The sequence below is a fragment of the Heptranchias perlo genome, chromosome 44 (assembly GCF_035084215.1).
Source record: "Heptranchias perlo isolate sHepPer1 chromosome 44, sHepPer1.hap1, whole genome shotgun sequence".
Classification (NCBI taxonomy): domain Eukaryota; kingdom Metazoa; phylum Chordata; class Chondrichthyes; order Hexanchiformes; family Hexanchidae; genus Heptranchias; species Heptranchias perlo.
In genome coordinates this window covers 1476387-1716917 of record NC_090368.1, presented here as the reverse complement: position 1 = coordinate 1716917, position 240531 = coordinate 1476387, and the positions used below count along the sequence as shown (strand labels likewise).

The window sequence follows — 240531 nt, the reverse complement described above, 5'->3', positions numbered from 1 at the left end:
CACCAGGCATTGTTCTGTGATTTTCAAATGCGAAGGATTCGAAAATTTCATTTCCACACCGTTCACCTGACGAAGGAGGAAGCCTCCGAAAGCTTGTGGAATTTAAAATAAATTTGTTGGACTATAACTTGGTGTTGTAAAATTGTTTACAATTGAAAGTTATTATTGAATCTGCTTCCACCGGCCTTTCAGGCAGTGAATTCCAGATAGCTTGCTGCATAAAAATAAATTCTCCTCTCACTTCTGATTCTTTTGCTAATCATATTAAATTCTGATTAAATGTTAATTCTGTTTCTTTCTCCACAGATGCTGCCTGACTAGCATTTTCTGTTTTTATTTCAGATTTCCAGCATCAGCAGTATTTTGCTTTTTTTAAATCTTAAAGCTGTGGCCTCTGTAATGTAACATGTAATGTTTTCCGTGGCTAACCTGTCTGAACACCAACGACACCTTTGATTGCCGAGATGTGATAGGGGGCAGTTGGAAAGATTATCTGTAATCACCAGGCATTGTTCTCTGACTATATATGCTATGCGTTTTTAGAACCCTTCACTCACCTGACGAAGGAGGTAAGCTCCGAAAGCTTGTGATTTAAAATAAAATTGTTGGACTAAAACCTGGTGTTGTGCAAGTCCTTACATTTGTCCACCCCAGTCCATCACCGGCATCTCCACATCTGTTTTAACGTTCACATTAAAAATTAGCTATAAAGTGGAGGCTTCCGCTGTCCAAGTTTTCTGGGGCATCATTTTCTGGGCAATACCTACTCAGAAACCTCACCCAGCTGGAACGGCCATTGTCAAGTGTGGTAAACTGTACAACTGGGTGCCAGCCTTGGCACTCTTGTCTCTGAATCAGAAGGTCGTGAGGTCAACTCCCACTCCAGTGTCAGCCCAGTTTTTGTGCTGAAGTCTCTGGTTGGGACTTGAGCAATATCACGCTTGTCATCTTTATTTGCTCCCAAACCGCTTCTCTCATGAAGGCGCTGACTTTTCCTAGGGCCTGGTTCCAGGAGCATTAGTTGCCCTCCAGTAACTTGCCCAAATGGCAGTGCTTCACCTGTGAACAGAGATAGCCGAGATATTTGACTGGTGGGGTGGGAAAAAGAAAATCACAGCTGAGCCCAATCTTTTCCTCACTCAACTTCCCAGCGCACGTCTTTGGATAGCAGGAGCAGGAACCCTGGCTTATTTTGTGCCCTCTATTCCTCGCCCAAGGGATGCTGAGGCCAAATACAATACACCTACTGCGTAGAACGGTGATCAAAACTAGAACCTTACTGGGCTGCATATCGGCTGATGCATTTATCCTCTGGATGCTTTGGACTTCCTAACTTAGTCTTAAACTCTGACAGCCTTTTACTAACGCACAGAGAAAAAAGGCAATTAAATACATTAAGCATTGCTTTTATTGTTGTTTGATATTCATTAAAATGTCTGCAAATAGAGATTTCAATGTGAACAGAGCATGAAGCAATATTCTATTCAATAAATCTTTAAACTATTACCCAAACTGCTTGAATAAGCTGCTCCTTTTGTGTTTCTGGTTGAATTTTCATGCTACTGGTCTTCTGGTTTGGAACGACGTGTTCCCAATGCTGTTCCCGCAACAGTAGATTCACAATTTCTCTGACCAACCCAATGGGAATAAAAATACAACGAGAAATAGAAACTGAGCAGAACGTGTCGCTTTAGGAAGGAAAAAGTGGGGGTTTCATGGGCCAGGAAGGCAGGGCCAGCAGCCCCATAGTTTGGATATCTCTGTTTCAATATCCTTACAGATTTGTATGTATTTTGAGGGGTAGGGAACATGAGTAGGCCATTCAGCCCCTCGAGCCTGTTCCACCAGGGCTGTCGGTCTGAGTGAGTTGTGTAGAGGAACTAACTCAGATGGTAATTGCCAACTGATGCGTGAAAATGCAGTGATTTGACACATCGTTTAAAGCATAGAGGCCCGGCTGTACGTCAGTGGGATTGTCACAGACATTTTCTGGGACGCTTGGACAAGAGGGAGGGGTGAGAGAATGGCACCATGGACCTCCTGGGTCCATGGCGCTGCAGGCCCAGGTCCTGGGTGTTGATTCAACGTCTCTTCCTTGTTGGGGGTGATTGTGGCGGGAGGCACCAATTCTCAGAGGGAGCTGCAGATTCTGTCCAACGTTCCTGGGTTGTAGTTGCAGAGGAAGATTATCTCCTGCTTCCCCTCTTCTGTACAAGCTGCGTGGAAAGAAAGCGGCGAAAGAAAGTGATTAGTGAACCAGCAACTCCCGCAGCATCGTTACGAGCTGAACACCCGACTCCAGCTGGCAGACGGACACGTGAGTTAGCAACACTTCGGGCTCCTGTGTGTCCACTTGAAAACAGACCACAGTTAGAGATGTGAATGTGGCCCCTCGGAGTCAGGCGCCAGTCAAGGAGGCCACAAGGTATCTTCGGAACAGTGTTATTTTTTAGGGTTTCTCCCTATTTCCCCACAGTAAGAGGAACGAAAACCTGTAAGAGTAGTCTCATTAAACCCCAGATCCTACATGTTAAACTGGACCCCATTCACTTGCTCAGGGGCTGCCAGCAAAGCCCAGGTTAACAGCAGCAAGCTTCAGGGAACAAACAGCACCAAACGCCCAGGTTTGGGACAGTCGGGCAAGATGCGAATGGAGTTCGAGAGACAGGAAGCAGTGGGGCTGCCAGGGACAGAGGAGGGGCGACAGATGCTCCATTCCCCCTGGGCGAGTAGCACTGGTATAAACCCAGCAGCAGATGGGCAGCCAGAAGATCATCGCGCATCGCCCGCCTCCCCTTATCACCCCGCGCCCACCGCCGCCATTTATTACCCTTCTCGTGCTGAATCCACTTGCGGTCGATGTAATATTGATAGCAGCTCTCAAACTCCTTCTGACTGTAATTCATCACTTGAATTGGAACAAAGGGGTCCATGGCATCAAAGCCTTCCTGTGGGAGGGGTGCGGGGACAGAGAAGACAGACGTCTAGAGATAAATATAAGATACTGCATGTTGCATATCAGTGAAACGAGAGTGAATGGGCTCAGTGTATTACTACAAATGCCGCTATAAAATAACTCACTTAACTCATTACACTGTAACTTTGTGTGCTAACCCTCTTAATCCAAACTCTCCCACACCAGTGACAGACCTGTACCCACCAGTACTGTACCCCAGTGTTAAAAACGTGACAGACCTGTACCCACCAGTACTGTACCCCAGTGTTAAAAACGTGACAGACCTGTACCCACCAGTACTGTACCCCAGTGTTATACAGGGACAGACCTGTACCCACCAGTACTGTACCCCAGTGTTAAAAACGTGACAGACCTGTACCCACCAGTACTGTACCCCAGTGTTAAAAACGTGACAGACCTGTACCCACCAGTACTGTACCCCAGTGTTATACAGGGACAGACCTGTACCCAACAGTACTGGACCCCAGTGTTATACAGGGACAGACCTGTACCCACCAGTACTGGACCCCAGTGTTATACAGGGACAGACCTGTACCCACCAGGACTGTACCCGTGTTATACAGTGACAGACCTGTACCCACCAGTACTGTACCCGTGTTATACAGTGACAGACCTGTACCCACCAGTACTGGACCCCAGTGTTAAAAAAGTGACAGACCTGTACCCACCAGGACTGTACCCCAGTGTTATACAGGGACAGACCTGTACCCACCAGTACTGTACCCCAGTGTTATACAGGGACAGACCTGTACCCAACAGTACTGTACCTCAGTGTTATACAGTGACAGACCTGTACCCACCAGTACTGTACCCCAGTGTTATACAGGGACAGACCTGTACCCAACAGTACTGTACCTCAGTGTTATACAGTGACAGACCTGTACCCACCAGTACTGTACCCCAGTGTTATACAGGGACAGACCTGTACCCACCAGTACTGGACCCCAGTGTTATACAGGGACAGACCTGTACCCACCAGGACTGTACCCGTGTTATACAGTGACAGACCTGTACCCACCAGTACTGTACCCGTGTTATACAGTGACAGACCTGTACCCACCAGTACTGGACCCCAGTGTTAAAAAAGTGACAGACCTGTACCCACCAGGACTGTACCCCAGTGTTATACAGGGACAGACCTGTACCCACCAGTACTGTACCCCAGTGTTATACAGGGACAGACCTGTACCCAACAGTACTGTACCTCAGTGTTATACAGTGACAGACCTGTACCCACCAGTACTGTACCCCAGTGTTATACAGGGACAGACCTGTACCCAACAGTACTGGACCCCAGTGTTATACAGTGACAGACCTGTACCCACCAGGACTGTACCCGTGTTATACAGTGACAGACCTGTACCCACCAGTACTGTACCCGTGTTATACAGTGACAGACCTGTACCCACCAGTACTGGACCCCAGTGTTAAAAAAGTGACAGACCTGTACCCACCAGGACTGTACCCGTGTTATACAGGGACAGACCTGTACCCACCAGTACTGTACCCCAGTGTTATACAGGGACAGACCTGTACCCACCAGTACTGTACCCGTGTTAAACCGTGACAGACCTGTACCCACCAGTACTGTACCCCAGTGTTAGTGACAGACTTGTACCCACCAGTACTGTACCCGTGTTATACAGTGACAGACCTGTACCCACCAGTACTGTACCCGTGTTATACAGTGACAGACCTGCACCCACCAGTACTGGACCCCAGTGTTATATAGTGACAGACCTGTACCCACCAGTACTGTACCCCAGTGTTATACAGGGACAGACCTGTACCCACCAATACTGCACCCGTATTATACAGTGACAGGCCTATACCCACCAGTACTGTACCATTAGAGTGACAGACCTGTACCCACTAGCAGTGTACCCCAGTGTTATGCAGCTCAAAAAACTTCCTCCAGATCCAGTCCAAGTTTGGAAAGACAGAATGTATAATTGCACTGCTGGGTGTTTGTCACAGTTGAGTATGATCATGTGGTTAACAAGGGCCAATTAGGTGACAGAACCAGTTTTCCCGCTCAGCTCTCTGCCCGTTTTGGTTTGTGCAGCAGGACCTACAGTTGTTGGGGCCGGGTGCTCAGCCCAGAGTCACAGGTGGGTATTTGGACTGACAGAGCTGGAAACAGGGGAACACCTATGCAAGAACGACCAACGGCCGGTACGGAGCACTTAGTCAGGGCATGAGTACGCTTCAAGGTGTCTGTGGGAGAGTGAAGGCAGGGGGCAGCAAAGTGAGAGCTACAGTGAGGAGGCAGAGAGATGCAGGGCTGCGTAGCCTCACATTCCATGAAAGAAAAGAAAGTCTTGCATTTCTATCGCACCTTTCACCACCTCAGGACGTCCCAAAGCGCTTTACAGCCAATGAAGTACCTTTGAAGTGTAGTCACTGTTGTAATGTAGGAAATGTGACAGCCAATTAGTATTGGCTGTGGGCAATACAGCGGGAGATATATCAAAATTTGACAAGTGCAGTGTTTGCAAGTTTGTGGAATCCTAGTAGCATTAACAGGCCAGTTAGTAACAACAGGGAGGCTCCAGGCAGGGCCTGTGGCATTTCCCCTCAGGAGAGAAAACTGAACACTACTTGGGTTTCTGTTGTGAGTCTCCTATCCGACCAGGTCCTCGATAGGTGGGGGGGGGGGGGGGGGTCTGTAAGTGGAATCGCCGTTCCCACAGCGTCAGTGACCAGGACTCAGGACAAGCCCAGTAACACTGCCCTTCACTGGACATAAGAACATAAGAAATAGGAGCAGGAGTAGGCCAATCGGCCCCTCGAGCCTGCTCCGCCATTCAATAAGATCATGGCTGATCTGATCCTAACCTCAAATCTAAATTCATGTCCAATTTCCTGCCTGCTCCCCGTAACCCCTAATTCCCTTTACTTCTAGAAAACTGTCTATTTCTGTTTTAAATTTATTTAATGATGTAGCTTCCACAGCTTCCTGGGGCAGCAAATTCCACAGACCTACTACCCTCTGAGTGAAGAAGTTTCTCCTCATCTCAGTTTTGAAGGAGCAGCCCCTTATTCTAAGATTATGCCCCCTAGTTCTAGTTTCACCCATCCTTGGGAACATCCTCACCGCATCCACCCGATCAAGCCCCTTCACAATCTTATATGTTTCAATAAGATCGCCTCTCATTCTTCTGAACTCCAATGAGTAGAGTCCCAATCTACTCAACCTCTCCTCATATGTCCGCCCCCTCATCCCCGGGATTAACCGAGTGAACCTTCTTTGTACTGCCTCGAGAGCAAGTATGTCTTTTCGACCTCAGGGGAAAAAAAAGAACAAAACCCCCACTGAGATATGTGCTCCTTACTGTTCCAAGAGCAGCTCGCCACCCAACAGCTGTCCCCACATGTTCAAAGTTTCATGGCTAATTGCTCACCTTCCTCAGCAGCTCGTGAGGCAGGTAGGACAAGTGTGCGGTATTCAGCGCTCCAGTCTGTGTCAGCGTTGTGACCACCGCTCCGCCAGACTGCAACAGAAGGAGAGAGATTGTTATTGCACAGGGATACTGGGGGCTGCGAGGCCTGTGGTACACGAAAGAATGACTTGCATTTATAAAGCGCCTTTCACGACCTCAGGACGTCCCAAAGCGCTTTACAGCCAATAGTACTCGAAGTGTAATCATTGTCGTAATGTTGGAAACGCGGCAGCCAATTTACACACAGCAAGATCCCACAAACAGCAATGTGATAATGACCAGATAATCTGTTTCTTGAGTGATGTTGAGGGATAAATATTGGCCAGGACACCGGGGAGAACTCCCCTGCTTTTCTTCCAATAGTGGCCGTGGGATCTTTTACGTCCACCCGAGAGGGGCAGACGGGGCCTCGGTTTAATGTCTCATCGGAAAGTCGGCACCTCAGACAGTGTAGCACTCCCTCAGTACTGCACTGGGAGTTCAGCCTAAATTTTGTGCACAGCGAGTGGTTAGGATCTGGAACGCACTGCCCGAGGGGGTGGTGGAGGCAGATTCAATCATGGCCTTCAAAAGGGAACTGGATAAGTACTTGAAAGGAAAAAAATTTCAGGGCTACGGGGATAGAGCGGGGGAGTGGGACTAGCTGGATTGCTCTTGCAGAGAGCCGGCACGGACTCGATGGGCCGAATGGCCTCCCTCCGTGCTGTAACCTTTCTGTGATTCTGTAAATCTCTGAAGTGGGACTTGAGCCCACGACCTTCTGACTCAGAAGCGAGAGAGTGCTACCCACTGAGCAACAGGGGACGGAGCACAATGGGGGAGGGCAGGCAGAGTAGATTCTGTTCAGAAGAGTCATTTGTGGGGAAAACAGGGAGCGTCAGTCCCACCCCCAGCGGCGGTATGGTTAGTACGCTGTACAACAGTTAACTTCTTCTTTAAGAGGGAATGGAAAGTAATTTCTATCCCCTCCCCCCCCTCACCGATGGCTACTTGAGGGGAGAAAAAAACCCCACAATATAAAAATGTTACCCATTAAAAGACAACACCAAAACAGAGGGTAGATTGGGAGTCCAGCTGGAATACTGAAGCTTGGAGGTGACAAAGGCACGGAGAAGGGTTTCAGCAGCAGAGGGGCTGATTCATAGCCAGGTCCCCGAGATGAAAGGGCCAGTGCTGAACACACTGAGCCCATGTTTTACCATCCAATCCATCAGTTACTGAACGTTTCTTACCCAGTCATTATTCACCAGTTTCTTCAAATTGTGGATCAGAGTGAGCTCGTCTGCAAGCACCTACAAAACAGGCAGACGTGTTAGCAAGCAGTTCGACTGAACGAGGACAAATCCTTTGTTTTGTGTAATGTGCAGCATCGTCGGCAGCACAGAAAGTGGTCACCTGGTCATTCCTGACATGGATAGGTCAGTCGGGGGCAGGGGTGGCCAGTGTCACACGGGCTGGCTGGTCTAGAGAGCTGTGGGAATTGTCGTGTCCCAAACTGCTGCCCCGGCTGAGAACCATCCTGGCCTCCTGGTTTAGAACCATCCTGGAGGGTGGATTTACTCAGTCACTGGGGAGCTTCATCTGTCATCTCTGATCCTCTATTACCTGTATCACCCCATTCCAGTCCCTCTGCTCAGCTGTGGCTGTAGGTCGCAGATCTCCGATCTCCAAGGGAATCAAAAGGCGGATTTGTTCCTTTTCCTGATTAGATTGACTGTGGATGTCTTTCACAATTAAAATCGGGCAAAAAACACAAGTCCCTTCAGTACGATGGGTATTTAACAAAACTTCTAAAACACACTCCTATCTTTCCCAGTGAGACTGACTGTATTTAACATGTGGAGCACTGGACACCAAATAATGAGAAGGCTGGGAACATAGTGGGAGTGAATGAATAAAGGTTTGGATCATTGGGATTCTGTACAGTGGGAGTTAATGGGAAGGGGTTTGGTCCATTGGGATCCTGTACAGTGGGAGTGAATGGGAAGGGGTTTGGTCCATTGGGATCCTGTACAGTGGGAGTGAATGGGAAGGGGTTTGGTCCATTGGGATTCTGTACAGTGGAAGTGAATGGGAAGGGGTTTGGTCCATTGGGATTCTGTACAGTGGAAGTGAATGGGAAGGGGTTTGGTCCATTGGGATTGTGTACAATGGGAGTGAATGGGAAGGGGTTTGGTCCATTGGGATTGTGTACAATGGGAGTGAATGGGAAGGGGTTTAGTTCATTGGGATCCTGTACAGTGGGAAGGGGTTTGGTTAATTAGAATTCTGTACTTTGACCTAGGCTGGCCTCAGTTTGGGGAACATCGTAATCATGGCTAAGAACAGGATGAAGTTTGAGGCAGAACTCCATACACATAATACATACCCTGAGTAACACATGTGGAAATAGCCCACGCTGGGTGACGGATGGGTAAAGTAGTTTGCAAGAAACGGCTGTAATACCTGACTCCTGTCCTCCTTCTTCATGGTGGTCGGTCCCCAGAGTGCGTTGACCCCATCGACCGCCACCAGCATCCGATACGAGTCGGGTAAACACTGCGCCTTCAGCTCTTTGAACAGGACGCCCACTGCATCACTGGCGTTCTTCACTCTCGTTAGACCCTGGGAGGGAGGGAGGGAGGGACAAAGACCACATTCAGCACCATCATTTCCTGCACCACCTTTCCCCCTGTCCTTTCCAGAAGACACTGACTCCCTCACCGGGGTACAACTGACTAGGCGATGGGCGCCCTCCAGTACCTTGACCATTATTCACCAGTTAGTGTTGGTAAGTGTCCTCCAGAGGTAGATATCTCAGCTGAGCCCAATCCTCTCCTCACCCAACACACACTTCCAATAGGAGATGCTGCATATAAATATTACCTCCTGGGACTTTGCGCACCCATATACTGGTGGCACTGAGCTGCAGAGACCAGGAGGTACTAGTTGGCTCTGTACTGAGTCAACTGATCGCAGCCAGGGTAACACTTGGGGTGTTACAATTGACCTCTGATTTTCTTTTCTTTTCCTCCTCTCCGGGAAAAAGAAAATCAGCTCCCGCCCCTAATCACTATCCGGGTCAGCGGATGACCTCCACCCTGTCCAGGCTCACACATGAATAATAACAAGGTACCGGAGGGTAGTTAGCAGCGGAACGGTACTCCAGCTGAAGCCAACGCTTTCAGGGACAGAAAGAAGAACTGGTTTAGGAAAGTGGCACTGGCTGAGTTCCCAGCTCACACTCGGTTATTCAGAGATCAGTTCACACTGGATACGAAGTGGACCAGACCCGACAGTCTCAGGTGGCACAGGGCAAGGAGCCCTGGAATGGAAGGGAAAAGAACTCCCATCTTCCCCTGAAGACACCGACTCTTCCTGGGTTATTGGTTATCCTGAGGTACCGAGCTCAAGTGGGCATCCATTATCCATCAGACAATGCCCGTAGGCTATTCTACCATGTGAGCCCGATCTGGTACCCACCTAATGTCCAGCAGGGTCATCAAATCGTGATCAGGAGCAGAAACCATGGCTGTTTTCTCTTCCGAATCTAACACTGAAGAGTTGTAGCACCCCAACAGCTGCAGTCAACTATCTCAGCAGGTTGGGAATTGAAACTGAGAGCGTTCAGGCAGCGCGTTCACCAGCTCAGTCACTGGGGGGGGAAGCTACCAGGAAGCAGGATTAATTGGTGAACCATTAGGGTCGTTTTGGGGACTAGCAATGGACGAGGTGGCCTGATGTGGGGGGACAGAGCAGATGTTGAGGGCAGAGCAGGTGTTAGGGGTTGGGGGAGGGGGAAAGCCAGAGCAGGTGAATGCCTAATCTGTCCCCATTGCCCTCCGCCGAGTCCGAGCTCTGGTGTGCAGCGTCTCACCTGGTCCACCACTTCACCCAAAGGTCTTCCCTCCTCGGTCGCCTCCCGCTTGCTCCACACATATTTCTGTTGGGTTTTTAGCTGTTTCCACAAAAACAAATTCCTGTTAGTGCGGTTACACTACGCATTTACAGCAGCAAAAGCAATCCCCATCCCTGCACATAGATCAGCACAGCGCTTTTTATAGAGGTATTTTGGCATATTTTTGGCTCAACGTTTCAGAATTTCCCATTTCAGGCACCCGGTATGAACATCAAACACTCCCAGGGCAGGTACAGCACGGGTTAGATACAGAGTAAAGCTCCCTCTACACTGTCCCATCAAACACTCCCAGGGCAGGTACAGCACAGGTTAGATACAGAGTAAAGCTCCCTCTACAGTGTCCCATCAAACACTCCCAGGGCAGGTACAGGGTTAGATACAGAGTAAAGCTCCCTCTACACTGTCCCATCAAACACTCCCAGGGCAGGTACAGCACAGGTTAGATACAGAGTAAAGCTCCCTCTACACTGTCCCATCAAACACTCCCAGGGCAGGTACAGCACGGATTAGATACAGAGTAAAGCTCCCTCTACACTGTCCCATCAAACACTCCCAGGGCAGGTACAGCACGGGTTAGATACAGAGTAAAGCTCCCTCTACACTGTCCCATCAAACACTCCCAGGGCAGGTACAGCACAGGTTAGATACAGAGTAAAGCTCCCTCTACACTGTCCCATCAAACACTCCCAGGGCAGGTACAGCACGGGTTAGATACAGAGTAAAGCTCCCTCTACACTGTCCCATCAAACACTCCCAGGGCAGGAACACTGAGGGCAGCTGTACTGCCCCAACTGTTACCCTGGCTGCAATCAGTTAATTGCTGGCCTGTGTGGCTTGTCTCACTGAATCACTCTGGTCAGGCTCCATTGCTTTATTACCTGCTTTAAGAATCGCTCATTGGTAATCTTGAAGTTCTTCAGCCACGTTGAGGCCTCCAAGGGCTGGTCAAAGCGAGCCTGGTTATGGGACGACTGCATCAGTTCCTTACAGTTTTTAACCCACAAATAGGCTGCAATTGAAATATTAAAAAAAACTTGCATTTATTTGGCGCCTGTCACTGCCTCAGGACGTCCCAAAGCGCTTTACAGCCAATGAAGTACTTTTGAAGTGTAGTCACTGTCATAATGTAGGAAACATGGCAGCCAATTTGCGCACAGCAAGATCCCACAAACAGCAATGAGATAATGATCAGAAAATCTGTTTTAGTGAGGGATAATTAATGGCCAGGACACCAGGGAGAACCCCCCTGTTCTTGTTCGAAATAGTGGCCATGGGATCTTTTACGTCCAACTGAGGGGCAGACGGGGCCTCGGTTTAACGTCTCACAAGAATGCGGCATCTCCGACAGTGCATTGCTCCCTCAGTACTGCGTGGGAGTGTCGGCCTGGATTATTTGCTCGAGTCTCTGGAGTGGGACTTGAGCCCACAACCTTCTGACTCAGAGGCGAGAGAGCTCCCCACTGAGCCACGGTTGACATGGTTATAAATGAAAGGAGAACTCCAGAAAAACATGATTCACAGACATCAAATTCCCAGTGTCATTTCCAATGTGTCGCATCACTATTACACAACTTCACCATTACTGGCCTCGCACAACTAATTACACCTGGTGCCTGTTAGCCTGGAGGTGGATAGGACCTGCTCTTATCATATCACATCCCCTTCTCACCGTGTCCCTCAATCCAACCAATCCCCTTCTCACCGTGAGCGTAAACCAACCAATCCCCTTCTCACCGAGTCCCACAAACCAACCAATCCCCTCGCACCGTGTCCCGTAAACCAACCAATCCCCTCGCACCGTGTCCCGTAAACCAACCAATCCCCTTCCCACCGTGTCCCTCAATCCAACCAATCCCCTTCTCACCGAGTCCCACAAACCAACCAATCCCCTCGCACCGTGTCCCGTAAACCAACCAATCCCCTTCTCACCGAGTCCCACAAACCAACCAATCCCCTTCTCACCGTGTCCCGTAAACCAACCAATCCCCTTCTCACCGTGTCCCGTAAACCAACCAATCCCCTTCTCACCGTGTCCTGTAAACCAACCAATCCCCTTATCACCGAGTCCCATAAACCAACCAATCCCCTTCTCACCGTGTCCCGTAAACCAACCAATCCCCTTCTCACCATGTCCTGTGAACCAACCAATCCCCTTCTCACCGTGTCCTGTGAACCAACCAATCCCCTTCTCACCGTGTCCTGTGAACCAACCAATCCCCTTCTCACCGAGTCCTGTAAACCAACCAATCCCCTTCCCACCGTGTCCCTCAATCCAACCAATCCCCTTCTCACCGTGAGCGTAAACCAACCAATCCCCTTCTCACCGAGTCCCACAAACCAACCAATCCCCTCGCACCGTGTCCCGTAAACCAACCAATCCCCTTCTCACCGTGTCCCGTAAACCAACCAATCCCCTCTCACCGTGTCCTGTAAACCAACCAATCCCCTTCTCACCGTGTCCCGTAAACCAACCAATCCCCTTCTCACCGAGTCCCACAATCCAACCAATCCCCTCGCACCGTGTCCCGTAAACCAACCAATCCCCTTCTCACCGAGTCCCACAAACCAACCAATCCCCTCTCACCGAGTCCCACAAACCAACCAATCCCCTCTCACCGTGTCCCGTAAACCAACCAATCCCCTTCTCACCGTGTCCCATAAACCAACCAATCCCCTCTCACCGTGTCCCGTAAACCAACCAATCCCCTCTCACCGTGTCCTGTAAACCAACCAATCCCCTCTCACCGTGTCCCGTAAACCAACCAATCCCCTCTCACCGTGTCCTGTAAACCAACCAATCCCCTCTCACCTTGTCCCGTAAACCAACCAATCCCCTTCTCACCGAGTCCCATAAACCAACCAATCCCCTTCTCACCGAGTCCCGTAAACCAACCAATCCCCTCTCACCGTGTCCCGTAAACCAACCAATCCCCTCTCACCGTGTCCCGTAAACCAACCAATCCCCTCTCACCGTGTCCCGTAACCAACCAATCCCCTCTCACCGTGTCCTGTAAACCAACCAATCCCCTTCTCACCGTGTCCCGTAAACCAACCAATCCCCTTCTCACCGTGTCCCGTAAACCAACCAATCCCCTTCTCACCGTGTCCTGTAAACCAACCAATCCCCTTCTCACCGTGTCCCGTAAACCAACCAATCCCCTTCTCACCGTGTCCTGTAAACCAACCAATCCCCTCTCACCGTGTCCTGTGAACCAACCAATCCCCTTCTCACCGAGTCCTGTAAACCAACCAATCCCCTTCTCACCGTGTCCTGTAAACCAACCAATCCCCTTCTCACCGTGTCCTGTAAACCAACCAATCCCCTCTCACCGTGTCCCGTAAACCAACCAATCCCCTCTCACCGTGTCCCGTAAACCAACCAATCCCCTTCTCACCGTGTCCTGTGAACCAACCAATCCCCTTCTCACCGTGTCCAGTAAACCAACCAATCCCCTTCTCACCGTGTCCAGTAAACCAACCAATCCCCTCTCACCGTGTCCTGTGAACCAACCAATCCCCTTCTCACCGTGTCCTGTAAACCAACCAATCCCCTTCTCACCGTGTCCAGTAAACCAACCAATCCCCTTCTCACCGTGTCCAGTAAACCAACCAATCCCCTCTCACCGTGTCCTGTGAACCAACCAATCCCCTTCTCACCGTGTCCTGTAAACCAACCAATCCCCTCTCACCGTGTCCTGTGAACCAACCAATCCCCTTCTCACCGTGTCCTGTAAACCAACCAATCCCCTCTCACCGTGTCCCGTAAACCAACCAATCCCCTTCTCACCGAGTCCCACAAACCAACCAATCCCCTTCTCACCGTGTCCCGTAAACCAACCAATCCCCTTCTCACCGTGTCCCGTAAACCAACCAATCCCCTTCTCACCGTGTCCCGTAAACCAACCAATCCCCTTCTCACCGTGTCCCGTAAACCAACCAATCCCCTTCTCACCGTGTCCCGTAACCAACCAATCCCCTTCTCACCGTGTCCCGTAACCAACCAATCCCCTTCTCACCGTGTCCTGCAACCCAGCTTTTCACTAAATCCCAAATTCTCTTCCCTTTCCAGGAACCCAACTAATTGTCTCTTGAACCCAAAAAGGTTAAGACAAAGCCAGAACCATTTGTGCCTTACCGTCTGGGACGTGCAGTATTAACCAGTCCTGCTTGGCACAGTGATGGACTGCGTTACACAAGGTGAGTGTTTTCCCGCATCCTCTCTGACCATCTAGAACAGCGACACGTCAAAGAAAGAACTGGACCAAACGTTTCACAGTATGGGACTGGTCACTGTGAGCTGAGGCTCTTGACCCAGACAGACTCTTGTTTGAGACTTATATCAAGTTGGCCTGTGCCTGTACCTCTGATCACACACTCCAGGGCCGGGCTGCCTGTGTGGAGCAGGCGTGACTAGTTGGTCACACAGAGGTAGGACTGGATGAGTAACGGTCAGCTGTGTGATCGATTGAGGTGCCAAGTGACTCCCCACAGGGAGTGAAGGAGGGGGAAAACAGGGAGTTTGAAGATGAGTCTCCCACCTTCCACCCAGCACTGCAGGTGGCCCGAGAACAGATCCCCAGACAGCCCTGGTAACTGGAGACTTCAGGTTTACAGCTCGTTAGCGGAGAGCACGGCAACACTTGGTAAGAATGGGTTACACAGACTACACCATGCTCACTGGCAGCTAACGGGAACAAGGATCCAGGGACAAAGCTTGAGCCTCAGTGAAACTTTACAGCGTGCTGGAAATTAACTGACACAAAGCACAGTCCATTCTCATCCAATGGGGCTCAAGACACTGACCCTTGCTGGGCTACAGTACGCTGCCAGACAACCTCTGACACCCCCACGCAAGTGGCCGTTCCTCGTCTGGGAATTAGGCAGCAAGTGTCGGCATAATATTCGATCATGGGAGTCTGTTCTGTCCTTTCCTGCACACTCTCTGTAGCAGACGTCAGTGGACAGAACCCCGGCCAACTATCCCTCTCCCTAGTCCAGCTGTAGAGGACACTGCAGCACTCTGCTGCCCAGACAGAGATCAGCAAACTCAGAACGGACCAGGGATGAACGCAGGGACCTTCCGAGTCTGTGGGGTTCAATATTACACTAGTGCAGCTTTATACTTAGCCACGAGGAGCACTGTCTGTGATATTACACCAGTGCAGGATCCCACTGATCCACGAGGAGCACTGTCTGTGATATTACACCAGTGCAGGATCCCACTGATCCACGAGGAGCACTGTCTGTGATATTACACCAGTGCAGGATCCCACTGATCCACGAGGAGCACTGTCTGTGATATTACACCAGTGCAGCATTCCACTGATCCACGAGGAGCACTGTGTGATATTACACTATCGCAGCATTCCACTGATCCACGAGGAGCACTGTGTGATATTACACTATCGCAGCATCCCACTGATCCACTGTCTGTGATATTACACCAGTGCAGCATCCCACTGATCCACTGTCTGTGATATTACACCAGTGCAGAATCCCACTGATCCACTGTCTGTGATATTACACTATTGCAGCATCCCACTGATCCACTGTCTGTGATATTACACTATTGCAGCATCCCACTGATCCACTGTCTGTGATATTACACTATTGCAGCATCCCACTGATCCACTGTCTGTGATATTACACCAGTGCAGCATCCCACTGATCCACTGTCTGTGATATTACACCAGTGCAGCATCCCACTGATCCACTGTCTGTGATATTACACCAGTGCAGAATCCCACTGATCCACTGTCTGTGATATTACACCAGTGCAGCATCCCACTGATCCACTGTCTGTGATATTACACCAGTGCAGCATCCCACTGATCCACTGTCTGTGATATTACACTATTGCAGCATCCCACTGATCCACTGTCTGTGATATTACACCAGTGCAGCATCCCACTGATCCACTGTCTGTGATATTACACCAGTGCAGAATCCCACTGATCCACTGTCTGTGATATTACACCAGTGCAGAATCCCACTGATCCACTGTCTGTGATATTACACCAGTGCAGGATCCCACTGATCCACTGTCTGTGATATTACACTATTGCAGCATCCCACTGATCCACTGTCTGTGATATTACACCAGTGCAGGATCCCACTGATCCACTGTCTGTGATATTACACCAGTGCAGCATCCCACTGATCCACTGTCTGTGATATTACACTATTGCAGCATCCCACTGATCCACTGTCTGTGATATTACACTATTGCAGCATGACGAGTCAAGGTTTTGAAGAGAATGTGCCTCCCGACCCAAATCCCCACCTGCACATTCTCGGAGCCTTGTTTTTAAAATCTTTGTTGGAATATTTCCAGGGGTTCTTTTGTAATGAAAAGGATACAGATAACATAACGAATGGCTGGGTATGAATAATTAGTGGCTTTTAAATAACCGACCAGCTCCAGTGCTGGCCGTCGAACCATGACACACGCCTCATTGAAAGTCTTAATCTGAAACACAGAGACAGAACACTGGATATCAGGCACCATCGGCAGCCCCACATAAAGGTCAAAGGGCCAAAGCACCCGAGGGAACCACTGGTGACACCGAGCTGTGCAACTCCTCACCTCCCTCCTATAACCCAGGCCTGTATACGGGTCTTGATTTCAACACAGTGAGGATACAGGGAAGAGGAAGAGTGTTAGGGATAGGGTACTGGGAGAAACAAGGAAGGAATTTGACCATGGTGACACAGATATATGTATCTATCTATATATCATATATAAAAAATATAAATATATGTTAATTGTATCTATGTGATTTACATCAATTAGTGTTAATTGTATTCAGGTGGTGGGTATCAATTGGGGACTCTCGTATCCATTTACAAGAGAGCTGATCGAGGGTGTGGTGCAGGTGTAATGTTGATCTCTGTGAATAAAGGTTTGGAAGCAACTGAAGACCAGGCTCCAGTATTCCATCCTTCACCTCCTGGCTATCCAATTTATTACATGAGTGCGAGTGAGCGCAAAAATAGTAAGAGAAAGAAATAGAGAAGCACGAAAATAGTGAGCTCGAGAAAGAAGGAAACAGAGGTAGTTTGGGAGCTGGCGAGAGCAGAATTATGCAGTGAACACCACACTTTTTCCTGTATCCCATCAGGAGTGTGAGAGGCATCTCAAGAGCCCCCATCCACCCAGAGCAGTAACCCAGCACGGCTGTAATGTGGGACAGGGATGTCCCTCCTGAAAGACGTTGAATAAGTAAACACCCACCGAGGTAGAAGAGCCACCTACCTGCTGCTGGAAGCGTCGAGTCAGGCCGTGAGGGAAGATGGTTTTCAGATCACTGGGAGAGATGGTGTAGTGCAGCCCCTCGTGCTGCTCACTGTGTAGTCCCTGTACAAAAACACACCAAACCCCATTCATTTACAATAACAATCACCTGCATTTACACAGTGCCCCCAGATAAAGCACATCTGAGAGCTTGACAACAGGCGGGGACGGGAAAGGTTAAGGAAGGGGCAAATGCACAGGAGAGGTGGTTTTGAAGGAGGAGTTCCACAGAATAGGGGCAGAGTGAGTCTAGACAGTGACCGTCAGCCACGGAGGCATCACGGCCGACCAGGACCCTTTCCTCCGCTAACACCCCACACATTCAGTTCCCAACTCGTTCCCCCCCACACACGGGGATCAGGAGAGGGAGCCCTGGCTCATTCCCCCACACACAGGGATCAGGAGAGGGAGCCCCGGCTCGTTCCCCCACACACACGGGGATCAGGAGAGGGAGCCCCGGCTCGTTCCCCCACACACACGGGGATCAGGAGAGGGAGCCCCGGCTCGTTCCCCCACACACACGGGGATCAGGAGAGGGAGCCCTGGCTCATTCCCCCACACACGGGGATCAGGAGAGGGAGCCCCGGCTCATTCCCCCACACACGGGGATCAGGAGAGGGAGCCCCGGCTCGTTTCCCCACACACGGGGATCAGGAGAGGGAGCCCCGGCTCGTTCCCCTACACACACGGGGATCAGGAGAGGGAGCCCCGGCTCGTTCCCCCACACACACGGGGATCAGGAGAGGGAGCCCCGGCTCGTTCCCCCACACACACGGGGATCAGGAGAGGGAGCCCCGGCTCGTTCCCCTACACACACGGGGATCAGGAGAGGGAGCCCCGGCTCGTTCCTACACACACGGGGATCAGGAGAGGGAGCCCCGGCTCGTTCCCCCACACACACGGGGATCAGGAGAGGGAGCCCCGGCTCGTTCCCCCACACACGGGGATCAGGAGAGGGAGCCCCGGCTCATTCCCCCCCACACACGGGGATCAGGAGAGGGAGCCCCGGCTCATTCCCCCACACACACGGGGATCAGGAGAGGGAGCCCCGGCTCGTTCCCCCACACACGGGGATCAGGAGAGGGAGCCCCGGCTCGTTCCCCCACACACGGGGATCAGGAGAGGGAGCCCCGGCTCATTCCCCCACACACGGGGATCAGGAGAGGGAGCCCCGGCTCGTTCCCCCACACACGGGGATCAGGAGAGGGAGCCCTGGCTCATTCCCCCACACACGGGGATCAGGAGAGGGAGCCCCGGCTCATTCCCCCACACACACGGGGATCAGGAGAGGGAGCCCCGGCTCATTCCCCCACACACAGGGATCAGGAGAGGGAGCCCCGGCTCATTCCCCCACACACGGGGATCAGGAGAGGGAGCCCCGGCTCGTTCCCCCACACACGGGGATCAGGAGAGGGAGCCCCGGCTCATTCCCCCACACACAGGCACACACACAGGGATCAGGAGAGGGAGCCCCGGCTCATTCCCCCACACACACAGGGATCAGGAGAGGGAGCCCCGGCTCGTTTCCCCACACACAGGGATCAGGAGAGGGAGCCCCGGCTCATTCCCCCACACACACAGGGATCAGGAGAGGGAGCCCCGGCTCGTTTCCCCACACACGGGGATCAGGAGAGGGAGCCCCGGCTCGTTCCCCCACACACACGGGGATCAGGAGAGGGAGCCCCGGCTCGTTCCCCCACACACGGGGATCAGGAGAGGGAGCCCCGGCTCGTTCCCCTACACACACGGGGATCAGGAGAGGGAGCCCCGGCTCGTTCCCCTACACACACGGGGATCAGGAGAGGGAGCCCCGGCTCGTTCCCCTACACACACGGGGATCAGGAGAGGGAGCCCCGGCTCGTTCCCCCACACACACGGGGATCAGGAGAGGGAGCCCCGGCTCATTCCCCCACACACACGGGGATCAGGAGAGGGAGCCCTGGCTCATTCCCCCACACACGGGGATCAGGAGAGGGAGCCCCGGCTCGTTCCCCCACACACACGGGGATCAGGAGAGGGAGCCCCGGCTCATTCCCCCACACACGGGGATCAGGAGAGGGAGCCCCGGCTCGTTCCCCTACACACACGGGGATCAGGAGAGGGAGCCCTGGCTCGTTCCCCCACACACACGGGGATCAGGAGAGGGAGCCCCGGCTCGTTCCCCTACACACACGGGGATCAGGAGAGGGAGCCCCGGCTCGTTCCTACACACACGGGGATCAGGAGAGGGAGCCCCGGCTCATTCCCCGCACACACAGGGATCAGGAGAGGGAGCCCCGGCTCGTTTCCCCACATGGGGATCAGGAGAGGACACTGGGGAGGCTCAGTAAATGTACTGATAGAACAACAGTGTTCAGCCCAAATATAGGGCATAATGTGCAGGGAACTCAGCGAGGAACTGAAGGAATTTTATAAAATGTTGTCTGTTTAAACAATCCCACGTGAGCAGTGCTAATTTAACAGGAAGACTGAACGCGTGAAAAATTGTAAATTTACTTCCGTGTTCTTGAAAAGCGAATGAGGTGCAACACACAGCACTTACAGGATCTGTCTCACTCGTCCTGAAAACAGACACGGGTCTCCCGGCTGCTGTGACCATCTGTGCTGCAGTGCCGGACTCCGACACACCAGAGCTGTGATGAAACGGACAGCCGTGGTTAGCCTAGAAGATAATGTCAAAAACAAACAAGAGCGTTAAAAACTCTGACAGAAAAGAAACCGGGCAGCAAGAAACACAGATTCATAGCCCGCCAACCCTGATGCCACGTCTGGCCCTCAGCGGGAAAGGCACACTCTCGGACATGGCCAGTATCACAGGAGGGCTCATTGGACAGGTTGAGGATTGTGAGGGAGGGAGTAATCCAGGGACTGTATCCTAATTCAGGGCTTCGGACAACGTCCAAGAGAAAGAAGGACAGAAGAAACACTAGAATTTATACCACAACCTCAGGGCATCCCAAAGCGCTTTACAGCCAATGAAGTACTTTTTTTGAAGTGTCGTCACTGTTGTAATGTAGGAAACGCGGCAACAGATTTGTGCACAGCGAGATCCCACACACAGCAATGAAATACACGACTAGATAACCTGGCCTCGTCTGTTTCATTGCCTTGCAGTTTTTTGTAAAAGGCGGAGGTTAAACAATTATTCAGAATGTTTAACAAAATTTAGCAACAAGAACAAAGACTCAGCTTTCTCTGATAAAGGGGGATGATGTCACTTTGACACTGATCGACCTCGCCCTACAAGTGAATAGGCTGGATTTTTTAAAATTATAAATAGGTGTGTAACTTTACCACTCCACAGATAATTTCAAAATTACAAGGCAAGTAATTATAGTGCAGTGTTTTTGAATTTCACCCTTTGTAATTCATCTTTAGTACACACCAGGGGGCGCCGTCTCAGTATTGAACCATGGGCAGCCCTTGGCTGTTCCACCTACAGCACAAATTCAAGCCTTCCTCCTTCGAAGTTTTAACCTGCCGCACAAAAAGATCCGGCGACAAGAAAGTCAGAAACCCACAACGGTTGTGTAAAGAATGAGAAGAGGCTGATCTCAGCCAGGGTGCCTACAGTCATACAATTGGCCTCTGCTCCCCTGGGTTTGGTGGGAGAAAGAGAGGGAAAGGGGAGGAACAAAAGAGGGTTCCTGCTCCTTAATACTATTCAGTGACACCAGCTGAGAAGTGCACATGTGGACGCCGGGCTTGGCAATGACGCCTCAAACTCGCTCTCACATAAACAAAGCGCCCCCAGCACTTTACAAGCACCGAACGGGAAGCAGGAGGGAAGTCGGGAGATTTGACCCAAAGCACCTCAGGGGAGGCCGATTATGAAGTAGCTTCTGAAGGGCGAGATGTTAGCAGAGTGGAGGGGGTTAGGGAAGAGCATCCTAGAGCACAGGGACATTTTGTTTTAGCGATGTTGGTTGAGGGATAAACATCGGCTGGGGAGAACTCCCCTGCTATTCGTGGGATCTTTCACGTCCACCTGAGGGGGGCAGACGGGGCCTTGGTTTAACATCTCACCCGAAGGACAGCATCTCCGACAGTGCAGCACTCCCTCAGTGCCGGCACTGGGAGTGTCGGCCTGGATTATGTTCTAAAGTCTCTAGAGTGGGACTTGAACCGATGATCTTGACTCTTGAGACGAGAGAGCTACCCACTGAGCCACCGCTGACACAACTATAACACGGGCTCCCTGGGCTCTCTCTCTCTGATAAAGAGGAAGGGAAGGGAGCTCGTAAAATGTAAGTGAGGGGCAAAGGGATCGAACGTTCCTTCCCGGACTTCGCCTCTTGTTAAATGCCTCAATCCCCCTTCACAACAGATTATCAATCCAGCTCCTTTCAAAGGTGCCAACTGATCCCCAATCAATGCCCATTTCTGGGAGTCTGTTCCACATTCACTATCCTGTGGGACAAAGTGTCTCTGTAATCTCTAACCTTACTCGGACTTAGTGATCCTCTTCAATGTAAAAATGTGTTTGAAATGCCCACAAGCGCAGCAGAGCCCCTGGGCAAAACCCACTCTTGTTGAACTCCTAAAACCAGCTTTAAAAAAAAATCAACTGGGCTTCAGACCAGTGTCTGCTGGGTCGGGTAACTATAGGTGCTCATAGCTCTAGAGGAGCAGCTTTAGACAGTATTACAATGTCACCTCTCCCCCTCCAAACAATGACATTAAATGTCTGAGAATACAGCCGGGCACCGAAGGCCTTCTCCTTTAATTTACTGTCCTTCAGCCGGCCATCTTACTGCTGGGCATCCTGCTGATTATCTGTCTTGCCTTCGGGGGCCTGTTAGCAGCGCAGTATCGGTTCGAGGCCGGAAACAGCAAACTCCCCACAGGACTCACCAGTCGGCCAAGTTTGGCGATCTCCCGCAGACTCTTCACCACCATTCCTGTGGTGAAAAAGGAGGGAATTTTATTAGATTCTGCCCTTGTGGCTCATGCAGAGAACTAGTTAATACATCTGAGGCCGGCAAGGCCACTTATGTGCATCCCCTGCAGCTTTGTTTAAAGTTTAAATCCCTGTTCCCATAGATCTAAAGCTGCAGGTACCAGCGAATCTTGGTCTCTGATTTAGGATTTATCCACTAATGAGGCAACAGTGCCAAGAACAGCCCGCTCCAACCCTCCTGGTCCACAACATGCAAACAGGACAAACCAGCAGATAGGACGGAGTTTCCTGGACTTCGGGTGCTGAATGGCCCAGGAACAGAGGGATACGTGTGACCTAGGAGCCACAGTTTGTGGACAGTCCTGTACAACACCAGCAAAGGCAAGCCAGGGTTACAAAGTGCTGCAATATGGGGAGGCCTCTGGAGCAACGAAATGTACTCAGTAATGGTGAAGCAGCATGTCCAGAGGAGGAATGTTATGGTTGAGTGAACCCGAGCTTCTAAAGCTGCACTGGCAGAAGCCTGGGAACTAACTTATCATACACCCTCTCACTCAGCACGTGAGGGGAACAAACGATCTTGGCTGGGCTAGCAGTGGAGAAGCTACAAATGGGCTCAGGGTCCTTGGGCTGGGGGAGGATCAGCCTTTGCTCTCGTTCGGCTGGCTGTCCAGTGAACACGTGCGCACATGTCAGAGGAGAACGGGATCTGGCTCAGCTGTAATGCCCCTCTATGGGTGAATATAAGGGCAAGGCAGTGTATTAGATATGGTGCTAGACTGGCAACCCAGACAGCATAACTTCAAATCCCACCATAACAAGCTGTGAGACCAAGTTCAATACATTTGGTAACTTATAGAATTGTTACAGCATGGAAGGCGGCCATTCGGCCCATGCCAGCTCTTTGTAAGAGCAATCCAGTTAGTCCCATTCCCCCGCAAATTTTTTCCCTTCAAGTATTTATTCAATTCCTTTTTGAAAGCCATGATTGAAACTGCTTCCACCGCCCTTTCAGGCAGCACATTCCAGATCATAATTACTCGCAGAGTAAAATGTTTTTCCTCATGTCGCCTTTAGTTCTTTTGCCAATCACCTTAAATCCGTGTCCTCTGATTCTCAACCCGTCCGCCAATGGGAATGGTTTCTCTTTATTTATTTTATCTAAACCCTTCATGGTTTTGAACACTTCTATCAAATCTCCTCTTAAAACCACAATTACCCATAATGGTATTGGGTACAATAACATGGCAGCACCCTTGAGGCAAATCTTCAACCTCATCAATTGGGTTAAATTCACTACTCTCGTCATTTTTAAAAGAGACTATATTCAAATAAATATTAAAATGGGAATACGGTCAAAAACCACTTGGCTTTAATAATGCTAGCTGCTTCTGTGACCTTTGACCTTACCGGTAGCACTTTGGGGTGGCCAAGATGGTGGTGGGCGTGTGAGATTCGGAGACACCCCGTGCCTGGGGCTGAGAACAACACGAGCTTCTCCAGTCTATCCATATAACTAAAGTCCCTCATCCCTAAAGTGCGGTGCCCAGAACTGGACACAATACTCCAGCTGTGGCCCAGCCAGTGTTCAAAGACTTGCTTAGGCTTCTTACCAGTGCAGTTTTATAACCTCGGGTTCACTCAACCATATCTTACAGGCTAGTGACATAAAATAGGGACCACCAAAGCCGCCGGGTTGTCGTAAAAACATAAGTGGCTCCCCAACGTCCTCCAGGGAGGGGAAAATGGCAAACAAGGCCATTGATTTGCGGATTTCGTGAAAAAAAAAAGGTGTGGAGAATACGATGGTCAGAGAGTACTGGGGAAAATCCCATTAAACAGAAAGGCAACTGGACAGTCACGGTAAAACAACAGTCACTGTGGCACTGCCTGAATGCAGAAGGACTGATGGGTCAGAGAAGCCTGTCCCCGCTCCTGATCCCGGAGCTCGTTCATTTGTGCGTTTATTGACAGACGTTTCCCTCTCCCTGACTGTCAGCCGCTCACCTCTTTCCGCAGTCTGAATTCCTCGCAGGACCGAACGGGCGGCTCGGTGCTCGGAGCCTCTCACTCTGATCTCACACGCCCGCCACCGTGGGCGCCGCCATCTTGTCCACCCCAAAAATACTACCGGTAAAGTCAAAGGTCACAAGAAGCAGCTCGCACCATTAAAGCCGGACGATTTTTTTTAAAAACAACAATTCCCGTCTTAATAATTATTTGAATATGTCGTTGTGATTTTTTTTATAAAAAAGGACGCTGAGAGTTGTGAATTCAACCCAATTGATGAGGTCGAAGATTCTCCTCAAAGTTTGCAAGGGCGCCGCCATGTTATCTTACCCATTGTGGGCAATGGTGGTTTTAAACAACAACAAAAAAAGAAACATGTAAAGAAATGTTATCTTCATTAAAAGGTGGATCGACCGGTCAATTTTCTATTCGGGTTAATGTCGATAGAAAGCGAGTTCCGACTGTCGTTTGAAAGCGTTTTTTTTTTCCTGGTTGCTATGGCCGGGGTTCGGCGGTTGCCAAGCGCGCCGTCATCGAGCTGCCTCACAACAACTTAGGAGGAGGGTCGGAACACCGCGGTTAATCGAATTTGTTTTCTCCTCATATTGAAGATAACGGAATAACTATTCGTCTAATCCGCCCCTTTTTATATGTTGGATTTTTTTTTTAATTCTTTAATTCCCGTCAAATAAATGTGTCACGCTCCCTTGCCTTGGCCGAAAGGCACTATGGGAAAAAAAACAAAAGCAAATCACGATAAACACAATTGGCAGATATGCAACGCTTAAAGTTTTTTTTTTGCCCTCACCATGATAAAAAATTATAAGGCCAGACTGCAAATTCACTCGTGCACGGTTATTCAAAACATCAAAATAAAAAGATTTTGCAATACTTTTGTGTGTGTGTGTGTGAGGAGGAGGAGGAGGGGGGGCTTAGATTTTTCGTCTCCAGCTGCTGCCGTCCGCGCAAAGCATTGTGGGTAAATCAATCACGACCTTGCGCATTACATATATTATTTTTCATTTAAAAAAAAATAAAACACGTCCTTTCTTCAACCTTTTTTATATCCGCCAATAAAGACGCTGAAATAAATAAACCCTGTCATTTTTCCCCGGTTTTTTTTGAGGAGAGGAGAGGGGGGGGGGTTTAAAAATTTTTTTTTGCTCGCGAGCCAAACGGTTGAGTCTCTCCGGCGCGAGGAGTTGTGGGTAAGACATATTTTTCTTTTTAAAAAAAACAATTTATTCTTCTTTTCCAGAAAACGTGATGTTTTCCTCAGATTTTACTCGGCGGCTTATGCTAATAATGGATAAAAATAACCGATTTACTTTTGGGTGATGATTTTTTTTTCGCTCTTCTCTCTCGCAGCTGCAGCGCCCCCCGTTCGGACAGAGCTTCGTCGGAGCCGCCATTTTGTGTTTATTTCTCCATGGCGCACTTTCGGTGTTAGTGTTGGTGTCATTTAAAAAAAATAACAATTTAAAAAAAAAACCTTCGTCGGCAGGCGGCGTGAAAAAAAGGGGGAAGGTGGAGAGGGCCAAAAAAAAAGGGAAAGTGCCGAGGATGCGTTCTAAGGAGGCAGCGAAGAGCTGTTAAAAAAAAAACGCGTTCGCTTCATGTGCCATGGCGGACGGGGAACTGTGGAATGAATAATGTGAGAGAAAATATATTTTTTTTCCCGAGCCGGTAAGAGAGAGAGAGGGGGGGGGGGGGAATGGAGCCCGTGTCTGTCGCTGTGGGTCTTGCCAGCACTACGGTAGAGTGAGAGGTGGGAAAGGAATGTGTTTTTAGCACGGTGGCAAAGCCAGAGTTAGGCGGTTTAAGGGTGTCAGTGCTGCTTGGGGGTTTGCTGGGGTTTGCCGATGCACATGTTAAAAGCGTGATATTGGTTTTAAATGTTCTGCGTTTTAACTGTATTCCCTGACAGTGTCTGGTCGTGGGAGGAGGGGGGTGAAAATCAGGCAGAGATTTCTGCACAGGCCTCATTCACCTTTTTGTGCTTTACCTTTTCATTCTTATTCATTTATGTCTTGGTTTCGATGCATTAAAACTCCTATCCCCACACAGTTTTGTGTTGCTCCGTGTCGTTTGCATGCATCTTGTTGCATTTCCCCCCCCTTTTGTACAGATTCGTTTTCTCCATACTTGAAAATCTTTCCCTTCTCGGTCAGCAGTCAGGTTTCCATCCCGTCCCTCATCAATCTGACCTTGTTAAACCAATTTAGCACAACTTTTGTTTTTTGCCAGCCTTGTTGTCTTTCTCGTACCTTTTCTTTTGATAGGATGATCTGACATATTGTAGTACAAATCAGTGTAGATGACTGTCACTCTTTTTTTTAACCTTTATCCAAAAACTTGTGTGTATTGATTTTTCTTCCATGAGTTGACAGACCTTGTCAGTCATTTTTTCTCTCAGTATGTTAATCTGAGTTTATAATTGAAAAGCCCTTTTATAATATGCTAACACTGCTGGTGATCTTTTTAAGGATCATAAAAAGAACCTTGATATTTCTTTTAGTGTATATGCGTGGTGTTAAATATGTGGACAGATTGTTTCAGAGTAATTTAAGTTAGAGCTGTTGTACATTGCTGTCGAAGAAAGGATTGACTGCTTTCTGGAAGTTGTTATCTGACTTAAAGGGAAGTTCAGTTGGTTGTTTTAAGAAAGAGAAGTAGGCATAGATTTTTCCAAAGGCCTGGTTTCATTCTGTCTTTCGTTGAAGGCTGTTTAAGTGACTATGATTTGAAGCCTAAAATGATTTGATGCATTAAATTTAGCTAAAGTGAGGCATCACTGTGCACATGCAGCATTACTTTTAAATTGCATGATTTAAAATTGTGTTGCCAGCTGTTGACTGAAGCATTTTCATTCTGGATGGATACGGTTTTAAAATTCCCAGCCTTAATGCGATGTTAGAACTTCATTTAAACTCAAGTGGTGCTTTTCAAGCCTTAATTTTCAGGTGCATTTCCAGGAAAAGCAAAAAGAATCCAGTTTTCTAAAAGTGAAAGGACATGAGAGGTCTTTGTAAAACCTGCCTTTTTCCGAGGCTTCTGGCAGCCCAAAATGCGCAACAGTGTGAAACTCGACCCAAATACTCCTGAGCCCCTTCAAAAATGGTCAGGAGTCATCTGAAATCTTTCACGAGTTTACACTTCAGACTCTTATGAAGTGGATCTATGTAGATCGTGCATCAAAGTACTTGTAGGATGTCTGGTACAGCCTCGCTGAAGTAACAAGAGTCTGGATTTAAAATTGAGTTCGGACCCTGAGTCCCAGTTCAGCAGAAGCAATGTTTGAACTATAATGACATGCCCAATTTAACATCTGGTAAACTCTGACTGTGTGTGATATGCATGTACATGGGTATTTGTGACTGTCAATGTTAGAAAAACCATAATTAATATTCAGGCAGTTAACAACAGTATTCATGTTCCTGTGTATATATGTGCTAACTCCATAATAGGCATATCTACTTTGCTGTCAAAACTGTTAACTGTTGGCCTACTTAGATTTGCAGTAAGCCAACTGGTGAACTGGGTTTCCAAACCAGTAAACATCTACCTGTATATGTTGCATCCATATTCCACAAACCTGGTGGTAAATGTTTACTTGAATTCATGTTTTGCCTAGAAAAGTTGATTTGAACTATTCATATTTTAAGCCTTGGCATAGAAGCATATTAGGATTGAAAAATAACAGTACCCTCCTGAGATTATAGTATAACTAAATAAAATGATGAAACTGTTCTGATTTTTATTTAGTGTTCATTGAAGTTTCTGCTGAACAGTAGCCTTGCTTGGAAAAAATGTTTTATTGTAACATTCTACTCACCAAAACATGTTTAATCTTACAGATATTAGTGAGAGCTGGGTTAATGTAATACGGTACGGTTAATCTCTTGACTGCTTGTTGCAGTGAAGGCTATTAGTTCAAATTACAAGCATTTACATTCATCAACAATGACATCACCTCAGGCTTCAATGAAAGTGAAATAGTTGACCCTTAATCTTTTTCACTTAAAATAAAATTGTACCACTTGGAGTGAAGGAGAGAAATGGCTGGCTGCATATTATCTGTAAGGAACATATTTTACCCTGATGGGAGAGATTTATTCAAAAGTTTCATTAAGCCTTAAAGAAGGAGCAGGTTTATTTCTGGTTTGCTCCTGTTTTTAAAGTGTATTGAGGATTATTTGTAACGTTTGCCTTTTTGTTAAATTTGGAGCTTAGATTCCATAAAAAATGGCTATTGCGCAACATGGGAACAGGCAGCAAAAATTTCATTGACATTTCTGTTTTGTCTTTTGATCTTCAAAGTGATTATCTGGTAGATAATCTTATTGTCTGGCATGTAGGTCTGTAAGTTTTGAAAGTGTGTGCATTCTACCAAATACTGCTAGGGTGTGTGAAGAGAAAGAAAGAACTTGCATTTATATAGTGCCTTTCAGTACCTCCCAAAGCACTTTACAGCCAGTGAAGTACTTTTGAATTGTAGTCACTGTTGTAATATAGGAAATGGACCTGTGTTTCTTTGTGCTTTTGAGGGCACTCTACAGGACACAAGTGCATGATCTAGACTGGTACATCAATGTAATACGAGGGGAGTGCTGCATTGCTGGAAGAGCCATCTTTCAGATGTGATATTAAACTGAGGTACATTCAGGTGGATATAAAAGATCCTATGCTACTATTCAAAGAAGGGCACAGAGTTATCCTGGTGTCCTGGCCAACATTCCTCCCACAATCAATGCTACCAAAAACACATTAATTGTTCATTCATCTAAATTGCTGTTTGTGGGGCCTTGCTGTGCACAAATTGGCTGCTGTATTTGCCTACATAATAACAGTACTGCACTTCAAAGGTAATTGATTAGTTGTGAAGTGACTTTGGCATTTTCTGGTTTCTTTAATCTCCCCCAATATTAGGCTGAGTAGCAACTGCAGATGGACAGATGGTCTGCCCTGGAACAACTGCTAGGGTAGTGTTACAACTTCTGCAGGGGACCACAATCCCAAGCAGTGTCTTGCTCTAGGGCAGATTATCTGGTCATTATCATACTGCTGTTCGTGGGACCTCGCTGTGTGCAAATTGGCTGCTGTGTTTCCTAAGATACAACCGTGACTATACTTCAAAAGTAATTCATTGGCTGTAAAGTGCTTTGGGGTCGTGATAGGCGCAATATAAATACAAGTCTTTTTTCTTTCTCACAAATGCTGCAAAGCATGCTACACTACTGTGTGATTGATGCATTTCTGTGTCCATAATATTCCATTTGACCAGCACCTGATTTCATTCATGCTGAAGTCCGATGCGGAGTAAAGGTCAGGCATTTCCCTACAGTTAGGGAAGAAATTATGGAACCAATTACTAATTCTTTTAAAACTGTAGGTCCGTGGACTGTGAATATGGTGATAAGCTTGACTTCCAAAAACATTCCTATGCTTTTTTTTGCTGAGAACTGAGAAGGATTGGGAACTGTACTGAACTGAATCCCAGCTCTGTTAATCCTCCACAACCAGGTAGGAAATTAATGGAAGGTCAGAGAAACCTGAAACAGTATTTCTGTCATGGGCCACAGCTGAGGGGGAGATGGGCCAAAAGTGGCCACTATGCTGTAATATGAGTTCACTGTGTTAAAGGAGGTGTGGGACAATCACATTGAAACAGCTTCCCCCCCAGGTTTGAGGGAGTGCCTGAGCTCCACTTGCAGCTTCTATACAGTGACATGACTGAGATTAGGTACTCAGTAGTATTGGGTTTGAATCTGTATTATAAAGTTGCCATGTTTTATAAAGTTGCTCCATTTTACTGCATCCTTTTGATAGTAAGTTCCCCTTCAAGTAGGAATTTGTCTTCTGAACTTTACAAGTGAGTTCCTCTCATCGAATGTGATTCTTCATAAACAGCAGCTGAGGCAGTAGAGCAAATGGTTCCATCCGTATGCTTGTAGGTCTTTGTTCCAGGGCTGCCTGATATTTGAACTTGGTTATCACTACCTGGGAGTAAGTTTAACTAGTTCCTTTCTGGGCCATTGGATGGTATGCCTCTGTGTGGTGGGAGACTGCATCTTGTTATGTGGAATTAGGAAAAAGAAGGAAAGGTAGTAAAATGAGGATTAAATAATGACCTCATTGTAAAGGAGCCTCCAGGTAACAGTGATCACAATTTGATTGAATTTCGCATTCAGTTGAGGGAGAGAAGAGTAGGTCTAAGACGAGTGTTTTAAACTTAAATAATGAGGGCATGAAGACAGAGCTGGCTAAAGCGAACTGGGAAATCAGGTTAAGGGATATGTCAGTAGAGATGCAGTGGCAGACATTTAATGAGATATTTCATAACACTCAGCAAAGGTACATTCCAGTGAGAAAGAAAGACTCTAGGTGAAGGACGTACCATCCGTGGCCAACTAAGGAAGTTAAAGATAGTATGAGATTGAAAGAAAAAGCATACAATTCCGTGAAGATGAGTGGCAGGTCAGAAGATTGGACAGAATATAAAAAACAGCAAAGAATAACTAAAAGAATAATGAGGGTGAAATTAGAGTACGAGAGAAAGCTAGCTAGAAATATAAAAACAGATAGTAAGAGTTTCTACAGGTATTTTAAAAGGAAAAGAGTAAGTAAAGTGAGTGTTGGTCCTCCAGAGAGAGATTCTGGGGAATTAATAATGGAGGACAAGGAAATGGCGGATGAATTGAATAGATATTTTGCGTCCGTCTTCACTGTAGAGGATACAAGTAACATGCCAGAAATAATTGTGAATCAAGAGGTGAAAGGGAGGAACTTAAAACATTTACAATCACCAGGGAAAGGTTTCTGAAAAAATTATTAGAATTAAAAGCTGACAAGTCCCCAGGTCCTGATGGACTTCATCCTAGGGTCTTAAAAGAAGTGGCTGCAGAGATAGTAGATGCATTGGTATTAATTTTCCAAAATTCCCTAGATTCTGGAGGGGTCCCATCAGATTGGAAAATAGCGAATGTAACTCCTCTATTCAGGAGAGGAAGGAGACAGAAAGCAGGAAACTACAGGCCAGTTAGCTTAACATTTGTCATAGGGAAAATGCTAGACTATTATTAATGAGGTTATAGCAGGGCACTTGGAAAATCTCAATGCAATCAGGCAGAGTCAACACGGCTTTGAGAAAGGGAAATCATATTTGACTAATTTATTAGAGTTCTTTGAGGAAGTAACAAGCAATGTGGATAAAGGGGATCCTGTGGATGTGATGTACTTGGATTTCCAGAAGGCATTTGACAAGGTGCCACATCAAAGGCTACTACACAAAATAACATTTCATGGGGTAGGGAGTAACATATTAGCGTGGATAAAGATTTGGTTAGCTAACAGAAAATAGAGAGTAGGCATAAATGTGTCATTTTCAGGTTGGCAAGATGTAACAAGTGGAGTGCCACAGGGATCAGTACTGGGGCCTCAACTATTTACAATCTATATCAATGACTTCGATGAAGGGACCGAATGTATGGTTGCTAAATTTACTGATGACACAAAGGTAGGTAGGAAAGTAAATTGTGAGGAGGACATAAGGAGTCTGCAAAGGGATATAGATAGGTTAAGTGAGTGGGCAAAAATTTGGCAGGTGGAGTATAATGTGGGAAAATGTGAACTTGTCCACTTGGGCAGGAGGAATAGAAAAGCAGTATATTATTTAAATGGAGAGAGATTGCAGAACTCTGAGGTACAGCGGGATCTGGGTGTCCGAGTACATGAATCACAAAAAGTTAGTATGCAAGTACAGCAAAGGCAAATGGAATGTTGTCATTTATTGCAAGGGGAATGGAATATAAAAGTAGAGATGTTTTGCTACAGTTGTACAGGGCATTGGTGAGACCTAGAATACTGTGTGCAGTTTTGGTCTCCTTATTTAAGTGTTGTAAAATTGTTTACAATTGTCAACCCCAGTCCATCACCGGCATCTCCACATCATATTTAAGAAAGGACATAATTGCTTTAGAGGCGGCTCAGAGAAGGTTCACTCGACTGATTCCTGGGATGAAGGGGTTGTCTTATGAGGAAAGGTTGGACAGTGGAGTTTAGAAGAATGAGAGGTGATCTTATTGAAACATATAAGATCCTGAGGGGACTTGAAGGGATAGATGCTGAGTGGATGTTTCCCCTTGTGGGAGAGACTAGAACTAGGGGCCACAGTTTAAAAATAAGGGGTCTCCCATTTAAGATGGAGATGAGGAGAATTTTTTTTCTGAGGGTCGTGAGTCTGTGGAACTCCCTTCCCCAGAGAGCGGTGGAGGCAGGGTCATTGAATATTTTTAAGGCTGAGTTAGATTTTTTTTTTATTCGTACATTGGATGTGGGCGTTGCTGGCAAGGCTGGCATTTGTTGCCCATCCCTTAATTGCCCTTGAGAAGGTGGTGGTGATCTACCTTCTTGACAACTGAGTGGCTTGCTAGGCCATTTTAGAGGGTGATTAAGAATCAACCACATTGCTGTGGGTCTGGAGTCACATATAGGCCGGACCGGATAAGGGCATCTGGTTTCCTTCCCTAAAGGGCATTAGTGAACCAGATGGGTTTTTATGACAATCCGGTAGTTTCATGGCTACTATTATTGATACTGTTTTTTTTTAAATTCCAGATTTTATTTAATTGAATTTAAATTCCCCAGCTGCCATGGTGGGATTTGAACTCATGAGTCCAGATTACTAGTCCAGTAACATAACCACTATGCTACCAGATAGATTCCTGATTAACAAGGGAGTCAAAGGTTATAGTAGGGAAAGTAAGGTTGAGGTCACAATCAGATCAGCCATGATCTTATCAAATGGCAGAGCAGGCTTCAGGGGCTGAATCGCCTACTCCTGCTCTTAATTCATATGCTCATATGTATGTTCGTATGTAAGAGTTATAAGCAACAGCTTGATAAGCTAGGGCCCTTCAGTCTTGGGGGGACCTTGAGATATGTAAGGTACTTAATGGAATAGACAAAGAAAACCTGAAACATTTCTTTCAGCTACGCATGGCAGCAAGACAACAGGACATAGGTTCATCAGAATGTATTTCGTTACAGAGAAAATGATTAAATCTGGATGGAGTTGCCAGGTGATGCCATTTAAAAAAATAACTAGATGCTGCAACTAAGTGGAGGTTGGGTCCTCCCCCATGAATGGAGGAAATTTGACAGAAGAGTCATCCTGCACTGTTTTGTGTGGCATTTAGCAACTGGTAGGCATGTGTGAGGTCATCCACTTTGGACCTAAAAAGGATGGATCAGAGTACTTTCTAATGGTGAAAAGCTCGAAACAGTTGGCGGTCCAGAGACTTGGGGTCCATGTACATAGATCATTAAAATGAAATGGACGGGTACAGGAAATAATCAAAAAGGCTAATGGAATGCTGGCCTTTATATCTAGAGGACTAGAATACAAGGGGGTAGAAGTTATGCTACAGCTATTCAAAGCCCTGGTTAAACCACACCTGGAGTAGTGTTCAGCTCTGGGCACAGCACCTCAGGAAGGACATATTGGCCTTGGAGGGAGTGCAACGTAGATTTACTAGAATGATACCTGGACTCCAAGGGTTAAATTACAGGGAGAGATTAGACAAACTAGGGTTGTATTCCCTGGAATTTAGAAGGGGTGATTTGATCGAAGTTTTCAAGATTTTAAGAGGAACTGATAGGGTAGATGGAGAGACACTATTTCCGCTGGTTGGGTGTCTAGGACTAGGGGACAAAGCCTAAAAATTAGAGCCAGGACTTTCAGGAGTAAAGTTAGGTAACATTTCTACACGCAAAGGGTGGTAGAAGTTTGGAATTCTCTTCAGCAAACGGCAGTTGATGCTAACTCAATTATTAATTTTAAATCTGTGATTGATAGATTTTTGTTAACAAAGGTATTAAGGGATATGGGGCTACGGCGTGTATATGGAGTTAGGTCACAGATCAGCCGTGATCTCGTTGAATGGTGGAACAGGCTTAAGGGGCTAAATGGTCTACTCCTGTTCCTAGGGTTCAGAACAGTGTTGGCAGAGACCTGGTAGGAGCTTGCTGGTCACAAGCTGTCTATGGCTTGGAGAAAGAAGAAACTTCCCATACAAATGGGTATAGTAGGGACTGTACAATACCTCTTAAATGTTGACCAACCTCAGTAAGTAAATGCTATACAAGTTGAATAATGAATGCTTAGGATTATGTGATATGGTTATAAGAGGTTCAAACAACATTGTAACAATGTAAGTGACCACTTGAATATTTTGGAGCTTTACAATACAGTTTAAGTATCTGCTGCAGTATATTTACTTTTTAAAAATACGTTTGTGTATGTGTTTGTGGGGACGTGGCTAAGAAGCTTAGTGGTGAGTGGGTATGACTGGAGGGAGTGAATATGTGTGACATTGGGTAGATAGGCTCTCACTATATTTTAATATCCAAAACTGACAGGTTGTATCACATGTTCTCAGCTATCTGGTATAGTTTCCCTTAAACTGCAGCAGGACCTTCACCAGGCAGTGAATTCCTTCACAGATGGTCATTCTGAAAACCGTATAAGGAGCTGGGAAAAGATTGGTTAGAGACGTTTATCAAGCACTTCGCTTCATCTTACAAAGAGCTGGCACAAGCTTGATGGGTCGAATGGCCTCCTTCTGTGCTGTAACCATTCTATGATTCTATCTGTCTGACTTGGTTGACAGGCCATAAAACTAGTGAAGCATCTACAGCTTTGTCTTGAAGAAATTCTTCTCAAACCCTCTAAATGGCTTAATGTGGTTTGTTAAAGCTTAGACCGTGGATCAGATTAAAGTGGAGGAAATTAGGGAAATGTAGCTCTGTCAACAAAATGCTGGATTTCTATTCAGTGATCCTGGGTACAGTTCCCTAACCTCAGCTGCACTTGGAACAAACCTTGGTATTATTGGTTGTTGGCTCAGCTGATCAAATGTCATAGAGTGGCACGTTGCTCTATTTTGCGTGGAGGGGGGAAGGGAGTTCGTCAGTATTGTGTCTCTGCACATTTTAGTTGTGGAAAAGTCCAGGTGGCAGATCATTCTACCCTCCTGAGCAAAAGAGAGGAATGTGGAGAGCAAAGCAGTGAATGGTAGGTTATTGTACAATAATGTAGAATTTATTAAAAAAAACTTTGCTTCATGTTGAACCTTGGAACTTGTCCATTTATACTGTCAGTGGCTTCTGGGAAGATGCTAGTTCAACCAGTATAGTTTTTTTGAGGATGGAGTAGTGGATCAACTGACTTGAGTCATACCTTTTTTCCACTTGGTTTTTGTCTGAGGACCCAAGACAATTTTTCTATAGAAAAGCTAGGCTTTCAAGAAATTTGTGCATATAGCTTTTCAGTAAACAATAAGTGTGTCTACTTGTTACATTTCTGTGGCTCTTTAACAATTTCTGCAAGGGCCTCTCAGTCAGCACTTGTTTTGTATGGGGATTTTTGTGAGCATTGCTCACTTTTCCTGTTGCTGTGGCAAGAGTGATAGAAAATTATAAAACAGAAGCCACTGACTCGGGTTATCATAACTGGGGTGCTTTTTATGGCTGACAGAGGGATGCTTTATTTTCCCTCGAGTTATGTCTAGTTGGAGGTTTTGATTTTCTTTTTTAAAAGCTGCAACACGTGTTGTCAATTTAATCCATTCACTCAGGTTTCTTGGGAATGCATCAGTTTCGTTCTCGTGCAGTTTTAAATGACTGGGGTGGGGGGGGTCTCTGTTTTAATTAAGAAAACAACAGAAAAGGCATGGGAGAACCTTCACCACACAGACTGCAGCGGTTCAAGAAGGTGGCTCATCACCACCTTCTCGAGGGCAATTAGGGATGGGCAATAAATGCTGGCCTCGCCAGCGATGCTCACATCCCATGAATGAATAAAAAAAAGCTCTGATTTAAAAATATCAGCTTTCTCAACTGGGGTGCTCCCATTCACTTGCAGAACCCGTGCTTCCAAAGGGAATGAAATGTAGAAGCTCTGCAGCTAAAGTAGTGGCCGTTAAGCTATAGCCTCACAATAACTAACATGACCGTAGACAACGGTTCACTGGGCATTTGTAGGTTTTTAGAATTACATCACATGGCCCAAAAATAGGGCTGTCTTACCGGCTGATTAAATGCTGAATTAATTGCAATGGATTCAGCTGTTTTAATAAACTTATTATTTATGCACAATGTTCATACAGTTGTCAGCACTTCCATCGGTTGTAACCAGTAGAGTCCCAATGGCTGCGACTCTCCTGACTTAGCTCAGCAAAGTAGTTTTCATTGCAGTCTTGTGGCCCCCTTTCAAAAGATGATATAAGTAGGATTTAGTTGCAGAAGTTCAAGAAGGCAGCCATGTGCTTTTGCTGTGGAACTGAAAATTGGCAAATAAGAAACCAAAAATGCAGCAAATTTATTTTTTAAGCTTTTCATGGCGATTCTTTTAATGAACAATGTAATATGCTTCCACTTTATCTTTCCATTCCCCATATAAATTGTGGAATAATCCTAATTTCAACAGCTCTTCTGCAGACTCTGGAAGAGGAAGAGTTTTATTGAACTGATGCGGATATGTTCCACTGATGCCGAATGGGGAAGGGAGATCCTTGCTGCTAGCTGGTATTGGTTTCTGCATAGTTGGTCTTTTTTACAGACCAGTTGAGAGCTATCATCTTTTCCCCCAAACACTGTAGCTGTTTTGCTGTGTTCATAGAAAAACTTGTTGAGGAATCCTTTGAGAATAACAACTCCTGGTTGACCTATAAAAAGGCCAAGTGTACAGAAATCCAATAGTAGCTGACGCATTCTGCGAGGATTGCCCCTTCATGTCAGTGGAACGCATCCACTTCATTTCAATTAAATGTTAGTTTCTACGGGTCGCTGGAGATACTGTTCTGTTGAAAGATTCCACAATGGGACACCAAATAAAGTACTTCCCCGTTCATTCTAATTTATCAAAGTTATCTAAATACTGGTGTTTGGTGCTATTACTTGGCTTATTAAGCATACTGGTACTAATCTTTGGGATACTAGTGTATAGGCGCTTAACATATTCTGACATATCTCTCTCTGCTGTTTTAGTGGGTGTTAATATATTTTATCTATAATGAAGGGAGGAATTTCAGACAAATGCTTTTAGCATTTGTACACTATTATCTTGGAGTGTAGTTTCGTGCACTAGCTGTAGACTTGCTGTGTCCATTATTCAGGTGTTTGGCATTGATTTAAAGGAGTCAAAGTGGGGAAAACGTATGGATCTACCTCTTGTTCCTTCCTGAATCCATACAAAGGCTGTTGAAATTACAGTCTCAAGTATTAGCCACACTCTTGTTGACCTTTCTCATTCTGCAACTTGCAGTTAAGTCACTGGGTATGCCACAGCTTCCTGACCAACTTTGAGTGGCCTATGCTGACCACTATGTCTAGTGGTTAAAGAAACTTGATGCGGTCTCCAGGCATCGCAACTTTTTTTTATCATCATCAAATGCTTCACTCGCCCCTCGCCCCGCCCCCCCTTCCCAGTCCAATTTTCTCTACCCTAACCCAGGCATGCTGAGGGTAATTATAATGGTCCCAACACCGCCCCGGCTGAAATCGGCAAACTCAGCACAGATTGGGACATTGATGCTCTATACAGCTCAGCTACTTGCTGCCTTAATCAAATAAGCCATTGTGGGAGTCCCTAGGATATTTTTAACACTAAAATGTCTAAAATTGCGAACACCAGTGCTGAGAGTTCTGAGGTTAAATATCCTTCCTTTGTGCTGATGCCAAACCTTCTGAGCCCACTCCAGCATTGGGTACGTCATTCATCCTTTCTTGTGCTTAACAATTAAGTTGAAAATCAATTAAAAAATCATTGGCATCAACTAATTGTCATTGACCATGCATGATAAAATTGATCTGTTTGTGGTCAGTTGTTCCCACTGATCCTCTTCAATAGTTCATAGTTATCTTTTTTTTTCTAGGATTGTCAAAGCGCATTGAAAATTCATGTATGATTTTGAGATCCTATAGACATGCCACCTTTGCACAAAGTCCTGCAAACTGGCAATCTTCCCGTGATGATCAGATGGTATTATGTGGCCCATTGTTGTATGGGTGCGCACTTAGACTATTCATCTTGACCAATTTCAAACTGAGGTTGGGCTGCCCTTGAAACTGCTGGGGGCCGTCACCACAACATTTAATTGTGCTGACTCTGCTTTCTATAGCTCTTGTTGTCAGCACCATGTCCCAACAGCTTTTCAGGCCATTTTCCCATTGGACTATCCTGATCCTTTAGAATGGAAGCCACTAAAAAAATTCTATCCCTTATCTTTTTGCCAATCCTGCACATTGGACTTGTTCATATTGAATTCTTGTGCTGCTGCTCTGTTTCATTTTCAGCAGCCTCTATCCGCTTTGCCTGAAAGACAGCAGATTAGCCCCTTCTGTGAATTTTAATTCAAATTTGAGGTAAAATACCTCCATTTTGCAATCTTGCACTATGCATGATATTTTAAGGCTTAATGTGCAGTAAAATATCAGAGAGGACCTTCTCTATTTCCTTGATTGGCTGTTCTTAATACCATGGCAGTGTTTGCACCGTGTATGTGTGAAAGTAGCTTCCAAGAATATTTTCTTAATAATCACCATTAGTTTATACTAATTTGTAACAAGGACCTGTGTTTAGGATCAATTTTCCAATATAAAATGGTGTGCATTAAATGAGAAAAATGATTGTATTGTAACAACTGTTGTACCCAACTCATTTTATAGTTGATTGCAATTTTCACCCTATATATGTAACATTGGGGAAATGCCTTGAAGGAGATACTCTCTTAATATTGCATGCCTCAATTTCTTTGACCAAATCAGAACATACCGACCAGCTTTATAGATGTATTTAGTGCATGGACTGAGTATGTTAAGTTTGGATAGTTTAAAGATATGGCTAAGTCTTTTCAGAGATGTAAGGAATCTTGCAACACCAGGTTATAGTCCAACAGTTTTATTTGAAAATCACAAGCTTTCGGAGCTTTCCTCCTTCATCAGGTGTGTGAAGGTTTCTATCAAAGCACCGCATATATAGTCACAGAACAATGCCTGGTGATTACAGATAATCTTTCCAACTGCCTGTTATCGCACCTCTGTATGGATGGTGTTCAGACAGGGGAACATTACACCCAAAAGAGGCACGAGGGAACAGTCATTTAAAGGATTAGGGTATTGTTTGGAGAAATATTTCTCCTTGTATCTTCATATAGTTTGAAATAAAAGCTCCTACCTTTTTCGAAGAAATCCTTAATTTGACTGTTGTCTTTTAATGTTTGTGCCCCACCCCCATCCCTAAGGCATTCTGTTTCAGGTTAGATGGATGCCCCAAGACAGGCTGTCAATTAACATCTGTATTAGAGGAATAAACACCACCATCCTTTTCATTCACAGATTTGTTGTGGAGTTGCCATTCATTCTGTAACCCAGTACCTGGTTGGTACAACTGTATAGGGTTTGTGATTGAAAAGGGTGCAGATCTGTGACGCTTATTGACGGAGCCTATGAGTGAACATGACTTGATGCATTATCAAATGCAAAATGTCTTTTCTCAACAAGCGTGCAAGATCACGCTCTTGGAGTTTCTTCTAACAGACTAAAATCTTGTGCTTTGAATTATATACATGGAAGAAGTAGAAGTAGAAATAGTTTGCATTTTTAATACTCTAAGTTTAGGATCCAGCTAACAGTGAACCCTGCCTATAAAACTACCTTCTGGGCTGCATGAATAGATAAGCTACTAATATATGTCTAACTCTGAATAATTAGTAGATTGGGAGGGTCACAAAATCATACAATATTACAGTGCAAAAATAAGCCATTTAGCCCATTGGATCTATGCTGGAGTTTCTTCCACCTGAGCCACATAATCTAATCTCAGTCTCCTCCTGCTTCCCCAAACCCTCCAATAATTCACCTTTTCAAACAACTATCTAATTCCCTTTTAAAAGAATTTATGGACTCTGCTTTAGCAACAGTGGAAAATTCCATATTCTAACCAAACTCTACAGATTTCTTTTCTAATTTTCCCTTATAATTGTTTGTAATTTATGCCCCCTTGTTACCATCTTGCCTACCAATGAAAACAATCTTATCCCGTTTTTAAAGAAAAATATTCATTATGGGGCTATGGATGTCGCTAGTAAGGTCGGCATTTATTGCCCATCTCTAGTTGCCCTTGAGAAGTGGTGGTGAGCTGCCTTCTTAAACTGCTGCAGACCATGTAGTGAAGGTGCTCCCACAATGCTGTTAGGTAAGGAGTTCCAGGATTTTGACCTTGTGGCGATGATGTCCTGTCATAAACCTGAAGACCTATATTCAGTCACCCCTTAACCTTCTGGGCTCCAGTGATGATAATCCTAAATTCTCAACTATCTCCCACAATTGTGACTCATCATCTCTGATAACATATCCTAGTGAATCTATACTCTGTTTTTCCATTGCTAGTCAAAAAAAGTAAGATTGTAACTCTTGTCAGTTTGGAAACCCAGGAGTCGCCCAGACATGATACGAAAGAGTTCTACAGCACCGTACACATGTCCCAAAGCATCCAACAAATTACAAAATGGTATATTCAGAATGATACCACTAGTCAAAAGGCTTCAGAATAACATGTAAACAACCCCATAAGAGTCCCTAGGTACTTCTGGTGAATTCTGTGTTTTAGTTTTTACATAATATGGAAATTCAAATTGATGGTGAGCTTTTGATTTGAATGTGACCATTGGAGCTGACCACAAAATTGTGATGTATTTGCGAGTTCGAATAGTCAGTATGATTCTGTGCTGGGGTTTTCCAGTCACGGTTTCACCACAAGTCAGCTGAACGGTTGGTAGAATTTGTCTTGCTCTGCTGATGTGGAAGTAGAACAGTGGGACCTCAAGATCAGCATGTTGCTTGGGTCGTTCTGAGGTTTCACAATCATGAGTCCATTTTTTTTCTTTGAAATAAAATTGAAATAGCATTTCAATCAAAACTTAATTCCCCCCCCTCCTTAATTCACTGCACTCACTCACATTCTCCCCCTTTCTCTTTCTCTCTTTGCCTCTCCATCTCGAGCTCTCTATATTTTTCCTCATTCTATTTTACTCTCTATCTGTCTCTATAATCTTGCTCTGCCTTTTGCGCGTCAGTCACCCGAAGACAAAAAAATGTAAACATCTTTCCGCCTTAGAGCAGCTCTTTACGTGTTGATGCTAAGCCATGAAAATTTCTTATGACTGACTTCTTTGTCTACCATGCTGCTGTTCTTGTCTTATGATTCAAAGGCTTGATCCTACCACTTCTCACCATGTGTTTCTTCTTTAGAACTTGCCACCAACAAGTCAACAGATTCTGCATTCAGTTGCAAATTTGTCGGTATGAATGTGTCCGTCAAACTGAGGGACGAGATGATGATGATTGGGGAAACCGTAACATAAAATATCAATGATGTGGAGATGCCGGTGATGGACTGGGGTGGACAAATGTAAGGAGTCGCACAACACCAGGTTATAGTCCAACAGCTTTATTTGAAATCACAAGCTTTCGGAGCTTTGCTCCTTCGTCAGGTGAAGTGAATAGATGCATATAGGCACAGCATATATAGTTAGAGAACAATGCCTGGTGATTACAGATAATCTTTCTAACTGCCCTTTATCTCTCTGCCGAGGTGTGATAAAGGGCAGTTAGAAAGATTATCTGTAATCACCAGGCATTGTTCTCTGACTATATATGCTGTGCCTTTATGCAACTCTTCACTCACCTGACGAAGGAGCAAAGCTCCGAAAGCTTGTGATTTCAAATAAAGCTGTTGGACTATAACCTGGTGTTGTGCGACTCCTTATATAAAATATCAATGTTTTGTTGGTGCTGGTAAAGGATTGGCACTATTGTGTTAGTCAGCTGATGTCAAATTCAAACCATGCATTGAGTATTTTATTTCAATTTTGTCTGCCAAATGAGAATTTGATTGCGACAAATTGCTGACCCCTACTGGGATTTTCCTTAGTGGATGTTGGGCAAGGATAGGATTGGGCTTGCTTATGATCGCCTCCCCCCACCCCCAGAATGTTGAGTAACTGCAACCAAACAAGGCTCACCAATGAATAATGAGCACTTGAATGAGCTACAGGATGGCTAATCGCATCCATGGAACAGTTCTACAGTAGAACCACATTTAGGGATGGAGAGAAGAAGATTGGTGAGAATTAATAATAAACTACAATTGTTTAATCCAGTTTATGTTTGGGGCCCAGGTATTACTATATATTTGCCTACATAGTAGGGTGTCAATTGTACAGCATTACAAATTTTGGTGATGGATGAACCTAGGAATGTAGGTCATTTAGCCTCTCGAGCCTGTTCCACCATTCAATGAGATCGAGGCTGATCCATGACCTAACTCCGTATCTCCGCCGTAGCCCCATATCCCTTAATACCTTTGTTAACAAAAATCTATCAATCTCAGATTTAAAATTAATAATTGAGTTAGCATCAACTGCCGTTTGCGGAAGAGAGTTCCAAACTTCTACCACCCTTTGCGTGTAGAAGTGTTTCCTAACTTCACTCTTGAAAGTCCTGGCACTAATTTTTAGGCTATGTCCCCTAGTCCTAGACTCCCCAACCAGTGGAAATAAGGTAGATGGAGAGAAACTATCCGTTCCCCTTAATATCTTGAAAACTTCGATCAAACAGAGTATTGCCGTATGTTCAGTGGTATGAGGCTTCAGCTGCATTTGGGGAAGGCCTGATGCAGCTTGCCCAACTCTTAATCTTGGCCTTCTAACTAAGTATGTGATCATTACTAAAAGGTAGAACTGTGCTAATTTATCTTGGAGAAAATTAATCAATTTCTTAGAGAAGTAGATTTTCTAGCTCTGGGACCTCACTGCAAAATTAAATTTAGCCAGATTTTTTTGTAACCTCAACGCCCAATTCTGCTGTACTATTATGACCATAAAGGTTTGCCATTCCAATTGTCCTTTCAACCATAAATACCACCTTTTTCTCTCAATAACATAATGACGTTACTAAATTTTAATCAAAGTTCATGTGTTCTCCGTCATTGGTTATAATACTTTTGGAAATGGGTGCATAAGGAACCTATGCAAGAGCAATCCAGCTAGTCCCACTCCCCCACCCTATCCCTGTAGCCCTGCAAATTTTTTCCTTTCAAGTACTTATCCAGTTCCCTTTTGAAGGCCATGATTGAATCTGCCTCCACCACCCTCTTGGGTAGTGCATTCCAGATCCTAATCACTCGCTGTGTAAGAAAGTTTTTCCTCATGTCACCTTCGGTTCTTTTGCCAATCACCTTAAATCTATGTCCTTTGGTTCTTGACCCTTCTGCCAATGGGAACAGTTTTTCTCTCTCTACTCTGTCTAAACCCTTCATAATTTTGAATACCTCTATCAAATCTCCTCTCAGCCATCTCTGTTCCAAGGAGAACAACCCCAGCGTCTCCAGCCTATCCACATAACTAAAGTCCCTCGTCCTTGAATCATTCTAGTAAATCTTTTCTGCACCCTCTCTAAGGCCTTCATATCTTTCCTAAAGTGTGGTGCCCAGAACTGGACACAGTACTCCAGTTGTGGCCGAATCAGTGTTTTATAAAGGTTCATCATGACTTCCATACTTTTGTACTCTATGCCTCTATTCATAAAGCCCAGGATCCTGTATGCTTTTTAACCGCTTTCTCAACCTGCCCTGCCACCTTCAACGAATTGTGCACATATACCCCCAGAACTCTCTGTTCCTGTACTCCTTTTAGAATTATGCCCTCCATTTTATATTGCCTCTCCTCGTTCTTCCTACCGAAATGTATCACTTTGCATTTTTCTGCATTAAATTTCATCTGCCACGTGTCCTCCCATGCCACCAGCCTGTCTATATCCTCTTGAAGTCCATCACTATCCTCCTCATTTTTTACTACCCTTCCAAGTTTTGTGTCATCTGCAAGTTTTGAAATTGTGCTCTGTACACCCAAGTCCAAGTCATTAATATATATCAAGAAAAGCAGTGGTCCCAGCATCGACCCCTGGGGAACACCATTGTACACCTGCCTTCAGTCAGAAAAACAACCTTCCACCACTACTCTGTGTTTCTTGTCTCTTAGCCAATTCTGTATCCATGTTGCTGCTGCCCCCTTCATTCCATGGGCTTCAATCATGACGATAAGCCTACCATGCGGCACTTTATCAAACGCCTTTTGGAAGTCCATACACACCACCACATCAACTCCATTGCCCTCATCTATCCTCTGTTACCTCATCAAAAAATTCTATCTGGTTAGTTAAACACGATTTGCCTTTAACAAATCCGTGCTGGCTTTCCCTAATCAATCCACACTCGTCCAAGTGACTGCTAATTCTGTCTCGGATTATCGTTTCTAAAAGTTTCCCCACCACCGAGGTTAAACTGACAGGCCTATAGTTGCTGGGTTTATCCTTGCACCCTTTTTTGAACAAGTATGTAATATTTGCAACTCTCCAATCCTCTGGCATCACCCCCCACCCCACCCCACTGTATCTACGGATGTTTGGAAGATTTTGGCCAATGCCTCTGCAATTTCCACCCTTACTTCCCTCAGCAACCTAGGATGCATCCCATTCAGACTGGGTGACTTATCTACTTTAAGTACAGCTAGCCTTTCTAGTACCTCGATCAATTTTTAGCCCATCCAGTATCTCAACTATATCTTCCTTTTATGGAGACTCTGGCAGCATCTTCTTCCTTGGTAAAGACAGATGCAAAGTGCTCATTTAGTACCTCGGCCATCCCCTCTGCCTTCATGAGTAGATCTCCTTTATGGTCCCTAATCGGCCCCACCCCTCCTTACTACCCGTTTACTGTTTACATGCCTTTAATGTTGGCTGTCAGTCTATTCTCATACTCTCTTTGCCCCTCTTATTTCCTTTTTCACTTCCCCTCTGAACTTTCTATATTCTGCCTAGTTCTCGCTTGTGTTATCAACCTGACATCAGTCATACGCCTCTTTTTCCCGTTTCGTCATACTCGCTATCTCTTGTGTCATCCAGGGGGCTCTGGCTTTAGTTGCCCTACCTTTCTGCCTCATGGGAATGTGCCTTGACTGTACCCGTACCATCTCTTTAAAGGCCGCCCACTGTTCAATTACAGTTTTGCCTGCCAATCTTTGATTCCAATTTACCCGGGCCAGATCTGTTCTTGGCCCTCTTCCAGTTGAGTATTTTTACTTTAGAGTGGCCCATGTCCTTTTCCGTAGCTATTCTAAACCTTATGATACTATGATCGCTGTTCCCTAAATGCTCCCTCACTGATACTTGCTCCACTTGGCCCACCTTATTCCCTAGAACCAAGTCCAGCAATGCCTCCTTCCTCATTGGGCCGGAAACGTACTGGTTAAGAAAGTTATCCTGAACGCATTTCAAAAATTCCTCCCGCTCTTTGCCTCTTATTATTGTTATCCCAGTCTGTATTAGGATAGTAGTTATCACTACTCTATAGCTTTTGCACCTCTCTGTAATTTCCCTGCAAAATTGCTCCTCTACATCCGTCCCACTAGTTGGTGGCCTATAGAATGCACCCAGTCGTGTAATGGCACCTCTTATTTCTTACTCTTAACCAAATAGATTCTGTCCTTGACGACATCCTTTCTCTCCAGTACTGCAATATTCTCCTTAATCAATACTGCCACTCTTTCTTCCCCCCCCCCCCCCCCTCCTTTCTTTCCTTCGCTATCTTTCCCGAGCACTTTGTATCCAGGAATATTTAGTACCCAATCCTGCCCTTTTTTTGAGCCAGGTCTGTGTTATCGACATTGTATTCCCATGTCTTATGTCTCCATATAGTTTCTTAAGCCAATTTGCTTTTTGAATTATTTCTGTAAACTGTTATGTCAAGTTTGCTTAATTTTTAACTTTTTAATCTTTGTTTTAATTTTTTTAAATTTGAATTTGCAACTCTTGTCAAGTAGTAAATTTGTGGCAGAATGGAAACCAGTGCATTGTGTCACAGAGAGTGTATTAGGAATGTAGATTTGCACCCACAATTATTCTTGGGGCAAATTCCCTCTGTGCCATTGTAGTAATTGCCCGAGCCAAATGCTTCTCACACAGTCTTATGCTGGTACCCGCTTGAGTTGGATTCGGGGAGACTGGCGTTCATGAACCTGCACCCATCTTTTACTGGCTTTATTGTGGTGGCATAATTGCAGGGCTACAATTTTGTCATTGAATTAAAGGAGCTGGATTTAGTAGCTTAAAATCTGTGTGCCAGCTCAAGGACACCATGACTCCCAGAATCTGACCTGAACAAGTATAAAAGCTGCAATTTAGTGCTATTAGCAGTAGCCTGGAAGCAGGTTGACTGGTTGAAGACACAATGTGTAAGGTAAGACTACGGGGAGAAAATAGTCAAATAGCTGTTAATTCAAAAGTGACAATCCATTTCTTGGACTATGGAAGTTTAAAAATTATCAGAGACATCACCAAGAGTAAGGATTACAACACAAATATCTCCAGAAGTAATTCCAGTCTTGTTATTGGATCCATCTAATGTATTTGTACCAAAATGCAATGGGTAAAAATTGCATTTGGGCCAATGTGCTTTAACATTGTGTGATACCCTTCAAGTGTGGTGCTCTTAATTTATTAGCTCAGATTTTTCCCATTTCAGAGTTTCATCCCAATGTGAAATAGCTCATAGTACTGCTGAAATTGTACTGCTGGATATTTTTCATTGTTCAGGTGGATATAGTACGTAAATTTTGTAAGTCAAAATTTAGAGTTAATTTTAAATGCATTTGTTAATTTTAAATCGGGGATTGATAGATTTTTGTTAACCAAAGGTATTAAGCGATATGGGGCTAAGGCGGGTATATGGAGTTAGGCCTCAGATCAGCCATGATCTCGTTGAATGGCGGAACAGACTCAAGGGGCTAAATGGCCTACTCCTGTTCCTATGTTCCTAAGTCACCAGTAAGCTTCAGTGAACTCACTTACTAAAATTTCCCTGCATAAGAGCAGGCATTGCAGCTCAGAAATAGGAACCATCAGGCCTACCTCAGTATCAGCCTTGGCTTCGTTAAAGCTTTTATTTAAAAAAAAAAATCTTTTGACCATCATATCTGTACTTGAAACATCATTGTAAGTTGCACTATTTGCAGTTTCAGAATGTTCTCATTACTATCCATGAAAGAAAAGAAAGAATTTGCATTTATATAGTGCCTTTCATGTCCTCAGGTTGTCCCAAATCGTTTTACAGCCAATTAAGTACTTTTTGCGTGTAGTCACTATTGTAATGTAGGGAAACGTGGCAGCTAATTTGTGCACAGCAAGGTCCCACAAACAGCAATGAAATAATAACTTGATATTCTGTTTTTAGTAATGTTGGTTGAGGGATGAATATTGGGCAGGACACCGGGAGAACTACCTTGCTCTTTGAATAGTGCCAGGGGATCTTTTACATCCACCTGAGAGGGTAGACGGGGTCTCGGTTTAACCATCCGAAAGATGGCACCTCCAGCAGTGCAGCACTCCCTCATTACTGCACTGGGAGTGTCGGTCTAGATTATATACTCAAATCTCTGGAGTGGGGCTTGAACTCATGACCTTCTGACTCAGAGACGAGAGTCCGACCACTGAACCAAGTCTGACACCTAAAATGATGTAGTTGAGATGCTGGTGATTGACCCTGAAGCTTTACAACATTATTGCAATGGGAATATCATAATTATGATGCTGTGTAGTGACATTAAATGTTGAATTAATAAAGATCTGTGAAAAGTTGCAACTTGGTATTTATTGGAAGATAGCAGCTTTAAACAGAAACTCTCTAATTTCCACTGACGTTTCCCTCTCACCTGTCTACAAAGAGCTCTCCCATTGGTGAGCATAGAATGTTAGTAGTCGTTCTCGAGTCAGTGGAATGGATGACTGTCCCTTCTGAGCCAGCGCTCATGATGTGGAAAGGACTTTAAAGTAAAACCCAACTTAAGTTTCTAACTACAAATGTTTAAAATTCTGATAAATAGATTTGAGAAAAGTGTATTGATGGAGGTAAAATTTCATGCACTTGCAGTAGAGGGATTTTTTCACTGGAATTTCAATGAAGAATAATGGTGAGAGAGTGATTTTCCTTTCTGTGCTTTGTTCACTTGAACTGTGAAAACACCCAGCAATCTGGACAGGGCATTTTGAGTTGTAAAACAATAGGGATGAGATACCAGTGGTTATGGCTTTGTCATTGGTAGTGATGGGAACAATTTGAGGTGATGAATTATGAGCAAGAAGCAGATTGATAAGTATTTTTTCTACAATGACAACACTAAAAGTGATTTTGAAAGTCTTCAAAGAATTATTCTGCTATCCTTGCAATGCTCCTCATGTTTCAGTGCATACTGTGATATCATTCGTTAGGGTAATTCAGATAAAACGGATGGAGGAATTTAACCGGCGGCAGAGTCTGAGATGTAGTTTATCACTTGAAAGTTTTTAATGTTGGGTTTTCATAAAGAATTCATCAACTGCCTGAATTAGTGAAGTAAGAAAAAGTATATTGAGTCCTGAAGAACTCTAAGTACTTTTAATGTCTTTCACTCACCTGCTAACGACCTTCTATAACTTTGAAAATTAGGTCCTGTAATACATTATTTGCGGTGATATACCCCCTTTTTCTTTATTCGTTCATGGGATGTGGGCGTCGCCAGCGAGGCCGGCATTTATTACCCATCCCTAATTGCCCTTAAGAAGGTGGTGGTGAGCCACCTTCTTGAACCGAGCAGGATTGTTCAACTGAGTGGCTTGCTAGGCCATTTCAGAGGGCAGTTAAGAATCAGCCATATTGCTGTGGGTCTGGAGTCACACATAGGCCAGACCAGGTAAGGACGGCAGGTTTCCTTCCCTAAAGGACATTAGTGAACCTGGCTCAACAAATGCACAGATTTGACCTATAGATGGTTTTCTGCAGTAGCATGGTTAGTGGGTGATAATATAATATGAAATGGATGGAATATTCAACAGGGTCTGATGCCTGGAGCATCCTTTATTGGGAAGGAGGGCAGGATAGTGCAAAGGTCATGGGTCCTGCGAAGTAAACTGAAATTCTGCAATAGCTGTTTACTGTGATTTAGCGGGGAGATGTCATATGCAGAATGCTGACTGAGAATCTAGCGACAGAAATTTAGCACTGCAGCATTGCAACTATGGTCAGACCTTTTGTGAAATATCCAAAATACAAAATGCTTTGTCACAGACCAATCCTGGACAAGCGGTTCCTCCACAGTTTCACCTCCCTGTCTTTGTCCTGCCCCAACCCGTGCATTGATGACAGCAGTGGAGCAAAATATACTGTTTTGGAAGAGCCTAAGAGTTAAGAACAAATATTCATGTTCCTCCTTTTCTTGCCACATTTATTGTTAGTCAGCTTAAGGTTGGCAGTGTTTTGACAGCCAATTATGTTACCAGAATACAATATATCCATAATTTTATTTATTTATACAAGCATATTGCATCATAACATCGTATAACTCTTCAAATCCTGCCAGCCTGACTTTGCTCATGTGTGAGGTAGATCTGCAGCAGGCCTTGCACTGTATATTATACCAGAATATCATTTACTAAGAGAAGAATTTTAAAGCATTTTCTTCCTTCTAGTTGAGTTCCCATTAAGTCTTGATTGAGCATCATCATTTTTTCAAAATGTGCCTATTAACGCACTTTCAAGCACAGGTAACCCCCATTCCCCAGCCAAGGGTCACTAAAGGCTATTGTAATGTCCCCACTGCTGCCCTGGTTAAGATCAGCTAACTTGTCTGGGTAATTGAACCTGGCACCTTCCTGGTCTGTAAGGCCCAGTACCACACCGGGTGGTAGATTACCCACTGGGAGGTCAGTGGAGTGGAAAACCTTTTTATAATGGCACCAATTAGCTAGAGTAAAAGAATGTAAGGAATCGGATAATCTCCGAAAGCTTGTGATTTTAAAATAAAATTGTTGGACTATAACCTGGTGTTGTAAGATTCCTTACATTTGTCCACCCCAGTCCATCACCGGCATCTCCACATCAGAGTAAAAGAAAACAGCCCTTCGACTAGAAATCTCTGAACGATAACAGACAAAAAAAAATTTTAAAGACAGAAGAACTTTCATTTATATAGTGCCTTATCACATCCTCAGGGTGCCCCAGTGTGTTTAACAATTAATGAAGTACTTTTGAAGTGTAGTCACTGTTGTAATGTAGGGAAATGAGGCAGCTATTGTGAGCACAGCAAGCTCCCACAAACAGCAATGTGATGATGACCAGATCACCTGTTTTAATGGTGTTGGTTGAAGGATAAATATTGACCAGGACACCAGGAGAACTCCCCATCTGTTCTTCGAATAGTACCATGGGATCTTTTACCTCCATCCAAGAGGGCAGGTGGGGATGAATGATCTGATTTAGAATTCATTGAGAGATTTCTATCTAATGTGCTAAAAGATGACCAGAAAAAAGACATTTGATTGGATATTTTTATTTTTTTAAAGAGTAAAGAGATAGGTGGAAGTTAGTGAATTCTTTCCACAGAATGCAAGGAGTATGAATAGTGTGTGGAAAAATTAAATGTAATAGTAGAATGTGTTCTTTGAGTTTGCAAGAAAAAGGAACATGAATATTTAGGGTTTTACTTAGTTTTGTGTATTTGTATACTCTGTACACCCAAAATTGCTTTGAAATAGGTCCCTCTTTATGAACCTATGCACATACTTTTGTTGCTCAACACAACCGACCAAGTTATTTTTTGTTGTCTTCTCCAGATTTTTTTTAATGTTTCTCTCCCTTTCTTCCCACCCCTAAGTTTGACTTAAAATCATCACTACTTAAATTTTTGGATAAACCTATGGCCCCTCCTTGCATGCTATAGAAAGAATTCACTAACCATTTATAAATGCACTATTACCACCAGGATTTTAGTAAAGCACAGTGATGAGCATGTATAATTTTCACACAGCTGCACTGTAGATGGGAGGGTTTCACTAAGATTTAAATAAAATGTAATGAGTATATGATTTTTTTTTTATTACTGGTGGGACTCCTGTGGCATTTCTCACAGGGTAGTGTCTGGACTGGACCATGGTTATATTTATCTGCTAATGTGGCCTGTGTCTTTTAAGGCAATTGCTCTAAATAAGCAAATTCAGGGAATTGTAGCTATTTAGAAACTGCTGAAGTCAATCAGAAGGTACTTGTAAATTTCAGGCTACAGGACAGAGATTGGCCCTTTTATCAAATTGTTTTGAATCTGTAACAATTTTTTATGCCTATAGTCTTGCATCTAACACACGTGTGTGTGCTAGATGCAAGACTATTTACATAAAACAAACACCAATACAATTCTAGGTTTTCTCCTTCCAAATTTGGGTTGTGTTTAGGGAGAGCATTGTGAGCTGTAACTGGTGGTGGTTGCAATTTAATGTGATTCATTAAGAGCACCACGCAAGATGTTTATTGGCATGACGTTAGTGTCTCTGCTTAAGTGCAATTTCCCCCCCCACACTCCCCATTCCCAAGGCCCCATAGAACATTGATACCAATACGTTAAGTAAACCTGGTGACAACATTGCATAAAAATCATCTTACCTTGGCTCATAGTGAGATTAAAAAGTCCCAAGCAAAAGTTTTCACTGGGCGAAGAATGGGAGCTGGGGAAGAAAAAGCCACTGGAGTCTTGTCTGATAACGATAGGGAAAATCCAAGGGTAAGGTGATTCCTGGTTAATGCTGACTTTTTTTCTTTTTTCTTTCACAGTGACAGTGATGCTGCGTTTCAGCTGGGAGCAGTAACCAGGCAGCTTGTGTAGTGTCAGTGTCTGCTACAGAAAGCAGCGATCTGAACACACAGGTGGCTGTTTCTAACAATCCTTACCAATACTGGTAAGGGGGAAAGTTGCATAATGGAACAAAGAAATGCATTGTTAGGATCTTTGAACCAGCCTTTGAGCATTGATGCAGAGGGGAACCCTGGAAAGAATACTCCAACAAATTGCAACAACAAAGTTGTTGGCAGGAGAGAGGGAGAGTTAGATGGGGGTGCCTTGGAGGAAGAAGATGGTACGAACTGGAAGCAGGGGGAGGGCAAAGCGGCTGACTCAGGACAAGAACTTGACCCACCAAACCCAGACCAGCAGCAGTTCTCTGTCAAGGAGACAAATTTTACAGAAGGCAGCCTGAAACTGAAAATTGGGCTGCAGACTAAGAGAACTAAGAAACCCCCCAAAAACCTGGAAAATTATGTTTGTCGGCCAGCCATTAAAACAACCATCAAGCACTCGCGAAATAAAATAGCAAAAAGTGGGAAGACCACCGAGGAGAGAGAGGAAGAAAGTGAGCAAAAACGGGTAAGGTTTGCACTTTGAAGTGTATCACTAGTAATATACAGTAAGGTGTTGTGGGGCTTGACTTTGTAATAAGTTTTTGATTATTTTAGAAATCATTTTTGCCTTCGTGTTTGCTTACCTGCAGATGTCCATTGGTTGACGAGTAGTTCCCTGTTTTTAACTTCTGTTTTAGGGCAATATAGCAAATGTAATATGCTGAACTCCCAACCAGGAACCAATAGCCAAAGTGTTCAAACTTGAGCATCTTTACTCCAGAGTATGTTAAATGCCATCCCACATTCATGCTGGCGTCGTCCAGACTCCTGGTATTCAGGATATGTCAATTCCTGAAGAAAATATAGAATATTTCCATATGGATTTTTCTGTATAACAATTTTGTCATGCTATCCCTATCTATTTTGGTGTTTATCAGTAATATTCCAACATTGCAACTACTGTATAACCAAGCAATCTGGATCTGTTTTATTAACTTTGTAAAATACCTTTATCACTCCACGGTATCATGATGATCTCAGCCATTTCTGTGTGGTATTCCCTCGGATTGGTTGGTAGCGATTTAAACCATGTTTCAGACATTCAGATTTAAGGACATTTTAAACAGGTATAGGTAGTATTCCCTCTACAGCACAATTGATACCTTTTTTTGTTTTTATTTGAAATATGATTTTCTCAGTAATTTGATTTTTATTTAATTTTAGAAGTTATGTTAAAATAAAAACTATTTCTTCCAGTTATTAAAGAAGTAAATACTAGAAATACATAGTAGGCTCATAAGCATCTGAAGGAGAGAATGCGGGTTAATGTTTTGTGTTAAAACCCAAAACATTAACCAATCTTTTCTCCTTCAGACCCTGACAGACCTTCCATGTATTTCCAACATTTTCTTATTTATTTCAGATTTCCAGGATTCACCGTTTTTCTTATCTCCATTCCAGTAATTGGGTAAACTTATTGATACTGATTCACAATCATCAGTGGTTTGTTCAGAATGTGTTTCCGTCTGAAATATATGGAAGGCTTGCTGGATGGAAACAAACATGATTTGGAAAAAAAAAAGCTATTCATTTTTCAAAAATTTATCGAAAAGGCTTGTTGACTTAATCTGAGCTTGGTTTACTGAGGCACTGGGATTCAGAGCTTGGTTCATGAGGCACTGGGATTCAGAGCTTGGTTCCCTGGGATTCAGAGCTTGGTTGACCAGGGCACTGGGATTCAGAGAGGAGTTTGTTGCAATTTGATGGACACTGTACCAGATGAGTAAAAGTGAATTGCCTTGCTCTTGATCAGATTCAATGTCCTTGGGACATAGGACAGTGTCAGGCACAGGTCCAAACTGTGTTTATATTCTTGCTGAGTAATGCATATTCAGCAGTGATGCACAGGCTTTGGACATTTTGAGGAATAAGGGTTTTGGGAGAAAGTCAGTTGTAATTTGCATATGTTAACCATTTAAGGACTGCAGTAGTTTGTGCACCAAAAAAAATGTATCCAAATTACTGTTTTTCTTCAAAACACTTTTCTCAATTCAGAGTTTTAGTTTGTACATCCTTACGGGTGAATGTCACTGCTGGAGATGGTTCCAGTATCAGCATCATGCACTCCAGTGCAGGTATAACACAGCCAGATACAGAGTAAAGCTCCCTTAACCCTGCTTCAGACTCTGCTTAAAAACCCATATGAATTTTTCCATTTCCTTGTGTCCTTTCAGAATTAAATTGCCAATTTTTATTCAGTTATTATGAGTTGTTTTGTATTGTGGACTCATTGAACCAGGAATTGGGTTGCAATAGCCGTAAACTGATTTCATGTAGGGCCGTTAGTCAGCAGAGAAAAAAGGCCAGCATCTCATCTGTCAGGTCCCAGATTTGAAATGGCAGCATTCTAAACAATGACCCCAACCTGTCTGTCTTTTCTTTTGTTTTTCTGATTGAACACTAGTCCATAACTGCCCTTGATACTGCTGAATAGCAGCAAATCTGAAATGCATGTAGATATGAGGAGTTGTATCTAGTGCTGTCCATAACTCCAAAAATTGAAATATGCTGAGGTAGCAAAGGAATGGAGACTTCAAGGTTGATTCAGGCAGGTTGTTCAAAGTGGTGAATTAAAAACCAGGGGGTATAATTTAAAAATGAAGACATTAGTAAATGGGGATTTCAGGCAGAACTTTTTCATACAAAGTGGGATGAAGATTTGGGATACTTTACCAGAGAAGAACATTAAAACCAATAGTTTAAGTGGATTCAGGAGACAGATTGATGTTTTTCTGGAGAAGGAAAGGATAGATAGATATGACAACATGGTAGGGCTTAGCAATAACAAAAGAATTAGTTTATTGGGCTGAAAGGCCTTTTCCTGTTTGATTCCTACATGTGCCTATATAGGTGGAACATGGCAAAAGAACCAGAAGGGTGAGGAGAATTTTTTACACCGTAAGTTGTTATGATCTGGAATGCACTGCCTGAAAGGGCGGTGGAAACAGATTCAATAGTGACTTTCAAAAGTGAATTTGATAACTACTTGAAAAGGAAAAAATTGTAGGGTTATGGGGGGAAAAACCAGGGGAGTGGGACTAATCGGTTGGCTCATTCAAAGAGGTGGCTCAGGCACAATGGGTTGAATGGCCTTCATTGGTATGATTCTGTGTGCTTCTAGCAAGGGGGAGAAAAGTATTCTTTTGCTTCATCTACTTTTAGTAAGAAAGTAAGAATTGCTTGCATTATTTAGTGCTCTAGCACATCATTAAATCAGCTTAAAGTGCTTCACATAATGAATGATATCTAGGCAAATATGGCGGCCATTCTGCACAAGCAATATCTTTCAAACAACAATGGGAGCTCTCGTGAATACATGGCTAGAGCCCATAATGTGGGATAAAATTATTTGGCATTTCGAAAGGCATGGACTAACGAAGGAGATTCAGCATGGATGTATAAATAACTAGTGGCGGTTGATTACATTGAATTTTTGAGAAAATCATCGTGTGTATAGAAAAAGGAAACGTTGTGGTTGTTGCATATGTTGATTTTCAGAAGGCATTTGATACTATGCTACATAAGAGACTTGTTAATCAAAACAAAGGTACATGGTATTGAAAGGGCATGTAGCCGCCTGTGTAGAGAGATGGCTAGAGGGCAGAAAGCAAAAATGTCGTGGGTCGAGATGTGCACCAGGGATCTGTGCTGGGACTTCTTGTTTACAGTGTATATAAGTGATTTGGATATAGGCACGCACAGAATGTTATTGAAGTTTGCTGATGATGCCAAATTAGGGGGCATGGCAAACGAGGAAGAACGTGGGAGATGGTTAGTGCAGAGAAAAGTGAAGTAGTGCATTTTGGGAGGGGGTGATAAGAACAGTGAAAGGAAGGATATTTTAGATGGTAAGATTCTTAAGGGAGCAGAGGATTCAAGAGATCTAAGAGGTGTTGATACATAGTTCTTTAAAGGAGGGAGTGCAGGTAGAAAAGGCCATAAGAAGTCAAATAGTTTTCTAGATGTTATACATGGGGCATTGAGTGTAAAAGCAAGGAAGTGATGTTGAGTTTGTACAATATAGTGGTTCGACTTAAGTTGGATCATTGTGTGCTGTTCTGGACACCCGTTTTGAGAGTAAATAATGAAAGATTGATTTTGTTGATTGGTGAATTGGTAACAAGGGAGAACCCAGATTATCACTAGAAGAACAAATGGTCCAGTTGAAGACATTTCTCCCCACACAAACATGGAATGTTTACCACAAGTACTAATTAAGATGGAGACTGCAACATCATTTAAATGGGAACCAGATAACCATTTTAAAAGGATAGGAACATGGGCTTAAAGTAGATCGCTTCACTTGAACAGGTAGCAACAACACAGGCATGATGGATCAAACGGCCTCCTTGTGTGCTGTAATTTCTATGATTCTATCAGATGGCTGATTAGTTAACTTTTTTGGTGTTGGTTGAGAGAAGAATGTTGTGACTGATAAAAAGTGGCTATGATTCTGGGGAAGTGTATTGGTGTGGCCTTTGGAACTAAACCTGATACAATCGCCGCACTGTGCATTATTTCACAATCATGAAGCTCGATGATAATCCACCATTTTAAGAAGTTATCCACCCTTTACGTTCCACTTGGCACACACCATTCTTTGGTCAAGGAGGATACTTCCAGGCCACTGACAATGTCAGTTTTCAGCTGATTGCTAGAAGCTGTGTCTATTAGAACTGCTAATTCAAAAGGAAAATTGGGTTTTCTTCTGTTTGTGGCCTCCTCTAGATTGTCTGTGCTATCTCCATATATTATGTCTTCAGGAATTTGGAATTCCTGTGTGAAATACCAGGTTTTGGATTTTGGTATTTTACTTGTATACCATAATCACCATGTTCATTATTAGCTGTAAAATATATATATAAAATATCAGGTGATGTGATGGTTCTTGAACAAGCAGCAAAATAAAATCCCTTGCAGCTACATCACCAGAAGCTGTTATTCACTGCAGACGACTCCTGATAATTGTCACTTTTTTGTACTGTACTAAAAAATTGAATTATCCAATGATTTGAATGTAGAAAAAAGTGGGAATTTATTGCTAAAACAATTTGAATTATCTAAGAATAGATATATTGGTGCTTGCAACCACTTGAACCACAAGGCAACTGGGCAAGTACAGTTTTGTCCCTGGGATTTTAGTAAAATGTAATAGTGGGCATGTGAAAGTTTTAAAGCACCCGCACAGTAGGACTTATTTAAAAGTAGGATTTCAATAAAGAATAATTAGGGGTTTGTTGAATTTTTGTACTGTGTCCACTTGAATTCTTAGGAGCAGCCAGCAATACAATTATGGGTTCTGTCATTCCAAACTTGTGTTGTCAGAAGAGCATTTTGAGCACTAGGGTGAAGTACTGATGGTTACAGGTCTGTCACTGGAAATGGTATTGGTATTGCACAACATCATAAAGCTTTTTTTCTCTACAGCATATTGGTGCTCATATGCTAAATAAGGCTGGTGACAACACTGTAACAGGTGACAGTTGGAATTTCACTGTGATTAGCCTATTGCTTAAACGTTCTGATCTCAATCTGGTGAAGTAGTAGTGCTTTCAAACCCAACTGCATATAGTGAATGAAGTGGTTTTCAGTACATCTTTACAAGAAAATAAATTGCTTTTGAAATGCAATAAATGCAAGGGAGTATGAAGGGTCAGCTGTTATCACTTGTCTTTCTTGGACCAGTTTCCTATAGGAATTCCTCCCCTTGTCAGATAGAATCTACTTAATATGGTGTTTAGTGTAGATAGACCGATGACTCATTAGTGGTATTGGTTTGCTGATTCCCTTGATAGTGGTGTGTGCTTAAATGACAGACACTGGAAATGATTGAGTTGCTATATGACTGGCTGTTAGACAGGTAGGCCCAGGAAATTCTTTTATAACTGGAGCAATGTTGGATGATAAGATATAGAAGAAGGTTGACCTGTCTGTTTGCACAAGTAGTAGGCAGAAATGGATTGGAGTGATGCAAGTTTACTTGGGTTCAAACAGGAATACAGATTTGAAGCAACCCAAGTAAACTTGCACCTCTCCAATCCATTTCTGCCTACTACTTGAATGACTTGAATGGCTCGGTGAAGTATATAACAGTTTTAAAAACAGAAAATGCTGGGAGAATGGAATAGAACAGTTTCTATTGATTTTGCTTCTTTCTCGAAGATGCTGGGGTACGGTTCCATGGGCTCTGGAAGTCCTCAATCCAGTGGCTATTCTTTAGCCTCGATGAACAATTTTGATTGTGGAAAGCGTCACAGCCAATCCAGTCTTGTCCTTGCTGCACATCCACTTATCCACACTTTCCATTGTGGGCCCCTGGGAAGCAATCAGGGTTGGGATCCTGAAATTGATAGACAAGCCGACTTACGTAGTTTCCAGGCATTTCCTGATTTTTCTTTGCAAGTCTCGAGACTTTTGTAATGTTGAATCTCAAGTAGCCACTGAGGTGTGGACCGACTGTGTGGCTACTTGAGATTCGACATTACTGCTTTGCTGTATTAACAGGTGGGACTCAGTTCCCAGTTCTGTAGGTATGGCAGTGTTGTATGGATGTCAGTCTGCTTTCATGCAAGAGTATTGAATGTTCCTGAATGTAGGCGGAGGATGTAAGAGTGGGAAAGAATTGCCGGCTACTTTAGGCGGGCGTCTTCCTCATCCTTAGAAAGAAGTTCAATCTTCACACACAAAGTATCCTCCTGGTCAACCCTTCAGTCCTTTCTGACCTGGTATGTCTTGGAGCTGTGTTGTAGTTTTACTGTTTGGCTGTAATAGTTGTAGTTAGCAGTTTGCTTTTAATAATATTTCAATCCCCCTAATGGTTCTTTCATGATGATCTCAGACATGAATTTTCTTAAAGGGATGATGTTTTTTGTTTTCCCCATCAAAAATTGTTTCATAAAACCTTTTCTTTTGTATCTGCAATGCTTCGTTAAGACAACACGGATTTTTTTTTGCAAAAGAAGCATGTGGCGTACATGGAAAGATTCTGTGGCCGTATCCAGGTTTGTTCACCACGCATTGGACCAGACACTGTCGTGCAAGACCAAAAGGTGGTAGTGAGTATGCGAAGAAGAATTTGAAAATCAGTTAGGATTTGAGGTTATTCAACAACATAATGTGTGGGTTTCCTCCCCGCCCCCCACATGTTAAAAACCGGGAAACTTCCTTCTTGATGCAGTGATGTAACTGTTGCGGTCAAATTATGAATGAGACTCGTTTTATTTGAAGCAATGGATTGTAAGACCACAGCAGGAGCTTGCAGGGAATGTTGGGGAGCAAGTCACTGCAATTATCTCTTGAAGGAAACCCTGCCAATTACAAAATGAATGATACCTCTCTTTTAAACAGCCAGAAATAGACCCTATTACCCTATCAGTTGATAGCAGCTGCTATCCTGCACTTGATGTGTACGCAAGCGTCTGTATGGGAGGGAAGCTCTCTGCCACACAATGATTGTGGTTTCCTCCCACAGATAAGTGGTTTCCTTTTTATTGCCGTTTGTCATGGCACTTGGTTTAATGACACTGTTTGAAAGATCAACTGGGAAGGAGGGGAGAGAAAGTAGGCCTGAATTTTTCTAAAATATACCAAAAGCATGAAACAACAATTTACCATGGAGGACCCGCCAGTGAAGATTCTTGCTCTTCACACTGGTGCTGCTGAAACTTGGAAAGCATGTCATTTTTATTAATCTCAAAATGCCTCATGTAGATGCAGTTGGAATTAACAACAATTTCCAAATCTTTTATGTAACATTGAATCCTAAAATCTGAAATTTGGTATTTCTGCTTGCACTAATAGTTAGCTGAGTGAGATATATGTTATATACCTTGGGTTCCTTTTCAGTTCGCCGGTTATCCAACAAGAGCACCTGTTTGGATAATCCATCATTTAGATGGACTGCTCATTCGATTAATACAACAAATGAACATTAATGCTAAAGTAATCAAGGGATATGGGGAAAAAGCGGGAACAGGGTACTGAGTTAGACGATCAGCCATGATCATTTTGAATGGCGGAGCAGGCTTGAAGGGCCGAATGGCCTACTCTTGCTCCTATTTTCTATGTTTCTATGCAACATGATTGCGCAGTGAATTTTTTAGTGTACCGTTGTGTTTATGATCAGTTTTTTAAAAACATTGTCTGTTAATTACAAGTGGTAGCCAGTTCGTTGATGCCCATTCAGCGAGGACTTAAACCCAGGCTTGCCAGTTGTCTGATGACCAACAAGTAACTATTCTCCGGGGCTGTTACAGTTGGGTTGAGGTGGCTACAAGGTGTCACTCATGGAGATAGAGGTTCTGAAGTAAGTCAGCCCTCGACAGATTGATAATCCAATACTTGAACCAACCATCTCCCCAGTATTCCAAGACACTGCTGATTACTGACCAGTCTGGATAATTAATGGAATCTGCTGCTGGGATTCTCCCTATTCTGCTCCCGATAGCCCTGTAAGCCAGTGCTTTGTACTAGTAAGTTGTTTGGATTCAGCTGGTTAAATTCCAGCAGTACCCTTGCACACACCAGGGGAGGAATTCCCAATTTGGCTCGGCCAGCTTTCTAGATTAAAGTAAATGGGATTTGGCCCATGGGGAGAGATTGTGCACTCCGTATTGGGCACACAGAAATTCTATGTATAGATTTCTTAATAGCTTGGTTTGGAGACTGTTAAACATGGTGATGGCTTTTTGTGCATCTCAGTAACCATGTGGACCAAAATTCTTCCATGCTTCAGGGATATGGAAACATTTTGTGACAGAGGGAATATATACACTGGGGGTGGAGCAACCTGGGAGGACTAATCTTGAAGTGTTTAACAGATCAAAACAATCTTGTATTGTTGACCATAAATGAATGAAAGTACTGTAATTAAAATTGTGCAGTGGGTCCTGAGACTCAAACCATGGCACATTTCAGCCCATTGTTAACATACAACATGATTGTGCAATGTGATTGATTTTGGCACAGTCCATAACCTGAAATACTCTTGCATTGAGTCTCGCTCCCCATGCTAGAGGAATAGCGTTTCTGATGTGAAAAACTGTTACTATTTTAAAGGTATAAGCTCAGAGTATTGTACGGTGCTTTAATATTACAGGCATGCAGACCTCCCTCTGTTGGTTCCATTTCCTAGTCTAAATACCCTGATTCTCAGATTGGGAACTTGAAAATATAGGTCCATAAATGTGCTGCTAGGTTTAGGAAGACATAGAAACATAGAAAATAGAAGCAGGAGTAGGCCATTCGGCCCTTCGAGCCTGCTCCGCCATTCAGTATGATCATGGCTGATCCTCTATCTCAATACCATACTCCCGCGCTCTCCCCATACTCCTTGATGCTTTTTGTGTCTAGAAAATCTATCTAGCTCCTATTTAAATATATTCAGTGACTTGGCCTCTACAGCCTTCTGTGGTAGAGAATTCCACAGGTTCACCACCCTCTGAGTGAAGAAATTTCACTGATTTCTCAAGGAATCAGTCCTTGTGTTTACTCTCAATTAATCTGTATTTGGTAGCAGTGAATGCTTGGCATTGCGCTGTGTATTTTCATCCTGATCTAAATCCGACCCTGAGTGGTGTCATTTTGGTTCATTGTACTCTCTTGTATCATATATGTTTTTTATTCCACTTAAACTTCTGCTGTATAATGCACTCTTACATAGATTTGTTATCTTTCCTGCACAAGGATCAAAATAACTATCCTTGGAGCAACAGCATATAAGGGAAAGCAAGCATTGGTTTATTGAGAAGGTTGAATAAACAACTTATTCAACTTAAGATCCCACTATTGTGCAATACTGTAGGGACTTAACGAAGACTGTTATGGATGCTCTAGTGGTTCAGCTGATTAAGGTAGTGAAAAGCTGAGTGAGAGGCGTGCAGGGCTCCAGGTTCACTCACCAATCTGTAGCGAGTTAGCTGATTCAGCTGACCAATAGTAAAGTTGCTGTAATTCATCTCAGTGCACCTTGATTAGGCAGAGGAAAATCAGCTAGAGTTCTTGCTGTTCAACAGTCCTTGCTTGGAGTGTACTTGTAAATGTTCAGTGAGGTCAGGATAGGGTTCAGTTATGGTTTCTTTCGGTGTCTGTTCACCCACTTGCTAAGCAAATACTCTTGCACGTGAAGAATGGCAACTTGGGCAAGGTGCCAGATAGCTGCACCTGTGGAATGGTACCCCAGCAAGAGTTATCACCTTTCAGGAGAGGAGGACAAGGGGAAGATAGAAAACTAGCAGAAAAGGATTGGGAGGGGGACAAAGAGAATAATCGCAAAAATGGTCTCTATTGTGACTTGGTAGACATGAATTTTGAGTGCTGTAAAATTATTCTGTTTTCTTACACAAGGCACGTCAGTCGATTCTGGGCAAATTACACTTTAAATGAAACCCTTAACCTAACAAAATACTCTTAAATTTCTGACCATTATATGGACCCTGACAAAACTTAAAGCCTATGTCTGAAATTTTATTGAAATTATATTGCTTCTGTCTTTTCACATGAACTGTTACTGTTTCTATCACCAGAGGCCCATAGAGAGGTATGGAAATAGTAAGCTTCCATTTAAGGCATTTCGGTTTATTCCACTGGTCCTATAGCCTTTTGATATTTTATACGCTGGACCTTGGCCCTTAGGAATTTTCCACCCTCTGCAATGAAATATTTAGAGGTCTGTAAAGCATGTCTGTAAGGTACCTGAGCCAAATTAATGCGCCCTGGAATCCTCAAGGTATTAAGTGAGGAAACAGGTGAGACTCTGGCTGATTTTTTTTTAGTACACCCTTAAATACATGTGCCAATAATTTCTTCAGGGAGTTCTTCCAATCTCCCATCGTGATTCTTGTCAGAAAATTGGCAGAAACCTGGGGAAACTGTTCCTCCTGTTTTCCTGCAGAAGTTGCGGCAGGAGATTGGGGAGGCCCTGGGGAAATACTACCCCTGGGTCTGTATCTGGAAGCTGGATAAAGTAGTCCTGGTGTCGACAGAAAGAGTAAGGCATGAATGGGGGAGGTTGCAGACCATAAAGGGTTGTTGACATGGTTTTGAAGAATTGAAATGCTTACAGTTATGTAGTATCTTACCTTGCTGACAATATCTCAAGGCACTTTATATAGCACTTTTTTTTTTGAAGTGCAGTGACTGTTACATAGGCAATAGGTCAAGTTTAATAAATGAACTAGAATTCTTTAAAGAGGAAATAGAATCTAGCGGACATAATTTATGATTTTCAGAAGTCATTTGATAAAGTTTTACACCTGAAGACTTTTTAGGAAGATTAACTATGGGGCCTGACAACAGATGTTCTCAACAGCAGCCTTTTCAGGCTTGGATAGATTTTTTTTTTTTTCCCCACATCAAAAGTTGACCTGGATGCTCATAAGTCAGTCTTTGGAGACCAGGTTTTCGATGAGCTGGAAAAGTAGCCCATAAATCCTTTAAGAAAAACATCTCCAAATGGATGGTGAGAATAGGGACACAGAAGAATTAAAGTTGGTGTTTTGAACTTGACAGGAAAGATTTAATGAATCGAATGCAACACTAACAACTTACATTTATATGGTGCCTTTACTATAGCAAGTAATTCCAGGGCACTTCAAGAGAAGGGCAGATTGGACCTCAAGCAGGAGTTCATCGAAGGTTAGGAGAGGTGAGCAGTCAAATAATTTGTTTTTTGAGGAAGTATTTGGAAGTGCAAGGAGATGCAGCAAGGTTGAGGGCTTCAGGAAGAGAACTCGAGTGCACAGCCATGATGCCTGAAGGCTCTGCCACTGGTGGTGGAGCGGGGAGGAGGATAAGTACAGACTTCAAAAGAGTGGAGGATTAGAGCTGGGATGTAGGGCTGGAGGAGATGGTGGAGATAAGGCATGGAGGATGAAGGTTTTGAAATTGACACACTGGAGAAGGGGGAGCCAATTGAGATTCCAAGACAGGATGATACATCAACTTTATATGGGATAGGACCTGAGTGTAACATATTCAATGAGTTAGGAAATATATTTTAAAATGTCCTATTCTGGGCATCGCACTTTAGGAAGGATGTTAAGGCCTTAGAGAGGGTGCAGAAAAGATTTTCTAGAATGGTCCCAGGGATGAGGGACTTCAGTTACATGGATAGACTGGAGAAGCTGGGGTTGTTCTTCTTAGAGCAGAGAAGGTTAAGGGGAGATTTGATAGAAGTGTTCAAAATCATGAAGGGTTTAAATAAAGTAAATAAAGAGAAACTGTTCCCATTGGTGGAAGGGCCAAGAACCAGAGGACACAGATTAAAGGTGATTAGCAAAAGAACCAAAGGCGACATGAGGAAGAACTTTTTCAATCAGCGAGTAGTTATGATCTGGAATGCGCTGCCTGAAAGAGTGGTGGAAGCAGATTCAGTCGTGGCTTTCAAAAAGGAATTGAATAAATACTTGAAGCGAAAACATTTTCAGGGCTTCGGGGGAATGGGACTAACTGGATTGCTCTTCCAAGAGCCGGCATGGGCTGAATGGCCTCCTTCTGTGCTGTAACCATTCTATGATTCTATAAAAAGTTCAAGTTGCAACAAAGATACAGAATAGGAAGATAAAGGAATGACCAGGTGAACACAATGAAGTGTTTTTAAAAAGTATATAAAATTGTATTTTAGATGTTTAGGTTACAGTTAACAACATAACAGTAGGAAAGCTATTCCTGATGTTTGAGTAGCTTTATTACTGTGCTGTTAATCTTTTAACATCCATAAGTGAGCTGAAAATGAATAAGACCAGTCAACTCATAGAAGTGAGCATTTCCCTAAACTGAAGGGGTTACAAACAAACAAAATAGAGTCCCCTAAAACAACCAAATGTGTTCTGTAATTTTTATAATATAACTTTTCCTGGAGGGATTTTTTTTATTTAGCTTTCATTCACTTAGAAAAATGTTGTTACTGTTAGAATTAGTGTGTACCTGTAATTGTGCCTCCATTTCAGGCTGATGCTATTGATTTAAAGCTGGTCCAAGATGTTGCCACCATTTCAGTGCTTTTCTCTCTGTGAGACAAAGCATGGTCTTTAATTAGATGAAGATTGGTTTCTTGGGCACTGTGATGGAGTTTGTAGGCTATCAAATGGCCTTTCTGTACCCTGAGCTCTGTTTAACAGCCGCAAGCAAGAGGACAAATAAGACGTGGCTGCTATAGGACAGATGGTTAGTGCACTCACCAGCAATATTACAGCTATTTTTAGCATCCCTGCTTCCCCATCTGAATCATTATAGATGCTGAAAGACAGTAGTGGCAGTATTCTTCCCTGATGTACAGCACTGGAGAATTTCAAACTGCAGTCTATTATTGCTCCGACCTTTTTAATTACTTTTTTAAAAAAAACTTTTTAAATGTTTTCTGTTGTATGAAATTACAGTACCCAGAACTGACAATCCCACTTCGACAATGTAGTTTTGATTGCAACACAGTGCATAACACTTCTAGTATTGACCATTTAGAATGCCCTTGCTCTAATAAGGCATTATGTTTATATTTTAAAAGGGAAATGATTTTTGGGGGTTGGGGGGAATACATTATGAAATGGGGAGCAGTACTTCCATTATGGTATTCTTCAAATAAACTTTTTTTTTGTAAAAGGTCCACAAATGTTACTCGTGTTCAGAAGCTAAATGTAAACAGCTAAATTATAGAATAATTTTGAAGACTTGCCTCAAACCTGAATGCTGTTAATCCCTCATAGATTAAAATTCCTGCATCTAGAAAGTATTGTAAGCGTCTCGAGGGCTCATCAACTTACAGTTTAAACCCTTGCCCATAGGTATAGTAGTTGAAATTATTGCACCCATGATCCTGCCTGTTCCCTTTTTTTTTCATGCAGATCATGTGATCTGGTTTATACCTGTGGCATTAATCTAGAACCCACCGTGCAACTGAAACAGCTTGAACACTTCATTTGCAATGCCAGCCTGTGAATCTTTCATAGGATGCACATGCACCACGCTCAGTACCCTTTCAGAGAGCAGCGGAGCCATTGCAGTCTCAATCACTCTGTCCACGTGAGCTACCCAATGTAATCCAACTTTCCTGCTTCAATATTCCCCTTTTTGTTTATATGTTAGGTAGCACCTTTTTGTTCGGTGTTTCAGTAGTGATCACTAGTACCTTAGTTTATATGACTCTGCTTCAACAATGGCTTGTGTCATATAATTCCTCTTTATAACCACCATCTGCGTAAAGGAACTTTATCTGACCAGCAGCCCTGGGTTACAGAGGGAAAAATCAGTCAGTCTCACTCTCAGTTGCTGTCCAGAGACTTTGCTGGAAGTACACACGTCATCGTATGAGGACTGGATCAGGCTCAACTGTGGTACCCGTTGCTTTGGAATAGCTTGTTGACACTGCCTGTCAAAGCTCATAATGGCTCCGTTAAGCAAGGTGCTAGAGGGCAGTCAGCACTGTGGAACTCCCCAGTAAGGAGTTAATGTCTTTAGGAGATATGGGGGACAAATTATCAAGAGGTAAACAAAAGCATGCCTACCCACTTGATTCAGAATCTTGTACTGAGACAGAATTATTTCTTTCCTGGCTGTGGGAAGCTTTGGTTGGTTTGGGAAGACCAACTTAAGGTGCTTAGACTTTTGCCTCTTTCTTCCAGGCAAAGCTTAAGAGCTGGAAAAGCTACAACAAATATATGTTACATTCCGACTTGGTTACAAGATCCCACAGTTATCATTATTGTAAACAATTTTACAACACCAAGTTATAGTCCAGCAATTTTATTTTAAATTCACAAGCTTTCGGAGGCTTCCTCCTTCGTCAGGTACTCACCAAGCATTGTTCTGTGAATTATAAATGCGATTTCATTTCGAGGATTTCATTTTCACATCGTTCACCTGACGAAGGAGGAAGCCTCCGAAAGCTTGTTTACAATTGTCAACCCCAGTCCATCACCGGCATCTCCACATCATTATTGTAGTTAGTAATACTCACTAAACTAGAAGCTCCGGCAACATTGTCTAAATTCACTTAGTTTTTGAAATGTTAAAATGAAAAATTTGCTTCTTTGAAATGTTACCCTACTCATGCTGCAGTCTGTCAACATGATGTCATTATGTTTCCCTTTGAGGAAAAGATAATTTGTTTTTAAAATTTTAGTATAGGTCATACATTTTAACATCTCCTCCCTGTGGTCTTGGTGGGTGGGACTAAGCAGCAGTGGGAAGAACCTCAATTCCTGAGAAAGTAAATCAATTGCTACTGCAAGGGATTATGGAGAAAAAGGTTTTCAGCCATCATTCATTTGTGGAATTTCTCTGATTTTGTTCGGTGTTTCAGTAGTGATCACTAGTACCTGTTAATAATCGCAAGGGAATACAGCTTCAATTCCTTTGTTAAATGGAATTTGTGGCCTGATGGATGAAGTGTTTACTGTGGCATGAGAGAGAGAGAGCTCAGTAATTTCAGGAATAGCTGCCATGCTGATGCTATGATTGTGCTAAAACAGAACATTGAGACTCCTTGGCTCCACAACATAGCAATTTACATAAATTATTCATGAACCTAGTCAGTGCAGAACTAACCTATTACACTCAATGCTCCTAACATTGTGAATAGCTTTCTTTTAAACCAGCAGAGTTTGGTTTAAAGCTGTACTGTCTTTGTACTTGAAATTTTCAGCAAATCAGATTTAATTAAAATAATAGATTATGCTTATTAACTAGTGTTCATTATGATTTTTAGTATAATAATGGTACATAGGTGGGGTTATGTTTTTTAATATCTTTTTTTCAAAAAAAAGTTACTGATCTAGAACCTAGGTCACATTCAACACCAATTGAGTATTTCACTCAGTGTTTTTAGTCTTGCTTTGCTTTTGTTTAGACATGATGCTGGTCCTGTAAGTCTTTGTAATAGCAGGGTCAAATTTTGCTTGTTTCCTGTAGCCTTCCTCATTATCATCTGCATTTATTGAGATATTTGCTGTTAATCTGAGGGCAATAAGGGTTCCTTTGGTAAATTGATACGAACTTGTTTGCATTTTGTACTGGTAAAAATTCTAAGTGCAACTTTACATTGTTATTTATAAGATTACTAGAACATTTTCATGCTGTGGCCACAGTATGTGCGATCTATAGGATGCACTGCAGTAACTCACCAAGGTTACTTCAACAGCACTTCCCTCCCCTGCAGTCTTTATCACTGGGAAGGACAAGAGCAGCAGTGTCTTGGGAACATCATCCCTTCCCAAGTTCCCCTCCAAGTTGCACGCTGTCCTGATTTGGACGTTCATCGCTGCTGGGTCAGTATCCTGAAATTCCCTACTTAACGCCATTGTGGGAGTACCATTAACAGAAGGACTGCTGTGGTTCAAGGAAAAGGCCCGCTACCTTCTTGGGGCAACTAGGAATGGGTAGGAATGGGCAGTAATACAGCCTTGCCAGCATCGCCCACTGCCTGAAGAATTTTTTTTAAATTGCTATTTTAATTGCTGCTAGTCACCTTTCTACGCCTCCTTTCTGTAAATGTTTTATAGAGAGAATTTTCTAATTTCTCTATGTTCACTATTTATATACACTTACATTCAGATTATGTGCCAAACTAAGACTTTTTAAATACTTTTTCTTTAGTAATTGTTACTTTCAGTCTTATCCAGTTGGTTTTAATTTTGATGCAGAAACTCGAATACAGAACAGAAAACAATAGAAATGAACGTGCTGTTAGCTGCACAATTTACAACAGACTTCATAGGGATTGTACATTGGAACTCCATTCCAATTTTTGTCCATATGGAAAATTCCCATACCAGAAGTGAGTCAGTGGCACGTATTATAACCATGTTAGAAGACCTACCTCTGAGACTTACAAACGCCTATAACAACGGACTTAATGTTCAGCTATTTTGCACAAATTTCATTTTAACTCCCAAAACTTCAAACTTAATTCTAGGTAAATTCTCAATGTACATGTGTGACTAGTTCTGTGCTGTGGCGGTATGCAGTACTATGGGAAAAGATTAATGAACCTCGGTTTTGCAGTCTAGAAGGAAGGTGGTACAGGGGAACCTCATCAAAGAATATAAAATATTCAACGCTACAGATAAGAAACAGATATCAGGAGGGACTTTCCTCAGAATGACAAACCTGTGATCTGCAATTCTGGTATGAAACGTCAGCTACTATGCAATCTGCCCTGAGGTTGTTGGGACCAATCTCAGCGTCACAGTACAGGGGAAACCATTTCACTGCGTTGCCAAAGCAGGTGTGTAAATGCACCCTAGGTATCCTATCCTAGGTGGGATAGTAGAGACAAAACACTGAATGTTCAAGTGCACTTGGATGCTAAGATTGGATAATAATGGTGCAGAGTTAACGTGTCAACCTTGGCTCTGTGGTAGCATTCTCGCCTGAGTCAGAAGGTTGTTGGTTTGAGTCCCACCCCAGAGACTTGAACTAAGATGATACTTCAACTCCCACTCCATGATGTAGTTTTTTTGGTATGCCATTATGCTATGTTTGCTGTATGTGTGTGTTTTTCTTCTTTCTCATTCACAGTTTTCTTTTACACTTTCTTTTATTGTTGAGGGTGGGGAGACACTGTGAGCCTCACTTCGCTTTTAATTTCCCTCTCAATTAGTGGGGTTACATTTTATTTTGATTAGTACATTTCGAGACTGAGCAGGTCCAGTGGACCAGACTCTGATCACTGTCAGTAAATATCAGGAATGCAAATTATGTGTAGGTAAATTGGTGTAAGATTAAATTACATCAACCTCAAGAGGTGGCTTTCTGCCAGTGTTGATTCACATGCTTGCTGATATAAGCAGTATCTCATCAACCCTCTCATCACCCTGCACTATTCTGACAGTGCATGTTTGCACAGGTACAAAATGATTTGTCTGTGTCTTTTTTTGTTCTTGATTGGGGAGAAAATAATCAAATTTCCTTGTGGTATCCACAGCCAAGAGGTTTGGGACCTGACATTCTATCAATTCTCTGTGAATGCCACTTTCTAGGAAGTATGCAACAATAGCCCGGTAATGTAGGGACGTCCCTAGCCTGTGATTGATGCTGCTTCACAGCGATATGGTTGAGATGAGAAACACTGCACTATGCAGGTCCCACTGTGGCACAGTTGTCTTGAGGATTAAAACACTCCATTCTGTCCTGCCCCATGTAAAAAAAAATTCTCACATGTATACTAAGAGGAACAGTATAAATGGGTGGAATCAACATTGTAGATTTGATGAAGTCCTGCTTCTAAAGTTGAGATTTTCTAAGCTTAAAGTTGCTGTGACAAATTCTGAACGTCTGCCCATTTTTAAACCAAAATCCTTTTTCAAGGGATGACGTTCTAAAACTAGGGCATCCAAGCATTCAGGTAGAGAGTAGAATGAAATTACTCCAGTTAATAATTTTGCTGTAAAAGTTGGCGTGAGTACATAATAACATTCCCCATTTTGTAGTTGTTTTGACTTCCTCCAGTAAAAGTTATTGAGGAGAAATGTTATCTCCTAGGTGTCAGAGCCTCCCCTTGGTTAGGGAGTGGCACATGGCAAGGTTCCCTTTGGGAAGTTCTGGGAGGTTGACATGTGGAAGTATTTTACTGGCCAACTCCCATGACCTTAAAACTAGTCTGTAAGTGCAAGGATGTTCCTGCTGCAAATTAAGCTTATGGAGCAGTCTTGTGTGTCTTCAGTTTGGCAAGTGTACAGTAAGAGTTTTGGACTCTTTTTCCTCCTGCTCTGAACCATAGTGATCTTCTAGTTTGATTGTGATAAACTTTTGCTTTTTTGGGAGTGGAAGGAGGGCGATTGCATGAAATCATGAATTGAGGCTGAAATGCTAAATTTGCTCCTGTGAATTAGAACATTTAAGCGGAACCAAATTTTCGAGGGATGTATGTTGACAGTTTCATGGATTTTAATTTTTGCATCTAGCAATTAGATGTTAAGATAATACCGACAAGAGCTATCATGTAGGCATTAGTTCTGTGATTAAACCCAGACAGATGCTAAACTTCCGAACAGAAAGCCCACACAAAAGAATTTAATACAGCATGTTCACTAGCTTAGATCGTAGTGCTGTTTATAATGTGCTTCATTCAGACTGAAACACTATACTAGCTGCCAGTGCTACTTTTCCATGCTCTAAAATGAATTGTTTGTTTCAGAGGACAGTCATGCTTTAAGGGTTTAATGTGTTTCAGTGGCAAACATGGATCTGGCACCAAGCCCAGCCTCTTCATGGCAGCCGCACCAGTATGCAAATTCTCCTTGAGCTACACATTCCACTGTACTTCCAGCCACTTGTGCGCAGCAAGCAGCTCTGAGTGAGAGCCGTGATCCTCTGCTCAGCGCACCAGAAAAAAAAAAGACATCTCTGTTTTCCTCCATAAATATCTCAACACACATTCGAAACACTGACTCCTGCAAAAGATTATACAATCGTGACCAACAGCAGGAAGCCCAAATCAGGGACAGAGCAGTAAAATATCATAGGCTACAATTTTATTTGAAATAAATAGAAATAATTCTGGATCAAATAAATCATTTCGGTCACTTTTTTTTCTCTTTTTTTTCCCCCCTCCCCCAAAACCAAAAAATAAATCTTATAATAATTGAGAATTTGTAAGTCTGTCAGTAGATTTAAATGTACAGCTGGATCGTAATGTGTGCACATTAACAGAATGTGATAAGATGTGATCATAATTTCTATATCATTGGATGTGAAAGGCTAGTAATTCTAGTTTATTGGAATTTATCCCTGGATCAGACTTGTGCATCGATCAGGTATGCATTCATTTGGATTTGATTGCATACAGTTTGACTTGCTCCAATAGTAAATCAGTCTTGAGCACCTGGAATATTTCTTGGTATACACAGCTGTGTGTGGGAGTCGAATGGTGAGATGCAAAATGCTAAGAAAGGGAAATAATGGAGTTCTGTGACAATCCAATTGTGAGATAGAATTGAATCAAGGTAAATCTAGTGGGACACTATAATATGTGCTTTTTTAAAAAAAAAATCAACTCTTGCAGTACAATAGCTGCAGGCCTTGAATTTTAGAATATTTTGATGGGAGTTAATTTTGTGCCTAGGTCTGTCTGTTGGGGGCAGATGAATTGTAGCCCAAATATTTTCAGGGACTGAATAGTATATTTGTATGCAGTTTGAGCAGAAACTTAATTTAGCTCTCCTAGAGGGGATTATGGGAACCATTGCTTCTAAATTGAGAGCAATTAGATTTGTAGGCATCTCTCAATTTGACTGTTCGGTTTGAGGGTGACACAATATTAATCATCATATCCCCATTACAGATAACCACCCATGTTCAAATAAAAAAAGTGTATCTGTTCTAACACAATTACCATGATTGTGGTTCTATCTAAGTAGCATAGAGTGGAAAATCTGAGGTGATTCACACGGTACTGATCAGGGGCCTAGGTTTTGCATTGTTTACGCTCCTGCAGATATTGAAGTGGGTCATTCGGACATACAATGGACCTCCGTGTGGCACTGTATCCTGTTGCCAGGAGATGGATGACGTGGGTCAGAAGTTGACTTTGTCAAGCTTAGGGAGTGTGTTGCAGCCTCCAGACTGACAGAAATAAATTCTTCACGTTGATTTTCCGCAAAGTTGCCTGGCTACTCATTGTAACATTGCAAAACAGCGAAATGGCATTATGTTAAATTGTATGTCTTAGTTTGCAGTATCTTAAGAAAATGTTTGCGATTATATAGCACCTTATCACATCTCGCAGGACATCTCAAAGCACTTCACATCAAATTAATTGTTTTTTTGAATTGCATTGTTTGGGTAAAATGCAGTAGCTAATTTACACATAGCAAGATCCCACTAACAGCAAATGAGATGAATGACTAGTTAATATGTTTTTGGTGGTGGTAGTTGAGAAAACTGTGTTGGCCAGGACACTAGGAGAACTTCCCTCTTTTCTTTGTCTCCCTGTTCTCGTAGCTCCTATGGACAGTGACCTTGATGTAACGTGCCATGTAGCATTGCTTCATCGCTGCCCTGAAGTGTCAGCCTACATTACATGCTCAAGTCACAGAGTGGGGCTTGAACCCACCCCCTCTGACTCAGAGGCAAGAGTTTACATCGAAACTACAACACAGAAACAGGCCGTTCGGTCCAACTGGTCTATTCCAGCGTTTATGCTTCACACGAGCCTCCGCCCTCCCTACTTCATCCAATCCCATCAGGATATCCTTCTATTCCTTTCTCCCTCATGTGCTTATCCAGCTTCCCCTTAAATGCATCAATGCTATTTGCCTCAACTACTCCTTGTGGTAGCACATTCCACATTCTTACCACTCTTTGGTAAAGAAGTTTCTCCTGAATTCCCTTTTGAATTTATTAGCAGCTATTATATATTTCCAACCTCTAGTTTTGGACTCCCTCACAAGTGGAAACATTTTCTCTGCGTCTACCCTATCATTATCTAGAGAAAAGAGCCACAGTCTGTTCAGTCTTTCCTGATCAGGATATCCTCTCAGCTCTGGTATCATCCTTGTGAATGTTTTTTGCGCCTTCTCCAATGCCTCTACATCCTTTCTATAATATGGAGACCAGACTGAGCACAATATAAGATGCTACCAGCTGAGCCAAGTAACATTGAAGAGTTGACTTACACATGTGCAAATGTTAAGGAAAATGCAGTTTAGCAATAGCATTCATTCTTTTTATCAGATGGGAATTATTTTACTGGGGTTATGTCTGGAACTTGAAGAGGCACCAAATAGTGACAAAAAGAAAAATTTAGAGCAAGGCCTGTCCTATAAGATTATTGAAGAATCTAGAACATTGTGAAGAAAAACTGACTTTGGAAAATCTGACCAGGAAGAACGGATCTGGCACAATCCAGGAAAATAAAGTAGGATAAGACTAATGAAGATTATTATTATATAGCTTAGTTGTGAATAAAAATAACATCTATGCAAATTGATAAGTAGATTTTTCAGAGTGACTACTAAAATTCTAATGCCAGTGGTCGCCATTGAAGAATCTTTGTCACGAGTCATGTCAGTATGAAAGTTATGGCCAGAGGGACGAGTGCTTGAAGCAGTGTCACTGTATTAACAGGGATCTATGCAGTTTTAATTGGAACCTTTACTTTCCCAGGCTAGATAGTGACACCTGCACTGCTACTTGAATGAGATAATTTAGTGGTTCCATGATTGTGGAGGCACACATTTGTGTGGCTTTGTAATATGGTAAATGTTGCAGGTGGAATATGCAAGATTTTTTTCTATTTTGATCAAGTTTATTGATAATGGTGCCAGATAGCAGTGTTTTTCAGGTACCTCTTATCCTGGCCACCAGTGTTATAAATTTGGACCTGGTATTACAATTCTAATGTAATCTGTTAAATGTATTGGCACTGAAATTTTAATAAAATGTAATGCTGAAATTTTGGTACTAAGTAATGATAGGCTTGGATGATTTTCACACTTAAACTGTGAGAAACACCCAGCAGTACAATTAGGACATAGATTTTTACCCTTTGAAACTTGGGTTGTGTTTAGTGACACAGCTGCATAACAACAAAGTGAAGTACTGGTGGTGGTAATGATGGAGGCAGTTTGAAGTGATGAATTAAGATTATCACACAACATTAGGCTGCATTAGCTGAAGTGTGCTGTGCCCCTAGGGAAACTACACTCAGAAGTCCCAAAGTGCTTTACAGCCAATGAAGTGCTTTTGAACTGTAGTCACTGTTGTAATGTAAGAAACGCAGCAGCCAATTTGCGTACAGCAATGTCTCACAAACAGCAATGTGATATAATGACCAGATAATCTGTTTTAGTGATGTTAGTTGAGGGATAAATATTGGCCAAGGACACCAGGAAGGAGTTTGACCAATAGGTTGCAATCTTGAATTTTTCTGACCTCACCTGATCATTTTACTCACTTGTACTCCGTTCACGTTACTGAGTGATTTTGTGTAAAATGAAATATTGAGTGGTGGCCTATGGATACCGAATCAGTGGTACTGTATACAGGGGTTTGACCCCGTGGAGAGAGACTAAAAACTGAGGGAAGAAATAAATAACTAATGAAGGAGTTGATGATTTTTTTTTAAATGCAGTATTCGGTAACTGTTGAATGCTTTCTACAAAATTCCAATGTAATTTATTTGGGGATATACGTGAATTTCCTGCAGATGAATATGGAAAATGTCCTACCATGTAAGGACCTACTGCTCTTGCTAAATGTGCTCAATGAAACATTTTGTGACAAGGAAAATGAGGTTTGTAACAGGTGTTGGAAAAGTAGACTCGCCGTGCAGGTTTCTTTTACCAGATCTAACATCTGGTGCCTTGTATGTGGATTGGAAAACGCATCAGCCGTGTACAGTAATAATTTGTGTTCCTGCCTTGTTATTCCAAGCCTCCAGATATTTGGGGTTAGTCTGCACGTGCATTGTTGAAGGTTTTGTAGTCAGAGTAAATAAAAATATGGAAGAGGATACCTTCCAAATACGCCTTTGGAAATCCGAACCCTATTATCTGCAACCACTGAAGAATTAGAGCTGGAGTTTGAGAGAAATCCAGCTGAGGAAGGGTTCTGAGCACTGCACAGAATGAATTATGTTCAACCTAAAGTTTTAGAATCGCAATTCACTAATGATTCCTGTGTAGGAGACACACAGAGAGGTTTATATCCAAAGCTTGATCAAAGTGGTGTTTTTAAAGAGGGTCTTTATCTGATCAGAGAGTTAAGAGCGTGGCTCAAAGAGTGGTTTCGATTCATGAGGCACTGGCACCAGTACTGGGAAAAGAGGGAGCTGTTCCGTTGGGACGCGCTCCACTTAAACCAAGCTGGGACCAGTGTCCTGGCGAATCGAATAACTAGGGCGATAGATAGGCCTTCAAACTAAAAAGCGGGGAAGTGGGTTCAGGTAAGGGTAAATCTAAAGAGGAAAGTCAAGGCCATAGAACAGTGTAGCAATTTGGGTAAAAATAGCAGAGTGTGCAAGGAAGGGACAGAAAGATTAACGGTAATAGTGCATTAGTGAATAAGGTCAAATCAGGAAAAATAGTAAAAAGTTAAAATTAAAGGCGCTTTATCTCAATGCACGAAACATTTGTAACAAGATGGACGAATTAATGGCACAAATGGAGATAAATGGGTTTGATCTAGTAGCCATTACTGAGATATGGCTGCAAGGTGACCAAGGTTGGGAACTAAAAATTCCAGGGTACTTGACTTTTCGAAAAGACAGACGAAATGGAATTGGGGGTGGGGATAGCCCTGATAATAAAGGATGACATAAAGACAGTAGTGAGAAAGGATATTGGCTCGGAAGATCAGGAAATAGAATCGGTATGGGTGGAGATAAGAAATAACAAGGGGCAGAAAACACTGGTGGGAGTAGTTTATAGGCCTCTTAACAGTAGTTATACTGTTGGACAGAGTATTAATCAAGAAATAAGAGGAGCTTGTAACAAAGGTAATGCAGTAATCATGGGGAACTTCAATCATTATATAGACTGGGCAAATCAAATTGGCAAATGTAGTTTGGAGGACGAGTTCATGGAATGCATTCAAGACACTTTCCTAGAACAGAACATCCTGGAACCAACCAGGGAACAGGCCATTTTAGATCTTGTCTTGTGTAATGAGCCAGGGTTAATTATTAATCTCCTAGTAAGGGGTCCTCTGAGGAAGAGTGATCATAATATGAGAACATTTCATATTGAGTTTGAGAGTGACTTACTCAAGTCCGAAACTAGAGTCTTAAACTTAAACAAAGCCAATTACATAGGTATGAGGGGCGAGTTGGCTACGGTTGATTGGGAAATTAGATTAAATTATATGACGGTAGATAAGCAATGGTGAACATTTAAAGAAATATTTCATAATTCTCGATAAATATACATTCCGTTGAGGAATAAAAGCCACATGGGAAAAGTGATCCATCCGTGGCTAACTAAAGAAGTTAAGGATAGTATTAGATTAAAAGAAGGGGTTTATAATGTTGCCAAGAAGAGTAGTAAGCCTGAGGATTGGGAGAGTTTTAGAAACCAGCAAAAGATGACCAAAAAATTGATAGAGGAAGAAAATAGAATATGAGAGTAAACTAGTAAGAAATAGAAGAACAGATTGTAGGAGATTCTACAAGTATGTAAAAAGGGAGAGTGTAGCAAATGTAAACGAGGGTCCCGAAGAGGCTGAGAAATGAGAAGTTATAATGGAGAATAAGGAAATAGCAGAGACGCAAAACAAATATTTTGTATCGTCTTCACAGTAGAAGACACAAAAAAATAACAAATAGTGGGGCACCAACGGTCTAATGAGAGTGAGGAACTTCAAGTAGTTAATGTTAGTAAAGAAAAAGTACTGGAGAAATTAATGGGACTAAAAGCCAACAAATCCCATGGACCTGATGGCCTACATCCTAGGGTTCTAAAAGAGGTGGCTGCAGAGATAGTGGATGCATTGGTTGTGATCGTCCAAAATTTCCTAGATTCTAGAATGGTCCCGGTTGATTGGAAGGTAGCAAACGTAACACTGCTATTCAAGAAAGGAGGGAGAGAGAAAACAGGGAATACAGGCCAGTTAACCTGACATCAGAAGTCGGGAAAATGCTGGAATATATTATTAAGGACGTGGTAACGAGGCACTTAGGAAATCATAAAATGATTAGGCAGAGTCAACATGGTTTTATGAAAGGGAAATCGTGTTTGTCAAATTTATTAGTTTTTTTAGGATGTAACTAGCAAGGTAAAGGAGAACCAGTGGATGTAGAATATTTGGATTTTCAAAAGGCATTCATTCGATAAGGTGCCACACAAAAGGTGGTTACACAAGATAAGGGCTCATGGGGTTGGGGGTAATATATTAGCATGGATAGAGGATTGGTTAACTGACAGAAAACAGAGAGTAGGGATAAACGGGTCATTCTCAGGTTGGCAGGCTGTAACTAGTGGGGTATTGCAAGAATCATTGCTTGGGCCTCAGCTATTTACAATCTGTATTAATGACTTAGATGAAGGGACTGAGTGTAATGTATCCAAGTTTGCTGATGATACAAAGCGAGGTGGGAAAGTCAGCTGTGAGGAGGACACAGAGTCTGCAAAGGGATACAGACAGGTTAAGTGAGTGGGCAAGAAGGTGGCAGATGGAGTATAATGTGGGGAAATGTGAGGTTATTCACTTTGAAAAACAGAATATTTTTTAAATGGTGAGAAACTATTAAATGTTGGTGTTCAGAGGAATTTGGGTGTCCTCTTACACTAAAGACAGAAAGTTAACATGCAGGTACAGCAAGCAATTAGGAAGGCAAATAGTATGTTGGCCTTTATTGCAAGGGGGTTGGAGTAGAAGAGTAAGGAAGTCTTGCTACAATTGTACAGGATTTTGAGACCACACCTGAAGTACTGTGTACAGTTTTGGTCTCCTTATCTAAGGAAGGATATACTTGCCTTAGAGGTTCACTAGATTGATTCCTGGGATGAGAGAGTTGTCCTATGAGGAGAGGTTGAGTAGAATGGGCCTATATTCTCTGGAGTTTAGAAGAATGAGAGGTGATCTCATTGAAACATGTAAGATTATGAGAGGGCTTGTCAGGGTAGATGCTGAGAGGCTGTTTCCCCTGGCTGGAGAGTCTAGAACTAGGGGGCATAGTCTCAGGATAAGGAGTCAGCCATTTAGGACTGAGATGAGAAATTTCTTCACTCAGAGGGTTGTGCATCTTTGGAATTCTCTACCCCAGAGGGCTGTGAATGTTCAGTGGTTGAGTATATTCAAGAATGAGATCGATAGATTTTTGGAATCAAGGGATATGGGGATCAGGCGGGAAAGTGGAGTTGAGGTCGAAGATCAGCCATGATATTACTGAATGGCAGAGCAGGCTCGAGGGGCCATGTGGCCTACTCCTGCTCCTATTTCTTATGCATTTGTTTGGGTATCAAATGCCAACGGGATTGGGTTCGTTGCAATGGTTGCATGGTTCTCAGCTTATACATGAAGACAGATTCTTAGTTAAAGTATTGGTGGGCAGTGACTGGAGCCTGTGGAACATTAGCATAGCAAGGAGTCATTGAGAGAAACTTGGTGGAAAGAGGAACTAAACGAAAAGGTACTTGTTAAATTAAATCAGGGTTTTTTTTAATGTGAGTCACATGCCCCAGCCAAAAAAAGGACTAGAACTGGCCCAGTGAACACCAGCTGTGTATATATAATGTAGCATAACATTGACTGGAGTATGCATCTACGGCATAATGCATGTTCGGCTTCAGATGTTAAAACCAATCTTGTGGCTTAGTATGTCTCCTCAGTACGGTAGCGTAGTGGTTATGTAACTGGACTAATAATCCAGAAACTGTGAATTCAAATCTCACCATGGCAGTTTGAGAATTTGAACTCCATTTTTAAAAAAAAACCTGGAAATAAAAAGCTGGTATCGTTTCAAGTGACCATGAAGTTAAAAAGCCAACTGGTTCACTAATGTTCTTCAGGGAAGGAAACCTACCGTCCTCACCCGATCTGGCTTGCATGTGACTCTAGCCAAACACTGCCGTCTGAAGTGGCCTAGTAAGCCACTCAGCAGTATCAAACTGCTTCACTAGCATTGTAGGAGCACCTTCACCACACAGACTTCAGCTGTTCAAGGAGAAGGCCCAGCACCACCTTCTCAGGGAATCTAGAGTTAGGCAATAAATGTCGACTTTGCCCACATCCCCTGAGTGAAAACATTTTTAAAAATGAAACCTGGAATGAATTACTATCGCATAACACAGCAATGAATGTTATTGTCTGTCTTCTCACAGCCCCATTCCTTTGGGGAATAAAATTTTTTTGTCCAATTTCTGTTTCTTTCACTGGAGTGAATTACATGTACTGAAGCTGAAAGCAGGTATATCTTTCAGCTACAACAAAAATAAATGTCAAATGTAAGATTAATTAAACTAATTTTTGCCCAAGTACTGGAAAAACATTTGGTCCTGAAATTTAAAAAAAGATTTCTGTTTATCTTTCTGTGCAGTGCTGAGGCAGTAGTACAGTAGAATCTGTTGCGTGCTGTACATCCTTTTACAGTTACTTGTCTTCTGTACTTTGCAGTGTATTTCTTCAGTTCCTTTATTATGAATAGAAAATTACAATCTTTCAAACTGTGTTTGCTCCATCTTTAAAAGAAAGAGAGAATTTACATTCGTACAGCGCCTTTCACGACCTCAGGACATCTGTAAGTGCTTTACAGCGAATGAACTACTTTTGAGCTGTAGTCGCTGTGATAATGTAGAAAACGGGGCTGCCCATATGCAGCAAGGTCCCACAAACAGCATTAACATAATAACCAAATAATCTGTTAGCGATGTTGGTTGAGGGGTAAATATTGGCCAGGTCACCAGGAGAGAACTCCCCACCCCTTCTTCAAAATAATGCCATGGGATCTTTTACGTCCACCTGAGAGGGCAGTTTAGCATCTCATCCAAAAGACGGCACCCCCCGACACCGCAGCATTCCCTCGGTACTGCATTGAAGTGTTTACCCAAATAATGCTTGCTATTTTGACAGTGCAGCTATTTTACATTCTCCTTTTTGCACTTCACAGCCAAGCCTTTTTCCACTGTTCTCTTCATAAAGGTGGGTAAGAGAATACTGATGTTTATGCTATTATTTTTCCTTCATTCTCACTTCAGCCAGGTACATAATGCATTGGGGTTATCCATAACAACTCTGTAGGTGGAACTGATTGGAGTGTTTCTGGAATGTTCAAAAGATGAGGTTATGCCAACCATTAATTTTGCCTTTCCACTGGGCAGTATTTGGTGGTCCTTTAACTTAGAAAGGCAGTGTTTTCAGCTTTGAGGCTTTGTTGCCATGTCCCAGTGAAGCCTTCGAATCTCTGCTTATGACAACTGACAGCGAAAACAAAATCATGTTTAGGGAAGGAGATTTTAAAAGCTGAAATTTTAGCTTTCAAGTCCAGTGGAATGCACAGAACTTTGTCACACCCCTGAAATTATATAGAAAATAATGAATACTTGACAGTGATTACAAGGCATTGATGTAATTTCATAAAGGGATTTGTTTGTGTGGTTTGTAACTGCCACAGAGTAAGGGTTCATATGCAAAGTGACGGGGGCAGGAGTTACATTTATAGGATGTGAAGTGACAGATCAAATCAGCAAAGAGCATATACTGAGTTTTTTAGTTGACTGATTTTACTCATCCTGGCACCATGAACTTGACTTGCTGTGCCTTGTGAAAACTCATATGTATCAAGTTCTCTTTCCCTCTTGCTGTGTCCCATGATTGTTGTTAGCTCTGGGGGCTACGACCAGAAATTCATTGGGGAGGTTCAGCAGCTTTTTAACTAAAATTTGTGTTTAATAGTTCATAGCACAAGGTGTATTTATTTCTCTCCTGAAAGTGCAGATGTTCACCGGAGTATGATTCTATGGGTGCTGGCAGCCTTTCCCAAATGGCTACTCTTCACGTGTGTTCTTAAACAGTGAATGTCTGTAGACTGTTTTATGTTGGAGGGCATCATGAGCCTAATCCTGCCCTACATAAAACTGTCGTTTTTTAAAAAAAAAATATGCTTACAGGACCAGAAAAGACCACTGGGGCCCATCTGGCCGGCCCTAGTGTCTAGGAAATATCATATCCCACAATATCTGTAATACTACTCATCAGTTTTTTTTCAGGTAATTATCCAGCTTTCTGTTTAATTTGTTGATACAATCAGTCCCTGGTGCCTCCATTGGAAGTCCCATTTCATACATTGACCACCCTCTGCATAAGGTAGTTAAGTCTGAACTGCTATATAAATGCATGTTGTTATTTAATTGTTGGATCAAATAAAGGAAGAAAGTAGAGAAAGAAGTTTTGCGGGGTGGCAGTGGAGTGATGTCATTTGCTAGCCACTGAGTTGATGTTTTTGAGCAAAGACTGAAAATCTGACCCCAGTAAGTTGGCAAGTGAACTTTTCCAGCCTGATGCCAAATGTTTATTTCCCACCCACATAACTTTCTAATTAGATCTGTCTACCACCTATATAGAGACAATTGACTCTTGTGTTGATCGGTAACACGTAACAATTAAGGATTCCAATGCTACTCTATGTTGAGATCATTAAACACTATCTGAAGCATGTTTGAACATTATTAGTTCGCAGATTTTCTTTTAATGTATACAGTTGAAAGGGTTAAAGAATCATAGGCTGGCATGTTGGTGCTCCAAGTTATGGTGCTGTAGAGCGGTGGAATGCTGCTTTTATAGTAGCTGTTTTTGAATGAGGTACCAAACTCAAGCCAGGTGCATCCTCCAAGGTAAGGAATGGGGATCTTGGAAACAGTTGGCACATGGCCTGGGAGACAAGGGAATATGAAGAAAAATACAAGCATTTTTACCCTCAAATTTAAAGGAAAGTTAAATGCACTGTAGCCACAAATTGCTGTTTGTGTTTAAGTGGAGTATATTTAAGAATAGGTTAATGGGTAAAGGTATACAGGATCAAGTCTTGATGCTGTGGTTTACTTAATTTCACAGTGAAAGTGTGTGAAGTGCTAGTGGTACTGGACAATGTCCCTTGGTTATATGGTCACACAAGTGGAAACATTGATCACTGGAATGTTTCTACTACAACTGGATGTACAGTACTTACACATTTTAAGTATTTTTCAACTGAGGCAGGTGAAAATGCTGTCATGACTGCTTGCTTTATAAATACCTGAGCAGATTGAGTAAAGCACTGAATATTAGGAATGCAGATCAGAGTTTAAATCCTTAAAGATCATGTACCAGTCGCTGAAAGAATTTTGGTCAACTATCTTATCGGGTCACGAGACCCAGCTAGGTCAACATAAAATTAATGGCAGCTGATAAGCATTGTGAATGTGCATTGCCTCATTAACTATTCCTGTTGGCACAAACCTTGGGGTAGATACAGAGTTTAAAAACTGCTCCTTCTGCTCTACTCCAATAATGTTCCTTAACCTCAGTTTGAGAACAGCACTGCACCGTGTAAATTTCTGTTTCTTACATCAGGGAATCTTGTGGCCTTCCGGAGTAAGATTCCCAGTTGGTGCTAAATTACAGGCACTCTATGTTGTGAATTAACACTTACTAAGAACTGGATTTACATTTCACCAGAACCCCTTTACCCAGAAAAGATAAATTTCTATCCTATCAGTCTGGGCTAGATTTAAATCCAAGTCCCGGAAGTGAAAGGACAGTATCCAACATAAGATTCTATCTGTATGTGTGGTTACTGGTGCTCAACTAATAAAAAAAAATCAATAATTTTGATTTTTTTTTAAAAAAACTTTCTAACAATCCAGTAAACACTACTTATTCTATTTTCCCTGTCCCAATGAATTTTGCTCAGTTCCTCAAAGGTTTTCATGATCAGACAAAGGCAAATACCTCCATAGGCATGTCTTCTTTTTGTCTAAGAATTGAGATATTTTAATGTAAATACTTCAGTGTATGTATGTTGAATGTCCGCTACTAGTCAACGAATGTGAATGCTGTAAAGTTGGTGGCCTCAGCATAGTAAATGTTTGTGCTATGGGTCTTGCCAGATTTCTATAGGGTCCAAGACCCAAGGGCACTCTCTCTTTGTCTCCAGCCCCTCAGTGTATCTAGTTTGTTGTTAGCAGCTTGGCTTGTACATTCACAATTTCTTCAATACAAGTATGGTGTCAATTAACTGCAGGGGTCAGCATGATCGTGGGAACAGCAAAACTGGCTTAATACTGAAGTCTTTTATTGAAGTGTCAGATTTCCCATGTCAGTTGTCTACAATTTATAACTGACCAATTTGAGGACTGTAGTAGTGTTCCTACTACCTTACCCCCCTCCCCAAAGGTTTTCTGCTTTTACCTGATATTCAGCATTTATAGAATTCAGACAGCTTCAGAAATACAGCAAAAACTGGGAGGGAATCCTGAGGTCATCCTTGACTGAACTAAAGATGTCTTTTTTTGGGATGTCGGGTGAGTGTCACTGGAAAATATTTGGAGCATCGTGCTGCAGCAGAATTTGACTTTGTCAATTTTCACTCTTCAGGATGCTAACTCGTGCTGGAGTACAGCTCCACAGAGGGGAGGCCTGTTCTAGGTACCTCACTTGAGTGGCCTTTAACCGTATGATCTGTGTGTGTGTCATCAAGCTATTTGACTGTATGGTATTGCAATTCAGTCCAATTCTTTTTTACCCCCTATCTATACATAATGTCGCAGATTAGCGACACTATGACATTATGGAACTTTTATACTGGTTGAGAGTTCACCCAGCGAAGACCTGGGATCAAGTCTATAGCCTTCCTGGTCTGTATGGGTCAGTTCCATTTGGCGAAGTCAGTGATCAAATGGTCTCGCCCGCCTAGTCAGAAGGAAGCAGTTTGATGACCGGACATGATGCTAAAGCCAAAGGTAGCAGAAGCTTTGGTGACGTTACGTGTTTTTATGACAGCAAATTTTTAAGTTGTTTTCATAGAAGGAAAATCGGTAACTTCCTTTTCCAGCCATTCTCTGCATCAGTTCACAAAATTCCACTTCCTTATTTCTAATAATGACCTATTTATATTACAGCCGATAAGAGTTCGAAGTGGGCTGATCCAAACTAAAGATGATCTCCCAGGATTTATGCTAATGGCTTCCCAGATCCAATTCATGTGCTTGCTAGTATGAAATTGCCTGCACAATCACAAATTGAAGCGAATACAGGTACTAGACCAAGAATTGACCAGTGATGGTGCAATCTGCAGAGTGAAGCAGTTAATGCATTTCCAAGGTCAACTTACATGTACTCCAGTGTGTTGCCACATGTCGGAACAACTTATGGCAGTTTTTTACAAATCATCTGCCTAAGGCACTCGCGTATATTTTTAGTCGGTGGACCTATGGTTTTAATTGTGTCTTGCAAATTTTTTTTTTAACTGCTGATCCTGTGTCCCATGGTTCTGCTAGCTTTAATTTTGAGCTCTGCGTTGTACTTTGTCACAATAGAGAAGCAGAGATTTCAATCAGGCCTTTATACTAGCCCTGATGTGAATCTCTGGTTCTCAGGTCTAACTCAAACTGAAGCGGTTGCTCTGAATGGGATAACTGCTTACTCACCATTCTGCATAGTTGGACAATTTACCACCACTCAGCTACAAATTCACAAAATGGGCATTGTTCAGCTGTAGCACTATGCACCTGTAAAAATGCAAAACAGACTGTGCTGTTGTAACTTAATACACATTGTGGGAGAAAAATCAGTTACTGTACGTTTATGGGAGTTTATTATCGGCATGTGTGACTGACTGGGTCCTCCAACTCAAGCAAGATTGTGCCTCTCATTGCTACTCCAGGATCATCCTGAGGGGGTGCGGGATATGAATCCCACACTCTTCAATGTCCAAGAACCTCCTCCAACCATCCTTGCCTCCTCCTTCCTCACTTCCAGTGCCATGTGAGGAGCTTATGGACTTGTATCAAAAGTGAGCCATCTATGCAGCTGCCTCCACTTCCTCTTCCCTCAACATCCCCAGCCCTGACCCTTTATCACTCTACAACTTCTCCCCCCATCTCCTTCCACATTTCAGGCACCTCCCCAGCTCTGATCCCTTATCACTCTGCACCTCTTCTACTCAATCCCAACCAAGCCCATTTTTGGTATGACCCATTTTGTGCTCCCTTACTAACCAACCCTTATTTCTTGACTATCTTTCCTTGCCCTAGTGTTCACTACCATGGTTAATGGCTCACTTTGCACAGACATCGTTCCCCTTCCTTTCATAATTGCTGTTACCTCCTCAGAAACCCACCCTTTCCAACTATCACTTCCATCTCTATCCTCCCCTTTCCTCTGTAATTACCTTAAATACATTGTGCATTGCTCTGTACTCAACACTCCTATAGTTCCCTGTTTGATTCCTTTCCGTCTGCTTCCCCCTGCCCGCAGCACTCATGCCACCTTGTTCAAAGTCACCAATGTCATCCTTTGTGACTCTGACCATGTCGCTTTATCCCTGGGCTGTTGCACATTTTCCTACACAGTTACCAATCCATCCATCTCCTTTGAACCGGCCCACAAAGCACCTGCCAATCGATAGAGAGAAAAACCAAGAATGGAAGGTTAGGAAGATCGCGAAAGAGCAAGAATGAAAGAACTAGGCTTCAGACAAGGGGAAAGATGGAGGCAATGGGAGGGGGGGAAAATAGGAAGAAAGGAGAGGTCTCACTTTTGTCTATGGGGCTTGCATTATTGCATAATTGTGTGTGGCCCACTCATGGTTTCTGGCATGTGTGTCTGGCCTCCAGCTCAAAAGGTAAGCACACTCCTGCTATGAAGCAAGTTCTAAGGGACCATGATTACATGTTCCCAACCCTCAGAAACATCTCTCGAGAAACCTAAACAACTCTTTGGAAATGCTGGATATACATAGCAAGTCTATCAGCATCTGGGGAAAAAAAAAGACAGGTTAACGTAGCAGGTGGAAACCCTTTGTCAGTTCTGATGGTATCCATCCAAACAATAACTTGCATTTATATAGCATTTTTAATGTAGTAAAATGCCCCAAGGTGCTTCACAGGAGCAAAAATTGACACCGAGCCAAAGAAGGGGATATTAGGACGGGTGACAAAAAGCTTGGTCAAAAAGATAGGTTTTAAGGAAGGTCTTGAAGGAGGAGAGAGAGATGGAGAGGTTTAAGGATGGAATTTCAGAGCTTAGAGCCTAGCCGGCTGAAGGCACAGCCGCCAGTGGTGGGGCGAAGGGATTGGGGGATCTGCAGGAAGCCAGAGTCGGAGGAACACAGAGTTCTTGAGGGTTTTTTAAAATTTGTTTATGGGATGTGGGCGTCGTTGGCAAGGCCAGCATTTATTGCCCATCCATAATTGCCCTTGAGAAGGTGGTGGTGAGCCGCGTTCTTGAACCGCTGCAGTCCGTGTGGTGACGGTTCTCCCACAGTGGTGTTAGGTAGGGAATTCCAGGATTTTGACCCAGCGACGATGAAGGAACGGCGATAAATTTCCAAGTCGGGGTGGTGTGTGATTTGGAGGGGAACGTTCAGTTGATGGTGTTCCCACGTGCCTGCTGCCCTTGTCCTTCTAGGTGGCAGAGGTCGCGGGTTTGGGAGGTGCTGTCGAAGAAGCCTTGGCGAGTTGCTGCAGTGCATCCTGTAGATGGTACACACTGCAGCCACAGTGCGCCGGTGGTGAAGGGAGTGAATGTTTAGGGTGGTGGATGGGGTGCCAGTCAAACTGTCTGCTTTGTCCTGGATGGTGTCGAGCTTCTTGAGTGTTGTTGGAGCTGCACTCATCCGGGCAAGTGGAGAATATTCCATCACGCTCCTGACTTGTGCTTTGTCGATGGTGGAAAGGCTTTGGGGAGTCAGGAGGTGAGTCACTTGCCGTAGAATACCCAGCCTCTGACCGGCTCTTGTAGTCACAGTATTTTTGTGACTGGTCCAGTTAAGTTTCTGGTCAATGGTGACCCCCAGGATGTTGATGGTGGGGGATTCGACGATGGTAATGCCGTTGAATGTCAAGGAGAGGTAGTTAGACTCTCTCTTGTTGGAGATGGTCATTGCCTGGCACTTGTCTGGCGCGAATGTTACTTGCTGCTTATCAGCCCAAGCCTGGATGTTGTCCAGGTCTTGCTGCATGCGGGCTCGGACTGCTTCATTATTTGAGGGGTTGCGAATGGAACTGAACACTGTGCAGTCATCAGTGAACATCCCCATTTCTGACCTTATGATGGAGGGAAGGTCATTGATGAAGCAGCTGAAGATGATTGGGCCTAGGACACTGCCCTGAGGAACTCCTGCAGCAATGCCCTGGGGCTGAGATGATTGGCCTCCATCAACCACTACCATCTTCCTTTGTGCTAGGTATGACTCCAGCCACTGGAGAGTTTTCCCCTAATTCCCATTGACTTCAATTTTACTAGGGCTCTTTGATACCACACTTGGTCAAATGCTGCCTTGATGTCAAAGGCAGTCACTCTCGACTCACCTCTGGAATTCAGCTCTTTTGTCCGTGTTTGGACCAAGGCTGTAATGAGGTCTGGAGCCAAGTGGGCCTGGTGAAACCCAAACTAAGCATCGGTGAGCAGGTTATTTTGTGAGTAAGTGCCGCTTGATAGCACTGTCGACGACACCTTCCATCTTTGCTGATGATTGAGAGTAGACTGATGGGGCGGTAATTGGCCGGATTGAATTTGTCCTGCTTTTTGTGGACAGGACATACCTGGGCAATTAAGGTTGTGGGGCTGGAGGGGTTACAGAGATAGGGAGGGGCAAGGCCATGGGATGATTTGAACACGAGAATATGAAATATTAACCTGTTTTTTTCTTAAGAAGCTGACTGGGCTGTGTATTTCCACCATATTCTATTTTTTTAGACTAGCAGCTGACTTTTCACCAGGTCACTGCTAGTGTTGTTTGGTGATAAGCGCGACTATGTAAGATGTGACCTTTTCTCCCCTATTGCTCCTCTTCCTGGGAAGGCACCTAGCTCAAGGACTATTTTGTATACAACTAAACAAACTAATTTGGAAATGCACAGCAGCTTGTGGGCGAAATTGAAATACTGCATTGCTGATTACTAGACTCATGCTACTGTATACATAGCTAATTAACTGTGTAATACTAAAAGGTTGGGACTGTCAATTTAGAATACTAGACAAACCCTTGAACTGAGCAACACCATTCACCCTTGGGTCCACAAACTTATAATAATTTTTTCAGCTGAATTTGGCAAGATAATGTTAGATTTCATAACCACAGAGTTGAGAAGCGAGCATTTTAGCCAATGTGCTGCCATTCAATTTTTGAAAGAAAGGTATGACGATAAAAAGCGTTAGCGGACATAATCGCACTGAACATATGAAATGCCCCCGGTGCAGAAAGATCATTTCAGTTGTCTAAATTGAAGGTGTACCTGCCACAGACATTTGTCTGGATTTTTATAGGCCTGCTGCCAAATCCATGGTGGGTTTTTAAGCTATTTTTACAATGTGGCTGCTTGTTCAGCAAATGTTTCTCTTTTTTTAGGCTAACTATTTTGGTGCTGTGGAATATGTTGTGGTAGTATCTGCTATGCAACAGAAATATTATTTTGTTACGAAGCTTTGATAAAGCACGTATGGGAATTTGGAACGGTAATTATTCTGTTTGGTAGAAGTTTGTGCGTACTCTTCACCTGATATTACGAATTAGAGAGCACGAGATCGGATTCGGAGGAACACAAAGCTCTGAGCGGGATTGTAGATCTGGAGGAGGTCACAAAGCTGAGGCGAGATGAGGCCATTAAGGCACTTAAAAGCATGAGGATGAAAATTTTAAATTCGTAGCATTGGCGAATGCGGAGCCAATACAGGTCAGAACAGAGATGATGGGTGAGCGGGAGTTAGTGTAGGTTAGGATATGGGCATTACATTTCTGAATGAGCTGAAGTTTACGGAGTTTGAAGAATGGGAAGCCAGTCAGGAGAGCATTGGAATAGTCATGTCTGGAAGCGATACAGAAATGGATGAGAGTTTCAGCAGCAGTTTTGCTGAGGCAGGGGCAGAGACGGCCAATGTTACGGAGATCGAAGTAGGTGGTCTTTGTGATGGAGAGGATGTGAGATCGGAAGCCCAGTTCAGGGTCAAATAGGACTCAGGAGGTTGGGAACTGTCTGGTTCGGCCTGAGAATAGTGGCCGGGGAGGGGGTTGGAGTTAGTGGCAAGGAGGCCAAGGACAGTGGCTTCGATCTTCCTACCTTTAACTTGTTTTATATGTTGCCTTCACTGTTAATTTCCTTTTCCTTTGCATACAAAATTACAGAAATTGTTTTAAAAATAAAATCAAGTCCTAAGTTAGCAGTGGATGGTAGAAATAAATCATATTCTGACTCGAAGTCGAGTAATGAAATTTCAGATTTGTAAGTTACGTTTAAGAGAATCGCTAACCAATATTGTTAGCTGCGATTGTCCTTTATGAAAATTCTAAATTTAAGGCGTTTTATTTATCATTTAGAACTTTAAATATATTGTCCAGTATTGCTTTTGATTCCACCTGAGATCACAGTTTGTGTCTTAGCCATTCCATTCTGTATGTCCAGAATCAGTCCTTTGATGAGGAAAGAATGATCATTTTTTCAGGAAAGTTGATGGTGCAGCCAAGAATTAACGGGATTTTAAAAAGGGATGGCATTAGTTAGCAGAAAATGCCATATTGTTGACATTTCTGAATGTATTTTATAGGTGAACAAGATGGATGTGCTCCTTTTTTTGTTTTTACAATTTTTTACTGGATTAAGAACCTTGTGTGATGTTTTCTTTTCATTTTACAAAAAACACAGGGTTCCCTGAAGTTGCACAAGAAAAGTGAGGAAATGAAGACCATTGATTCTTCTGTGGAGGAAAGTCGATATCTACAGACAGGAGGAGAGACGAAAAACCCCCTTTCTTCAAGTTTGGAACAGTCTGAATGTTGTAAAGCTGCTATGTGTAGCATGGGGAGCACCAGAAATGCTGACGCAAAGGAACAAGGACAAATGAATGGCGAAGCATCTTTGATTGAAAAATCAGCAACGCTAAAAAATACCTGTCCTGTATCAAAATCTTCCAGAACTAAGCTTAGGAAGCAAGGGGTTGGCAATGGAATGGTGACGAACAAAGATTTGGGCCAGCTGAAAGCTAGCCTTGCTGCTGCCAGCTCAGTTAAGGAGCACTTGAGCACTCCAACCTACATAGATTACAAGAATGTGAACTTGACCGAACAGGAGGCTCCGCAATCTACAAAGGACATTGCCAACAGTAAAACTTGTGGCAAGACTGTTTTAACACAAATGAATAAGGACTCTGTTCTAGAAAAAGCATCAGTAAGGCAAGAATCTCCAGGGCATGATGCAGCATTGTGTAGTGAAGGAATCTCACCTCGGCACGACCGGCCTTCTTCTACAGAGAAGGCAGAGCACATGATCCCGAAACTAGATAAGCAACCTACAACAAATTGCACTTCAACAGACCATAGAACTGCAACTAGCACTGACGTCTATGGGAGGAGGTCCACCAGTGGTGCAGGGGTGGAAGGGGCCCTCTCTGCACCTTCACCAGCAGGACCTGCAGCTTCGTTAAACAGGAATACTGCTTTTTCTCCTTCTCAGCCCACTTCCATCCAGATAGAAACTGACCCAGTATTGGTAATTTCAGAGTTGGACAGCAAACCAACAGTTGAAAGTCAACCGGTATCAAGCAGCCCACACCTTCACTTTGGCTTCAAACTCCACACTCACAGTTTCAATGCAGAATCTGTGACAGCTGAACGCACAAATGAAAGCAGTTTGCAGCCACCCCGCTTGGACAGCATGAAGGCTTTCACTCAGCTAACTGGGGGGAATCGTGAGTTGGGATGTTCTCCAGTGCCTAAAACTGACTCTCTGAATTCTGCCAGCAGTGCAGTGGCTAGCTTCAAAAGCCTCCTAAATAACAAATCCTCACTCAAGCCTAGCACACTGAAAGTGGCACATCAACAACTGCAAAGAGCGTACCAGAACTGCCCAGTCCCTAATTCTACTCTCCAACTAAAACCTGTAAACAAAAGGAAAGGGAAGAGACCCAGAATGAAAGTGGTTGCAAGCAGTACTGTTGCTGCTTTTGGTGAGTGTTTGGGTTCACCAATAGTACCATCAGGGCTATTGAAAACTGCCACATATAGAACAGAACAAAAAATTCATACTGACCAGGCTCAAATGATCAGGAACGCAGGATTTTCGCCAGTTTTAACTGAAACTAAAATTGTTAAGCCTCGACTGCCAAAGTTAACTAAGGCTTGCATTTCTCCACCGTTACCCCAGAAAACTGAGGGTGGGAGACATTTTATATCTCTGCAAGCTCACCACGAAGAGAAAGTCTCTAAAAATGCTTCACAAGACTCCCAGTCATTAAGTGGTACTTTAAATATTCATAAATCTAAAAGAGGCAGAGCAAAACCTGACCCTATGCCACAACTTGAAGAGCCTCCACGTAGGACTTTAAAGATTCCTGCTTCCAAAGTACTTCCTGTGATGTCAAAGACTAAAGAATTTATTAGAGAGAAAGAGCCTCCTATACTTCAACCAGAAACTGAAATTGTGCCCAGTAAAACTTTTGTGGCCTCTCTTCCTGGAAAACGGAGGCGGGGCAGACCTAAAAAGCAGTTGATGCCCGCAGCCAAAGCTGTAACACCAACTGCACTGCTTTCCGCACCATTAACTGTCACCGATAGTATGGGGGAGACTGAAGCAGAAGCTGCACAGCACAGGGGTCTTGAAATGAGTGAGGTGAAGATTAAGCCAGTAGAGCCTGCGCAAAAAATGACCCCCGGTGACGACTTTGAATTGGGGAGTGAAACCGATTCAAAATCCACCAAGAAAGGGAAGAGGCAATTGATGAAAACACTTTTAGACAAGAAATTTATCAAAAAGATCAACAAAATGAAAACACTGAAAAGGAAAAAGCTTTTGAACCAGATCCTTTTGAGTGCAAGTGGATCTAGTAATAAAGGGAAAGTGCAATCGAAACTGAGTAGTACTGTCTCAACTCTCTCTGCCACCTTTGGCTCCAAGTTAGGCCAGCAAATTAACGTTAGTAAAAAAGGAACTATTTACATAGGAAAGAAAAGGGGCAGAAAACCCAAAATATCGTTAGATGGTCCGTATATAAGTAGCACACTGTCTATCGATAATAAGCCATCACCGCCAACATCCACCACAACACTAGGGCAAGTGCTGCCAAACTTCACGCAGTCAACAACTGCAAATGTTCCAGATGTCCTGCCTTCGCCAACTTATTCCCAGTCATCAGGAGTGAGTGGAAGTCAGAGTCCTGTCAGCAGTGATGCTGGGTTTATTGAACCTACCCCAGTGCCAAACTTGCACTTGCATGGAAGTAAAGGCAATGTGGTGCAGACGCTCGCAATGCGGAAAGCCTCCAAAGGACGCAGGAAACTTTCGCCTCCAACATTGCTGCCAAACTCCCCGTCTCATTTGTGCGAGTTGACATCACTGAAGGAGGCCACCCCTTCACCTATCAGTGAGTCGCACAGTGAGGAGACCATCCCGAGTGACAGTGGCATCGGAACAGACAATAACAGCACATCAGATAGAGCTGAGAAGTTCTGTGGATCAAGGAAGCGAAGGTACTCCTTTGACCATGTCTCCATTATGCCTCCTGAGAGTGCAGCTGTCCTAACTGGACTGAAAGAGAAACACAAACACAAGTGCAAACGCAGAACACATGATTATCTTAGCTATGACAAGCTTAAGCGGCAGAAAAGGAAACGGAAAAAGAAGTATTTGCAGCTGCGGAGCAAGCAAGACCCCAATTTTCTAGCTGAATTGGAGGAGCTAATAACTAGGTTGAGCGAATTGAGAATAACTCACAGAAGTCATCACTACATCCCAAGAGACATCCTTCCTTCTATCTTTCGAATCAACTTTGGCAGCTTCTACACACATCCACCTTTCCCTTTCGACCCTATGCACTATGTCCGAAAGCCTGAATTGAAGAAGAAGAGGGGAAGGCCTCCGAAAATGCGAGACGCAATGGCTGAAGTCCCTTTTGTCCACAGCCTGGGTTTTCCCCTTGCAAATGGTGGGTTCTTTCCTTCATACAGTATGCCTTACTCTCCAACCCCAGTTTCAGCAGGCCCTCTGGGATTGGGTTATTATGCACGGTATCCTCCAACACTTTACCCACCTCCCCCTCCTCCTCCCCCCTCCTTGAGTAGTACAATGCCACCTCCCTCATACATGCATACTGGTCACCTGCTCCTGAACCCCAACAAGTACCACAAAAAGAAACACAGACTTCTCAGACCAGAGGCCTTCTTAGCTGGCAGTCGGACCTCACTCCTATCCATGGGCACTTATGCCAGCATCCCAGCAGAAATGGCTTATAGTTGGATGCACGAACATAAGCATAAGCATCGACACAAGCACCGGGAGCATCGTTCCTCCGAACAAAATGCACCACCTGTGGACGGCTTAACGGTTAATCCTTCATTGTTACGACGGTATACGTATGGGAAGGAAGCTATGTCAGAAAGGCATAAACACAAAGATAAACACAGATGCCATATGCCATACACCCACTTGACATCATCAAAAGGCTTACTAAGTAGAGGAGATCAATGGGCCCGAAGGGACTCAACAGAGCATGGTTCCATATCTGTAGGATTGCAGACTCCTCTCCAAATAGACTGTACGGATGGCTCAGTGGGATCATGTTCAGGACGATACATGCCCAGTTCAGAGTCGAGCATCAGTGAAGAACATACCAATCTGTTTACAAGTGCAATAGGAAGCTACAAGCCTAGCAAACTCTCTAATGGTATGGGGCGGAAGAAGCAGTCTGACAGTCCTGAACTTCTCGCCACACAGGACAGCATGCCGAGCAGGTTAATAAGGAGGGACAGGCCACCTTCCAGTGAAAGAACTTCCCAGACACCACCAGGTAGGAATATATGGGGAACACGTAAGAGAAAAAAAAAATCCTCTGTTTGAAGATGTTTTGATATTGTGGCATCTATTATTTAAACTTTCTGATTTTAGAGCTGAGCCTGATTTCATGCGGTAATTGCCTCAGAGATGGGTGACTCCCAAAATTAGGGTTAGCCCAGTAAAACCTGGCAGCCGCAATATTGGCAAACTGCGGTTCTGGTGTGATACACAGCCATTTACCTGTTTGGGCAGCATCAATTCAGTTGCATGAGTTACATAGCTGAATGAAGTTTCATGAAGAAGGAGCTGAGAACGCAGTTAATATTGATGCATGCCCATCATACTTTATAAAAACACTTCGAAGTGTTTGTTATTTGCTTAAAAGTATTTTATTTGTAACCTCCAAGGTTGTTTTGTTCAAATCCTATTACACATGAAGTTTTCTAATTGTAAAAAAAAATGCACATTGCTCACAGCTGGCTTCGTGTGATTGTTTTCAACCAGAATTCAGGAGCAATTAAGCCCAGAAGTTAGAAGGACTGCAGATTGATGGAAGGCCATTAGAAGCCTTTGTACTTGAATGAAGGTTGTTTGTTTCACAGATGTGATGAGGTTTATGATTTTGCAGTGTCTTGATTGCTGTTTGTATTGTACAATTACATGATTCAAAAAGGTATATTGTGATACTCCCACCTTGGGTAGTAACCTGGAACAGAGATGTGATATCAATTCACAGGTGAACTCCATCATTTGTTGACTGGAATACAAAGGGGAGGAAGATATGCTTCAGTTGCACAGTGCCTTGGTCAGACCCCATTTGGAGTGCTGCGTTCAGTTCTGTGCACCGCATCTCAGGAAGGATATATTAGCCTTGAAGGGAGTAGTACAGATACTAGGGGATAAAGTGTTAAATTATGAGGACAGGTTACATACACCTGGCTTAGTTTGTATTGCCTTGAGTTTCGATGGTTGAGGGATGATCTGATCGAGGTGTTTAAAATGTTAAAGGGTAGATATGGAGAATCTGTTTCCTCGTGGGGAATCCTGAACAAGAGGGCATAATCTTTGGGACCAGGCCATTCAAGAGTGAAATCAGGAAGCACTTTTTCACACAAAGGGTAGTAGAAACCTGGAACCCTCTTTCTCTTTCTCCCCCCCCCCCCCCCCCCCCTCCCCACAAAAGTCTGTGGATTCTGGGGCAATTGAAGCTTTCAAGACTGAGATCGCTAGATTTTTGTTAGGTAGGGGTATCTATCAAGGGATCTGGGTCAAAGGTGCGTAGAGTTAAGATACAGATCAACCATGATCTAACATTTACCTGAGGAAGGAGGAAGTCTCCGAAAGCTTGTGAATTTAAAATAAAATTGCTGGACTATAACTTGGTGTTGTAAAATTGTTTACAATGATCTAATTGAATGGAGGAACACGCTTAAGGGGCTGAATGGCCTACTCCTGTTTCTGTGTTGTTTTGTCAGTTCAGTACAATTGTGCGATGCCTGTACATTGTACTTTCTTTTCCAAAATTAATTCCCCTGTGAACTGAGTATGCTGATTATTTTCCTTCATTCTTCCCAGTGTTTTGTCCAACAACCAGTGGTGACACCTTATCAGTGTCCTGATCTGTGCTGTCACCTTTTCCTTAACACCACTTTATGCAAAGTAAAGGAGGAGGTGAAATGCAGATGTATGAGAGGTTCTTCGTTGGTTTGGACTTGTAACTTTAGTAATATGGTAATTGAGTATTATGGGATGGATTTTTATTTGTAATCTCCTTTAGATATCCCAGGGTCACTAGAAATTGTTTTACATAATTGCTTTAATTTTATATCAGATGAACAGAAGTTACAGATGCAAAGGGCTTTTACTGTGTTAAAGATGTAACATACATTCTTTTTATTTAATGTATTCCCTATCTTTAACAACAATTGTTATACTATCCTTCTACATGTTAGCTTTTGGAGTAAACTCTTCCCTATAGTCTCAAACTTCATTCAAAACTAAGATCACTCCCAAAAATGTTTCCAAACTATCCTCGCCAGCAACGCCCACATCCCATGAACGAATAAAAAACAATGTGGTAACTGGGAATTGCACAGTATTTGTTCATGCATAGACCCATGTACTGAAGGTGTTTCAAAGCAGAGTAGTATGTTGCTTAGGTGAAATAGAATACTTCTGTGGCATCATGTGTACACTAAGTAGGAATGTTTGGATGTTATGGTTTTACATTTTATGAAATGTGATATTCGTGTTGTGCTATTCCTTAAGAACGTAAGAAATAGGAGCAGGAGTAAGCCATACGGCTCCTCGAGCCTGCTCCACCATTCAATGAGATCGTGGCTGATTTTCAACCTCAACTCCACTTTCCCACCCGATCCCCATATCTCTTGATTCCCCTAGAGTCCAAAAATCTTATCTCTCAGCCTTGAATATACTCAACGAATGAGCATCCACAGCCCTTTGGGGTAGTTTTTCTTTATTCTTGATAATGATTATTAGAGGTGGTGCTCAAAGGTCTTTTTGCACACGGTGTTGACTTGTTTCCCTCTACCATTTGCCTCATGTTAAGGTCTCATTGGAGGAAGGTTGCCTGACACCAAGCAGAGGAAGGCAAGTCAACCCCTGCTGCTGTCCTGTGACTTGTGTAGTACTCTGACTTGTAGTACTTGGTTAGTCGATCACAGGGCCAGTAGCTGATACAAGTCACTTGTCTGTATTGGGAAAGAAAACACGCTGCTTCACCAATATAATGGAAGCACGATTTATCTGCTGTACCATCTGTTTTCTGAAGCAAATCCATGCATAAGAAGCTTCCTGCACTTCAGAACACCGTGCAGGGAGCATGTATTAATTATTCGCTAGGCCAGCTGAATTTTGGGGGTATTACTCCATTGCAAATGTAGTTATCTTGTTTGGCAGATCATTGTTAAATGGGAGTTTTGTATGACAAAGATATATGGTGCTTCTATTGAGTCACTAGTACCTACAGACTTAGGGCTCCAGAATTTCTGCATGCAGCAGTGACTATTGACCATTCATCTCTGGGGTGGGGCCTAAGAGACATTATTATTCACAAATGGATTCCGGAGGTATTTCTGAAGAGGTGAGGGATGTCAGGAGAAGCCAGGTACAGTAGTTTGGGTGAATCCATCAAAAAGGGACAGGCTTGTTCAACTTAATAACCTGTTCCTGTTCTTTAACTTTTTATGTTCTTTGAGATTGATGTGAAACTTTTTAAATCCTGAGTGCAAATATAGCTAAATAACTTGTGTGTTTGTATATATCAAAAATACTTGACAGGTGTGTAGATACTAAAGGTTGTAATCTGATCTTTGATTCACTTGATGAAGTCACTTGAACCTGGAAATTAAATCACAGCCTATTTCTACTCTACCATTTTATGCTTCTGGGACAGTCAAAAGTACCACTGGAATTATGCAGGAGGCTGTTGGAGGTCATCTTGATGTCACAGCAGAATGTGCTGTTGTGTGATTTATAAGGGTCAGCTTCTCCAGTATGAGTTTTAGGAAAATGAGGCAGTGGTTGATATTAAATGTAGCATTTTCCAAAGGGCAAGCTCATCGGGTAATGCAAGAAGAATGGCTCAGATTCAACTTGGACTTGAGTGCAGTATTTCATTTCGACAAATTTTACAGTAAAATTAATTTGTAGTAACTCTTAATTAGTAATTGATTTTACATATTTTTACCCTTGTGGAGAAGGGCGTTTTTGCAACTCTGCTTCCCTGCCGGGACATCACGGGAATCTAGGCTATGGAAGGTTTGATGCATATCCTGGAACATCTCCATTGACTTTAATGGGGATTGGTACCTTGGACTGGCCTGGAAACATATCTGAAGCTGGCCAACCCTGGTGGAGGGGCTATAAAATGCTCCCACTAGCTAATCCTGCATTAGCTGCCAGAGGAATTTTTGGGGTTGGGTGATGTCAACTCCGCCCCCAGCTCCATTTGAAGTGCCCACTCACATTAAAGTTAGTGGAGCTGCTGTGGGCCATGTGTTACCTCCCATAGCCTATGTTGCCAGAGTAACTCAATAAAGAAGCTGAATCATGGAATTTCAGTCTTCCTGGGGTAGATTTTCTACCTGTGGGCTATTAGAGCTTTTAATGGGGGAATTGTATGTACGATTTATGAAAATGGGAACATTGCAGTCTCCTGACAGCCCTGTCAATATCGGCTGTTCATGTAGTTTAGCTAGTCAATTGCTGTGGAGCCAAAATTATCTCATTTAGTGCTTTAACGAGCAGGAAATGAGCCTTTGGCCCCCCCTATATAAAACAAGCTGGTCACTAATCCAATTGGACTGATCAGAAACTTTGGAGCAAAGTCTGTTTCACTTGCACTGAGATGCCACATCATTGTGGATGAGGTACTGATCAAGAGAGCAGCATTATTCGGGTCAGCTCACGTCCTTAACTTCCTCCCCGCCCACAAAATCCATGCACCAGATAGCAGCCCTGTGAGGAGGTCATCAATACTAGCTCGATGTCGGGAAGCATTTTCATGACATGGATATTGTACTGAAGCAGAAACTGGCCTTCCAACTATCAGGCACATAAGGCTGTAGATAAAGACGGCAAAGTATGCTCAATGAGCACACATTCCTCTCGAAATTCTCTTTGTTCCAATGAGATTTATTCAAGGTAAAAGGCAGGAGGTTTAGAGGGGATTTGAGAAAGAACTTTTTCACCCAGAGGGTGGTTGGAGTCTGGAACTCACTGCCTGAAAGGGTTGTGGAGGCAGGAACCCTCACAACATTCAAGAAGCATTTGGATGAGCACTTGAAATGCCATAGCATACAAGGCTACGGACCAAATGCTGGAATATGGGATTAGAGTAGACAGGGCTGATGGCCGGCGCGGACACAATGGGCCGAAGGGCCTCTATCCGTGCTGTATAACTCTATGACTCTATGAGGCCTAGGGCGGTAACAAGTTCGGGTAATGGGAATGGTTGGTGGTGTAACAAAAGGAGAGAGATGAGCTGCATTTTGGCAGATAATTTATTGCATCCAACAGTCATGTGTATAAGTCTGTGAAATTTCCCTATGGGTACATGATTGGTATGATTCATCCATATGCATATTTGGTACTAGGCAGACAAGTGTTACGGTGTTTCTCACCATGGCACCTAAAAGTCCCCAAACTGAAAAGGATAGACATGAAATTGTCCCTAATCTCCTGTGCAATAGCTGCCTCATCTTCTGGTTTAGACCCTTGGAGTTCTTCACAGCTGTGGCATGGTCATGTTGTAGTTCAATTCAGAGTGCGGCAGGTCAGAATCATTCTGCATACTTTGGCCATTATGTTCTGTACCACAGACCATCTGCATGTTGATTGAATGGAAGACTTCAGCTACCATATGTCCATATGGGTGCAGTTGATCACACCCAAAACCTTGGGAAACAGCATCGATGTTGAATTGTTGCTTTGTCTTCAACAGCTGCTCTGAGCCTCTGGAAACAGATGACCCTCCTGGAACTGTATTAATCATGTCTTGAATGCAGGTGAACCTTGTATGCAGGCTAATGCCTGCTAAATCACTGCAAGGCAACTGAAATGATGCAGTAGTGAAAAATATCAGTGCTGCTGTGACCTTCACAGCCACAAGCAGAGTGGTTCTGGTCACAAAGACCCTCAAGTCAACTGCTACTATTTGAAACAGTTCAGTAATTGCCTCCCTAGATGCTGCTGCTCCGATAGTGTCCAGTGTGACATTCTGCCCCTGCAGACCTTTCCCTAAGATGTGGTCTTCTCCAGGGAGTCCTGAACTTGTGTTCTTGAACCTCTCATTTTTCTTGCTCTTCATCTGGTGGCCACTAGAGTCTTTCTGGATCTGACGATGACTATGTCCCATTAGCATTAGTTTTGAGCTGGACTTGTAGGCAACCTGTTTTCAGGCTTCTGAGGCGATAAGAACTGTGATTGTGGCCTATTTTAATTATGTTAATCCCACTTAACACGCACGCATGAGCATTCTTAATAATTAGTGTTTTTAAGTGGGTTTGGAGCTATCTTTCTGACATCACAAACCTTTTATTGAAAAGTAGTAACCTCTGCCCACAAAGGCCTACAGATTTAGTGCCCACAGCACTGCTGTTTCTAAATGGTGTATGGATAAACCGTTGCATGAATATGAGCGGATGAGGCAGTGTAGCTGTTTAATGTACAGATCAAAATGAAGTAGTGTTTTGTAAAAATATGATTATCAAATCATATTTGATAGACACGATCAAAGCAGCAGTATCTAGGGAGGTGATTATTGAACTGTGTCAAATAGCAGCAGATGACTTGAGGGTCTTTGTGACTAGAGCCACTCTGCCTGTGGCTGTGAAGGTACCAGGGATGAGGGACTTCAGTTATGTGCAGAGACTAGACAAGCTGGGATTGTTCTCCTTGGAGCAGAAAAGGTTAAGGGGAAATGAAGGCTTTTTTCTTAAACCTTGTAAGTGAATTTGATTGGATTTACCTACAAGACTCACAGACCCCTGTCACAGAATTGAAAGTTAAACTGTTAAACTCTTTTTCCCTTCCCTCATTTGAAAAATAAAAATATTCTAGTTGAAAGCAACAACTTTGAACCTCTCCCCTATCCTCATAGTTTAAATTCTAATCAAAGTGTAGCCCAGGAATTGATGCATGTGTCATTGTGGATGGTCCCTAACTAGGGCAGAGGCTTGGGTGGGAGCCAAAGGGTGGTGGATCGCTCATGGCATTGGACTTTAAGTCAATAAACAGATGGATCTTAAGTTTTATCAGTGTTTCATCCCTTCACTTTGAACTAACTTCGTAGGTACGGTAGCATAGTGGTTACGTTACTGGACTAGTAATCCGGAGTCATGAGTTCAAATCCCGCCACGGCAGCTGGGGAATTTAAATTCAATTAATTAAATAAAATCCGGAATTAAAAAAAACTAGTATCCGTAATGGAGGCCATGACACTACCGGATTGTCATAAAAACCCGTCTGGTTCACTAATGCCCTTTAGGGAAGGAAACCTGCCGTCCTTACCCGGTCTGGCCTATATGTAACTCCAGACCCACAGCAATGTGGTTGATTCCTAATTGTGCTCTGAAATGGCCTAGCAAGCCACTCAGTTGTAAAATCTCGCTTAAAAAAAGTCATAGTAAGAATAAAGTCGAGGCAGTACAAAGAAGGTTCACTCAGTTAATCCCGGGGATGAGGGGGTGGATGTATGAGGAGAGGTTGAGTAGATTGGGACTCTACTCATTGGAGTTCAGAAGAATGAGAGGCGATCTTATTGAAACATAAGATTGTGAAGGGGCTTGATCGGGTGGATGCGGTAAGGATGTTCCCAAGGATGGGTGAGACTAGAACTAGGGGGCATAATCTTAGAATAAGGGGCGGCTCTTTCAAAACTGAGATGAGGAGAAACTTCTTCACTCAGAGGGTAGTCGGTCTGTGGAATTTGCTGCCCCAGGAAGCTGTGGAAGCTACATCATTAAATAAATTAAAAACAGAAATAGACAGTTTCCTAGAAGTAAAGGGAATTAGGGGTTACAGGGAGCGGGCAGGAAATTGGACATGAATTTAGATTTGAGATTAGGATCAGATCAGCCATGATCTTATTGAATGGCGGAGCAGGCTCGAGGGGCCGATTGGCGCACTCCTGCTCCTATTTCTTATGTTCTTATTAAAACCGGACGGACCACTCGGCATCAGACCACTAGGCACCGGACACGACAAAGGCAAACCAACCCTGCAAAGTCCTTCATCGTCGCTGGGTCAAAATCCTGGAACTCCCTTCCTAACAGCACTGTGGGAGAACCTTCACCACACGGACTGCAGTGGTTCAAGAAGGTGGCTCACCATCACCTTCTCAAGGGCAATTAGGGATGGGCAATAAATGCCGGCCTCGCCAGCGACGCCCACATCCCATTAACGAATTTTTTAAAAACTTCCTCACATCTGTCCTTAATTCAGCACAAATTAGTACTAAATTGACATGGTCATTCAGTCATGTAGTAGTAGGGGGAATTGAAATGTCCCACAGGGTATTCTGGGTCAGGAGAAAGAAAGATTGGGAGAGTTCACTCAGTGCACAATTCCAGCCCCCCCCCCCCACCCCAATACTTTAATCTTCTCGCCTATTGAGATCTAACTTTTCACATCCCAGTTTGTACCTAGTCTGATGCCAGATATGTATGAGTCAATAGAAAGTAAAATCGGGCAGGGTGTTAAACGGGCATCGATCCCATCCCGCCAGTTTCCCACCTGGCGGGTTAGGTTAAAATTCATTTCTCTGAACCAACCTGAAAGTTGATCCAGAAGCACCTAAGCTAGATGAAATCTAGTGTCAGCTGGATGGTACTCAGGACACACATGGGCTGCTCCCCTAACATACACGTTGGAACATCAGAGTATGGACAGAGACTAAGATGAAATGGCAGGTCTCCATGGTAGAGGACCAAATAAATTGAAGACGCCAGTTTTCAGGTAGGAGATATCTTTAAGTATAAACACAGGTGGGTGGTACTGGATTGAAAGTGCTCCTCTGGTCTTCTATTGTTAGAAAATTACTCTATCTAATCTGTGTGATACTCCCCTGAGAGTGCTCAAGTGTTGACACTGGGTGTGAAATGTTCTATTCCTTTGCACTGATATCCCTCACTTTAAAGCTCATAAATATATTCATGAAATAAAAGTTTTTTTTTGGAAGAGTGGGTGGTAATGGCAAAGTTCCACAGTGTGACCACACCAAGCAGAGGTTACAGAGGAAGGAAATATCAGATGGATGGTCACCCCAGCTGCTGCCACACCTTCTCACAGTTGTTTTCAGAGCAGCATCGGTCAATGCCTTGGAGCAGGGCTCTAGCCCATCTCCTTGGGGAAATGTATAAGTGTGAGATGAGATTCTAAGAGAGGGAGAATTAAAAAAAATGAGACAGAGGAAACAATTGTAGCCTTGCTACAGACTACAGAAAACAAGTGAGACTAATTCTTTCCTTGTGTACATTAGCCAAACTTCCAACTGTGCTTGTTGCCCATCCTAATCTTTGAAAGAGTCATGCCTAAAGTATGATTATTCGTTAAATGTTGGCAGTCTGTCCTGGTAATTATTTGCATGCTGGTGCAGCTTGTGGTAATGGTGGGTTCAAATTATCAAAAACCTACAGAACCTCAGCTGAGTCATTGTGATCAACAGAAATAACAAAAGCAGGACTTGTGTCAGTTTGGCAAGACAAACTTGTGTAGTGAGTGGCTAGGAAGAGCAGGGTCTCCTTTCCCTGCACAGAAACTTTAGTTGGGAATGCACCCTGCTAGGGTAGTGTAATTTTTTTTCTACTCGTATCGGTGTCTTTTGTATTTCCTTTTTTTCCCCCTCTCCATAATCCCCATCAAATAGTTTTGTAGTTTGGTTTGTGGGCTCTCCTGATTGAGAAGTCAAAATACATGTCTTTTTTTTATATCCTTAAAGCTTCCTGCTGCTGTAAGCAGTGAAGTTCATTGTGGTTCGTTCAAGAGTGCATTTGTTTGCGAATCACATTTAAGATTTCCTACATATTGGTTAATATTTGTGACTGGACCAATTCTTGTATTTATTGAAAGTTATTCTGTGTATTTTTGAAAAAAATCAATCCGTCATTGTACTTTGTAAGAAATTCCCATTTTTTAAAGTTAGACTTGGATTTACACACACACACACACACACACACACACACACACACACACACACACACACCTGCCCCCCCACCCCACCTTATCTCTACCATGCCATTGTGAGGAGGCTGAGGGCTGTGTGCTGCTGCTCTCCTCCATTCACCCCCCCCCCCCCCCCCCCAAAAAAAAACAAGGAATGAAGAGAAAGAAAAGATCTGAGGGACCCTGGGTTGCTCACACACCTCTAGTAGCTGATTATTAAACAGCTTTATAAAATGATATTCTCCTCTCCAGCACTTGTGTGTTGTACCTTCTCCTTTCCACCCGACGAAGGAGATAATCTCCGAAAGCTTGTGATTTTCAAATAAAATTGTTGGACTATAACCTGGTGTTGTAAGATTCTTTACATTACTCCTTTCCAGAGAAGAGGCTTGTAGCTAATGCAGTCAGAGTGGTTATGTGGTACCTTTGAGATTCGAAATAGCTTGTGTCGTGTTTCACAGTTGGTTTGAATTTCTGGATCGGCAGCATGTTAGAGCACCTGACTGTGCTACCACATCTCGGAAGCTCCTTCATCAAACGCTTGTGCATGCAAGCTCGGTAAAACAACTTTGTTTCCACTATCATTCAACCAGCGTTTTGTTTATTAAATCTGTCGCCCAAAAACTCCTGTTAGCTGTTGTCTGATCTTAATTTTGAGGCCTGGTTCAATGTAATACTTGTAATATAATTTTTACATACAAATTAACCAAATTTAAAAATAATCATCAGATGATCTGCAATTTTGAATCAACAAATGGCTCATTTAGCAAACCCATCATAATGCTTTGCAGTTACGGTGACCACCTCCATATCGTTTTGAATAGGATAGTCCAGTTCTGGGGTTTCTACCAGTAAATTTGAGGAAGGAAAGCAGGACAACAGATGTCTGCTGCATGTTAAAAAGCTGCACTCATGTTCTCACCTTTGGGATTGCATGCATATAGCCTTTTTTAAAAAAAAAATGTGCCCCATCTCAACCAGTTGTGGACTGGGTCAAAGTCGGCAGCCCTGCTCCTTGTATGGTTCCGGTTGAAACACCTTCACTCAGGTCTGTTCTGAAAAATACTGCTGACCTTCACTTGGATTTATATTAAAAAATAAACACTGTAATGGATTTTGGTCCTTGGTTTACTAACTGGGACTGCTAACATGTGCTGCTGGAAAAATGTAATCTGAATGAACTGTGGTTTGTTCAGCCATGGTGTCAATACATAACCGTGCCAAACACTGAATACACATTAACCAGGAAGTTGTATAGTCTTTATGATGGTTTGATCTATCTAAATCATATTAAATGTTCAGTTATTTCAGTAAGCGATAGACTATCAGATTCTGACAATAGTTGGCACAACCTACAGTGTTTTCAGTTGTCAGTTACTGGTGGTTATTGTGAGGTGGCTGCGAGTTTCCTCTATTTTCTGCTCTTGTCCACCCGTTGACGGTAAGCACTTGAAAATCGGAAGTCTGTTTACTCTGGGAACAACTTGTGCTAACGTAGTGCTTCATTTAATAGAACCTCGTTAATAGAAATCTGCTGCCTCGTGATTCCTGAGCTGTCGGTAATATTAAACCAAGTAAATGAATCTGAATTTGCCCTTTCCTAGATTTGCTGCTAACTTTTTTCATTGGATTATAATGGTAGGAGTAGAGCCTTCATGAGCTCAAGGCATGAGGACAGTGAGATGTGATCCGCCCTCCTAAGACAGCTGCTGTTCTTGTTTTCTGTGCGTTTTGGCAGTGTATCTGAGCTGAACTTTAAAGCTGTACAAATTAATGGGATTAAAATATTATTGATGGACTAAAGCATCTGAATGTAATGTTTTCATTGTGGTACAGGAGAGAGCTGATTAAAACACTATTTGGTACCTCTGTCCCATATTTCAGAGGGAAAAGAATCTTATAATGTGCAAAGATTAAGAGGAATATGAGGATTTTAAAATCATTCCTTTAGTATCCCTGCCAAGGCCCAGGAATAGATTAGCACCCATCTGTGCAAACCAGTTCATTAGGACTTGACACAAAGACTTGTACATAATGGGCAGCCACCCTGCTTTTATGTGCAAGAGATAAATGGCCATGACTTTGTACAGTGATTGTGCATGCTGTCACTTTTCTGTATGTGTTGCCAAAATAGTAGATATTCTGAAATTCTTACATTCTTGCAAATGCTAATGGAATGTATTTTTGTCAAATTATTACTTGTTCAGAACCAATCAACATTCATTGTTTGCACTTCACTAAATTTCACCACTGATTCCATCTGTTAGATCCTGGAGACATAGCAACAGATGCTGTGTCAATTCAACAGAAACCTCAGTATAAAATGCAGGCTCCAGATGACCACCCTCATAAATACATAATGCAGACTCCATACAATCATTGTAGATATTTCAACAAAGAAGGGGGCTATTTGGCCCATTGTGTCCCTGCTGGTGCTGGCTCCCCTGTTGCTGCTAGCTCCTCTACTGAAACTATCTACATGAATCCTATTTCCCTGCTCTTTCCCCATACCCTTTAATACTTTCTGCAACATACTATAATTCCATCTGCGAGGGCAAGCAAAGGGAAATGGGATGCGCAGAAGTCTGCAGACTGAAGGATGCAAGAGGGGATGTATGGCTGGAGGAGGTTGTAGGGTCAGGGAGATGCAAAGCAGTGGAGGGATTTAATGATGAGAACAGATTTTAATTTGGATACTTTGGGGGGACAGGGTGCCAGTGTAGGTCACTGGGGTAAGAAGCACTTAGTGCAGGACAAGCTGTGGTCATCAGCTGTGATTAGAGGGTGGACAATGGAAGGTCAACAAAGAGAACCTTGGAGTAATCAAGTCTTGAGGTAACAAAAGTGTGTATAAGGGTTTTAGGGGAATTAAGATAGGAGTGTATGAGGGCAGCATTGCTAGGTGGGAGTAAGAGGTGTTGGTGAAGAGGATGTGTTGAACACAGTACTGAGATTGTGTGCAGTTTTGTTCAGCCTGAGTGAGTGGCCAGGGAGGGGTATGCCATTGATGCCAAGGGAGCAGAATTTATAGAAAATACCACAACAGTGGCTTGGGCCTTTCCGATGTCCAGCTGAAGGAATTTACTACTTATCCAAGGCTTAATATCAGATCACATGTCTGACAAGTATGTTTTCTTTGTAAAAACTCTAGCTTTGTGTTTCTGATTAAATAGTTGAATATTAACTCGCACTAGGGAACAGGTGATATTTTTGGTCAGTGTTGTTCATTAGCAGTTTCGTTCATTAAAAAATATATTGTACCCCCTCCCTTCATAAAGGCTGCAGGCTTGGTTCATGTAGTTTACGCACTGCTGTTTTATGGAACGTTCACTGGAGCATGTACCTCATTTTAAGCTGTAGTACATTTGGTTCAGAATGTTTACAAATATTGCACCCTTATAAGTAAACAAATTTGTAAAATGAAAGGAATGCTGTTTTGAAACAAACTATTAAAATGATCCCAGTATAATTTATTCAGTCTATTTTTAAAAAAACGCTTACTGAGTAGCAAGTTACTGGAAATGTTTGTGGCCACATGCTTATACTGTAGTACTACTTATGGCCATTTTAGTCACACTTCACATTTACCCCCCTCCCCACTTCATATGTGCTAAAATATTTTTGACTGCTTGACTAATGATGAATTAAGTCCACTAGTGAATTTAGGAGAGAGCGGTTTAGCAGGTATTGACCACGCACTTGGTTTACCCTAGGAACTTCCATGGGGTTTTCAGTCGAGTTGAGTAATCTCGGTCAGTTTAATGAGAAACTTGTCTGAAAATTTGAAGCCAAAATTGCTGCTGCAGGGGAGGGGTTCGCAACCCCTCTCGTGTGCTTGATTCATATGAGTCAGATGAAACTTATTCCTTTCAGTCAGCCTGTGTGTGACAATTAAAACCATGTGTGGCTGTGGTTTAACTGACAGAGGAAGCTTACAGTCCAGAAAATAATGCAGCTTAACTTTTGAACCATGGCTGTCATGTTTAGCAGTATGTGTTACGTCTTGTGCCAAATACAAAGAGTGATAAGACCAGTCTTCCTCTCCCCTATTTTTATAGGGGTCTGACAGCTGACTGCCCCATTTTTATCTTTTTAAATTCCTGGTCTCAGCTCTGCTGCTATAGAGAAATGCCAACCAAAGGCTGGATGTCCACCCATGGGGAGTGGAAATTCTGGTGGGTTTGGACCCAACCACTCTCGTTTGCACCTCATTTTGGCAGATCGAAAGCAGCACTGGCTCCATCCAAAGGAGAAATTAACATTACTTATCCTTCCCCCCCCCCCCCCCCACTTCCCCTTCCTTTAAACATGAAATACCAGCTCCACTGATGGCCTAGTGGGTAAAGCCACCACCCAACATACCACTAACCGCACAAACCTAAAGGACCCAGTCTCTATTGAGTTAGCTGAGTTGAGCGGGGCGGATGTAGGCACACTCTAATTAGTCTTAGGGCTCATAAGTTGGGTAGGGGGACATTTAGCAGGTGTTCCCATTCCTGATCACTATGCAGGGACTCCTGCTAAAAAGTGCACAGTGTGGTCATTGTATAGCCTGTCGACACTCACTGTCTAAACTTGCTGATGATGAATGGCCACTTTGGGACAAAAGGGCAGCCAGTGCCCGTGGATGTGGGCCCAATATACATTAGTAGCTTCAGGTGAAGAGGGGAGAAAAAGCTAAAGAAATGTTTTTTTTTGAAACGCTAGAAATTGGATGTGTTATTTTTCAGTTCAATACATAAATCTAGACGAGGCACCATCAATTCCGGTTCTCCTCATTTCCATTCATTTAAAAAGATAAAAGACATGAGTGACTCCTCACTATGTCACCTGCATGAAGTGACACTTCATTTAACTCTGCACCTTTACAATACCTCGAGTAACGTGTAGTTTGTGCTGGTCTGCCATCACTGCCGTCGTTTGTTTCCAGTGTCTGAATTGCATTCCACAGTTGAATCTGCCGAATACAGTGAAACCTTATAACAAGATTTCATTTACAAATGAGGCTCCAGTCAAATTTTATTGACTACAAAAAAAAATCCAGACCTGTGCATGAACTGCACATCAAAGGCGTACTGTTCGGTGTAGACTGAGCAGAATTATCTTTAAACAATTGGTCAAATAAGAAGTAGAATTCAAACGGGACTTCACAGCAACCAGAATTCTAAGCTGTATATAAAGTGCCCCTCCGAACAGGGTACTTTAATGTAGTTGTTCTGTTGATGTACATTGTATATTACAATTTTAAGTAACAGAAATACATGAAGTAAGGCTGTTGTATGGCTCATGGTGCTGTTCATTTTCTGTTTTTTTTTTAAGTTGCAACTTATGAATGTGTTTTCTGCCCACTCTGTTTTTCCATTCAGTGGTATGCATGGGCCATGCCCAGCCACTGGAGAAAATACAGTGCTGACCTGATCAGCCTGCCAGCAATGAGAAAAGAGTGGCCCCTGCCTTTGCCTGTTGCATTGCTGCTGGGGATGATGCTGCCTCCAGATACACCAGCAAACAAATCTTTGGGTGATAGAATTGTAAAATGAACAGGTGTTAAACCTCATTAAACATTGGTTTTATGCCATTACTGCAAGGCCATGGATGAGGGATCTAATGACTTTTACATTTTGTGCCACCATTCTCTTACAGAACCTCAAACAGCATTTGAGAATGTAAATTCGATACTAAAATTCAGTAGTATTTTAAACCCACTTTCTTAAACCTACAGATATAACTCCCATGATGGCCCAGCGGTTAAGGGCGATGTCAAGTGTAGTAACAACTAAGCCATACATATCGTTTGGTGCCAGATTCAATCACGTCTCACTGCTGAGTACAGCAGTATGGATGCCATTCTTGGCCACAGTCCTCCCAGGCAAGGGAGGGGGCAAATTATTCAGTGTTCCCATTCCTGATTGTTGTCCAGTGACACCCATGCCCCTAGAAAGGGGGAGGGGTGTATATCCAGTAAGAATTGGGCAGGATCAAGGTTGGCTGTAATACCTCCCATAGTTGAATCATGTGTCATTGCTCACTGCCTACGGTCACGCTTGAAGAATGGCTACTAGGGTGATGGTGTAAAGGTTTTCCCAGCACAGATGAATCACAGAGGGAAGGAAATTGGAGGGGGAAAGTGTGTTTTTAAAAAAATCTTGTAAGTTATCTAAGCTGCACTGTTTTATGTAATATATTTAGGGTAGTCAGGTGATGCAGACCTGCAGCATAAAAGATCATTGGTGTAGAACAAACAAAAGCAACTGTTTGTAATCTCATGCTATAACAGTGGAGTGTTAGATCATTAATGCACGTCCAGTATGATGCTGTGAATGTGTAAGCACTTCTGTGAGCACTCATGAACAGGCTTGGGAATAAGGGATCTACTGCTTGTGGTGTTTTGTTCTGAAACTCATTGAAAAAAGAAAAAGTACAAAGAACTTGTGATCAATAGGATAATAATAATGAAGATTTGCTTTTATGTAGCTGTTATATCGTACCTCTCTAAAATGTTTCAAAGCGCTTCATGTTCAGTGTTTTGAAGTACAGTGACTTGGTATGTAGGCAAACATAGCAGCCATCAGTATCCCACAAATAGCAATGAATAACCGGTTAATCTGTTTTTGGTGATGCTGGTTCTCTACTCATCTTCGAATAAATGGGATCTTTAATGTCTTCGTGAACCATCAGAACAGGATCAGTCCCCAAGGGACAGCGCCTCCAACAAAGCAGCACCCCCTCCGTATTACACTGGAGTGTCAGCCTAGATTATGCATTTAAGGCCTGGAGTGGGGCATGAACTCACAACCATATAGATGGGAGGTACCACTAAGCCAAGCTGCGCAAATTTATGATTAACTTTGCCACCAATTGTGATATATTTGTTATCCACCTGCCTCTTAGTGGTGTTGGAATATTTGTTCTCTTGTGTTATTTTTAATTGTTCCTGTTTTATACAATCTACAGGTATGCAACCAGCACAAGACAAACAGACGCCACAGAGACATCAGGACAGTGCGAGTTGCAGTCCCACCAGAAGGAGAACTCCATCAGAGAGTGCAATTTCAGCAGGTAAGTCCAAAATTCATCTTTTTCTTCTTTCTTTTTCCTTTCTCACCCCCACAAACCTGTCAAAATTTCCCTCTTGACTAGGAGAATTGGTCTTTGCTCTCTTGTTCTCAACCCAACCAAACTGCCCACCCCGCTGTCCCCACCATTGCTCCTATTCATCCCAGGGTTCAACAAGTCCAGTACTTTAATATAAGTCCTAAACCATTCAGTTGTGAATTTGACCCAGCAGAAGAGGGAAGTTTTGGAGACCAGTTTGGCAAGTACAGGTGTGGGCAGAGGTAGAAGGAGTGATTGATTCAGCAGAGTTTGGAGGCAAGAAGTTGAGTTTTGTGTATCTTGAGCCCGCTTCATGAATCTTCTTGTTGTGAGTGACTGCTTTTTTGGAAAACTGTTGGAAGCATGTTTGGGTTATAGCAAAACAGTGATACAGTATGATTGTATCTTTCATGTCCATATGTAGAACTGTACCAATCAGCTTTTGTTACATCTCTGGCAATTTTACAGAACGCTTCCATGTTCAGGTATGTAACTGTCCAGGTGTCTTAGTTTGCTAGGGTATGATTTCATGATTGCTAGTTGCCCTCTGATACCATGTGCAAGTTACCATTGTTCACGTGTGAGCCTTGACTGGGAGTACTGCCAGGCTATTGGGCCATCGTAGCCGAGCCTGATCCTATCTTCATCTGGCTTCCACACACGGGCAATTGCTACCCTGCTTTCTGTTTTTAAGCCAATTTTCTAGCTAGTGCTATACTTTTCCTCCCAGTCCATAACTCTTTTTACCAAAGCCTTTAATCGGCAGAGTTACTCAAACGCTAATGCTACATTGCCGTGACCTGACCCCACTTAATTTGGATTACACTTAATTGCTTTACAGCCAGTACATTTGTCAACTGACTAGCTAATGAACTAAGTATTAAAGATGATTTCTCACTGATCTATTTTTGTTTATTTCAACATCACCCTTCTTCCCCAGCAAAGAATGTGAATGGTAAAGCCAGTGGGTGTACACTTGTATATTGTGAAGACCTTTTGTTGTGGCGAGCAATGGAAAGGAGAATTGGTCCTGTTTCTATTTACAACCTTTCAAAAGGTTGCCCAGTTTCCATTTCACACATTGATTTGTGTACTGCTCTGTGCTTTTCAGAAGCATGATGGTCTGTCGTGTTTGTTGTACAGTCGAAAATTACCCCTGCAGGAAAATCCTAATCCCATTTCTGATTGCTGGAATCATTGTGCCCATGTAAACCAAATGGAAGAAATTAGATGAAGCAATCACACATTCCCAACTCCTAATTGTTACCCAAGGCTGAAAATCAGATCAGATTAGGTGCACACTACCATTGCCTGTCCTCAGTGTCACATTGGTCAAATGTGTCATCTGAAGTTATATTATCTGGTCTTTGGTGTGTGGAAAACATCCATCTGCTGCATGTCTTTGTGAATTCTGGCAGTAACACAAGTGAGCAGTAACCTAGTTATTGCCAATGATTAGTTACCCCTCACTGTAATAATCCTGCTGTAACCTCTTGATCTAACCCACCTACAGAAACCACATGACACTTGTAATTGTGTACTCTGCACCACAAACCCGAGTAACTAACCTCACGATTTCTGATGTGACCCACTTTGTAGGAGCCTCAGTGACTGACAAACCATGTGATACACCTCTCACTATTATCATCTGCTTATCTCTGATAACGAAAAACATCTCGCTCATGGTACCACAACCTTTGATGTAACCTACTTTGTTTATGGTTCCCTCACTGACACAGTAACCACATAATACACCCATCACAAACTCTGATAATACTTGTTTATGACTCCCTCTCTGAAGTGAAAACCACTTTAAAAAACTATCATATGCCTTTCAGTGTGATCCAACGTGTTCTCTGACATCGTACGTATTCTTTATGACTCCCATCTTAATTAATAATTTGTTCAAACTGTTCTGACACAAACACTTTTCATCTTCTATTGAATCCGAATGACCCAGTTAAAATGGGAGCCCATTGCACTTGTTACTTTGTTGTACTTAACTGGTGTCAGCAGCGGCTCTCTGCATGGTTGCTAAATTTTAACTCTTCTACAAGGAATTAAAGTTGATGAACCATTTTAATCATGGGTGGAAAGGTTTGTTCTTGTCTTGTGGCTATGCAGTTGTATTAGAGCGGGTCCTTCTACTTAAATCAGATGCTCGTCAGACCTGTTGAAAAGAAAGCTGTTCAGGTCTCAGTGATGCAATTTTTTCTTCCAATTTTATTTACAATGACCGCTTATTTTTAGCAGTTAAAATTAAAGTCAAACCTGCCTAAAAGTCCCCTTTGGATGTTTTCATAGAGTGGTTAATCACTATAGGCAGATGACCTTTTATGAATTCGACCTTTAGCCTTCCATTCCTTCAACAAGCCAGAGATGTAGCTGTGAGCTGTGCGGAGCAGAAGGTCAAAGGTTGCCTTCCAGTCGAAGTGAGTTTGCTTATCTCAGCCAAGGCACCAGTGGGAGTACTACACTTTGTCTCCACGTCTGTCCAATGGGAGTGGGGGGTGCAGGGGTGGGGGGGGGAAACAGACTGAGTTCCTGCTCTTCATCACCCAGTGATTTTTGCTGAAAAGCGACCATGAGTAAATGCCGGGTTAGGATGGGGTTGGGCTTGGATGTAATGTCTCTTGTGATAGAATAGCCTGGTGTCACTCATTATCTGGAAACACATGAAGCCAAGGTACCGGATGCTGCCATGCTCACAGAGCCGTACCCAGCGAGAGTTGACACTATCGGGAGAGGAAAGGGGCGGGTGGAAGGGGGAGGAAATGAAGATGATCTTTAGGACCAGGTTCATTGTGAGCCTTGACCTTTTCAGTTGTGGGTTGAAATAAATATTCCATGGCCATTGTTTTTACTGTAAGATCTCCAATTGACATTAACTATTAGCTGCTGTGAGGGTTTTAGTTTTGTTAACTATTTAAATCTAAAAAATAAAATGTTTTTTCTGCTGGAAACTATTTTAAATCTTCAGATATCCAGATGCTTGTGGCTTGGGTCTTCAGACTCCTTTTTCTACTCTTAGGACGCTTTCTCTCAGTTTAAATGGTGTGTTGGGTAGTAAACCACACTACAGCAAGGCACTCCCATCTTTGCGGGAGATGGGGGAGACAGTACGTTGAACTGGGACAGTTGGTTTACCCTCCTGCTATAAGACCATTGTACTAATAATATGGAAATAGGAGGGGGCAGTAATACTGACTTCCCCCTTTAACGATGGGTGTCCACCCGAAACGTTAACATGTCTTCTTTTCAGATGCTGACAGAACTGCTGTTTGTTTACAGCATTCTTTTTTGTTTTTATCTCACATTTCCAGCATTTGCAAATCTTTCTTTTATCTAATTTGTGAGTGAGTATTGGTATTATACATCCACACTCGATTATATTTTGGATTCTCTCCTGGATGGATTTATTAAGTTTATAGAACGTTACTCCTGTTTAAAGTAGTATTTTACCATTAGAATCAATTGCACTTGTTAGGAAAAGTGTTTGTCACCACCCCCCCCCCCCCCCAATCCACCACACCCCCTCCAACAGGCCACGTTTAGCTCTGATTTTATGCTGTAAACTCCAACTCCCATTCAGTAAACTCAAATTTAACCAATAAAATCGGAGTTCTAAAAAGAGCTTTTGTTGCCAGTAAGAACGTCATGAGGTGGTGGGAGTGAGCAGAAAGAAAAAGGGTGCATTTATAAACCCCTTTATTATAGATGTCCCAAAGTGCTTCACAGCCAAAGAATTACTTTTGAAATGCAGTGACTGTTATGTAGGCAAACAGGGCAACCATCTTGCACACAGTAAGATCCCACAAACAACATATGAGATAAATGACCAGTTATCTATTTTGGTAATGTTGGTTGAAGGATCAAAGTTGACCAAGACACCAGGAAAACTCCCTGCTGCTCTTCATATAGTGCCATGAGATCTTAATCATCCGCCGTAGACAGACAGGTGGGGCCTCAGTTTAACACCTCATCCGAAAGATGGCACCTCTGACAATGCAACACTCCCTGTGTACTGCACTGAAGTGTCAGCCTAGATACTGGGCTCAAGTCTTGGAGTGGGGTACAAACCCATGACCTTCTGACTCAAACAAGACTGCTACCTACTGAGCCAAGTTACCACTGAAAGATTATTCGATAAAGTGACACCTATCATTCCCTAAGGTTGACAGTTGGAAGGTAGCGCTACACAACACAAGGTGAGTGTGGCATCACGGGATTCCATGTACCTGCAGCTTTTACATCACTGTTCATCTACATTACAGTGTCTTCACTGTGTTCAGCTGGCCTATCATGTGATAGCAGAAATGAAATCTTAAATGAGTACCACAATATAAACTCTAGGCAACTTAAAGCAAAGACTAACTAATAGCTTGCTGTGAGTCTCGGGCAGTAATTCATTCTCGGAACTCTGCTGTGCAGTTCATGACATCACCCAACTGCCTGCCTGAATTCCAGCCTTGTTACTCATTGAGCTCCTAATGTCCTTGATTTATAACTGATATGATATGTGAAGTAGAGAATTCCATTTCAGGGGGAAAAAAAAGGGGTTCAGTGTTGATCTGCCTCTACCTGTTAAATTGCGTCTGCCACCCAATTGCGTATGTCAGTGGGTTTTTTTCATTGCAGCCCAAACAGTATGTTATCGAAATCACATATTTAGGAGAATTTAAGCAAATCGGCACATATGCTCAACAGCCTGAATGTACCTGGAACGCTGCCTGAAATAAGTCAGTGTAAACCTGTGATTATAGTAATGGCAGGTTCATAAACTGTAATTGGCTAATGATAATGTTTTAACTTCTTCATTACTGAAGTGCCATCTGCGAATTAAACATACTTTGAGCTTGCAAACTATGTGTATCTTTTCACATGGGTCACATCCAAAGGTCATTCTTTAAGACAGTAATTGTCTTTGCTGGCCTCGTTATACGTGGCTCAAGAGATCAAGAACCAGCCTGGATTCTTGTTCCTAATTTCTATTTAGTGACCTCTGCTGGAAAGTTCCTGTGTTTCCCTGTTGGTGCGGACAACATCAGGCCGGCTATGGTGCCTCGGTCATCGAATAGCCTGCTGACGGTCACTTTCTGAGCTCCCATATGAAGCACGGTACCTGGGGGAGGTGCGGAGATGAGCCGGAGCCTGTGGGACCCAGCAAGAGTCAGTGCCTTAAAGAGAGGGGGAAGAACGAAAAAAGCTGAGCCTTTTACATGTGTAAAGTATTGAGTTGATCATAATAATGGAAATGGGAATTTCCGATAAAGGTGAATTCTTTCTCTGAGAGATTGTGCTATAAACCCACCTAGTATGGTACTGCCTTAAATGGCATTTATTTGTCAAAAATGCAATGCAAGGTAACACATGACAGTGAAATCTAAGTAAAACACAATATGTTTGTAAAATTATACCTCTTGCCAGATGATGAGAAGTTTCATGGAAAACCGTGGCTCTGTTAGCAAACTCATACGGAGAAAATTCACCAATGGGGAGATGAGGAAAGGGAAGAGACTGATGCTGGAAGCAGGCTGGGAGCATGATCAAAGAGTGGAAACCAATAGCCTTGCAAACTACACCAGCTTTGTTCTTGCTGTTTATAACCTGGCCTGAGCCACTCTCCGTCGTATTACACTCTATTCCACAAATCCCAAGCTTTCACTCTCAGACATACTTTCTCTCGCCCTCGCTCACTCACTCGCACTGGACTGAGTATACCCATTATCAGGACATTGCAGGGATTGCCCTTGTGGCTATTTGACTGTCCATATTATAAACAGCTGCAGAACTCTACAGAAATGGGGCTTCAGCTGCAAAAAGGTTAACCACTTGTCTCTCTCCACGTGTGGTATAGCTGTTTGGAGTGTAATTGTCAGCCAGAAATAGTGCCTTTTTCTGTTCTAATGATAATCAAGCACTCCTTTTTCATACATTTAGTGGCAGCCGTTTATCCAGATATTACAAATCCAGACCTGTTGCACTTCCCTGCATGCCCGTGTGTCATTGTTCCATGTTGTGTCTCAGTTTCATGATTAATCCATATAGACCGTACAATGTTGGAATTGATGCACTGTCAATTATCTAAAATATTTATTTAGTCAACAGGACAATTTAGATAAATGGTAAATGTCAAAAAATAATGATACCGCCTTAAAAATGCAGCTGTGGTCTGGTGGTGGCAACATTGTCAGTTAACGATACACAACTGGGAAATGAGTCTTTATTCCATCTCTTTTTTCCACCTTTGTGTGTGTGTGTGTGTGTGTGTGTGTGTGTGTGTGTGTGTGTATCTGGCTCTGTTGATCTCTCCCCTCCCCCTCCCTCCCTTTGTGTGTGTGTGTGTGTTTGTGTGTATCTGGCTCTGTTGATCTCTCCCTCCCTCCTGTGTGTGTGTGTGTGTGTGTGTGTGTGTGTCCGGCTCTATTGATCACTCCCCTCCCTCCCTCCTGTGTGTGTGTGTGTCTGGCTCTATTGATCACTCCCCTCCCTCCCTCCCTTTGTGTGTGTGTGTGTGTGTGTCTGGCTCTATTGATCACTCCCCTCCCTCCCTCCCTTTGTTTGTGTGTGTGTGTGTGTATTGATCACTCCCCTCCTCCTGTGTGTGTATCTGGCTGTATTGATCACTCCCCTCCCTCCTCCTGTGTGTGTATCTGGCTGTATTGATCACTCCCCTCCCTCCTGTGTGTGTATCTGGCTGTATTGATCACTCCCCTCCCTCCTCTGTGTGTATCTGGCTGTATTGATCACTCTTCTCCCTCCTCCTGTGTGTGTATCTGGCTGTATTGATCACTCCCCTCCCTCCTCCTGTGTGTGTATCTGGCTGTATTGATCACTCCCCTCCCTCCTGTGTGTGTATCTGGCTGTATTGATCACTCCCCTCCCTCCTCCTGTGTGTGTATCTGGCTGTATTGATCACTCCCCTCCCTCCTCCTGTGTGTGTATCTGGCTGTATTGATCACTCCCCTCCCTCCTGTGTGTGTATCTGGCTGTATTGATCACTCCCCTCCCTCCTCCTGTGTGTGTATCTGGCTGTATTGATCACTCCCCTCCCTCCCTCCTGTGTGTGTATCTGGCTGTATTGATCACTCCCCTCCCTCCCTCCTGTGTGTGTATCTGGCTGTATTGATCACTCCCCTCCCTCCTCCTGTGTGTGTATCTGGCTGTATTGATCACTCCCCTCCCTCCTCCTGTGTGTGTATCTGGCTGTATTGATCACTCCCCGCCCTACCTCCTGTGTGTGTATCTGGCTGTATTGATCACTCCCCGCCCTACCTCCTGTGTGTGTATCTGGCTGTATTGATCACTCCCCGCCCTACCTCCTTTGTGTGTATCTGGCTGTATTGATCACTCCCCTCCCTCCTGTGTGTGTATCTGGCTCTGTTGATCACTCCCCGCCCTACCTCCTTTGTGTGTGTGTGTATCTGGCTGTATTGATCACTCCCCGCCCTACCTCCTTTGTGTGTGTGTATCTGGCTCTGTTGATCACTCCCCTCCCTACCTCCTTTGTGTGTGTGTATCTGGCTGTATTGATCACTCCCCGCCCTACCTCCTTTGTGTGTGTGTATCTGTCTCTGTTGATCACTCCCCGCCCTACCTCCTTTGTGTGTGTGTATCTGGCTCTGTTGATCACTCCCCGCCCTACCTCCTTTGTGTGTGTGTATCTGTCTCTGTTGATCTCTCCCCTCCCTCCCTCCTCCTGTGTGTGTGCATTTGTTAATGTCTCTTTCTGTTGCCCCAACATGATATTAGCTCAATTGCTAAATTTAAATCTGAGATAGATAGCTTTTTGGCAACCAAAGGTATTAAGGGATATGGGCCAAAGGCAGATATATGGAGCTAGATCACAGATCAGCCATGATCTTATCAAATGGTGGAGCAGGCACGAGGGGCTGAATGGCCTACTCCTTGTTCCTATGTTCCTATCAGCACATTTCAGTAAGATGGGTGCAAAAGATGTAGCAGTCTGTCTCACATACCCAGTTACCTAGGATGGTCTAATAGGCCAAGCACTTGAGATCTTATCTCCCGGTCAGCAGGTCACTAAAAGTTCAAGTCCCTGCTTGTTTGGATGAGATTTGTTGAATTTCAGTGAAGTTATTTGATGGAATGGTGAGCAGAAGTAGGGGGCGGACATATGAGGAGAGGTTGAGTAGATTGGGACTCTACTCATTGGAGTTCAGAAGAATGAGAGGCGATCTTATTGAAACATATAAGATTGTGAAGGGTCTTGATCGGGTGGATGCAGTAAGGATGTTCCCAAAGATGGGTGAAACTAGAACTAGGGGGCATAATCTTAGAATAAGGGGCTGCTCTTTCAAAACTGAGATGAGGAGAAACTTCTTCACTCAGAGGGTGGTAGGTCTGTGGAATTTGATGCCCCAGGAAGCTGTGGAAGCTACATCATTAGATAAATTTAAAACAGAAATAGACAGTTTCCTAGAAGTAAAGGGAATTAGGGGTTATGGGGAGCGGGCAGGAAATTGGACATGAAGCTGAGTTCGGATCGGTCAATGCCCTGTGGGTGGCGGAGAGGGCCCAGGGGCTATGTGGCCGGGTCCTGCTCCGACTTCTTGTGTTCTTTAGATTTGTGGTTGGGATCAGATCAGCCATGATCTTATTGAATGGCGGAGCAGGCTCGAGGGGCCGATTGGCCTACTCCTGCTCCAATTTCTTATGTTCTTATGTTCTTATGAAAAATTGCTGTTATTCGGGGAACCCAACTTGAGTTACACCTTCTGCTCAGTGAACACTGCTTGTTGGTTTTGTCAAGTTTGCAGTCTAGACTATCCCACCTCACTATCTTGAGCATTTGTAGTAGCTGGAAAACTAAAGAAAGGGGAGTGATGTAGAGGTCCAGGTGTCTTGCCTCTGTCATCAGGCAGCAGGATTTACCCGCCCTCGTGTTGCTGTAGCCCAGTCCTGCTGTGCACATCATGGTTCCAAGTGTAGAATTCCAATGCACCAAATCATTTCCCTTTCACTCCATTATATAGGGTTTGTGTTACAGCTCCACATGTTCTTCAATTTGTTGTGTTTTTCTTTTTTGAGCAGACTTCATTCTTAGCCCCAAAATGATTATAGCAGCATTGCACAAATTACTTGATTTTTGAACATTTTTCAGCCATAATAAAGCTTTTATTCTCAAACCAGTAATTCACTGGACTGATGTACAAATATTGTATACTTTTTTTTTAAATGCACTGCAGACATTTTGGCCCCAATATAATTCTGATACAAGTAGCAAAATTCTTCATAACTTCTTTGTATTCTTCAGCCATACCCCATGCTGTGCTGCGCCTCTGTGTAGGTGGATCCTGGAAAACCAGTGATCACAGGCCTGAGAGAATGTAATTTGCTAGTTCATACGAGAGTGTGTAGGGAAATTGGAAGCACTCCCCTTCATTAATGGTGTAAACTAGACAAATTCTTACACTGGAACAAAGAAAGGGGCAGAGTTGTTTTATGGCCCTCATTGCAACTGTACACAGCAAGTATTTTTCTGATTAAATTCTCTTTCTTTTAAGGAACAGGATCAGCATCCCGAGGTACAAAGCTAGGAAGTCCAGTGGAGGAAGCTATTGAGAATGTTATACAGCGTATAACGCAAGATGGGTCACAACAAATGGCCATAGAGAAGACAATAGAAGACGTCATAGCCAGTGTAACGGTTACTTGCCCCGACAGCCCCGCAACTCCCACCTCTGGTAAAAGCTACAGTCAGGAAAGGTGCCAGAATAAAAGGGCAGAAACACCTCCCACTCAAACTGTCGCACCAAATGATTTCCCAGAGAATAGCCCGTTATCTACAGACAAACAGACTATAATTGCTGGCCATCGACTGAAGAGGGGCAGAATAGAAGCCATGCAGTGTCAGGCAAGGAGAATGTGCAATTTTGACAAAATCTTAGCCACCAAGAAGAACCTGGATCACGTTAACAAGATTCTGAAAGCAAAAAAACTGCAGAGGCAGTCACGGACAGGTAACAACATTGTGAAACGCAAGCGAGGGAGACCCAGGAAGCGAGATTTGAGCCTCTCTCAGCTCTGCACCTCTGTGCTTCCTACAGAAGACAAAGTGTTGTCCAAGGAGCAGAGTGAGAGTACAGAGAAGAACAGAGATTCGGACACAATCATGGATGTTATTGAATCAGTGCTGCAGAGCGTGAACCAGCAGCAATCTGAGCATAGGAAAGGTGTGAAACGGAAAAGGCACTTTGAAGATGGGTAAGTGTCTCTTTTTTTCTTTGCTTCCCTCCTCTCCTGCTGAAGATATTGACTCCTTGTTGGGAGTATGTTCCATAGGCACCAGAATAAGAAAGAAGATCTGAGCTGGGATTTGAATCATTTTCCACCCCTCTCTTACCGTATGCATTGTTTGAGCACACTTTTTTTAATTCGTTCACGGGATGTGGGCGGCGCTGGCGAAGCCAGCATTTATTGCCCGTACCTAATTGCCCTTGAGTTGTCAAAGCTTCCCTACAGTCCATAGTTGTGCACTGAGAATGCCAGCCATATGACAGTCAAAATTGGGGATAACTTTCTTAATTTATAACCACATTAACAAACCTTTTAATAGTCTTTTTTTTAATACTTTTTTTGTTCTTGCCTCTGTGTTGCCCACTTTCCTGGAGGGTAGGATAGTTTGGGCCCATGGATTTCACCAGTTCTTCTACTGTGGGGGAGAATGGTGAATGGCTTCCCTCTCTTCCAAGATGGGTTGCTCTGTCATTGCGAGGCACTCTTTCTATTGGTCTGATGAAGAGCCAACAAAGCTTGTCTATATAGGGCAACCAAGTTAAAATGTCAAGTCAAGGCTAAGATTTGAAATCAAGTCAAGTTCTCAAAGTGACTGGCCCAACAGACTCCAATTAGAGCTGCAAGTGCAGGCTGGCCCTAGACCAGAAATGCCTGAACTGCAGCCCCTGAGCTCTGGCAATCTGGCCCTTTCAACTTTAGGAAACTCAGTCCCATTCGCGCTTATATTCACTTGTTTGACCTGTTTGAATTTTGAGAAGTCTAGACGTTGGGAGAAAGCTGTTCTTGGCACTGTTGCTTGATTGGTGGATAAATGCTAAATCAAAACACCAAGATCTGTTACTATTTGCAATCTGAGATATCTGAAAATTAATGGGAACGTGGATTTAAACTTTATTGGCGGCCCCTGAGGCTCTGGGACCATGAAGAAAAATGTTCTGAGCCTCCCTGCCCTAGATATTTTGAAACCCAGCAACTTCAGCTCAAAGGCGGAAGGACATTTATTTTGAGGGAATTTGGGGACAGAGAGTAATATTAAACTGCTGCATCTTTGTTCACTGCAACCAGCTCCCCCGAGTTGTCTTCAGAAACAGCTGCCCCATCAGAGACTGCAGGGAAGACAGCATCGACAGAATCAGCAACAGCACATCCGCAACCACCCATCCAGAGGGAAAAGAAGGCCCCTCGCCCTCCAAAGAAAAAATACCAGAAGGCAGGACTGTACTCTGACGTCTACAAGGTTCCTGAGTGAGTATATTCTGAGAAATATTACAATCGCCTTGTGCAGTTTTTTTTTAAAATCGTTTTTCGAGTTACTTTGTCTTTTTGAAAACCATCCTACTTATCAGTTCCTAGTAATAACCTAGATTCTCTGTGATGTGTGTGTGTTTGAATGAGATAATATACAACAGGAGTTATCACTAACTTAAATAAAAACCAAAAATGCTTAATTGGATCGTGGATCATGTTGGGTAGAGATCCTTTGTCGAAACTCAATTCTCATGAACGGTCTCAGTTGATTCACTAACCTGTTTTTTTTCACTCTTCAGACCTGCTGGATATTTTCATGTTTTCACGTTTTATTTCCAACGTCCTGCATTTGCAAGTTTTTCTTAGTATCTCTATCACTGACATGCTAACTCCTGCCCCACTGGCTGCATGTATACATGTTTTGTTGGGAAGGGTGGGGGTTGTCACTGATCTCGCCACCCTCCATTTGCCAACTAGGCTGCCAGCTTGTTCCAAGGCATTTGACAGCTGCACTCTCCAGCCAGGCACTTGGGGGTACATAGAGCAGCTGAATTCTGATTCTGTCCTGCTTGTTTCCTCATCTTTTGAGGAAAGCAACTTGATTTTGCAGCCTGCCGAGGAGCTCCTCATGTGGGGAACTATGAATTGGAACCAGAAACCATTCTGCTCTGGCGTACGAGTGCTGTGCTACTAGGCCACATTAAGATTGTTTGTTTTATATGTTAAACATTATGCTTTCATCTGTTTTCCATCTGCTTTATTCCATGGTTTAAAATAAAATGTAAATGAGAGGTGAAGATTTCCTTCTATTGCTGTCACATTGAAAGGCATTTTAGTGCACACATTCACACATGATGCTGTCCAATTCATTGCTGCTGCTAGCTCCTTCTAAGGACCAGATGCCTGGGGCTTTATTGCAATACTTTACCCTTGTGGTAGAAGCTTTTCAGGGCCAATTATGATGTGTAACTTCTCATTCTGTTTCCATAGCTTCAAGGTTAAAAATGGTTCTTTATCAATTAGGCTGAGCTAGAGTCTACATGAGATGCAGCATAAGTCACCTCCTTTCCCAACTATTAAGGCCCTGCAGGTTCCAATTTAGGAAACTTTGGTGCTTGCCAGGTAATGTGGGGCAGTTTATATGTAGTGGACCCACCAAATCCTTGCTGCTTTAATGCTCCATGTTTACCTTCAGTAAGGAAGATAAAAAGAGGCTGTTTTATCACCGATTGCAGGCTCTAGAGTGTACGTCCTTGGCATTCTCTGGCTGCCTTTTGCCTGGGACCACCCTACGAGAGAGCTGAAGAGCTGGGAAAGAGATGTGTGGCCAGCCAGTTTATCCTTTTTAATTTTGTCTATCTACTGGTGATGTCTACAGCCAGTTTCTTTTTCCATAATGGTTAAAGAGGGATTCTACCTAATTTACATTCCCAGTAAATCTGGCCCTCGGCAGTACTCAGTGCTGTACTGAGGAGGGATTTCACTTTCACCACCAGGGGATGCCGTTGCTTCTTTTAAAGCAATCCATTCTGGGAAGGATGACATCATTGTGGTGGGCTGTGTTGTACACCAGATCTGTAATTCTTAACAGAGAATTTCAAAAAGTGTTTATTAGATACAGTCCTCTAGAAAGTTCTACAGAAGAGCTACTGACCACAGGTTGACCGCAATTATATCACCCTTCCCAGAATGCTTTTTGCGTAGGAGAAGCAGCAACATCCCTGTGTGGCTGAAGGAGGCAGTGTTAAAAGCTTCACTACACAGCAGCACAGGGTTCATAGGACGGGCATTTCGTTCAAGGAGAAAGGCTAACTTGCACTTGTATTGCACCATATCACATCTCTAAGACCCCTCAAAGCTTCACCTACTATCAGTTGCTTGGAAATACAGTCGCAGTTACATAGACAAATGCAGCAGCCATTTTGGATACAGCAAGGTCCCACAAACATCAGAGAGATAAATGACCAGTTACTCTGTGTGTTTTGGCAGTGTTGGTTGAAGTTAGTTAGAACATTGGGAGAACCCCCTCAGTTTAATGTTTCATCTGAAGTACGGCATCTCTGACAACGCAGCACTCCCTCTGTACTGCACTGAAGTGTCAGCCTAGATTATGTGTTCCAAGTTTTGGAGTAGAGTTTGAATCCACAGTGTTCTGACTCACAGGTGAGGGAACTCAACTGAGCCAAGCTGACAATTTTAATAAACTTTTTAGAGTAGGGTTTTCTTCTGGCACTGTCATCACTGTTTGGTATAGGAGTCTTATCCCTGACCTCTGTTTCCAATTTTCAGGAGTAAAACTTGGTACAGTTATGTGGATCTGGTCCTAGATGTCTTTATTACTGTATTTACAAAGCATGCTAATGTATTACTTACTGAATGTGCTCGCAACATCTAGTGACAGATGACTACACCAGCCAGTGTTTTTATTTTTGTGACATGATATTCAGTTTGGATGGAGTAGATCCTTTCTGGTGTTGAATTGCTGTCTGTTGGATCCAACATTGATTCTCATACTGTGCCACTTGGATCCTGATCCTTGTTTTGATTGAGGAAAGAATTGCTCTGGCTACGATGAGTAAATTACTTTGTGAAGGCATTTCTGATGTTACACAAAGTGATCAGCGCAGTCCTCCCTCCAGTGTCGGTAAAACTCTGTCTGTTGCCCCTTTGTGTTCTAGAGAACATCAAATAGTAATACGGATGAGACCTGTGTAACATATTTTGTGATTTATACCTTCAAGCTTCTTTTCTACTAATGAAAACATGACACAGTTGTGCATGGTGCTGTATTTCTCCAACGTACATGTTCATCAACCAAGTATTTCAGATCCAAACGCTCAACTCTGGACATACTTCAATTCATGTTCTTTGCACAGATTGGAAGAATTCTTCTTGCTATGCTGGTGCCAGTGTTAAAATCCTTGGAGCAGTGCCGTGGTGTGCATTTACTCTGCTTCACACACAGCTGGATCACTTGATTCCTCGTACAGTGAGGACATTCCAGATGGTAGTTAGGCTGTCTTGGGGTGGTGACAGTGAACAGATGGCAATTGCTTCTCCAAGACTGAGGGAAAACTTTGGGCATAAGTTCACCTGTCTTAATCAGTCAACTTCTAGTGACCAGACCAAAACCGGCATTGACAAAGGAATGACAACTGGTTTCCCACTTGCCCTTAGCTGGGAAGAGATATTATGACATCAGAAAGAAGATTGAAGGGGTGAGAGTCTGATGCTCACAGAACAGCTCTGTATCTTATTTAGAAATGGTGTGAGATCATGTCTAATACAGCTTTTGATCTAAATTAACAAATTGAAGTTGTGTATTACAAGTACAGGGTAGATGGGTGAATGTTTTTGAATGACCAAACACAGGGAGCAGTAGTCCTTTCCTTCCAGGACTTCGAATTCCCATTGAATAGTTGTTTCTTCATTCATACTCTCACTTGTTTTGTAGATTGAGCACTAGGGCATGTAAGTGGTGACATAAATGACTTGTTCTCTTGATGATTGGCTGATGGGTGTACTGTGATTGTAACTCATGGTTTCAGGTCTACTGCCCTGGAAACCCCCTGTCCCCTTCCTATTTCTCTTCTCCCTCCCACCCACCAACACACACATGTTGGTGTGATCATTTGCTGACTCCTCACTTATAGTCTCATTGTCTGACACTTCAGCAACATTCCAGAAATTAACAAAAGCATCACAGTACGAGTATAAATGTTTTGTCGCTGTTTGTCTGATAAACTGTTTAACTCACTGAATGTAGTTTGTGCATAACTTTTTAAAAATTTTGTGGTTCACTCAAGAAAATCTTTTGTGTTAAGCTTGGATTTTAATCTTCATATGGAAGCTTGTTGTAACCTTTTACCACAAATACAAATGACAGTAATACCTCGTTCCTGATCAAAATTACAACAAATGTTTAAGCCAGCCTCACCGCTCTGTTGGCAACTAACCTCAGAAGCCTTGTTTTCTCTTGGAACCTTTCTGTGCAGCCACTGTGAAATGTGTTAACTTATTGACTACTGAGGTTCGTCTATTCCAGTGCTACTCATAATATAGTCCAATGGCCATTTGCACCCTCTCCTCACCCTGCCACCCTCAGCAGACTTGCCGTTACTTCTATCTCTATCTTTCACCCACTACCTCTCTGGCTATGGTTGAAATTGCAGTGACCCCCATTCTTACCCAGTCTCCAGCTTCCCTGATGACGTATTGGGTAAAGGTACCACCCATTTGGGTACTAAGCCCCACAGACCAGAAGGTCTTGGATTTGATCGCTAGTATGGCGTTTGTAAATAACAATCACATTGAGTGTACTTTCACCTCTGCTGAGTAGTGTATGGCAAGGCATGTCACAATGGCAGATCTTATTACCCAGTTCCTTCAGACTTATTTTTTAATTCTTTCATGGGATGTGGGCGTCACTGGCGAGGCCAGCATTTATTGCCCTTGAGAAGGTGGTGGTGAGCCACCGCCTTGAACCGCTGCAGTCCGTGTGGTGAGGGTTCTCCCACAGTGCTGTTAGGAAGGGAGTTCCAGGATTTTGACCCAGAGATGATGAAGGAATGACGATATATTTCCAAGTCGGGATGGTGTGTGACTTGGAGGGGAACGTGCAGGTGTTGTTCCCATGTGACTGCTGCCCTTCACCTTCTAGGTGATAGAGGTCGCAGGTTTGGGAGGTGCTGTCGAAAAAGCCTTGGAGAGTTGCTGCAGTGCGTTCTGTGGATGGTACACACTGCAGCCACTGTGCGCCGGTGGTGAAGGGAGTGAATGTTTAGGGTGGAGGATGGGGTGCCAATCAAGCGGGCTGTTTTGTCCTGGAAGGTGTCGAGCTGCTTGAGTGTTGTTGAAGCTGCACTCATCCAGGCAAGTGGAGAGTATTCCATCACACTCCTGACTTGTGCTTTGTCGATGGTGGAAAGGCTTTTGGGAGTCAGGAGGTGAGTCACTCGCCGCAGAATACCCAGCCTCTGACCTGCTCTTGTAGCCACACTATTTATGTGGCTGGTCCAGTTAAGTATCTGGTCAATGATGACCCCCAGGATATTGATGGTGGGGGATTCGGTGATGGTAATGCCGTTGAATGTCAAGGGGAGGTGGTTAGACTGTCTCTTGTTGGAGACGGTCATTGTCGATGTTGTCCAGGTCTTGCTGCATGCGGGCACGGACTGCTTCATTATTTGAGGGGTTACGAATGGAACTGAACACTGTGCAATCATCAGCAAACATCCCCACTTCTGACCTTATGATGGAGGGAAGGTCATTGATGAAGCAGCTGAAGATGGTTGGGCCGAGGGCACTGCCCTGAGGAAGTCCTGCAGTAATGTCCTGGGGCTGAGATGGTTGGCCTCCAACAACCACTACTATCTTCCTTTGTGCTAGGTATGACTCCAGCCACTGGAGAGTTTTCCCCCGATTCCAATTGACTTCAATTTTACTAGGGCTCCTTGGTGCCACATTCTGTCAAATGCTGCCTTGATGTCAAGGGCAGTCACTCTCACCTCACCTCTGGAATTCGGCTCTTCTGTCCATGTTTGGACCAAGGCTGTAATGAGGTTTGGAGCCCAGTGGTCCTGGCGGAACCCAAACTGAGCATCGGTGAGCAGGTTATTGGTGAGTAAGTGCCGCTTGATAGCACTGTCGATGACACCTTCCATCACTTTGCTGATGATTGAGAGTAGACTGATGGGGCAGTAATTGTCCGGATTGGATTTGTCCTTTTTGTGGACAGGACATACCTGGGTAATTTTCCACATTGTAGGGTGTGACCATTCTCTCGCCTGTTTAAGCAGTTTCACATTATAGTGTTTGGGAGCCATCCAAAACCCCCAAGGCCACTGAATAAGTGGTTTTATAGCATGGGATCCTAGGATTTTTACAGGATATTTTGGAGTTTAAATCCAGCTGCTTACCCATTTTTCCCTGAAAACTGTAAATCATTGACTTTCATTAAGGAGCACGGGTGAGAAAATCTCCCACTGTACTTCTGAAAAACTGCACTTCAAATAGTGGGACATTGTGGCCCTTCTGCAGCTAGTTGTAATGAGGGTTTCAAGTTGTTCCAGACAGTATGAAGTTGGCTAATTATTGGAATACTTGGCAACCAAACTGAAGTAATTTTCTGCATGGCCAGCATCAGACCTGAGCAAAGAATCCAGGACTTTTTTTAATATAAAGGCACAGTGCTACATTATTGTTGGTGATTCTATCTGTTACTAGCAAATTGCATGGAATTGAAGCCACACTGATATCCGGGATGATCGTGACAGAATTAAAACCAAGCTCCAGGAGTAGAAACACTGGGGGGCGAAATCCATTTCTTTGAGTGAAAATACTCTTGACAAATGAAACAATAGCAAAGCGGAGGGTGGGGTGGTAAGGATTTTCCTTCTCAAAGATTGCTCACCCAAGGATTTGTCCGATCTGCTGTTGCTGCTTTATCCCTTTATAGTTGAGTCGTAGCACCAGCATGACTGACTCGAGCTAAGACTGCAAAAATAAATAAGATGAAGAAGGGGAGGACTGAAGCATGTTACTTAAAGTGACAACATGACCTAGGATCAGAAATTTCTTGCATTGAACTGTTGTCAGCCATGGTCTTGGCATTCCCCCCTCTTACAGTGCCATGCTGGACCTGCCCTGGGAGTGTTTGATGTGACAGTGTAGAGGGAGCTTTACCTTGTATCTAACCCTGTACCTGCCCTGGGAGTGTTTGATGTGACAGTGTAGAGGGAGCTTTACTCTGTATCTAACCCGTGCTGTACCTGCCCTGGGAGTGTTTGATACTGATACTGAGTGCCTGAAAGAGAATGTGTTCTCTCCTCTAGTAATAGCATCCTTCATCTTGAGCACATTTGCTTCCACAATTTTCTTAACCCTTTGGGGCAGGTGTTGTGTAGTCCCTGCATAATACAGAGGAGAAGATGAAAATGAATCACAGATTAGGGCCTGGAACTGCTGCCGTATTGTATCTTATCTTATCGTTGCTGCTTATTTGCTGCAGAAGATTACTAGTAAATTGATTTTTGCGTTTTATAATATAATACACTGGCAATGAAATAGATAAGGAATTGAAGATAGAGCCTATTCCTTGGTACATTGTCAGAAGTTGGCGAAACCATGACAGATGAAAGAGCCACGTAACACGGAGGTGCTAAAGTAGTACCAATACTTGTATAACTTGTGTTACTGGACCATGAGGTAATGCACTATCGTGTGGACATACTCCACAACACTTACTGTTTTAGTGTGTTTAGGAACTTGCACCAAATGCTTCTGTACGAAGAGAACCTGGCCTTCGTGTGGATGAACTTGCAGCTGTTGTGTTTTATTATTGCACTCTGTTGCCTGATTAAATTGAAGAGCTTTTTTTTAATGGTCCCATTGTTAATCGACAGTTCTTTTCTTCTTAGTCCAAAGAGTCGCCTGATTCTGGTGAAGAAGGAGAAGCTGGAGTACATTCCTGGAGAGCATGACTATGGGCTCTTCCCAGCCCCAATCCACGTCGGTGAGTTTTGCTGTGTGTAGTCACGACTGAAATGATTCTGTTTAAGTCTGATGCCTAGGGAAGTGAGCATGTCTGGATGGGGCAGACTGTTTCAATGCTGTAGTTCAGAATGAGCCCAGAGAGATAGGCTGATGGAATCTTCTCTCTGACTGCTCATAATGTTTTGAAAAAGTGTGGTCAGCTTGTCTTATGTATCGGTGCTTGTACATTTAAAAACCACAGACGGTGTTAAATGCTCTGCTCTCTCGCTGTCAGTCGCAATTAGAAATACAAGCTCTCTAAATTACTTTGTTCTGATGACACTGGAGACCAGATTTCTGTGGACTTTGCAAGCAAGAGGCTACATTTATACATCCCTGGGAATTGTCTCCCCACGTCTGGTTTATCTGGAGTCCACTCTTCACAAGGGTCAACAGATGTTGGGAACCTGAGCAGGGAGACAGAGGAGGGGGAAACAAGGATAGAAACAAAAGACAGAAAGGGAAGAAGCAATAGTGGAAGGCAGAGAAAACCAGGGCGAAAAACAAATAGGGCCATAATGCAAAATAAAACTAAGATGAGTAGCAATCTTAAAAAGACAAGCCTAAAGGCATTGTGTCTTAATGCGCGGAGCATTCGCAATAAGGTAGATGAATTAACAGCGCAGATAGATATTAACGGTTATGATATAGTTGCAATTACGGAGACATGGTTGCAGCGAGACCAAGGATGGGAACTGAACATCCAGGGGTATTCAATATTTAGGAAGGACAGGCAAAAAGGGAAAAGAGTTGGGGTAGCGTTGTTAGTAAAGGAGGAAATCAATGCAATAGTGAGGAAGGATATTGACTCAGAAAAATCACGATGTGGAATCTGTATGGGTGGAGCTAAGAAACACCAAGGGGCAGAAAACGGTGGGGGTTGTCTATAGGCCCCCAAACAGTAGTGGAGATGTAGTGGAGGGCATTAAACAGGAAATTAGAGACTCATGCAAGAAGGGTACAACTATAATCATGGGTGACTTTTTAATCTACATATAGATTGGTCAAACCAAATTAGCAATAATACTGTGGGGGAGGAATTCCTGGAGTGTGTACGTGATGGTTTTCTAGACCAATACATTGAGGAACCAACTAGAGAACAGGCGATCCTAGACTGGGTATTGTGCAATGAGAAAGGATTAATTAACAATCTTGTTGTGCGGGGTCCCTCAGGGAAGAGTGACCATAACATGATAGAATTCCTCATTAAGATGGAGAGTGAAGTCGTTGAATCCGAAACTAGGGTCCTGAATCTAAATAGAGGAAATTACGAAAGTATGAGGTGAGAGTTGGCTGTGATAGATTGGGGAACTTTACTAAAAGGGATGACGGTGGATAGGCAATGGCTAATATTTAAAGAACGTGTGCAGGAATTACAACAATTATTCATTCCTGTCTGGCACAAAAATAAAACAGGAGAGGTGGCTCAACCGTGGCTTACAAAAGAAATTAGGGATAGTATTAGATCCAAGGAGGAGACATATAAAATTGCCAGAAAAAGCAGCAAGCCTGAGGATTGGGAGCAGTTCAGAATTCAGCAAAGGAGGACAAAGGGATTGATTAAGAGGGGGGAAAATAGAGTATGAGAGTAAACTAGCCGGGAACATAAAAACTGACTGTAAAAGCTTCTGTAAATATGTCAAGTAAAAAAGATTAGTGAAGACAAATGTAGGTCCCTTACAGTCAGAAATGGGGGAAATTATAATGGGGAACAAAGAAATGGCAGAACAATTAAACACATACTTTGGTTCTGTCTTCACAAGGGAGGACACAAATAACCTGCCAGAAATATTAGGGAACCAAGGGTCTTGTGAGAGGGAGGAACTGAAGGAAACCAGTATTAGTAAAAAAAAAATAGTGCTAGGGAAATTAATGGGGCTAAAGGCTGACAAATCCCCAGGGCCTGATAATCTACATCCCAGAGTACTGAAGGAAGTGGCCCTGGAAATAGTGGATGCATTGGTGATCATCTTCCAAAATCCTATAGACTCTGGAACAGTTCCTACAGATTGGAGGGTGGCAAATGTAACCCCACTTTTTTTTTTGAAAAGTAGGGAGAGAAAAAACAGGAAATTACAGACCAGTTAGCCTAACATCAGTAGTGGGGAAAATGCTAGAGTCTATTATAAAAGGAGTGATAACAGAACACTTCGAGGGCATTAACGGGATTGGACAAAGTCAGCATGCGTTTATGAAAGGGAAATCATGCTTAACAAATCTACTGGAGTTTTTTTACATAGAAACATAGAAAATGGGACCAAGAATAGTCCATTCAACCCTTCGGGCCTGCTCCGCCATTCAAAATTATCATGGCTGATCATCTAACTCAGTACCCTGTTCCCGCTTTTTCCCCATATCCCATGATCCCTTTAGCATTAAGAAATATATAGATCTCCTTCTTGACTACGTCTAATGATTTGGCCTCCACTGCCTTCTGTGGTAAAGAATTCCACAGGTTCACCACCCTCTGAGTGAAGAAATTTCCCCTCATCTCGGTTCTAAATGGCATACCCCGTATCCTGAGACTGTGACCCCTGGTTCTGGACTCCCCAGCCATCAGGAACATCCTCCCTGCATCTAGTCCTGTTAGAATTTCATATATTTTGATGAGATCACCTCTCATGCTTCTAAACTCTAGTGAATATTGGCCTAGTCGACCCAACCTCTCCTCATACGTCAGTCCTGCCATCCCAGGAATCAGGCTGGTAAACTTTCGTTGCACTCCCTCCATGGCAAGGACATCCTTCCTCAGATAAGGAGACCAAAACTGCACACGATACTCCAGATGTGGTCTCACCAAGGCCCTGTATAACTGCAGTAAGACATCCCTGCTCCTGTACTCAAATCCTCTTGCAATGAAGGCCAACATACCATTCGCCTTCCTAACTGCTTGCTGCACCTGAATGCTCGCTTTCAGCGACTGGTGTACAAGGACACCCAGGTCTCGTTGCACCTCCCCTTTTCCCAATCTATCACCATTCAGATAATAATCTGCCTTTCTGTTTTTACAACCAAAGTGGATAACCTCACATTTATCCACTTTATACTGCATCTGCCATGTTCTTGCCCACTCACCCAACTTGTCTATATCACATTGGAGCCTCTTTGCATCCTCCTCACAGCTCACATTCCACCCCAGCTTTGTGTCGTCTGCAAACTTGCAAATGTTACATTCCATTCCCTCATCCAAATCATTGATATATATTGTGAATAGCTGGGGCCCAAGCACTGATCCCTGCGGTACCCCACTAGTCACTGCCTGCCACCCAGAAAAAGACCCATTTATTCTTCTTCTCTGTTTCCTGTCCGTCAACCAATTCTCAATCCATGCCAGTATATTCCCCCCCCCCCCCCCCCCCCCCCCCAAACCCATGTGCTTTAATTTTGCACACTAACCCCTTGTGTGGGACCTTATCAAAAGCCTTCTGCAAATCCAAATACACCACATCCACTGGTTCTCCCCTATCTATTCTACTAGTTACATCCTTAAAAAACTCCAGTAGATTTGTTAAGCATGATTTCCCTTTCATAAACCCGTGCTGACTTTGTCCAATCCCATTAATGCCCTCCAAGTGTTCTGTTATCACTTCTTTTATAATAGACTCCAGCATTTTCCCCACTACTGATGTTGGGCTAACTGGTCTGTAATTCCCTGTTTTTTCCTCTCCCTTTTTTAAATAGTGGGGTTACATTTGCCACCCTCCAATCTGTAGGAACTGTTCCAGAGTCTATAGGATTTTGGAAGATGACCACCAATGCATCCACTATTTCCAGGGCCACTTCCTTCAGTACTCTGGGATGTAGATTATCAGGCCCTGGGGATTTGTCAGCCTTTAGCCCCATTAATTTCCCTAGCACTTTTTTTTTTACTAATACTGGTTTCCTTCAGTTCCTCCCTCTCACTAGACCCATGGTTCCTGAATATTTCTGGCAGGTTATTTGTGTCCTCCTTTGTGAGGACAGAACCAAAGTATGTGTTTAATTGTTCTGCCATTTCTTTGTTCCCCATTATAATTTCCCCCATTTCTGACTGTAAGGGACCTACATTTGTCTTCACTAATCTTTTTCTCTTGACTTATTTACAGAAGCTTTTACAGTCAGTTTTTATGTTCCCTGCTGGTTTACTCTCATACTCTATTTTTCCCCTATTTTGTGAGGATGTAACTAGTAGAATAGATAGGGGAGAACCAGTGGATGTGGTGTGTTTGGATTTTCAGAAGGCTTTTGATAAGGTCCCATACAAGAGGTTATTGTGCAAAATTAAAGCACATGGGATTGGGGGGAATATACTGGCATGGATTAAGAATTGGTTGACAGACAGGAAACAGAGAGTAGGGTCTTTTTCTGGGTGGCAGGCAGTGACTAGTGGGGTATCGCAGGGATCAGTGCTTGGGCCCCAGCTATTCACAATATATATCAATGATTTGGATGAGGGAACTAAATGTAACGTTTGCAGACGACACAAAGCTGGGGTGGAATGTGAGTTTTTTTTATTCGTTCATGGGATGTGGGCGTCGCTGGCGAGGCCAGCATTTATTGCCCATCCCTAATTACCCTCGAGAAGGTGGTGGTGAGCTGCCTTCTTGAACCACTGCAGTCCGTGTGATAAAGGTTCGCCCACAGTGCTGTAAGGTAGGAAGTTCCAGGATTTTGACCCAGCGACGATGAAGGAACGGCGATATATTTCCAAGTCGGGATGGTGTGTGACTTGGAGGGGAACGTGCAGGTGGTGTTGTTCCCATGTGCCTGCTGCCCTTGTCCTTCTAGGTGGTAGAGTTTGTGGGTTTGGGAGGTGCTGTTGAAGAAGCCTTGGCAAGTTGCTGCAGTGCATCCTGTGGATGGTACACACTGCAGCCACTGTGCGCCAGTGGAGGATGCAAAGAGGCTCCAATGTGATATAGACAAGTTGGGTGAGTGGGCAAGAACATGGCAGATGCAGTATAAAGTGGATAAATGTGAGGTTATCCACTTTGGTTGTAAAAACAGAAAGGCAGATTATTATCTGAATGGTGATAGATTGGGAAAAGGGGAGGTGCAACGAGACCTGGGTGTTCTTGTACACCAGTCGCTGAAAGCGAGCATTCAGGTATGTTGGCCTTCATTGCAAGAGGATTTGAGTACAGGAGCAGGGATGTCTTACTGCAGTTATACAGGGCCTTGGTGAGACCACATCTGGAGTATTGTGTGCAGTTTTGGTCTCCTTATCTGAGGAAGGATGTCCTGCCATGGAGGGAGTGCAACGAAAGTTTACCAGCCTGATTCCTGGGATGGCAGGACTGACGTATGAGGAGAGATTGGGTCGACTAGGCCAATATTCACTAGAGTTTAGAAGCATGAGAGGTGATCTCATCAAAATATATGAAATTCTAACAGGACTAGACAGACTGGATGCAGGGAGGATGTTCCCGATGGCTGGGGAATCCAGAACCAGGGGTCACAGTCTCAGGATACGGGGTATGCCATTTAGAACCGAGATGAGGGGAAATTTCTTCACTCAGAGGGTGGTGAACCCATGGAATTCTCTACCACAGAAGGCAGTGGAGGCCAAATCATTAGATGTATTCAAGAAGGAGATCTATATATTTCTTAATGCTAAAGGGATCAAGGGATATGGGGAAAAAGCGGGAACAGGGTACTGAGTTAGATGATCAGCCATGATAATTTTGAATGGCAGAGCAGGGCTGAATGGCCTACTCTTGCTCCTATTTTCAATGTTACTATGATGTCTGCAGAATGCCATCTTTTTGGATTTGATGGTGACAGATGTTTTCATTGCACCAAATGGCACTGCTCCTGGATTCTTGCTGATCTCATGATCTCCCCCTTAATCAGCGGTCTCCTAACTAATCACTTGAGGTTCCAGTATTAATACTAGATTGCACTTGAGACATTTGGCCTTTATTAGGACTGTACATGTAGCACAAAAACAGGCTTGAGCCTCAAACAGCACTGTTAACATTGTTGGACTTTCAAGAACTGGTCGACGGCCAATTGACAGATGACACCACCATCAACAAACACAGAAGAAATCATCCTTTACTAGGATGCACCTAGGTTTCTTGTTATTGGAACCACTGTTGCTGTCGAAGTTGTATATTCCTTTCATATAGTTGATTCTGAAGTAAGACCCTACTGCTTGAGAAGTACAGTAATGACTTGTAAATGTACATCTAACACAAACCTGTGCCTCATTTTAACAAACAATTTTTAGGAATAGGAAAAAACTGTTATACTTTACAAGCCCGACCCTTTTTGACAGACCTATTCATCATCTTACCATATTCCCTCAATCCCTTCTCTCTCCAAGCGTCCAAACAATTGCCCCTTGAACCCATTTATAGCATCCATCTCGAGACCTTCATTAGTAATTTATTCCTTCTCCTAGTACCTTTTATGTGAAAAAGTTCCGCCTGACATCCCTGCCAGCTTCTTAACTGTTAACTTGCCCCTTCGAGCCCTTTGTCAGGATAACCAATTTACCTGCATCGACTTTGGCACTTCCCTTAATGTCGAAACTTCAAGCATTGACGTGTGAAATCTGAATGAGTAACCCCACAGAGAGCCTCAGGAAATACTTCTACATGAAACCGAAGTGCCCATGCATGCACGAAGACACACAGATAGCGTTACTGTGTTGAGGATTGCCAGGATATACAGTACCTATTGGCTAAGCAGAGAACAGTATGGACAGTTCATAGTATCATAGTAGGTACAGCACAGGAGGAGGCCATTTGATCCATCGTGCCTGTGCCATTCTTTGAACGAACTATCCAACTAATCCCATTCCCCTGCTCTTTGTGGGAGAAGTTTATTGTCCTCCAAACTGATGGAGCACAAGAAGATTATAACTCGTTCGGAGCAAAAGACAGCATTTGTTGCAACTCACATTGCTGTCGTTGTGCTGGGCAGGTGCCAGATGATGTAATTGCAGCTGTGCAGGGTAGGTGAAGGCTGTAACAGTTCATCTCTCACTTTCTGTATGGTGTGAGTGAACTGAAAATGTGTAAATGGCTGGTTAACTTGATTCTCAGAGCCTGGCACTAGGGTAACGATCAAATTCTGCTATTAGGCAAGAGGTTTTAAATCACTGTTTGTTTTAAATTTGAGACAACGGCACTTTTACCTCGATTTGGCCTCAGTGTAGGCTGGCCCACAATGAAAGCCCAGCTGGTGCTGTGCAGTGGGTGGGTGAGCCTGCTGGGAAATGCGGGACTGAGCTGGCCCCTGTGTCACAGTACCAGCTCAGCAAGTTCATCGGGGAGCTCCAAACACCAGGAGCTGATCAGGAGACCCATGGGAAAACTGTAACTCCATTGATGTCCGACGCACATAGACCAGTACGTTTACTCGTGATGGTGATGTTGACTGTGAGGCCCAGATCTCTGGAGTCAGCGGAAAGAATGCAGTGCAGTACAGCAAGAAAGAGAGATAGCAATTATATAGTGCCTTTCACGACCTCAGGACGTTCCAAAGCACTTTACAGCCAATTAAATACTTTTGAAAGGTAGTCACTGTTGTAACATTGAACTTGCATTCCTGTGTATTAACTTTTTTTACTGTTAATGATGTTAAACCTGCAAAATTTGAGCAGGCAACCAGCTTCTAGATTTGTGCCAGATTGAATTGGACAGTTGCTACAGGGTGCATGAGGATACCCTGAGTTCATTCACCAATTATTTTTTCTTACCCTTCCCAGTAAAATAGCCCACATGGTCTAGATGTTATCAGGAACTCATAAATTATTGTTATTAAATCAGGAGAATCCTGTTTTCAATCTGTTGAGCTCCTCCCCATTCTCAGGTTGCAATCCAACATTAAGTCATGGCATACCTTCCTTCATCTGAACATACCGTTTTCAACCTATGCCATGAACTCTGCTCCCTTGCTGCTGACTCCATCGTGCTCCCCAGCCATTTACTCAAGCTGAACCAAACCTTGCGAAATCTTGGCATCTTGTTTGAACCAGGCTTTAGCTTCAAACACAATAATCGTTTCCATCGTTAAGACCACTTATGCCCATCCCCTTCCCCCCCCCCCCCCCCCAGAGTTTTTTTTTTATTCGTTCATGGGATGTGGGCGTCGCTGGCGAGGCCGGCATTTATTGCGCATCCCTAATTGCCCTTGAGAAGGTGGTGGTGAGCCGCCTTCTTGAACCGCTGCAGTCCGTGTGGTGAAGGTTCTCCCACAGTGCTGTTAGGAAGGGAGTTCCAGGATTTTGACCCAGCGACGATGAAGGAACGGCGATATATTTCCAAGTCGGAATGGTGTGTGACTTGGAGGGGAACGTGCAGGTGGTGGTGTTCCCATGTGCCTGCTGCTCTTGTCCTTCTAGGTGGTAGAAGTCGCGGGTTTGGGAGGTGCTGTCGAAGAAGCCTTGGCGAGTTGCTGCAGTGCATCCTGTGAATGGTGAATGGTAAACACTGCAGCCACTGTGTGCCGGTGGTGAAGGGAGTGAATGTTTAGGGTGCTGGATGGGGTACCAATCAGGCAGGCTGCTTTGTCCTGGATGGTGTCGAGCTTCTTGAGTGTTGTTGGAGCTGCACTCATCCAGGCAAGTGGAGAGTATTCCATCACACTCCTGACTTGTGCCTTGTAGATGGTGGAAAGGCTTTGGGGAGTCAGGAGGTGAGTCACTCGCCGCAGAATACCCAGCCTCTGACCTGCTCTTGTAGCCACAGTATTTATGTTGCTGGTCCAGTTAAGTTTCTGATCAATGGTGACCCCCAGGATGTTGATGGTGGGGGATTCGGCGATGGTAATGCCAAGGGGAGGTGGTTAGACTCTCTTGTTGGAGATGGACATTGCCTGCATTTGTCTGGCGTGAATGTTTCTTACCACTTATGAGCCCAAGCCTGGATGTTGTCCAGGTCTTGCTGCATGCAGGATCGGACTGCTTCATTATTTGAGGGGTTGCGAATGGAACTGAACACTGCAATCATCAGCGAACATCCCCATTTCTGACCTTATGATAGAGGGAAGGTCATTGATGAAGCAGTTGAAGATGGTTGGACCTAGGACACTGCCCTGAGGAACTCCTGCAGCAATGCCCTGGGGCTGAGATGATTGGCCTCCAACAACCACTACCATCCTCTTTTGTGCTAGGTATGACTCCAGCCACTGGAGAGTTTTCCCCCTGATTCCCATTGACTAGGACTCCTTGGTGCCACACTCGGACAAATGCTGCCTTGATGTCAAGGGCAGTCACTCTCACCTCTGGAATTCGGCTCTTTTGTCCATGTTTGGACCAAGGCTGTAATGAGTTCTGGAGCCGAGTGGTCCTGGTGGAACCCAAACTGAGCATCGGTGAGCAGGTTATTGGTGAGTAAGTGCCGCTTGATAGCACTGTTGACAACACCTTCCATCACTTTGCTGATGATTGAGTAGACTGATGGGGCGGTAATTGTCCGTTTGGATTTGTCCTGCTTTTTGTGTACAGGACATACCTGGGCAATTTTCCACATTGTCGGGTAGATGCCAGTGTTGTAGCTGTACTGGAACAGCTTGGCTAGAGGTGCAGCTAGTTCTGGATCACAAGTCTTCAGCACTACAGCCGGGATGTTGTCGGGGCCCATAGCCTTTGCTGTATCCAGTGCACTCAGCCGTTTCTTAATATCACGTGAAGTGAATCGAATTGGCTGAAGACTGGCTTCTGTGATGGTGGGGATATCGGGAGGAGGCCGAGATGGATCATCCACTCGGCACTTCTGGCTGAAGATGGTTGCAACGCTTCAGCCTTGTCTTTTGCACTTACGTGCTGGACTCCGCCATCGTTGAGGATGGGGATGTTTGCAGTGCCTCCTCCTCCCGTTAGTTGTTTAATTGTCCACCACCATTCACGACTGGATGTGGCAGGACTGCAGAGCTTTGATCTGATCCGTTGGTTGTGGAATCGCTTAGCTCTGTCTATAGCATGTTGTTTCCGCTGTTTAGCATGCATGTCGTCCTGAGTTGTAGCTTCACCAGGTTGGCACCTCATTTTTAGGTACGCCTGGTGCTGCTCCTGGCATGCTCTTCTACACTCTTCATTGAACCAGGATTGATCCCCTGGCTTGTTGGTAATGGTAGAGTGAGGAATATGCCAGACCATGAGGTTACAGATTGTGCTGGAATACAATTCTGCTGCTGCTGATGGCCCACAGCGTCTCATGGATGCCCATTTTTGAGCTGCTAGATCTGTTCTGAATCTATCCCATTTAGCACGGTGTAGTGCCACACAACACGTTGGATGGTATCCTCAGTTTGAAGACGGGACTTCATCTCCACGAGGACTGTGCGGTGGTCACTCCTACCAATACTGTCATGGACAGATGCATTTGCGACAGGTAGATTGGTGAGGACGAGGTCAAGTAAGTTTTTTCCCTCGTGTTGGTTCGCTCACCACCTGCCGCAGGCCCAGTCTGGCAGCTATGTCCTTCAGGACTCGGCCGACTCAGTCAGTAGTGGTGCTACCGAGCCACTCTTGGTGATGGACATTGAAGTCCCCCACCAGAGTACATTCTGTGCCCTTGCTACCCTCAATGCTTCCTCCAAGTGGTGTTCAACATGGAGGAGGACTGAGTCATCAGCTGAGGGAGGGCGGTAGGTGGTAATCAGCAGGAGGTTTCCTTGCCCATGTTTGACCTGAAGCCATGAGATTTCATGGGGTCCAGAGTCAATGTTGAGGACTCCCAGGGCCACTCCCTCCTGACTGAGTACTGCCTATCATAGCTACATCATCAATTAAATACTTAAACTTGCATGTGTTACTTCTTGATGCAATGATTCCATGCTGTTCCATCTACCAGCCTCCACAAACTCCCACTTATCTAGAATTCCACTCGCTCTTTACCCTAGTCCTCGCTGGCCTGTATATTTCCTAAATGTAGTCAATTTAAAATCCTCAACTTTTTCTTCAGATTCCTCCATGGCCTCACCGCACCCTAGTTCTGCAGCCACGTCCAGCCTTGTAGCTGCCCCCATACTCTTTGGTCTTCTGACTGGGCTTATATGCATTCCCTCCCCACCCCCGCCCCTTTCCCTTCTTCCCACCATTGGTAGCAGAACCTTCAGCTGTCTCAGCTCTAATCTCTAACTCCCTCTCTAATACCCCGCCACCTCTCCATTTCTCTCTTCTCTTCAAAAACCGTCTCAAAACCCATCTTTTTTGACTACATTTTTGGTCCCCTCTGTCCTAATCTCTCCCTTCATGACTCGGGGTCCATTACCCATCTCTATTGTGAATTGACTTGGGATTTTTTAAATATATGTTGATGAAGCTATATAAATGCAAGGTGTTGCAGACTAAAGTACGACATATAATGTGGGTCATTCAGAGTTTCCATTTTACATGTTAATTTCCTCCATTAATTCTGAAAATAATTGTGACGTAGTATATTTCAACTGATTGTTCTTCAACAAAACAAACCTGTGAGGGTCCTCATCTTTTTTTTTACCCCTTTCCATTTTTTTGCCTTCCCACACTTTAACGCAAATAGCTGTTCTTCATGTATATGCCTGAGCAGTGAGTGTGAGGCTATTTGACCCATAAGGAGGTCACAGCCGAGCTCGATACTATCATCGCCCGACATCCACAAACACAGGAGTCGCTGGCCAGTGATGGAGAGCAGGAATCCTGACTGATCCCCACCCTCCTTCCCCCTATCCCAAGGACACACTGAAGTCAATCGCAGTGCCCCTATTCCTCCTCACGTGTTTGAAAAAACCTGTGGTTGCGACTCTGGTTTGCTTTATCAAGCTGCCATATACAATGGGGCGTTTGATGCAGTTGCCTCTTGGTAACACTAGCTTGTTAGAATCTTGTATGTTCTACAAACTTGGGAGTAGGAGGCAGGGATTTTACCAGACCTGTCAACATAAGATGCCATCAGCTTTCTTTTGAAGCAGCTGTTACCATTGAGAAAGTCAGACAAAATAAACGGCACATTAAAGATAAAGGTCGTGTTAATTACTTAACATTCCTTTGGGTCAAAATACTCTTAAACCCTGTAACTTTGCTCTCTGTAACTTTGCTCTCTTAAGAGCCCGCTCGGTTTGCCGGCAGCTGCCTGCCGTTAACAGCTTTATACACTTGGCATCCCTCCACAATGCTTGAAACAGACTTTTGTGTTATACGGTGAGGTCAAAAAGAGAACGGGGGAGAGAAGGAAAGAAACAAATCCAAAATATTTTTGATTCCCTCTGGGACCTCTTTAGGGTTGAATGAAGTATATCTAAATAGAAAATGCTCCATAAATGTAAAAACATACATCGTGGAGGTACCTTAAGGAAAAGTTAAATGGGTCAAATGGTTTCCCTAATCTATACTGATCTTTGGGAGGACATTCAGTTTACTGTTACAGAATCATAGAATGATATAGCACAGAAGGAAGCCTTTCAGTCCATCGTGCCTGTGCCGGCTCTTTGAAAGAGATATCCAATTAATCCCACTCCCCTGCCCTTTCCCCATAGCCCTGCAATTTTTCCTTTTCAAGTATTTATCCAATTCCCTTTTGAAAGTTACTATAGAATCTGTTTCCACCGCCCTTTCAGGCAGTGCATTCCAGATCATAACAACTCGCATAAAAAAAAATTCTCCTCATCTCTCCTCTTCCTTTTGCCAATTACCTTAAATCTGTGTCCTCTGGTTACTGACCCTTCTGCCACAGTTTCTCCTATAATTCTCCTCAATGTTTTCAGTAACAGAAAAATATTATGAAACCGAACTGAGGAGGGAAAAAGCCTTACTTTGTATTTTTCTAAGTGACCATTCATTCCCCTTGTCATGGTCAGCGCACTTTAAAGCAATTCATTGATGAGAAGCGCTTTGGGACATTTCTGAAAAAGATGATAAGCAGCTGCATTCATGCTTTTTTTTTCTTCTTTTGTTTGTTCTGTTCAAGTGTGTTCCATTGAAACCATAGGTCTCCACTCCTGCCAGAAAGCCTGCCTGCTCCACCAGTCCACTGGGTTTTTGTACTCCCATTCAGCCGTGGTCAGTCTGGTTCAAACTCGCCCAGTCGAGAGGGTTGGGTAGTCTGGGGTTTGCCAACTAATATACGTAGATATATTTCACCTTGGTGGAAATTCCCTTCTCGGTTAGGGATCTTGTTCCTGGTCCTCATTGCTATCCAGAAAGTGCGTCTGTATGGTTCCTCGAGGAGGACGGGATTGGGCTTGGCTGCAACATCCCTCGTAGGAGAATTTCCTGCCACCGCTCCCTGTGTAGCCTCACACGTTAGAATGGTTGCCCTGGGCAGAACTGCCAGCGCTTGTGGAACAGTTCCCCAGTAAAATATTTAACACCATCAGCAGTGGAGGGGGAAGAACCAACATGTCCTTCCACAGGCTGCTTCTGCAAGTTATTTCTCTGCATCTACTTCTCCCCCACCCCTCTATCCTGCTACCCCAAAAGGAACATTCTACTACATAAACTGCAGGCTGCTTCATCCAACAGTCTCTGGCAGAATGCTGAAGAACCAACCGGTTGTTACTGATGTTAAACTGTGTACTTCTTCCCTCATACAGAGGTGAGACTGGCTGCTGTAGGGCTTCCCACTCCTCGGCGATGCTGAGAATGGGTGGAACTCCTCACAAGGCAGTAGTGAAGATTTTGCCACGGTCTGACTAAAAGCTTGCAGCTTTGGCAATTGACCAGTGTGGAAGCCGTTTATTGCCTCGTACATGCTGGACGAATGGATGTTATTGCTTAAATAGCCTTCTGACCTAATTTCACAGCAGCCAGAACTCGAGCAAGACTTTTAATTCAACCTGAGTACTTAAATTTCCTGGCAAGTAGCGGGATCTGATGCTCGTTCTACGCAGTGCACAGAGGAGCATTTGATGGAATGAAACACTTGACTGTTACAAACTGAGATTAAAGAATGCAAAATGTAAATAGTAAAATATCACTGAGTTAGGGAGTGGGCTTCAGTTTGCAGTAATTCCCTCATGCACTCTTGGTCAATGAAGTACAGAGATATTTTGGCAGCACTGTTTCACCCCCTTCATATGCAGTGTTTAGCAGTTCGTGGTGTTAATTGTCATAATTGCTGAGGCCAGTCCTGTGGTTTTTAGAAATTGAATTTCTTTCCCAATTTTCACCCTTTCTGTCCCAAAGTTTCAGATTCCTGCTAGGGTCCAGCAGCTCACCAAGTGGCCATTCTCACTGTCTGAACCTATACGGTGGTTGTTTGCAGCATGTGGAGGGCATCACAGCCAAGTCCGATCCTGACACAACTAGGCACTCACGTACACGAGCACTTTTCAGCAGGGGTCACTGATCAGAAGCAAGAACATTGCCTGATATTTTTTTCCTCTATTTCTTTAGCCCAGAGATGCTGAGGCCAGTTGTAGAATTCTCCCATTGCGAGAGCTGAGATCAGCTAATTCAGCGTAGACTGTAGATATTAAACCTGAGCTGTATGGCTCAAAGTTACATCAGATGGTGCCTTTACCCACTAAACCATGCAGCAAACCAGAAATGGATACTAGGTGTCAGCCTTGGCTCAGTGGTCGCCCTCTTGCCTCTACGTCAGAAGGTCGTGGATTCAAGCTCAACACTTGAGCACATAATCTAGGTTAATACTTATCCAGTACAGAGGGGGTACTGCACAGCTGGGGGTGCCGTCTTTCTGATGCGACATTAAACCAAGGCCCCATCTGCGCTCTCAGGTGTTTGTAAAAGATTCCTTGGCACTATTTGAAGAGCAGGGGAGTTCTCCCAGTGTTGTGGCCAATATTTAAACACCACTAAAAGCAGATTATCAGATAATTTATCTCATAGCTGTTTGTGGGATCTTGCTGTGTACAAATTGGCTTTGTGTTTCCCTACATTACAACAGTGACTACACTTCAAAAAGTACTTCATTGTATGTGAAGCGCTTTGGGGCGTCCTGAGGAAGTGAAAGTTTCTATATAAATGCAAGTTCGTTCTTTTTATATTTGATGTGAATTGTATTCAAACTGGGATTGCAGAAGTAAATTTGGAGCAGGAATTTAACCATTTTTTAAAAATCATGTACACATGAGATATTGATGCATTAATCAGGGAACAAGAAGTTGGGGGGGGGGGGGAAGAGATAATAAAAAAAAAATACAAATCTTGGAAATTGGAAGAACAACAGAAAATGTTGGCCATAGCCAGGAGGTCTGTCTATATCTGAAACGGTGGAGACCCCTTCATCAGAACAAAAAAGGGATATGCATTTTTGGAAAAAGAATAGATTTCTTAAATCACCAGTCAACTCTAAAAGTTTCCACTAAATCTTCAGGAGATACAGTCACACTGCTGCTAACAAACGATGGAAAATTTCACCAAGAACTTTCCTGTTATTTCCCTTTTTCTTGGTCCAGCTACAACTAGACCATTCTTTCGGTTCCTCCTAGTGGAATCCTAATTGTGCCCTGATATTCTGTACTTGTATATTATTAAACAGATAGGCTGTCAAAACAGCCATCTGCTGTAAACCACCCATCTGTTTTGGTGCAGTAAAGAGTGGTTCGGGATAGTTAATACATTTCCGGCTTCTGGCATTCTTTACAACTGAGCCGTTTCAGCTGATCCATTCCTATTGATGTCCACCAGAATCTCCAATAACCACAGCAAGTGTTCACAAGAGCCAGCATCTAAAACTTCCTTTCTTGTGCCCAGAACAGTGCAGTGTACTTTGCCATATGTTAGACTCAGAGTGGAAAATCCCAGCTGACCAGCTAACCAATCAGAGACTTGGAAAGACAACTGGCCAAGCTATAAATATAGCTGTAATGGAGAAATTAGGAAGAAGCCTATGTGGTCCCCAAAGCTTCTGCAGAATCTGCTGTCTGATACTTGGCTCAACATTGCATTTACCACAACAGAGCCTCTATATTAAAGAGGATTAGGGATGCAGAAGAAAAGCATTTTGTGGGAGATACATGTGTCTGTTATAGGAATCCGTCCTCTTGTCTCTGCCCAGTACCACGGAAATGCTCAGTTGTTGCGCCTCAGTTCCACAGCATCGAAAGGAGCCTCAAGAGGTGCACGTGTGGCTATTTCTCTCCCACTGTCACGCTCTCTCTCTCTCTCTCTCTCTCTCTCTCTCTCTCTCTCTCTCTCTCTCTCTCTCTTCCTCCCCCTCCCTGCCCCCCCACCACTTCCATTCACTCTCTCCCATTAGCTTTGTCAAGCAAGTATGATGAGATGAAATGTTTCAACCATTGAAGTGGTTTCATTAGTAGATTTACCTAGCTTATTAGCTAATGGGCATTAGTGAAAAATATATTTAGAACGTGTACTAGGGAAAACCTTGCTCTGGGATTGAGAAATATTTGACATAATTTACCAGGTGAAATTATAGAAGCAATAACACTGGGGTTAGTTAAAATACAAATAGAGGCCATGATGGGAGAGTTAATTTATGAGAAAGGGGTGGGTGTCAAGGTGAGAGATAGTGTACTTTAGAGATGGGATTTGATGGGAGTTAGGATACCAGAGGGTGGGCTTTGATGGAAGAATTGGTGTATTGGAGAGATGGACTTTAATGGGAGAGTTAGGGTAGAATTGGTCAAGTGGCTTTTTCTTGTATTGTTATGAAATGTATCTAGATTTGGACAGCCCGGTAACGTAGCCCCATTTGCAAAAATATTGGCTAATTCAAGGCAATCAATGGCTGTATTACATTTCTGTAATTTTGTTCCTTGTTGTACATCCCTTGTGATCCACCTTTGACTTCACATAAGCATTGTTCTGCATCCACCTCACCTGACTAATCAATTCACCCCAGTTTACCAGCAGACAATGAAATAGAAATGAAGGGGGTAGAGGGAGAAAGTACTTTTGTACAATACTGTACTAAAAACAGATGTTGAGGAAGAGTTGCAGGAGTCTGCAGATTCTGAGCTTGTATCATGTATATAATTGCCGAAAACCGGCTCCCAACCACCGTATGTGTCTGCAATCCATCTCCAAATATCCATTGTTCTGTCGAGCAGTTCTGTGCAAGCTAGACATTTCTTGGCAAACCAGTTGCTCATTTATCAGGACTGAACCGAGCAAGAATGAGCATTTGTGCTTTTGCTTTGAAAGGAGGAAATAATGAGGTGAGGTGCTTCGGGAAGGGCTGTGCTCAGTGGGTTTGGCGAGAGTTCTGTTGGATCTATTTAAAAGAAATTCATTAACAGCTTTTCACTTGACAAACAAAAGATAAATCAAACCAAAACAGCAATTCAAAAAAAACCTTTCACTCATTCCAGGTTGCATGCTACAGGCAAATCTGTCAAGTATGGGTCCAACAAGTTTAAAAACCAGCAGAATGCCAGATAGTGGCGAAGTAGGAAAAAAGAAAGGACTTGCATTTATACGATGCTTTATCGTGTACCCCGACACCCCAAAGCACTCCACAGCCAATGAATCACTTTTGAAGTGCAGTCACTGTTACGTAGGCAAACGCAGCAGCCAATTTGCGCTCAGAGAGGTCCTAGAAACAGCAAATAAAATGAATGACCAGGTAGGGATGTATGCCAGGGAGCTCGCTGATCATCTTAAAATGGTGCCATGGGATCTTTTACATCCATCTAAACAGGCAGTTTAATGTCTCATCTGGTAGAAGGCACCACCGGCAATGCACCAGTCTCCCAATAATGCACTGGAGTGTCGATCTGGATTAGGCGCTTATGTCCTAGAGCAAGACTAGTGAGGCAGGAATGTGCTGTAGGAGTCCACCCTGATTCAAGCCAACCGTTTAATCTGTGTGCCAATAAATGCCAGGGCTTCAAGTTTAGTATGTGAAGCTGTAGATAGTGGCTACCAGCCTTAAAATATTTGGTCAGTGAGCATCCTATAGCATAATGTGTCAGTGATCAATATGTCGTACCATGGATTGAAAGGAGTTGGATACGTAGCAGTGATTTTGGTGCACGATGAATTCCGAAATAGTGGCACAGTATTTCCATAAGGGAGACTGGGAAATCTTGGAGTGAGTCTCCTGTAAACCTTGAAACTCCTATTGCTTACAGAGCAGGTCATCTGGCAGCTTTCTTGGCTGGGGGAATGCTGTGTGATCTGGGGACCGGGTGGAGGAGTAGAGCTTAATACAATCTTTGTGGTGATTTCCCTCCTTAAGTTGTAACTGATGTGAGCTGTAAAGCTGGTGAAGGACCAAGCCGGGGGAGGGAGCGGTACTTCAATGCCTTGCCCAAATCACGGAGCCAGACCCCATTCTTGGTCACCAGCAGTTTTATTGGAGCGGAGTGCAGCTCCGGCAAAGTTGGCTATGTGTAGATTTGGTCAGGAACTGGAACAAGTGGCCAAAGACATTTTAATATCAACACTCAAAAGTGAATTTTGCTTGGTCGCAGTCACATCCAACAAAAATAAATGTTTTAAGACTGAATGTAATTTCAATTTGCCAACCCAGGTATCAAGTGTTACACACAGATGTGGGCGTAGGGGCCTCTGACAACTGGATGAGCACTCATAACTGACAGCTCGCAAGAAGTAAATGAAGATCCGTTCTCAGGTGCCAGTACCCTATAGAGGGTATCCTAGTGTGTGTGGAGGCAGGTTCAGAAGCAGTGAAATCGACACTGCTACAGTAACTTGTGATTCCCCACAATGTAAAAGATGGTTTTTCATGTAAACATAGGCATCAACAGAGCCTCCAGTGATCAGTCACAGAGCAGTGTCGAAAGATTGCCTGCTCATCCAATTGATGGGTTCATTGGGCATGTTTGCTTGCCCCAGTCCTGTTCAATATATTCTCAGTCTGAATTAATCAAAACAAATGAAGACATAGAAAATGTTGGAGTGGACTTCAGTGGAAGAGTCATCCACAGTTTGAGATTTTCTGCTTATGGAGGATTACCAACTGAAACAGAAGGAAAGCAGTCAGAAATAGTTACTAAATATGAATGGAAAATGATAAAAGTATGGCCCAGAGATCAGTAAGTGAAAATCACAGTCCCTTTTTATTCAGTGAGCAGTGTAGTGTGAAATAGCATCTGGATAATGAGGAACTGACAAAGTCCTGAGGTCTACATGCCCCATGGAATCCTGTATATTGATTGGCAGGAATGAAATAGTAAAAACACAGCTGGACTGAATGGAGATATTGTGAAAGAAAGATTAGCATTTATAGAGCCCTTATCATTGTCTCTCAGAAATGTCTCAAAGCACTTCACATGTAATCAATTATTTTTAAGTGTGGTGACTGTTGCTATGTAGGCAAATGCATCAGCCAGTATGTGCCCAGCGAGATGCAGCAAACAGCAGTGAAATGGATGACCAGTTAACCTATTTTGCATGGTGTAATGGAGCAGTGTTGTCCAGGGCAACTCCAGAACTCCCTGCACTTCTTCAAAAGATCTTAAACAGTCTTCTGATCCACCAGATCAAGCAGATGGAACCTCTGTTTTAACATCTCATCCAAAGGACGGCACTTCTGATAATGTGGCACTCCCTCAGTACTGCACAAAAGTATGACCTCAAACCCCTGGTACAAGACTTGAACCCACAGAGGCTCAAATGCTACCAACTGAGCCAAGCTGCCACAAAGAGGTGGCAAATTTGAGTCTTGAGAGTGCGAGTTCTTGTCTTCCCAAGTTTGCTATTCCAAAAGTTAGTACAGGAGCACATGGCACATCAAGGTGTTGGCAGAATTGAAGCTTACCATGTGGGAGGCGCTGTAGGGGACACAAGGAGGTGTAGATTTATTGGGGGGGTGGGGGTGACATTCTTCTCTCTGAGGAGAAGTTCAAGCGGGCAGGAAAGTGGTGTTGAGGTAGCAGATCAACCATGATCTTATTGAATGGCGGAGCAGGCCCGAGGGGTCATATGGCCTACTCCTGCTCCTATTATGTTCTTATGTTCATATCTGCCCCAACCAATTTTCCTGCATGTCAACTCCTGGCAAGATTCCTGCCATCAAGAGGGTGCCCATCGGTGCAAAGGAGGAGGACCCTGGGCAGTGGGGACATCACTTAAAGGGGTAGAAGCGCTCTGAAGGTTACAGGCGATGTCCAACATAAGCCCTCGAATGAGACTAGGGCCTTCAACAGGCACGTGTCCAGAGCCGACTAGAGGGAGAGGAGACCCTCTACGGGGACACTTCAGCCCTTACTGCCACACTCCAGGGCCTACCACCACCACCCACGTGGCACCTTCGGGAAGTAGTGACAACACAGTGGAAAGAAGGAAAATCCACTGGGAGCTCAACCCCCAACACTATTTGCATGCGGTGGGCAGGGAAGGAACAGGGACTATCGGCTGCCCGAGGGCAATCAAGGGGAACAAAGTCCTGGTGGGGGCAGTGAGACAGCAGTTTCTGCCACGATCCCGCTCAATTTTGGGCATGATTGGTGTTTGTGCCTACGTTATACTGGACACACAAACAAGCTAAGCTAGCTTAGCCATTGTTATATCCCCCCCCACCCTCTGACCATGTGGGAAATTGTGGAATTCTTGTGTGGTTTCAGAAAAATAGAAATAGCTTAATCTATTCTTCTATTCTGGGCTTTTAACACTGGCATATGTCAGTCATTCATAATGTGCAAACATATAATGACTGTGGGTTTATACGTGATACACGACAGCCACGGATAAACATTGTGGCAGCACACTATGTTACGTGGTTTTGATGACTGTTTGTTGCTGTGGCTGGCCTAAATGTTAATGTCTTTGCTTTCTAGGCAAGTATTTGAGGCAGAAGCGAATAGACTTTCAGTTACCGTACGACATCCTGTGGCAGTGGAAACACAATCAGGTACGTAACCTGCAGACATGCAGGGCAGTCAGAGAGTGCGGGTAGATGTGTGATGTTTTCTCTGTTACTTCTCCCACCTCATTACATCGCAGCAGCACACGTCATTACGAGTGGGCAGCCAGACACAAGCTTTGCTGGCCTCTGCTCTTAGCACTGGCTGATGGGAGGTGGTAGCAGTGATGTAAATTGAATAATGCAGGAACAACAACAACTTGCTTTTATACAACCCGTCAACGTAGGAAAACGGCTTCACAGAGCATTATCAAACAAAATTTAACACCGAGGCACATGAGGTATTAGGACAGAGGACCAAAAGCTTGGTCCAACAGATAGGTTTTAAGTTGGGCCTTAAAGGAGGAGAGAGAGGTGGACAGGTTTAGGGAGGGAATTCCAGAGCTTAGGGCCCAGGCAACTGAAGGCACGGCCGCCAATGGTGGAGTGATAGAAATCGGGGATGCGCAAGAGGCCAGAATTGAAGGAGGGCAGAGATCGCAGAGGGCTGTAGGGCTGGAGGAGGGGGCGAGGCCATGGAGGGGGTTTGAGAACTTTAAAATCAAAGGCTGTTTTGCATGTGCAGATGACAGGTCAGTTGCAGTGAATCCCACTTTTATTCGGCTTGTATTCAAGCTCTTCCCATGTCCCAAATCTTTTACAGCCATGTTCTGTCAGCAGTCGGCCCACTTGTATGCAACTTTGGTCCAGTCCAACCGATTGGATATGACCGGGCCCACTGCCTTCAGAAGATGGATCGTTCAATTTAATAGAAATGTAGCCAATGGCTTTTTTTTAGACTCTACAATACCAGGAACAGACCTGTACCCACCAGTACTGTACCCCAGTGTTACACAGTGACAGCTGAAAATGCTCTCTCCAGCCGTAGCCCAAGCTTCAAAGGACAGAATCTACAATTGTACTGGCAGTTTGTTTTTCACCATTTCAGTACATACAGGATGAGAATTTGACTTATCCACCATTACCCTTTACTGAAATGGCAGTGACGATGGTGTAATGGGTGCTGAAGGAGCCATGCTCTACGCTGGTTGTGATCAGAATAAAGACTTGTTTTTTTTTTTGTCCGGCAGCTGCTAAGGTATCAGTGACACTGACACCTCGTGCTGTTTCCTTCAGTGAAGAGAAAGTAATTTATATAATGTTTGGCTTTCTGCTATATCTGATTTCTACGGGAACGACTGGGTCAGTACAAGGTTATTTTCTCCTGAACCGTTCATTCATTTTGAAAGTACTTTTTCTTCTCTGTGACAAATGCTGAACAAAAAAGAAAAAGAATCTGATTGAAGAGACTTGGACCCACAGCTCCATAAAAACCCACTTTGTCCCAGTAGATTGAAAGAGGAGGAGGGAAAGAATCCAATAACAGTATCAGGCAGGAAGGTGGGTGTTTATCCAAATCATAGCCCACCAGAAACTTGGCTCGGCTGCTGATGATCAAAAGTCCACAGAAATTGGCCAAGGATTGCTTTTTCTTAAAAAAAAAAGTTAAAGCAATCCTGAATCAATTTTGTGTTTGGTATCAGAAATTGGTTTAATTTTTTGAAAGTCAGGGCAAAAGTGGTCTAATGCTGAATCTCGAAGAGAAATGTCCAAGATTACAGATTATACAGTCCTTTAAGTAGCAACTCAACAAACTGCCCAGTGGGCTTAACAAGGGCCAGAGGGGTAGTGATGATGTAACATGGACCCCAGGAGCTTGCTTCACTGCCTTACGGAGTTGACAGGAATTTCCCACAGGTTTCTTTCCTCCCCATGATTCATGTTACTGGTGGTTGGGAGGGAGGTGCACAGGTTCGCCAATGGAACAGCTGAAGTAACTGGCCTGATGGTCTCCAGTTGCCCTGGTGTTCGTATTTCTGGTAACAGGTCAATAGGGATCTCTGATCCCCAGGGCACTCCACAAGTAAAACAGGAAGGTGCAGGTGAAAAACGGTGAGTGCTGGTCTGTATGGTTGGAGTTTAGGGAATATAAAATGTACAGCACCTAATCAATTACTCAGGACATCCCAAAACACTTACTTCGACTACATTTTAGTAAAGATAATTAATTTAATGTTGTTATGTGGGCAATCATGACGGTCAATTCTGCACACAGCAAGATCCCATAAGCAGCAAATGATCAAGATGGCCAGTTAATCTGCTATTAGTAATGTTGGTTGAGGGGGAATGTTATCCAGGATACTGGGAGAACTCCCTGTTCTTTGAAAAGTGCCTGTGATATTTTATATCCACCTGAACAGGCAGATGAGATCTCGCTTTAACGTCTCAACCAAAGTGACTCAATAAGACGTCTTCTGTTTTATTACCCGGGATTCTGGGATTTTGACCAATGTTTTGCAGTTTGAGTTCCGCAATTCCACCCATTTTTCTGTGAAAACTGTAAATCAGTGACTTACCCATAATTTAACACAGATGTGGCTGTTTTGTTTTGTTGAAGAACTGTGCTGGGTTTGTTCCAAACTCATTTACTCTTTTCACGCAAGACTCTTTCAGCCAGCTGAGGGAGACTGATTTGATCCCATCAGTCTGCACTGAATTCACAACCTACTTTTTGGATTCAAGAGCAGAACAGAACCTGCTGCGTCACCGTCCCATGTTATGAAGCATTTGTAAATGTCAACACTATTCTTGGGAGGGGTGGGGATACTTTTGTTTAAAAGCATTCCTCCCAGTAAATATTCAGGAGTTCGGGGGTGGTCTTTGAAAACAGCTCCCCCCTGTGAGGAGATACTCAGCCTCATGGACTGACCCCGTCTGTCTCCTCTCTCAGCCAGGAAAGTCCCACTTGATGACTTGCCCGGCAGGCTTGGCTCTGGATAGCTGTTGTTGACACGAGCACGGATCAGCAAGCTTGCCTGCCCCTGGATGCCAAACCTGGCACTGAAACGTAAACACCGAGTCCAGTACTGGCTGGGACTCGGGCTCCTTTCCCCCTGTCAAGAATTCTGTTCCCTTTACAGTTTACTTTTGGAAATGCTGAAGAATTAAAAAGCAAGTAATGGTGCTCCTCTGTTGCCTCCTCTTTCTCCACCCCCCCCCCCCCTCCCAGACTGTGCAGATACTGCTGGAGGGAGTCTTATTAAATAACTTGTGATATTAATGGGGACTGCAAGAGGTTGCAGCTGTGTTGGGCAGTGCCATAACTCCATGCTTCATGTCTTCTGATAAATGCATTGGGCCTGACTGGATAATTCATGCATTGGAGATGTTCACTGCAAACAGTGGAGATGGATCAATAGGTAAATCCCTATCTCTGTAACCTTCTCCAGCCCTACAACCCTCTGAGATCTCTGCACTCCTCCAATTCTGGCCTCTTGCGCATCCCCGATTTTTATCGCTGCACCATTGGCGGCCGTGCCTTCAGCTGCCTAGGCCCTAAGCTCTGGAATTTCCTCCCTAAACCTCTCCGCCTCTCTCTCCTCCTTTAAGACGCTCCTTAAAACCTACCTCTTTGACCAAACTTTTGGTCACCTGCCCTAGTATCTCCATATGTGGCTCGGTGTCAAATTTTGGCTGATAATGCTCCTGTGAAGCGCCTTATGACATCTTGCTACGTTAAAGGCACTGTATAAATGCATGTAAGATTGACCCCTGATCTGCTCTGAGTTCTGTCAGTCTCCACTGAGGTGTAATAGGGACACTGCATTTGTTCTCAATACCCCCAAAGCTAGCTATGGCAAATATCAGCTGCACCTGCTGTTGGTTGCTGTCCAGTTACCCCTGCTGGAAAGTTTGTGTGTGCTGCTGAGTGAGGGCAGACGTGGCCAGCATCAGTTGGTCTGTTGACGCTCCCTGTCCAGGTCCACATTTGAAGACTTGAGGACGGCACTGGAGGGCTTCCAGTCCCCCGGGAACCAGAACCCAGCAAGAGTTAACACCTTCAGGGAGGAAGGGACAAAGTGTAATATTTAAAGGGGAGTGCAGTCATCTGTGTTGCAGTAGATCTGACAAGTGCAAGGTTAAACACACAAGTTTGTTTCATAGTGGTGGATTTATTTTTCCCACTTGCCCTGTTGTTTCACGTTTGAAAAAAGCATGGAGTAAAAATCACCAAACCGTAGCAAAATAATAACTGGAAATGTGGAAAGTATTTTCCAGCACTGGCAGCCCACACAAGCATAAGGAGATTTGGAAACACAATGGGAGAACCTCTCATTTCTTTTTGGCAAAATGTCCTTTCCTCTGCATTCAATTTCTGACAGTTGTCGTTGACTTAATTGGAAAGAAAAGACTCTGAAGTTTAAATGTTTCTCTCATGTCTCCAACTAACCTCAGATGTAAAGCACCCACGCACCAGATGAAATCTGAGACGTTTACAGCAGCTGTGTGTTTTTAGGGCAGCTGCATGTGTAGAATTTTTGTTTTGGTGCAGAATTGCTGCTGCGTTCTTCAAAGGGTTAACTGGACATTGCTTTGTGCAGAAATGGAACCTCCGTGCAATTAAAAAAAATAATAAACGTGCAGCGACAGGAAGGTCAAAGTCCCGTCTCTATTTATTGAAAGGCTTTTGATTTTTGGTTTAAAATGCTTTTAACTCCATTCTGAACAACATAACTGCCCAGTGATCAAGCTTCTTTTCTCCCTCCCCCTTCCCCGCACCTTTTCCTCCTCCTACCTAGAAGGTGACCAGCTGACCTCCAGTACCTCGCCCAAGTGACCTTTCCTCATGTGTCAGCCCGAGCAATGGAGGGTTATTGAACAGTGAAGGCCATTGAAACTGAACCTGATCCGCCAGCTCGGTCACTCCCCGCCCGCTCACTCGCCCACTTTTGCTCTTTAGAATCACTGGATAAAGACAAAAGGCCCGTATCGAACCCACTGCTCCACCCAGTTGTCATCCAGCTCACCCATCAAAAATTGTCTTCTTTTTTAAATCTTGAAGCCAATAAAATTTATGAACAAAAAAACCTTTTAAGCATAGCCACACATGCCTGTTTTCATTGCTGTAGTGACATTTTTTTTCCACTAAATTCATTGTGCCAGTGAAGGGGTTAACAGTCTAATTATAGTTCTGAAATATCCTCACAAAATAAACTTCAGATGCCCATGTAAGGACAGTAATGCCGTTCTTAAATTCAGTGAAAGCTGCATATTGAGTTTTATTTTGGGGCCATGCCTAGTGTTTTTCAGCGAGATCTCTCTCTTTTTGGGCTATCCCTCGGAGATTTAAAATGTACAGCCAACTCGGCTGAGAATTTTTTTCTGTTGTGTTTTTCTTGGCAGGGTCTGTGGAGAGTGGAATGTCTTTTTCACTTGCAAAAAAAAAGTAACTGTTGCTCCAAAGCTTGAACAAAGAAAAAATTGTTCTCATGGGGTGGGGGTGGGAGGGGGGGGGGGAGGGTAGGAGGGGAGAGGAGAGGAGTGGAAATAGTAGTTTAATGGATGTTGTGGTTATATCTGCACACTTGGCAGTCTGGTAGTTGTAATACTGGAGTACTGCGCTCCCAGCGAGCGGAGAGTGTGACTCCCTGTCTGAACTAATAGTTATAATGGTGCCTCCTCGAATTGTGCCCTTGTATTGATCGCGCAGCCACCCTGTATAGAGTCAGTGAGCTCTGCACCTCCGGCAGCACCCAAGTCCCAAGGGCAGCCATCAGGGACAGCAGAAAATCGGAGACCCTCTCTCCGCTCTCCAATAGGGATCTCCAGCGCACTAAAGAGAAAGGTGGAGACTGAGCTCGGGAGTAGCAGGGCTCTCCCAACATCAGTATGAAAGTGCCTACTAATCCTGCAAATGAGGGGAATGCACTCTGTTCAAGCATGCCCTCTCACGTGTCAGTCAAGGGACATTTACCCTGGTCCATGTGCCGGGACACACACCTACACTTCAGCAGCAGAATGCATTGCTTGTTACATGGTATAATGCTCCAATTGTTACCAAAACACCATAACCAGCGACTCACCGTGAATAGCACACGGGCACTCCACCAGTATACGTAAATAGGTTAAAATAAAGTGAATCTAGATGCCCTGCAACTATTTGTATAGGTGTAAAGTGCACAAATTCTTGGACTCTCTTGCTGATCTTCCCAGTGTAGCAGCTGTTTTACTTTGTCTCATGTGATGAAGGTAGAGAAGCTCTCATGGCGAAACACCAAGGGTTCATTTACACCACGGTTAGCGAATTGCCCTCAAGAGTGGCTGGCTTCTCCAGTCCCATTCTCGGATCCTCATCACAAAGCCAATTATCATCCCCAGTTACGTCACGAGGTTCTACGCCATGTCACATGAGAGCTTGGGCCCCAATCTGCTCAAGTCCATGTTTACAGCACAATAAAGGGATCTGCAATTCAGGGTTGAAACTCCCAGCTGCCGAGCTTTGTGTCGAACCCCCAGTGCAGAGGGCGGTCTGACTCCATGTTTATATTCCTACTTTTGCTGTGCCCCTAAAGTTGGTGTGTAACTGCACCCTATGATTATATTGCATTGCAACATAGAAAAAGGCTGCTGGTGTGATGAAAAAGTAGCTACCACTGTGTATTACAGGTGTGTTGGTGTGTACACTACAGTATATTGTAAACTTGTGGCTAACTTGCGTTTTCTCCTCTCTTTTTAAGCTGTATAAAAAGCCTGATGTCCCACTTTATAAGAAGATCCGATCCAGTAAGGCAGTTTCCATTTCTGTACTTCCATCTTCAAAAGTTCTTTTTTAATTATTAATCTTTACTTCAATCTGTGACTTAATCTGTTTTATTTTTAATTAATTTTACTTGTTGCACTTGCTGTTTGGTTACAACATGTTGACGTACATAACATAGCACACAGTGTTACAGGGTACAATGTGCAGGGTGGGCTTGTGTGCCCACAGTTGTGGGCGAACCTGGGGACCGATTCCAGGGAGAGGCAGTGATGCTGCTGTGCTCGTCTTTTTTTATTCATTCATGGGATGTGGGCGTCACTGGCGAGGCCAGCATTTATTGCCCATCCCTAATCGCCCTTGAGAAGGTGGTGGTGAGCTGCCTTGAACCGCTGCAGTCCGTGTGGTGAAGGTTCTCCCACAGTGCTGTTAGGAAGGGAGTTCCAGGATTTTGACCCAGTGACAATGAACGAACGGCGATATATTTCCAAGTCAGGATGGTTGAGAGACCTGGAGGGGAACGTGCAGGTGGTGGTGTTCCCATGCGCCTGCTGCCCTTGTCCTTCTAGGTGGTAGAGGTCGCGGGTTTGGGAGGTGCTGTCAAAGAAGCCTTGGCGAGTTGCTGTAGTGCATCCTGTGGATGGTACACACTGCAGCCACAGTGCGCTGGTGGTGAAGGGAGTGAATGTTTAGGGTGGTGGATGGGGTGCCAATCAAGTGGGCTGCTTTGTCCTGGATGGTGTTGAGCTGCACTCATCTTGAGTTACTGTCTAGTGGGTTTTGGTTGTGACATGACAATGATCCCATTCAGTTGTGCTGCATTAGGGTCCTTGCTATGCAAATCTGTTTCCATCCCAAGTTGTGCCATTTGCTTCAGCTGCCCCCCATGGCTTAATTGGTAACACCAGCGCGAAAGTGGTCCCTACCACCAGAAGGTTCCAGCTTGCCTCCTTGGTTGATACTGTGTTAACTGCCATTGGCCCAAGGAACCAGTTCAGACACTCTGGCCTCACTGCCCCTGGGCTAAGGAGGGGGAAAATCATTGTGGGTTCCTGCTGTTGATCACTGCTGGAAATTCTGCACGTGGGCATTGGGTGAGAACAGAATCCGGCTGGGATGTTCCCCACCCCCAGTCACTGCCACCCAGGTGAGTTAGCAATAGGCTGCCAGCACCTGTGGACCAGTATCCCAGCAGGAGTCGGCGCCTTAGCAAGGGACCAAGACAGGTGGCAGCAAAGATATTAAAGGTCGGCATCAGCCCAGTGTCGGGTTTTCCAGCAAGGAGGCTGCACCTGTTTACATGAAAATGCGTGTAGGCAGCTTTCTTGACGGGAATCTCAGCTGTTGATTTGCTGTCAACGAGGTTTAATGTTTGACTGTTGACGGCTGGGAACTTCTCAACAAACGTGGGCTTGTGTGATACAAGCTGCAGATTGTGCTGACAGAGCTGAATTACAAAATGGACCTGGGAGGGGTGACTTTCAAAGCCTGTGATGAACGCATACCTAGATCAAGGATAACCTATCCATCAGAACGTAGGTCATATGCAACTAGACACCAAGAAAAGTGTTAGAGGAGAGACTATTCAGAGATATCCTGTTTTCATTCTTAAGCCAACTAGTCATCTTGTATAGAGTGAGTCAGAACAGACGATTGCTGAGAACCAGACTTGGCCTTATGCTGGAATCTCTGTACCAGCTGGCAGCATTGTTTCCTGGGACTGGCCAGCTCCAGACCAGTTCTCAAGCTGGTCCTGAGTTTGGGCCTCGTTGCTTTCAGTGGAGCCGCTCCGGGGAAACTCCCCAACAGGGACGAGGGCCGGTGAGATAGCGAGGATATCCATCCTGGCACGGCGCTAGGATTCTTCTTCAATAATACATGGAGGGCAACTCTGAACAAACATACTCCTGTAGAATGTCTTTTCCTTTAAGATTACAAGCTTGTGGACGGGTTGCTTCAGTCTGGATGGTACATGTGTCGATGTCAATGTATTTGGGAATATCTTCACGGTGTTACACACACTTTATGTATTTGGGAGCATTCAGTGTAACCGCAAGGCATGTTATCCTCTTTATAGATGTGTTTGTAGATGTTAAACCTCTTTCCGGGTGTGAGCCCACAACTTGCAACTGTAAGAGGCCAGCAGACCCTCTTGAGAAGAGCTGTATGGAAGACTGTCTGAACAGGTAGGCAAGTATGTGTAAAAGCCTCCAAAAAATGTCTCTGCAGTGCTGCTGTCCTTGAGACATGTTGAGAATACTGTCATTTCATCCACATTTTATAACCCAGCCCAGACAGATTGGGCAAAGATGCTGCCAATCAGTGGCAGCTGTCGAGCGTCCTGCAATAATTTAACCTTGGTAATACAAGGCTGAAAGTCAAGTAAGCTTGATTGAATTGACTAGATTTGCATATCTAGTCATCTTTGGTCAAAATCCAAGTCCAGTTGATGTGCTCAGCACTGGATCCAGGCTCCCTGATTGTTCAGCTGGTTACGGCAACGAGTCACTGAGTCCTAAAGACCAGAAGGACCCAGGGTTCAACTCCCTGCTCAGTTTGCCAATCTCAGCCAGATCCATAAGGGCGCTACAATTGGTCTGTGAGCCCCTGAGCAAGGGAGGGAAAAAAATAAGGCAGGGTTCATTCTCGTGATCAGTATTCTTGGAGAGGAAAAGGCAGCTTGCCACCGGGTCCTAAAGCTTCATATTAGCCATGAATGACCCAGTTTCGATCACTAGCCTGTGCTGCGTTAGCTGATCTCAACCATGGCAGTAATGGGGACTACAGTTGATCTCAACACCACTGGATTATGGAGGAGGACATTTGCCGGGATTCCTGCTCATTGCTATTCAGTGATTCCTGCTAGAAATGCACATGTGGACACCAGGAGCAGGCAGAATTAGGCTCAGCTGTGAAGTCTTCCACAGTCAAATAGCTGGCCAACACACACTGTCCAAGCTCACACATGAAGGGCTTGGGCTACGGAGGGCGTCTAGCATCCGTGGATCTTTATCCCATTAACCTGAGCCCCAAAGCATCGCCGTCGCCTCTGACTAGCTGGACACGAGCTGCAGCTTCCTTATCTGACAGGAGAGGATAGCACGCCCTGGTAACTGGGGCTGTGGCAACTGGCCAAGTTCATTTTGCCACTTGGCTCCATGCTGTGGTGTGTTGATGCGCATTTTAAGCTATTTGATGCAAACTCATTAGTTGCTCTTGGCAGTTTGCCTATAAACTGTGCACTGATGTTTTTTTTATTATTAATTATAATCTGAAGATTTTGAGTTTTAATAAAACAGGAAGCCTGGCGTGCTGCTTGTACTGCGCTCCCAACACCGAAACAGATGCACAGGCATCGTTCCCGTCTCGATTCATCAGAGCTGGCGATAGCTTCCGTGCCTCCCATCGATTGGACTTGTTGAGCAGCTAAGCAATTGCCATGGGTTTTCTGTTATCAATGTTGTGTTCATCAAGGTCAGGGATGTCATTGTTGGGAAACTGAATATTTTTCATTTCAGGCCCCCAGTATTAGCATCAAACACACTAAAGGCAGGTATAACATGGGTTAGATACAGAATAAAGCCCCCTCTACACTGTCCCATCAAACACTCCCAGGGCAGGTACAGCACGGGTTAGATACAGAGTAAAGCTCCCTCTACACTGTCCCATCAAACACTCCCAGAGCAGGTACAGCACGGGTTAGATACAGAGTAAAGCTCCCTCTACACTGTCCCATCAAACACTCCCAGGGCAGGTACAGCACGGGTTAGATACAGAGTAAAGCTCCCTCTACACTGTCCCATCAAACACTCCCAGGGCAGGTACAGCACGGGTTAGATACAGAGTAAAGCTCCCTCTACACTGTCCCATCAAACACTCCCAGGGCAGGTACAGCACGGGTTAGATACAGAGTAAAGCTCCCTCTACACTGTCCCAGCGCCATGCCTCGCCCCAAACTTAAGAGCCCCACACTGCTGCACCAGTGTGACAAATTTCTGTTTCCCACACCAGCCATCCTGTGGCCTCTGAGACTATAACATTAGTGCCAAAATGAAGACATTGCCTGGAATTTCTGCAGGGCTTCTCCACTTAGGGATCAGCGGAACCCCCTCGCCTGCCTGGTGTAAATGACCCTTAACTTTGTTTCTCCAGGGTTTCAGCTAATCTTCCGCCCAAATTAGGGTGGGAGATGAGGAGAATGCATGCTGAAATCTAGAGCCCATGGTGTTACTGCTGTTGCCATGATAAGGTAGTATTCTCGGGAGTAATAAATAGCTTCAGAAACAAAGTAAAAGCCCCACTTTGTGAGTTATTCTGTCCATGGTGAGTGCTTCAGGACAGCAACAAACTATTCTACCAGGACACCAAAACAGCCAAGTGTTACCTCTCGCCACCTGTAGAATGAGGGTTGGATTGGACTGGTGTGCAGAATGTCTCATGCAGTGTGTTATCGAGGCCAACAGGAGCAGATGATGTTTCTGTAAATCTGCTGTCATTTGTTGAGCTTTGGAGGCCTCTTCTACTGCTCCCTCACCCACTCCTCAACCTTCCACTAAAGTTCATCGAGCTCTGATGTTCCTCCCCGCCCTTCTCTTCTGGAGGCACCGACTGTTGCTGGGGAGAGGATCAGTGGCTACTGGCAAACCTCTGGTTTCCACACATTCTTCATGTGTGAGTCTAGGCAGTGAAGGTCACCAGGTCATGATAGCAGAGTCCAATCCTGTCCACACCCAGTGTCCACACACACATGCCCTTTCCAGCAGAAGTCATTGGATTCCTGACAGATTTCCCCACCCCCAGGGTCACTGAAGCCAATTTTAGGCACCCCTATAGCTGCCTTAACTGTCAGCTAATTGAGCACAGACTGTAGCACTGAGCCTTACAGAGCAGAAAGTCCCAGCCTTGAAGCTTTTTATGGAGTCATGAATAACCCTGCAGTATTGCTCAATATTACATGTAGTGTTTGTGCATTATGCCTGGTTATTGTCACAACCTTAGTAAGGAGTAGGTAACCCGCATGAATGAAGCTTACACTTCCTTTACTTTGTCATTGAGAATAAACTTGACAAGAACCAGGTCCCACTAAGATTACAGATAAGTGTAACTGGTCAAAGCTGTTACTTTCTCCCTTTGCGGCAATTCACATGTAGGTAACAAGCGCTGCTCAGGTGACAGGCGTCCATCCCCTCCCAGAGTAAAGTTTAAACTGCAAACTTTTAAAAATGTTATCACTGTGACAAGTTTATGGGAGAGAAAAACTTTCAGACTTTTAATAGGAAAGTTTAATTGAACTTGGCAGCAGTAAAGAAAAACTATTTACTTAGAAGCCTGTGGGTGAAATACTAGACGGGTGCCTGGTGTTTAATATCCAGTGGCCGCATGTTGAAGAGTAACATCAGATATTAGGGGGTAGATTCCCCCTCCCACTGGGGGAGCTCACACACTAGTCACCTGATCGGGAGGCCTGGTAGACTGCAGGCAGAAAACGAGTGCCCCAGGGCAGCCTGCCAGCTCCAGGCCAGAAGAAGGTAGATTGGGGGTTTGGGTGGGCTGGCATTGGGGTATCTTTTCTCGGGATGGGGAGGGACCCGTTGAAGCAGCGACCCAGGTCGTTTTTGTGGCGTTCCGGAGAACCACTCTTGCTCCTCTTGGCCCCACAAAAGTAAATTAAAGCTCACCTGCTGGGCTTCTCTTCGACTGGACCGCCAACGGACACTGGGCGGAGCTGCGCCCAGTACTGCCCTAAAATGGCAATCGGAGTCCTGTGTACATCAGTTTGTATATTAAAGGGGCCTACCGCTCCACCACCCAGGGTGGGGCCTAGGGAAGGTAGGGACGGCCACACTGTGGGTGGGAACAGGCTGTAAGTTATTCCCCATCATTTTCAGGGCGCTATCGCTACGTTTCCCCTAGATGGGAGGCCTCGAAATTACTGCCACAGCCTCAGTTTTGGGAGCGCTAGTTTTAGGACGTCATGTAACATGCAGTCTCTTTCAGTACCAGTTGTGTGTACAACATGCATCACAGTAACCCCACCCATTGCAGTGGGTGAGAATTGATTAGAATTATGGGGACCACCTTGAAGAAAGTAAGACAGAGAAAAACCGGGAATGCTGGAAATGAAGAACAGTTGGAGAGCCATTGTGAGAAGGGTCATGAAACGTCACCCCATCTTTCCTCTGTTCAGACCTGCTGTACATTTCCAGCTTCTCCTGTTAGTTCAAATCGCACCAAACTCAGAGGACTGAATTATTTCTTGAGTTGGTTGTTGCCTGGAAATAAGCATCTGTTAAGTGCAGCTTATCCCCTGTTTGTGCGGCAGGATGATCTTTGCAGAGTGCGCCCCGAGTACGTGCCCCTGCGACGAGCATTGCTGCAACCAGCGGATCCAGAGGCACGAGTGGGTGCAGTGCCTGGAGCGGTTCCGAGCGGAGGGAAAAGGCTGGGGGATCCGCACCAAGGAAACTCTGAAGGCCGGACAGTTCATCATCGAGTATCTGGGGGAGGTCGTCAGCGAGCAAGAATTCAGGTACAAAGATCTTCCACAGCCCATTTGCACAGAGACTGGCTTTGCCCCAAACTGAGTTCAGTTTCCCAACAGAATAAACTTCCTACAATTTATGTTCATTACTTAGCCAGAGTAAGCGCTCAGCGGCAAACATGAAGTGTGATGCAGTGCCAGAACGTGGATTTTGTTTTTGGCAACGATGCTTCTGTACTTATAACAGGGCAGTCTAGGAGTATGTACAGTGCTTACATTGGCTGCAGAGGTGAACAATTACTATTTACAGTGATGGTATGGGGTGCAGATCTGTGCACGCCCCAGACAGTCTCATAAATCATACACTTGGCAAGGGCATGTGAGAAATGCAAATGGAATGTTTGACCCACTAATGACTCCCCTAAATGATTCAGACTCCTGGGTGTCTCCAACCTCAAATCTACACCTACTATCCTACGTTTCTTAAAAGAAAGGACTCCCATTTATACAGGGCCTGTGAAATGCAGCTGTATTTTACCGTGTAGAGATCAAAGTGGGATGTTGTCACTGCGGTGAGCCATGGATCTCTGCAACTTCTCGTTTTACGGAATCCATATCTCTATAGTCACTTGATACTGGCTACCAAATGTGAGTTTTTTTTGGGGGGGAGGAAACATAGAAAATTTAATGTCTCATTTAAAAGATGTCACCTCTGACAATGTCGCACTCCCTCAGCATTGTGCTGGAGTGTCACCCTAGATTATAGGGTCAAGCCCTGAAGCGGGACTTGAACCCACAGCCATATGACTCAGACGAGAGTGCTATCCACAGAGCAAAGCAGGCGCAATGATATTTGCTCTTCTCCCCTCTAGGAACCGAATGATAGAACAGTACCAGAACCACAATGATCATTACTGCCTGAACCTGGACAGTGGGATGGTGATCGACAGTTACCGCATGGGGAACGAAGCTCGCTTCATAAACCACAGCTGCAGTCCTAACTGCGAAATGCAGAAATGGTAAGAGGAAGTTACACGAAAAGCACATGTACCTTGCCCGTGCTGCACGCAGTGTTTACAAGCAGTGTATCTGGTTAAAATCACGTTCTGCAATAGAACCATAGAAAAGATACAACACAGAAGGGGCCCATTGTGTCCACGTCGGCTCGAAGAACAACCAGGTGCCCATTCTAATCCCACCTTCCAGCACCCGGACCATAGTTAACAGCACTTTAGGTGCAGGTCCAGGTACTTTTTAAAAGAGTTGAGGGCCCCTGCCTCTACCACCAATTCGGGCAGCGAATTCCATACACCCACCACCCTCTGGGTAAAAAAGTTTTTCCTCATGTCCCCTCTAATCCTTCCGCCAATCAGCTTAAATCTATGTCCTCTAGTTCTTGAACTCTCCGCTAGGGGAAACAGGTACTTCCTGTCTACTCTATCTAGGCCCCTCATAATTTTGTACACCTCAATCAAGTCACCCCTCAGCCTCCTCTGCTCCAAGGAAAATAACCCCAGCCTATCCAATCTCTCTTCGTAGCTGCAATTTTCAAGCCCTGGCAACATTCTTGTAAATCTTCTCTGCACTCTCTCCAGAGCAATCACGTCCTTCCTGTAATGTGGTGACCAGAACTGCGCACAATACTCCAGCTGTGACCTTACCATCGTTTATACAGTTCCATCGTTACATCCCTGCTTTTGTATTCTATACCTCGGTTAATAATGGAGAGCATTCTGTATGCCTTCTTCACAATCTTATCTACCTGGACTGCCACCTTCAGGGACCTGTGCACATGCACTCCAAGGTCTCTCACTTCCTCTACCCCTCTCAATATATTCCCGTTTACTGCGTATTCCATTTTACAGTTTGCCCTCCCTAAGTGCATTACCTTACACTTCTCCAGGTTGAACTCCATTTGCCACTTTTCTGCCCACTCCACCAACCCATTGATATCTTCTTGGAGTCTACAGTTATCCTCTTCACTATCAACTACACGGCCAGTTATTGTGTCGTCTGCAAATTTGCAATCATGCCCCCTACATTCAAGTTCAAATCATTAATATATACCACAAACAGCAAGGGACACAATACTGAGCCCTGTGGCACACCACTGGAAACGGATTTCCATTTGCAAAGACATCCATCGACTTTTACCCTTTGCTTCCTGTTACTGAGCCAATTTTGGATCCAATTCGCCACATTTCCCTGTATCCCATGGGCTTTTACCCCACTGACCAGTCTGCCATGTGGGACCTTGTCAAATGCCTTACTAAAATCCATGTAGACAACATCCACTGCACTACCCTCATCAATCCTCCTTGTTACTTCCTCAAAGAATTCAATCAGATTTGTAAGGCATGACCTTCCCTGAACAAATCCATGCTGACTATCCCTGATTAAACCATGCCTTTCCAAGTGACAGTTTATCCTATCTCTCAGTATTGATTCTAATAGTTTGCCCATCAACGAGGTAAGACTGACCGGCCTATAATTGTTTGGCCTTTCCCTTGAACCCTTTTTAAACAATGGTACTATGTTTGCAGTCTTCCAGTACCTCCCCTGTATCTAGTGAGGATTGGAAAATGATCCTCAGAGCATCCGCTATTTCCTCCCTGGCTTCCTTCAATAGCCTAGGAAACAATCCATCTGGCCCTGTGACTTATCAACGTTCAAGGATTCCAGTCCCTCTAGTACTTCCTCTCTCGTTATTTTTACCTTATCCAATATTTCACACCTCTCCTCTTTAACTACTACGTCCGGTCAATCCCTTTCCTTTGTGAATACAGAGACAAAATATTCATTTAAAACCCTACCCACATCCTCTGCTTCTACACACAAGTTACCCTTATCATCCCTGATAGGTCCCACCTTTTCCTTAGCTATCCTCTTGTTCTTAATGTACTGATAAAACATCTTTGGGTTTTCTTTAATCTTACTAGCTAATATTTTTTCCTGCCCTCTCTTTGCTTTCCTTATTTCCTTTTTTACGCATCCCTGTACTTTCTAAACTCCTCTAGGCTTTCTGCAGTAGTTAGTTTTCTGTGACAGTCATAAGCTTTCTTTTGCTGCTTTATCTTGCCGCATATACGTCTGGACAACCAGGGGGCTCTAAATTTGGCAGTGCCACCCTTTCTCTTTGAGGGGAAGTGTCTGCATTGTACCTGTAGAATTTCACTTTTTAGTGCCTCCCACTGGCTTGCCACTGATTTCACCTCAAGTAGTTGTGTCCAGTCCACAATATTAGCAACAAGTGTGTTAACTAGTCTGTAGAAAATTCCCGTGCCCGCTATTTTAACAAGGACGTTAACCCAGTCACATGAAGCATCTTACTCTCGACCCCATATTCCTAAAATCCAACAGAGCTCTTTGGTTAAATATGTGTTTGCATTGGTGCGATTTCCTGGGATTACGTAGAATTTACAGCACAGAAACAGGCCATTCGCTAGTGTTTATGCTCCACATGAGCCTCATCTAACCCTATCAGCGTATCCTTCTATTCTTTTCTCCCTCGTACTTATCTAACTTCCCCTTAAATGGATTTCTAAGAAGCTTTCAGTGTTGAAGAAACCAGCAAGGTGATGTAAGAATTAAAGAAAGAAAGAATGAATTTGCATTTATTTAGCACCTTATCAGAAACAACACCACCTGCACGTTCCCCTCCAAGTCCCACACCATCCCGACTTGGAAATATATCGCCGTTCCTTCATCGTTGCTGGGTCAAAATCCTGGAATTCCCTACCTAATAGCACTGTGGGAGAACCTTCACCACACAGACTGCAGCGGTTCAAGAACGCGGCTCACCACCACCTTCTCAATGGCAATTAGGGATGGGCAATAAATGCTGGCCTTGCCAGCGATGCCCACATCCCATGAATGAATAATAATTTTTTTAATGTCTCCAATGCTTCACATACAATGAATTACTTTGAGGGACAGTGACTGTTGTTTCACAGGCAAATGTGACAACTATTTTCATTTTTTTTAACTGGTTTGTTTGAATGAGGAGTATTGGCTGAAACCCCCAGCTCTCTTTCAAATAATACCACGCGATCTTTAAGACCCATCTGAACAAGTAGGCGGGACCTCGGTTTAACCCCTTTACTGAAGGATGGCACCTTTGACAGTGCAGCACTCCCTCAGTCCTGCATTGGACTGTCAGCCAAGATTATGGTCCAGGAATTCCTGGTAGATAAGTGCGGCAGAGTAGAACGCATCCTTGCCCAAATCCCGGGGACCGGGTCATTTGTATAGATGGGTGGTGGCTGCATCAGCCCAGCTTCTAAGACACAGCCAAGTCCTTTCAAGGCCCAAATGAGCCAAAGAGGATTTTTTTTGTTTTAAACACTGGAACTACTCTGACCAGGGAATTTAATCTCTCTGGAATTGATTACATTACTCTAAGGTTTTGGAGCTTCAGAAGGCTTTGAAGGGACTCACACCAGGACTCTGTATCCTGCTATGGCTGTCAAGCTTTGCACACTGGGTCTAGTTATTGTACAGTGGAGCCCAGCCATGCTGCCGAGACCAGCTCTTAAAGGAAAGCGTAAAAGGAACAGCCCTCGTCAAGTGTGAGTTTGGACTGAATGTCAGCAAGCTATTCAATTATGGGAGCATCACAGCCGAGCACGATCCTGCCCTCGCCCAGTATCCGCACAGGGTCACTGGTCAGTTATAAGGAGCAGGAGGCTTTGCTGATTTTTTTTTTTCCCCCCCTTCTATCCTGGTGCACTGAGACCATATTTTGTATCTCTTGGCTCAGACTTGATTGGTGAAGCAGCATGCTGCCATTTTTGCAAAGTATAAAATCATATACTCAGTACAGCTGTTCAGATTCTAATTGTGTAGTGACTCGGGTAAGCTGCATAAACCATTCATGAACAAACTGCACCTTCCATTTTACCCCCCTCCCCGTCTTCTGTAGGTCGGTCAATGGCGTTTACAGGATTGGACTATTTGCGCTGAAAGATGTAATTGCCGGGACTGAACTGACGTATGACTACAACTTCCACGCATTCAATCTGGAGAAGCAGGTAATGTGGAGAACCTGGGCATTCAAAGCCGCACTATCCAAACTGTGTAACACCACGCTTCTCCGTTTATATAAAATCTGCAAAGACTGATTCCCTACAAAGCAACAAAGACCACAGCTGTAAAGAAAAATGTGAATTTGTACAAAATCGGAGGGTGCTTTATTTTATCAGGTACAATACATTGAATTACATAGAATGTACAGCACAGAAACAGGCCATTCAGCCCAACAAGTCCATGCCGGTGTTTATACTCCACACGAGTCTCCTCTCGCCCTTCATCTAACCCCATCAACATATCCTTCTATCCCTTTCTCCCTCATGTGTTTATCTAGATTCCCCTTAAATGCATCTATGCTATTTGCCTCAACCACTCCTTGTGGTAGTGAGTTCCACATTCCAACCACTCTCTGGGTTAAGAAGTTTCTCCTGAATTCCCTATTGGATTTATTAGTGACTCTCTTATATTTATGGCCCCCTAGTTCTGGTCTCCCCCACAAGTGGAAACATCTACTCTACGTCTACCCTATCGAACCCCTTTCATAATTTTAAAGCCCTCTATCAGGTCACCCCTCAGTCTTTTTTCTAGAGAAAAGAGCCCCAGCCTGTTCAACCTTTCCTGATAGATATAACCTCTCAGTTCCAGTATCATCCGAGTAAATCTTTTTGCACCTTCTCCAGTGCCTCTATATCCTTTTTACAATATGGAGACCAGAACTGTTCACAGTACTCCAAAGTATGGTCTAACAAAGGTTCTACACAAGTATAACATAACTTCCCTGCTTTTCAATTCTATCCCTCTAGAAATGAACCCCAGTGCTCTGCGTTTTTTAATGACCTTTATCAACCTGCGTCACTACTTTGTGATTTGTGTATCTGTACCCACAGATCCCTCTGCTCCTCTACCCCATTTAGACACTTATTTTCCATGGAGTATGTGGCCTGCTTATTCTTCCTACCAAAATGTACCACCTCACATTAATCTATATTGAAATTCATTTGCCAATTACACACCCATTCTGCAAGGTTATTAATGTCTCCCTGTATTTTGTCGCAGTCCTCCTCAGTATTAACTATACTTCGCAATTTGGTGTCGTCCGCAAATTTTGAAATTGTACTTCCAATTAAGACCAAATCGTTTATGTAAATGGTGAACAACAGTGGCCCCAGCACCAATCCCTGTGGAACACCACTTCCCACCTTTTGCCAGTCTGTGTAATTACCTTTAACCCCAGCTCTCTGTTTTCTGTTTTGTAGCCAGCTTGCTAATTGGTCTATAGTTCCCTGGACTTGTTCTAGCTCCCTTTTTAAGCATAGGAATTACGTTAGCTGTCTGCCAGTACTCTGGCACTATTCCCTTTTCTAATGAATTTTTATATATATGTAAAATACACTTCTAAAATACACCTAGGTAACTCAGAGTGCCGCATTCGCAGCAAGGATAGGTTGTACCCCGTCTGAGTGGTGTTGGGGGAAATCATAAAGCACATTCCTGATCAAAAACCACATGAACTGACACACCGTGAATATACAGTAAGGTGTTAATGAAAGAGGGACATTATTGGAAGGCAACATTTCTTCCTCCTTTAAACTTGCAGTTTTTGCATCGCACCCAACAGGTGCAAGTTAAGAGGAGCGTATAGTTATTTTTCCTCACTCCCTCTCTTTTAGGGCTCCGTGGAGTGTTCCCTGATCAAAAGGCCTTTGCTAAAAGTGTTGGCCATTTGTCGCCTGGACATGGCGCAGTAAGACTTGAATGGGGAGGGGGCTGTGCTTGGAGCTGAGGACTCAGCAATTTTTTCTTCCCCTTCCATCCTATTAGGGACCTGCTTCACTCTTACATGCCAGCTCCTGTACCTCTCCCAAACAGTCTGGGTGGAGGTGGAATCTTGTTTGGGGAATTGCAGACAAAAGAGCACAGTACTGCCTAAGTGACGCTCCACGATTTGTGGCACAGTGTTATTGGAACTAACTCAAAGAAAGCAGCACAACTGAAAAAAATTGAGAATTGCTGCTGAGGCTGCAGCAGTTAAACCGTTTCCCATATGTTCCTTTTTACTTAATATTTAAACACAAACAATGAATGACAGCTGTAAATATTCTCATTTCACCTCTGGGTCCCAGATGATGTGATGGAAGTCTCCTAGCTTTACGTTTCCTGTGTTAAATGAGTTTGGGGCACTCTCGGCTTTGTTCCCAGTGGGGCATTGGACTGCAACACAGAACTACTCTTAATGTGGAAATAAATTGACAATCTCAATCGAGAGGCCTCAGCATGATTGATGTGGGAAATGGAAAATGTCACATTGTGCAGTAGGGGGCCTCTCCAGTGCTACGAACATCTAGAGGGAGCTTTACCCTGTACCTAACCAGTGCTGTACCTGCCCTGGGACTGTTTGGGACAGTGTAGAGGGAGCTTTACTCTGTATCTAACCTGTGCTGTACCTGCCCTGGGAGTGTTTGATGGTGGCACGGGGTGCTTGAGGTGGGAAAGTGTGCTATTTTTTTAACAATGAAGCTCTTCATCTTGATTGAGCACAAATTCTTTTTACCAAAAAAAAATAGTAGAATGAGAAATAATGTATTTATATCTGAATTGTGTACAAGTGCTTTGTATCAGGAGTTCATTATGAATGAATGGGATATGGTGATACTCCGCTTACAATGGATGTGGTTTGTTGGCAGATTCAAGTAGACCAGAAAAACCACGTCCACCTAAATGAAATGCACTGACAGTATGGCACGTATCACCAGTTTGTCCGGTTAGGGTTATCGGTTTGTTCAGACATACTCTGGACTCAGTCAGAAAGAGCTTTGGAATTCCTGAGTCAGGCAGCGCTAGAGAAGCCTTGAATCAATCCTTCCATGTTCTTTCTACAATAAAATTTCTCAACGGGTCTGATTTGCCTGAATACCACTAACAGCTGATATGCCAGGCAAACTAGGTTTAAAGAGCGAAGTCCTCTGGGGGCAGCTTAACATTGGAAGTTTGCTTCACCTGGGCGTGGGTATACGACTGGTTTGAAAATATCGTGTGGGTGTTTGTGTGTTACAGCAACTTTGTAAATGTGGGGCTGAGAGATGCCGTGGCATCATCGGAGGTCGCAGCCAGAGGATGAATGGATTGCTAAACAAAAATGGTCAGCAGGCAAACGGACAGAAGAAACCAGGCAGGTTGAAGGAGAAGAGGAAATCGAAGCACCGATTAAAGAAGAGGGTGGGTACTGTAATCTAGTGACGGTGTGTTGTGGTTGTGAGAAGGGAAAGTCAACCGGAGATTCATACCCCTGTCTCTAAATACTGAGTGTGTTCGTTAGTGGCTGATGAGGAACGCAGTCACTATGTTTGCAGTCAAATTGGACTGAAGTAGTAAACAGCGGAGTGGGCGAGGGGGTAAACTTAAATGTTATGTTGTCGTCACTTAAAGAACCTGCTTCCTACCCAAACTGCAAAATAACCCACATCGCAGATAAAGATAATCCGAAACCTTCAAAACGTGGCAGTGGGTGAGGAGCCCTCTCTACCCTGCATGGTGGACCGCCCAAGCCCCAGGGTTCTCCAGTGTCTTCATTGTCCGTTGGAAATAAATATATGTTTTTATTTTCTTTCCTCCTATTGAAGGGACTGACTCTTGCTGGAGCACCCCCTCGGGACTCTCCCAAGCAATCGCTCCTCACATTAGGTTCAGCAGCGATGTCAGGGCACATCACAGCCGAGCCTGATCCTGTTCTCATCCACTACCCACACTCGCGCACTTTCCAGCAGCGATGGTGATCAGGAACAGGAACCCTGGCTGATTTCACAGACTGCCAATCACCACTCCCTAACCAAGAGACAGAGGCCAGGCCAGTTGCAGCCCAAGAAATGCTGCCTCACCTGAGATCAGGTAACTGAGCACAGATTGGGGGGGAAACCTGGCACCTTCTTGTCTATATGACATAGTCCTGCCTGGGGCAGCGGCTTTACTCGCTGTGATCCTGGGAGAGCTACGTGATTGTTTTATCTAAAGATGTGCACCTTCTGTGGTTGTAGTGTCCCTATGGTTTAAGCGATGCCACGTCAGTAGCAAATGTGAGCAGCGTGCTACTGAAAATACCTCACCAGTTATGTCATGTTTCCTCACCAGAGAGGGCATGTGTCAGAGGAACCGAGCGAGAGTGTCAACAACCCTGCCAAGCTGAGCCAACCACACCAGATGAAGCCCATGTCCAACAGGGAGAGGTAGGACTTATTGTCCAACACCAGAATCACAGGGCTTAGTGTAAAATTCTATGGTGTAGTCTGGGAACTGACTGACACTGCGTTGTGCTGTGTGGTAGGCATCTTCTCCCACACAGACCTGCTATACGATTCCTTGCATAAGTTTTTTTAAAAAAACCTTCCCCTTTCTGTCCTACAAACAATGCCCCCAGAACCTCGTTTTCAAGGCTTTTAAACCGTGAGAATATAGGCACCGAGTACTGACAAGTTGTTCAGCTAGGGAGGACATTGTGCAGCATTTTCTGATCTAGAGGATCAGCTGGCAATCTCTGGCGTCTGTCCACCAGTTGTTGCACAGAAAACGTTTTGGCAGAGGTGGGGGAAATCATAGAATGATACAGTACAGAAGAAGGCCATTCAGCCCATCATGCCTGTGCCTGCAAATTTTTCCTTTTTAACTATATATCTAACTCCCTTTTGAATCTTTCTGCAATACTTTTCCTCCCTCTCTCTGGGTGAATGCTTGACCTCCCACCCTCCAAAAAAAAAAGCCTTGGGTACTCTCTGGGGAATTGTCACTGTCTAACCCGGCACAGTCCGGGAATGGAAGCTGGGACGTTTCTGGATGATGTGACTCAGTGCTGCGCTGGACGACAGATTTACCCCCTCGGATCACAGGCACAGCTCACACAGAAACTGAGCGACAGCTTTATTCTCTTCCCCCCACCCCCACCGGCTGCATCACTGGCACAGCTTACACAGCAAATTCCTGATCCCACACAACCCATTAGAGAATATCCGGTGCTGAGTGACGATAGGAAACTTTCCACAAGCAATGGGAATTAGGTGATCAAGTTAAACCACACCACCCAGGCACACTGCCAAGTAACTGATCCAAGAGCAGCATTGATGGAGTGGCAGAATGCCCTTTGGTTATTTTACTGTGTCCGGACCATGCTGTTGCAGTCAGGCTTTAGCTGTAGCTTTTGTGTTGTTCACTGGAGTGATGCAGACTGAAGGCCGCTGACATTTTAGCCCCCTCCCCCACCCCGAGGAAGCAGCTGCAGCTGCTGCGTGAAGTGCCAAAACAGCTCACCGTTAAATGATTTCATACTACCATAAAATGGCACTGATTGTTTCGTTCAGGTCCTGTTTAACATGGATCGAGTGGGCTAAGATCTTTAATAAAAGCCGTTGGTGCTGGAAACCCACTACGTGCCCGTCAGCATCTGAGAACACCAAGACAGGCTGAGGTTTCAGATGGAGACCCCTTGTCAGAACAGCCAGTTTCTGTCGGAACCGACTTGGGCCTCCACCTGAAACATTAACCCATCTTTGTCTGTTTCAGGCACTGATGCACCCACTGTGTATTTCCAGCAATTCCTATTACCCAGCATTTGCAGTTTACTCTTGATCTGTGTTTGGAGGAGGACTTCTTTATTTAAAGGAAGTAATAGCATTTCTGAATTTTTTCTTCAGTCAGAGCAGTGACTCTCAATTCCCTGTGTCAGTATATAATGGGGTTTATGGGGCTGGGGGGTGGGTGGGTGGTAACATTGTCTTTTCATTTCCCCTTTCCTCGATTTTCTCACCGATCCTTAAGCTGCTAACTCTTGACAGTGTGCAGTCCTGTGGATACCAGCAGTCCTCCAGTACCTTGCCACATTGCCATTCTGCTGCATGACCCTGGACAGTGTGTGTGTCATCAGGCTATCCCACCACGAAGGAAGCCACAGACAAGCCTGATCCTATCGTCATTCAACATCCACATGCACGTACTGGACCAGTGGATAGTGATCAGGAGCAGGACCAGTTATATCACCCCCAGCCTGACATCAGCTAAATCACCACAGGCCAGGGATTGAGGGCCTGTATGGCTCAGTAGCCAACCTGACGATACATTTCCTGACAGATCCATAGGGAGCACCATCTTTTAAGTTTTAAGCAGCTCCCTTGAATGTCCTCGTTAGAGAGGCGATATTGACCTTTTGGGAAGTTTTGAGGTTGGTCTGGAAGCAGGAATGCCCTGCTCCAAAAGCTGTGCTTAGTGCTGTCTCATCGCTGCCTGGGAATGTTAGCAGGGCAGCAGACGAGGTGGTGTGAGGGGGGGTTTAACAGTAGTGCAGTCAGTGATCTAAATGGTGTTGGGTTGTCAGTTACATCACTAGTGCTGAGTGTACACAGACACAGCTAATCATCTGGCCCTTCACATAATGCGACTTGCTTGTGTCTGAGGGTGCCGTGGTTCTTTTTGTAGTATTCTTTGTAATTTATAAGACACAAATTGATGTCATCTGCAAAACATTTTTCGAGATGAAGTGCGGTCAGACAGTGTTGCATGACGATGGGGAGGAGGAGGTAGAGAATGTTGAGCCTTACTGCTAGTCTAAGTTTGAGGATATCATTTTGAAGCTGCATAGTGCTCTGGTCAGGCCACACCTGAATGCTGGTTTCAGCTCTGGTCACCGAGAGAGAAAGGCCATAAGGCTGATTCCTTGTGTCAGAGGACTGAGTTACAAAGAGCCAGGGCACACTGGCCATATAGCAGATTTCCTGAGCGCCCCATGAATGGTTCTGCAGCACAGTATTATCGGCGCCCCCTCGAGAATGGTTCTGCAGCGCAGTATTATCGGCGCCCCCTCGAGAATGGTTCTGCAGCGCAGTATTATCGGCGCCCCCTCGAGAATCCCTCGCCTTTTCAGAGAGCTAATACACCCCCGATGAGCAGTTACAAACAATAGGACTTTCCAGCCTTGAATGGACCAAGGAGATGGGACTCTATCAAAATATATAACATACTAAGTGAAATGATAACAGGTTAATACTGAGCACTCTCAAATTCAACCATCATCGCTTCTGGAATTGTATCTAATGGCCCCTCTGTATCCGTGGCAAAAACTCTCCATTCATGTTGAACAACATTCCCAAATTGATCATTTGCCTCCCTCGGCCTCCCGATCCTTATTGTTATGGGAATGGAGATCTCAATTTGGCTGGCATGGGAGGCAGCCAGTTACTTATTCACAGGGGGTGAAAACCGTGTAGGTGAGAAACAATGGCAGAGACACTTTGGTGAGTTAACGGCACATGGTTTAGAGAGAGAGAGAGAGAGAGAAAAATAACTAGGAGAAAGAGTGGAAAAAATAAATGTGCAAATTACAGAGTGAGATCTTTTGGGTGTGTGCATGTTTATATAATGCTGCATACTTGTGGTATTATTACAAATTAATCATGTCCTGAGGGGATTTTGTTGAAGCTTAAAATAAGAATGCACACATTTATATAATGTAGAAGTATATATGTACAGTATCCAGTTAGATAGTATCCATTTGCTTTGTTAATTTAGCTTGGCTTGTCTGTTGTTAGAGCTGTTTCAGATTTAGACTAGTTAAAAAGTAGAACTGTGTCTTTCAGTTCACGTTCCAGCTGTTCATTCTGATCAGTCGAGGCTCAATGTAATTAGGATCCTGAATCAATCTTGATATTTGTTGCCTCAGAATATGGGACTCTTCATCAGAGATGCATTGTTTAGCCCTCCTGATGGCTCAGGTTTGATGCCTTGTCACTGCTGCTTTAGCTGATCCCAGCCAGTTTAGGGGAAGGAACACAATACCCTTGGGTTAGGGAGGGGAAGATCAATCAGGGTTCTTGCTGCTGACTACCATCCAGGGACATCTGTCTCAAAACGCTTGAGTTCAGACAGGCACAGAATTAGACTCGACTTCAATGTGCTCGTCCCCTAGTCAAATACCCTGCTGACACTCACTGACCAGGTCTAGGTTCATGAATGAACGGTCACTTCGGAGAGGTACTGGAGGGCAGGCAGCACCTGTGGAACCCGTACCCCAGGAAGATACAGTGCCTTCAGGGGAGGAGAAACTGATCAGAAAGAAGAGGGGGGGGAAAAGTGCACAGTTTGAAACTTGGCCCTGACTGATGTTTGAGCATTGCTGCATCACATCTCTGATGTGACAAGGACAATGCTGTAGTTATGAATTCAGACCAGTGCACAGATCAGTATGAAAGAGTGAAATTGCCAGAGGCAGGCAAAAAAATCGATGGTGGGAGAAACGAGAGGGTTGGGGGAACGATTATTGGAGAGAGTGAAGTATATTCAGAGTTCAGATTTTTGCCAGCGAGCTGCGGAGTGAGGCGGGAACGCGAGAGGTTGGGCTGAAGTATAGTGATTGTTGGTTTTTCCCAGTCCCTTGTCTGCCTCATGACTCCCAATAGGTCAGTCATACCTGTGAAGGTCACTCATGCCTGTGAAGACATTTCTTGGATTAAAGAAAAAAGACTTGTATTTAGTAATCCCTTATCACATCTCAAAGCACTTAACACTTAACAACAGTCGCTGCACTTCAAAGTGATATATTACATAAGCAAACACAGCAGCTTTTTTTTGCACAGCAAGACTCCACAAACAGCAATGAGATGAATGGGCAGTTCATGTCCCACTGCCCTCTCAGTGTAATTACTTGTTTTCACATGTGATGGACATACATTGAGGACCATGCTTGACTGGTTGGGGGGTGGGCTATGTCAGCTTTTGCTAGTTTTCTAGAGTTGGCCTTTCATTTTCTGTCTTGGCTTTCCTTTTCTTGAATAGGAATTTCGTGTTGAAGCATCATGTATTTCTAGTGCGAAACTGGGAGAAGATGCGGCAGAAACAGGAGGAGGCAAAGCAGGAGAATGACAACAGTCAGTCTGCGTCACTGTACAACCGCTGGAACGGCATTTGCCGGGACGATGGCAACATCAAATCTGGTACAGAGAAAGAATGAGTTTTCTTGGTGAGGGGGGCAACGAGAGACCAGAGACTTTCAATGGTTGATAATGGAATCAGTGCATTGTTATAGTTTGTGAAGGCTGCATTTGTGTTCCTGTATTGAACAAGAGGTTGGGTCTGATTAAAGTTTTGGGAGTATTGTGTGTTGCAGTGGGCGGACACTGACCTTTCACCTCTGGGACCTATGATCAAATCCAGCACTTATTAATGGGATGAATGTCTCCTCTAACTGGGGTAATGGTCCTATGGGAAATTTAATTGGGACATTCTGAATCTGGTCCCTAGTGGGTATGGGCCCCACAACTCCTTAATTGGCAACCTCGCTTGGAGAACTCAAAGAATGGCTGGCATAGGAAATGGAGCATGTTAAACTGATGCAGAAGGGCTAAGGAGGGCCACGAAGGCAGACTAGAAGTTGCTTTACCTGTACGGAATGCACTTGATGCTGACACCAGGTGCCTGCAGTACAACATAGTGTTTCCCAGCACTATGTCCCTCAACTTTCAACACAACAAAAAGCAGAAATCCCAAGGTGAGAGTTTAAACATCAAGCACCGCTCAGATTAGGTCAAGCATAAATTTTTATGCAAGATAGAACTCCTTCTACTCTGCTGCTTTACAGCTGGTAAATTTCAGCCTCATTAAACTGGCCTGGGTTTGCCCCTGGGTCGCAGGGGTGAAAGGTCAGTCTTTTAACTGTCACTGCAGAGTATCTCAATCGGAAGCGTGTTTGATTTTTCAGATACAGTGAGTTCAAGTTTCAGTGCTTGTAAACAAGTATTCTCACCAACACAATTTCACTACCAATAATATACAGAGGAAGATTTACCCTCTGCCCTCACTCATGTGTTTGAACTGGGTCTGGAAGAGTTTTTTTTTATTCATTCATGGGATGTGGGCGTCGCTGGCAAGGCCAGCATTTATTGCCCATCCCTAATCGCCCTTGAGAAGGTGGTGGTGAGCCGCCTTCTTGAACCGCTGCAGTCCGTGTGGTGAAGGTTCTCCCACAGTGCTGTTAGGAAGGGAGTTCCAGGATTTTGACCCAGCGACGATGAAGGAACGGCGATATATTTCCAAGTCGGGATGGTGTGTGACTTGGAGGGCAACGTGCAGGTGGTGTTGTTCCCATGTGCCTGCTGCTCTTGTCCTTCTAGGTGGTAGAGGTCGCGGGTTTGGGAGTTGCTGTCGAAGAAGTCTTGGCGACTTGCTGCAGTGCATCCTGTGGATGGTACACACTGGAGCCACGGTGCCCCGGTGGTGAAGGGAGTGAATGTTTAGGGTGGTGGATGGGGTGCCGATGAAGCGGGCTGCTTTGTCCTGGAGTGGCTGTCATTTGTGGGTGATAACACATTGGGATTACTCCACGCACAAATGTGTGATCCTAATCCTTACCCTCTCTGTATGGAGCACAGCGGTAATGCTTTTGTGGTGTATTCCCTTGCAGACTTGATGTAAGTGGTTAGTGAGTATTGATGCTTAATATAAACATGGCTTCAGAATAGGTTATTTTGAGTCAGAATTATTTCTGCCTTTTTAGGAGCTCATTTTGTGAGTAATCATTTTTGAAATAAAAAATTATAGGGCAAGATTGCAATTATAAGAGTTGAGTTGTGGGGTTATCACAAAGCTTTTGCACTGAACTGTTCAGTAACTTAGTGTGTATTGATGCCATCTGGTGGCAGTGTACCTGATACATTTTGTCCATCTTAATAAGATAGTTCCCCCACCTTTGGTGCTGTTCTTACATTACTTATCCTAACGGAAGATATTTCTCCAGGTTTGGTGTTTCTCCTGTGTTAAGAGCATTTATATAGTGCACCATGGGCAAAAGAATGTCTCCAAGGACTTTGCAACCTGGGCACAGTGGTGTAGTTTGTTACTGGACAAGTAATCCAGAGAACTTGAATTCAAATCCCACCTTGGGAGTTTGAGAATTTAAATTCAGTCCAAAAAAGCTGGTATCAGTAAAAGAGACCATGAAGCTGTCAGATTGTTGTAAACCCCAAATGGGTCCTTACCTGGTCTGGCCTATATGTGACTCCAATCCCACAGGGAGACGTAAGGTTATAGAGAGGGAGCAGGTAGTGAGATTAGTTTAGGATTTTTCTAGCAAAGAGCCAGCACAGACATAATGGACCAAATGGCCTCATACTGTGCTATAAACATACCTGGTTCTTATGTGATTATAAGGTATGTATATTTTTACAGGTAAATATAAATTGTCCCCCTTTTTTTCTTGTTCTTGCCAGTCCTCTCTTGGTGAAACACACTGCTTTGTTTGAATGACTGTGTACATTTTAAAGGCAAAAGTGGGTCCAGTTTACAAAAATGTCTGGAGGGGGCCATTTGCCCGATTACACGCGCTCCATCCAAAGTTCATGTGTAATTATTCTGCCCCCAACCACTACCTGTTCATCCCCTATTTAATGAGCACTTGGAGGAGAGAGCGGGGGAGAATTGCACTGATCGCTATGTGATGGAACATCATGAATGCATTCAAAAAGAACACGTTGACGATTTCACTACAGGTAGTGAGCAGAACGATTCTTCCGCCTCCTCTCCGGGTTCATTTTTCTACCAACCTCTGTGCTGTTAATATCTCTTATAGCTCTCAATGCCCCTTCTCGGGATATCGATCCATCTTTTTTAAAGGTGTAATCTCTCCCTGAATCAACTTCCTTCTCTGGGAGCCTGTTCTATATACACTGCTCTGTGGGGGAGGGTTCTAATATCTACTCTTGCTCGAGTCTTGTGAGTTCTGTACTTGTGTCCTCTAATCCTCAAGTTAAATAGCTTGTTTTAGGTTAAGATCACGCTGCGGGTTCTCCCATTTTTAAAAGATCTGAGTATGAATCAAAGCTGCCCACTTGGGACTTCCATCTTCTTCAACAATTCCAAACATTAAAGCCGGAGCCGTAATTCCAAGTTCTGGGTGAATAAGTGGGTGAAATGTGGTTCTGATCTCTGCATACTGTGCAGCAGGGTTTGACACACTATTCGCAGGCTGGCTTCCTCATTAATCAGCAGAATTGTGCAGCTTCACGTGGTGAAGGAGCGCGGTGGCATGTAACACCTTCAGTTATTTTTCCTCCCTTTGTTGCAGATGTTTTCATGACCCAATTTTCAGCGCTCCAAACATCCCGTTCGGTCAGAACCCGGAGGCTCGCCGCAGCGGAGGAGAACATCGAAGTGGCTCGCACCGCACGTCTGGCGCAGATCTTCAAAGACATCTCCGATACAATCATATCCTACAAAGGTGCTGATCTGAACGTGGGGTCCAACAGGACTGAGGGAAATAGAAGCATAGGAACAGGAGGAGGCTATTCAGCCCCTCGAGCCTGTTCCACCATTCCATTGGATCATGGCTGATCTGTAATCTTAACTCCATTTACCCGCCTCGGTTCCATAATCCTTAACACCCTTGCCTAACAAAAATCTATCAATCTCAGTTTTGAAATTTTCAGTTTGACCCCCAGCCTCAACAGCTGTTTGGGGGAAGAGAGTTCCAGATTTCCACTCCCCTTTGTGTGATGCTTCCTGACATCACCCCTGAACGGCCTAGCTCTAATTTTAAGATTATGCCCCCTTTGTTCTGGACTCACCCCACCAGAGGAAATAGTTTCTCTCTCTCTCTCTCTCTCTCTCTCTCTCTCTCTCTCTCTCTCTCCCCCCCCATAAAATCCTTTAATCATCTTAAACACTTATATTAGATCACCCCTTAATCTTCTATACTCAAGGGAATTAAAGCCTAGGCTATGCGACCTATCCTAATAATTTAACCTTTTAGCCCTGGTAAATAGTTATAGTCAATGTGTTCACATTTGCAGGAGGCTATTGTAAGTTTGTAAGTTGATGAAAATTAGATCAGAATGAGTTCATATAATGAAGAAATGTGAAATAAGTGATTCATCCTCCCTTTTAATTTTTTAATAACTTTTTGGTGAACATTTCCCATTAATGTGGACCCCAACAACAACATCTCCTCCCATTTGTACAGCACCTTTAACGTCGTGAAACGCCCCAAGGCGCTTCAGAGGAGCGTAAATCAGACAAAAATTGACACGAGCCCAAAGAGAGATTAGGACAGGTGACCAAACGCTTGGTCAAAGAGAGGTTTTAAGGCCCCAAGTGGAACATGTGGCATAGTCTGAGTGCAACTGAGCCCTTCAGGCCCACAACTTGCATTTATATAGCACCTTTAACGTAGAAAAACGTTCCAGCTTCAATCCCCAGTCTGTGTCGCATTAGCTGATATCGGCCAAGGTGCTGCTGGGCATGGAATGGGTTCCTGTTCCTGCTCGCTGTCCAATCAGCGCTGCTGGAAAATACACGTGTGCAAATGTCGGAAAGACATAGGATCCGGCACAGCTTTGATGCCCCTATAGCCGAATAGCCTGCTGCCATTCACTGCCTAAGCTCACGCATGAAGAATGATCACTTGGGTGAGGCACTGGAGGGCAACTGGCACCTGTGGGACCCGTATCCCAGCATGAGTCAACATCTTCGGAGGGGGAAAGAGACATGAACTAGTTTATATTTCTAATATGTGTTTTTAACAGTTCACATTAATTTTACATACGTCATTTGATATCTGTATGACTTGGTGCAGTCCTGATTCAGTTATCCTGCAGTAAAATAACCATTTGCTACAATTAACGTTTCAGGGTTTTTTATACACTCATTGTTTCAAAATTTCTTTAGATTCATCGGAACAAGCACTGGCTACACCTCTACTGAATCTGCCGTCAAGGAAAAAGTAAGCAGTTAACCATTGCCATTTGTTTAGTACGTAACCCAGGTGCACTTTACCAGGGACGGAGGGGATTAAAGGTAACTAAAGAGGTGCTGCAAGATTGCCTAAATCTCAGCAAACATTAACTGCCTTGAAACTCACTCCAAGTTCCACCACTGGCTCAGTGGGTAAACACACTGTGTGTTGCGGTGCTGAGCCATTCGGATCAGAAGATCTTGCATTCAGTTCCCTGATCTGTGATGAGTTAGCCGATCTCAGTTAGAGCACTGCAAATGGTCCAAGTGCCCCGAAGCTAACTACTGATAGAAAGCATGTGCGTTTTTTCGTTTGTGTGCGTGTGTGTCTGTGTGCATGTGTATATACATGTCAGCTGAGGATATGAACGAGCTCAGCTGTGATTGCCCCTATTTTCTGTCCCCATTCTCCCCTCTTTCCTTACCCCCCACACCCCCCCCCCCTTCCCCTGCTCACTGCCTAGGATCTCACACACAGAATGGCCATGTGGATGAGGTACCCAATGTCAGTCAGTGCCCATCAACACAGACCCCAAGAAGGAGTCAGCATCTTGAGGAAAGGAGGGGAAGAAATTGTAATATAAACAATGTGCAAGAACTTTTCTACATATTTTCCTGGGTTAAAGAGCAACCATGTCAAAACCACTGAATGTCATTTGGGGAACAGAGTAAACATAGAGCCTCTAACCTATGTCCCAGTCCCCAGAGTAAAATAAATTAAAGAAAAACATAAAATCCAGGGCAAGGAAGGGCCATTCAGCCCATCAGTCCCACTCCCTCCAGAGCCCATTTACAACAGGTATCATGGATTCCTGCTTTCCCTGTACATTCCCCTTTTAGTCCCCTACCTCCTAAATTGCCTACATAAAGCTGACTACCCTTCAGAAAGTGATTCACTGGGAATGAATCACTTTGGGAAGTCCTGAGGATGTGACGAGGTGCTGAATAAATCGAGCTTCGATCTTTCTTCCTGACTTACCTCATCTTCCCTCCAGTTTTCACTTTGCTGGTATTCTACACTCTGTGCCTCTATCTTTCACCTGGATTTCTTATAGACTCCTGGGGTTGGGGGGGTGGGGAATTGCCCCACAGCTGTTTGATCCTGTCGTGCAATTGTTGCTTAAGTGCTCACATCTGGGAAGCTTGGCGCTGTGCACTTCCTGCAAGACAGTATTAAACTAATCAGTGATGGATGGTGTGGGACCTGCTAATTGGTTTTCCTATAAGTAGGTGTTTGCTACAGCAGAGTTCAATGAGATGTTGGGACATTCTGTCAAATGTAACTTTTTGAGAAATCGTTTCGCCATCAAACCCAATATCCATGTTGTAAGTAATTTTGATAGGATAATTCCCTTTATTCCAGAATGGAAAATCTTAGCCTTAAAATGGCACTCTGAATATTACTGTAAGAACATTTAACACGTCAAAGCCTCTGTTAAAATAATGACAAATAAGGTTAAGCATTTGTACAGTAATATCACACAGCATAATGTCTAGTCTCCTAGAGCAGGAATGTCAAACCTGCAGCCCCCTGTGCTGCAGCACAAAAAAAGCCCAGACACTCCTGTCCTAGAGCATTAAAACTCCCCTTCTGGCTGTACCCACAGTGCCACGAGAATGTTGAGTGTGTTTGTTTCTCTTGCATATGTAGTGAAAATAATATAAATAACTGATCAAAACAAAGGAGTATTTTACCCTCCTAGATTTGCCTCGTGAGTTCAATCTCACTGATTTAAGTGAGCTGCTGCTAGTGCCGGGATATTTGGATGGGAGGGGTGGGATTTATTCACTCTTGGAATGTGGGCGTCGTTGGCAAGGCCGGCATTTATTGCCCATCGCTAGTTGCCCTGACTGGCTTGCTAGGCCATTTCAGAGGATAGTTAAGAGTCAACCACATTGGATGATTGGAGGCAGACGGGGTAAGGACGGCAGGTTTCCTTTCCTAAAGGACATTAGTGAACCAGTCGGGTTTTTACGACAATCTGACGGCTTCACAGTCACTTTTACTGACACCAGATTTTACTTCCAGATTTAGACTGAATTCAAATTCTCAAATTGCCATGGTAGGATTTGAACTCACGTTCTCTGGATTATTAGGCCAGGCCTCTGGGTTACCAGTCCAGTAACATAACCACTGCATTACCGTACCCAACAAGTGAGGATGGGGAGGGCACATTACAGCGAAGCCTCATTATAAAAATATGTGCACCCCACCCCCGGGTGGTTCAGCTGATTAAGGCAGTGAGTAGTTGAGTAAAACAGGACGGTAGGGTCAAGGTAGCTGATCTCAGCCAAGGCAGCCTTAGGGGCGTTGCAATTGTCAGGGAGGTGAAAGTCACCCGGGGTCCCTGCCTCTGACTGTGATCCAACAGGCCCTGCTGAAAGTGGACATTTGTGGGAATTGAGTGAGGGCAACCCCCACCTTTTGTGGTTGAATAATGTGAAGGCACTCCCTGAATCTGGTCACGTATAAAGAATAACCAGTTGGGTGAGGTACCTCAAACCCATGAAACTGTACCGCAGCAAAAGGGTGCCGTTTTCAGGAGGGAAGGGAGAAAATGGGAATGTAAAAACTTCTTGACTCAACAAAGTTTTCCCTATCGGAAGTCGACCAAGGAGCCGAATCCAGACAAAAGGTGAAGCATCGATTAGAGGAGATGCACTTCGTAAAGTGTGTCCTCTGTTGCCAACTCGGAACCTGGCACCCCTTGACATCGAGCAGTGCTTGTTCTCAATAAGTGTTTAATTGTTAAAATAAATCTTCCCTGCAGATACAGTTTTATTTTGTATCGGATATTTCTTTCTCTTTATGACTTACACTGGACAGGCACCCCCTGCTAAAGCTGCTTTGTAACCCCTCAAAGCAGCTCCAGTTGACGATTAACTATACGTATCACCCCCTGTGACATTGATACATTGATTCATGTTCATCAGCTATAGTTGGCTGGAATCTGTACTTGTATCTTTGCAATATCCTGGAAAGCTCCCGCTCAATGCTAAACTCGCGTGCACCAAATGATGCTGTACCATGTGTCGAAGATAATAAATAAAATGCTTGGTTCCTTAGCTTGTGGCTGTGGTCTAGAGCTGCAGGCCTGTTTTGCACTCCAGGTGAGTGTTGTCCATTCTTAATTTACACAGTGACACAGGAGACGTCTCGATAGCGCCACATACAAGCCCATTGGGTAGAGAATCTTGAGGTAGCTTGTTGCGTTGAGCCCCCCTTCCTGGCAGAATACAGAGCTGCATTGGCTGCATGCCTTTGGTTAGCTCCCTAGTTTATTCAGCGATCTCTCAAAGACGTGTGCACTGACTTTATTTTAAATTTTTACCCAGAAAATCCGATTATTACGAGAAGATCACGGACCCAATCGACCTCATTAGCATCGAGAAGCAGATCCTCACGGGCCAGTATAAGACTGTAGAAGCCTTTGATGCAGACATGCTGAAAGTCTTCAGGAATGCCGAGGTGAGTAAGTAGATTCTGAGTTCTCAATTCTTTTCCTGTGGTTTGGAAGCAAAGACGGCTGATATTGGGAAGTAGTGAGATCCTCACTGCACGATTCCCAAACTGCACAATCCCCGTGAGTCACTTGCTTTCCATCTTTCCAAACCCAGCAAACCAGTAACAAGAGTTAAGAGTATTTTCATGTATCCCACCACCCCCATCTGTGAGCGCATCACATTCTAGCTGCGGTACTGTAATGATAACTTGCTGTTCATGAGCCCTTCTGACGTGAGTTCCCACATCATCAGAATTATGTCCAGGTCACAGAAATATCTCACTGACCATAAGCTATCACTGGAAAATGCAGTTGGAACGTAGTTTAAAAAGCAGTCAGGACCGATGGCACAGTGGGTAAATGCACTGCTGATGTGGTACTGAGCCATACAGTTCAGGACGTCCCAGATTCAATCCCCAGTCTGTGCTGACTTAGTTGATCTTTTCCAGGCTAGCAGTAAGGGTGCCATTATTGATTTCAGTGCCCCTGGGTTAGGGAAAGGAAAAATCAGCCAGAGTTCCTGCTCCTGATCAGTATGCAGTGACTGAGTGTAGGGTAAGACTGTGAAGCTCCCGTCCTCTCCATGAACAAATAGCCTCCTAATACTGTCAAAGCCTTTGGGAGAAAGCATGGAGAACAAGTTACTAGGGAAGGACATTGAAGCAACAGTATAAATGGTGTCAAGAGACGATTGAATGCCTTAGTAGAGAAAGGTTGATAAATGTTGAGAGAAGCTGGGTAGGTGTGGTTGGTATCAAGGGCTGAGTGAGGGGCTTGTGAAGTCGGTTTGAGGGGTATGGAAAGTCTGGTAGGTGGGATTGAGGGGTGTGGGAAGTCGGGCAGGTGGGATTGAGGGGTGTGGGAAGTCGGGTAGGTGGGATTGAGGGGTGTGGGAAGTCGGGCAGGTGGGATTGAGGGGTGTGGGAAGTCGGGTAGGTGGGATTGAGGGGTGTGGGAAGTCGGGCAGGTGGGATTGAGGGAGATCAAAAATGGACGGACTTGTTGGACCTAATAGCCTTTAATGTTTTAAGCATTCTTTTGAGAATGTACTTGCTTGCAGGTTAATTTGCGGTAGCTCATTAACCACAATTGGGAGCAGGTGTGGGCGCAGCACGTGAGGTAATCGACCATACGTTATGGCCTTGGGCTGGGATAATGAGATGCCAGATAAATGCTGTGGATTTTGCAGCCCTGGCACCATGCCAACACTGTCATCCACATGGTCAGTGTAAAGGGGTTGTAGATATTGGTGAACAGGTTGGGGGCTTGTAATTGTTTGGTCTTCCTTTTTATTTAATGAAATGATTGTGGTAATGGAGAGCGATGTCCGTGCTGGGAATGGAACACTTTTTTTGAGGCCCCTTTTTGTCAGTACTCCCAGGTCAGGTACCGTACAGTTGAGACGGAGCGTAAAGTTCCATCTACTCTGCCCCAACAGTGTGCCTTATCCTCCAAATAGGTGCCCCTGCTACTGCGCCAATATGACATGTGTTTCATTTCCCACACTAGCTCTCCTGTGCTGCCTCTGAGTGAGATTGGTAATTTTGTGCCATGTTACGATAGTTTTGTACTCTAGGCCTGTGGCCACTAGAGGCAGGGTTGAGACTGCTCGGTCTCATTTCATGTCGGACTCTTACAGTCAGCAGACAGGTGATTCTTTCATCCCATCACTCTGGGCTGGAGTTAAATGTAGGTCTCAGAGGTGAAAGGGTGGTGTATTAATTCACAACATCTACCAGTGCCCTGCATTTGATCCTAGTTATAAATAAACCCGTTACAGGCTGAGTTTACACAGTCAATTTCATAACCACTGTTGTGACTGAGTGTGACCAGTCATTTCCTTCGGGTTAAGATATCAGATGTCGTGGTACACTAGTCGATGATGTGTATCATTTCTTCTCGCAGCATGTTCATCAATCCCAGGGCTTTTCTCAACTGGAGAATTTTTAAATGGTGTCGATGGGTGCCCAGGGGTTCAAGGGTCCCGGGGGTGCGCGGGGGTTCCAGAGTGTCCGCACAGTGCCATCATGGGAAGGGAAATATTCTTAGGTTCTCGCAAAATGGCACAGACTAAGCTCTCCCTGTCCAACATTGTTCCTCCCCTCCCAGTTTTCTCCCCTCCTGTCCAGAAGACATGAATCATGCTAGAGTGCAGTTCTCAAATGCCCATTCTTCATATGTGACAGTGGGTGTTGACAGACTTTTGGACTGTTGAGGATGTTGCAGCTGAGCCTAATCCTGTTCTCACTCAATGCCCACGCAGGCACTTTCACAGCAGGAAAATGATCAGGAACAAGGACCCTAACTGTTTGTATTCCTCCCCCAGCTAGTAAGCCTAAGGGGTTCTCAGGACGGTGGCCCTACCATTGTCATGGCTGAGATCAGCTAACTGCATGCAGATTGGCAATCAAGCTTCTGGTCTTGTGTCTTAGCACCACACTAGGTAGTGAACCTACCTGCTGAGCCATTGGGAGTTTCCCCAATTTCTTTTGAGTATAAGTGAGAGTGATGGATATTTCCGCATTGTAGTACTTCAGTATTTATTTGAAACTGTGTTCTTCAGAAATATTACGGCCGGAAGTCTTCCGTAGGCAGAGACGTTTGCCGTTTGAGGAAGGTTTACTACAATGCTCGACACGAGGCCTCCGCCCAGATTGATGAGATCATAGGAGAGACGGCCAGCGAGGCGGACAGCAGCGAGACGTCCATTGGGGAGAAGGAGAACGGGAACGAGAAAGACGACGATGTGATTCGCTGCATCTGTGGGCTGTATAAGGACGAGGGGCTGATGATTCAGTGTGAGAAGTGCATGGTGAGTGGCTGCTACAGGGCAGTGCTGCATTTCTTCGACTTGTACCATATACTGAGGGAATTAGATTGCGAAAAATTTAGATTCAGAAAACTCAGACTCCTCGTCTCAAGGGGGCAAATAAAAGAGAATTTTATAGTGGCTTTAAAAAAAGATTCTATTTATTTAATGTCACGCCCTTAGAATGTCCCAAAGCACATCACAGCCAATGAATTACTTTCTCAACGTGCAGCCGACACTGCTATATCAGCAAAAACAGCAGCCAATTTGTGCTCAGTAAGGGCCAGCAGACAGCAAATGAGATAAATAATGTTCTGTTTTGGTGATATTGATTGGGGGATGAACATTGGCCATGGCACAGGGAGAAGCCAGTGCTCTAATGGGTAGTGTATTCCTGGCTAAACCAGAAGCTGATGACTGCTCTATGCTGGGAGGCAGCACGGTTTTAACTGATTATCCTCCAGTGGTGTCCATGTACTGGCTTAGGGGTCCCTAATTCTTTGCTCTGTCAACTTGTGCCTAAACACTCAGTTTGGGTAATTAGGGTGTGACTCTATTGGGAGAGATGGGGATGTTGGAGAGAGTATTGGACAAGAAGAAACTCTGCCTGTATGGAGTTATCATTAACTGGGCTGGAGACTCTTAAATAGTGATGGGTTATTGTATAGGTTAGACACCCAACTGATTGTTTATTGATGCAAGATACGTAGAGACATGTTGTTTTGAATCTATGATTTAAATAGAGTTCGCAACACACGAACTTGCGAATACTTCAGCATTATCTGTTGATAGTTACAGTCAGGTGACTCAGACCCTCATCATCACAATCTGGATGGACCGAGGATAAAGCACATTCGGGGTCATTTAGACTTTTCGGTAACTGGGCCAGTGAGTGGCAGCTGCAGTTTAATGTGCGTAAACATAAAAAAATTGGTATGGAAGCAAGATGATAAAACAAGGAGTGTGCATTAAATGAAATATTGGTGCAGCGTGCTGATCAGCAAAGAAACCGAGGACTTATGGATCCCGATTTTCGCCTTCAGCGTCTGGGCGCAAGTGCTTCATCCACCAGCAACACTAATGGGAAATTTGGGCAGGAGCCGCATGACCAAATTTCCCCCAGGCATTCCCGATGGACAAAGCTCTTGTGCCCGGACATTGAAGACGGAAGACTAGGCCGGAATGGATGAATCTGTGAAGCTGTCGATCCAGTTGCTAAGGTACATGTGGTACTGGGTTACAGGAGCAGAGTGTAAATAAAAAGGGGTTGTATTGTTACTTTATAAGGGTGTGGTCAGCCAGTTCTGGTCACCCAAGCAGAGGAAGGATTTTATTGCCTTCGAGAGGGTACAGCAATGAGCAGCACAGATGATTCTAGCTAACTCATGAGGAAAGTTTAAGGAAGTTGGGCTTTTTTTTTGGGAAGGAGGAGACTTTGAGGCAACCTAATCGATGCTTTCAAATTGACAAAATTGGACCAAGTGAATTGTTCAAATACTGGAGAAGCCGAGATCAAAAATAGAGAAGTTTAGAGTAGGATGGGAAGATGGGTATAACCTTCTCGCACAGAGTTTGCAACAAGGCCATCGATGTGGACAGAAGGAATGAGTGTGTTTCTGGTGACTAGAGATCATAGATAGGTGCCTGATAATTCCTGTGTTTTTAAGTAAACTTAAGTGCCCTTGAATTGAACGAGGAATCTGTCCATTGACCTGGGTAGTCTGTATATTCCAGTGAAATGCTCAGCATTATGTACTCATTTCTTGTAATCCTTTCTCCCTAGGTGTGGCAGCACTGTGATTGCATGCGTGTAACTGCAGATGTTGAACACTACCTGTGTGAGCAGTGTGATCCTCGAGCTGTGGAGAGGGTAAGCTGACCCCTCTGAATATGAGAGGGTGTTGTACGTTCTGCTTAACGTTATAAGCTTGGGATGTAAAAGGCAGTCCTGGTTTTTTCTTTTGTTAAAACTTGTGTGCAGTGCCCCGTGATGAGGTAACATATTTCCCAGCACTGTTCCCTGCTGGTTAAACAGCTGCAGATATTTAACTTAATTGCACGAGTTCCTGTAAATTCTGCTTTTTAAAAAAAAAACTTTTGGGACATGTTAGTGGTGGTATGAAATGTCAGTAATGATATTACAAATGGCTGACTCCTTCACTGGTTGAAAGTGTCGCCTGGGGTCGGACTGAGCAGTGCAGGCCAGGTGATGCTTGGGCCGATGCCCAGTCTGATCTCATTGGGGGGGCTACAGCAGGAGTTCCCAGGCTGGGTAGGAGGGGAAAAAGATCAGCCGGGGTTCCCAGTCCTGATTGCTATCCAGTGACCTCTGCTCAAAAGTGTGTGGGTGGGGAGACGGTGTTAGGGTCTGTCATGATGTCTGTATTGGAATAGCCTACAGACACTTTCCTTCTAATTTTATATATGGACAAGTTATGGGATTGCAGTGCATGTGCCCCCCAACAACAGTCAGCACCTTTCAGGGAGTAGGGGAGGAAACTAGGAACAAAAATCAAATTAAGTGCTTAAATTAAAATATAAAGCGCAGGCAGGATATCCCTATGTCGGCCACCACCGCTCAGTGCAACACTGGACAATAGCACCTGACCTGTAAGCTGGCACTTTCTGCCCTGTGTCATCCTGTCACACACTTTGTTCTTTTATTGCAGGAAGTTCCCATGATCCCACAGCCACATTATGCTCAGCCCGGTTGTGTGTACTATATCTGCCTGCTGCGGGACGATCTGCTGCTCCGACATGGTAGGTGCATTGGGGGCAGGAAGAGGCCAATCGTGCATGGGTTAATGAGGATGACCATGAGAAGGCGCCAGCACTCCCCACTTACACCCAAATGTACCTGAAGCAGGAGTAGAATGCCCAAAGAGACATTAATGTTCATTTATAATTCTATCTAAGCGTTTATATTTTTTAAGGAGCTGTCGTTTTGTGGTGGGAATGGGATGTAGGGTTTCTTTGGGGTCAAGACAACTCCAAGAAGCGCCACATGGACAGTTACCGTTGTGTAAACCCTGCGAAGTAGTCTCAGTAGTGCACTACCTAAGCTGATTCACGGTCCTCCCGGGCATTGCTGCCGATTGACAATCCATCACTGGCAGCTGGGATTCCGGAACACCATGTTAGTCAGTGGCCTAACTAATAGGACAGTCCCAACTGCAGAAGAAATGGGAAGCTTACCAGTACTTTATGCTGGTAAGTTGTGCATTTTTAGTTGGTTAGACTCCAACAGTACCCCAACACTTGGCGGGGACCGGGGTTGGGGGAGAACCCAAGCCATGGCAACTTGGACCTACATTCTCTCTGGACTTCAAAAGGTGAGATGTGTCCCTACAGGAAGAGAGTGTGCATTCCACACTGGGCAAACAGAAGCTCTACCTCCATCGATTCCTTAATAGCTTGGTTTAGAGTCTCATAAACATGGTGCAAGATTCTGTGCATGTCAGAAAAGTAGCTGATCAAAGAAAAGGGGGGCATTGTTGTTCATGGTTAACACTTTAGGTAATTTTACAACACCAAGTTATAGTCCAGCAATTTTATTTTAAATTCACAAGCTTTCGGAGGCTTCCTCCTTCCTCAGGTAAATGTTCAGGAGCTCCTTGAAGCCTACGCATTTATACATATAGAACAATACATGGTGTTTACAGAATGCCCCTGCAACTGCCCGTTGCCAAGGCAATCACCGTGTTCTGTAAACACCATGTATTGTTCTATATGTATAAATGCGTAGGCTTCAAGGAGCTCCTGAACATTTACCTGAGGAAGGAGGAAGCCTCCGAAAGCTTGTGAATTTAAAATAAAATTGCTGGACTATAACTTGGTGTTGTAAAATTGTTTACAATTGTCAACCCCAGTCCATCACCGGCATCTCCACATCAACACTTTAGGTAAAAGTCCTTTGTGTACAATTGTAACACAGTCAGCAACCCGTGTAGATCGCATGAATGTGCTAGCAGAGGAAATTAAACCCCATGATTTAAGCGGCTTTTTTTCTGTCTCCTTTCTCCGATCCTTTGATAAACTCCATGTGACGTCAGTGTGTGTTCTGCCGCAGGTGACTGTGTCTATCTGATGAGAGATAATCGGCGAGGTCCTGAGGGGCAGCCTGTCCGACAGTCCTACAGACTGCTATCACACATCAACCGTGACAAACTTGATATCTTCCGCATCGAAAAGCTCTGGAAAAATGAAAAGTAAGGCGGCGAGTGATGGGACAGACCAACTCAGTAACAATTTTTAAACAGCTTAAGTTATTTCTCAGCTGTACCCACCAGTATTGTACCCCAGTGTTGTACAGAGACCTGTACCCACCAGTACTGTACCCCAGTGTTATACAGGGACAGACCTGTACCCACCAGTACTGTACCCCAGTGTTATACAGGGACAGACCTGTCCCCACCAGTACTGTACCCCAGTGTTATACAGGGACAGACCTGTACCCACCAGTACTGTACCCCAGTGTTGTACAGAGACCTGTACCCACCACTACTGTACCCCAGTGTTGTACAGAGACCTGTACCCACCACTACTGTACCCCAGTGTTGTACAGAGACCTGTACCCACCACTACTGTACCCCAGTGTTGTACAGAGACCTGTACCCACCACTACTGTACCCCAGTGTTGTACAGAGACCTGTACCCACCACTACTGTACCCCAGTGTTGTACAGAGACCTGTACCCACCACTACTGTACCCCAGTGTTGTACAGAGACCTGTACCCACCACTACTGTACCCCAGTGTTGTACAGAGACCTGTACCCACCACTACTGTACCCGTGTTGTACAGTAACAGACCTGTACTCACCAGTATTGCACCCCAGTGTTATACAGGGGCAGACCTGTACTCACCAGTATTGCACCCCAGTGTTATACAGCTTAAAAAACGCTCTCCAGACATAGCCTAAGTTTGTAAGGACAGAATCTAGAATTGTACTGAGTATTTTTCACAGTTGAAGTCTGAAAATTTTATGCATTATGCTTTACTGCAATCCCAGCGATGCACTGGTTGGAGATGTGTGTGTGTGTGTGTGTGTGTGTATGTGTAGTATTTTGAAATTCAGTCTTCATTTCATGCTGAATGACCTAATATATTGTTCTGACAGAGGGGAGCGATTTGCCTTTGGTCACCATTATTTCCGGCCCCACGAGACCCATCACTCCCCATCAAGACGGTTTTACCATAATGAGTTATTCAGGGTGCCACTGTACGAGATTATCCCTTTGGAGGCAGTGGTGGGGACCTGCTGTGTGTTGGACCTCTACACATACTGCAAAGGTGAGTGAGAGATGACTGCAAGTAAGCAGCTGCTAACTGTTCAGCCTTTTTACTCCCATCCTTTACTGCTGTTCCCTGGCTGAGCAGGCAAACGGTCCCAAGCCTCTTTTAATGACACCTCGGAGCTGTCCATTAGACAGACACAGAGCAGCTCGAGATGACATAGATTTCTCTCCCTCCCTGCAGAGCAGCCCCTGGCTTCCACTGAGCACCTACCCTTACTATTGTCCAAGTGTGAGCAAACTTTTCAAACCCAATCCTATCTTCACCCAGACTCCACATGCCTACTTTCCAGCACTACACACTGGGTACTGATTAGGAGCAGGAACCTTGGCTGACTTTTCTATGCACTAGTCTAAGGCCCTGAGGCAGATTTTTTTTTTTTATTCGTTCATGGGATTTGGGCATCACTGGCAAGGCCAGTATTTATTGCCCTTGAGAAGGTGGTGATGAGCCATCGTCTTGAACCGTTGCAGTCCATGTGGTGAAGGTTCTCCCACAATGCTGTTAGGTAGGGAGTTCCAGGATTTTGACCCAGTGACGACGAAGGAACGGCGATATATTTCCAAGTCGGGATGGTGTGTGCGGGTGGTGTTGTTCCCATGTGTCTGCTGCCCTTGTCCTTCTAGGTGGTAGAGGTCGCGGGTTTGGGAGGTGCTGTCGAAGAAGCCTTGGCGAGTTGCTGCAGTGCATCCTGTAGATGGTAAACACTGCAGCCACTGTGCGCCGGTGGTGAAGGGAGTGAATGTTTAGGGTGGTGGATGGGGTGCCAATCAAGCGGGCTGCTTTGTCCTGGATGGTGTCGAGCTTCTTGAGTGTTGTTGGAGCTGTACTCATCCAGGCAAGTGGAGGGTATTCCATCACACTCCTGATTTGTGCCTTGTAGATGGTGGAAAGGCTTGAGGAGTCAGGAGGTGAGTCACTTGACATAGAATACCCAGCCTCTGACCTGCTCTTGTAGCCACATTATTTATGTGGCTGGTCCCGTTAAGTTTCTGGTCAATGGTGACCTCCCAGCATTTCAATGGTGGGGGATTCGGCGATGGTAATGCCGTTGAGTGTCAAGGGGAGGTGGTTAGACTCTCTTGTTGGAGATGGTCATTGCCTGGCACTTGTCTGGCGTGAATGTTACTTGCCACTTATCAGCCCAAGCCTGGATGTTGTCCAAGTCTTGCTGTATGCGGACACAGACTGCTTCATTATCTGTGAGGTTGGGAATGGAACTGAACACTGTGCAGTCATCAGCGAACATCCCCATTTCTGACCTTATGATGGAGGGAAGGTTATTGATGAAGCAGCTGAAGATGGTTGGGCCTAGGACACTGCCCTGAAGAACTCCTGCAGCAATGTGCTGGGGCTGAGATGATTGGCCTCCAACAACCACTACCATCTTCCTTTGTGCTAGGTATAACTCCAGCCACTGGAGAGTTTTCCCCCTGATTCCCATTGACTTCAATTTTACTAGGACTCCTTGGTGCCACACTCTGTCAAATGCTGCCTTGATGTCAAAGGCAGTCACTCGCACCTCACCTCTGGAAATCAGCTCTTTTGTCCATGTTTGGACCAAGGTTGTAATGAGATCTGGAGCAGAGTGATCCTGGCGGAACCCAAACTGAGCATCGGTGAGTAAGTGCCGCTTGTTAGCACTGTTGCCGACACCTTCCATCACTTTGCTGATGATTGAGACTAGACTGATAGGGTGGTAATTTGAGATTAATTAGATTGTAGCACCCCTACCGCAGCTATATCAGCACCTGGGTCTTTACTGGCCTGTCGGACTTGTCTACTCACTGCTTTAAGCAGCCAAACCATCGGAGGACTGTGCACTTTGCATTTTGATTTCAGATTTCCAAATTTCTCCTTTCTCCTTTTTCCCATCACAGACCCAGGAGGATTCAGAATCTGCTGTTTAGGGGTTTATCAGAGCCGAGCCTGTGTCGAGGTGATGTGTTTTTTGTAGAGTCTGACACTCCTTTACTATGAAATCTGGAAATCTCAAATCAAAATGGAAAATGCCTAGCTCCTGCAATTAATGCATAGAAAAGTTTGGACATCAATAGTGAACGGTGGTTCGGCAACTGTCAGTTTTTGCATAGAATTTACAGCCAGTGTTTATACTCCACATGAGCCTCCTCCCATCCTATTTCATCTCCCCCTATCTGCATAACCTTCTACTTCTTTCTCCCTCATGTACTTATCTAGTTTCCCCTTAAATGCATCTATACTGTTCATCTCAACTACTCCATGTGGTAGCGAGTTCCTCATTCTAACTACTGTCTGGGTAAAGAAGTTTCTCCTGAATTCCTTATTGAGTGGTTTGGTGGGAATAGGGTCGAGAGAGCAGGAGGTGGATCTCATGGTGACATTAACACGTCACATTTAAACATGAGGGTCAGAGAATTTCTTAAACTTAATGAAAAGTCACCAATGACTATCAGAAGAAATTTTACTCGAATAGTACCAGGGATGAGGGACTTCAGTTATGTGGAGAGACTGGAGAAGCTGGGATTGTTCTCCTTAGAGCGGAGAAGGTTAAGGAGAGATTTAATCGAGGTGTTCAAAATAATGAAAGCTTTTGAGAGAGTAAATAAGGAGAAACTGTTTCCAGTGGCAGAAGGGTCGATAACCAGAGGACACCAATTTAAGGTGATCGGTAAAAGAGCCAGAGGTGACTTGAGGAAACATTGCTTTATGCCGAGAGCTGTTATGATCTGGAATGCGCTGCCTAAAAAGGTGGTGGAAGCAGATTCAATAGTAACTTTCAAAAGAGGAATTGGATAAGTACTTGAAGGGAAAAAACTTACAGGGCTGGGGAATGCGACTAAATGGATAACTCTTTCATAGAGCCAGTATGGGCCGAATGGCTGCCTCCTGTGCTGTACCTACATTGATGCTATGAAATACAATCCATTCAAGAAAAGATGTGAGACCCAGTCTTGCTCTGGCCCGAGCTTTATTAGAGGGTCACCTGGTTCTGAACGTGTGCTGGAGACTGAAGCCCTTTGTATTTTTTGTTTCAATCCTTCAGGGAGGCCGAAGGGTGTGAAAGACCAGGATGTTTACATCTGCGATTATCGCCTGGACAAATCTGCGCACCTCTTCTACAAGATCCACCGGAACCGCTACCCCGTCTGCACAAAATCGTACGCATTCGATCACTTCCCTAAGAAACTGACGCCCAAAAGAGATTTCTCTGTAAGTGTTAAGGTTGGGATCGTTGTTGGGGGAGGGCTGGAATTGGTCAGAAGGGAAACATTTGTTCAGTATATCTCCTTGTATATGACAGCAGAATGGACCAATTTCTGAGAGGACAGGTCTCAGGGAGTAACAAGTGGCGACGGCCGCTTTATTCACAGCTAGTTTATTTTCGGTAGTGCACACCACCGCCCCGATGGGCATTTAGTTTATACCCACCCTCTGCCCCATTTCTCCCATGACCTTCTCCTGAATGTTTTAGCACCTTGCACTACACAGCGAGGTGGTCAATCGTTCGACATTTTTGGAGAGCAGTGTGTTTGGGGAATTCAGCGTCCTTTAAAGGGCCCTAGTATTCCTGTCAGAAAACTACGCAAATGGAAAGACGCCGGCAGGAGACAGGCCAGGGTGGAGAAATGCAAACAAGGTCCTGGCAGGGCAGGTCCGGAGAGGGAGGGCGGGCGGTCCAGAGAGGGAGGGAGGGCGGCCGGTTGGGTCCGGAGAGGGAGGCAGGATGGGCGGGTGGGTCTGGGGAGGGTGGGCGGGTCCGGGGCGGGCGGGTCCAGAGTGGGAGGGAGGGCGGGTCCGGAGTGGGAGGGAGGGTGGGTCCGGGGCGGGCGGGTCAGAGAGGGAGGGGAGGTCCAGGGAGGGAGGGTGATCCAGAGAGGGAGGGTGGGAGAGCGGTCCGGGGATGGAGGGCGGGTCCAGAGAGGGAGGGATGGTGGCGGATGGAGGCTACCTGGCAGTGATATAATCCCAGCACCCGAGATCCATAATCTGTGAGGTGTAAATATCAGCTGCATTTTGTTTGCATTCAGTCAGTTTTTATTGTGCTGATTTAACAGCCAAACTGCACCCAGGGAACTGGGAATAACAGAGGGTCATATTGTCAGAGATACTTTCTCCACTCACCTGGTAATCAGACTGGGTTACAGAGGAAGGAAGCCTGTTTAATAATCTAATAATTTGGTATCTTGGTTTCTTGTGCGCTGGCTGTAGCAATAGTCCCTATATTCCATTTCTGATTGCTCTTTGTACAAAACTGCAGAAGTAGTTTCCCCTGTTGCTATGTGGATAAAATCAACCATGCGGTGTGTTACTAAACAAATTGGAGCAGGAAGATCCCAGGGTTCAGTCTGGGCTAAGTCATCTGATCTCAGCATCTGGGGGTGAGGGGGCGGGGAGATCAGCCCTCGACCCAGTGATCCTAGAATATTACAGCACAGAAGCAGGCCTGTGTGTGTGTTGCGATCGGGGCCCGGAGAGGGATGGGGTTTCACTGTATTGTTATGTTTTACCCCTTTTTTAAAACAAAATATGCATTCATTTTCCTTTTTTCTTTCAACTAGCCTCACTACGTACCAGAAAATTACAAGAGAAATGGAGGAAGGTGAGTGGCATTAGGAGTTAGTCTGCTGTTTAACTCTTTGGCTGCACTTTCTGTTATCCATAGCAGGATTGCCTGTAATCCTTTGAGGCCTTAAGTTTATACCAGCAAAAACCTGTTACCTTTCAGAGAATCCTGTGGATTCGGACAGTCCTGCAGCTCCCCTGATGACACGTTGGGCAGAGGCCATGTGTAACTGAGACGTACGGACCAGGTTGACCTTTACCCTTGAGTTGGCTGATCTCACGCCTTGGCTGCAGCCGAAAGTTGCAGTGAACCTCTGACCCTGGACTAGAGAGAGGAGCAGAGATCAGCCAGGGTTCCCGCCCCCCTGACCCCCGCTGCAAGGTTCGTTTTTTGTGGACAGCAAGTGAGGATGGGATGGGACTGGGCTATGATGCCCTCCACCATCCCACAACCTACCGACACTGTCACGGTTCACACCTGGAGACTGGCCAATTGGGCAATGGTACCAGAGGGCACCTTGTATCCCAGTGAAAGTCAGCTTCTTCAGGAGAGGAGAGGGAAAAGAAAAAGTAATTAGGATTGAAATCTCATTGCAGATTGCACTCAAAGGGTTAATTGGCTTGCTCTGATCTCGAAGTGCAGATTGACTGTTTACTGTACCATACTTGGGAGTGGGGCTGAGGGGGAATCTTTAACTTAGAATTTTGTTTTTCTCCCTGCTTTTAATACCCCTTCCCAGCAGACTGTGGATTGCTGTGGTCAGCTAACAAAAGGAGCGATTCAGAGCAAAATGGGATGACCTTCCTCACGTTCCCGGCCCCTCTCCCTGACCCTCCCACCAAGGAAACCGGAAATCTTCGTACTGCATAGTGACCTCTACCTGCTGACTTGCCCGAGAACTGATGAAACTCACACCCAACTGAGGGTAGTCAAGTTTATTTAGAACCCCCTCACCTTTCCATGGCCAATAGAGTGGGTGAGGAGGGGGGGGGGCGGTCTGCTGCCACACCTGTGCCACTTCACTCTGGTACCAGTCACTAGGATGTGCGCCAGAGGCTCCCACCGTGATTTGCCCCCCTCTTTTATTTTTCCCCTCTCACTCCCATGTGTGATGGGTGTCGGGCGAGGACCAGATCAGCAGGGTGCCTCTTGCAGTTGAATAGCCTACAGAGACTCGCCGCCTGGGCTCAGGTGCAGGGCGCTGTGCCGCGGAGCATTCAGTATCTGGTCACATGCCCTAACAAGTAAAGGAGAGTAAGAGGATAAATGGTTAATCTTCGAGCAGTTGATTAGGTAACGGTGAAGGGTACTCGGAAAGGTAAATGGTGTGGCAAAGGAGCTCCCTTCTTCAGGGAAACATTGGGTGCCCCGCGGTGGCTGGTTATGGGGTTAGAGGGGTGGTAGTAATTTTCCCACTTTGAAATCTGTTGCGGGTCAGAAACTTCCCTGGGCCCTGGTTCAGGACACCACTCTTAGACTGATGGGTGCACAGGATGAGGTTCCACAGGTGGAAAAAAGGGAATAAGGGAATTTTTCTGATCAGAGTTGTTTTTTTTAATTAACTTCAAGCTGGATTACTGTTTATCTAAATAATTTAGAAACCAGCAGCAAATGGAATATCCTGCATTCTGCTGTCCAGGGTCAGGTGTGAAGAATGGGCCCCTTGGGCGAGGTACTGGAGGGCGTCTGGCAGCCTCAGGAGAGAAAGGAATGGGAGAAATTAGGGGAAAGACTGAGAAAAATGGGTCAGGGAGAGATGATACAGGCACAGCATCAGGCCAAGAGTTTGAAACTGGGGCACTCGTTCCTTCTGCTCACTGCTCCTGGACCAGTGACCCAGAGCAATGGCAGACGACCCTTGCCCTTTGACTCACACAGCTGACTGGTTGGGTGAATGGAGTCAGAAGAAGCAGGAGATCATTGAGGAATGGATACCAATGTTTCAACTAATAGCTGTAACTTTTTATAATTGTTTTTAAAAAATCGAAACTGTGACTGGGCAGGGGGTCGGGGGGAGGAGGAAGCTTTATACAAAACCAGAATAGACCGATTCCTGCCTTTTGCAGACTGGGGATGTCCGTGTGAGTCATCTTCCCTTTTAAATTACTTTTAAAACACTCCAGTAATTGTTTATACAGAATACTGTTAATTCTATATACCGTAAATCTTCGAGTATCACACCTTTTTTTTCTCCTCCTCCCAAAAAATGAGGAAGGGGTGCATATTATACATGAGTACTAAAATATATTAAAACCATTTCATAAAGTTCACAGCCCAGAACTCTTGGACAGGGATAGGGGGAGATTGTTCTATGCACAGGGCGTATTACACTCAAAGATTTACGGTAGATTAAAAAGTTACTGTTTAGTTTTACAATTATTTTTGATTTCCTCACAAGCTGAAGGAAACAAAGCTCCAATTCTCCAGAACACTGCATGTCACGATACGTCAGCACACTGCAGTGTTGTGACGGGCTCCGTCGAAGAATTGTAGCTTTTTCTTTCCCGAAGTGCTGGGAATGCTTTCCGCAGTGCTGCATTCCAGTTCAGGAGTGCAGGGGACAGCACTAGGGGATGAGCGATGCGTGATCCAAACAGTAATTAAACCACGCGGCTGTACAATGTGGGATGGGTCCCCACTGAGGGGGGGATATGGGGCAGGAAGCAGAAATCCATTATCTTTAGGGTCAATTTGAATCTCCACTTGGTTCTCATTTGAACTTGACTGCACTCGTTGGGCAAGTTCCACCAGTTCTCCCCCAAGCCTTTAGGCAGAACATTGGGTGAGCTGTATTCCTTCACACAGGAGTGGGGTGGAGGGGCAGGGAATCGGACTCAACCATGGGAGGAGCGCACCTCGTATTGAGCCAACCACAGAGCAGTGTTTATCATGGCCACGGAGAAGTGCAGAGCCAGGCCACTGTGCCAGCTGGAGGGAACGGTGCGTGGCGCTAGGAGGCTGGAGTCTGCCCGATGGGGAGTGAACGGGTACCGTTTGGCCCTCTAGAAACCCATCCCACAGCAGCTCAGTTTGGAACGCAGTTCGCTCATCACCTACTGTTGCTGTTGGAGAGCGGTGCACTGTTCTCTGATATCAGCTGATTCAGAAACACCGACATTTCCACTGATACTGGGTGACTTTTATTTCCCTTCATCTTAGACTTTGCTGCACTCCCACCTACCAAACAGCCTTAACAAAGATGTGAGTAAAGACATTAGTGGATAAATAAGTGAATGAGTGGCTGACTGATTCATTTATGAAGATTTTCATAATATTTGTGCATGTGTGTGTCTATTTTAAATTGGGGCTTAATGTTGATAAGATGTTGTTCACAGAAACGCGGTTGTTATTGCAGTTATATTGGATATAATGCAGAAGGACAGGGCATCACCTTCCAGGTTAGCTGGGAACAAGCATCAAGTCTTAAGATCTTGCACTATCTTGAAATTGAACCCATGATGTATGTGTTATATTGGGTGTGGGAAGCAGTGTGGAGCAACAGTATACTATTCCCCCCCCCAGAGCTGTGTACTGTCCCTGTCCCTGTCCCCGTCCCCACCCCCGGGAGCTCTGTTCCTCCCCGCCCCCCCCCCCCCCCTCCAAGAGATCATTGAGCTACATTTTCCCATTATTGTTTAGTTGAGGTTTGGTTTCATGTTAGTTTGACTTTCCCTCTACTGCACACACTTTCCCATCGCTGGTGCTGCGTGAATCACACTAACTACTCTTGTGGCAGGAGGGGGGTGGAATATTATATAATATGAGCATGTTTGAGCTGGAGGACCAGAAGGCAGGCCAGAAAGTTTAAGGTCTGCATAGTTAGTGATTCGTAGCTTTTATCTAATGTTGCTCCCTCACCCATACAATAAGAAATGACCCACTCTTTCAAACATAGTAGGGGATGGAAGTCTATGGGTGTTTTTATATTGGTGTTAGAGCTCTGGGAGTGGACTCGAGTAGCCTAACGCTCTCCAGCCCCCAAGCTACTCTCCCCTTTTAACTGTATCTTAGTGTCACAAGTTTCCAATAGCAAGTGGAAAGAGGCTCACATTATCTGCGCTCGGGACCCACGAAAAATCAGGTCCAAGTCGGGGATGTGGAAATCACCTCTCATGGTGTCACCGAATAACATCTTCAGAACCCCAGGGGAAACGGCGATAACTTGCATTTATGCAGTGCCTTTAACGTAGTAAAACGTCCCAAGGCGCTTCACAGGAGCGTAAATCAGACAAACACTGACACTGAGCCACATCAGGAGATATTAGGACAGGTGACCAAAAGCTTGGTCAAAGAGGTAGGTTATAAGGTGCGTCTTAAAAGAGGAGAGAGAGGCGGAGAGGTTTAGGGAGGGAATTCCAGAGCTTAGGGCCCAGGCAGCTGAAGGCACGGCCACCAATGATGAAGCAATGAAAATGGGCAATGTGTAAGAGTCCAGAATTGGAGGAACGCAGAGATCTCGGAGGGTTGTGGGGCTGGAGGAGTTTACAAAGATATGGAGGGATTTGAAAACGAGGATGAGAATTTTAAAATCGAGGCGTTGCCGGACCAGGAGCCAATGTAGGTCAGTGAGCACAGGGGGTGATGGGTGAACGGGACTTGGTGTGAGTTAGGATACGGGCAGCAGAGTTTTGGATGAGCTCAAGTTTCCGGAGGGTGCAAGGTGGAAGGCCGGCCAGGGGAACATTGAAACAGACATTGAATTTTATTTATTCAGTCACTGTAAACCAAGAACCTTCTTCGAAGTTAATTTTGAAATCTTCCCCTATCACAGTGTGAGACATAAGGCAGGGATTGCTAGACACTTGCTTTGAACGTGAATCTGCCCCAACACAGGCACATCTCCCTTCAAACATCGACTTTGGAATAGTTTGGGAAAGGCCTGTGTGATCAAATACTCTAAAAGGAGGTTGAAGATCAGCCATGATCTGATTGAATGGTGGAGCAGGCTCTAGGGGCCGTATGGCCTACTCCTGCTCCTATTTATGTTCTTAAGGATGAGACATTGGAGTAAAAGGATTAAACTTTGGAACTCTGCGCACGTGTGCGTGATTTCTTTTAATGTTCAGTGAGTCACACAGCAGCAAATAGAATGAGATGTAGTATCTGACACTGTTGCAGTAGCAGACTCTGTGCGTGTGGTGTATCTTAAATATAATTAACCACAGGCCTGAGGTGGTAGACCTGCAACAAAATGTCAAGTGTTTTTCCTTTTACTTTTTTTGGGGGGCAAAAAAACACAGGTCATCGTGGAAAACAGAACGAACAAAAGTGCACTGCAAGGAGGTGGTTCAGGAGGAAGACCTGCCACCCCCCATCATCGAGGACATGTCGACCGCCCAAGAACAGCCAGCTGCTGAGATGCCACATCTGGAGGAGCAAGAGAGCGAGAGCAGCAATGCTCTGAAAGTGGACAGCAGCCCAGAGGAAAAGCAGAGAGTGCAGAGAGAGAAACTCAACAAAATCCTGCTGAACTTGCTGGCCAAAATCCCAGGAAAGAACGGTGAGGCTTGGCTATTGGCAGAACAGTTTCCCCAGTAGTGGAACGATTGAGCTGCTCAGTGTAGTACACAGCCATGCAGATAAGCAAGGTCCCAGGTGGGAATACCTGGTCTGTGCTGAGTTAGTTGTTCTTGGCCGTGGTGGCATTAGGGCACTACACAGCCTCTGTACCTCTGGACTGAAGAGGAAAACATCCTGCTCCCGATCACTATCGAGTGGGTTATACTGCAGGGAATGTGTATCAGGGCAGGGGCAGGGTTGGTTGCTTGGAACCCTGCAGCGCAGCAGGGTCAAAACGCCTGATGCTGTCTGTGTAGGCTCACAGGTGAAGAGCAGATACTTGGATAAAGATCAGAGAACTGCCATGGCCCTTGGAACGATGCTCCCAGCATGAGTGAAGGGGGTGGGCATGATAAATCGGGAAAGGAAACTTCAGTCTAGAGTAGAATTATGTCTGCCTGAAGTCTCTAAGGTAGACCATCAGTTCACAAATGGGCATCTAGGGATGGGCAATAAATGCTGGCTTGCTAGCGACACCCATATCCCCAGAATGAATTTTTAAAAACCATTGCCATCTTATTTTTGGCCATCTCTCCCATGTGCTATTAGCAACCAAAAAGACAAGCAGGGCAACAGTTCCCAGGGCTCCACCTGTGGTCACAAATTGTGCATGACAGCACCTGTGGCAATGGGGAGCTGGAATTCAACCACAGTAATAACTTGAATTTATATAGCACCTTTAATGGAGTAAAATGTCCCAGGAGCATTATCGGACAAAATTTGACACAGCCACGTCATGAGATATTAGAACAGGTGACCAAAAGATTAGTCAACGAGGTAGGTTTTAAGGAGTGTCTTAAAGGGGGAGAGAGAGGTGGAGATGTATAGGGAAGGGTTTCCAGAGCTCAGGGCCTAGGCAGCTGAAGGCACAGCGCCAATGGTGGAGCGATTAAAATCGGGGATGCACAAGAGGCCAGAATTGGAGGAGCACAAAGGTCTGGGAGGGGTGTAGGGCTGGAGGAGGTTGGAGATAGGGAGGGACGAGGCCATGGAGGGATTTGGAGGAATTCAGTGGTACTTCCACATAAAGGGCTGAGTTAAAGATACAGCACCTATCGGGTTTTTTTTCTCCCCCTCTATGTGAGGACCTGTCTGGCCTTAACCCAGCTCTCAGTGGCGTGGTTGAAATGCCAAGCTCAACGTGTCAGCAGTTGCAGGTGTCGAGCCGCGTCCTGTCACTCTGCTGCAGCGTGTTAGAGCTTTACTTAGAGCGCTCCTTCAGCTCAACATTATTTGGGGCACTTGCTGACTGAAAAGGTTAGCGAGTGACACTTAGGGTGGCTGTGATGGTGAAGCCTGGTTACTGTGGCAGGACACAGACTGTCCTGCAATTCAAACTGCATCATTGGAGGCTCGAGCAAATACAGAAAATGCTGGAAACACTCGGCAGGTTGATCAGTATTTGTGGAGAGAACAGATAAGTTAACATTTCAGGCGTTGGAAATCTGCCATCCTGTGGTGTCTCTCACTGTTCACTGAGCTGTTAGATGTGGCTGCCCCTATAAATGGTCGGGGTCCATCCTGCAGTCACCTGGCCTGTTACCTTAGTGGTAATTCTAAAACTTTGATTTAAACTTGATCATCTGTATCATGGAGATGAGAATTTTTTTTTTACACAGCGAGTTGTTATGATCTGGAATGTGCTGCCTGAAAGGGCGGTGGAAGCAGATTCAATAATAACTTTCAAAAGGGGAATTGGATAAATACTTGAAAAGGAAAAATTTGCAGGGCTATGGGGAAAGAGTAGGGGGGAGTGGGGCTATTCGGATAGCTCTTTCAAAGAGCCAGCACAGGCACAATGGGCCGAATGGCGGCCTCCTGTTCTATAATAATTAACCTTGTTATTTTGAATGAAATGGTTAATGAGCCTAAGCATCAATAAATCACAGTGAGCAACTAAATTCTTCTTTGATTTGTGTGCATTCTAGCTATTGATGTTACCTATCTGTTGGAAGAAGGTTCCGGAAGACGACTGCGTAGACGCACACTAATGTTAACCGAGAGCAGCTTCAGGAAGTGATGTGCAACCGTGGAAAAGAGCGTTTCCTGTGTTGGAAATCCTGGAGTCCGCCCTGTCACTATTGCGTCCTGACAGCGAGAGAGTTGGGGAGGCAATAACCCCTCCCCCAGAGCTCTCTGATTAAAACCATTAGAAATAGGACAGGAGGGTGAAGAAGAAACTGACAAATTGAAAACAGTTAGCACTTGGATACGGTGGGCCAGCCAGCGCTGCCGCTGTTGACCTACGGTGCTCTTACAGTGTGTGTGCGTGTGTGTGTGTGTGTGTACGGTGCTCCTCGTATTAACTTCGGGGACCCGGTTAGCTCGGTGGTCCTTTGGCCTGAGGCAGCCAAAACTTTTTTTTTGTGTGGGGGGGGGAGTGGGGTGGGGTGGGGGGGGTGCTATTACAGTTGCCAAACCGCCACCCACTAATTGGAGGGAGGTGGCATCTGAATGAAATGTTAATACACGAGGAGCGTCAGAGATCATTTTTAAAAGATGAGAGGACTGAACTCCATTTCTGTTCCTGTTCTTTGATTGTATGTGTGAATTCACCAGTGTGATTGTCATACAGTTTGTCCAGAGTGTATATATATGTATATGGAGCAAGAGAAAGAGAAGACAGCTGATAAACAAGGTGGGTGGGCTGGGGAAGTTTACAATCCAAGCCCAGTTTTTGCACTCACTCTGAGCGATAAAGGCAACCTGTGCGCTGGTCCAGTAGCCTATCACGGTACATGCTTGGAACATGTCATGTGCACCCCCTTCCCCCCCTCCCTCGAGCAGCAAAAAAAAAAGCAATTAATAAACAGAGAGAAAAAAAAAATGGAAAAAAAAAACCTGGAGTTAAAAAGGACACGAGTGGATTGGGAGACTGATTAATAGCACTTAAAGTGTCTTTGTGGAGGGAAGAGTAGGATCTTTGGAGGTTTTTTTTTCTTAATTCGCTGAGGACGTTTGAAGATTTGAAGATGCCATTGCTGTTGTTCTAAGCTGTGCATCTGGTGTGCTGTGCAAAGAAAAAATAACACACACAAAAAAAAGAAAACCCTGAGGTTCACACAGAAGGGTCCTCGGGGAAGCGGATTCTGCTGGGACTGATGGTGGCATCGCACGGTGCGCTGGAGACATCTACATTAATGACGTCTACACTTGAGGGCAGTCTGTAAGAGCTCGCAGTAAGTTGTGCTTCCAATACTTTGGTAAAGGGGAAGGAGATAAAAGAACAAAGCACCAAAGAGTTAATTTTTTTTTAAAAAACAAACGAGTGATCTGTGAATGAAGTATCTTATTCCCATATTAAGATATGCAAGGTTAACACATCACCTGAGGGATTTGCTCCCAGTTAGAACCACACTGTGACCAGAAGATTGGTGTTCATTGAATGTTTGATTTGGGGCAGTTTTATTTCTCTATATTCTGTTAAGAGAAGAGAGTTCAGAACAAGACAAGCATTTGGCCCATCAAGCCCACTCCTTCCACAGTCCATGCGTGACTACCCCTATGATAATGGGCTCTTTCTCTGCCTCAAATCACTCTTTAATTGGCCCAGGATTGATTGCTTTGTTTTGCCCCATTTCCTGCCAGCCTCGCTGTCCACATCTTTCCTTTAACACTGGAGGCAAATGGGTCCCGCACTGTGACACTAAACTGGGACTTATAATCCCAGGTCTAATTAGGCATGCTGTTCCTTAGTATTCACCCCCTCCAAAAAAAAATGGGTAAACAACAAGAAGAAAGGAGTAGACATAGGAACTGCTACCCTTTCCTCTCACTCCTGTCCCTCATACTCACCCGTTACTTATTCCAGAATTCTAAAGGTGTAATTTGCATTATTTCTTATATCTCCCACTTCTTTCAGCGAGAACCACAGTCAAAGTCACGGACCATTGACTGCAACTGCCAATAGTCGTGCTACGTATTACAGAAAATTACACTTGATTGTTCTTCACCCCAACCCTTCGTTGTGTTCTGAGGTCCAGTTAGCAATTCCCCCAGAATCTGATCACATCTGCGTGTGGCAAATAGATCTGATCGCAGGACCATGTGCATTTTAAACCTTAAAACAGAAGTGTACTGTTTGTAACTCCTGCTCCCCTGTTCCCTGGTGACATTCAACACTGAGTGACTGTACCCGAGTTCCTGTGTGTGCCGCCTCGGCCAGAAAGCAAGGTGCAGAAGCTGTACATTCTCTTTTGCTCTGTTCAGCATTCCCCACCCCCGCCCCGATGCTGTAACCGTCAGGGGAAGTTCTCGTCACGGGGTGTGCACCCAAGTTCAAGCACACAGTGCCACGGAATGTTTCAGCGCTAACCCACTGGACGGGGGCTCACCAGAGCTGCTGAGCACTTCTTTCCCATCTGGCTGTAATTTGTGAGCAAGTTTCTGCATTTCATTAACACTGGGAACTTCACACATGCCCATAGCCACTGCACCAAAGTCACAGATCCCAGCTTGCAATCTCGGCCAATAACCATTCACACAGGGATTGTCTGAGGGAGTGGAGGAACTGGGCCAGGAGGTCTCTTCTCTCACTTCAGTGGGTTGACGAGGAGCAGTGTAGAGGATGGTGTTTGGATGTCCTGACCAGGGAAGGTGGTACAAACAGTGGTGGCAGGAGAGGAGAGTGGGGAAGAGACTGAAGGTTAACCACTCGTATAGAGGCCAAATGAAAATAAATTTTAACAGCGAATTGATGTGTGAACAGATGGGAAGCTGACGTCTTCACTCGTGTATACTGTAACCAGCTCCGTGTGCAACACCATTAACATCAAGTCACCAAAGTCTGCTTCCCTGAGTGGAACCAGTGTGAAAACTTCTCTTTTTAAAAAAAAAAATTTAAAAAATAAAAGTAGACAGGAGAAAACAAAAGGAAAGCCACTACATAAATGAAGAGCAGTATTCAAAATAAAAAAAGTATTTGTTGTGAAGTAGAAAACATTCGCGTAGAAGTAATAATAAAGACACTACGTCTGTGTTCTGTTGAACTGTACAGTGTGGTACCTTCCCCCACCCTCTTTTTAACTAAAAATTAAAAATGAAAAAAAATTGCTTTGCTTTGTCCGTCCGTAAGCTTATGCAGTCCCGCTCCCAACATCCTTTTAAATAAGTAAAAACAAAAAATTATGTGCCAATGTGTACATATCAGTTGTGTGGTTGTCAGCAATACTGTCGTCACATGTTCCTTTACACGGACCAACTCTGTCCAAATGTACAAATGCATTGCGTTAATCTCAGCGGAACATGTTCCATCCCATTCCCTTTTTGTGTCTCAAAAGAAAGAAAACCCTTTGAGATCGTATTTTATTAAAAAAAAACGAAAAAAAGAGAAAGATTGTTTTGACTATTTTCTTACTGCGGAGCAACACTGTACAGTAGCAGAAAATCGAGTATATGATACTCGATGCATCGTTGATAGGAGTTTTGACAGGTCTGTAATATTTTCATTTGTCTCCTATAGACATTTCATTCTTGGTAATAGTGTCAAACACTAAGAAAAATACAAAAAAAAAAATTTATATATGTAGAAGGCACACTATGTCTGTCATTTTCTCTTTCTTTGCTGAAAGACTAAATCATGTTTTAGACAATCAGTGGTTAGGTAATGCCATTTTTTTTCCTCCTCTCCTTCCCTTCCCCTCCCTTCCCTCCTTACCGGCATAGAAAGTGATGACAGGTTTTTTTTTAATGTTTTTTTTTTGGGTTACTTTTTAAAAAAAATCACAAAAACAAAGTCACGGAATCGCTGTTTAAAAGCACTACATTATTGCAAATAGATATAACTATAGTCTGCATGGGTGTAGGCAGTGTGATTGTTTGCTGAAAAAATGCTGCTAATATATTTACTTTTTACAGAAGCATATCTAATAGATAATTGTTTTGACTTTAATCTTTGTAAATTATGTATTACGAATTTTAACGTTGGATGTAATTGCATAAAGACGCTTGTATCTCAACTTGAGAAAGTCTAGTATTAAATGGAGAAACTGTTTTTTTTCTTAATCATGGCTTGTGGTTTTTCTTTGAATTTAAACTCAAAGTTTCCCGTTTACAAATGTACGGAATGCTTCCCCTTGTCTGTTCCCCCGTGGTGACCCTTTCTACGTCCTGTAAGAGTGCGCATGTGTTGTCCTGATGAACAGTTAGTAAATGCATTGCATAGTTGTGGTACTGAGCCATAAGGACCAGGAAAGCCCCCAGCGTTAGAGGTAGCGATATTCCATTTGCTCTCAGCTCCCATGGGCCAGGGTTCCCAATCCTGATGCGAGGTTTATTGGGAAGCACGTTTGTGGATATCCGGTGAGGTTCAAGCTTGGCTGTGATCCCCACCATAGTCAGATGGACTGCCCACTCTCACAGCATTGGCTCCCAGGTGAAGAATAGCCCCTTGCATGTGGGTGATGGCTGACTGTGGAACTCTGCCCAGCATTAGTCTGTCTTCAGGAAGGAGGACGATTTATTTTGGAAGGACCTTATGAAAAAACAATAGCACTCATGACCCTGCAAGATCACCTCTCCAGGATTCTAATCAACTCCTTCTGTCCCACTGTTTTCATCATCATTAGTGCTGCCTCTAATCAGCTAAGTTACACTCTTCAATTCAAAACTCATTTTCACCTTGCTGGCCTGCGTTTCCGGTTTCCTAGACGTACAATGAATTTCAAGTCCAAAAATACTTTCTCTACTCCAAATGACGATTCATGCTAAGAAGGACTGATTAGAATACAGAAATCCCAACACGGGTTAGTCCTTGATGCACAGCGCTAAAAATGGTCTCCATGGAAAAGCTAACAGGATGCAACGTTCAAATGTACTTTTTGTGCACAAATTGGCAGCCATATTTACCTACAATTGGTTGTAAAGTGCTTCGGGATATCCTAAGGATGTAATAAGGTGCTGCGTAAATGCATACTTGTTCTTTTTTTTAAAACACAGATTGCACTGAGGTGCTGGTGTCGAGGCTGCCCAGCAGCATAGAAGAAATTTGTACTATGTGTGCTTTTTGACGGCAAGGAATTCTTTGCTGACAAGATTAAGAGACTCAAAAAAAAAAAGGTTGAAGAACAGTTAACAGTTGATGAAAGCCTTGCCCTGTCTGGGTCCAAGTTCAGCGAGTGTTCGAAGAAGACTTCCTTTCAGAACAATAACTCCTTTCTGACAGGGTTCAGACACTTGACTCTGAACAAAAGCAAGATTGGCTGCTGCTATTTTAATCTCACCAGACACTCAATGTCATCGGCACCTTTCATTCATGGTTCAGCTTGTTCAAACATGGAGTGGCAATTATCATCATTCCTTGGGCGAAAGAAACTGGCATATCCTCTCAGATGTTTGTATGGTGATAAATCAGAAGTAGAAATTTTCTCGCATGCTACCAACGAGGCCAGGCCAGTGACTTCCACTCTCAATAATTTGCTGCGCTCAAGAGAACAGGAGGATCCAATCTATCAACCACCCTAAACAGCTGAACAAGATCTCGAGGAAAAGTCCAAAAGATTCCACTGCCTGCAGTCATTGCTATAAATTCACATCTCCAAGGATTTCACATGTGGCCCTAGCTTGCCAGTGAAGCTACCCACACCTCAAACAGGCTAACCTGCATAAAAACCAAATTGGTAGCCTGTGTTCACAAGCCCGTCAGTCCACTGTTGGCCTTTGATTTTCAGCTTGATCTCGTGTCAACTTGTCAACTCTTAACTCATCCATCCAGAAGGAGCCTACAGCCTGCCCCACCACGGGGGAACAAAGCTAGGCTCAGTCCTGCTCATACAACTTCTGAACAAATGATATTCCCACAGGGATCATTGAATACTAATCAAGAGCAGAAACCCTAGCTGGTTCTTCCTTTCTCTTCTCCCACCCCACCCCCCAATCACCTGACGCCATTTATATCATCCCCACTTTGGCTGTGATCAGCTAACTCATCATCGGCTGACTTGAACTGGAGTCATTTCTGGTACAACCCAGGTACTGCATTTACCCACAAAGTCATGAAGGGAGATAAGTACACATTTCCTTTAAGAAACATAGTCTACACTACTGTTTACAGTCATTGTGGTTTCTACCAATGTGGGAACCACAGGATACTGAAAATTAATACATTTTTTACTGACTGCAAATATGAAATTCTATCTCTGCATTCTTACATTATTTACACAGCTCAAGGCATATGTGGTAATGGTAAGTATTCAATGACCTATCACCTCTGGTAGTATGCACTCCATGACCTTTCAGATGTGGTAAAGGTGAGCATTCAATGACCTTTCGGGTGTGGTAGAGGTGAGCACTCAATGACCTTTCAGATGAGGTAAAGGTGAGCACTCACTGACCTTTCAGATGCGGTAAAGGTTAAAGGTGAGCACTCAGTGACCTTTCGGGTGTGGTAAAGAGGAGTACTCAGTGACCTTATATTCTTTGAAAGAATGGAGGTGTAATAACGAAGGGATGAATTCAGGCTTGCAGCCTTATTTTAAAGACTGGGGATTGGATAATGGATATAAGCCAATAGAGTTTTGTTTTGGGTGGTTATGAATTATCTGAATCTCTCCATCTTGTATTCCTTCTCTGCCACTGTCCTTTTTTTTTAAATGTGTTATCTGCAATTCTAAAATATTGTGTTCGTTTTTTTTCCACCTCAGCTCATTTTTCAGGGCTTTGAGGGTAGAGGTGAGAAAAGATAGAGGGATATGTAACTGAGACGACAGGTACTGAGGACTATGCAGAGCGAGAGGAACTGATACAGAGGAGAGACTGATGGGTGCCGATGAGAAGCCAGAGTCTGAGCGTCAGGGAGCAGAGGTTGATGTAGACTGTTAAGCTCCAAAGAAACTAGTGCTATAGACTGAAGCAAAGAGATGAGACAGGAATGAACAATGTAAAGAATAAACAGCAGCCTGGTGAAGTGGGTTATACAGGAAACCACCCATGACGCAGTGAGTTGAAAAGAATACTAGGATCAAAATGTCAGATTGAGAAAGTAACCTGCCTCTCCCAGTAATTAATTTCAGAATGTCTAGTTGTGGAGTTGTCCGGTTTCTATCCACTTCTTATTTCCTCCTCTGCAGGTGCTTACTGGGCAACCCAAAGTGACACGAGTCTATAAGGTGAGTATCAGCTGATTATTTGACTGTAGGAGCATCACAATGAAGCCCAGCCCTGTCCTAACCGATATCCACACACCTGCTCTTCCCAGCAGGGAATCATTGAATGGCAATCGGGACCAGAAATCTTGGATCTTCATTACTTACCCAAGAGCTCTTACGGTCAATTGTAGTTTCCAACTTCCGCCCCAACTAACTCAGCACAAACCAGGGAACAGACCTGGGGTCAAGCAGAGGGGTGACCATTAACAGCTGCCACTGTGTTTAAAAAAAAACCCTAGTAAATTGCCCAGTGTGTTCCTCACAGTCAGGTGATGCAAATAAGGTTTTTGTTTAATATATATCATGTGCAAAATGGCACTGGAATTGGGAGAGAGACTTCAGAAACCCGCTCCACGGTGCAACCTCATGGCACAGCCTGCAGCTGCAGCGTTACCGGTCGCTGTTTACATAGGAAATTCTCATTGAAATTGCCTAAGTTATGAGTTATAATGATAAATCTTAATATACAAGGGTGGCTGAAATTGTGACAACAGGAAATGAAGTTTACGCTTATTATAATACTAGCCGATCTCCTGTGGCCTTGTACATAGTGTCAGCCATGGTTCAGTTAGTAGCAATCCTTTGAGTCAGAAGACTGTAGGTTCAAGTCCCACTCCAGAGACTTGAGCACAAAATTTAGGCAAACACTTCCAGTGCGGCACTGAGGGAGTGCTGCACTGGCAGAGGTGCCGTCTTTCGGGTGAGATGTTAAACCGAAGCCCCGTCTGCCCCCTCAGGTGGACGTAAAAGATCCCACGGCCACTATTGGAAGAAGAGCAGGGGAGTTCTCCCTGGTGTCCTGGGCCAATATTTATCCCTCAACCAACATCACTAAAACAGGTTATCTGGTCATTATCACATTCCTGTTTGTGGGATCTTGCTGTGCGTAAATTGGCTGCTGCGTTTCCTACATTGCAACAATGACGACACTTCAAAAGCACTTTGAGAGTGAAAGCCAAGTGTAGCGAGTGGGAGATGTCTGGTCCAGGATGCACAGAGGTAATTCATGCTCCATTTTATAATTAAACAGCAATTTGGGATGTAGTTGTTTGGAGCCTAGGACTATCTCTGCAGTACAGTGCTGAGGAGCTGAGAGACACAAGATTATGACCTACAGTGGCTGGAGGGTGTAAGTACAGCATGACCAGGTTACATTGGCAGTTTCCACTGTAAAGGATGACTGGAATTTATTGTGGAAAAAGTTGGCATCAAAACACGACAACAGGAAGTTAGACTTTTCAGATTGGGAGCATATGCATTCAGCTTTAACTTTTTTTATATAATATATATATATATATCAGGCTCTGTCCCTCGATTAGCAGCAGTGACGTTACCGCCACGAGCTGCTCCTATACCGGTGTCAGTGGGGTGTTTGCACTGCCCGTTAGCGAAGCACAGGATCTCGAACGGCCGGTAGCAGCCACAATACAAACCTGTCGGATTCAGTAAGGCCGACGTCCAGAAAGGGCCTTGGGTGGGGGGAGGAATATCAGCCAGTGTTCCTGTTCTCAGTCGTGTCCAGCAACACCTGTCAAAGGGTGGGGCGAGGCTATACAACCTACGCAAACACCCCATCAGCACCAGTATAACAACAGGCAGCCCACTTAATGTGATTGTTGCCCATATTTCCACTGGCAGGAGGGCTGGTAACCAGAGGACACAGATTTAAAACAACTGGCAAACAAACCAGGGGGGGAAAGAGGAGAATTTTTTTTTACGCAGCGAGTTGTTATGATCTGGAATTCGCTGACTGAAAGGGCGGTGGAAGCAGATTCAGTAGTAATTTTCAAAAGGGAATTGGATCAATCCTTGAAAAGGAAAAATTTGCAGGGCTACGGGGGAAAGAGCAGGGGGAGTGGGACTAATTGGGCAGCTCTTTCAAAGAGCCGGCACAGGCACGAGGGGCCGAATGGCCTCCTCCTGCTGTAAGATTCTATGATTAGCGTATGGACAGCTGCTGCCGGTATAAAACTGAACTGAAAACCCAAATAACTGCAAATAACAAACACCAGGGAGTCATTTCAAGGTTGTAATCTAATCTTGGGGTTTGGGAGACTGAGAAACCACTGGAGTATTTATGGTATTAACCTCCATGATTAGATACACTCTGTTAGTCATTAAAATTAAAATCCTGCTTTTCCTGTGAGTAACTTTGACTTACAGGCGAGGAGAGTCCCCAGTTCACCACCACCTCCTCCCACCACCACCCCCCCCCTCCCACCACATGCTGATTTGACGGGGTAGATGTTGAGATGCTGCAATTGGTTTCGAGCCCCCGGGGCTGGAGAGCGGGAAATCATCCACGATTCCAGCTTCTCCTCACAATCCCGTGGCCCATTCTGGAAAGTGAGTGTGTGCATGTCAACAGGGGAGAAAAGGATCAAGCGCAGCTGGGATGGCTCCCTACAGTTGAATACCTTACTGCCAGACTTATAAAGAATGGCTACGTGTGCCAGAGAACCACCAGTGAGAGTCAACACCTTCAGGAGAGGAGGGGACCTGTACCCCAGTGAGAGTCAACACCTTCAGGAGAAGAGGGGACCTGTACCCCAGTGATAGTGCTTTCAGGAGAAGAGGGGACCTGTAACCCAGTGATAGTCGGCACCTTCAGGAGAGGAGGGGACCTGTACCCCAGTGAGAGTCAACACCTTCGGGAGAAGAGGGGACCTGTAACCCAGTGATAGTCAGTGCTTTCAGGAGAGGAGGGGACCTGTACCCCAGTGAGAGTCAGCACCTTCAGGAGAGGAGGGGACCCATACCCCAGTGAGAGTCAGCACCTTCAGGAGAGGAGGGGACCCGTACCCCAGTGAGAGTTAACACCTTCGGGAGAGGAGGGGACCCGTACCCCAGTGAGAGTCAGCACCTTCAGGAGAGGAGGGGACCCGTACCCCAGTGAGAGTCAGCACCTTCAGGACAGGAGGAGCCCTGTACCCCAGCGAGAGTCGGCACCTTCAGGAGAGATGGGGAGAGGATGAAAAGATAAAAATGAAGCACCAGCTCACCAGTACGGGTTAATTTGCGAGCAGAGGTGTATAATGAAAAGCGTGTTTCCTAGCAGCTGACAGTCCCCATTGCCATGTAGAAAGAGAAGCTGGCTCTGTATTCAATTTAAAAGAATCATCCTTCTCTCTCACCCACTCCCAAAAGAAATGCAGGTTGTAACAATGGAGTGAGCTGGAAATTTGTGCGAGTAAGATTGAGCTGGAAGGAGAAGAGGATTCAATAGCGGCTGAAAGCAGCACATAAAGGGAAGGATTAATGGGAAGAGGTATGAGACCCAGTTACACATTACTCATCATCTCACAGCTGGTGTTGAAACTCCTCCGCACTATCAGCTTGGCATTCTGTCTGGCAATACACAGTCAGTCCCTGTGACCCCAAATATGTTTTTCAAAGATCAGTCACACAACCATCAACACAGGCCGAAAAGAAACCGGATTTACACTCGCTTGCCTTTGTTTAAATATATATTCACTTGTTAAATTCCATTTTATTGGAATTAATTTGTGCCCTAACTATAATCTTTCAAAGTTCTCTAGATTCAGGAACTGTCCCTCGAGATTGGAAAATTGCACATATCCCTCCGCTTTTTAAGAAAGGAGAGCGAGGGAAACCGGGGAATTATAGACCAGTTAGCCTAACATCTGTTGTGGGAAAAATGCTGGAGTCTATAATTAAGGATAGGGTGACTGAACACCTCGAGAATTTTCAGTTAATCAGAGAGAGCAAGCATGGATTTGTGTACATAAGAACATAAGAAATAGGAGCAGGAGTGGGCCAATCGGCCCCTCGAGCCTGCTCCGCCATTCAATAAGATCATGGCTGATCTGATCCTAACCTCAAATCTAAATTCATGTCGAATTTCCTGCCCGCTCCCCGTAACCCCTAATTCCCTTTACTTCTAGGAAAGGTAGGTCGTGCCTGACAAACCTGATTGAATTTTTTGAAAAGGTGACTAAAGTAGTGGACAGGGGAATGTCAATGGATGTTATTTATATGGACTTCCAGAAGGCATCTGATAAGGTCCCACATAAGAGACTGTTAGCTAAGATAGAAGCCCATGGAATCGAGGGAAAAGTACGGACTTGGTTAGGAAGTTGGCTGAGCGAAAGGCGACAGAGAGTAGGGATAATGGGTAGGTACTCACATTGGCAGGATGTGACTAGTGGAGTCCCGCAGGGATCTGTCTTGGGGCCTCAATTATTCACAATATTTATTAACGACTTAGATGAAGGCATAGAAAGTCTCATCTAAGTTTGCCGATGACACAAAGATTGGTGGCATTGTAAGCAGTGTAGATGAAAACATAAAATTACAAAGCGATATTGATAGATTAGGTGAATGGGCAAAACTGTGGCAAATGGAATTCAATGTAGACAAGTGTGAGGTCATCCACTTTGGATCAAAAAAGGATAGAACAGGGTACTTTCTAAATGGTAAAAAGTTAAAAACAGTGGATCTCCAAAGGGACTTAGGGGTTCAGGTACATGGATCATTGAAGTGTCATGAACAGGTGCAGAAAATAATCAATAAGGCTAATGGAATGCTGGCCTTTATATCTAGAGGACTAGAGTACAAGGGGGCAGAAGTTATGCTGCAGCTATACAAAACCCTGGTTAGACCACACCTGGAGTACTGTGAGCAGTTCTGGGCACCTCACCTTCAGAAGGACATATTGGCCTTGGAGGGAGTGCAGCGTAGGTTTACTAGAATGATACCCGGACTTCAAGGGTTAAGTTACGAGGAGAGATTACACAAATGGGGGTTGTATTCTCTAGAGTTTCGAAGGTTAAGGGGTGATCTGATCGAAGTTTATAAGATATTAAGGGGAACGGATAGGGTGGATAGAGAGAAACTATTTCCGCTGGTTGGGGATTCTAGGAGTAGGGGGCACAGTCTAAAAATTAGAGCCAGACCTTTCAGGAGCGAGATTAGAAAACATTTCTATACACAAAGGGTGGTAGAAGTTTGGAACTCTCTTCCGCAAACGGCAATTGATACTAGCTCAATTGCTAAATTTAAATCTGAGATAGATAGCTTTTTGGCAACCAAAGGTATTAAGGGATATGGGCCAAAGGCAGGTATCTGGAGTTAGATCACAGATCAGCCATGATCTTATCAAATGGCGGAGCAGGCATGAGGGGCTGAATGGCCTTCTCCTGTTCCTATGTTCCTATATTTAGTCAAGATCACTAAGGACTGGTGCTCCCTAACGCCTGGTTTTATTTATTTTTATGTGCCCAGTTTTTCTATTTTTGTGCCCCTTTTTAAATAAAAAGGCTCTCTGTTAAAGAAACAAAGAATTTGCATTTATACAGAGCCTTTCACGGCCTCAGGACGACCCAAAGCACTTTCCAGCCAATGAAGTGTACTCACTGTTGCAATGTAGGAAATACGGCAGTCAATTTGCACACGGCAAGATCCCCCAAACAGCAATTTGATAATGAGCAGATAATCTGTTTTAGTGGTGTTGGCTGAGGGATAAATATTGACCAGGACACCGAGGAGAATTCCCCTGCTCTCCTTAAGATAGTTCCATGGGATCTTAGAGGGCAGATGGGGCCTCGGTTTAATGTCTCATCAGAAAGGTGTTGTCGACCAGTTGCCAGATCTCTACAAATGTTGCTGTGAAGTAGGGGCAAAATCTCACCGACCTCTGTTTCGCCCCTTACCTTGAAATAAGGAACTCTGCCTGTGTCACAGGTCAGGGGCATCAGCCCACTCCCCGACCCTCTGCATTCATTCAGCTGATGCAGTTGCTGGTGTGCGTCATTCGACAACCTGGCAGTGCGAGGGAGCCAAGTCAACGTGCATGCAGCTGAAAGGTGAAGGAACCTGTGTTAATGACTACAAACTGATGTTAACATCGCTCGCTCTCACCGTGGGATTACTAACTCTTGGCCACTTCCCCTCAATCATTCCGTCAAGTCTTACACTTTTTGAATTTTTCTTTAATTCCCCCAAGTAATTAAATGAACAAAAAGATGTTGGGAGATTTTTTGTAATTTAACATTTTCACAGGCACGCAGATAGTGCCGAGGGGTTCCGATATCCTGCATTGGAGTTTACCACAATTCTGTGGCTTCCCGATGACTTACACATTAAGAACGGGAACTTGGGTGAGGTGGCAGCATCCAGCAAGAGTCAGCAGCTTTGGGGAGGGAAGGAGACTGGCTGAGGGAGACAGAGTATAGGAGGTGGCACAGGGGGTTGATGCTGCAGGGTATTTTTTGTGCATTCTGGGGATGTGGGTGTCGCTGGCGAGGCCGACATTTATTGCCCATCCCTAATTGCCCCTTGAGAAGGTGGTGGTGAGCCGCCGCCTTGAACCGCTGCAGTCCGTGTGGTGACGGTTCTCCCACAGTGCTGTTAGGAAGGGAGTTCCAGGATTTTGACCCAGCGACGATGAAGGAACGGCCGCTATATGTCCAAGTCGATTGACGTGTGTGATTTGGAGGGGAACTTGAAGGTGATGGTGTTCCCTTGCCCCTGCTGACCTTGGCCTTCTAGGTGGTGGAGGTCGCAGGTTTTCACTGGAAACAGTTAAGAAGCAACATTGTGAAGCAGCAGGCAACATGTGTGGAGAGGTCCACAGCAACAACTACATCAGCTTTCTAATCCGTTAAGGTGGAAAACCCACTAGCGACTGCAAGATAAACATGTCCAAAAGCTCTATCCACCTTTATCAGACAGCCTGAGGGTCCCTTTAAGGTATCGCTAGAAATGGCCACATCCAATGGTGGGTGGGAGCAGAAACTGGCAGTAGACAGGCAGAGACAAAAGTGGTGTCAGGGTCCAAATAACATCACCTGAATCCAATATGCATGTATGCAGTGAGGCTCCCGCTTGCTCTAGCTGCTGGGATTCAAGACTGCCTGGAAGTCAAAACGGGTGTTTAAGTGGCAGAGTCAGGTGGACTAGCAGCCACTCCATTTCGGTTACACAGTCACCCCGTTGAGTGAAAACAAGGCGGTAACGAGACATGAATAACCCACAGCACTTCTGAGCTCCAAATGAGGACAGGATCAGGCTCGGTTTGATACCCCCACAGTCAGTTAGCTCTATCCACACTGCCCGTCTGGTTTCGTAGAATCATACAGCACAGAAGGAGGCCATTCGTCCCATCATGCCTCAGCTGGCTCTTTGAAAGAGCCACTCCCCTGCTCTTTCCCCGTAGCCCTACAAATTTTTCCCCTTCAAGTATTTATCCAATTCCCCTTTTGAAAGTTATTATTGAACCTGCTTCCACCGCCCTTTCAGGCAGCGCATTCCAGATCGGAACAACTCGCTGTGTAAAAAAATTCTCCTCATCACCCCTCTGGTTCTTTTGCCAATTACCTTCAATCTGTGTCCTCTGATTACTGACCCACCTGCCACTGGAAACAGTTTCTCCTTACTTACTCTTATCAAAACCCCTCATAATTTTGAACACCTCTATTAAGTCTCCCTTTAACCTTCTCTATTCCAAGGAGAACGATCCCAGCACGTAAAATGGCCATGGGTAAGTGAGGTACTGGAGGGCGAGAGGTTACTGTGGCCATGTACCCCTGCAGGAGACAAACCATCCAGAGAAGATTGAAGAAAATTGCTCAAAACAAATAAACATTGGTTCTAAAACTCAGCCCAGAATGCAGGACAACACTGAGCTTAGACAGTGAGGTGAGGCAGATTAATTAGTGCTTAGGTGTCGATTATTGGAGGAAGGCAGAGAGCTGAACAGTTGCACAGCTTTGCGCATCACCCGATTTCCTTCGCTCCGTAATTGGCGGCCGTGCCTTCAGCTGCCTAGGCCCTAAGCTCTGGAATTCCCTGCCTAAACCTCTTTGCCTCTCCCTCCTTTAAGACGCTCCTTAAAACCTACCTCTTTGACAAAGCTTTTGGTCACCTGTCCTAATATCTCCTTATGTGGTTGTTGGAGGACAATCATCTTGGCCCCAGGACATCGCGGCAGGAGTTCCTAAGGGCAGTGTCCTAGGCCCAACCATCTTCAGCTGCTTCATCAATGACCTTCCCTCCATCATAAGGTCAGACATAGGGATGTTTGCTGATGACTGTACAGTGTTCAGTTCCATTTGCAACCCCTCAGATAATGAAGCAGTCCGTGCCCGCATGCAGCAAGACCTGGACGACATTCAGGCTTGGGCTGATAAGTGGCAAGTAACATTCGCGCCAGACAAGTGCCAGGCAATGACCATCTCCAACAAGAGAGAGTCTAACCACCTCCCCTTGACATTCAATAGCATTATCATTGCTGAATCCCCCACCATCAACATCCTGGAGGTCACCATTGACCAGAAACTTAACTGGACCAGCAACATAAATACTGTGGCTACAAGAGCATGTCAGAGGCTGGGTATTCTGTGGCGAGTGACTCACCTCCTGACTCCCCAAAGCCTTTCCACCATCTACAAGGCACAAGTCAGGAGTGTGATGGAATACTCTCCACTTGCCTGGATGAGTGCAGCTCCAACAACACTCAAGAAGCTCAACATCATCCAGGCCAAAGCAGCCTGCTTGATTGGCACCCCATCCACCACCCTAAACATTCATTCCCTTCACCACCAGCGCACAGTGGCTGCAGTGTGTACCATCCACAGGATGCACTGCAGCAACTCGCCAAGGTTTTCGACAGCACCTCCCAAACCCGTGACTTCTACCACCTAGAAGGGCAACATAGGAACATAGGACAAGAGCAGCAGGTACATGGGAACAACACCACCTGCATGTTCCCCTCCAAGTCACACACCATCCCGACTTGGAAATATATTGCCGTTCCTTCATCGTCGCTGGGTCAAAATCCTGGAACTCCCTAACAGCACTGTGGGAGAACCTTCACTACACAGACTGCAGCGGTTCAAGAAGGCGGCTCACCACCACCTTCACAAGGGGCAACTAGGGGATGGGCAATAAATGCCGGCCTTGCCAGCGATGCCCACATCCCATGAATGAATAAAAACAAATGTGGCTTGGAGTCAAATTCTTGTCTGATTTACGCTCCTGTGAAGCCTTGGGATGTTTTACGACGTTTAAAGCACTGTATAAATGCAAATTGCTGTTGAAATGCTGGGAAAGAATGAGTTGGAAAAGGAGTCTTGACTTCAACAGGAGAGAAAGTTTTTCAACAAAGCAGTGTGCAGGCTGTTGAAAGAGTTAATTAGGGAGCGTATGAACTGAGTGATTTATTGGCCTGCTGACAATGTCCTGGAACTCTGCTGTCTGCTTTATGTCAAGTCTCACATCAGACAAGTGTGCTTTTCATTTCCCTCCCCCTGTGGCTTTGGCAAGGGGAGGGGGAAAAATATCCTGTGTTAAATGTTTTACTTCAGAATCAAAGTGAATGCTTTTTTGAGCAGTCCTCACACTGACCTTGTACCTTGAGCAGTGCAAACTTTTAATCAGAGTCATTTGATAGATGGGATTGAAAACAAACTGAGTTACTGAATCATTCGGCAGCACTAGTAGCCCAGCGGGCTTCTGCTCAGTCCCAACGGTGTGGGAACGCAAGTTCTCGGCTTTCCCCCCGATGGCCTAGTGGGTAAATACACCTCCAGGCATAGCACGAGCCAGTGGAAGAGTCTCGGGTTTGGCCCCTGGTCAGCTTAGTTCAGTCGGTAACGCTCTTGCCTCCTAAGTCAGTAGGTCATAGTATACAATCTAGGCTCACACTTTGGCGCAGTACTGAGGGAGTGCTGCAATGTCGGAGGTGCCATCTTTCGGTTGAGATGTTAAACCGAAGCCCCATCTGCCCTCTCAGGTGGATGTAAAAGATCCCATTGCACTGGTAGTAGAGCAGGGGCATCGAAGTAGAGCAGGAGCATTCTCCCCGGTGTCCTAGGCCAATATTTATCCCACAACCAACACCTATCATCTCATTGCTGTTTGTGGGATCTTGCTGTGCGCAAACTGGCTGCCGCGTTTCCTACATTACAACAGTGACTACCCTTCAAAAAAAATACTTCATTGGCTGTAAAACACTTCAGGACGTCCTGAGATTGTGGAACTCCAGTGGTTAGGAGGCCATCAGTAATGAAGAGCAACGATAATGTGTCACCACAGATCAGTGAATATCTGATATAAGGCGCAGCAATACAATGAACTAACTGGTAGATTCTGAGACAGGACCGTGCAGTCCCAGGAATTGAGAACAGAGGAAGAGGGAAGCTAAAGTTACTTGGATGTAATCGTAAAGGGTTTTTACGTCAAGACTGCACTTTCAAACCCCTCGTAAAAATCGCTGCTGTAAAGATCACAGCAGCCTCCCATCTCTTCCACTATCTTTGATGTTGCTGATTTGTTACATTAACCACTACACCAGCGTTCTTTGCAGACAGCACTGAAGCGTTTGTCCTCCCACTCCACCCTTCCCTGTAGGGCAGTACTGGGGCTTTAGCTATGATTTATTGGGACGGTTTTACGTCCTCCCACCACAACATCTTTAGGAGACTCCCAAGTACTGAAACCTGAAGAGCATTTTCTAAATGGTTTACTTAGGAAAAGGAAGACAAATTGAGTAAGCTTTGTAACAGATCTAATTTGGCTGCTGGAGTCGGGGGCTGAATGGTCCTGGCCTTGAGATGACGCCGTGCGAGCATCAGTGTTCACTTAACGAGTTCTGATGACATTCCTTTGTCAGTTGGCAGCACTCCGCTCAGACATTTCTGGATCGAAGCCCCGCTGCAGGATTGAGAACATAATCTTGGCTGACACGACAGTGCAGGGAGTGCTGTATTGTCATGAGGTGCTGACCTCTGGAATGAGCCATTATGCCAAAGCCCCCGTCTGCCTGTTCAGATGGATGTTGAAGATCCCCCAGCACTATTCAGAGAGAGTTCCCTGTTCTTCTTCTGTATCCTGGTCAACATTCTTCCCTCAACCATCCAGGAAAAAAACAATTAACTGGTCTTACTGTTTGTGGGATCTTGCTGCGTGCAAATTGGCTGCTGTATTAGCCTACACAAACAGAACTGACTGTAGTCCAAAAGTAATTCATTGATCTGTGAGGTGCTTTGGGATGTACTGAGGTTGGAAGAGGTTGCTATAGAAATGCAGGTTCATTCTTTATCTGGCTCATTGCGTGGTAATAATCTGCAGTCAGGGTCTGTCTGACTGTCTTGTAACCAGACGATGCGGAGCTTGAGGCATCTCTCCCATATCGGCACGTTATAGAACAAGAAACTCTTCCCTTCACATGGAGGGAGGGACTGTTCTGCTTACTGACATGATCTTGGGTACTTGAAGTGTCTCCACTTAGCATTCTTAGCATGGACAGCAGTTCTAAAGATTAAAATCACGTCACTTCATTCCTTCATCTTTGGTGTTTTGGTGTGATTTTCCTTTCCGATATCTCCGCTTTCTCTGCTGAAGGTGCGGACTCTTACTGGGGTTCTGTCTGTCCCCTTCACTCCCCCGGTATTTCAAGTGGCCGTTCTTTGTGTGAGAGTGTAATGGTTTTAGGGGAGGAGATTTCACTATTTTCTTTGTTGAAATTATGAAAGGTTTTGGTAGAGTAGATGGGGAGAAACTGTTTTCAGTGGCAGAAGGGTCAGTAACCAGAGGACACAGATTTAAGATAATTGACCAAAAAAGCAGAGGGGAGATGAGGAGAAATGTTTTTACGCAGCGAGTTGTTCTGATCTGGAATGCGCTGCCTGAAAGGGCGGTGGAAGCAGATTCAATAATAACTTTCAAAAGGGGAATTGGATAAATACTTGAAAAGGAGAAATTTGCAGGGCTATGGGGGAAAGAGCAGGGGGGAGTGGGACTAATTGGAGAGCTCCTTCAAAGAGCCGGTACAGGCACGATGGGCCGAATGGCCTCCTCCTGTGCTGTAGGATTCTATGAACAGTCTAACAGCCACACAGACCTGAAAGGACCCAGTTTCAGACTCTGGTTCTATACTGTGATAAATCCCCTCGGTTTGGGCAGCAGAAGGGGCATTATAGTCAGCCTCAGCATGTCTGGGTGTAAGGGGGGGCGGGGGGGATTCAGTCTGGGGTTCAATGTGTGAGGTCATCCACTTTGGACCCGAGGAAGAGAAATCAGAGTATTTTCTAAAATGGTGAGAAACTAGGGACTGTAGAGGAGCAGAGATTTGGGAGTCCAAATACACAAATCACTAAAAGCCATTAGACAGGTACAAAAAGCAATCAAAAAGGCTAATGGAATGTTGGCCTTCATCTCAAGGGGGCTGGAATACAAAGGGGAGGGAAGTTATGCTTCAGTTATATAAAGCTCTGGTCAGACCCCGTCTGGAGACACTGCGTTCAGTTCTGGGCACCGCACCTCAGCAAGGATATATTGGCCTTGGAGGGGGTGCAGCGCAGATTCACCAAAATGATACTGGGGCTAAAAGGGTTAAATTATGAGGACAGGTTGCATAGACTAGGCTTGTATTCCCTTGAGTTTGGACGATTGAGGGGTGATCTGATCTAGATGTTTAAAATGATAAAGGGATTCGATAGGGTGGATACGGAGAAACCATTTTCTTTGGTGGGGGAATCAAGAACAAGGGGAAATAACCTTCAAATTAGAGCTAGGCCATTTAGGAGTGAAATCAGGAAGTACTTTTTCACACAAAGGGTGGTGGAAATCTGGTACCCTCTTCCCCGCCCCAAAAGGCTGTGGATACTGGGGGACAAATGGAGCTTTCAAGACTGAGCAAGAGCAATCGATAGATTTTTGTTGAGGTAAGGGTATCAAGGAAAATGGAGTTAAGGTACAGATCAGCCATGATCCAATTGAATGGCGGAGTAGAACCGAGGGGCTGAATGGCCTCCTCCTGTCCCATGTTCCGGCACCTGATCACTATCCAGTTGGAAGGAGGGTAACCAGGATTTATGGAACTGATTCATGGCACAAGCGAACGCCTTCAGGAAAGAGGGGGAAAATTGCGGGAGAAATTATCTGAAACCTTTTTTAACAGTGGATTTGTAGCAAGGTCTATCGATGATAGAACTCCCTCCCTCCCCAAGATACTGCTTAAAAGCAGCTCTTTACAACTTGAGCCTATTATTCAGGAATTTAATGTTGTAAATTTCCAGCTCTTGCTGTGTTATTGTGGGTTGGACCCTTTTACATTCTGAATCAGTCAGTTTTTCCTTCTCTTGGTTCTCCTGAAGGATTAATCCGCCGGGGGCTCACTCAGTGTGTTTGTTACCCCCACCACCACCACTGGCCCCTGCTATATCGTAGGTGAACTCAAAGGGTTAATGGCAGTCGGTGTAATTCTGGAGGCAGACCCAGTCTTGTCTTCTCCAGGTCCCCCCACGCCTTCATACCTGCAGTCAGTGCAATCAACTGGGGGCCTCTTTCCATCTGAAAACTCACATTAAGTAGCGTGGTTTCAGTAAGGATATTTTTGCGATGCCAGTGGTCGGTACAGACAGAAATAAAATGCATGGGACACCTTGGAGTACTCTCAGCTCCAGGGAAGCACTGAGCCACAGGCAGGATTTATTCTCTGCACTAGTGTTCTCCCCTCCTCGTGTATTGGGGCGCACTGCCATGGCTCGGCCCCCCTAAATGGCCATCAGTGTGTGAATGTACCCATTTCCCAACGGAACAACCAAGAATGGAAACCCTTGAGTGTTTCTGTTTTTCTCCCACCCCCCACCCACCCCACACAAACCAATTTCCACGCAGCCCCCACCACCCTCAGCTGAGCTCAGCCCACTCAGCACAGGCTAGGGTTGAATCCTGCATCCATCCCCAGTCTATGTGGCTCCATACCACACTGGGTGAGATACAGAGCCATCAGGGAACCTCGGCGGATAGATTTCAACCCCCACCCCTCCCCTCCCCATTTCCCCCTCCTGCCCTGGGTCTGATATCTCCTTGTATTAGCCTCTGTCACAGTGTATAGATGTCCTCAAAAGAGTTAGTGCTTTTTCCCGACCAAGCATCCTCTTTTCCCCGACGCATTACGTTTTTGCAGAGTGGAGTTTTCAGCTGAGCAGCTATTCGGTGTTGTAGAAATCTTCTTCGGACCCCCGGAGAGGCTGACTGCGCACCCTGGGTTTCTGCGTCAGTCCCACGGGTGAGAGGCAGCAGAGCCACATTGAGAGCAGCTGCACAGCACTGTAGTGTAACGAGAATAAGATGTAACAGCTCTGATGGACTGATGTAGACCAGCACTGATGGGAGAGTGTTGTTATTGCACCCCAGAGTGCAGTTAGTGCATGAATTATGTCCCTCAGCTTGTCAGCCTTAGAGAAACAGCAGGTACCAGTGATGGGATGGCAAATCGATGTTCCAATTCAGGCAGGCAAGTAATTTAACTCTTTAGAGGCTAAACACATTCGCTTTGCAGTTTCATAAAATCTTATACATTTCAGTACAAAAGAAGGCCAATCAGCCCACTGCGCCATTGCTGAAGCTAACTCCTTCACTCGAGCTGGTCTATTCTAATCCCATTTCCCTGCTCTTTCGCAGTACTCTTCAATATTCTTCTTCAAGTGTTTATCTAAATTCCTTTTAAATGTAATTAACTCGACCAGTCTGTGATGCTGCATTCCCTAGCCCTTTTTATCTGAAATTCTTTCTGACCTCCCCTTTCATTGTTTCCAGTACTATTCCTGAGTTTATGTCCCTTGTTACCGATTCACCAACCGTTGGAAACACTTTTTCACACTTTACCCTCTCAAGCCCTTCCATAATTTTGTACACTTTGTCGCTCAGTGGGCAGCACTCTCTCCCCTCTGAGTCAGAACATTGTGGGTTCGAGCCCCTCTCCACAGACTTGAGCACATAATCCAGGCCGACACTGCCAGTGCAGTACTGAGGGAGCGCTGCACTGTCGGAGGTGCCGTCTTTCGGTTGAGACGTTAAACCGAGGCCCCGTCTGCCCCCACAGGTGGATGTAAAAGATCCCACAGCAATATTTCAAAGAAGAGCAGGGGGGAGTTCTCCCCGGTGTCCTGGGGCCAATATTTATCCCTCAACCAACATCCCTAAAACAGATTATCTGATCATTATCTCATTGCTATTTGTGGGATCTTGCTGTGCACAAATCGGCTGCCGTGTTTCCTACATTACAGCAGTGACTGCACTTCATTGGCTGTAAAGCGCTTTGGGACGTCCCGGGGTGGTGAGAGGGGCGAGAGAGATCCAAGTTCTTGCTTTGTTTTTGATGTTTGAACAGCGGGTTGGGCGGGGAGAGTATCTGCTTCATCTGCTCAGTATAGGGGTTGGGGGTATAACTTTCTCTGCTGACCTGGGGTTTGGGTGGCTTGCTTTATTTGGGCGGTGGGCGGGGGGGGAGTTGCGTGACCAATCGGTGGATGGCAAAAATACCACCCGATCTCCGCTTTCTGAGAGAGGGGTTCTGTACTGTTGGTAGAGTCAGGCCTGTGGGGGTGGGGGAATGGGGACAGATGTATTCTTGGCTGGGTGGGGGGGTGACTGTTGTAATATGTCGAAGGGGGGTCACCGTGGGGGCCCAGGGTGATTGTTTGGTGTCAGTTGGTGAGAGTTGTGGGAATGCTCCTTTCCCTCTGAGACTGGGTCCTGATGACACATTGGACCTCAGCACCTGTGAAACCTGAGCTTGGTCTGTCTGCATGCAGTCAAAACACACTGCACTTAGAGAGCTATTCATCTCCAACGCTTATCTTTAAGAGGGGCTTTTATCCGCACCTCAGTCCTGTTGTCTTCTCTTTCCCTGCTCCCAACCTTATGTGACCCAACCTTAAATTCTTTCGGTGAGATTAACCATTTATAGGCAGGAATAAGCAATGACATTTTAGCCCGCTAGTTACTGGCATCACTGCGGTGGGTTGGGTACAGGGGGGCTAGTGGTGAGTAAATGCACTAGGTGTCAATGTGACTCAGTGGGTAGCACTCTCTCTCGCCCCTGAGTCAGGGGGTCATGGGTGTGAGTCCCACTCCAGAGACTTGAGCCCATAATCCAGGCTGACACTCCCAGTGCAGTAGTGAGGGAGCGCCGCACTGTCGGATGAGACGTTAAACCGAGGACCCATCTGCCCTCTCAGGTAAACGTAAAAGATCCCACCCCTCCCCCAGAGCCTCGGTTCCTTCTGCCAGGCCCGTGGGGGGGGAGGTGAGGGAGCTGATCTGCGTATATCAGCCCACAGCTCCGATTTCCCTGTAACGCGCTGGGTGTCTGCAGATTGCCATCAGTTTTGCAAAATTGCCTCCGTGCCACAGAGCTTTTAAACCGCTGACAAATGGTGTTTACATAGAGACAGAAAGGCCTGTCACCAACTCCTTCCCACACTGCTGGGGTTGTGTCCTGCACAACGCCCCTGAGTTACGATTCTCCCCCCCCCCTCAGTCTTCCTTATCTTGTAGTCGGCCGGAGTCACGTGGTAACTGCAGTGGAACGCACGAACCCTGCTCGATCCACGTCTGTTACAGCAAACGTAACCCTCCCACCGGGGGATTCATGCTATGCTCTGACAACAGACGCTGCGGAGAGAAACAGATAATTAAGTTGGATCCATAATGGATAGGCAGCGGGTGCAATCTTTCCTCTGAGGGCCTTTAGATGTACTATAATAAGATTTCATTCCTGCTGCTTCCAATCCAGGCAGCCTCACTGTTTCTGTGCTCTTCTGACACTGACGTTATTTTATCGTTTTAAGAAAAAAACCACACCGGGTTTTAAAGGTGCAGTTCTCACATTTGGCGAGCCTTTTCTTCCTTTGTGGAGTTTCATAGAATCCTAGATGCTCAGTTTGGGTACCGGAGGGTAGACGACCAGCGTCCGTGGAACCCAGACCCCCAGGGGGAGTCGGGTCCTTCGGTTGGGGTGGTGGGGGAAGAGGGGAAAGAACTTGCGTTTCTATCGCGCCTTTCACAACCTCGATGACCCAAAGTGCTTTCCAGCCAATGAAGTACTTTACGAAGTGTAGTCAGTGTTGTAATATAGAGACTCACGGCAGCCAATTTGTACACAGCATGATCCCACAAACGGCAATGTGATAATGATCAGATAGTGTTGCTGGTTGAGGGATAAATATCAGCCCGGGACACCGGGGGAGAGCTTTGAAATAGTGGCTGTGGTATCTTTTACATCCACCTGAGAGGGCAGATGGGGCCTCGGTTTAATGCCTCATGTGAGAGTCGGCACCTCCAACAATGCAGCACTCCCTCGGAACTGCACTGAAGTGTCAGCCTGGATTATGAGCTCAAGTCTCTGGGGCAGGACTTGAACCCACAACCGTCTGACTCAGAGGCGTGAGTGCCACCCACTGAGTCACGGCAGATGGTGGTAGTACTCTTGCTGACAGTCCAACAGGCGGAACACCCAGAGGAGAGGGAGGTGGGAGTGAAAATGACTTGGGGATCTTTTTAAATTTTTATTCCCGCGGAGCATTTTCTGAAGTGGTGCAGGGAGCTGACAGATAATTGAACGCGAGTCCCCACAGCAGAGACACTGACCAGGACAGGCTCGGCTGTGACTTGGTAGGGTGCGAAGGCAGACTGTACGTCTGATTGTGTTTCGGGGTTAAGTTCTATTCCACATTCTCTGCTGCTCAGGAACAGGTTTGAACCAGTCTCTGTTCACACAGGCTGCTTGGAGGGTCACGTGACCACACGAGCTGGGCTGTGTGGATCATGTGATCCTGTCAGTGTCATTCACGGATCCTGTGCTCCCTCCACAGGGATCTTTAAACACTCCCAGCACCAGCGCCCATTGCAATGCTCAGACCTTTAAAATCTCCATTTGATCCTTTTCTGTAAGAAGCTATTTTGCACAGAATTTACAGGAACATTCGGCCCAACTGGTCTATCCCGGTGTTTATGCTCCACACGAGCCTCCTCCCTCCCTACTTCATCTCACCCTATCAGCATATCCTTCTATTCCTTTCTCCCTCATGTGTTTATCGAGCTTCTCCTTAAATGCATCTGTGCTATTCACCTCAACCACTCCATGTGGGAGTGAGTTCCACATTCTCACCACTCTCTGGGTAAAGAAGTCTCTCCTGAATTCCCTATTGGATTTATTACTGACTGTCTTATATTTATGGCCCCCTAGTTTCTTTCCTTTCTTACTTTCCTTGTGTCGAGCACCATTTCCTGCCCTTTGTGTTTCGGGTTAAATGCACCTCATAGTGTGGTACTGAATCACACAGACCAGGAAGGATCCAGCTTGCATCCGTGGCCTGTGCTGGGTTATCTGATTTCAGCCAGGGATGCTACGATTAGCCTCAGCCCCCCTGGGCTTGGGGAGGGAGGGGGGGGGTGAAAAATCGATTCCTGATCACTGTACAAATTGTGGACGCGATTGTGCTAGCCTGTGATGCCCTCCACAGTCGAGTTGCCTTCTGACACTCAGTTAGCTGCCAGCCGTGGCTCAGTGGGTAGTGCTCTCATCTCTGAGTTCGAAGGTTGTGGATTCGAGCCCCACTCCAGAGACTGGAGCACATAATCCAGGCCGACGCTCCCAGTGCGGTACTGAGGGAGCACTGCTGTCAGAGGTGCCGTCTTTCGGATGAGACGTTAAACCGAGGCCCCGTCTGCCTGATGTAAAAGATCCGATGGAACTATTTCGAAGAAGAGGAGGAAGAGTTCTCCCCGGTGTCCTGGGCCAATATTTATCCCTCAACCAACATCACTAAAAACTGATTATCTGGTCGTTTATCTCATTGTGTGGGACCTTGTGTGTAAATCGGCTGCCGCGTTTCCTACATTATAACAGTGACTACACTTCAAAAGTACTTCATTGACTGTAAAGCGCTTTGGGATGCCCTGCGGTTGTGAAAGGCGTGACAGAAATGCAAGTCCTTTCAATGCTCACTCCTGCACCAGCCAATTCTTTCTGAGGCCCTTTGATTGCTATGTACGGGTGTTGAGTTTCAGATCAGATAGGAGGGGGAAAATGTTCTTCAAAAAACAGTTTGAGTTGTTAAAGTTCCATATTATAACCCTGTCTCTGTCGCCCTTTCTCCACCGCTCCCCACAGTAGGCCGCCTGAGGCTGTAATCAGCGACAGGACCGTGTCCAGTGGAAGGGAAGGAGAGAAAGATGAGCTGTAACGGAATGGGCCAGCCTCTGTAATCGTTCCATCGTTCTCCCACGCTGAGTGACCGCACTGTTCCTCTGGCTCAGAGTGAACTGGCCGAGGCCCTTTTAACAAAGTGGAGATTTCCTGGGTTTCTTTCCTTCGACTCCAGGTGAGTCCTTCCACAGCACAGATTAATACCACGAGTCTGTCGGTGTATTTCTACATACTGTTGCTGTAGTTTGGCATAGAAACAAAGTATTTATATAGCACCTTTCACATCCCCAGGACCACCTAACAGCTTTACAGCTGCTGAAGTACTTTTGAAGTTTAGTCACTGCTGTGTTTGCCTGCATTACAACAGTCAACTTGCACACAGCAGTAAATGGGTCAAATGATGAGATTTCTGGTGTTGGTTAAGGAGGGAATGTTGTCCAGACCCTGCTCAATCATCAAATTGTGCAATGGGATCCTTTCAGTCCACCCGATCAGGGAGCTTCGGTTTAACGTCTCACCGACAGTGCGGCGCTCCCTCAGTACTGCCCCTCCGACGGTGCGGCGCTCCCTCGGGACTGACCCTCCGTCGGTGCGCCGCTCCCTCAGTACTGACCCTCCGAAGGTGCGGCACTCTCTCAGTACTGACCCTCCGACAGTGCGGCGCTCCCTCAGTACTGCCCCTCCGACGGTGCGGCGCTCCCTCGGGACTGACCCTCCGTCGGTGCGCCGCTCCCTCAGTACTGACCCTCCGAAGGTGCGGCACTCTCTCAGTACTGACCCTCCGACAGTGCGGCGCTCCCTCAGTACTGACCCTCTGACAGTGCGGCGCTCCCTCAGTACTGACCCTCCGACAGTGCGGCGCTCCCTCGGTACTGACCCTCCGACAGTGCGGCGCTCCCTCGGTACTGCCCCTCCGACAGTGCGCCGCTCCCTCAGTACTGACCCTCCGACAGTGCGGCACTCCCTCAGTACTGACCCTCCGACAGTGCAGCGCTCCCTCAGTACTGACCCTCCGACAGTGCAGCGCTCCCTCAGTACTGACCCTCCGACAGTGCAGCGCTCCCTCAGTACTGCACTGGGAGTGTCAGCCTGAATTTTGTGCTCAAGTCTCTGGACCTGAACCCACAACCTCCTGTCTCAGAGGCAAGAGTGCCCCGCACTGAGTCACGGCCGACACTTTTGGGTTTGATTTGGGAGAATTCCCGATATACAAGGCCCAGGATCAAACTGTAAGTGTGTTGCAAGCTCGGAATGTTTGGACTGGAGAAACTGGGCCACAGTTTGGTCTCTTTCACGGTCCTGTGTTTTTGTCAAAGAAGCCAGTTTGCTTTTCCCGGTTAATGTAAATTTAGTGCAGGTCCCATTTTCCACCCTCTGTAAACTTGAGCTCATCCAAAACTCTGCTGCCCCGTATCCTAACTCACACCAAGTCCCGTTCACCCATCACCCCCCCTGGGCTCACTGACCAACATTGGCTCCTGGTCCAGCAACACCTTGATTTAAAATTCTCACCCTTGTGTTCATATCCCTCCATGGCCTCGCCCCCACCCCCTCCCTATCTCTGTAACCTCCCCCAGCCCCACAACCCTCCGAGATCTCTGCACTCCTCAAATTCTGGCCTCTTGCGCATCCCCGATTTTAACCACTGGCGGCCGTGCCTTCAGCTGCCTGGGCCCTAAGCTCTGGAATTCCCTCCCTAAACCTCTCCGCCTCTCTCTCCTCCTTTAAGACGCTCATTAAAACCTCCCTCTTTGACCAAGCTTATGGACACCTATCCTAATATCCACTTATGTGGCTCAGTCTCAAATTTTGTTTGATCCGCTCCTGTTTTACTACATTAAAGGCGATATATAAATGCAAGTTGTTGTTGTTCAGTGGGTGAGTTGTAGATCGCAGCAAACTGTGGAGGATGCAGCCTGCAGCTCCCTCAGCTGGTGAGGAACAGAGCACAGCTTTGCTGCTGCAATATTTGATGTGTGTCTCTTCCCTGCCTCAGGCTCTCCCTGTATCCCTCGCTGGTCCGTAGCTCAGACGATGCTTGGATGACCAATCCCCAGGAGGCCTGACCAGGCCTGCACTCCACACCTCACCATTGAGATCAGGATCTCGGACACTGACCCCACCCCCCCACCGAGTCCTTGCCCTCCACAGTGTGAAACACTGGTGCACTGTGGCTGCAGTGTGCACCATCCACAGGATGCACTGCAGCAACTCGCCAAGGCTTCTTCGACAGCACCTCCCAAACCCGCGACCTCTACCATCTAGAAGGACAAGAGCAGCAGGCACACGGGAACAACACCACCTGCACGTTCCCCTCCGAGTCACACACCATCCCGACTTGGAAATATATCGGCCGTTCCTTCATCGTCGCTGGGTCAAAATCCTGGAACTCCCTTCCTAACAGCACTGTGGGAGAACCGTCACCACACGGACTGCAGCGGTTCAAGAAGGCGGCTCACCACCACCTTCTCAAGGGCAATTAGGGATGGGCAATAAATGCCGGCCTCGCCAGCGACGCCCACATCCCCAGAATGTATAAAAAATACCCTGCAGCATCAACCCCCTGTGCCACCTCCTATACTCTGTCTCCCTCAGCCAGTCTCCTCCCCCCCCCCAAAGCTGCTGACTCTTGCTGGATGCTGCCACCTCACCCAAGTTCCTGTTCTTAATGTGTGTGCCTTGTCGATGGGCTATTCAACTGCAGGTAGCCTCACAACCAAGCCCGATCCTGCCCTCGCCTGGTATCCGGAAGGAGTGAATTCCAGAGCTTAGGGCCTAGGCAGCTGAAGGCACGGCCGCCAGTGGTGGAGCGAAGGAAATCGGGGGGATGCGCAAGAGGCCAGAATCGGAGGAGCGATGAGATCTCGGGGGTTTGTGGGGCTGGAGGAGGTTACAGAGATAGGGAGGGGGCGAGGGCCATGGAGGGATTTGAACACGTGGATGAGAATTTTAAATCAAGGTGTTGCCAGACCGGGAGCCAATGTTGGTCAGTGAGCCCAGGGACGACGGGTGAACGGGACTTGGTGTGAATTAGGATACAGGGCAGCAGAGTTTTGGATGAGCTGAAGTCTATGGAGGATGGAAGATGGGAGGCCGGTCAGGAGAGCATTGGAATAGTCGAGTCAAGGCACGGATGAGGGTTTCAGCAGATGGTGAGCTGAGGCGGGGCCGAGCCCAGCCAGATCTGGAAACCCAGTTTGCTGTATGAAGAGGTGTTGGGGGTTATGTTGGTTTGAGCCCTGGGAGTGTTCGATGGTGGGGGCGGGGGTAGCTGCTGGTTCACAAGTGCTCCCCTTTTTCAACCTGTATAAATTTCATTGTTAATGTAACAGGTCGTGCTAACATCCCAGTGAATCTACGCTGCACCTTTCATACCCTTCCTATAATGGGGTGCCCAACCATCCGGGTACAGTCCCCCCAACACTTACATGCCCACGGGTATCATGGGCAGATGCCTGTAATGGGAAAATGTTCCGAACCATTTGCCATCACCGTAGGCATGAGTTACAAAGGCGCCACTTGAACCATATTAAGTGCGGTGATTATTCAGTACTCACCAATTTAAAAGCTCCGCTGATTTCAGGCAGAGTCAGGTCTTTATGCAGCGTCAGTCAGCTGTGGCTCAGTCGGTAACACTCTCCCCTCTCAGTCCAAAGGCTGTCAGCTCAAGCCCCACTCCAGAAACTTGAGCACGTGATCCAGGCTGAAACTCCTAGTGTGGTACTGAGGGAGTGCTGCACTGTCGGGGGTGCCGACTTTCGGGTGAGATGTTAAACCGAGGACCCGTCTGCCCTCCAAGGAAGACGTAAAAGATCCCACAGCACTATTGGAAGAAGAGCAGGGGAGTCCTCCCCGGTGTCCTGGCCAATAATTATCCCTCAACCAACAGATGATCTGGTCACTATCAGATTGCTGTTTGTGGGATCTTGCTGTGCGCGAATTGGCTGTCACATTTCCTACATTACAGCAGTGTCTACACTTCAAAAGTACTTGATTGGCTGTAAAGCGCTTTGGGACGTCCTGAGATTGTGAAAGGGGTGAGAGAGATGCAAGTTCTTTTGTCAATCAGCTGATTGAAGCAGCACCAAGTCTCCCACTTTCCGACTGCCTCCCATGGTTGTTAACAGAACAAACAGCTGATGGAGACTTTGGGCAGCTTCAATCAGCCGTTGGCACTGTTAACATTTCATGGTTTTACCGTCCAGTGACTCAGGGGTTTGCTCTGGTCTGTTACTGGTGATACAGGAACCCCTGTAACCAGCCCTGCACACATCAGCACAGGCAGCAGGATTAAAACCGTTACCAGTCTTAAATTGCATTTCCTTATAATGCACTGATATCCTGTATTGAAGGGTACAGTGGCGTGATGGTCACGTTATTGGACTGGTAATCCAGAGATCATGAGTTCAAATCCCACGGCTGCAGTTTGAGAATTTGTATTCAGTTTTTAAAAATCTGGTATCAGTAAAAGTGACCAGTTAAACACCGGCTTTGCCAGCGATGCCCACATCCCGAGAATGAATAAAATAAAAGACAGAAAATACTGGGTATGTACAGCAGGTCTGAGTATCAGCTGGGACCCTTGCTCAGAATCTTTAAGCTGCCCTTTGTCTCTTGAATGCTGCTGCCTATACTCAGTATTTTCTGTTTTCAGTATTCACAGTCCCTTTTATGTGTGTGTGGATAGATTGCAAGGCTGCTTTAATACAGAGTGACAAACATAACATGGGCCCCACAAGGAGCCAATAGGAGTGCAGGCTGTACCTTACATCAGCTGAAATCTCGAGGGGGTGGGGAGGGGGAGAGAGAGAGAGAGAGATAGAGATAGACAGACAGACAGACAGACACACAGACAGAGAGACAGAGGCAGGAGACAGAAAGAGAGAGACACACACAGACAGGAGACAGAGAAACGAGAGAGAGCGAGACGGAGAAAGGAGAGAGACAGAGAGTCAGAGAAAGGAGAGCGAGACAGAGACGGAGAAAGGAGAGAGAGCGAGACAGAGAAAGGAGAGAGAGAGAGAGAGCAAGCGCGCGATGGGAATGAAGTCTCAGCATTATCCAGAGCAAGGAGGCTTGATTCATTGAGAGCGGAGAGCAGCATCCTGCATATGGTGCAGGGCAGGGAGTGCTCAATCTCTGCGGACAGCCCGATTCGACTCATCGCCGGTGCAGCATCCGAGGGAGGGACAGACACCACCTGGTAAGCACCATTCCCCCACCCACCCACCCACCCACCCCTGTACCTGTCAGATCCCCGCTGCCTCTGCCCCATTATTGCCAATACATCACTGACTGTTTGTAATTGAACACAATTAAAAGACTGTGGCACAGGGACAGCGTGGTGGGTGGGGGGAGAGGTTGTGATCAGGGTGTGTCTCATTCAGTGGGCAACGTCATTCTGTTGTACTGATGTACGTCTCTCTGTCAATATTGTAGCTGCGCCGTGTGCCGACTGTAAGATGCAGAGGGACACGTAATATGACACCGAGACATCACGTCAGGATGAACCAAACTCTCAGGCTCCCGCCCGGGGGGAGGAGGGGCGGTGACTCCCGCCCGGGGGGGGAGGAGGGGCGGTGGCTCCCGCCCGGGGGGGGAGGAGGGGCGGTGGCTCCCGCCCGGGGGGGGAGGAGGGGCGGTGACTCCCGCCCGGGGGGGGGGAGGAGGGGCGGTGGCTCCCGCCCGGGGGGAGGGGCGGTGGCTCCCGCCCGGGGGGGGAGGAGGGGCGGTGGCTCCCGCCCGGGGGGGGAGGAGGGGCGGTGGCTCCCGCCCGGGGGGGGGAGGGGCGGTGGCTCCCGCCCGGGGGGGGGAGGGGCGGTGGCTCCCGCCCGGGGGGGGGAGGGGCGGTGGCTCCCGCCCGGGGGGGGAGGAGGGGCGGTGACTCCCGCCCGGGGGGGGGGAGGAGGGGCGGTGGCTCCCGCCCGGGGGGGGGAGGGGCGGTGGCTCCCGCCCGGGGGGGGGAGGGGCGGTGACTCCCGCCCGGGGGGGGGGGGAGGAGGGGCGGTGGCTCCCGCCCGGGGGGGGGGGGGAGGGGCGGTGACTCCCGCCCGGGGGGGGGGGGAGGAGGGGCGGTGACTCCCGCCCGGGGGGGGGAGGGGCGGTGACTCCCGCCCGGGGGGGGGGAGGAGGGGCGGTGACTCCCGCCCGGGGGGGGGGAGGAGGGGCGGTGGCTCCCGCCCGGGGGGGGAGGAGGGGCGGTGCCTCCCGCCCGGGGGGGGGGGGGAGGAGGGGCGGTGGCTCCCGCCCGGGGGGGGGGGGAGGAGGGGCGGTGACTCCCGCCCGGGGGGGGAGGAGGGGCGGTGACTCTCACCGGTGGAAGGGGGGGAGGGATGGTGACTCTCATGGTGGGGGAGGGGTCAGGATTTTTCGAGGGTATGGTGTCTAGCCGGGGTCACGACCCCTGCCTAAACACAGCCGCGCTCCCACCCGCGGAGAATGGCCGCTCGGGGCACGACAGAACGTGTTACCCCTGGCAACGGGGTCCGTGCCATGGGGAGGGAAGGGGAGAGATGGTGAAGTAGCAGGGATGGGATGGAGCTGTTGCACTGATCCCTGCTCTCTCTCTCTCACTTGTCCCCTCCGCAGTATCGCCAGTAAGAGAGGAAAATGATCTGTAGCCTGGCGCTCTGCCAGGAATCTACATCAACATCTGCGCACTGAGAGAGGCAAGGACCAGAGCCTGGCAATAGCAGCCCAGCCCAGCCCAGCCCGGCCTCCCCCTCGCACCCTGACCCACTCCACACCCTGCCTGGCAGAGAGCTGACAGCGGGAGTCAGCCCTCCAATCAGAAGGTTACAGGATCCCCTCCTGCTCTCCCTCTCCCCCCAGTTGCTGAACCGATTGATGGGGGAAGAGCTTTCCCTGGATTGAGACACCATGATCTCCAGCACCAAGTATCCCTGCATCATCCAGGAATTCACCAGCCCTCGGTCCAACCGGGTGTTTGCGGCCAAGGAACGCGCCCTCAACAACCTCAATTCCGTCCGCTTGCGGGGCTGCTCCATCGAGCGCTACGTCGCCAGCTGCCTCGGACCCCCGCCCATGGACAGCCGATGGGCCGTGGTGGACACGTGGGAACAGAACGCCCCCACCGGCTGCACCGGGAAGCACCGCGACTGGTCACCGGAAGTGGACGCCAACTGCAACAACCCCGAGGAGCGTTGCCGGTCTTGCCTCCACTCGGCGGCTCCGGACACCCGATGCCTGTCGCCGCCCTCTACCCCCTCCTCCTCTCCGGTCAGCAGCTGCTCGGACCTGAACTCCGACACCAGCCCAAACGCCGTTTGCCCGGATGAATTGGCCAGCTCTGAGCCGGCGGTCAGCGGACGGAGCAGCCCTTCCCCCGGCTCCGGCCTCCGGCCCGAGCTGGCCAAGGTCGGCGGGGCCAGTCTGGACTCGCTGTCCATCAGCCCTGGGTCCGATCGGGAGTCGCAGGCTGAGGTAAATAACGCTGGTTCAGCACCAGGAGCTGAAGCAGAGTCCTCGGTGGGGAGTCCCGACAAACCCCATGCAGATGTCAACCAGAACATCGGTCCCAGCAC

General features: G+C 45.0%; 2 protein-coding genes across 5 annotated transcripts; one reads left to right on the top strand and one right to left on the bottom strand.

Moving 5' to 3' along the window:
* Nucleotides 1-1390: 1390 nt before the first annotated feature.
* Nucleotides 1391-25991, bottom strand: dap3 (death associated protein 3). Of its 3 annotated transcripts, none has more exons than XM_067975864.1 (13): nt 25851-25991; nt 22467-22513; nt 20155-20274; nt 17574-17675; nt 16679-16787; nt 14454-14546; nt 11197-11327; nt 10277-10357; nt 8866-9024; nt 7653-7712; nt 6382-6471; nt 2831-2948; nt 1391-2216 (listed from the first exon to the last, which is right to left on the bottom strand). In XM_067975864.1, exons 2-13 carry the CDS (start codon nt 22509-22511, stop codon nt 2131-2133), a joined length of 1194 nt encoding a protein of 397 aa, XP_067831965.1. In that variant the 5' UTR covers nt 22512-22513; nt 25851-25991; the 3' UTR covers nt 1391-2130. The 3 variants fall into 3 exon arrangements, with proteins under 3 accessions (XP_067831965.1, XP_067831964.1, XP_067831961.1); XM_067975863.1 differs by lacking the exon at nt 25851-25991 and adding an exon at nt 24520-24928; XM_067975860.1 differs by lacking the exon at nt 25851-25991 and adding an exon at nt 24853-24874.
* Nucleotides 25879-207255, top strand: ash1l (ash1 (absent, small, or homeotic)-like (Drosophila)). Of its 2 annotated transcripts, XM_067975851.1 has the most exons (29): nt 25879-26176; nt 52274-52862; nt 90664-94798; nt 111424-111528; nt 121092-121791; nt 122890-123069; nt 130491-130585; nt 151246-151319; nt 157889-157934; nt 159986-160094; nt 164231-164437; nt 165262-165408; nt 169311-169419; nt 172472-172633; nt 173543-173637; nt 178226-178383; nt 181509-181661; nt 183107-183161; nt 186509-186641; nt 189239-189487; nt 191268-191354; nt 192154-192244; nt 193554-193692; nt 194603-194775; nt 197804-197970; nt 199320-199360; nt 202484-202525; nt 204565-204824; nt 206812-207255. In XM_067975851.1, exons 2-29 carry the CDS (start codon nt 52419-52421, stop codon nt 206901-206903), a joined length of 8448 nt encoding a protein of 2815 aa, XP_067831952.1. In that variant the 5' UTR covers nt 25879-26176; nt 52274-52418; the 3' UTR covers nt 206904-207255. The 2 variants fall into 2 exon arrangements, with proteins under 2 accessions (XP_067831952.1, XP_067831953.1); XM_067975852.1 differs by lacking the exon at nt 202484-202525.
* Nucleotides 207256-240531: the final 33276 nt, after the last annotated feature.

Coding starts and splice junctions, on each gene's coding strand:
- ash1l (XM_067975851.1), top strand. CDS start 52,419: ATGGAACAAAGAAATGCATTGTTAGGATCTTTGAACCAGCCTTTGAGC. Junction 169,420..172,471: donor CATTCAATCTGGAGAAGCAG/GTAATGTGGAGA, acceptor TGTGTGTTACAG/CAACTTTGTAAATGTGGGGC. Junction 204,825..206,811: donor CAAAATCCCAGGAAAGAACG/GTGAGGCTTGGC, acceptor TGTGCATTCTAG/CTATTGATGTTACCTATCTG.
- dap3 (XM_067975860.1), bottom strand. Junction 20,275..22,466: donor TCGCCAAACTTGGCCGACTG/GTGAGTCCTGTG, acceptor ATTATCTTCTAG/GCTAACCACGGCTGTCCGTT. Junction 6,472..7,652: donor AACTGGTGAATAATGACTGG/GTAAGAAACGTT, acceptor CTTCTGTTGCAG/TCTGGCGGAGCGGTGGTCAC.